The following is a 213,923-nucleotide window of genomic DNA, read 5'->3' on the forward strand; positions in this document are numbered from 1 at the left end:
TGGCCTCACAGGAGATCAGAGATAGACAATTGTCTAAGGTCACACAGGTGTTAAGTACTGAGCTTCCTCCTCTTTGCACTAGAGGCCACCTCCTGGAAGGAGTCCAGGCGGAAGGTGATTTGACTTGTTTGGTAATCGCCTGCCTCCTTCTCTGCCTCCATCATTTTTGCCAGAATACCAGGACAGCTCAAATGCTACCTCCTCCAGGAAGTCTTCCCTCAAACCTCCACACACTCACCCAAAAATTATTATATCCACTCCCTCTGGGTGCCGGCAGCAAAGACCCAGAAGCATGAGAAGTTTCTTTCAAGAAACTGTGAGTAGCTCCATCTGGAGCCTAATAGGAATGAGGCTTTGGGAGTCAAGAAAACGTGGCCTCTCCCCCAAGGGCAGTGGGGAGCTACAGCAGGGTTCTCAGCTGGGGTGTTTCAAGCAGATGTGGTCTTAAAGAGGGTGGTTCTAGCTGTTGGGTGGAGAATAGATGGATCAGACTCAGGCCAGGAGGAGGGTTAGGGGACGACTGAGGAGGCTGCAGCTGAGTCCTGCCCCAGGAGTGACTCAGCAGGAGGGCACGGCCCAGCCTTTCCCTTCACCTTTTTCCTCCTTCTTCACCCTGTTCCTCTCCCATGTCCCACTCCCTGGGCTCCAGAGCTTATCTGATGAGCTCCAGGGAGCACTCCATAGCTGCCCGACTGCTCCTACCAGACTTTTTATCTCCTTCTGGAAAGAACGCAGAGGGATGAAGGGCAGACCCGCAGGGCAGCATGACTGTGGAGGAGAAGTGGAAGCACAGGGGCTCTGAGCTCCCAGGTTGGGCTGGAAACAGGCCGCAGGCCAAGGGAGAGTCATGAAACAGCTACTCCTGGCTGACTCAGGCCCTCCTGCCCTTCTTATCAGGCCCGAGGAGCGATAAGCGTCCAGTTACTGGACCGCGGGTTCTAGGCCTTTGTTTGGAGCGGCCAGGAAGTGACTTGTGGGTTTTGCCGTGCCTTAAGGAGCAGGGCTGACTCACAGGGGTGGGGGTCTGGGTGTGTCGGGTCCACAGGGTGGGGAGTGGGGTGCAAACGCCAGGCCCTGCACCACCAACCACCAAAGGCCAGGGGAGAGAGGTCCCTGGTGGGAGAGGGTCCAGCCTCCACACCCACCTCCTGACAGCTGGCCACAGGCGGGAGGAGTCCTTGCCCTGCTGGCTTAGGATGGGAGGGGTGGCCCAGGGTGTCTCCTTTCCTTTTAAAACAGAAAATATTTCCAGAATATTATTCTGTTGACTATCTGCTAAGTGCCAGACACTAAGGGCTCTGCTGGCACCCATTTCCTTTCATCTTTACTCCAGTAACAACCCTGGGGGGTCCATATTACCATTCTCCATGTTTTGCAGGTGAGGAAACTGAGGCTCAGAGAGATGAAGTGAATCGCTCAGATTGATGCATCCAGGAAGCAGTAGATTCCAGATTCAAGGCCAGCCCAAAATTCACAGACAACCAACTCTCTTGAAAAACCAAAACAGGCAGGAGCAGGGGATGGGCATCAGTTTTGTGAACCCCTGGGAGTCATCCATAGCTTGCATCCAGTTGTCAGGGAGTCACAGAAGACCACTGCCCCAGGGGAGCCCTTTTAGTGAGGTAAGCAGGGTTCTTTTCCAGCCCAGTCCTCTCACCTGTATGATGTGGTGACAGATGGGCTCAGGTGTTTTCCACAAGCTAGAAGGGAGGTGATCAACCCGCAGTCATAAATGAGCAGTTGGATGTCTCTGCAGTGGGCGGGCTCCTCTCTCAGGCTCTTAGAAGGTGGGGGGGCGGGGGGGGGGGAGCGGGCGCGGCGGGGTGCTTGGAGATGAGATAAAAGAACAGGAAATTCCCAACCCAGTGGGAGAGACAAGGCCCTATTAGTCAAGACAGAAAAGCAGTTTCCAGAAAAGGGAAGATTCTGGTCTATGTCACTGAACCATCTAGTTGCCAGGCCTCTGTACCCTCAGCATTTCTCAGACAGCTCTGACATTGATCTCTGCTGAATGCCCCAGACTCCTGTCCTCGCTGGCCCTGGGGGAAGGAGAGTCTCTGGCCCAAAAGTCCCAGAGCAAATTCTGACTGGCTTATCTGGAGTCACATATCTCAAGGGGTTTTATGATTGGCCAAGCCTGAGAAATCTGTATGTAGGTCAAGAAGCCACAGTTAGAACTGGACATGGAACAACAGACTGGTTCCAAATCAGGAAAGGAGTACATCAAGGCTGTATATTGTCACCCTGCTTGTTTAACTTATATGCAGAGTACATCATGCAAAATGCCGGGCTGGATGAAGCACAAGCTGGAATCAAGATTGCCAGAAGAAATATCAGTAACCTCAGATATGTAGATGACACCACCCGTATGGCAGAAAGAGAGGAACTAAAGAGCCTCTTGATGAAAGTGAAAGAGGAGAGTGAAAAAGTTGGCTTAAAACTCAACATTCAGAAAACTAAGATCATGACATCTGGTCCCATCACTTCATAGCAAATAGATGGGGAAACAATGGAAACAGTGACAGGCTATATTTTCAGCCTCCAAAATTACTGCGGATGGTGACTGCAACCATGAAATTAAAAAATGCTTGTTCCTTGGAAGAAAAGCTATGACCAACCTCAGTTCAGTTCAGTTGCTCAGTCGTGTCCAACTCTTTGCGACCCCATGAATCACAGCACGCCAGGCCTCCCTGTCCATCACCAGCACCCGGAGTTCACCCAAACTCACGTGCCTCAAGTCGGTGATGCCATCCAGCCATCTCATCCTCTGTCGTCCCCTTCTCCTCCTGCCCCCAATCCCTGCCATCATCAGGGTCTTTTCCAATGAGTCAACTCGTCGCATGAGGTGGCCAATGTATTGGAGCTTCGGCTTCAGCATCAGTCCTTCCAATGAACACCCAGGATTGATCTCCTTTAGAAAGGACTGGTTGGATCTCCTTGCAGTCCAAGGGACTCTCAAGAGTCTTCTCCAACACCACAGTTCAAAAGCATCAATTCTTCAGCGCTCAGCTTTCTTCACAGTCCAACTCTCACATCCATACATGATCGCAGGAGAAACCATAGCCTTGACTAGCTGGACCTTTGTTGGCAAAGTAATGTCTCTGCTTTTTAATATACTATCTAGGTTGTTTCCTTCCAAGGAGTAAGCGTCTTTTAATTTCATGGCTGCAATCAGCATCCGCAGTGAGTTTGAGTAGGCTCCAGGTGTTGGTTATGGACAGGGAAGCCTGGTGTCCACGGGATCGCAAAGAGTCAGACATGACTGAGGAACTGAAATGAACTGAAGCTTTGTCTCATGTGCCCATCCTTGCCTGGGATCTTGTGGTGCAGAAACAGCAGCAGAACAACACAGGATGGGTGGGAGGTGGAAGGGGAACAGCTGGAGGCAGGCAAAAGCCACAGTACCCCAGGAGCTCTCTCCCCACCCATCCACCCTTTCCACACCAGGGTTCTGCTGGACCATGCCTGTTTGGATGCTAGAGAGTTATCACCAGGGAGGGGCCACTCTTCATCTTCATTTGTTATTACTGTTCAGTTACTAAGTCATGTCCGACTCTTTGCAACCCCATGGACTACAGCAAGCCAGGCTTCCCTGTCCTTCACTATCTCCTGGAGTTTGCTCAAATTCATGTTCATTAAGTCGGTGATACCATCCAGTCATCTCATCCTCCCCTTCTCCTTCTGCCCTCCATCTTTCCAGCATCAGGGTCTTTTCCAATGACTTGGCTCTTTGCATCAGGTGGCCAAAGTATTGGAGCTTCAGCATCAGTCCTTCCAGTGAATATTCAGAGTTGATTTCCTTTAGGATGGATTGGTTTGATCTCCTTGCTGTTCAAGGGTTGAGAGTCTTCCCCAGGATCACAGTTTGAAAGCATCCATTCTTCGATGCTCAACCTTTATGGTCAGCTCTCACATCTGTACATGACTCCTGGAAAAGCCATAGCTTTGACTATATGGACTTGCATCGGCAAAGTGATGTCTCTGCTTTTTAACACACTGTCAAGGTTTGCCATAGCTTTCATTCCAAGGAACAAGTGTCTTCTAATTCCATGGCTGCAGTCACTGTCCGCAGTGATTTTGGAGCCTAAGAACATAAAGTCTGTCACTGTTTCCATTGTTTCCCCATCTATTTGCCATGAAGTGATGGGACCAGATGCCATGATCTTAATTTTTGAATGTTGAGTTTTAAGCCAGCTGTTTTCACTTTCCTTTTTCACCCTCATCACCCTCATCTTTAGTTCCTCGTCACTTTCTGCCATTAAGAGTGTTTAGTCAGAGATTTTCAGCCTCAACACTATCGACATTTAAGGCCAGATAATTCTTTGTTGCTGGGGACTATTCTGGGCACTGTAGGATGTTTAACAGCATCTTTCCCCTCTGCCACTTGGACAGTGAAAACTGTCTCCTGACCGTGCCAGGTGTCCCCAGGGACAAGATTGCCCCTGGCTGAGAACTCCTGTCTTAGATGATCCCAGAAAGAGGTCTTGAGGCAAGGATCTCGGGAAGCAGGGAAGTGGATGGGGAGGAGAAGATACCGGTGCCACGTGTGTGAATGAGCAGGTTGTCACTGTGGGGCTTGATCCTGAACCCGAGTGCCTCTCAAACAGAGTTCTTTTGCTGATTTATGATTAACCTCTCTACCCAGAGCTTTATTTTCTTTTTTGTCCTGCCCCCTTTCCCCTCAGAATTGAAACGTGTCAAAGAAAAGGGGGAACTGAAACGGTGTGAGGGAATATAGAAACGAAGGAAATGAGAGAAGTGATACTAGCTTGAATTCAGTGATGAGATAAAACAGTGTTCAGTGATCAAACAGAGCCCTAGTCTCTCCTCGAGGGATACACCTAGCAATCTGACCCCTATCTGAACTGCTCCGCAGAAACTTAAGGCCCCACCCACCCACCCACCCACACAGATGGAGGATGATCACATGCTGAGTACAAGCACTAGACCCCAGATTGATTGGAACCAGAAGGTTGATGGCTGAGAGTCCTGAAACATCACCCTGTTCCCTCACCACCAAACAATCAGAAGAAAGCCCATGAGCTGACCACACACCCTGCAGCCCTCACCACTACTGTTGCCTCTAAAAGTCCTTCCCTGAAAGCCATCGGGCAGTTTGGCTCTCCTGAGCATGCGCTGCCATTCTCCTTGTTTGGCCGTGCAACAGACGCTGTGCTTCTCCTTTGCCACAGCCTGTATCAGTAGCCTGGCTCTGCTGCAGACCTGAGTTTGGCTTGGTTACAGCCCCACAGGGGAACTGGGAAATGGTGTGGAACAGGCAGACTCAGGAACCAGGGAGCTGGAGTATTTGGGCGCCATCTCCCATCAGACCCCTTGAGGACCCTGGGAGGGAGGTGCTGTTGGTTCCAGGGCAAATGAGACCTGCTATGTGGCACAGGGTGACCCCTAGCAATGCAGAGAGAGCAGGTGCTGGCAGTTGAGGGTAGGGCCAGTGGTGAGGGACAAGTGAGAACACACTCAGGAGCCCCGAACAGGGTTTCCTGTTGTTTCTTCCTTCCCTTGTTTCTCCCCTTCTGGCTGAGGAAACCACGCCAGGATCTGCTTCTCAGCCGGGTCTATGGGCTTCCTTACTCCCAGGTTCCCATGTTTAGCACTGTCTTTCCTACCACTCCAGCCCCACTGGTCAATTAGAATCCTGATCCTGCTGCGTCCAAGGTGTGTGACCTCAGGCAGATTTCTTAACTTTTCTGGGCTTGAATTTCTCCTATACAAAATAGGGCTAATGAGCTAATGATAATCTGATACATGCTTTCAGGGTTACAACGCTGAAAAGAAATAGCGTGTAGACACACAACTAGCTTCACTGTCCATCTGCCCGTTAGGAATCTGGGGGTAAACTTCCCCACAAGGTACTGAAAGCAGGGCTGGCAAGCACGCCTCTGCTCAGAGCAGGGGAGCCATTTGGAGGAAGACTGAGTCAGCAGACATTCTAGACAGGGAGTCGGAGCCCTGAGTGATTACAGCACCCGAGTGAGTCTGAGCATTTGTCATCCGCACCCACTGATTCCTCATCAAAGGCCCAGGGAAGCTGATGATGCAACCTCAGGGCCCTCTGTCAGGTCTTCCCACTGTGGAACTTGGGACAAGTCCTCTTTGTGTGTTTTCCTTTCTGAAAAATGGAGACGAATTGGCCAAACTGGAACAATATTATCACAAAATCTGACATTGAAGTACCTGGACTATATGCATGTTTGGGCTTCCCAGGTGGCACATGGGCTCCCAGACTCTGGAGCACAGGCTCCATAGTTGTGGGACATGGGCTTAGTTGCTCTGAGGCCTGTGGGATCTTCCCCAGATCAGGGATCAAACCCGAGTCTCGTGCGTTGGGAGGCTGATGGATTCTTTACCATTGAGCCACCGGGGACGCCCGATTTTTGTTTTGATTCTGGGAAGATATAAGTCAGGCTGGGCACCATTTCCATGTGACAGAGCAAAAATTTACACCATTATACAATGGCTTTTGTTTCTTTTTTGCCAGCTCTTAAAGTTGACCATAGGGTAGGTGTTATCAATAAGATCAACTCTGCATCTGGAGACCAGTTTCTGGTCCTGGAAAAGGCCCAGAGCAAGTTGGATTTGTCAGAATTTCCGGTCCCAGGCAGATGGCAGGACTAGACACTGTATCCTAGACCCAGGCCTGCTTCTGTCATCCGTGGATGGAGAGCCCCGACCTCTCAGCCTGCTTCCCCATCTGTAAAATGGGAGATCTGGCCTATTCCTGTGTTTCCCCAAATTCAGTTATTTGTAAAGGAACCACCTTTATTCTTTTTGCATCTCCCTTGTCTCTTATTCCATTTTCACTCACCACCCCTCCCCCACAATTGACTCACTTTTAAAACAAACATATTTGAAAAGGATACTTCGTGTCACAGTGGAAAAACATTGTCACCAGGTAAAGGAAGGTAACCATAAATAAACCCCAAACAGTGTTATTAAATCCCAGCTGGTGCTGTTGCCTGTTCTCAGAGGGAGGCCTGCTCTTCTGGTTAAAAGGAAAATTAGCCAGAGGTGAAGAGGTGTTCAAAGTCACCCACAGCACACTGAGCCTTTTTCATTGACCAGTATAAAGAATTGGAAGGAAAATAAAGTTTTCTCACCTGTAGACAGAGTAGTAATGTATAGATACTTTGTTCGGTAAAGACTTGTGGAGCCTCTGCTGTGCACTGGGAGCTGCGCTGGAAGCTCAGAGCATAGAGGGGATTGGGGTTTGGAAGAGTGGCTAAGAAAATGATTTTTGTTGTCATTGTTTTTGAAAATGATTTTTTTTTTTTAGATCTGAGTGTTTTGAATGAACAATAAAACTCTTTCAGTACAGAATAATTCCAGGCTTCCCAGGTAGCTCAGTGGTAATGAATGCAGGTTTGATCCCTGGGTTGGGAAGATCCCTTGGAAAAGAGAATGCAAGCCAGTCCAGTATTCTTGCCTGAAAAACCCCATGGACAGAGGAACCTGGTGGGCTACCATCCATGAGGTTGTAAAAAGTTGGACATGGCTTAGTGACAGTACACACACATATGCATGTTTGTGTTACTGAATCATGAATGTGTTATCCCCATTCTACATAGGCTCAGAGGAAGTACACTGTCCGGCTCCTGAGAGTCCATTCTCTGGTCCTGGAAGCACTCCTACCCCACCCAGCACCGGCACAGTGCCTGGTCCCATCAACCAGCTCCCATTCCCAAGTGCTCACTAGCTGTCAGGTGCTATGCTGAGCACAAGGTCCCCAGGCCTTGTCTCCAAGTCCTCCCAGAAAGACTGCAGAGTCAGTACTATTAATACACCCATTCTGGAAAAGAGGAAACTGAGTCTTAGCATGGGGAGCCGACCTCATGCTTATGAATGACAGATCTAGGGCTTGAACTCAGTGCTACCCGAGTAATCATGAACAGACCAGTCCTGGATCCAGGCCAGCCAAGAAGACGGCGGCGACCTCAGCATGGAGGAGGCACCCTTTCTGGCAGGATCTGAGACTTGGTGGCTGTTCCTGCCCAGACAGAACACAGCAGCTGGGCTGTGTGTCTGCTCTCTAGGAGGCTCCAGGCATCGTGTTCCCCTGACTTGTAGCCTGCCAGACTCAGGAGAGAGGCCAGTGCCAAGATTAGGGCTGAATGCCTCTGTGGCAACCAGGAAGGGGCAAAACAAACTGTGGGCAAGGGCACCACCTCCCTGCACCATCTGCCTCCTGCTGTCTCAGAGAGCCACTGCACTGTTAGATCCTGGTTGAAGCCCCGGAAGAGGGTACTGGGTTTACGCTACCACTTCTGTGAAGCCCTCCTGGATTGTTCCATGGGCCAAGCCCCTCCAACCTGCTCATGCGTGCTAAGTCGCTTCAGTCGCGCCTGACTATCCCTTAAAGTCGGGCCACCTGGGAAGCCGCCAGTCTGCTGCTGCTGTTACTGAAAGGACCTCGTTGGCACTGACGTCATCTGTGACTATTATCTCAGGTGGTGCTCATGGTAAAGAATCCACCTGCCAGTGCAGGAGACATGGGTTCAACCCCTGAGTCAGGAAGATCCCTGGAAAAGGAAAGAGCAACCCACTCCAGTATTCTTGCCCGCATAACCCTGTATACAGAGGTACCTGGTGGGCTACTCTTTGCACAAACTGGTGGGGTCACAAAGAGTCGGATGCAACTGAGCACATGCTCGCTCATATACTCACATGGTGGAAGAAAGTTCTGTATACCTAGAAAGGCCTGGAGCACTTTTCATCAGGATTCCACAGGGCTCACTCATCACACAGTAAGTATACATACAGTAAGTGCTCAATAAATGCAGGTGCACTGACACATCATCCCACGAGGTGTTTAGAAAGGACATGATAACCACAGTGTCACTCTTTGCTCCTGGAGTGGGAGGCAGAATAGGCCAGTGGTGGGAACCCAAGCTCTGGTGTGAAAATCGTTGGTCAGGTCTTGGCTCTGCTTCTTACTGGCTGTGTGACCTTGAGCAAGTTACTTGACCTTTCTATGCCTCGGTCTCTGCATTCATGAAATGGGAATATAATATTTAGGGAGTGATTATCTAGGTTATTAGGTAGTGTGTGTAAAGCCTGGAAAGAGTGCTGGTTAGCTGTTCTCACTCTTGGTCATCAGAGGCTCCTGACATACTATGTTTCACTGATTCCAGGATGTTATGGATTATAAGAACACATTAGTTCATGTGCCACTAAGAATAACTCTGCTGATTAAACTGATAGAAAGCTATTATCACTTAGGATGTTTGGGGTTTTTTAGCATTGGAAAGTTTCCTTGATCATACAGTGTATGATCTATGAGTACCTTAAAAGAAAAACGTAGTTGACGTAAGTGGATCAAGATATTTTTTAGGCAAAGACAGTTTTACCCTGACTGCCACTGTATCAACAGCAGTGGTGAGATTTATTGACTTGACTGCAGAGATTTTGGGAAATGTGCTTCTTATAATCAGTGAAATATAAAATTCAGCAATACAAGAGGAAAGGCAGGACAATGCTGAGAGAAAAGGCTGTATCTTTTCATTCTTTGGGTCATTCACTCATCTGTTTGACACATAACTACTGAGCACATACTCTGTACCAAGAATTGCCCCTGAGGAGACCTAGGGGTGGGTAGGGGGGGGTGTTCCGTTCCGTTGCTCAGTCGTGTCCGACTCTTTGCGACCCCGTGGACTGTAGCCTACCAGGCTTCTCCGTCCATGGGATTCTCCAGGCAAGAATACTGGAGTGGGTTACCGTTTCCTTCTCCAGGGGATCTTCCCGACCCAGGGATCGAACCCGGGTCTCCCGCATTGGAGGCAGATGCTTTAACCTCTGAGCCACCAGGGAAGCCCAGTGGGGGTGTAGGGGGCCCTAAAGGAGATAATTCTCATAAAGGGCATGGTAAATGCCTACTGCATGTTAGCCCTCACTAGATTTCCATTCTGAGGCCCAGGCCTGAATCTCCCATTGGGTCCAGCTGACAACCACTCTGTACCCAGGTTCTTCTTCTTTCCTGCTGATGGGCACACACTGTCTTCTGGCTTATTTCAGGTGGCTCAGTGGTAAAGAACACGACTGCCAATGTAGGAGACCCAACAGACGTGGGTTTGATCTCTAGATCAGGAAGATCTCCTGGAGTAGGAAATGGCAACACACTCCAGTATCCTTGCCTGGAAAATCCCATGGACAGAGGAGGCTGGTAAGGGTACAATCCATGGGGTTGCAGAGAGTCAGACACAACTGAGCACGCATGCAGGCTTCAGGGCCTGTTTAGGGAGTTGCATTAGTTCTCAGGGTGGCAAGAAGGACACTCTGCTCTCTCCTGTTAGAAGAGAGAAGGGTTTGCAGGTTCCCCCTAGGTTTCCCCCTAGGGTTTCAGGAAACCCTAAACAGAATAGGCACAATGAGCTCCTTGTGTGACATTCAACATGTGGGTATTGATTAGATGTAACCTCTTGCTCAGACCAGTGGCTGGGGCTCATTAAAGTCTTGATCAGAGTGCGGGCTGTGCCTTCTGGGTCAGTGGGTGGCTCAGGGTCACCCCAGGGGGTTGGTGCCCTCCAGTCTCCCAAGTGGCCCAGAAATTCCAACACCTTTGTGAATCCAAAAGGAATCATTGTGACTACCTTTTCCACCAAGAAATGACACCCAATACACACCTGAGACCCTGCTTTCGATGCTCAGATGGGGAACTGTGGTGGCCATCAGGGGGAGCTCACCTTGGTTCCTAATGATAACAGGTGTGAGAGGTGGCTGCAACAGGTGTGGGGAATAGGTGCTTCCGGGCCAGAGGGCAAAGGACCAGGCACTGGAGCCCCATCCAGTCTACACCCCTCTCAGTGTTCACTTCAACAGATGCCATCACCCGCTGCAGCAAAAACAATGTCTCATGGGGTGATGTGGGGCAGAAGTGAGCAGAAAAGCTAGGCAAAATCTGAAAACCCTCCCAAACTGAGCAGAGACTGGGTCCTGAACATGGATGGGATGCCCCACATCGGCAAGGCTAAAGCCATCCCCCAGGCTCTGTCGGGTCTTACACCATGAAGGTGGCCAGGCCTGGAGGGGATGATGCCCTGAAGCCATCTGGTCCAGCCCCCTGACTCCAGGCAGGACAACACCCATTCAGGCACAAGCTGACTCACCCTCAGCTCTTCACTGGGAAGTGAAGTTGCTCCTCCTCATCCTGCCTTCCAGGAAAACCAGGCTTTCCAGAAACCCAGAGCTTGCCTCGTCTAGCCTGGGGATGTTGGTGAGGGGAGTGGGTAGGGGAGTGGTGGTGGAGGGGGTGGTAGGGGGAACTGGCTTGGGGCCAGCCCACCCTGACCTCATCACATTCTTGGAGGCAGGGAGGGGCTGGGCCATCCCTCTCCAGCCTCCCAAAATCTGCTGCTGTGGACTGTGGGCTGGCTTCCAGACAGAAGAGCCCAGTGGGGCCCGAGAGCCAACTGTCTGCTTCCATTTGGGAAGGAGAGCAGCGCAAGCCTCAGTTCAAGTCCCCACTCTGCCTGGTCCTCCTGTGCAGCCCCAAGCAAGTGATCTAAGCTCTCTGAGCTCAGTTCCCAATTGTGAAATGGAGAGGACAGTAATGCCTAACTCCTTAGGGTTGCCTTGAGAAGTAAAGAAGATCTCTTACTCTTTTGCATAATTCCTGGGGCATTCTTTTTGCTCAGTAAATATTAGCTACCTGGAAAGCTAAAGTATTTAAACACAAAGGGCGTTTTCCTGGTGCCCCCACTTCCAGAGGAGTCAGGAGAGCAGGCAATGGCTCAGCCCAGACCCTGGGGACAGGGGGCAGCATGGTGGTGGTGGCCGAGGGCTGCCAGAGCTAGTGGGGAGGCACAGGTTTAGCAGCCAGACAGCCTGGATTCAGATCCCGACTTGTCACTGTGATGTTGGGCTAACCACTTAAACAACCTTCTGTGCATCTGTTTCCCCCTCTATAAAATGGGGGAAATAATAACACCAGCTTCGCAGGTTATCATAAGGATAATAAGACTCCAACTAAAAAGCACTAGAACATGGCCTGTAACACACACACATGAAGTCTGTCTGGCCATTATTGTCTATATTTTTTTAGTCTGTCCAGAGTCCTCTTCATCCACCCCCAGTCATAGCAATAACAATAATAATAACACTGACAGCCACAGTTAATTGTCCTCTCCCTTGTACATTTTCTCAACAAACCCACAACACCATCCGCACCTTCCAGGTGGGAAGACTGAGGCTCAGGAAATCTGGGTATGGTGGCCAAGATCACACTGGTAGAGACAGGATTTGAACTCAGGTCTCGGACTGCAGAGCCCACACCCTTAGACATTGACTAAGCTGCGCTTTTATGGGGACTGCAGGGGAGCCAGAGACCCAACACATAAATCCTCGAAAACCAACAGCCCTTGAGACAGTGGCCTGGCAAACACTGACTGTCCCGGCGTCCAGGTGTGAGTGTTCAAAGAGAGGGGGTGGATGTAGCCCTGGCCCTAAGGACTAGGTAGGATTTGAACTGGAGCATTGGAGGCTGTGGTTTCAGGTGGGGCAAAGGTGCGGAGGTGGGGCTGGGCGGGGCGCAGGTGGGGCCCCAGCGAGAGGCCTGGTCGGGGATAAAGTCAGGGGCAGGCGAGGGGGCTGGCCAGCCTCCAAGTGGACTTCTGACACCAAGTAAAAGGCTGAGGCTCAGAGATGCCTCAAAAGCCCAGAACTGGAGACCCAAGGACAAAACAGATCCCCGGCTCGCACTCAGCCTAGAAGCGGGATCAAGGAGAACGGCTGGAGCCCTTCCACCCCGCTTTCTTAGTCTGTGCTCCTCTCCGGGCCAACACACCCAGCATGGCAGCTGGAATCCAGGGCACACCCAGCACATGCCGCCCACCGCACCCCCCCATCCCCGTCCTGACACAGGACTCCCTACGAAAACAGATCCAACCCACCATCAGCGGTGAAACTTTTACTGGTGGTTTCTTAGGAATATAAAAGGCAAGTTTCCTAGTAGCACAAGACTTCCCGAAAAATCTGACCTCCCATTCCCAGCTTCTTCTCTAGAAGTTCCTTTCCCAAGGCCACAGCTTCGTGTCTCCTCTCCAGTCCCAGCCATTCCTCTCCTTGCTCGCAGAGCCCCAGTCGGCCTGCAGCCGTCACACACATACACCGAGGGCCGTGAGCAGGACAGGCTGCGTAGTTTGCAGGGCCTGGTGGAGAAAGAAAATGTAGGGGTCCTCGTTCAGAGAGTATGGAGAATTTCAAGATGGTGACCGCAGAGCATTAAATCAAGCGTGGGCCCTTCCAAGCACAGACTAGCATCCCTGTGGAGCTGACCCTGGCCCTTAGAGCGTGCCCTGTATGGACTAGAACGTCAAGTTCCATTTTTTTTTTTCTCTCTTTTTAAGAACAGATTTGGTAACTTTACTCTTGGACTTTCTTTTTAATTGGAGAATGATTGCTTTACAATGTTGTGCTGGTTTATGCCATATAGCAACGTGAATCAGTCATATGTGTACCTGTCCCCTCCCTTGTGAACCTCCCTCCCACCCCAAGTTTCATGAATTTTAAAACTGAGATCTGAGATTCCTCTCCTTCCAAGCCCCACCCCCCCAAATAAATGCATATTTTAAAGATAGCTGCCCTGGGCCATACCCAACCCCACCCTCAAATCTCAACAGCTCACATGCTGCCCTCAATCCCACGATAGAAATATTTGAGGTCTCCTATTTGAACTGATCATACCTTTTGGAAAAGTGCTTTTCCATGTTCTTTACAAGGGAGGAGTTTATCATCTCATTTTACAAATCAGGCAAACTGAGATTCGGAAACGCCCACCTGAGCTGGCACCTTGCTGGCCAGTAGATCCATGGCACCGAACCTCTGATCTCCAGACCCCTCAGCCTGAAGTGACTTCCACTGAAGAAAACATCTGGATGCCATATAAGGTGAAAGAACAAGTGCAAACCTCAACACCAAAGGAATTCATTTTACTTGTCTGGTAACAGCGATTTCTCATGTTGAAAGAGCCTCACCCAACTCAGACACACACCAGACCTGAATCAGACTTGCATCAGCAGAAGTTCTGATGGAAACGCGGGAAGTGTCCCCGTCCTTGCCTGACTCATCACACCCGATGCTCCTGCAACCACAGACTGAGAAGAAAAAAGGGGGGCCCAAGCTTCTATTCCAAAAGGGTATAGAAAGGTTAGTCACTTTGTTTTACTCCTCTTTAAAACCTGGGAAATCTTTTTTTTTTTAAGTGAACTGTTACTTTTGGAATCAGAGGTGTAATGATAATATGGAGAGTCCCCTTAGCCAGTTTTACCCATTAATTTTTTCTTTTAACCTCCAAATTTTCCAGCATTTATTTCCTGAGAATGAAGCCATTCTCCTATTAGTATATAACCATACACCATTATCACCCCATTATTAACATTTATATTTCCGAAGTGGGTTTGTCATGGCCAAGAATTGGCACATGGCTATTAACTAAACTCCAGGCTTGACTTGGGTTTCACTTGGATTTTTCTACTAATGTCCTCTTTTTGTTCCAAGACTCAATCCAGGGAGAGCATGACGTTTACCTGTCACGTCTCCTCTAGTCTATAACAGTTTCTCCCCATTTTTCCAGACGTGGATAGTCTTAGAATTTCCTTGTGGTCCAGTGGTTAGTACTCGGTGCTCTTCACTGCTGAGGGTCTGGGTTCAGTTTCTGGTCAGGGCACTAAGATCCCACAAGTCACAGGCATGGCAAAAAAAAGCCGTGGACAGTCTTGAGGAATGGCAGGTCTCTTGTCGAGTGTCCACCAGTCTGTGTGGTTTTCTCCCCATTATACCAGGGTTATACATTTTTAATGTTTGAGTAATCTCGGGAGTTGGCGATGGACAGGGAGGCCTGACGTGCTGCAGTCCATGGGTCACAAGGAGTTGGACACAACTGAACTGAACTGAACTGATCCATTTAGATGAGGTGCCCTTCTCATCACATCCCAGGGCTCTGTGGCACCCACATGACACCACTGGTGAGATTCCTCTTGAGCCTGTGCGTAAGCTGGTATCTGTCAGGCTTTTCCACTGTGAAATGACTACTTTTCACTTTCCAAACTCAACTTTTGGAAATGAGTCCGTAAGTCTAAGCCACCCTCAAGTGGGACAGGGCAGGAAACCTGGCTTTTTTTTTTTCCTTCTCTTTTTTTTGGCATGTAGAATCTTAGTTCCCCAACCAAGGATTGAACCTGAGTCCCCTGCAGTGGAAGCCCCGAAAGCTTGGTATTTTTAATGTTAATTAAAGTACCTTAAAAATTTCTGGTTTAAAGTGCAAAAGATACCAAAGGATTCAAGGCAAAACTTTTCTCCCCATCTCAAACACTTCAAGTAACAATGTTAACCATTTTATTATGAATCATTCCAGAGGTATTTTCTGCACAGACAGGTAAACATACATACTTTGTTCCACCTTTATTATACAAAGGTAGCACACTGGCCATACTATTCTGCACCCAGCCACAGTGAGACCCTATAATCCACACAAGTTGTTTGACATGATGGATGATTAAACAAATCACAATACTGTAGAGCAAGGGCCTGGCCACCACCACCAGCGGTTACACAAATAAACAGTATTTGTTATCATGAAAAGGTAATATGTCAAATGAAAATAAAATCAAGTGCAGAACACATATAATTTCTTTTGATGAATGATATCTTTCAGGAGGATAAGGTTCAGAAGTCACAGGAGACTGTAAATGCCCATGAAAAAACAGAAGACTAGTGAGTATATTGTTTTGCAATATGTGAAGAAAAATAAAACGATGGGTTTGTGAGCTTTGGGGGAAGACAAACTCGAGGATCCCGAAGCCAGCCACTGGTAGATGGCCAGACCTTGTCAGTCTTTTCCTCCTCAGGGAGCGAAGGGCTGTTTGACTTTCTAGAATCTGTTTCCTTGGAAGGAGGGTGTTTGCAGTTAACTGCATTGTGGAAATAGGAGTAGAGCAAACACCCCGCCCAGGGCAGGGACAGGATGTAAATTCCTCAGGCCTGAACTGTCAGGCTCCAGGCCACACATTTGTGGATGCCCCACACCCCAGCATGCCCACAGCCTGCAGGATGAGGTGCTGTCTTTCAGCCTGGCGTTTCTTCATTCATTCATTCACCCATTTATCCACTCAGCCACCCACCCATTCATCCATCTGCTCATCCATCCATCCACCCATCCACCTGTCCATCCATTCATTCGTCTATCTATCCACCCATCCATTCATCCATCTGCTCATCCATCCATCCATCCACCCATTCACCTGTCCACCCATTCATCCATCCATCCATCCATCTGCTCATCCATCCATCCATCCACCCATTCACCTGTCCACCCATTCATCCATCCATCCATCCATCCATCCATTCATCCATCTGCTCATCCATCCATCCATCCACCCATTCACCTGTCCACCCATTCATCCATCCATCCATCCATTCACCTGCCCATCCATTCATTCGTCTATCTATCCATCCATCCATTCATCCATCTGCTCATCCATCCATCCATCCACCCAGTCACCTGTCCACCCATTCATTCGTCTATCTATCCATCCATCCATCCATCCATCTGCTCATCCATCCATCCATCCACCCATCCACCTGTCCATCCATTCATCCATCTGCTCATCCATCCAGCCAGCCAGCCATTCACCTGTCCATCCATTCATCCATCTGCTCATCCATCCATCCATCCACCCATTCACCTGCCCATCCATTCATTCATCTATCTATCCATCCACCCATTCATCCATCTGCTCATCCATCCATCCATCCACCCATTCACCTGCCCATCCATTCATTCGTCTATCTATCCATCCATCCATCCACCCATTCACCTGTCCACCCATTCATTCGTCTATCTATCCATCCACCCATTCATCCATCTGCTCATCCATCCATCCATCCACCCAGTCACCTGTCCACCCATTCATTCATCTATCCATCCATCCATCCATTCATCCACCCATCCATCCACCCATCCACCTGTCCATCCATTCATCCATCTGCTCATTCATCCATCCATCCACCCAGTCACCTACCCATCCATCCATTCGTCTATCCATCCATTCATCCATTCACCTTTCCACTCATTGGTTTCCTTCTTTAACTCAGGATTTACTATATGGCTGACCCTTTTCCAGACAAAGGGACACAGCTGTGGCTGAGATGGACCGAGGCCCCTCCTCATGGAAGGTACAGTCTGGTAGAGAACTAACCCAGTGTGGGGAGTGCCTCAGCATCTCGGGCATTTTAAGATCACAGAAGGAACTACGCCACCTGAGGAGCAGGGCTGCTTCATGGCGGAGGTTACAACTAAGTTCAGCAGGAGCTAGTCACAGAGCTGAAGGGAGAAAAGGGAAATACCAGATGAAGGGAGCAAGAAAAGACCCACAGACCAGAATTACCACCCAGTAACCAAACCCTTGCCCTAGTTTGGACCCTGTGCCAGGCTCTTGGCAGTCAAAACCCCTCAGTTCACCCAGAGTAGCCCTGTGAGGAAGACAGTATGATCTCCTTTTTGTCCAGCTTTGTTGAGACATTATTGACACACAATATGTTAGTTTAAGCTAAACAATGCACTGACTTGATACATATATGTATATTATGAAATGACTGTTACAATAAAGTTAGTTAATACCCCCATCCTCTCACATAATTACCACTTTCTTGTAGTTCTAACATTTAGGGTCTACTCTGTTAACTTTCAAGTATCTAATACAGTACTGTTAATTACAGCCACCATGCTGCACATTAGAGCTCCAGAATTTATTCACTATAAGTCTGGAAACGTGCACCTCTGCACCCAGCACCTCCCCATTTCCCTCACTCCCTGGCCCCAGCAACCACCAATCTACTTTGTATTTCTATGAGTTCAACCCTTTTACATTCTACAAGTGAGAACATACAGTATTTATCTTTGTCTGCCTTATATTGGGGCTTCCCTTGTGGCTCAGCGGTTAAGAATCTGTCTGCGATGCGGGGAGCCACTGCCAGGAGCCATAGGAGACATGGGTTCGATCCCTGGGTCAGGAAGATGTCCTGGGGGAGGGCATGGCAACCCACTCCAGTATTCTTGCCTGGAGAATCCCATGGACAGAGGAGCCTGGCGGGCTACAGTCCATAGGGTCGCAAAGAGTCGGGCATGACTGAAGCGACTTAGCATGCATGCATGCATGCCTTATTTCACTTAGTATAATGCCTTCAAGGTCTATGTATATTGTTGCCAAAGGCTTTTTTGCTTAATAATATCTTTATCAAATCATCCAGGGATGGCACGTAGGTTGTTTCCACATCATGACTATTGTGAATAATGTTGCAGTGAACATGTGAACTCGTCTCTCGGAGAGAGTGATTTCATTTTTTAGGATATATACCCAGAAGTGGGATTGCTGGGTCATATGATAGTTCTATTTTTAATATTTTTGAAGAACTTCCATACTATTTTCCTGAGCGGCTGCGTCAGTTCACCTTCCCACCAAAAGCGCACAAGGGTTCCCTCTTTTCCACATCTTTGCCAACACGTGTTATCTCTTATATTTTGATGACAATCATTCTAAAAGGTGTGAGATGACATCTCATTGTGGTTTTGATATGCATTTCCCTGATGATTATTGGTGTTGACTATCTTTTCATGTACCTGTTGGCCATTTGGATATCTTTTTTGGAAAAATGTATTATCTCCCTTTTAAAGATAAGGATGCTGAAGGTCAGGCCTGAGGTTGACTTTCTTTTCTGTGACTCTCCCTGGTGCCCAGCCCAAGCCCTGACATACAAAATGTGCTCAGGAATTGCAGCATGAGCTAGAGTCTGTACATCAGATGCCCCCATTACCAGGGAACATGCATATGTCCCCAAAACCCTCCAGCCACTGCTTCCTGGTCCGTAAAGTAGGGACACTTTCAAAATCAGCATTTGTAGAGCACCAACCTAGATAGTATATTAAAAAGCAGAGACATTACTTTGCCAACAAAGGTCTGACTAGTCAAGGCTATGGTTTTTCCAGTGGTCATGTATGGATGTGAGAGTTGGACTGTGAAGAAAGCTGATCACCATTTTGAACTGTGGTGCTGGAGAAGACTCTTGAGAGTCCCTTGGACTGCAAGGAGATCCAACCAGTCCATTCTAAAGGAGATCGATCCTGGGTGTTCATTGGAAGGACTGATGCTAAAGCTGAAACTCCAATACTTTGGCCACCTCATGCAAAGAGTTGACTCACTGGAAAAGACTCTGATGCTGGGAAGGATTGGGGGCAGGAGGAGAAGGGGACAACAGAGAATGAGATGGCTGGATGGCATCACCGACACGATGGACAGGAGTTTGAGTGAACTCCGGGAGTTGGCAATAGACAGGGAGGCCTGGCGTGCTGTGATTCATGGGGTCACAAAGAGTCGGTCACAACTGAGCAACTGAACTGAACTGACCTGAACTGTGTGCTGTGCTGGGGAAAAGAGCAAGCAATGCAGAGTTCCTGGCTCCAGGAACTTCTATGGGAGGATCTGAAAAGTTTGCTGGAAATTATAATTCACCTCTAGTAACTCATTTAGTAAAGAATCTGACTGCAATACAGGAGACCTGGTTTTAATTTCTGGGTTGAGAAGATCCCTGGAGAAGGAAATGGCAACCCACTCCAGTATTCTTGCCTGGAGAATCCCCTGGACAGAGGAGCCTGGCAGGCTACAGTCCATAGGGTCGCAAGAGTCAGACACAGCTTAGTGACTAAACCACCAGCACCATAATCCACCCTAGCAAAGTTTGCTCTGAGGGGGACATATAGTGCTCTGGTGAGCACAGCTTGACTAGCTATCAGAATTAATGAGATGATACGTGCTAAGTAGAGAAGTCAGTGGTTTCCTATTTGCTTGGCACTGTGCTGAGTGTTTTCTATGAACTAACTTGCTTAGTCATCACAGTTCTACCAGGTCAGTATGATTATGATCAGCACATATATTGAGAAGGAGGTAGTGGAGGCTCAGAGGGGTTAGGTAACTTGCCCTAGGTCACACAGCCGGTGAATTGCAGAGCTGGAATCAGAACCCACCCAGGCTGTCTTGTCCTCAACTGCAGGCTGTCCTGGGTCAGAGAGGCTAACAGGCAACACTGAATTTTCCTCTTCTACCTCTTAGAAGACAGATAAGGATCATAGCTACAGATCATGGAGCCGGGGGAGGGGGGTCCCAGGGTTAGAGAAGTACCTCAAAAAAGGCCTATTTTTGGAAGCTCAAAAGAAGATCTGCCCCGAATCCTGGTTCTCAGCAGTGGGCCACATTCTGTCAGCTGGACTTCTCCAGGGTTTATTTTTTATTATTTATTTTTCTGAAGGTTTTTTGTTTTTTGGCCATACCAAACAGCATATGGGATACAGTTTCCCAGCCAGGGATGGAACCTAGGGCCCCCTGCATTGGAAGCATAGAGTCTTAACCATAGATCCACCAGGGAATTCCTTTCTCCAGGGTCTAGAGCAGAGAGATGCCTGGGAAGATATTGGGGTGCGGTGTCCCATAGCTTCGGCCTGATGTCAGAAACCAACCTTGCTCCTTGGGCTTCAGCCCCTTGCCCTGAAGTACCTGCCAGGCCCTGAAACTGGAAGCAGCTTTCTTCCCTCACCGCTAAGGGACAGGCCTCGGAGGCCTCAAGTCGCAGTGACTGCAGCCTAGCTGGCCTTTCCCCGTCTGTCAGGACTACTCCCCACTTTCCACATCCACCCCCGCAATCTGAGCATTATTCATGCCTGAAACATCTCAGAAAGCCACAACAGCCCTGCCCTCCACCCAGATCCACACAGCCTCATAGCTGGTGTTCTTTAAAAGGTCATCTTCCTCCCTGCCCTTACCGACAACCCCTTCCCCCCTCCCGTGGCCCTTCATACCTCCCTGTTTCCCTGCACGGAGCAGGGACATGCCTGCCTTTCCAGCTGCGTGGCCCCCATCAGGAATTTGCCCGCAGACACCACCTTCCTATCTGCCTCTGGGGCCTTCGGCTGCTGAGCTGGCCTGTCAAGCACCTGCAGTCAAGACCTGTGGAATCTGCTAATGTTTCCACGCCAGCCTGTCCTGGAGAAAGTACGTGACATTGAGTAAAAGCCTGTCCCACCTGCTTCAAGGGACCCAGAAGGCTTGGGCCTCAGTCCTGGCCCTGCCCATTTCCAAAACAGGGGGAGCCACTCTATTTTATTTATTTACTTTGGCTATGTCTTGAGGCATGCAGGATCTTTGTTCCCCAACCAGGATCGAACCCATGCCTGCCCCCTGCATTGGAAGCATAGAGTCTTAACCACTGGACTAGCAGGGGAGTCCTTGAGAGGCACTCTTCCGTCATTGCCACTGCCACTAGTCCCCAGGATCAAGGCTCCTGGGCGGGATGGTCCCTGTGAGGACAATACCGCACACTCAGGGCACACCCAGATCCCTTCAGCCTATGCCAGTTACTTCCAGCTGCCAGTCACCATGTCCTTCTGCCCGATGACTTTCTGGTCACTTGCTCACCAGGTGAGTGCTTTCTATAAACTAACTTGTTTAGTCATCATGATAAATCCCCACTCTGACTGCACAGGAGAGCCAGAAGGGCCTCAAATGAACACCCCACCCCCACCCCCATCAGTAGCCGTCCACCAATAACTGATGGTAAAGCCCCCAGCTCCTCCCTATTCCACCTTCCAAGAACAGCCCTCTCATTAACTCACCCTTTTTGGGCTTCCACCTTGCCTGTCTCACCTCCCACCTCCCCTGCTAGTACTTCCTGGGATCACTTTCCAGATAAATGTCTGGCATTTGAATCCGAGGCTTGGGTCTGCTTGTGAGGAAACCCAAACTAAGACAACATTTAATGTGCAATGTGTGTCGAGCACTTTGTACCAAGCACCGTGTTCAACACTTCACACGGCTGGACTCATTCCATCCTGCGACAGGCAGGGCTCTGAGGCAGGGACCGTGATTGTCTCCATTTCGCAGATGCAGAAACTGACTCAGAGCTGGGGCTCAAAGCCAATTGACTCCTCCCTGACCCCATCCTCCAGTCGGCCTGAATTGTTTTCAGTTCCTCAAACTTCTCCGCTCACTCTCCTCCTTCGCTCTGCCTTCTGAGGCACAGGGAGGATAAGTCACTTGGTCACAGCAAGTTAGAACCACTTGGACTCAAGAGGAGGCCTCCAGGCTGGAAGCCCTTACACTTTACCCCAGTGGTAGGTGAACAATAGCCCCTCAAGGAGTCCACGCCCGGACCCTGTGACTATAATTGTGCGGACATGATTAAGTAAAGGATCTTGAGGTGGGGAGATGATCCTGGGTTATCAGAATGGGCTCAATGTAATCACAACAGTCATTTTAAGAGGGTGTCCTCCACCCTCTCTTTCAGACAGAAGATCATGTGATGACAAAGCAGAAGAACAGAGAGAAACTGGAAGATGCTACGCTGCTCCCTTTGGAGATGGAAGACAGAGTCAAGAGCCAGGAGATGCAGGAAAATGCAAGGAAACATTCTCCACTGGAGCCTCTAAAACATTCTCCCCTGGAGCACCTTGATCCTAGCCCAGGGAAACTGACTTTGGATTTCTGGCCTCTAGAACCAAAAGAGAACACATTGGTGTTGAGCTAAGCCACTGCATTTATGTTGGTTTGTTACAGCAGCCCCAGGAAACAAATGCAACTACTGAACCTGTCCATCCCCGACCAACGGCTCAATAGCTGTGGTTCGAGACAGCTGACACCTGGCGGGTACATCACCAGGCCCTGGGCCTATTGCAACCCATCCCTGGGGACACCTGGGGCCAGAAGCACAGAGAAGGGCTCGCCTGGTCTGAAGGATCAGGGAAGACCCCCTGAGCTTGAGTGCACTTCAGCGTAGGCTGGGAGGAAAGGGCAAGGAATGGTGCCAAACAAGGAGCAAGCGAGTGCAGACGCCAGGAGGTGAGAGAAAGCTCAGTCATTTGAGGAACTGAAATGATTCAGTGTGGCCAGACTTTGAGGGAGAAGTGGTAGAAGCCCTGCGGTGCAGTGGGTTGGAGGGTGGGCTCCGTGGGTGCTTGGGCGTGAGGCCGTGCCTTGCTGTCTCCCAAGTGTGTGATTTGGGCAAGTAACTTGACCTTTCTGTGCCCTAATTTCCTCACCTGCCTGATGGTATTTTATGTGCCTGTTTTCTTTATCTTCATTTATTTAAAAATTTTTATAATTTTTATAAGATTTTAAAGGCAACTTTCCATTTATAGTTACTACAAAATATTGGGTTTATTCCCACATTATACAGTATATCCCTGAGCCTATTTTACTGTCGATCATTTCTACAGCGTCCCCCACCCCCAACCTGATGGTATTTTCCTCACAGGGTTCCGTGAGGTGTAAGTGCATCTATAGCAGTTGGAACAGTGTCTGGCAGAGGAAGGATCAGTAACTCTGTCATTGACGCCTACCCCTATCAACAGCAAGGTGGCTTGCTTCTCTTTTATTGGGAAGCAGCACTGGATGAAGATTTTCTGGATTCTGATGGTGATGATGATGAACATGATGACAGCTACCGCTTCCTGATCACCTGCTGTGCTCAGCCCTCATTACCTACCTGATTTTGCAAGTGTGAGGTGGGTATTACCGTTATTCCTGCGTAACTCAGATTTAAACCTGGGTCTGAGTCTAGAGGCTTCCCAGGTGGCTCAGTGGTGAAGAATCTGCCTGCCAATGCAGGAAACTCGGATTTGATCCAGGGGTGGGGAAGATCCCCTGGAGAAGGAAGTGGCAACCCACTCCAGTATTCTTGCCTGGAAAATCGCAAGGACAGAGGAGCCTGGTGGGCTACGGTCCATGGGGTTGCAAAGAGCTGGGACACAACTGAGTGACTGAGCCCTGAGTCTAGAATCCCTGCCTTGCCTGGGCTGCCTGTGTTTTCCTGGGAGGCAGTCTGGGGCTGTGACCCAGAGAAGGGCCCTGGAGTCAGCCCTATTAATAGCATGCTTGGCTAACATCTCAGTTAACCAAGTTCTACTTCATGGGGCCTCAGTTCCTACTCTTCATGGGGCTGTGTGAGAATTAAATGGGTCAAAATGTAGCTCTCCAGTGAGCTGTTGCCGTGATTATCATTGTTGTCACCAGAGGAATTTTGCATTCTAGAAAGACACATGGTCCAGTAGACTCCTTCTGGTCCTAACCAACCTGGGATTGAATGGCTGGTCAACCATCGACACCAAGAGAGGTGCAAACTTCTCACACTTGGAGAGCGGGGGCCCCTCAGAGACCTCGTTATGCTGGGCCAGCCATGTTCTGATTGTTCTCTTGTAACTTCTCAATGAGCTTCTGTAGCCAAGAGCTTTCCCTCTGCTTAGCAATACTAAGGAGAATGCTCTGGTTCCTGCCAGCCCTTCCCCTCCCCTCACTACTAAAGATCTATATGGAGCTTTTGAACAGGGGATTAACCTCCAGCTATTTTGGAAGGGCCTGTCTTCTATCCGGACCGATTTTGGTCTGAGCTGAGAGTGTATTTACTGGCCAAAGTCTGCTCCAAAGTAAACACGCCGTCACATTCCTCACAGCCTGTAACCTCCGTGGGGAGAAGCTGGGGGCCGTCATGGAGCAAGGAAACCTTATCTGACTTCGTTTCAGCAGGATTCCACTTAGCTTCACTTGGTGGGGTGGGGGACACGGGGGAAAAAAGAGAACAGATGGTCCTAAAATGAGCTGAATTAAAGAGCACATTGGATGCATTCCCTGCAATGACAGGTAGAAACTAGGACATTTACAAGTGAAAGATCACACTTTTAATGTGGGTGTACCTTTGCTTTTTTCTACCCATAAACATAAAATGGATTTGTTTTCTTTCCTTTCTTCCTTCCTCCCTCCATTCTTCCCTTCCCCTCTCCTTCCTTCCCTTCCTCCTCCCCTCTCTTGTTTTCTTTTTCTCCCTTCTTTTTTTCATTAGGATACACTTACAGTACCAGCCACACATACCTGTGCTGTTGTTGTTGTTTAGTCTCTAAGTTGCGTCTGACTCTTTTGTGACCCCATGGACTGTAACCTGCCAGGCTCTTCTGTCCATGGGGATTCTCCAGGCAAGAATACTGGAGTGGGTTGCCATGCCCTCCTCCAGGGGATCTTCCCGATCCAGGGATCAAACCCAGGTCTCCCGCATTACAGGTGGATCCTTTACCATCTGAGCCACCAGGGAAGCCATATATACCAAATATCCATATATGCACAAATATCCATATATACACAAATATATGTATTCATGGTACCATTACTACAATCAAAATGGAGACCATATCCATCACTCCAAAAATTTTCCTCATACTTTTTTGTAACCTCTCCCTTCCATCCCTTCCCACTTTCCCCCTACATCCCCAGGCACACCCTGATCTGCTTTCTGTCACTATAAATAGCTTGCATTTTCTAGAGTCTTACATAAATGAAATCACACAGCATGTATTCTTTTTTTGTCTAGCTTCTTTCACTGAGGTTACTTATTTTTGAGACTTAGCTGCGTTGTGCTTGTGCGTGTCAGATCTTTAGTTTCTATTGCTGAGTACTGACTAGTTCATTGTATGGATGCACCACAGTGCATCATCAATTCACCTGTTAATGGACCTTTGGGTTGTTTCAGTTCGGGGCAATTACAAATAAAGCTGGTGCAAACATCCAAGTCTTTTTATGAATACATGCTTTTATTTCCCTTGGGTAATTACCTAGGAGTGAAAGGGCTGGATCATATGTTTAAGTTTTCAAGAAATCGCTTTCCAAAATGGGTTTACCATTTTACATTCCTACCAACAACACATGTTTCAAAACAGAGAAACATTTAAAGGTAGAAAGAAAGTCCTTAAGGTAGAAAGTAAAACTTCTTATAATTCTACTTCCTAGGTAACTGTTTCCTATAAGTCCTTCCAAAGTTTCTTTTTTTTTTTTTTTTTAAGTACACAGAGAACCAGACTGAGACATAGAAGTGCTCCAGGCAGGCTAATAATTTGGGATCCCCTCAACTTGATATTTTAAAAACAGTGGTTCAAAGTGGTTCAAGGATGTGGAGAAACTGACATTTCTTTTCATAAAATAGATAATGTTTCTTTCTTTTAGAAACAAAGAATTCATCCCATATACAGAATGAACTGTGGTCTTTCACTTGGAATTTTCCTGAAATTGTAGTTGTCCAGGCAGTTTCTTGGGAGCTATATCAAAGGGCATATGGTTCAGGTGAGTGAGTGTTGTGTGCTCTGCTGCTGCTGCTAAGTCACTTCAGTCGTGTCCGACTCTGTGCGACCCCATAGACAGCAGCCCATCAGGCTCCCCCGTCCCTGGGATTCTCCAGGCAAGAACACTGGAGTGGGTTGCCATTGCCTTCTCCAATGCATGAAAGTGAAAAGTGAAAGTGAAGTCGTTCAGTCATGTCCGACTCTTAGCGACCCCGTGGACTGCAGCCCACCAGGCTCCTCCGTCCCTGGGATTTTCCAGGCAAGAGCACTGGAGTGGGGTGCCATTGCCTTCTCCAGTTGTGTGCTCAGTTGTGTCTAACTCTTTGCAACCCCGTGGACTGCAGCCCCTCAGGCACCTCTGTCCATGGGATTCTCCAGGCAAGAATACTGGAGTGGGTTGTCATTCCCTTCTCCAGTGGATCTTCCTGACCCAGGGATTGAACCCTCCTGTGGCTCCTGCACTGGCAGGTGGGTTCTTTAGCACTGAGTCACCTGGGAAGCCCAAGATTCAGGTGATGAATGAACAAACCAGCATGCAGCTCTGACCAGGGACTAAGCTGACAGACCAAGGCTCTGAGAGAGCCGTCGCCTAGCTGGACTCTGGCATGGTGGCACCAAGGAGGGGAATGTTCTAATTTCCTCCAGAGGAGGCTATTTCCCTCTGAGCACCGGTTAGGTCTTAGTGAGTGTGAACACTCAAGTTCACTGGCACTGTGTTTTGACCTAGAGCAGTGCTGTTTGGGTTCTGCTTCTAGTCCTGCACCCTAATAGGCTGCCTGGATGATCAGTTCTGTGCATACATTCGCATGTATTAGTGCTGCCTTCATTTAAAAAAGAATGTGTACACAAATTGAATCATGCAAAGTCACATTGATCTGTAACTTGCTTTTCTTTTTCCCCACATAACAATAAATTCTGAGATCCTTTCACATCAGCCTATGTGTAGATCCAACACTTTCTTGTGCTAAAAAAAAAAAAGAAAAAAGTACCAAGGTGGTCCACCAGATGGATGTACTGTAATGTGGGACTTAGCAACTTTAATGAGCACGTGAATTGCCTCAGGGACCTTGTTAAACTGCAGCTTCAGATTCAGCAGGTCCAAGGTGGCACCTGGTGCCGTGGGAGCTGCTGGCAGGATCACACCATGAGGGGCAAGACTACAGTGCAAGTGACCTCTGTCCACAAGTGAGGGGCACTTGGGTGTTAGAAACAGTGCTGCAGGAAACAGGCTTGAATATCTGAAAGGAGTCCTAGAGAACAGGCTTTACAGTCAGAAGACATAGTGTTGAACTCTGACCCTGACACTAACCATGTGACCTTAAGCAGGTCACAACCTTTCTGAGTGGCCAGTGACTCCCTCCTCCCCTGGCAATTCAGTAAGTGGTCACAAAGGCTTCCACTCTCTTAGACCCTAGGGATAAAGATAAACAATCGCTGTCCTTGAGCGCTCTGAGTAATACTACTAATCCTGGCCCGAAGAGCAGTGGGGGAGGAGGGAGTCAACAAGATAAGGATGGAAAAGGGCTTTGTCAGTGGTCCAGCCATCCACAAAAGGGCAGTTCTATTCCAGTTGGAAGGCTGACTGGGTTTGCCAGGTGAGAGTGGCTAGACAGGGTTTTCTTTAGCTGAAAAGTACTCTGTGACATTTGTCTGCACTTTAGAAAAGCAAACCAGAGTCACATAAATCTTCCAAAGAAGTCAAAGCCAGATGGGATTAACGAAGAGGGCCCAGTCATCTGCAAACTTTTTTTTTTTTTGGTGATTCCAACAAGACTGGGGTGGGGTCTGGGGCAGTGAGTTCCACCTTGGGCTGGGAAACTGGGGGAGGAATCCAAGGCCCTCAGCAGACCCTGACTCCTGCTAAATGAATACCACAGGGATGTCTAGTGGATAGTGGCCACTGTCTTCAGTCCTGTGCCATCGCTGGGCAAACTGTGCTCCTGGCAGTCACACTTAGAGACTCAGAACTGGCCTCTGGAGTTTGTTAGTCCAGGGTCTGCATCCAGATTCTGACACCTGATTCCCAAGGGACTCTGAGCAAGTGACCTAATTTCTTCTTCTTTTTTCAGCCTCAGTTTCCCTTTTTGTAAAATGGGGCTGATAATAATAGCATCAAGCTCAAAGTGTTCTTGAGAAGATTAAAAAATTAACCCCCAGGGCTTCCCTGGTGGTTCAGTGGTGAAGAATCTGCCTGCCAAAGCAGGGGACACAGGCTTGATCCCTGATCCAGGAAGATTCCACATGCCGAGGAGCCGCTACGCCTGTCAGCCACAACTATTGAGCCTCTGCTCCAGAGCTTGGGAGCTCCAACGACTGAGCCTGTGTGCAGCAACTAGTGAAACCCACATACCCAGAGCCTGTGCCCTGTAACAAGAGAAACCACCACACTGAAAAGCTACCGCAAAGAGAGGTCCATGCACTGCAACCAGAGAGGATCCCCCAGCTCTCCGCAACGAGAGGAAAGCCGGTGCAGCAACAAAGACCCAACACAGCCCCCTCCCCACAAAAGGTATTAGTAGTGATAAGGATGGTATTAAAAACAAAGAAACCCTCCCAGACATGATGCTTAGCTCAGTACCTGGCACTACTCATATTAACTGAATATATATGAATTATAGTATTATCGTTCATAGTATTTATTGACTGCCTACTAACTGAAGGCCTGTCAGCCTTCTTAGCACCTGCCAACAAATGGTAAATAAGACAAACTTATAATTTAACCTTGAGGAGTTCATAGACTAATGGGAGAAAAAAGTATAAATCACTCTAATCGTATAAAAGTATACCATAAACACCCTAATGGTGGTGATAGAAATGAACCATAATTTGCCATGTATATGCTGCTGCAACAAACTATCAAATCTTTGTCTTAAACACATACACACACACATTGTTATCTTGCTTTTCTGTGGTTTAGAGTCCCTCAGAGGGCTCACTGAGCTAAAATCAAGGTATTGGCAGGCTCCATTCCTTTCTGGAGGCTTTAGGAAAGAACCCATTTCTTTGCCTTTTCCAGCTTCTAGAAGCTTCCCAAATTCCTTGGCGGAGGCTGCTTTCTCTGTCTTCAAAGCCAGCAACATCAGGCGGAGTCCTTCTCATGCTGTCCTCTCTCTGGTTCTCCATCCGTTCAGTTCCGTTCCGTCGCTCAGTCGTGTCCGACTCTTTGCGACCCCGTGGACTGTAGCCTACCAGGCTTCTCCATCCATGGGATTCTCCAGGCAAGAATACTGGAGTGGGTTACCATTTCTTTCTCCAGGGGATCTTCCCGACCCAGGGCTCGAACTCGGGTCTCCCACATTGGAGGCAGATGCTTTAACCTCTGAGCCACCAGGGAAGCCTCCATAGTCACATCTAATTCTTTTAAGGACCCAGTTGGGAAGAGGGGTTGGGGAGGATGGACAGATGTCAAGGGCTTCCAGCTCTGGGAGGAGCCCGCAGATGTGTGGTTGTGGCATTACGTAACGGGCCATTTGTGTACAAGGTGAAGCACTTTCTTCAGATAGATTGCCTCACTCACTGGAAATGCTCAAAAGAGCCTTGAGGAAGAGAAGGTATTACCTGGTCCTGGCCGTGGCTCTGGCCCATTGTTAGGATCGGTAACTATTGGAAGAATCATTCCCCTTCTTTGAGATTAAGTGAAGAAATTTGCTGGAGGTCAGCTGGTAAGGACTGGACAAAGCTGGACTCGAACCTGGGTCTAACGCCAGAGTCTGTAGTATGCCTAAAAGCCACCATGCTGTTCCCAGCTGGGACCTTGTCTGTCTACAGCCTGAGCAGCAGATTCACTAAAGGCACTATGGAAACCTTGCCTACCCCATGTGCAAGGCTTCTAGTTCCTCAAGCTTTCTTCCACCCAAAGGCATCCATCAAAACTTATCAGCCAGTCTCTCACTCCCAAGGGGACCTCCTCCCTGCTAGGTGAGACCGGAGCTAATATGATCAACTCAGTTCACTCAGCAGCTGATAATGTACTAAGGTTATGCTTTCTTAGGAGATATGTCTGTTTTCACCAGGTCTTGACACAGATAACTAAGTTCTGCATATAAATATCTAGTCCAACTCACTCTGAGCTGAGACACCCCTGTCTTAGGATGAGTCTGGTGATTCTCCACATCCAGTCAGGAGACACCCAAGGGAGCAATTTATGCGGAGTGAAGGGGACTCCATAACCATGGTGGAGGAGGGTGATCAGTGGTTTTGGTGACAAGGAGAGGAAGCACACAAGGTTTTCAAAGGGTTCTTCATCAATATTTGATAAAAGAAGAGGGCAGGCATTTCTGCAGGGAGCATCTTCACCAATGCATTCCACAGTTTTGTCAACAAGGCTTTCATTTAACCAAAAATAATAGAAATAATAAGAATAGTAGTAATAGTAATAATAATAGTGGAAGCTTCTGCTTCTTAAGTGCTGATATTCTCATTTAATTATCACAGAAACTCCAGAAGATGTTGTTATTATCCCCATTTTACAGGTAAGGAAACTGAGGTTGAGAAGAATAGTCAGATACTTAAGGTCACAGAGTGACAGAAACTAGATTCTAAGGAAGGGCTAAGAAAGACAATACAGTAGTCATGATTAAGAGCAGGGACCTGCAGCTACCCTGATTTTGTTTCTTTAGCTGTAACCTACATTAACAGTGTACCTCCTAGGAATTTCTGACAAATGAGAAACTACATATATAACACTTAGTGTGTACATGTCAGCTGAGAGGGCCGACACTGCTATTATTGTCACAGACATCAAACAGTGAAGTCTGAAAGTTCCAGGTTTAGAAGCCCACTTTCCAAAGGGAACAGAGACGAAGAACCAGCACTTACAAAGTGAATTTCTGTTCTCACCAGATGCACCTTTCCCCTAGGGTGGGGGCCTTCTCAGTTGTAATTTTACACCAGTGTCCATACCCTGCCAGAAAGAAAGAGAAGCAAAATGTAACTGAGGATATTTGCTCTGTCTCCACCCTCTAGAGGAGGAGGAGCTGGCTCTCTCAAGAGCTCCCTGGAGAAGTGGGAGGGTTCACTCTCCTCTGCCAGCCCTGACTGCAGAGGTCCTTGGGACCACGTGGCTGGGGTGCTAAGAGGAAGCCTACTCTGGTGGGGAGGGTGATGGAGGGTTGTTGGGAGAGCTGGCCTTCCTCCAAAGGGGTGGCAAAAGGCAGAGGTGTTTTGCAGGCCCAGGGGCCCCACCAGGCAGCCCTGCACTGAGATTTTGAGATTAGGTGGGGGCTGCTAGGTTGCTGCAAAAAGTTATCCCAACTCTCCCACTCACCACTGGCTAAGGTAGAGCTCAGAATGGGCAGAGCAGTGTTCATGAAAGCCATTCTTCACTGGAGCCACTCAACAGGCTACGTGATTATGATTTTATCAGTATTCTCTCTGATCCTACAGCTGTAGTAATTAATATGAGAAGGAACATGTCCATTTCAGGGACTTCCCTGGTCACAGTGGTTAAGAATTCACCTTCCAGTGCAGGCAACAAATTTCCATCCCTGGTTCAGGACCGAAGATCCCACATTCCACCTGGCAACTAAGCCAGCATGCCCCAACTACTGATCCTGTGCTCTGGAGCCTGAGTGCGCCAACGAAAGATCCCACATGATGCAACTGAGACCCGAGGCAAACAAATAAATTCATTTTTTTTAATGTCCATTTCCTTCACGATGCTCCCAGTGCCTAACACAGAATACTGGAGTGGAGTGCCATTCCCTTCTCCAGAGGGACTTCCCAACCCAGGGATTGAACCCTGGCCTCCTGCCTCGCAGGCAGATTCTTTACCGTTTGAGCTACAGGGAAATCCTTAACACAGAGCCTAGCACACAGCCCTAGCTCAATAAAAGGTCTTATTGAAGCTTATTGAACCTGCAGGTGGATGAAATACCCCTCCCCGCCAACCCCTCCCGCGTGACCCATGCCACCGTCCCTGCCCATTCTATCCAGGTTCCTACCTCTGCACGTCCCCTCACTCTGGAACCAGGTGACCTTGAGAAGCCGGACATCTCCGGCCTAGCTTCCTTTCACCAACCAGTCCATTCTAAAGGAGATCAGTCCTGGGTGTTCATTGGAAGGACTGATGCTAAAGCTGAAGCTCCAATACTTTGGCCACCTCATGCGACGAGTTGACTCACTGGAAAAGACTCTGATGCTGGGAGGGATTGGGGGCGGGAGGAGACGGGGACGACAGAGAATGAGATGGCTGGATGGCATCACCGACTCGATGGACATGAGTTTGAGTGAACTCCGGGAGTTGGTGATGGACAGGGAGGCCTGGCGTGCTGTGATTCATGGGGTCGCAAAGAGTCGGACACGACTGAGAGACTGAACTGAACTGTGAGCACAGAGCGCGGGGACCCCGGAGAACGAGTTCGCGGGCCGCAATGCCCGCTTCGAGCGGCAGGGGGCGAGCGTGGCCCGGGAGCGCCCTCCTGAGGGTTGGGACGGGGCGGGGCTTCAGGGGCGGGCCGGCTCAGTGCGCAGGCGCGGGGCCAGACGCCTCGCGCGGCCACGGGCAGGCGGGCGCAGAGCAGCCCCAGCTGCGGCTTCGGTAGCAGCGAGTTCGAGCCCCGCTCCCGCTCCGCTTTGGTTTTTCGCTCCCCGCGGCCCTTGGGCCTCCCCACGCCAGTCTCCGGCAGCTCGCTGCGCATAGCACTCTTCCCGCCGCCAGAATGCCGGTAACCGAGAAGGACCTGGCGGAGGACGCGCCCTGGAAGAAGATCCAGCAGAACACCTTCACGCGTTGGTGCAACGAACACCTTAAGTGCGTGAACAAGCGCATAGGGAACCTGCAGACCGACCTGAGCGACGGGCTGCGGCTCATCGCGCTCCTGGAGGTGCTCAGCCAGAAGCACATGTACCGCAAGTACCACCAGCGGCCCACCTTCCGCCAGATGCAGCTGGAGAACGTGTCCGTGGCGCTCGAGTTCCTGGACCGCGAGAGCATCAAGCTCGTGTCCATCGGTGAGTGCCCTGGCCCGGCCGGTACCCCTCGCCCTCCAGCCTCCACCGCGCGTGCGCCCCTGTGGAGGCTGACGCTCCCCGTCGGGTGCCCCACCACCACCACCGCCGCGCCGAGCAGCCGCGGGCTCTGTGTGGGCTCCGGGACCGGGGGACGTTGTCCCCCGAGGGCGCGAGGACAAAGGGGACCCAGGCCCCCTCGGGAGATCCATCCTCCAGGGCGCTCTCCTCGTGTGCTCGCTCCCCGCCGTGCGCCGGGGCTGTGCGCCTGTTGGGGGCGGTGGGGTGAAGGTTCGGGTTGAGCCCGCACGGGGAGAGTCGGGGCTGTGGCTTTTCTCTGCAGCTGGGGGGTCGCTGCGGGAGCTGGGGGATCGCAGCGGGAGCCGGGGGACTGGAAGCCTCAGGTCCGCGGTCCCTGGGGGTGGAGCCCTCGTCCGGCTCCCGGGAGCGCTCGCTCGGCGGCCGCCGACTGGGCGTTGGCTGCGAGGCCAGGTGGGAGGCCCCGGGGGGACTGTTCCCTGAATCCGGGGCCTTCCCCCAGGTGGAGACGGGGACCTGGCGGTCGCCGGAAGGGGTGTGGGCCCCGAGGTGGGAAGGGGAGCCGCGGGGGTGTGTCTTCCTCGCTCCCAGCTCGGCTCTGGCCGCGCTGTCGCCGCCGACGGTGTCATTCAGAGATGGGTGGTGGTCACAGCACCGCTGCCTGGCAGGAGCCCGAGCTGGTGCGCGCTGGGTGCCCGCAGCCTTCCCGGTTACCTCCCCCCTCACGCAGCCTGCGAGCTGGGGCGCCGGTAGACCCCTGTTGCAGACGGGGTGGGGGGCAGAGGGTTAATGGGCTTGCTCCGGCCAGCGAGGGTCCAGCTGAGAATTGAAGGAAGTGGGTGACAATTAAAGGAGGCTTTGCCTTCCTCTCCCCGCCCTCCCCACACCAGGGTCTTCCTGAGAGAGGAGGGAGTTGATGTTGGGCTCCTTTCCCCCGCCTCCCCCGACCCGCAACGGGGGAGGTAGAGTGGGGGTGAGGTCCCCCCTGTGACCTCGGCTGGTTGAGGGCTTCTGGAAAGGTCACGAGGCGGCCGATGGGTGTGGACTCTAAGGATGGGGCAAGGGGCGTGTAGTGTGTGTGCCCGCGCGAGTGTGTAGGTGTGCAGAGAGTGTATGTACACAGAGCATGTGTGGAGAGCATGTCACTGTGCAGAGTGTGTGTGTGTGTGTGTGTGTGTGTGTGTGTTCTGCCAGGTGAACCTCTTGCCCGTGAGTAGCTGCCTCAGGTCTCTTCCTGAGGAAAGCAGGCCTTGGAGTGACCCCCTGACAGGAAGGAAGGGCCGCTGGTGAGGCTGCTGGGACATTCTCTTGCCTGAAACTGGGTTCTGAGGCTGAGTCTCCTGGTCCTCTCCACTGCCCTCCCCCACACCTGTCATGGCAGGTAGGGCTGCTTCCTGGGCCACCGCCCAGTCAGCCTCCCCATCGAGGGTGGCCTCCTGCAGAGGGAAGCTGTGTGACGTGCTGTCGCCTTTGGGGCACCAATCTCCTGTAAGGAGGAAAGGAGAACCTCAGTTTCTCTGGGAATTATTTTCTTTTCAGATTCCTCAGATCCCTCTGAGGAATCTCAAAGGCCGGCTGGGCTCAACATGGATCCCTTCTTCTTTGCTTTGAAAATGTGTATTTATTTAATTAACTGAACTAAGAAATTTAAACCAGGAGTGTCCGAACATGACATGAAATCTCTTTAAAAAAAAACAACAAAAAACCAAACTACAGTACTAGAAAATCCTGGACTGCCTAGTTTGCCAACTGTTTACAGAGGCTGCGGCTGCCTCCAGCATGGTTTCCCATCAGTGCCCCCAAATTGAGGGTCTTACTCTAGACTTTGTCTGGCCCCGTACATTTTTCTCCTTAACCCTCATGATTTTCATTCCTGAACCCAGCCAGGCCACAGCGACTTCTACCGTCCTGACATTCCAGGGTTCGCTTTCCCTTCCCAGGTTGTGGCCTGTGGACTTTGGCAGTTTCTTGCTATGGACCTCTTTCTACCACAGTTTACATGGTTTTATTTTCTCCTTTTAAATAATTTCTTGGATCATATTTCCCAGAGTGGGATTCCTGGGTCAAAGGGTGTGATCACATTTATGCCTCCTGTCATTGGCTGCTAGTTGTTCTCCAGAAAGACGTTATAGCAAACAGGTTTTCCAGCCTCTGGAGCCTGGAGAGAGAGTTGCCAAGGGCCAGGACTCCCTGAGGCAGTAATGCCTGATGTCTCTTGCCTCTGCTCCTGGGACTGTGCAGGGTAAAGGCCCTTCAGAAAAAAACTTACATCCTGCGAGGGCTTCAATTCAAGCTTTCCCTGCTTATGTTGTGTTGCATTGTGCTGACAATGACCAGTGAGCTCCAACTTGGGACACAGGCTAGGTGTCGAGTGTGTTCTGTTGATGACCCCGCTGATCACCACCTCGAATCCATGGGATCTGGTTTCCTTGTCTATGTAATGATCTCTCCACCACTTCCCAGTCCAGGCCAAGTGCTTAGAAAATGGTTGTTGTTATTACTGGGGATGGTGGTTAATATCATTGTCTTCAGTCGTGTCAGTCGAGTCCGACTCTTTGTATGGACTCTAGGCTGCTATTGTGACTCTGTGGACTGTACTGCCGCCAGGTTGCTCTGTCCTCGGGATTCTCCAGGCCAGAATACTGGAGTGGGTTGCCATGCTCTTCTCCAGGGGATCTTCCTGACCCAGGGATTGAACCTGTGTCTCTTACATCTCCTGCATTGGCAGGTGGATTCAAATGGCAACCCTCTCCATTACTCTTGCCTGGAAAATTCCGTGGATGAAGGAGCCTGGTAGGCTACGGTCCATGGGGTCCCAAAGAGTCAGACACAACTGAGCGACTTCATTTTTCACTTTTTGTTACCACTAGCGCCACCTGGGAAGCCGGTTAGTATCATTACCTCTGTTTAAAGTTGGGGAAACGGGAGTGAAGTAACTTCCTTTGCAGGTCACCCAGCTGGTGAATGTTGACTGGAATCTAGGTCTGACAAGTTGTTGAACTTGAGGCTTAACTGACCTTTAACTGACCAGAAACAGTAAAATACAGCCCCATTGTCCCACCAGAGAGCTCATGTGAACACCAAGTTTTGTAAATCTGGGGTGTAGGGGTTATGATTGGACATCCATACACTGAGCCTCTGACCTTGAACAAAGTGAGGCCTTAGGTGAGGGATGAGATTAATCCTCTGAACTGTGAAGCGGGTCCATGAAATGAGTGTCATGTCAGGAAGTGCGCAGAATCAGTTGCATCTTTTTTTTGTTTTGGTTTTTTGCTTTTCTCTTTGCTTCCCTTCTCCTTCCTTCATGCTGTGCTCAGTTGTGTCTGACTTTTTGCACCCTCATTGTCGGTAGCCCGCCAGGCTCCTCTGTCCATGGACGTTTTCAGGCAAGGATACTGGAGTGGGTTGCCATTGCCTTCTCTAGGGGGTCTTCCCAACCCAGGGATCAAACCCGCATCTCTTGCATTGGCAGGTGGTTTCTTTGCCGCTAGCACCAGTGGGAAAGCCCGAGTTTGCAACTTATTTCTTGTTTTGAAGTGGATTTGTTGAGGGAATAGCTGCCCTGTCTTCAGTGGTTTTGTTGTTGTTTGTTTCTTGGAGATTCCTACTACCAATGGGAGACATTTCACTCCTGTGATCTGGGAAAGTATCTGTGCAGGTTTTGTATACTTTGGATAGCTCCCAACAACATACGTTGTGGGAATCATTAGAGTTGGGTATAGGCACCAGTTGTGTGACATAGATGGTCAGATGCTGAGAGCAGTGTGGCTTTTCTGCCTAGAATTCCCTGGCTGTTTATTTATGTTTGTGATTCCTTGTAAGGTGGGCCCATCTGTGGCTTCATCCCAAAGTTGAAGTTCCTTCTTATACCCTGGGCAGTTCATAATGAGACCTCAGCATATTTAATTCCATTTGTCTGCCAGGAGCTGGCAGGTTTATTTACTTGTTTTTCCAAAAGCTTTTCTGATCCTGGGCAGTGCAGCCAACTTGGAGAAGAAGGGATCTCCCAACCCAGGAATGACAATCAGGGCAGCCTAGAAATTTGGGTGGTGTGTTTCGGTTTGATCCTTTATATAAAGGAATTATTTCCTTTTTAATAGATGTGGTCTGACCCTGATGTTTGCTTAAAGTGCCTGTGCCAGGTCAGCACCCCAGAATAGGCAGGGTGCATGTTCCTAAGACCTCCGGTCACTGGGCAGAGTTTCCAAGGTGGTAGGTCACTCACTCCGTTTTCTTTCCTTTCATCCCGTTCCCACCAAAATAATATACAAATAATACTAAATTCTGCTCTGTCTTATAAATACTTAGCAAATACCAGTGTGTCTTTCAGGCAGTGTAGTTCACATCTGGAAAGAAAAGGAAAGTGTTAGTCGCTCAGTCATGTCTGACTCCATGCGACCCCATGGACTGTAGCCTGACAGGCTCCTCTGTCTGTGGGATTTCCTAGGCAAGATTACTGGAGTGGGTTGCCATTTCTTTCTCCCTGGGATTGAACCCAGGTCTTCTACATTGCAGGTAGATTCTTTACCATCTGAGTCACTAGTTCACATCTAGGAAAGGCTTAAAAAGCAGCAAGATAGCAGGCTTCCTGAGAAGGTTCTGGGCTACTTGTAACAACATGACACATTAGTGTCAGTTTGTTAAGGGCTAGGATTCTTGGTTCAAATCCTACTTGCCACTAAGTATCTATTAAGAAACTTATGTGCCTTGTTTTGCTTATAGCTTAAATCGGGATAATAGCTACTCCTTAAAAGGTTATTGTAAAAACTAAACAAGTTAATATTTTTTTAAGTGCTCAGAACAGTTCATGGCACATGAACTGTTGGTGCTGTGTGTTTGGTTAAATAAATAAAGTGCTGTCCAATAATATTCTCAAAAGTCACACTGGAGAGTTTGCACACTGAAAGGACATTTAAAACTGACACCATGCTGGGGAAACCAGCTTGGTTGGCTAATGACGATTCCTGTTGCTCTAATAGGGTTATGGATTGCCCAGAGGGTGTCCCCTCCTTCGCAGGGGGTGACCTCTGGTTGTGTTATGATTTTTTGCCTCCAGGACCCATTCATTCCAACTTTGTTTCTTTGAGCTGAACAGGAGTTTGGAGTGGCTGGTCATTCCAGTCTCCCACCCGTTCAGGAATCTCAGGGCCAAATCATTTCCAGATGGTAGTTAGACGTCTGCAAGCTCCTCCAGCAATGGTGGGGCCAGCATGCCAGTCAGCAGCTGCCTTCTTTCTTGGAGAGTCTGTGATGAAGGAGAGCTTTGATTTGGAGCCAAATTATGTCTCCTGGGTACTCCCACCCGGGGAGGGGGTCCTGATTCTGTGCTGTGACGCCATACCATGGGTTGGTCGAGGATGGCTGGCTTGCTTCTCGGGCAGCAGCTGCTCAGGTCAGAGCCTTGGGGCCCTGCTTGCATGGGCTGCATGGCCAGGGTGCTGCATCACCCTGCTTTCTCTGTAAACGGCCTTCAGGGTAGCACATACCTGAAGCTGTTTCTCACCATTGTTCTGCCACTAACAGTTGTGCAACTCTGGTCCACTGCATTAACCTTTCTGAGCCTCAGAAAGGTTTGTAAAACGGAGGAGAATGATAGTTCTTATCGGAGCTTCGCCGAGAGCGTTCGATTTGAATTGGTTAAGTTACAGCATAATGCTAGCCTTGTCATTATTACTATAGTGGACTTTGTCTTATCCTCAGTCTATTCTCTGGCCAGTCCTGCCACTGTCAAACTGTGTGTTAGTTACCCCCTCCCTCCAGCTTGGCATTTCCAAGGTGCCTCTCAAAATCCTTTCTCTCTTCCTTTCCTCATTTAACCAGCATATGAAAGACTAGCTCTGAGCCAGGCTTGGTGCTAGGGCCACAGGGATATAATGAGAGTCATGGCCCTGGCTTGCCTTACTGCTCAGCACAGAGGAGAGACAAGTCACCAGGGAGTGTCCTTCTCAAACCTTCAGGCACACACAAATCACCTGGGAACTTGAAAATGGGGGCCCGTTAAAAATGTCAGCCTGATTCACTAGATTAGGGGTGAACTCTGAATTCTGGCCTTCCAGTTGGCTCCCAGTTGTCACTGTCTGTGGACCACCAAGTAAGGACTAAGGTGATAAGCCCTCCAAGGGGGAAGAGCGCCTTCCGTCAGGCTGGACTGGGTAGTTTGGAGGGCTTCCTGGAGGAAGGGGCTGTTGTGCTGAAACCTAAAGCCTGACTATAATTAGTCAGGTGAGCCCAGAAGTAGAAGAGTGTGTCAGGTGGAGATTGGAGGGGTGGTGGAGAGGTAGGCAGGGGCTGGCTCACAAAGGACCCTTTGAGGCTAGAGGTTGCCAGTAGAGCATCTTCGTTTAGGTAGCCTGGGGTAAGGTAAATGAACCCAGCTGAAATGGCTCAGCTAATCTGAGGATCTCTTCACTGCTGCTCCAGTTATTCCTATCGGAAAAGAAAAAAAATTGAATGTACCCCTTTCTCATATGCGTATGTTTATAAGCTCTATACATATACCACTGTCAGTCTGTATATTAAATATTACTAAAGTTTAGTTTCTTTTTATGTAGCAAATCCAAATAGAAGATCTGCTTTTTTCTTCTGCTGTAATGGATTATATTTTGCATCCTTGGGGTGCATATATCCTGTTTAGGGGCTCCTGACTACTTGCATATCTATATTTCCTTTTCCTTTCCCCCCATATTGTTATTAATCTGTGTTTGCTTATTTTTAAAAAATTTATTTGACTGCTCCAGGTCAGTTGTGGCAGGTGAACTATTAGTTGCAGCATGTGGAATCTAGTCTGCTGACCGGAGATTGAACTCGGGCCCCTGCATTGGGAACTCGGAGTTTTAGCTACTGGACCACCAGGGAAGTCCTTGCATTTAGTTTTCATCTTTAATTTTTCTCCATTAAAGAGGTAGATCTATAATTATAACCTCTTCCCCCAACAAATTGAACCAAATGATTAAATCCAATTGGATGAGCTGTTTCCATCTAATTGTGCGGTATTTTTCTGCTCTTAAAAAAATATTAAAATCTGTCTTTCATGACATTCTAGGCTTCCCTGGTGACTCAAATGGTAAAGAATCTACCTGCAGTGTGGGAGACCTGGGTTCAATCCCTGGGTCTCGAGGTTCCCCTGGAAAAGGGAATGAATGGCAGGCTTCCCTGGTGGCTCAGATGGTAAAAGAATCCACCTGCAATGTGAGAGACCTGAGTTCTATCCCTGGGTTAGGAATATCCCCTAGAGGAGGGCACAGCAACCCACTCCGGTATTCTTGCCTGGAGAATTCTATGGACAGAGGAGACTGGTGGGTTACAATCCATGGGGCCACAAAGAGCTGGATGTTACTGAGCGACTAAGCAACAGTTTATGGTGTTCTACTACAAATCATTTTACGTTACTATTGTAAATCTAGCTATTCATTAAACGTGTTTGATAATCACCAAATGGACTCATGTTATTGTATGATAAACAGCAGTACTTTCTTCTTTGGGGGCTGGGAAAGCAGCCTTGAATGTATAAGGTGCCTGACTACTTTTCTTCAGAAATTGAGTCCATGTTCTGGGAAGAGAGTCTATTTTGACTGAGTGTTGACTTCCTCCTTTCCCCATTGTCAAAACCTGGCACAGGTAGACAGCTTGGCATGGAGGACACTTGTGCTCCTCTGAATAGTCCTTGGCTGTTCTTGTTTTCAAGAATGCCCACCATGATGCCCTTCATGTACCAAATGTTGGTGTGTGCACACGTATCTCTAACATAAGATCTAGTGTCTCCCTGTGCCTGCTGTGTGCTAAGCATTATCCTGAGTGCCTTGCTTTGATTACTTCTAATCCTCATTATAAACCCTGCAAAGAGTGTGGCTTTATATCTATTTCTAAGTTATAGATGAGAAAACTGAGGCTCAAATCTACCTCACATGCCAGTCATGATCCTTGCCTGCATTAAGCTGTAGTTTTTGTTTTGTAGTGTCAACGTTGGGTTCTACACTCATAAAATAGATATATTGTTGTTGTTGTTTAATTGCTAAGTCATGTCCGACTCTTTTTCAGCCGTATGGACTGTAGCCTGTCAGATGCCTTTGTCCATGGGATTTGCCAGGCAAGGATATTGGAGTGGGTTGCCATTGCCTTCTTTAGGGGAACTCCCCAGCCCAGGGATTGAACCCACATCTCCTCCATTGGGAGATGAACCCTTTACTGCTGAGCCAGCAGGGAAGCCTGCAGATGTTATAGTGAGAGATTTTCTACCGCTTTACTCCTGTTCATTTCTGTTTTATTTAAAACACTTTTATTTTACTTGAACATTTGGACTTGGTTAGTGTGAAATTGAAATTTCCTCCTATAAAACACAGCTTTGGGGGGGGTCCATTTGCCTTACCTCTTCTGGCACCGTAAAGCGTTCATGGGGGTCTTCTTTCCAGTTCTTGGAGACAGCTCTCTGGTTCTTTCCTGCCTTTGTTTGGTTTTCAGGGCCAGTGATTTCACTGCAGGTCTGGACAACAGTGACCAGTTGAAAGTCTCCTTAGGGGAGCCAGGCAGGGCTTTCTTTGCGAGGCCTGGAAGTCAGCAGTGTGGAAGAGGCTGCCTCCTGGCAGCAGTCCTGTGGGGCCTGCAGTGCCCACCACTTGTGAGGGTATCTGGGTGGGGTTTGCTGAGACCCAGCTCTACTGGGAGATCCTTGGTGACAGTCGACACTGGCCCAGCTGTGCTCTGTCAGCAGTGACCTCACCCCACGTCCTTGCCTTCTGCCACCTGTAAACATTAACTGGCAGGGGCGGCAGGGTGGAGGTGGGGCATTGGGTCGCGATTGCCGCTGAGCAGAACTTTTCTCTCCTTGCTGGCACTCAGCCTGTATCAGTCGAGCAGCCTTGGTACAAACTTCCAGTCCAAGCCAGTGGTTCCTTGCTCATAGTCAAGGAGCCTGGGGGGCAGGCCCCTTGCTGTGCACCACCAGGGCACCAAGCCGTGTGCTCCAGGACTGCACTGTGTCCCTGAGCGGCTTCTCCTGAAGTACAGCTCCTGAGCGATCAAGCTGGTCTTGCCGGCCGTCTCTGGGTGCTCAGCCTCCCCAGGAATCGCAGGGCTGGCTCGTGGAAAGGCCTGGGCGTTAACACAACACTCCTGTTCTCCCTCTCTGAAGGCCCTTTATGCTGGCATGAATTCCTTTTCTCATGGAGATCTGAAAGCTCTTTTGACTAAATGGGTCACCTTTCTGGGTATTTTCATAAGGCTGGTCAGCTTTTGCCATGCCAGACAACTTTTCTGGAATTTCCGTTTAGATATAAAGGCAACCAAAGAGGTTGGAATTACTTGGAACCCCATGTGGAATTTTGGCTTTTGAGCTATAGGGAAATGGGTGGGGACTGTGGCAGGGACTGTGTAAATTCTCCGCATCCCATAAATTAAGATTTTGAGATTAGCAGAGGCAGGCCGCGGTCAGCTTTCCTTCAACAAACAGGAGTGGTGCCGCTTTCTGCCTCGTGCTGCTTGCTGGTGACCCAGGCAGAGGCAGGCCTCCCATGCAGCCGGGGGTATGAAAGGAGTCTCAGTGCCTAGAATCAGATTCCTCCATCTCCTCTGCAGCCCCGAAGAAAATAACCAAGTTCTTATCATGCTGGTACTGCACTGCTTGTGCGCACCTCCCTGAAGTGAGTTATCAGATATTCTGGGAAAACAAGAATTGTTTGGCATTCTCCAGCCTGCTGGGAGCACAGTTCAGACTGGTGCTTTTTTTTTTCTCCTGTGCTGGGCCTTCATAGCGGCACAGGGCTTTCTCTAGTTGCAGTGCACCAGCTTCTCGTTGCAGTGGGTTCTCTTGTGTGGAACATAGGCTCTAGAGGGCAGGGTCGGTAGTTGTGGCACACGGGCTGAGTTGCCCCATGGCATGCGGGATCTTCTCAGACCAGGGATCGAACCTGTGTCCCCTGCATTGACAGGCAGATTCATAATCACTGGATCACCAGGGAGGTCCAGCTTGGTACTTGATGCACAGGAACAAAGTGATTGTTCCCTCAGTGAGGTAAAGCAAGCCAGAGGAGCAGCCCCAGGCCCTGCCGTCCCAGGGGTCCTCAGGTGCCGGGGCCTCGGGGCTCCAACCCTAAAGGACCTCTGTGACTTGGCAGTTCTGTGAATTGAACAGAGTTAGTTCTGGGTTCTGTTTACAAGATTCCTTGTCAGAAGAGGCAGAGGCTGGAAGACCGAGGGTGTGCTGCTGGTGGGACTGGGGGCTGCTCAGTGCAGCTTCCAGCCATCGCAGGGCAGAACCCAGAAAGTGTTCTGGGAGAAGGAACCTTGGTGGATCCTGGTTTGCACCTGGGCAGTGGCTTGTCACATACCCCATCTCCACTAAAGGAGGCAAGCAAGCTGGTACTTGGGGAATGCCTCTTCTGCTGGGAAGTCCTTTACAGGAAGTGATCGAGGTGTCATGTTACACTTCCAGTGGGGCACCATAATCACCTCTCCTATCTCCTTTTCTTAGTAGTTTTGTTTGAAAGCCATGGGGAGTCACAGCCAAGGTGGGAGGGCACCCACAGCTCCCCGCTCCCCTGGTGCCCTTCCAGTTCATAGCTTACTGAGCTGTGTTGGTCTCCTAACTTGCCTGTCTTGTTCTCCTACTGGGTGACGACTGCTCCAGGTCAGGCGCTGTCTCTTATTTACCTCTGGGGCTCTGAGCTTGGCTTTTAGTAGGAGTATAATAAATAACTTATCGAATAAATAAACAACCTCCAGCATAGATGGGTTGAGTAGTAAGTTTGGTACTTTGACTTGTTTGCAGTGTATTTGCTTTCAAAAAATGTATGATCATCAGGCTACAGAGAAATGGGAGTAATGTGCGTGGACAGTTGGGTCTGCAGTCCCAGTAGAGCACCTCAGTTTTTGGGACAGTGAGCAGTACTTGCTGAGTTGTGTCTGACTCTTTGCGACCCCGTGGACTGGACCCTGCCAGGCTCCTCTGTCCATGGAATTCTCTGGGCAAGAATACTAGAGTGGGTTGTCATGCCCTCCTCCACGGGATCTTCCCAACCCAGAGATCGAATTCAGGTCTCCTGCGTTGCAGGCAGACTCTTTACTATTTGAGCTACCTGGGAAGCCCCCAAATGTTCATCATTTGGGACAGTGATGCTGAACATAAAGAATTCAGCATTTTGTAGTCATTTTTCGAACATCCATAATTTAACTTCAACTGTTAGAGAACAAGGCATTTTCCAGGTTGCCATGTGAGGGTCAGAAAAATGAACATCAAAAGAAGCCACTGAAAGACACTATGATCACAGTAATAGTTTTGTTAATAGTAAATATATATTGAGCATGTACTGGTACCAGGCATTGGGATAAATCCTTTTCAATAAAGGCTAAATGGAACTCCATTGCAACCCCGAGCTGTGGTTATTGTGGTAACCCCATTACACAGACAAGGAAACTGAGGCACGCCCAGGTCAGCCAGTATGTGGCAGGCTGTGACTTGAACCCTCTCCTGAGATTTCAGTCTCCAAAGGAGGACATGTCAGCTCAGCATGTCTTTGAAACTCACTTCTAATAAGTTGTTTTGTTTTTTTTTAATGAAATGAAAAGTTGCATTTGTAGTTTTTTGTTTAAAAAAATTTAAAAACAAGAACATAGAAATATAAAGAAAAAAATGCATCACCTGTGAAGAATGTTAAGTCTTTTTTTCTGTTTTCTAGAGTTTTGCTTTCAGCTCTCTTTTGATCAGAATGTGGAAGAGGGGATGCATTTTCTTAGGAAAAAGACTATGAACTGGAAATGTTTTGTGAAATCATTTTGATTATACTGATGGTTGTAACAAGATTCATCCTTGAGTTATTGCTGAGCTGTGGTCAGCATTAAAATTGGAGGTCTTGGTTGAGGCTCATGATGGTTTGCAAGTCTCCCTTCGTCTAGAAATAAGTTTTGGTCAACCACAGAGTGGGGTGTTGCAGCCACTTCTGTCTCTTAAAAGTTTTTAGGATCAACTTTTATTGGGACTGCCAGGGTCTCTTAATAATAGTAATTATCTTTGGTTACATTGTGACCTTGTCTCATGATTAGTCCAGCACAGAAACACGAATCTAAAACATAGCTTTTAGTTGCTCAGCTCCCTTAGCTGTTTAAATGTACTGATGCTAAAGCTGAAACTGCAATACTTTGGCCACCTCATGCGACGAGTTGACTCACTGGAAAAGACTCTGATGCTGGGAAAGGTTGGGGGCGGGAGGAGAAGGGGACGACAGAGAATGAGATGGCTGGATGGCATCACCGACTCTGTGGACATGAGTTTGAGTGTACTCCGGGAGTTGGTGATGGATAGGGAGGCCTGGCGTGCTGTGATTCATGGGGTCGCGGAGAGTCGGACACGACTGAGCGACTGAACTGAACTGAACTGAACAATGTAGTTGGTTCACTCATGTGTGCATGAGTGCTAAGTTGCTTCATTCGTGTGTGACTCTTTGTGACTGCATGGACTGTAGCCCGCCAGGCTCCTCTGTCCATGCAATTCTCACCCTTGCCTACCTGCAAACTCTCAGATGTCTGAAAATTGTCTGTATCCCTGAGTTCTTCCTTGGTTTCTTGGAGACATTTTCTCAACAGCCCTCAGGACACCAGACCCATGGAATCGTCCTGTCTTGCTCTTGTTTGAGACAAAGGAGATAGGCTGTAAACCACTTTTAAATATAAATTGAGTCATTTCCTCAGGGTGCTTAAGAGTATGGATCAGTTAGACCCTGCTACTTAATAACTAGGAGACTTGGGGCAAGATGCTTATGTGCCCCGGGCTATATTAGTACCCCGCTCTTGGTCTTATTGAGGATAAATGATACAGTTCCTGTAAAGCACTTGACCCAGCCCTTGGTGGACACTAAGGGACCTTAACTGGTGGTCACTGCCTTCCTCCCTCCTGTTAATTCCTGGGCTAGTGGTGGCCACTTTGACTGGAGGAAGACATGGCCTAATTATCTTGTAAGGGGAAGGGTGAGTCAAAGAAATTGGTGACTCAGAAATTGGTCAAAGATACCTCGTACCTTTTAGGGTGTTTTTTGACAAAGAAGTGGCCTGGATTTTTGAGGGCAGGAGTCATAGGCCAGTCGCATTTCCTGGTCTTCAGGCCAAATATCCCTTAAGAATAGAAAACAGGTGCCAACTGTTCTTGACACATTCCCTGACTTTCCCTTTCTTCTTGTTTGGCTAGTAGATATATATATATATATATATATATATATATATATATGATTTCCTTTGGGATTGACTGGTTGGATCTCCCTGCAGTCCAAGGGAGTTTCAGGAGTCCTCTCCAACACCACAGTTCAAAAGCATCAATTCTTCAGCGCTCAGCTTTCTTTATAGTCCAACCCTCACATCCATACATGACTACTGGAAAAACCATAGCTTTGACTATATGGATCTTTGTTTGCAAAGTAATGTCTCTGCTTTTTAATATGCTATCTAGATTTGTCATACCTTTTCTTCCAGGGAGCAAGCATTTTTTAATTCCATGGCTGCAGTCACTGCAGTGATTTTGGAGCCCAAGAAAATAGTCTGTCACTGTTTCCATTGTTTCCCCATCTATTTGCCGTGAAGTGATGGGATCAGATGCCGTGATCTTAGTTTTTTGAATGGTGAGTTTGAAGCCAGCATTGCATTATTAGACTGTGAAGCCCTGCCCCTCCCACTAACCCTTTTCAGCCCCTAGTGGAGGAGAATGAAGAGAAGTCAGTCATGCTGGAGGGGAGGTGATGTTGCCCTCCTTGAACACTTTCAGTCTGAAGCCAAGCAGGTTATCCTAGCTGCTCCCGCAGCCCTAATCCCACTCCTTCAGCCTGGCTTGTTGGCTGACCTGGCCCTGGGCACCGCCTTCTTTCTCTTCTAGTCCTGGCCCTTTGATGTCTGGGATCATGGTGGGACTGCCTGAACCACCTGTCAGGATTTGTGCTGCCCTGGGTGTTGTCTTGAACCCAGCACTATCGAACCTCTTCTCACGGAGCCACCAACATATTTTTTACAGTAGTTCTTGGGAACTAGACTGCTGGGGTGACACCAGCCTGTACAGACAGCATCAAAATTGCCCAAATGGAGTGAGGGAAGGCAGCTGGCAACTGCAAACTTTGGCTGCTTAGACCAGGGGATGTGGGAGGTTGGCAGCATTCTCAGTTCTTGTCAGGAATATGCTGGTCTTGGCCCAGACAGGCTGAAGGGATCTGTGTCTCGTGGAACTACCTGCTTCTCCCAGTTACCCCTTGAGTGCAGCTGCCTGCTGTGTCCTTTGTTGGGCCACATTTCTAATACTTGTCTTTCAGGGAGTGTCATTTTTTTACGTCACCTTTTGTGGGGGCAGGGAACACCCAACATCTTTCCCAGAGATCGAATTTGTGGAGTGTGGGGGGTTACTTCAGTGAGTGACTAGTGCAGATTTTTTAAAATTTTTTAATGATTGTATTTATTTTTATTTCTTTATTTTTGGCTGTTCTGGGTCTTCATTGCTGCATGTTTTTTTTTCTTGTTGTGGCCAGTGGGGGCTACTGCCTAGTTGTGGCGCGTGGGCTGCTCACTGCAGTGGCTGCTCTTGCTGTGGAGCACGGGCTCTAGGGTGCTTGGGCTCAGTAGTTGTAGCTCCCAGACTCTGGAGCATGGGCTCAGTAGTTGTGGCACACGGGCTTAGCTGTTCCACAGCATGTGGGATCTTCCCAAATCAGGGATCCAGCCCGTGTCTCCTGCATTGGTCGGTGGATTCTTTACCACCAAGCCACTAGGGAAGCCTGATTTTTATGTTTTGATACTGGGAAGATATTAGTCAGCCTGAGTACCATTTCCATGTGATAAAGCAAAATTTACACCATTACACAGCGGCTTTTATTTCTTTTTCACCAGCTCTTAAAGTTGACCATTGGTTAGGTGTTATCAATAAGATCAGCTCTGCATCTGGAGACCAGTTTCTGGTCCTGGAAAAGGCCCAGAGCAAGTTGGATTTGTCAGGATTTCCGGTCCCAGGCAGATGGCAGGATCAGACACTGTATCTTAGTCCCAGGCCTGCTTCTGTCATCCCTGGATGGAGAACCCTGACCTCTCAGCCTGCTTCCCCATCTGTAAAATGGGGGATCTGGCCTACTCCTGTGTTTCCCCAAATTCAGTTATTTGTAAAGGAACCAGCTCTATTCTTTTTGCCATCTCCCCTGTCTCTTATTCCATTTTCACTCACCACCCCCTCCCCCACAGTTGACTGACTCACTTTTAAAACAAATGTATTTGGAAAGGAGACTTTCATAATATGGAAAAGCAGTGTCACTAGGTAAATCGAAGGTAACCATAAATAAACCCCAAACAGTGTTATTAAATCCCAGCTGGTGCTGTTGCCTGTTCTCAGCAGGAGGCCTGCTCTTTTGGTTAAAAGGAAAATTAGCCAGAGGTGAAGAGGTGTTCAAAGTCACCTACAGCACACTGAACTTTTCTCCTTGACCTATTCCAAAGAGTTGAGAAAGAATTTGAAGGAGAATAAAATATTATGGATGTGAGAGTTGGACTGTGAAGAAAGCTGATCGCCGAAGAATTGATGCTTTTGAACTGTGGTGTTGGAGAAGACTCTTGAGAGTCCCTTATACTGCAAGGAGATCCAACCAGTCCATTCTAAAGGAGATCAATCCTGGATGTTCATTGGAGGGACTGATGCTGAAGCTGAAACTCCAATACTTTGGCCACCTCATGAGACGAGTTGACTCACTGGAAAAGACTCTGATGCTGGGAAAGGTTGGGGGCGGGAGGAGAAGGGGACGACGGAGAATGAGATGGCTGGATGGCATCACCGACTCTGTGGACATGAGTTTGAGTGTACTCCGGGAGTTGGTGATGGACAGGGAGGCCTGGCGTGCTGTGATTCATGGGGTCGCGGAGAGTCGGACACGACTGAGCGACTGAACTGAACTGAACTGAACTGAACTGAAAATATTTTTAAATTAATTTACTTTTTAATTGAAGGATAATTGCTTTACAGAGAATAAAATTATCTCACGTGTAGCACAGAATAGTAATGTGTAGATACTTTGTTCGGTGAAGACTTGTGGAGCCTCTGCTGTGCACTGGGAGCTGTGCTGGAGTCTAGGAGCATAAAGGGGATTCAGTTCAGTTCAGTTCAGTTGCTCAGTTGTGTCTGACTCTCCGCGACCCCATGAATCACAGCACGCCAGGCCTCCCTGTCCATCACCAACTCCCGGAGTTCACTCAAACTCATGTCCACAGAGTCGGTGATGCCATCCAGCCATCTCATGCTCTGTCGTCCCCTTCTCCTCCCGCCCCCAGCCTTTCCCAGCATCAAGAAAATGATTTTTTAAATTTGAGTGTTTTGAATGAACAATAAATTTACTTCAGTCCAGAATAATTCTGGGCTTCTTCCCAGGTTAGCGAAGTTGTAAAGAGTCCACTTGCCAATGTAGGAGACGCAAGAGATGCAGGTTCGATTCCTGGGTCAGGACGATCCCTTGAGTTAGGAAATGGCAACCCGCTCCAGTGTTCTCGCCTGGACAGAGGAACCTGTCTGGCTACAGTCCATGGGGTCGACCTGCAGAGTTGAACAAGACGGAGTGACTGAGCACATAACAAATCCAGAATAATTCTAAAGAAATGAAATATGTTGAAATTATATCATAGTTGAACTATGATACATTGTTTCAACTGTTGTATCCTAGTTGAAACTGTGTCAGTCGTTATAGTAACCATCCATCTTGACTGTTTATGTGATGGTAACCAATTTTGCCTCCGTACTGAAAGCTTGCTTTGAGTTGAAACTCTCTTGGAGTCCCTGTCAGTAGATAAAGTAAAACAAATATGCTGGATATACTGTTTGCAGTACGGTCCCTTCCCCTCAGATTAGCATGTCCCATAGTTCCTACAAAGCAAGGTGAACACAGGATTGGATCTCTGAATTACCCCTGGCTAGTCTCCAGGAATGGATGGTATGCTCTTAAGTATGAGGCTGAGTCAGATTTTTCTGTCCATCTGCTAGTTGATGACATGACCTGCCTCCCTTGGGTTTCTGGGAATGGGGCGCTCACGGTTAAGAGTGAGGACTTGGGAGTCAGGCAGCTCTGGGGTTGAATCTGGCATTTACTGTGTGGTGTAGTGTTGGGTTACATGGTTTCTCTGGGTTAGTGCTCAGTGTTCTCACCAGTAAACGGAGGATAATCATAGTTTCTACCTGCCAGAGTGGGTGTGAAGATTTAATGAGTAAAGTACTTGCCACATGGGAAGTGTTTGGAAAGCACTGTCAGGTAATCAATCCCACACTTTTCTGATTGAAAGGGTCAGGTTTTTACTGCTCTAGGCTGGTGGGTGGGAGAAGGCAATGGCACCCCACTCCAGTACTCTTGCCTGGAAAATCCCATGGGCAGGGGAGGCTGGTAGGCTGCAGTCCATGGGGTCACGAAGAGTTGGACACGACTGAGCAACTTCATTTTCACTTTTCACTTTCATGCATTGGAGAAGGAAATGGCAACCCACTCCAGTGTTCTTGCCTGGAGAATCCCAGGGACAGGGGAGCCTGGTGGGCCGCCGTCTATGGGGTCACACAGAGTCGGACATGACTGAAGCGACTTAGCAGTAGCTTAGCAGGCTGGTGGGTGAGTGAGGTGAAGGGAGGTGTCAGATTTGGGGTTTGGTTTGTTGGTGCTGATTGGTGTTAGGTTTGGGACAAATCGTGTCAGGACCCCTAAGACATTGTGTATGGATGAAATGAATAGCAAGAAGAGCCCTCGGGCTTCCCTGGTGACTCAGTGGTAACGAATCCACCTGCCAATGCAGGAGACGTGGGTTCCATCCCTGGTCTGGGAAGATCACACATGCCACAGAGAAACTAAGCCCATGTGCCACAACTGAGGAACCTGTAGCGCCCACAGCTACTGAGGCCTGTGCGCCTACAGCCTGTGTTCCACAACAGGGGAAGCCACCACAATAAAAAGGCCTCACAAGCCCCTGCTTGCCACAACTGTAGAAAAGCCCACATAGCAGTGAAGACCCAGCACAGCTGAAAATAAGTAAGTAAAATTTAAAACAGAAAAGAAGAGTCCTCAAGGAGAAAATGGGGCATTTAGAATCCTTTCAGTTGCAAGGAATGGGACCCTGAACTGGCTCACTTACAAAAAAATCGATTGTGTCATGTCAGCAAGCCCAGACAAGGGTAGGTTATGGGTTTCTGGGATCCAGTGACTCAGTGATGTCATCAAGGACCTAGGTTCTTGGGGTTTCTGCTCTCATGGTTTCATTGTTCCTAAGACTGATTTCCCTTGTGTTTTCCCATAGCAGAGATTTCTTCCTTTGAGGTTGAGAGACAGTTCCTGGGGGTTCTTATAAGCCAAGAACAACTTTCCCAGAAGGTGGTAACACATCCTCCTTATGTCCCATCGTCCCAAATTAGATCACATGCCTACTTTTGAGTCCATATCTGGCAAGTGGAATGGTTTGTCCTCAGACCATGAGGCCTTTTTCAGAGCTGAGTGCACAGTCATTTCCTTGAAGGTAAACAGGTTCTATCCAGACTTCTATCAGAACTGTTCCAGGAAGGATAAAGTAGGCTGGGTGCTGGGTGGGCCTGTTGTAGGAGGTGGAATCAGAAAAGGGGTTGGGGCTTGCTTGGGGGGAAGGAGGAGTGTGATGGGGAAGATGTGTGTCTTACTCCACAGGCTCCTTGCCCCATCTCTCTGCCTCCCTCAGCCCCTTTGTCTTATACCCAGGGGTCATGTCCACACCCTCTGCTCCCTCTCAGATCCTTCCTGCTGTTTATCCTGCCTCAGTTTAGTCCAGTCCAGTTCAGTCGCTCAGTTGTGTCTGACTCTTTGTGACCCCATGGACTGCAGCGCACCAGGCTTCCCTGTCCATCAGCAACTCCTGGAGCTTGCTCAAACTCATGTCCATCCAGTTGGTGATGCCATCCAACCATCTCTACTTATCCTATCTTCTTAAGACCTCTGCCTTCATACAGATTTTTTTTGTAGGAATCCTACTGATTGCGTATCATTTGTAAAATAGAAATAATTTGTAAAGTATTTATTGTTTCTTTCCTAGTTAGAAGTAATATACATTTTTGCGTAGAAATGGGAAAATTGCATAAAAATAGTAAAAGGGGAAAAATTGCTGATAACCTCACTGTTCATAGATAACCGAGGAATTGTTACCATTCCCTTCTGGTTTTCTCATCTATGTGTATATAACACATTATAAATAGCTTAGGAGCCAGACTGGATGCAGTTTTCTATTTCATCATTTGATGATACTTTCTTTGTCATCAAGTATCACTTAAAAACTTGATTTCTTAAAACACTCCATCATAAAGGGCATATCCTTTTAAACTATGTCAATAAAAATGGAGTACAGAGCAATAAAAATGAATACGCTGTAACTCTGTGTAGTTTGGGGTTTCCTGAGAATCAGCTGGGTGCAAGGACCTGCCCCAAGGTGGAGGTGCCTTTTGGGAGTGGGATGACCCCAGAAAGTAGGAAGGAGGGATGATGAGTGGAAGAGCGGAGGTGGAGAAACCAACATTAAGGTAAATTATCAAGGTCACTGCTGTGGGCAGCAGGGACTGAGTTCTGCTGGGATCTCCTGAGGAGCATACAGAATGCATCTAGAATTGTCTGCCTGGAGAAGGACAGGGAGCTGGAGACCCACCAGCTCCTCTTCTCTCCATCTCCTTAAAGATGGAGATGTGAATTCCTTTGAACTCCCATTCTGGGTGCACATTGCATGCTGACTCTGGGGCAGGGGGAGGGGCAAAAGGAAAAAGAAGAGACCTGTGCTTGCATGGACGGGTGGCTCCAGAGAGGAGATCTGAGCTGGCCCAGGAGTGCCCATCATACCTGTGGCTTAAATCAGACATGGGTCAATTGTATGGTCGCAGGCATCAGCAGCGTCTCCAGGCTAATCACCCTGCATCAGTTTCACAATGTTGAGAAGAAAAAGCAAACTGCACAAAGATAGCCACTCTGTGATACTGTTTATATAAAGTTTTACATAGATAATAGAAGTACAGCTCTGTTATGGGAATGATTATCACCACACTTTGGATAGTGATTGCCTGCGGTAGGGAATGAAGGGGTACGGTCATGAAGGGACGTGCAGGGGTTTTCCATTCTGTAGCGTTTTAGTTCTTCAGTTGCGTGGTGATTGTATTGTTCTTCTGCCTTTGTGTGTGTGTGTATTATTTCCCTTTTCAGTGGGCTGCCCCTGTGGCTCAGCTAGTAAAGGATCTGCCTGCAATGCGGGAGACCTGGGTTCAGTCCCTGGATTGGGAAGATCCCCTGGAGAAGGGAACGGCTACCCACTCCAGTATTCTGGCCTAGAGAATTTCATGGACTGTATAGTCCATGGGATTCCAAAGAGTCGGACACAACTGAGCGACTTCACACACATACTTCAGTGCTGGTACAGTGTATTATTGAAATTGATCAAGGGAAGTTAAAAGGTTTCGTTGTTGTTGTCTGTCTGTTGGGCCTAGCTTGTTAGAAAGAAAACACATCATCCTCAAGATGTCAGGATGATATTAGGACAAAAGACATTTACATTTAGCAAGGCTTCTACCCTCCCACTCCCCAAGTATGTGTTGAAACTCCTGAGCTCATAACCTTAGAATGTAAGGCCCCGCCATTGTTTGTGAACACAGCAGGCTTGGGTTTCTCAAAGGCAGAGAGAATGTCTAATGTTTGCCTCTGGGAGCTTCTAGTCAATGGTTTTTTGTCTAAGTGAAGGCAGTATTTCTCAAGGAGCTATCTCAAGGGATTGCTGGTATGTTTGCATTGTCCTTAAAAGTAGGGGAGAAAGTCCAGAGTTGGGGATGGTTTGATGATGAAATGAATGTTACCAGTTAGCTACTTTCTAAGAACACCTTTGCATTATGACCAAAATCAAGCTTATCTATTTTGTGGTTTTGTGGTTCCTATCTACGGGGGCTGTGCTCTTTGTGTTCCAGGCAGCTGAACGTATAAGCTCAGAAATTTTTACTTTAAAAAAGATTACTTTATTGAGTTATAACCAACATATAACAAATGACACATTTAAAAGTGTACAATTCAAAGGCAACAAAAGCAAAAGTGAACAAATGGGAATAGATCAAATTGTTAAGTTTCTGCATAACAAAGGAAACCATCAACAACATGGAAAGGCAACCTACCAAATAGGAAAAAAATATTTGCAAAATCTATATCTGTTATGGAATTAATATCCAAAATATATAAAGAACTCAAAAGCAGAAAACCCCAGACAATGGTGCCACAGGATTTGAATGGACATTTTTCCAAAAACATATACAGTCAGTGAGTATGTAAAAAAATGCTTGGCATTGCTAATCAGTTCAGTTCAGTCACTAAGTTGTGTCTGACTCTTTACCACCCCATGAACTGCAGCACACCAGGCCTCCCTGTCCATCACCAACTCCCGGAGTCCACCCAAACCCATGTCCGTCAAGTGGATGATGCCATCCAACCATCTCACCCTCTGTCATCCCCTTCTCCTCCTGCCCTCAATCTCTCCCAACATCAGGGTCTTTTCCAGTGAGTCAGCTCTTTGCATGAGGTGGCCAAAGTATTGGAGTTTCAGCTTCAACATCAGTCCTTCCAATGAACACCCAGGACTGATCTCCTTTAGGATGGACTGGTTGGATCTCCTTGCAGTCCAAGGGACTCTCAAGAGTCTTTTCCAGCACCACAGTTCAAAAGCATCAATTCTTTGGCCCTCACCTTTCTTTATAGTCCAACTCTCACATCCATACATGACCACTGGAAAAACCATAGCCTTGACTAGTCAAGGAAATGCAAATCAAAACCACAGTGACAGACTTCACTGGTGGTCCAGTGGTTAAGACTCCACTTCCACTGCAGCAGGCATGGGTTCCATCCCTGATCTGGGAACTAAGATCCCTCATGCCCCAAGGTGCATCCAAAAAAAATGAAAGGGAAATGGAGCAACAAGCTATCACTTCACAATTGTTAGACTGGCTGTTATCTAAAAACAGAAGAGATTGGTGAGGATGTGAAATAAAGGGAACCCTTGGATCCTGCAGCCACTACAGTAAAACAGTATGACAGTTTCTCAAAAACATTAAAAGGGGGACTACCCTATGATCCAGTAATTCCACTTCTGGGTATTTATCTCAAGAAAACAGGAACACTCAGAAAAGGAATATGCACCTGATGTTCGCTGCAGGATTATTTACAATAGCCAAAATAAGGAAACAGCCTAAATGTCTAACAATAGATGAATAAAGAAAATGTGATATATGTATGTCACATATTCAGCGATAAAAAATGAATTCTTGCCATTTTCAACAATATGGATGAACCTTGAGGTTGAATAAGTCAGATACCATCTGATCTCATTTGTATGTGGAATCTTAAAAGAAAACACACATATACTCACACACATAAAAAACCAAACTCATAGATACAGAGAAGAGATTGATAGTTGCCAGAGGCCAGTGTTGAGGGGTGGGGGAAATGAGTGAGGAGGATCAAAAGTTACAAACTTCCACTTATAATCGAGTCCTGGGGATGCAGTGTTCAGCATGGTAGCTATAGTTGATAATACTGTGTTGCTGTGTATGGTGACAGATGTTAACTGGAATTATTGTGGTGATCATTTTGCAATGTATATATACAAATATTTTAAAAAGAGATAGAAATGATTGTATCTACTGAACTAAGGGCAAAATCTCAGCTTCTAAACGTCAATCGTGTGCCATGCTTCCCCTATTTTGCTCTGAAAGAAATCTTGCTGAGTCTCTATCGAAGTGTCTGTATAAAAAAGTGTACAGTTTGATATGTTTTGGGATACACACATACACACACACACACACACCCCCATTGTGAAACATTGTGAAACCACCACCATATCCAAGGTGATGAACATATCTATCCAGCCTCCAAAATTTCTTGCATCTCTGTAATTCCTCCCGCCCATCTGCACACAATCAGTGATCTGCCTTCTGTCAGTAGGTCAGTTTACAATTTTTAGAATATTATATAAATGGAACCCTACAGTATATACTTAAAAAAAAAAAAACTCCCTTCAGCCAGTGTAATTATTCTGAAATTCATCCTTGATATTGCATGCATCAACAGTTCATTTCTTTTTATTGCTAAGCAGTATTTCACTTTATGCATATACTGTAGTTCTGTTAATGATGTCTGGATTGTTTCCAAATAAAGCTATTATGAACACTTTGTACAAGTCTATATATGGACAGATATTTCCTTTATTCCTGAGTGAATGATTGGATCATATGGTAGGTATATGTTTAACTTCTTTAGAGACTGCCAAATTGTTTTCCATTTTCCGTTTCTACCAACAGTGTAGGAGAGTTCCAGTTCTTGCACATCCTAGCCACAAGAAGTGATTTTTTTCCCCCATAAAAGAGAGTACTTTTTAAACTAGTTGGTAAAAGCAGCTGTGGCTTTAGTCACTTTTCATTTATCTGTCCTCCACCACAAAGGTTTTCATTCTCACTATCAACAGATTCTGTAACTAGTTTACTTATAGGAAAAAGTTCCTGAAGTCCTTATACCATGGTATAAGTGGTGGGTGCCTCTTGAGGATGAAATAGAGTGTCTCAAGGCCATCATTCAAGGAGAGGTAGGAGAACTAACATCTGCTGTGTGCTGGAGACTGCTAAGTGGTGCTTCTCATCAAGTATCTTATGAATTCTAACAGCCCTATGAAGTATGTATTATCTGTTCTTTACAGATGGGGAAACTGAGGCACTGAGCTGTTTAGTGACTGGCCACATAGCCAGGAAGCAGAAGAAACAGACTGAAAGCAAATGTATCAGTGAGAATGCGTATGGTTCCATGTCATAGGAAACCCAAATAATCCTGGCTCATCCCCAAAGGAGGCTCATTGGCTCCTGCAGCTGGAAAGTCCAGCAGTGGGGCAGGCTGCAGGTACATTTTGAGGGGTTTCCGCATTGTCAGAACCTTGGCTCTGTTTCTCTAAGATACTGTTGTCTCATGGACAGGCTGGTATAGCAGTTCTTGGCCCCATAGCCACACCCATACTTCCCAGAGGCAGGCCCTGGTCCAGGAAGTCTCAGGAAATCCCTGAGGTTTTCTCTGATTGGACCAGCCTATGTCATCTGCCCTCTTCTCAACCAATCACTGGCCAGAGAGTTGTTGGGATAGGCTTAACCTAGATCACATGTCCTGTCTTCCCCCACATCTGGGAGAAGGGACCTCAGAGGGGTTTCTCATACTGAATCACTTCTACCTTAAGTTGCTCTTTGTTATTTAGAAACCCCCTTCATTTCATGAAACAGGTATCATTGGCTGTGGTATTATATGGCCTGTGACTTAGAGTGATCACTTCTGTCCCCACTTGAAGCAAGACTACCTCTTCATCTCACAAACAGAACAAACAGGAAAAAAAATAGAGCATAAATTGTAGCATGCTTGAGGTTTCATTTATGTTATCTATATAATTAAAAGGTGTTAGTTAGACTTGGATATAAAATAAAGTTTGACTTTAGATGACATAATTTTCATGCCTTTGAAAATTAACATCGTTGTGATCCTCGGTATTGCAGATTTGTTAGAGTGCCATCTCAAGAAGGTATAAAATGGCAGCAAGAGGTACCCCACTCCCCTTTCTAAGGGGAAGAATTGAAAGAGGGAATGAGTGAGAAATAGGGGATTTGATTATCTTCCAGAGTCTTCATTGAAGGAGAGGAAAATGTAGCTCAGCTTTGGTGATTCTTCCCAGTTAAAAACTAAAAAAAGATCGTGGTTATGGGGCTGGACTTCTGACAAACTAGCAGCCTCGGTCATCTTGAGTGTTATTCCAGATTGGAAGGTTCTGTTAGGTGTAAAGTGGAAGCTTCGAGAATTCCTCATTGGAGAGTCAAGACTATTCCTTTATCAAAGCCCCAGCCAGAGGAGACCACCCTAGTCACTGGACAGATGAGTTGACCACGTGTGACGTCTGGCTCAGCACAACATACGTGACCTGAGGCGGCAGCATGGGAATGAGTCTTATTGGGATTAACTTTCTACCATGATATACTTTCAAATGAGACCATCCTTTTCTCTCTGGTGATCTCACCGGGGCCCTTATGCTACAAAGGGTAATTGTTTTGGACCCATAAATTTAAGCCTCTTAATTAATTGACTCAAGACCTAAGAGCAGATTTGCTGTTCTTTGTAATGAGTCCGTGGCTTTGCATGCTCTGACTCAGATGAAAGGGGATTGCGGAGCACAGAATGGGAACGCGGAGTTGGCACACCTAGTTCTTCTGACTGTACTGTTTGTCAGCCCTGCCCTTGGGCCTCCATTTCCTCATCTGCAAGCTCTGAGCACTGATCCAGAATCAGGGGCTGCAGTTAGCGGGCTGCACTTTTCTCTCTTCTCGGCAGACACTGCTGGACGCCCATAGTGTTCTTTCCTGCCGAGCCTGGACTTGACTTTCGAGTCCCTTTGCCGTGTGGTGCTCCGGGTAACCATTTAGTCCTTAATTGTCTCCAGGAAACTACCTGAATTTGACCTCCCCTTCATCTACAATGGCTTGAATTTTACCCTGTGAAGAGTGTACAAAGCCCCTTGTGCCCAGTGGGCTGCGGGTGATGGCCTCATCACCTCATCATCAGCTGCCCCGAGCGCCTTCCTGACGGCATGCTGTCCTTCACAGCCCGAGCCTTGGCCCTTACTCTTCCCTCTTCTGTTTGAGCACTCATTAAAAAAATATATATGTATATTTTTTAATTTATTATTTATTTATCTGGCTGCATCAGGTTTTAGTTGCAGCATGTGGGATCTAGTTCTCAGGCTAGGGATTGAACCCAGGCTCCCTGCTTTGGTAACTTGGCATCTTAGCCACTGGACCACCAGGCAAAGTCCCCACTCATTTTTTTCCTCTTAGTTTAGGATCCAGTTCAGGTGCCTCCTCCCTCAGAGAATCTGTCTTCAAATCCCCCATGTGGAGGTCATCGTTTTCTCTTGTGTTCCCACAGCACCATCCACACAAATTGTAATAAGTCTCATATAAAATGGCCACAGTTCTGTTTATGACCACAGCCCTCCACAGACCAGCCTCAAAGCCCTGTGATCTTACATTACTATCATGGTTTCTGCTTGCTAAGAGTGCCAGGATTGTTTTTCTCTTTGCATCTACACATTTTGTTGTTGTTTGGTTTGGTTTCTGTCCTCGTCGCACCTGAAGGCATGTGGGATCTTAGTTTTCTGACCAGGGATCAAACCCATGCCCCCTGCAGTGGAAGCTCAGAATCCTAACCACTGGACCACCAGGGAATTCCCTACATCTACTCATTTTTATGTTCTTTCATTTCAAAAAGAAGCTATAGAACACAATCATAAATAGAAAGCCACTATCACTTGCCATAAAGGATCAGTTCAGTTCAGTCGCTCAGTCGTGACCGACTCTTTGCAATCCCATGAATCACAGCACGGCAGTCCATAGGTCACTCCAAAAATAAAATCCATGGAAACAAGTGTTACTACATTTTTGAAAAGCTTGTTTAACACTCTGAGCCTGAGGCTTGCCTAGAACTGGGATGTGATTCTTCATGAACCAACCCCAAATCTAGCAGTTTTCACCTCAGTCATCTGCCCTGCCCCTCCTTGAGAGAAGCTGCCTTTTCTTGGAAAAGCCTATGCTGAGTCTCAGCAGGAGCATAGCGCCCAGAAGAGACAGATCTCCGGAGATGCTGAATGATTTGATACTCTAACCCCAACCTCCCCGCCTTGTTTACTGCAAAAGTAAGAATTGTTTAAGGATCATGAGAACAGTGAGTGGAAAATAATGTGACTTTGGTAGTTCACTGCCTCTGACTCCCTGATGGCTCAGCAGGTAAAGAATCCGCCTGCCATGCCAAAGACACAGCAGATACAGGTTCAGTCCCTGAGTTGGGAAGATTCCCTTGGAGAAGGGAAATGGCGACCCACTCCAGTATTCTTGCTTTGGAAATCCTATGGATAGAGAGAGAAGCCTGGTGGGCTGCAGTCCATGGATTTGCAAGAATTGGACAACTGAGCGACTGATGCAAGCCAGACTGGTAGGAAGGACTTGGTTAGATTAGGGTTTGATAGATGAAAAAAAAAATGATGGGAATGTGATTCCACCTTTGAGTAAACTCTTATGGAAAATGATGCCTTGGGTCTCTGTTCTTTGCAATTTACATCTAGGGAAGGCCTGATGATGCAGATACTACCAGTTCATAGATGGGAAAAGTGATGCCCAGAGGCCTGATGACCTGGAGCTAGCCTGACTGGGTGGAACTAGGTTACCACCATCACACCTTGATTTCCCATGTAGGATATTTCCTATTAGACTTATGTCGTTGTTTAGTCACTGAGTCGTGTCCGACTCTTTTGCGACCCCATGGACTGTATTTCGCCAGGCTCCTCTCTCCATGGGATTCTCCAGACAAGAATACTGGAGCCAGGTGGTCATTTCCTTCTCCAGGGAATCTTCTAAACCCAGGGATCAAACCTGTGTCTCCTGCACTGGCAGGTGGATTCTTTACCACTGAGCCACCTGGAAAGCTCCCAGACTTTTCCTCTGCTGTAATTCAAGTTGCTGAGCAACAAACTAGAACCACAGTGGCTTTCTTGGAAACTTATCAGACTTCTTGGAAACATATTGGGGCTTCTTTTCCTTGCAAAGGATTCAGAAGTACTCTGATTTGCCCTTGAAAGAATGCCAGTCAGTTTATTGCCTGTTCTCCTCTTTGCCCAGAATGGTACCATACCGTGTTTTATTGGTGGGTGGGGAGCTTCAGGGTTTGGCCTCAGTTGTTCAACACGTGCACATGTTCCCAGCGAGGAGGTGAGATCTCACATTGTGAAGAGATGCACCGGAAGCGAGCCAGCTCCTTGGGACTCTGCCGCAGCAAAACTCCAGGCTGTGCTGGGACGTCTGACCTCTTCAACTTGCCTGTAGGATTAGTATTTGTTGGATTATAGTACACTCTGACCCAGGGAGCAAAAACCAATAGGACAGTCGCTGAATCTGGAGGGGTGTGTGAATAAACAGCTGCATTCCACCCCCATGGAACTGGCCTCTGACCAGCAGCCTGATGGCTGTTTACCTTTCACTCTTTTGGAGCCTTTGGCCTTCTCCTTCAGCGGGGTGGGCAGCCTCCCGGGCTATGGATGCAAGTCCTGATTGGGAGGAAGGGACTTAGATCTCAGGGCACAGCTTCTTTAAAACATATTCCCCCCTCCATCCCCTCCTCTTCATAGGTGAAGGTTGAGTGTATTTGATTTTTTTCTTTTCTCTCTAAATCTTCATTGTTTTAGATCACAAAATAGATACGTGCTTGTTAAAAAAAAGCTTGAGTATTATGCATTATAAGTGAGGTAGGGTGTGACTGGAGTACTAACCCTAGTGACTGAGTGCCTAGTAGGTACTCGGTGGCTTTTTCTGCCTCATCTCAGTTGGTCTTCACACACGGTCAGAGGAGTAGTGTTAATCCCCATTTTACAGAGGAGGAGCCTGACGCTGCAACGAAGATCACCCCACTGGTGCGCAGGTGACTGAGCCTGGACTAGTAGCACCAAGTCTGTGGAGCTCTGAAGGCCAGAGCTCTGTGCGGTGTGTTTCTGGAGGAAAGTAGTTTGATTCAGTATCACTTTACTTGTAACAGAATGAGCTCATGTTGTTTGTTTTCAGAAGAGAAGCCATACAGATTATTGCCATTTATAAAACAAGAAGGCGTGTGAGCAAAGATCTCCAGAGATGAATTGTCAGCTGTGTTCATCCGTCTCAGGCCGCTCCGTGCCCCTGTGTGCTGGTTAGTCTTTGAGCCAAAGCATACCCAGGCCGGGATGCTGGCAGGCTTCGGTCGGGTGTGACTCCTTGCTTTTCCTGAGCAAGCCTCCCCACTGCCCAAACCACACCACCACTGGGGCAAGCCCATGAGGTCTAAGCCAACCTTTGCATTCCTAACTTAGCTTCCAAATAACGGGAGCTTATCCACTCCCACTGCTTTGGTATCTCAGGCAGTCTTCAGCTGGAAAACAAACATTACCTGCCTTGAACTTTTGCCAAGCAGCCTCAATTGCAGCCTTGGGATCCGTGGACCCTCCTTGTAGCAAGCTAAGGCTGAAGCAGCAGTGTGATTGTGCAGAGTCCTCTGGGCTGTGCTTTACAAACCCACCTCACAAATTCGTGCATGGCTGTCTTTGTTGGCTTCCCTTAGGAGGCCTCACAGCCTGTCTGGAGTGTCAGCGGCTAGGTGGTCCCTGCCACACACACTGTCAGGCAAGCCCCATAAGGGACTCACCCTGCTGCGTTGCCCTGGATGCCCTCACTGCTTTCTTTTTAGAGAATCTCATTAGAGAAGTTAGAGATTTTAGCATTCCTGAGATTCTTTCTGTGGTCAATTGTGTAAACCATTTCATTTCTTCAGTTTCCCGGTTGACCCCATTCTTTTCTTGACCCTCCATGGGACTGTCAGGTGCAGGCCTATTCTGCATTCTTGGCAAAGCTGCCTGGGTTTGGTTTCTGTGGGTTTTCTGCCACCGAGGTTGAACACGTCTTCTTGACTTCTGAACACATTCTGACCCATCCCAGCTTGATTTCTAAATCTGGCCTGGAAACGCGGCTGTAGAGAACTTACTCTGCTCTTTCACACTCTTGAACTCCTGATTTGCATTCGCTGTTTGGATACTGTGTCTCATTAGTCTGTGTTGTGGTTTGTTCCCCTTGTAGGAACTTTTGTGTCTATAGGTTTGTCCTCTCTTTCATCTTATGCCAGAAGCAGTTCTCAGGTTCTTACCCTACAGGTGATTTAATGCTGGGAATATTTATGGCAGCTAGCCTGGTGCTGGGAGGGAATTCATTCTAGAAGGCCGAGGATTGGATCATGTTGTTCTATTGACCAAGGTCATTAGACTTGTCTTCAGTTCTTCTGATGGACTGGGATGGAATTGGGAAATTTCATGGAATGTTCTCTGCAGTGTTGAGTAATATTGAGAAAATGTGTGTCTCATTTTAGCTGTGTAGACCAGATAAGTCATTCCCGTGATATATTAGGCACCATTTTTTAAAGTGAAGTGAGAGAAACCCACTTGAGCCTGTTTAGGTGATAAAACTGTTCTTTTGTTAGGAAGGTTTATCAAGTTTTTTTTTTTTTTTTTTTTTTAAGTTGTGTGTGGTAGAAACCCATATGAAGCTACTTAAAAAAAAAGCCACTTTGCCCAGGAACTACAAGTCCCGTAGTAGAGCTCCTCCCAAGCATGGCTGGGTCCCCAGCTTCAAACGCGTTATCAGTGCTTGATTTTCTCATCTCTTTTGGTCCTTTTGGGCTCCATGTGGTGGCAGAATAGCTTTTGGCCTCCCAGATTCAAGTCTAGCCAGAAAAGAGAGAGAATGAGAGTGGCAAACGGAATTGTTGCTTGTGACTCCCATACAAGTCCCAGGATTTGATGACCCTCTAGTCATATATGCCTAGCTCTGAACCAACTTCTGTGCTTAGGGGCACCTGTCACATTTACCCTACCCGATGCCTAGCATCAGAAACAACTAGTGACCCTTACAGATAACTGTGGGTTCACAGACCTGGGGCAGTCCTGCGGTGGGGCTCAGGAAGACTTGGAACCAGGAATCAGGAAGCCATGGAGACTGCCTCTGGTTTCTGTTTCCCTGGAGTCTATTTTGTTTCCTTCTCTCTGTAGATGAGCCCTACTAGCACCCCACACATCACAACTGTCCCACGGCTCCTGACTGTTTCCATTTCACTCAGTCTAGCCATGTGCGGAGACCTCAAGGGAGAAAGTGATTCAGCTCATATTGGAGGTCCCACCCCAGTTCCTTTAGCTATGGAGATTGAGACTAGGGCTCTTTAAGACAAATCTGGGTGGGTGGAGCCTACCCAGATGTGATGTAGGCTGATGGTCCAGGAGGGACAGATGGTTGCTTCTCCTCATCTGGTTGAGAAGCCTTCTCTCTGCATTCTAGTTGTTGGTATAAATAGTGTCAAGGGCCTGTCTCCCAAGCTTGACTTCATTGAACGGAGTTCCAGCCCAGCTACAGGGTCGCCTGCTTCCTGCCTTGAAGCACCACCCAGGCTCAGCACTTCGGGACCTCTCTGAGCACTCCTGTCTGCTCCAACATGGGCCCTTCCTTCCTGCAGAGGAGACGGCACCGTCTGAGAGGCATGAATGGGAATTTCCTCCTTCCAGGCCCAAGTCGGCATGACTCGGGATGGCTTCGACTGGAAAAACTGAATCAAAGTGTGTGCTTAGGCCAAGGATTTCCCCAAACACTAATCAGCACTGATTACTTCCAGCGTGTTGCCTTTGGCTCTGCAGAGAGTTTTGTCCATTGTGGCTGCAGTGTCTGGCTCCTGCTGCTTAGAAGATGAGAAATGAGCTTGTAGGGATGAGCCCGAGTGAAGGGCTGTCCCTTAGCCAAACCGACCTTTACTAGGTGTGAAAAACCCTAATTACTGAATTCATAGGTCATTGGCTGGCCTTTTCCTCCAGCATTAACACTTGGGGGTGGAGGGTCATGATATTGCTGCTGAAATGAAATCCTGAAAATGTGTTGAGGGAAGCTTCTATAAAAATCCTTGCGCATTGTTGAAAATGACTTTTCTCCTCTGTCTTTTGAATTGAGCCCAAATGCTAAGTATGAATAGAGATGCCATGCTCCAATCCCAAGGTCATCTAAAGGAAGTAAAGCAATTCTGTGTACCTGAAACTTGATCTTGGATGAACTGAATGCAGGTTTATTATTGAGTCCGTGAAAGTTCACTAACTGTGCTGTGAAAAATAGCAGTAAAAAACTTGTAGTTGGTTCTTATAGAGTGACTTGGAGAGCCTTGAAATGCTTTCTGGTCAGATCCTGAGTTTACAGCCTGGAAGATAAGAGCTCAGAGAGGGACAGGGTGTGCTCAAGGTCACACAGGGCATTGTGGCTAGGTTAGATCCCAGACCACCGCGTCCCAGGCCTCTGGGATTTGGCTTATCTTAGTCCTGCCTGGTCTTGAATTTAAGGCTTCCCTGGTGGCTCAGATGGTAAAGAATCTGCTTGAAGTACAGGAGACCCGGGTTTGATCCCTAGGTAGGGAGATCCCCTGGAGAAGGGCATGGGAACCCTCTCCAGTATTCTTGCCTGGAGAATCCCATGGACAGAGGAGCCAGGTGGACTACAGTCCATGGGGTCACAAAGAGCCAGACACGACTGATTAACACTTTTTCTTTTTTCTCGGTCCTGCCTGTAACTGCCTTCTGCTGGGAAGGATGAGGCAGAACTTAAGAGTCTGGATTAATGGATAGGATTTAAAAAAATAAAGCAGCTTTACTGAAATATAATTCAAACGTCACAAAATTCACCCCTTCAAACTGTGTTATTTTTAGTATGTTCACAGAAATGTACTACCATCACCAGTATAGAATTTTAGAACACTTTTATCCCTGCTCCCTACCCTGCAAAGAAACCCATTAGCAGTCACTCCCCATGCTTCCCTCCACCCAGGCCCCAGTAGCCACAGATTTGTTTCTCTGTATAGATTTGCCAATTCTGGACATTCATATAGCAGAATCATACAACATGTGGTCTTTTTGTGATTGACTTCTTCTACTGAGCAGAATGTTTCCAAGATTCATCCCTGTTTATGGCCAAATGATGGAACGTAGAGGGATTGAATTTGAAAATAAGGCTAGAACGGTTTCAGATTTATTTTTCCTTTGCCTGGTAAGCTTTTTCCTGAGAAACCAGTCTCTACATTTGGAGATGAAATGAGAGACTTTCTCAGCCTTCCTAGATCTAAGCAGTTGCTATTGATACTGTTCTTAAATATTTTGACACCTGGGAGAAAAGTTGGTCTTTGGAAGAAAGTGTACTCTTTCTTGTATTGCCAAGAAAATTAATACATGTTAATTAACACAGATGCTCAAGTCAGAGTTGTAACGAACTTTTTCCTTATGTTTATTTTCCAAATACTTGACTTGTTTAGACATTTTTAATTTTAGCAATAACGTAATTTTTCTTGCTCTACCCAAATTCATTGGAAACTTTCAACCCTGCAGACAATATGAAAGAACAGTATAGTGCACTCACACGTAAATTTCTCCTGGAGTCTCCACTTGTTAATGTCTTTCTACTTTTACATACTTTTGTCACTCTCTGTAAGGATCCACATCACAGACCTATCTTTTATAGAACCCTTTGAGAGTACCCAGATCATGACCCTTCACTCCCACAGACTTCAGCAGGTTTCTCTAAGATAAAGGTCAAGTTTCCTAACCACAATGTCACTGCATACCCAAGAAGTTAGCTCTGATACAATAATGATATCTCACATAAAATCCCATGTGTCCTTTATGGTCAATTAAAAAAACCCAGGAACCAGTTGAAGATTATTCAGTTGAATTTGGTTTCAAAGTTACTTCAGCCTTTTCTTTAATTTAGAACAGCCCCCATCGTTTAAAAAAAAATTTTTTTTTTTCTTTTGCCTCAACATTGCCATTTTGGAAGAAGTTGGGCCAATTGTCTTGTAGAATTGGTGCTTTTTAAATGTTATGTGTGAGAATCACAGAGTTGGAGGATGTCTTGGTGAAGCTCACACTCTGATTCTGGAAGACACGGAGGGGCCTAGGAGTGAGCATTCCCAGCAGGCTTCCAGGTGACGCAAGTGCTTTCTGCCAGCAGACCACACTTGAAGAACCGAGGCTGGAGAGTGTTCCGTATTTTAGATTTGACTGTTTCCTCAGGATTAAATTCAAGTTAAACATTTGTGGCAAGTGCACTTCCCAAGGTCACGGGCACTTTCCCTTGCATCATGCCAAGAAGCACATCACATCAGTTTGTCCTATGGTTTGTGATGCTCAGTGCCGTCTCTTGATTGAAATGGTGCTTGCCAGCTCTCCATCGAAATAGTACCCTCCTCCTGTTGTAATCAATAAGTGATCTTTGAGACTGCATGAATATCTTGGTCCCCATAAGTTTTCACCCATTAATCAGCTTCTTGGGGGAGAAAAAAAAAACCATCTTGGGTTATAATCTCCAGGTGGCAACACTGCCTCTTATGTAATTAGCAATTAATTATATGGGTGTGTGAGTAATTTTTATTTTTTTAAATGTAGCTAGGGGCAGGTTCATTTCCATTTGTACTGTAAACATTGGCTTTTACAGTTTCCCAAATTTGGAAGCTTTATAGTCCAATTTTGTATGATTCCCTTGAGAAGTATTTACATCCCACAGCCAGGGGTAGTGTGGCATATTTTAAATGTCCACTAAAATAATTTTTTTAGCACCTCCTGAAGTTGCTTGCTAGGACTATTATTGGGACTGTTAAATATCCCACTGATTTCCAAAAATCATTCTTCTGTACTGGACAGACAATTCTCACATGTTATAAGCTTTTCTTTAAAAAAAAAAAAAACACCTGAAATAAAATGTTGGGTGGCCAGGAAGGGAGTGTTTGAATAGGAGCCACTGGAGAAGTGTCTCAGGAAGGTCTGACCCTTCCCTGACCCCCGGTCCCTAAGACACTGCCGAGGAGGGATTTCCATGTTAGGGCTGGGTTGGAGTGCATGACAGTTTTTCTAATCAGTCTAGAACCTTGAGCAGCTCCTTCACTGTGTGGTCTGGAGGTAGAAAGATTAGGGCTGGAGAGTGTTCAAACACCCCCCTGCCCCCCACCCACTGTCAGAAAAATGCTATCCGAAATTCCACCCCTAAACATCTCAGCAGCAGTATGACCAAGTTTCTGAGCCTCAGTTTCTCTGTCTGTGAAATGGGGATAATGATGGTCTTGGCCACTTAGGGTTGTTGGACACATGAAAGGAGATGATTGTGTGGAGTGCTTGACACAGGGCTGATTACCCAGTGGATGCATGTTGATTGAATGGATTTCTGGTCCTTAAAAAAGAGGTTTAAATCCTATTTTCACTTAAAACCTGTAAGTATATGTTTTCAAGGACACATGTTCTTGATATTATTTTTCACTGTTCAACAAATGAGTATTGGTCCATATTAACAGAGTCTGTGTAACATTTTGGTTTACTGAGCTAATTTAAGAAATGGGATCTTTAAGTTATATGTATTTATGCTCTTCTGTGCTGGGTATACTTAGGCTGATAGCAGGTTAAGTGAATGGGTTACCACTGGCCACTTTCAGAATCACCATTATTCTGGAAATGATGTCCTAATCAGGGGGGTTCATTCCACAGCTATTACCTGAGCTTTTCACTCTGTGTCAATCACTTCTTCAGTATCTGTGGAACCCATGTGTGGTGGCAGATCACCCACCACCCACTGTTTGGTGTAGAACCAGGACGTTTTCTGACAGTCACTGCCTTGACTGGAGGCCCGTGGTTTTCTTGCATAAACCACATTCACAGTGCATCATCCAGCTTCGAGTTGTGGCAACTTTAAGATGGGTTGTGCTGTGTTGTGCTTAGTCGCTCAGTTGTGGCCCGCTCTTTGCAGTCCCATGGCTTGCAGCCTGCCAGACCCCTCTGTCCATGGGGATTCTCCAGGCAAGAATACTGGAGTGGGTTGCCATTCCCTTCCCCAGGGGATCTTCCTAACCCAGGGATCGAACCCAGGTCTCCCCCATTACAGGTGGATTCTTTGCCATCTGAGCCAGCAGGGAAGCCCAAGAATACTGGAGTGGGTAGCCTATCCCTTCTCTAGGGAACCTTCCCAACCCAGGAACTGATCCAGGGTCTCCTGCATTGCAGGCAGATTCTTTACCAGCCAAATTACCAGGGAAGCCGCAGGGGATGGGGTAAGGTGGGGTAAGGATCTGGAAAGCATTGCAAGGGAACCTGAGTCTCTTGCGTTGGCAGGCAAGTTCTTTGCCACTGAGCCACCAGGGGAAGCCCGCAGTGATTTTCACCTATAGGTGATTCAACAGCTCCCATCCCACCCCCAATCTTTGTTTCCCCTAAAAAGTACTTGGTATGTGTGCCTTTTTTTCCCCACACCATTTCACATTTTGGGAGTAAGAGTGACTTACACATTTGTTGTAATGTGTAATTGACAGTTTAGGAAACTGATGTCAAACGAAGGGGTTAAGAGTTCCCTGTGGTGGTCCCCCAAGATTGCCAGAGAAAACAATTATATTTGAAGTTCAGATAAACAGTGAATATCTGTTTAGTAGAAGTGTGTTCCAAAAATGTCAAGCAGTTCTCTCATGTTACAAGTCATTGAACAGGACACACACTAAACAATTGATTGTCTGAATTCATATGTAACTGGATGTTCTGTATTTTATTTGCAAAATCTGGCAACCCTAGGTCCAGCTGTCTGCTCAGAAATGCCCAGGGTTTTCGTGTTTGCGGCAGGGTGCTATTTGCAGCTTCAGGAGTGTCCTAGGAGAGATCTGCTGAGGCATCTCATTAGTCTGTGGTTTAGCGCGCCGGGGTAGGGACCAGATTAGTAATTAGCTAACCTGACCTCACTCATGAGGAATGTGCTCTTGCTAGGTATTAGCGGGAGGTTTAAGCTCTCAGAGCCATTGTCAGAAGCCTGCCAGTGATGTCATCATCTGGAAAGCCAGAGCTCCAGCTTTGGTAATAAATGGAAATGGAGTTTCACAGGTGGGGTGCAGAGGAATTTATTCCGACAGGAAGCGTGATGGAGCCTCCCAGCCTGTGCACAGCCCCCAGCCAGGTTTTTGAATCCTGAAGAACAACCAGAAGCTTCTGACACGGCGTGCGATTACACCATTGGCCCAAGGCCCTGGAAAAATTGGCTTGCTCGCAGCGAACACTCCAAGAGCTACAAAGGGGGTGTCAGAACTGTTTAGCAGCTCTGAGTGGGCCCATAAATTGGGGAGGAAGGGAGGCGCATGTGGATATTGTTCATTAGACTGCTCAGAGTAGTTCTTGAAAATGCACACTTGGTACCTCCAGGGCCCGCATCATCTCTGTCATCTTGCCCTCTCCTGTGTGCGTGGGGCAGGGCTTAGGCAGTGGGGACAAGTCCTTAGGATTTACTCACTCACAGAACTCCCTTTTACCTTGAAATAGAGTGAACTTTACATTTTTTTTTTTTTTTTTCCAAAAGGGTAATTTGTTGTGCATGAGTGGGCTGTCAAACAAGTCCTGAGTGTGGTAACTATAGCCATTTCATTTTATCTGGAATCTCCCATAAAACATTCTGGAAAAAGACGGGTGGGAGTTCTTTCTGATCAGGTTTTGCGTTCAGGTTTCTGTGTCCTGTTGGAGGTTCCACTTAAGCTGCCGCCCACAGGAGCAGGGCTGCTCCTGGAAGTGTTGCTGGCAGGCATGCTTTGCTAGGTTGCGAAGGCTCTGGTGAGCAGGCAGGAAGTTCAGAACGTCGTTTCTGAAGGTCTGGCCTCCATGGTCTCTGGCTTTCTTGTTCAGTGAGAATTTGGAAGCATTGACCCTGAGTCTCCTGGTTGGCTCACATAATGGGGAGGCGGAGATGGATCCTCCCAGGCCCCTCTTTCCTTCCACATCATCCTCCTGGGGTCCCAGCACTCACTGGGACAGTGTCGCTGTGTGCTGGGCAAATAGTGCAGGCTCTGGGAGCCTCTGTTTTGGCGTCTGTAAACCATGGTTTTTGTGCCTCTTGTGGGCAAACTGCCGTAGCCAAGATGTTCAGTGTTTTGTGAGCTCTTACTCTGTGGGTGGCTTTTGATGATTGGGTATTTTAGAGGGTGTCATCGAAAGAGTTTGGCCTGGTCAGACTTTAGCTTTTGAATATGCCTTGTCACAGCCTGGCCATTTATCATTTGGGACCCTCGCCATCTCTCTGACCCGTCTGTAAAATGGGAGTGCCCCAGGCCTCTCCAGTGAGTGACTGGCTTGCCCCTCTCTTCTGCGACACCCTTCTACTCCTGTGTACAAGAATTCATTATTAATGTTGTTGTTCAGTCACTCAGTCATGTCTGACGTTTTGCAACCCCATGGACTGCAGCACGCCAGGCTTCCCTGTCCTTCACTATCTTGTCTAGTTTGCGCAAACTGATGTCCACTGGGTCAGTGATGCCATCCAACCATCTCATCCTCTGTCATCCCCTTTTCCTCCTGCCCTCAATCTTTCCCAGCTTCAGGGTCTTTTCAAATGAGTCAATTCTTTGCATCGGGTGGCCAAAGTATTGGAGCTTCAGCTTTAACATCAGTCCTTCCAATAAATATTCAGGGTTGATTTCCTTTAGGATTGATTGGTTTGATCCCCTTGCTGTCCAAAGGTATTACCCATTATTCGTGGGTATTCTCTAAAAAAGAACTGCAATGCAGTTCTAAGAGGACCGTTCAGATTCTTTGCAGCATCATTCTTCCAAGGAACTGGCAGAATCATCCTTTCTTTGTTTAGAACGTGGTTTCATTACTTAAAGACAAGTCTGTGAGAAAGGAGGCTTGACCCAATAGCCGAGGGCTGCACTGGGCTCCAGGCCACACTTGTTTTCTCTTTCCTCGTTCACTCCTCTTGGGGTCTGACTCAGGCTCATTCGCTGTCAAAGAGAGGGACCAGGGATGACCTCCTGGGTGGGGATTCTGGTGTAATTGGATTCATGTGTGGTCTGGCTGCTGCATGGGTCTGAACCCTGGCTGCGACCTTGGAACCAATGGGAAAGCTTTAACTATTAATGGTATTCTGGCCCCACCTCCAAGAAATGCAAATTTTATTTCCTTTTGGAGAAAGGGCAGTATGTTTTTATATTATTATTGTATTTTCTGGATTGAAACTCAAATGGTTTCTGTGAGTAGGAGAAGTGTTGAGGCTTAAAAAGACAAGTTGGACTAGCCAAGCCTGATTGGGAACCACAGTCATGACCATTGTTAACAGTAGAGCAGCCCTGATCTCTTGGGGGGCTGCTTGGAGGGATGGGATCACTGGGAGAGACGACTTCTTTTCTCACACTTCGAATATAATTTGAATTGATTGCAACATGCTATTTGATAACTAGGGAAATTTGATGATGATCAGGAAAAAACACTTTATAAGTATAAATATATAGCAGTACAAACATATGAAATGACTGGGATTCCTTCAAATTCAGAACTCCTTCCAACAAGGCTCCCCGGAGTTCAAAGCCTTTCTTTGTAACTAGACTTAAAAGAGCCCCAGTCCCAATCATTTGAATTCCCTCAGAGGTGGCTGATTGCTCCCCCTCCTCCCTCTGAGGGTGGATTTGATTGTTAACAATGGCCCAGCTACTTGGCACCCAGCCTGGTGAGTAAGACAGCTGAGTAAGAGGGGAAAACAGGGCCTTGGGTCAGAAAAACCAGGATAACAAGTGGCAGGATTTTCTTATCTGTTCAGAGAAGCCCCAGAAGCTGCAAAAGCTGCAGCCTCTGGACTGTTCTGTGGGCAGTGGCTGTGACATTTATGGGGAGGGCAGGCTGTCATCTCAGCAGCTGGGGCAGCAGCACTCAGCTTAGTGGCTCGTGGGCTGGTGAACGTCTGCTGTGCACAGTGACCCATCCACCCTAAGTGACTTCAGAGCTGCTGTGGCCAGAGTGCTCAGAGGATATGAGGAAGTGCAGCGGTTGTGTAACACCATGCCTTGCCTGCCCTGAGACAGACTGTACAGAAGGCTGGTTCAGGAGTCCCATGTTCACCCTGCTGCTTTTGTACTCTGCTCCAGCCAAGTCTAGTTTGTGTGCCTCCCCCATTCCCCATTCCCTGTGTTCATGGAGTGGGGGGCAGGCATTTGTGTCTCCCAGGACACTACTGTTTATGTCTCTCGGCACTGATGCCAAGGATGAATGGGAATTAAGTGTTCTCTGTTTCTCCCAGGTCTAGACACTGTCAACCCATTTTACAGATGAGGAAAATTGAGGCTTGAGAGGGTAAGATCTTGTGGTGGTAGTCGAATGGGGTGTTAACCCAAGTGGTTGTATCCCTCTGTACTTGTAGATCTGAAATTCATCTGGTAAATCTTTTAATTTCTGAAAGAAGGTTTTTTTTTTGGCTTGTGGAATCTTAGTTCTGTGACTGTGGATCAAACCTGGACTTGTAGCAGTGAGATCATGAAGTCCTAACCACTGAACAGCCAGAGAATTTCCCCAGAAAAAAGTTTTTAAATGACAGCTTGTGTTAGGTACCCAGTTCTAATTACAGTTTGTTCATTTCACAAACTTAGTGCTTTCTTTTTAATTTTAAAGTTCCTGTGCTAGGGATGTGGCCTTATCTTCAAATATGTCACAGAGAAGAAATAGCCAGAGAATGTGTCCAAGTTGCTATGGCAGGTTTTATAGGATACGGCTTCTCACAGTGCCTCCCAGAGAGCAGCAGTAAATTTCATCTGGGGTGTCTAGGAAGGCCTGAGGCAAAGGTGGCGTTGGAAGGGGCAGAGTCAAGAGACAGGATGTTTTGAGCTGCAGAACTGCTCGGGCAGAGTGTGGGGAGTGTGGAATGTGAGAGCGTCTGGAATCAGCCTCCGGCCTCAGTGCTTCGGACTCGTTGAGGCTGGGATGGAGCATCTGTTGTGCCATTAGCCGGTTGTGAAGAACCTCAAAAGGGTGGAAAAGGTCTTGGATAGGACTGTCTAGACATGTGCTACCTGCCAGCCATTTATGGGTGGTTAAATTGAAATTAACAGACTAAATAAAATGTACAGTTGAGCACTTCAGTCACACTAACCACATTTCAAGCGCTCAATAGTCCTGTGTGGCTTGTGGCTACTGTATTAGAAAGCACACATATAAGACATTTCCATCGTGGCAGAAAGTGCCTCTGAGCAGTTCTGCTGTTAGTAGTGGTGCTGTAGTTTGAACCATGGTCTGTGGAGCCAGATTTGGCCCTCTGCCTGTTCTTGTAAAATTTTATTGGCACACAGACCACACCCATTCCTGCATATCGTCTCCACTTTCTCACTCAGACAGTAGTTTTGAATAGTTCCAGCAGAGACCTCATGGCCAGTCAAACCTAAAACTTGGTGTTCAGTTGCTAGGTGGTGTCTGATTCTTTGCAACCCCATGGACGGTACCACGCCAGGCTCCTCTGTCCTCTACTATCTCCCGGAGTTTGCTGAAATTCATGTCCATTGACTCAGTGATGCTATCTAACCATCTCATCCTCTGCCGCCCTCCTCCTCCTTTTGTCTTCAACCTTTCCCAGCATCAAGGTCTTTTCCAGTGAATACGCTGTTCATGTCAGGTGGCCAGTGTTGGAGTTTCAGCTTCAACATCAGTCCTTCCAATGAACACCCAGGACTGATCTCCTTTAGGATGAACTGGTTGGATCTCCTTGCAGTCCAAGGGACTAAAGAATCTTCTCCAACACCACAATTCAAAAGCATCAATTTTTTGGTGCTCAGCTTTCTTTATAGTCCAACTCTCACATCCATACATGACCACTATAAAAACCATAGCTTTGACTAGATGGATCTTTGTTGGCACAGTGATATCTCTGCTTTTTAACGTGCTGTCTAGGTTTGTCATAGCTTTTCTTCCAAGGAGCAAGTGTCTCTGGCCCTTTAACAGAGAAGTTTTCAGGTTCCCTACTATAGACCCAGGGGAACAATAGAAGCTGTCCAGGCTGAAAGTGACATAAATGGCTGTGTCTATGGCCTGAGAGGATAACTAGGGTGGTGGTAGGTAGGCTATATTGGTGAGGACACCCATTCATAGTGACCTCCAAGTGTCCCCATGAGAGACAAATGAGGCCTTGCCCTGGCAGATATAGTTCCACTGATCTGTGGTCCATTTAACAAAACGTCTGTCACTGAAGTCCTCTAACTTCTGGTTCTAAAAATTATTAATTGGAGCCAGGATTCTCATCTTAGTGTGTCTTAGACTCCTGTGACTCTCTGAAGACTGCACTTTTTCTTTATGCATCAGATAATATACATGGGGTTACAAAGGAAACCAGCTATGTTGAAATACAGTTACCAGAAATAAATTTTGGATCTAGTAATAAATGCACATCTGTATTGAAATGTTTAGTAACAAAATCTAGCAGCAAGTCTAATGGCTACCATCATTTTGACATAGTGTTGAGTACAGAGGATATTTTGATATATTGCTGACACTGTAATATGATGGGAAAAGACTGATTTCGTTGGTGGCAAAACCACAGGTGCTTCTAATAATACACCTGTGTTTTATGGTCTACATTCATATAGAAAAGACTTGCTACATTGTACTCAGAGGTTACTGAAAACAAAGATTAAACATTTTTTCCTATTCCAGTTCATAACCTTCCCCAGCCCCAACCCCAGCTACCCAACCTTCCCCTGCAAGAGTCCTTGACTTAGGCCATCAGTCATGGGAAGTTAGAGGCCAGTTGAGGATGGTGGCTTGCCTTGTTAAATGTCTTGGACACTTCATTCTCGTTCCACTTCTGTCTAGTTTGTGAGAGAATATTTTTTTACTTTTTTGGCTGCACTGGGTCTTCGTTACTTGGCGCCGACTTTCTCTAATCGGGGTAAGCAGGGACTTCTCTTCGTTGCGCTGGCTTCTCATTGTGGTGGCTTCTCTCGTTGCAGAGCACAGGTTCTAGGTGCTTGGGCTTCATGGGCTCTAGAGCATGGACTCAGTAGTTGTGGCTCACGGACTTGGTTGCTCCACCGCATGTAGGATCTTCCCAGATCTAGGATCGAACCTGTGTCTCCAGCACTGGCAGGCGGATTCTTTACCACTGAACCACCTGGGAAGTCTGGAATATGCTGGATGTATATCATGAAGCGTGATGCCAAAGGGAAAGGGAATGTGTCCGAGGAGACTGAGTCTGGAACAACAGTGGCTAAGAAAGAGCCATGGAGTGAACGGTGGGAGAGGAGGGCATTCCCTGCAGAGGGACAGCCTGGGCAAAGACCCGGAAGGGTGTGCAGGTGGCTGCTGGCCCAGCCGCTAGGGCAGGGAAGAGGACGTGTGGAGGCGTGGGGTGAGGGCTGGTGGGGAGCCAGCCAGGGACCTGCTGCAAGGGGCCTGAGACCTTCCAGAGGAGTTCGGACTGTGTCCAGAGTTGCTAGGATGTTTTGAAAATTTTGGCCCTGAGCCCATCTTATCAACTATAATAAAACACACCTGTCTCTCACTTTGCAAAAAGACTGTATTTATGTGTAATGTTGTATAATAATTTGAAACATAAAAGAAAATAGTTTTGCCTCTGCTTATGTCTGTGCTTTGTCTATGAATACTTCTTTATTTTACTACTGACTGATGTTTCGGCAGTCATGATGCATATTTGGGGATTCTTGGGATATGAGAAAACTAACCTATAACTCATTTTCAAAACGTAGTGAAATTTAGGACTTCCCTGGCGGTCCAGTGGTTAAGACTCTATGCTTCCACTGGTGTGGGTTTGATCCCTGGTTGGGGAACTAAGATCCCACATGTTTTGTGACATGGCCAAAAAATTCTGGGGAAAAAAAGGTAATGAAATTTCTGTGAATGCCAACGTTAACAATTACTAAAGAATATATAATGTTAAATGCAGGCATTTAATAAAACATTTATTAATTTCAATTGCTTTTGCTTTTCATATTTTTGGGCATCAATTCCCCCAATCTGCCTGTACCCAGCTTTCGAATTGTTTTGTAGATCCCTGACAAGGAGCTGTGCCTGAGGGCCATGAGGTGGCCCTGGTAGGGTCAGTGGGGAGATTTGGGTAGAGTTTTGCTATGTGGGCTTAGATCAAGTAGCCGGTAAAGTGGGCCTGATATTAGCTGATGGATGGTGAGCTGGGGATGCATTCAGAGGTGGTCAGCAGTATTGGAGGAGAGAGGGGATTTGGTGAGGGAGGGTTGTTAAGGGGATCCAGTTGGGCTTGGTAATTGGTTGTTTAGCAGATTTATTGGTTATTGGTTGTCTGGTCAGATTGGCTGGTGATGATCTCTGGTGGCCTCAGCCTGTGATGGTTTGGAGCAGGATTTGGATTCCCAGACAGGCTGAGGCTAGGTCATGGTGGTGAAAACACCAGATCCTGTCTACTTGGCCAATGGTCAGTGACAAGGGCCCCGGCCTTCGACTTTGCAGAAAAGAATTTCCACCAAGACGGAAAGCAGTGAAGCAAAGTATTTATTAAGAGGAAAAGAAATACAGTATGTGTGAATAGACACATGGGCAGATTCAGAGGGAGAGTCCCTAGGTTGCGCCCTCGTAGTGGTCTGAGTTAATTTATGGGGTGTTTCTTCCAGTGTCTTTTGGCCAGTCATTTTCATTTGCTTGGTTCACAGTCCATATTTGTCATACCTCAGGATCCTCCCACATGTGCGCAGTTATCTCTTAGCCAAAATGGATTTTACTGAACAGGCATCTGGGTAGAACTTTCCTTGAAATAACTACCCTTTGGCCTCCCAGGAGCATTTCTGCGCATGTGTGGTCAAGGAGATCTCCTGACTTTAAGAACGAGAAATATGTGGTCTGGGCTGGACCCAGCCTTCTCCCTTAATTGTCCTGCTATTCTTATCTTGGAGTTTTGGGCAACAGGGAATGACTCTCCAATTGCTTTATCCTGTGGGATGGGGATGCGGGGTCATCACCTCCTACCTCAAATCCCCGCTGAGAGATGTAAACCCCCAAAAATCTTTTTTGGGAAGATGAACGGCGACTTTTGACTTCTTCAATCTTGGAGACCGTACCTAGTTGAGGTCACAGAGCTCTTGATCTGTTTCACTAAAGGGCCCCAGGGCGATTCTGCTGTTGAGTCAGAATCTGCTGTGGGGAGTGGCTGGAGTGCTTGCTTCAGTGGGTTGTTGACTGGTTGGTTTATTGATGAGTGAGTGGTTGTTGCTTGGGTAGAAGATGCCTTCTTTTTCCTACGTGACTGGCATCATACTAAGTACCAGGATCACACTGATGCTGCAGACAGAGTCTGGGGCCTGACCCTAGGATGCTTTGTTACAGTTGAGTAAACCTCAGATTTGGATCCAGAACTACACAGAGTGGATTTAATTAGCACCCACACCGTGTGGCTAGTTACTATTATTATGCTTATGAGTATTTCATTCCTCAGTAGCAACTAGGAATGCTACTTGGGTTTGGTTCAGTTATTTCACAAATATTTTTGTTAACTTTTCCTATGTTCTCCCATCTCCCCTGTATAGAACATTGAGAGCTAAGTGGAATTTGGGTGGAGGTCCTGGAGATTTCCCCAGATCACATAATTTAATATTCCTCTTGCTCACATCAGGATGAACCCCCCACCCCACCCCTGCCCCATATTTCTCCCAGTCCAAATTGCTGGCTTCAGTCTCTGACTGTTCTTGCTTGACAATGCATTGTTTGAAGGATTTTGACATTAGAAGCTCTAAAGCAAACCCAGGCAAGAGGAGGCTGGCTTGCCTCTGTTTGAGAATTACAGTTTTCACAGGATCAGTAAGATGGTTCTTAGTGTGGTTTTTAAGTGAGTGGGTTGGGCCAGAATTTCATAAACACTGTGGTTAAGGAGTGTGCTCCCCCTTTGACACTATCAACGAGAACCGACCTTTTGAGACCTTGCCTTTATCTGTGAAACTGGTAGCTTCCAAGTCACAAGATTCTAGTTTCTTAATTACTGCCACCACAACAGTTGTAGATTAAAGACAGCCTTTGTAACTTATTTCCTGTTTTCTTTTTGTGTCTCTTTGTCTGTCTCCTTCACCCCCACACCTACCAGTTTCTTAAAACATAAGTTCCCAACCTATGGGAGGATTTAGGAGAAGTATTTAGAGAGATCTAAAGGCAGTTTAATGTAGACTTTCCAAAATATCTTCTGGAGACTAATAGTGTCCTTTGGGATAGTATTTAAAAAGTTACCTAGTCACGCAAAGTTGGGAAATACTGTGTGACATCCTAGTGTTGTCTTGGAGATTGTCCAGGTTCATTTGGCTATTAAAGGCTCTGAGAAGTCCTGCTGCAGTTTAAAATTGTTCAGTTCCCTATGTCTTCAGCTTATTTGACCACAGAAACCCTTTTGTCTTAGAAAACCGGTTAGTGTCTAGTGCACTCATTTCTGAGTTGTGATGCATGTGGTACTCGAGATGGTTTCAGGTGTTATGCAACCGACATTTAAAGTTGTAACAGTTACGTGCGTATTTCCACAGGTGGTTTAAACAAAAAAACAACTCGTGCATCATCCACTCATTCTTTCATTCATTTGGCTAAAGAGAAAAAGTTTGTTTAAGGATGGCGGGGGGGGGGGAAAGACTAGTAAATGGCCCAGAAAAACATCTACTTCTGCTTCATTGATTACACTAAAGCCTTTGATTGTATGGATACCAACAAACTGGAAAATTCTGAAAGAAATGGGAATGCCTTACTACCTTACCTGCCTCCAGAGAAACCTATATGCAGGTCAAGAAGCAGCAGTTAGAACCGGACATGGAACAACAGACTGGTTCCAAATCAGAAAAGGAGTACGTCAAGGCTATATATTGTCACCCTGCTTATTTAACTTATATGCAGAGTACATCATGTGAGATGCCAGGCTGGATGAAGCACAAGCTGAAATCATGATTGCTGGGGGAAATATCAATATCCTCAGATATGCAGATGATAGTCCCCTTATGGCAGGGAGCAAAGAGAAACTAAATAGCCTCTTGATGGAAGTGAAAGAGGAGAGTGAAAAGGTTGGCTTAAAACTTAGCATTCAAAAAAAAGAAGACCATGGCATCCAGTCATATCATTTCATGGCAAATAGATGGGGAAACAATGGAAACAGTGACAAACTTTATTTTCTTGGGCTTCAAAATCACTGCAGATGGTGACTGCAGCCATGAAATGAAAAGACTTTTGCTCCTTGGAAGAAAAGCTATGACCAACCTAGATAGCATGTTAAAAAGCAGAGACAAAGGTCCATCTAGTCAAAGCTATGGTTTTTCCAATAGTCATGTATAGATGTGAGAGTTGGACCATAAAGAAAGCTGAACTCTAAAGAATTGATGCTGTTGAAGTGTGGTGTTGGAGAAGACTCTTTGAGAGTCCCTTGGGCTGCAAGGAGATCAAACCAGTCAATTGTAAAGGAAATCAGTCCTGAATATTCATTGGAAGGACATGCTGAAGCTGAAACTCCAATACTTTGGCCTCCTGATGCAAAGAACTGACTCACTGGAGAAGATCCTGATACTGGGAAAGATTGAAGGTGGGAGGAGAAGGGGACAACAGAGGATGAGATGGTTGGATGGCATCACCGACTCTTTGGACATGAGTTTGAGCTAGCTCTGGGAGTTGGTGATGGACAGGAAAGTGTGGCATGCTGCAGTCCATGGGGTTGCAAAGAGTCGGATGTGACTGAACTGAACTGAACTGAAAATGACCCAGGTGGTCAGAAGATAGAGCCAGGTTTCTGAATGTAACTTGTGGGACAGATACACCTCAGAGCCAAGTTCAGGCAGAGCTGGTGTTCTTGCTAAGGCAGAAAGCAGCTTCTGACCCAAGAGTGGGACTCTTTAGATGAAGAACTGGTGATGAAGACCTTTGACAGTAGGATGTGTTTCTCTGGTAACTGTGGCAGCTGCAGCTGGGTGATGTTTTGGGTATTTGGCATGTCACTCACTGGCCCTGCACTTGGACACTGTGCCTCAGGAATGTTAGGACGTGTTCCCATTTTAGCAGCAAAGCTGACCTGCTATGTGCTTGGTCTGTTTATCCTACTGCCATGGCCATTTATAACGGGACAGAGTTCAGGGACCTGGAGATAAATCTCTTTCAGGATGATGATGTAACCCCTCAGCATTTATTTCCTCCTTGACTTTTGCCAGTTTTGAAAGCCTTTGCGGTACCATCGTGTCCGCGTCTGGGTCCCCTCCTCTGCAGCCCCAGCCTTGTCTCCAGGCGGAATGATCGGTGCAGATACTGGAGTTCAGATCCCCTCCTCCACTTACATGCTACGTGACTCTGGACATTACTTTTCTTCTTACCGTTTTTTCCATCTGGAAAGTGGGGCTAACAGTGATACTTCATAAAGCAGTAATGAGAAGTCAGTGGGAGGGATTGCACTGGGCCACCAGACCCCAGGTCTTCATGTATAACTGAGAGGCTGGGCCTCTGCATCACGGGAAGGACACTCTCAGGCTACAGGGATGTGAGGAGAGCAGGAAGGTGGATGGTTGGGTTTTGTTTTTTTTTTTTTGGTTGGCTTGAAAGACATGCCCGGAGGCACCCAGATGTCTCCATCTTTGTGCAGTGTAATCCTCAACATCTTCCACTCCTCCGGCAAGCTATTTGGAAGTGACCAAAGACCACCTCCTGAGGCTTGGAGCTTGCTTGTCTGGGATAGGTGTACCTAGCTGAGGAATGGGAAGACAATTGGGTGGCCAATTGTGGGAAGATGAGCAGAGGAAGTCACCACAAGGACAGCCTTGCAAGCCTGGAAAGCCTCATGTATTCATTTGTTGATTGGTATCATCGCTGGTGGTGAAGATCAAGAGTGTTGTGAAAAGATGAGAAACTGGCTCCCTCCTGCTCCCCTCACCCCTGTCCTCTGCTTCTCTACTCAGATGCGATGGCATCTCTTCTAGAGCAGTTTTATAGATATATGAACCCAATTATGTCCTTTCCCCTGGCTGGCCACCCCTTTTCTCCAATTTCAACCTGCCATACCCATGGCTTTCATCATTTGATAAAACCTGTCAATTTTCCCACATAGATCCCGACAAGCAACTTTGTCCAAATGAAGAGTTCCTTAACATTTGCATTACTATGCTGCTTTCTTCTGGGGAGTGTTTGTCAAAATTTATTATAAAAGTGGAGGGGAATTTGGGGGAGAATGGATACACATATTTGTATGGCTGAGTCCCTTCGCTGTTCACTGAAAACTATCCCAACATTGTTAATTGTCTACACCCCAATACAAATTAAGTTAAAAAAAATACAAAAAAAGGAGTAAGGTTTAAATTAAAAAAAAATTCAAACAACATAGGCGCTTGTAACAACAGCAGAAAAGAAAGCCCGTCGTTGCCATCACTGTGAGTCTTTTTCCCAGAGAAAGCCAGTGAGCACTGTTTGTTGTGCAGCCTTCCAGATCTTTCTGCTCAGACGCAGAGTCATGCCTTGTCAAAAACAGGATTGCACGAACTAAGCTTTTCTACACATTGCCCTGTTCCCTTAATATATCATGGAGGCCCGTCTCTGCTGGAACACACGTATCTTTCTCATTCTTTTCACAGAGGCCTGTTATTCTCTTGCACGAGAATGTTCTATAACCTTTATTTAACTATTTATTCTTGGGAAGGCATTTAAATTGTTTTCAGTCTCTGCTGTCCCCCACACCGCCCCCCTCAATTTATTATAGTTATGAACTGCTTTAATGTTTAAAGGTCGCTTTAATACTCAGACCTCTTCTTTCTCCCACTAGGAAAAGAAATCATGTTAGGGAACCTCACTGAATATTTTGTGCTTCTAGTTGAATTTTTTGACCTTGCTTTTAATATTCTGTCAGCAGTGGCCCAGCCTGGCCTCTGCAGACTTCTTAGGAATCTGCTGGAGGAGTCGGGGTGGCCTGCAGATTTGAGCAAACTGCCAGTTCATTCAGCAGCTCGCTGAGCAAAGAACATCTTGATTCTATCAGGCTTAATCCTGGGTCCCTGATGGGCTGGGTTTGTGGTTGTTAGCAGATGGAATGCTGCCTCGGAAGGCGGAGTTTTGGGGTATTTGGTCTTCTGAGCGGTCTTGAACCAGAACTGAATGGCAGTGAATCTTTCCCAGTGCTCACGGGGCATGGGGGAGTCCCCACACTCGTGTGTGTTTACAGTGACACAGTGGTGGTTGTCAGAGTCCCTGCTGAAGTGGCGGCACCCTTGTCGGTCAGACTGCGACCTGCTTTACTATGGTATATCACCACTGTTTGATGAGAAATGGGACGAGTCCAGTTATGACGCTCATCTTACAGATGAAGAGACAGGGCAGGGTGGTGACTCGTCCTAGTCCCATGGCCAGTGTATGGCTGTGCCTGGGAGGGGGACCGGGCTCACTGACTTAGCATCCCTGGCCTCTGCGTTACTCGGCTACCAGTTATTTCAGCAAGTGAGCTCCCCTTTGTTTAAGTAGGTTCAGCCCTGCCCCCCACGCCCATGCTCTTTACACGGTGGAGGGGGAGATGCTGGTGGTGTGGAATTAATTTGCAGGAAGGAGCCCCATGTCTGGGCTGAGACAGCGCTGTTGTGATTGGGTGGCATGTGTATCCAGAGGCTCATGTAACTGTGCGTAGAAGGTCCAAATTCAGGGGGAACAAATCCCAGCCTTCAACAGAGCTGAAGACCCGATACAGAAAATGGCAATATAGGTATCTGTCCCTTGAGAACTTCCTCTCCTCCAACCTCATCTTCTTTCTGTTGGTAATGGTGAGAGCCAGCAGTCATAAATTATTTGGAATTTCCCTCAACTTGGTTCCCATTCAAGACTTTAAATTGGGAGTTTTGTTCCTTTTATGACTTCACAATCTTTGGGCAGGCTGCCATTCTATAACTGGTTCATATGAATTGTAGCATGAGGTGAAGTATGGGGGGAAAAATGCAAACCGATTTCTCCCTTTTGAAACTGAGGAAGTCACCTTGATCTGATTTTTGTAACAAGGCTCAACTTTTACAAGTTTGCAGTAGAAGAATGAATCCCTATCCTATTTATCATCATTATTATTTTTTAGCTTTTATTCTTAATTGTAAAAGGAATAAAGAACCCTTAGGGGACATAGCCTAGCATGAGACACAAAAGGCAAAAAATTATGTGTGTGTGTTTGTTTTTCTTTTCTTTTTCTTTTTTCGCCTTAAAAGGTCTTCAGTGTCTTGCCTTGGGGTGGGGAGGTAATGCTGGTTTTCATTATAATGATGCTGTATCTTTATGTGGACTATTTTAAAGCCAATCTAACTTATTTTCTTATTTTAAAGTGTAATTTGTATTTGGCACAGGGCCTGACACGCAGTACACAGGTAGGAAGTTATTTGTTGGCTGCAAGAATAGAAGAGTAAAGTGAGCTTTTCAAGAATGCGTCCTAATTTCTGTTTTCCAGGGAAAATGCAGGTTAATATATTGGTTTGGGTCCACAAGAGCAGAGCTGCAGCGCATCCCTTCTAACTCAGTTTCCCTGCCGAGCCGCCATTCTGCATGGAGGACTTGCCAGATGAAGGGCCAGGGTGGGGATCTTTAGAATCTCCAGTCCCTCGGGTGCAGCAGAGGCCGAGCGACTCATGGTTGAGGCAAAGGAGACTAATGATCCCGCCCTGACTCCTGCCTGCACCTCCCAGGTCTTGTGCTGTCACTTTCCGTGCTACTTCCCACATTCTTTTCCTAGAGCCTTAGCAGTTTGGGGGTGGTGGGAATGACTGGGGCCAGATCAGAAGGCCTGCTGCACTCCCCTCCCAAGCACAGCTGCTTACGGGCCATGCTGCCCAGGGGTGGGTCTTGTCCCTATGCACAGTCTCCTCATGTGTAGAATGAGAGTCATAACTGTGCTTGCCTCGTGGGGGCTGTCATGACATCATGTGTGTTCAGAAAAGTAGGGAGGATAAGAGTTCGGGCTCTGGAGAATTCCATATTTTTTCTTCCTAAAATGATGCATAAATAGATTTTCATCAGTTAACATTAGTATTACAGAAGACTTTAGAAAATATCTGTGTAGCTTGATGACTTTCTGGACTGAAAGAAATAGTTCTGCTTTATCCTCTTTCTCTTTAGAGTAGTCTTGATAATAAAAATAAGCACTGGGTTTTGATATCTGGGAAGCATGTTGTAGTTCCTGAATGGGAAAGAAAAAAGCAATCCTTGATGGGATTTTTTTTTTAGTGCCAACATGTCCTAGATCAGCTGTTCCCTGGTAACTCAGTAGGTAAAGAATCTGCCTGCAGTGCAGGAGACCCAGGTTCGATCCCTGGGTCAGGAAGATCCCCTGGAGAAGGAAATGGCAAACCCCTCCAGTATCCTTGCCTGGAAAATCCCATGGACAGAGGAGCCTGGTTGGCTGCAGTCCATGGGGTCACAAAGAGTTGGGCACGACTGAGCAACTAACAGTATCAGTATCTGAATTTAAAAAAATAGAGTTTGGGCTCAGAGGGCAGCAGAGAGAACTGTGGTTAAATTTAGGCTCTCCTATGTCATTTTAGGGAGATACCTCTGTGAGCCTCTGCTTTCTTGTCTGTAAGATGGGGTTAACTGCGAAAGCCATCCTGATAGGGTTGCTGTGAGGGTCACATGAGGCAATGCCTGTGGCCCAGAGGAGAGGTCTGCAGGAAGGGCTGCTGTCCTGTTTTGGCTGCTGTTGAGGTCAGGAGAGGACGTGTTTAGAAGTGTTTCTCAGGTCGTTCCTTCTGCCCGTACTCCTTTCCTTGTGGGTTTCCCTATGGGCTCTGCACAGGATGAACAGTGACAGGCTGAGCTGGAGTTAAAGGTGATGAGGGCCTCCATTCACAGCCAGCATTTATTATTTCAGCTGGACGTGTTCTCAGAGCATTTGTGGCCGGAAGCTGTGAGTGAGGGACAGAAGCCTCCATGCTGAGGCCTGTGCAGCTCACGCCGGGGTTTACCCGCACCTCCCAGTGGCTGGACTCTGGGCTCCTTGACTCAGGGCTCGAGCTCAGGAGTCCCTGTGGCCCTTATCCTGCTGGCCACTCAGGAGAACTGTGAGGCAGCAGTGGAATGACTTAATGCAGGGACCTGAAGTTTTAGGGTCAAAAAACTAGTTTAGATGCACTGCTTTGACCATTTTGCAGCATCTTTCCATTTTTCCTTCTTTCACCTTTCTAACAGGTTAGATTCCTTGTTATAACTTCTCAGGGATTTCCTACTAATAGTAAATGGAAAGAGACTTACTATCTTCTAGGCACTTTAAACCGTCTTGTTAAGTTCAGTGTGACTTCATTACTGAATATAAAATAATCCTCAAAAGTGGTAATTTTTCAAAAATGGCATTGAAAAGAAAACCCACTGGGATAATGCAGATAGTTCCCCAACCAGGGATCAAACCTGGGCCCCCTGCAGTGGAAGCACAGATTCCTAACCACTGCACCAACAGGGAATTCTCATAAATGTAACTTTTAAATAAAAGATAGCTCTTAATCAGAAAGTAGGTATTTGGGATAAATTATGAAGCAATGCACTATCATAGTACCTAAGATCTGAAAGTCCACCCAAAACTGTGTACCACAATAAAAATAAGATGTTTATGGAATACTGTAATTTGTTCTAATTATTCTCAGCAAAAATTGTCCAGCAAGTGAGAAAGAACAGGAGTAGCTGGCAAATTAGAAAATTTGACGTCTAAAGTGATATGCAAGAAATGTTTTATGGACATATAGACGAAACCTTGAATCAGGGATTTTGAGAAGGTTTACTCTGTTCTGTTGCAAAGAAACCCTAGTCACCATTCCTCATGCTATGCCCAGGGCAGACATTGCTAATCTGCACAGTAATCTGAGTCTCTATATTCCTCATGCCTTGTTCATGGCAGGATTAGTAATCCATTTCAGCAGTCTTTCTCACTGAGTCTAGATGGGGCCTCATCACCTTTCTCAACTCAGTGAAAGATTTTCACCTCATGTGCCAACACCAATGACCACTCTTGGTCTACTGAATCTTCTCGTGAAAAATTGCTACCATGAAAAGGCCTTCTGAATGAACTCTCTTAACTGAACCCTGACGCAGGGATGTGTAAAATGTGTTCATTCAAACAGCTCCTTTGTCATCCTTGAGTAGTTCATGAGCAAAAAACAGAATCAAAAATCCAGCTGACCCCCGTGCCCTGATCAACCCTTATTTCATTGTGGTCTATATTTTATCTTACTGACATAAATGGGAATAGGCCCCTGTGACTTCAGGTCTTCAAAGCCCAAAGCATCCTCTTATTATAGTCAAACTGCTGTGACAAAGAGCTTTTTAGAAAAATGCAGTCTTTAGGTTGGTGGGACACCCTATTCGGGGACCCAGGTTCCTTCCATTACCTGCCTGGCCTCTTTTAGGACAGGTCCTGTTCAGTGACTCTGATGCTGGACTGAGAGGAGGCCCACCCGCTGCCCAAGGCTACGTGACTTGAGACAGAGTATATCAGACACAACTGAAGCATCTGAGCACACACACATGGCCTTCATGAGTTGTCCCCAAGAGCACCTTAGAAGGAGGTTTCCTGAAACCCCTACCTGTCCTGGACTCCTTCAGCCACATGTCGTCTGCTTCTGACCTGGCAGCCAGTGGTACTGTGACTAGTGAGTGCCTTGCTGTCCTTGTAAGGGATGGTGTCCCCCCCAGGCCTCTCCTCCTGGGTCCCACTTCTGACACCCTGGCAGCAGCCAGGAGAGAAGGTTGACGTCATGAAGGGAGTAGGAGTATCGATGGTTGTTTGTGTCCACACAACTCTACTTGTAAGAATAGAGAGAGGTGAAACAGCAGCGTCTCTCTGACCTGGTGGGGACTTGTCCACAAAGGAGGTATTTCTAAAATGCTGCTGAAGGTTGTCCAAGACTAGCTGGTTTTTATCCTCATCCCCGCACCCATTCCAAAATGCTGCTTACCAGGTCTGGGGAACTGATGTGCTGAAAGGATGTGAAAACATCCCATCCTAGAATTTGTAATAGCTTGGGTTTGACTTTCTAGCTTTAAAAAACCCCAAAACAAACACAAAAGCAACAACATTACGCTCACTTACATATAACTCAGGCTAATTTGAAGTAGTTACAGAAGGTGTGTTCACAGAAGGTGTGTGTGACTTGAGAGCTAGTGTTGTCTGGAGCCGTTTATGTGGGGCCTGTGATTGGCTGAACTTGGGGAGGAGAAACTTGTGGCCAGTTGCCAACCCAATCTAAGCAGATTCTAGGAGGTTGGGCGTTGCCTTCTTTTATTGCTGAAAGAGGCTCTCAGAAACTCAGAAGGTGGAATGCTGCCCAAGAGGCTTCCAGCTGACCTGGCCCTTTCCTCTTTTTACGTCTCTGCTCCATGTTTATACTAGACATAAACATCACAGAGCACGCTCACGGCTGCAAATTCTGTAGTCAGCTGTGATGGTTACACACGGACACTGTGACGCTGTGTAGCATTTCATTTTCAAGGCGCGGGGAGTCTCCTATTTCATGTGGGTGGGAATGGGGGAGGCCTTTTGGGCAAGTCGCCATCTTTTTATTGTTCCAAGAGCTCGGTGAAGCATTTGAACTCTCACCTGTCAAAATCGCTTTTGGAATGAGGACCGCTCTCCCTCCAGCTTCTTAGAATAGCAGAACGAAAGTATCATTTATCCCAACGAGACCTTAATGGGGGCTTTCCCGGTTGAACACCCACCTTGAATTCATTGGAAACAGACGTTCTGGGTATTGTACGTTTCATAAATTTGACTCTGACTTTTACTGGGTCATATTTCCCCCAAAATCGTTTTGAAAAAGACTCATGTCTCATTCCTTTAAACCAACATGTGTAAGCTGGGTAAAGATAGAGCAAACTGGTTTCATGTTTTGATTTATGGATGAAATCTGCAAGTTTGCATTTGTAAAGCATTTAGCACATCACTCAGGAAAGTTTGAGCTTTGCACATTGATGCCGGTGGCTGGGTGACACTCTGACCTGTTCAGATTCTGCCTGCTGCAAGATCTGACCCTGCCCGGTACACCCGTTTCCCTGATTAGCAATAAGTACGCATACTCTCTGCTTCTATCCCCTCCCTTCCCCCCACAAGACTTCTCTTTGCCCTTTAAGTTGAATAAAGGAAACGGGCATGGAAAATTGTTTGACCCGATTTTTTTTTTTGCCATCCATAGGTAGTAACTCACTAATCAATAGCACTTTAAAGACACACTTGTAACAGGGCATCTAATCCAAAAATCTCAGTTATGGTCAAGGACTGGCAGTTGGTCCAGCAGAATGAATATGAGCATCCTTGGATGCTGATATTCTGTGGAGGGTTCAGTGTTTCATGCAGATCGCTGCTCCTTTATTGACCACAGGACCTCAGAAGCAGAGCTGCCTTTGTGGTTGCACAGACTGGGCAGCTGTACAGGGCCCCATACTCACAAGGGTTCTATGTGCTTGGTTTAATACTCTGCTGTTGCCGTCTTGATATTCTTAATACTTCTGGACAAAGAATCCTGCATTTTCATTTGTTGCTGGGTCCTGTGGATTATGCAGACAGTCATGTAAACGTTAGTCATGCAGTTCATCATGTAGAAAATCCCCAGGTACCTTAACTTTGAATGAGGATCACTTACATTCAGTGTGTCTTACCAGCCAGTTCATGATAAATCTTTACTGTGTCATTTTATGTGATCAAGTCTTGTTGTGACTGAATTTGTAACCATGAAATTACCTGTGATTTCTGTGGGTTTGGGTGTGGGGTTTTAAGAGGATTTTTTTTCCCCTTCTTTGTAAAAGGACATAACAATAAGCAGTTTGATTAAAAACAAGCAATCCCCACCCTTTCAGTTTTGAATGGCATGCCGTTTACTCCTCCAGAGCATGTGAGTTTATTTTTCATGTGGTTGAAGTTGAGTTTCATTCAGTGGAGTTTGACGTGTGTTTAACCAACATTCAGGTGGCTTGCGGTCAGTGGGCGGGAGGGACAGGGTGTGGGGAACTGCAGGATGAAGAGAGCTCAGTTACTCCCCGTCTGGTGCTCACAGCCCTGGGGGTTGGACGGGGCTGAGGGTAGAATGGTCCTTGCCGTAAGAGCACCCTGGTGTGACCACACACAGGCTGGTGGGAGTGAAGTGCGCTATCTGTTTTTAATAGGTATGGCCCTTGAATAAACCCAGGGTTTATCCTGCAGGAGGTTAGGGTAAAGGGCCTTCCCATCAAAGGGGATACAGAACAGGTGGAGATGTCCAGGGGATTCAAAGCAAGATGTGCTTCAGGAATGGGGAGTCTTTAAGCCTGGATTGTAGAGTGCGGTGGGTGATGGTAATGGGTGGAAAAGCAGGTAGAGGTTATGTGGGTCTCTCAAGGTGCTGAATGTTTAAAGAGTTTGACTCTGGGCAGCAGAGACCATTGGTGAATTGGGAAGCGTATAGGAACCTTACCAGAAGGATGGTTCTGGGTTCTGTGAACAATGGTGGAGTTTCATGGCTGTTGAGGAATCAGAGGGGAGGTAGGGCCCCATATTTTGGGGGACAGTGTAGAAAATTATTTGCCAAGAGTTTGGGAGGGAATTGTGGGAACTGCACCGGGGCTTTGAAGGAGAGTCGAAGAAGGTTCTGACATTTTCACTTTGGGGTCCTGGCAGAGGTAGTTTGGTGGGAAAAGGGTATAGGAAATGGAGAGACAGACAGACAGATAGTTATCTTGGAGATAATGTTTGAATTTTGGTGGGTGTAGTTGGAGGTTCGGAGAGGGCAATGGCAAGCCACTCCAGTACTATTGCCTGGAGGGTCCCATGGATGGAGGAGCCTGGTGGGCTGCAGTCCGTGGGGTCGCTGGGGGTCGGACATGACTGAGCGACTTCACTTTCCCTTTTCACTTTCACACATTGGAGAAGGAAATGGCAACCCACTCCAGTGTTCTTGCCTGGAGAATCCCAGGGACGGGGGAGCCTGGTGGGCTTCTGTCTATGGGGTCACACAGAGTCGGACACGACTGAAGTGACTTAGTAGTAGTAGTAGTAGTAGTAGTAGTTGGAGGTTGGAAAAAGGAAAGAGTCACAGGGAAGCCAAGGGGAGTGGGAAGCAGGGCAGAGCATGTCCTGTTAAGCTGGGAAATGACTAGAAAGGGGGCCATGCCTTTGTCTAGTCACCTGTCTTCCTGGCGACACTTTGTTCAACTGTTAGTGACTTTCTTTTATGGATGACTAACTTGTCAGAGAAACAGATAAGCATGACTGGTAACACCCAGTATTGGTGAGATTTGAGGGAAAATGGCCTCTGAAACCTGTAGATGGGTGTGTAAACAGAAACAACTTTTTTTTTTCTTTTATTTGTCTGCACCAAGTCTTAGTTCTGTCATGTGGTATCTTTTTAGTTGAGGCGTGCGGAATCTAATTCCCTGACCAGGGATCAAACCTGGGCCCGTGTATTGAGAGAGTGGAGTCTTAGCCACTGGACCACCAGAGAAATACCAGAAGTATCTTTTTATAGGGAAAAGATATCTGTGACATTGTGATTAGTGATAAGAAAGATTTCAAGACTGATCATGTAGTATAATATAAATTCAGGACAGCAAACACACATATGTGTATACACAGTCTGTTAGATGGCCTACTGCCTAGTTAACAGGCATGCAGCCACCTCTTTATTGTCTATATTTCTGAAATGATTTCTTGAAATTAGAAAAAAAATTTTTTATAATGGAAAATTTCAAATGCATGTAAAAATAGAAACAATGGGAGACTTCCCTAGTGGTCCAGTGGTTAAGAACCCACATTTCCAGTACAGAGTGTGGGTTTAATCCCTGGGCAGGAACTGAGATCCCATCATCTGTGTGCCAAAAAAACCCAAAAGAGTGATCAAAAATAGAGACCACAGAATAATGTGTTCTCATGTACTCATGATCCACTGACGCTGGTTAACAACATTTTGGAATCTTATCGTCTCTGCACCTCAGGTATTTTGAAACTGATGCCAGCATTACATCTTTTGACTCTTAAATAGCTCAGTGTGGGTCTCTAACAGTTGAGGTTTTCATTTACTTTCTTACAAAGACTGATTCACACCTGTGTGATTAGAGGCTTGACCCTGCCTGTGTTTCTCTGCTCAGACAGCAAAGCCATCGTGGATGGGAACCTGAAGCTCATCTTGGGCCTGGTGTGGACGCTCATCCTCCACTACTCCATCTCCATGCCCGTGTGGGAGGATGAAGGAGACGATGATGCCAAGAAGCAGACACCAAAGCAGAGGCTGCTTGGGTGGATTCAGAACAAGATCCCCTACTTGCCCATCACCAACTTCAACCAGAACTGGCAAGACGGCAAAGCCCTGGGAGCCTTGGTAGACAGCTGTGCCCCAGGTAAGTGCCCATGGCTGCCTGAGCCATCTCTTCCAGAGTAGGGGGATTCAGTCACTCAGTCGTGTCCGACTCTTTGCGACCCCATGAATCACAGCACGCCAGGCCTCCCTGTCCATCAGCAACTCCCGGAGTTCACTCAAACTCATGTCCATCGAGTCGGTGATGCCATCCAGCCATCTCATTCTCTGTCGTCCCCTTTTCCTCCTGCCCCCAATCCCTCCCAGCATCAAAGTCTTTTTCCATTGAGTCAACTCGTCGCATGAGGTGGCCAAAGTGTTGGAGTTTCAGCTTTAGCATCAGTCCTTCCAATGAACACCCAGGATTGATCTCCTTTAGAATGGACTGGTTGGATCTCCTTGCAGTCCAAGGGACTCTCAAGAGTCTTCTCCAGCACCACAGTTCAAAAGCATCAATTCTTTGACGATCAGCTTTCTTCACAGTCCAACTCTCACGTCCATATATGACCATAGCCTTGACTAGACGGACTTTTGTTGGCAAAGTAATGTCTCTGCTTTTTAATATACTATCTAGGTTGGTCATAACTTTCCTTCCAAGTTGATCCCTAAATCTCTTGTTTTTCAGTGGGAAAGCTAGATTTGCTGTGACTGCTGTATTTGTCCTGGTTTTTAGCTGATTGCAAGGTATCTAAAGGAACTAAAAATGGCTTCATTTGCCTTCTGATGAAAAGTCTTACAAGACTTTCCATCGACATGTTCGAGCATGGAGTTATTTACCCAAATTCTGAATGAAGGCCTTCATGCTCTAAGCAGACCTTGAGTTTAGCTTCCAGACCCCAAGTCGTGCTTCTTCCCCCTCTTTCCACAGTGGGTGCCTAGTTTCCCATTGGCTTCAACATGTGCCCTGATAGGTGGTTTGGCATGAAAATCTAAAAACATTTATTGAGTGGAAAGTACCCTTTTTTATCAACCACTGGGTTGACTATATACGGCTTTCTCCGCCTTTTCTTTTTGCATTGCTGTGAAATAGTTCTTGGTCAGGATCCAGTTGGAGCCTTTTCCACCCTTGATGGGCTCCTCTTTTCTGAGTGGTTGAATGTACACCAAGGCAGTAATTACCCTCACTGATGGGTTTAGATTGATGGGTAGAGTTTGCTGTTACGCTCAATAGAAAAAACAGAGCCTGTGTTTATGTGCCCCTCCAAAATTGTTTTTAATAAAAGATCTACTCTAACAATCATATTTTCCATTTACTGATTGCTTTGTACATGCTGGGCACATTGGTTCTCAGTGTACTCAACTAGCTGGTGTCAACTGGAGAGATTGAAGGAGGACTGGTCCCAGTCCCCAGTCTTCCTTGAGAGCCTGTAAGCTGTGCCATCCAGAAGTAACTAGAAGCTCAGCATTAGTTCATTTGCCAGTGCCCTCTTCCTTGCTTTCATGCAAAGACACATTTTAGGATGCCTCTTTCCAGTTTAAACCTGGGGATTTTTAGTCCAGTACTTCTTATACTCCAGTACTCCAGTACTTCTTGTACTTCTTGTGCGTACAAAAGATTTTGAGATGATTCTAGATTTAGATCTTTGAGCAAGTAAATGTTTTAAATATACAGGATGCTAGTCCAGTCTTTGTAGATATATCCAGGCTTGGAACTGTGATATTGTAACTTATAATAAGAAATATATGTTTGGTCTTTGTCACCTTTCCTGGCACAGAGCTCTTAAAACCCTTGGTGTCTTTCAACCATGCCTGAGTTTATTAATGAGAGAACTTTTGGAATGCCCTTAAGGATGGGGGCTGGATGTTAGGGGAATCAACTAGTGATTAGAGGACTGGAACCTTTGCCCCTGTCTCCTGACCTCCAGGAAGGGAAGAGGGGATAGAGGCTGAGTTGGTAACTAATGTTAGGTGATGTGATCAGTGCGTGTAATGAAGCTGCCATAAAAATCCCTGAACTGCAGGGTTTGGGAAGCTTCCTGTTGGTGAACACATGGTCCTGGGAGGGTGGCATGCCTGAAAAGACATGGAAGTTCGTTGCCCCTTCTCCCACCTTGCCCTGTGCATCTCTTCCATTTTATAAGATTATTTATAATAAACCAGTAACCCAGTAAGTAAACTGTTTTTCTGAGTTCTGTGAGCCACTCTAGGAAATGATCCAACCTGAGGAGGGGGTGGTAGGAACCTCTGGTTGGTTAGTCAGAATCCCAGCTCTGAATGAGCTCTGAAGTTAGGGGTCAGGGAATCTTGTGGGACTGAACCCTTAACTTGTGGCTTCTGATGCTATTTTTAGGTAGATACTGTCAGAACTCAGTTAAATTATAGGACACTCAGCTGATGTCAACCCAACACATTTGGTCACCAGAGTAGAGAAATAGGAGTGTGATGTGTCAAAAAAAATCTCGCTTCCTAAAAGACACCAGGCACAATGGTTTTATAGGCTTTGTTTGTTTATTTAGACCACCCCATCAAGGAATGGATAACCTCTATCTGAATGCAAGAAGAACCACCTGAAGAAGTCTCAGCTCAGGCAGAGTGATTTCTACTCTAGCATAGTCATATCCATGAAACATTTGGCCCAGAAAGCATACAGTTCACGAAGATTTTTGGAAGAAACTGTTCTCTAAAGAGACTGAGTGAGCTTAGTTTAGGCACCGAGTTGCTTTCACCTCTTCAGTCGGTTAACACCAACAGCATCTTTTGTGGACTGTTAACAGGTCTGTGCCCAGACTGGGAATCCTGGGATCCGCGAAAGCCTGTGGATAACGCACGAGAAGCCATGCAGCAGGCAGACGACTGGCTAGGTGTCCCACAGGTACGTGTACAAGCATGCCTGTCCCACCAAGCTATTTCCTCTGATGCCCTGTGAATGCCTTGTAGTCTTGCAGGCAGTCTGACCTCCTCAGTGGTCAGCTTTCAAGGAGCATTGTCTGGGGCCCTCCTTCATCGTTCTCAGTTTATCCATTTTAATAGATTCTCATTGACTTAGATACTTGTCTGTCTGTCTGCTCAGTCGTGTCCGATTCTTGACGACTCCAGGGACTGTAGCCAAGCAGGCTCCTCTGTCCATGGGATTTTCCATTCAAGAATACTGGAGTGGTTTGTCATTTCCTACTCCAGCCAATCTTCCCAACCCAAGGATCAAACCCATATCTCTTGCATCTCCTTCACTGGCAAGCAGACTCTTTACCGCTGCACTGCCTAGGTACTTGTAGATTCCCTAAAAATCTTTACTGTCACGTGTGACAAATTTTCTAGTATATTTCTATTTCAAAGATCACGGAGGCCATGTTTGGAAGCCAGACTGCAAATCTTGACCTTGACCATAAGAAATTGCCAATATTTGACCATTTTTTAGCTATGAAACATTTGTAAGTCCAATATTTTTAAGAGAGTCACTTAGAACTTAAATGTAAACCAAGATAATCTGCCATTAATGGAAATCGTGGGAGAATTTGTATTGCCCATAATCCTAACACAGGAGTATAACAAGGGAACTTAGAAATTGAATATGTGTTGGAGACCATCTGCTGTAGCCACGTTGCTTAGTTGAGGTCCAATCTTCTAAGCCCTTCCAAGGAGTTTAAATAGCATCTTCTGACATCATGACTCCCATGTTCAAAGACTTGGTCAAGAAAAGTTATGGGTAGCCACTGCCAGGCAATGAATGACCTCATTACAGACTCCGTTAACGTCTTAAGTTGGTATTCAGAGCTGAGGTCAGTGTATTTATACCAGGATCCCTTGGAAGGTAGAAAATCTTGCCTGTATTTCTTTGGTTTGGTTTTGGCATCATGTCTCTGCTCCAAGACCCATTCCTTGGCTCTTTCACCTTCAGGAAGTGGTATGATTTGTTTTTCATCTCCCTTTAAACTGAAATCTATCTCCTTTTGGTGTTCATGTGATGTTGGCAGTGTGTAAAATTGTTGAAGGAGCTGCCTAGAAGAAATGCCAAATCATGCACATCCTACATTTTGCAAAACGTATTGGAGGCAAGTGTACAAACCCAAATAGCTATCTTGTTGCCACAGGCTAATTATCAGAATAGTTCCTGTTTTGGGTTGTTTTTTTTTTTTCTTTTACCATGGAGTGAAGGAAGCTGGGTACATAATGTTGTTCACCTGAATTTGGTTGATCTGGTGCATGAGAGACTTCTGTTACTCTGAAGAGGTATGGCTTATTGGGTACAGGATAATTTTTTTTGCTATTTAGGGCTGGATCAAGTGGTGGAACTGGGGCTATGACACCTTCAGGGAGTCCACCTATTTAGCAAGGGTCTAATCTTGCTCCTAAGCTGAATGTCAGGAGAAATTTTCCCCTTTCCTATTTTGAAAATGGCTTTAAACGTGTTGAGACGTGTCTTAGCTCAGGCTGTTATAACAGTATCATTGACCAGGTGGCTTAAACAACAGACATTTATTTATTTCTCAGTTCTGAAGGTTGGGAAGTCCAAGATAAAGGTGTGCCAAGAAATTAGGTTGTTGGTGAAGGCTTTCTTCCTGGCTTGCACACAGCTGCAGGCTAGCTTCTGGCTGTGTCCTCCAGTGGCGGTGAGAAACTGAGCACAGGTCTTCTTGTAAGGGCACCAGTCCCATCGTGGGGGCTCCACCCTCATGATCTCATCCAGACCTCCTGACCTCCCAGAGGCCCCACCTCCTAATACTATCACACCCAGGGTTAGGACTTGAACATATGAATTAGGGGAGGACAAGCATTCAGTCTGTTTCTTAGACCACATATCTAATGTCACTGCATTATCTCATTTTGGTTTTATTTATTAATTATTTTTTAGTAGAAGCTGAGTAAATAGAAGTGTAGACACTAGATAAAAGAGCATATATTTTGGCAATATGCTTTAATCCCATGTGTTCTTGTTTCTTCTTCCTTGACAGAGATTAGTCTTTCTGGAAAGGAGCGTGGGTAGCCTTTTTTGTGGGGAGGGTTGAACCTCTGGAAATTACAGTACAGAATTGTCTGGAGAGGGTCCTTAGCTTCCAAAGGGAATGGTGACACTTCTAAAAGGTTTTGTTTTGTTTTAAAAAAACAAACTAATTTTGGTATGCCAGTTTGATGCAGTTTCACTTTATTGAGAAGCTGCCTCAATACTTTATACTTGTAGTTGGTTTAAGAGATGTTTGCAAAAACTTCAGTAGTCGCAAAGTGCTATGTTCTGGGTGTTCATCTACCCTGTCATTATTCTAGGTCATCACTCCTGAAGAAATTATTCACCCGGATGTGGATGAGCACTCAGTGATGACTTACCTGTCCCAGTTCCCCAAAGCCAAGCTCAAGCCTGGAGCTCCCCTTAAACCCAAACTCAACCCCAAGAAAGCCAGGGCCTATGGTAGAGGTAAGCACCGGTCGTGTTGGATTTGAGGCTTGTCCTCTGGTCTTGATTATTCATTTTTGTTTATGTGTTTAATTTAAATTTATTTATTTTTAATTGGAGGATAATTGCTTTATATGGTGTTGGTCTTTGCCATATAAGCAACATGAATCAGCCACTGTGGTCTTGATTATTTAGGATCGAGAATGTGTAAACTTAATATTTAAAGACATCCCAGGCCTCCTTTGTCAGACAGCTTTTTTTTTTTCTTCTTTACCTAAAGGTCCTTGTGTATATTTCCATCCTTTTCTGTCTTGTGAATCTAGGCTTCCAAGAACAGTGCTGCTTTAATGTAATGCAGATGGATGAGTTTGTACTTTGTGATTTGGATGCAGTAACCCTGAGATAAAGAAAGGACTATTCTTTCCATTTTCAGATGAGCAATCAGAGGCCCAGTCCACAAAGGAAAGGGGACATTGGAGTGGAGGGAGAAGGTGAAGGGGGAGGTTTCCCAGATTACCATGGTGGGGTGCGGCAGGAGCCTGGGTCTTCTGACTGCTGATTCATTTCTCCTTTTGGTTATGCGAAAGCTGTGCAGGTTTCCAGATGCAGTGGGAGCTATTGTCAACCCCTGGCAGATACTTCCTTGCTAAGACATCCTGTTTATAATCTCCCAGCCAGCTGCCAGGAGTGTTCTGCTCAAAATGTTAGAGTAGGTCAGAGGCATTCTGAGGAATTTGGTTTTCTGGTTGGCACCTGACTTCAAGCCTGTTAGCTTTTTTAAAGAGAACAGTTGCATTTCAGCCCAGTGTGGTTTCTGGTAAAAATTAGTACAACAGGATACAATTTATTCTCTTTTCTGTGGTGAGAAGGAAGAGTACATTCTATTTTCATAATTGCAATTAGGATAACACACACACAAAGTATTTCCCATGTTTTCCCAGATTTCCCATCATCTGCCTACTGCTCTTAACATTCTAATGGATTCTCTTGCTCTGTGTGTGTATGTGTGTGTGTGCATGTGTGTGATTGTTGAACTATTCAAAAATATATTGCAGGCATGGTAACATTTTGCTCCTCAGAACATCAGCAAACCTTTCCTAAGAATACGACATCTTCTTCTGTAACCACAGTATTCATTATCACACATAAGAAAATAGGACAATAATTTCAAAACAGCTCATATGCAGTTTATGATTAAATTTCTCTCTTATCCTACAGTTGTCTGTTTTACAGTTTTTACAAGATCTGATTAAGACTCGCTTTCTACATTTGCTTGTTACTTTACCTGAAACTCTTAGACTAGAAGAATTTTCCCTAACTTTCTTTTCTTCTTTTTTTTAATGGCATTGACTTTCTAAAGATGCCGAGCACTCGTCTATCCACTCATTCCCTTTGAAGTTAGCGGTGCCCTACGTGGCCTCAGCTTAGTCTTGAACTGACACACGACCAGGGCAGTGGTGCTGAGTGTGCGCTGTTCTCAGCCCCATTCTTGTCTTTTTCAGCATGATTAAGAGGACAGAGAGTTCTGGAACAGACCTACTTGCCATTTGAAGTCCTTTTGGCAATGAAGTGGGCTCTGTGCCATCATTTGTGTTATATCGAGACAGGGGACTTTGTTCAAAGCTGTACCCACCGTGCGGTCGAGTGACGGCTGGCACGTCCATGCATGCTTTAAAAGTGCTCTCTCTAAGCCATAGTCAAAGACGCTGGCAGGAATAAGGAATCTGATTTGAAAGGTTACGCTTCCCTTAAAAGCAGAAAAGTTGCAAACAGCCAAATCTCTTTGTCAACAAAATTGGTCAAATGGATTGAATCTAATCAAGGCATAAAGTGCTTGTTTGCAATAAGCTTATCGCTGGTGTCCAGTTTCCCCGTTGTTAATGTGAAACGGTTTCCTTTCACAGTGCTGTTTTCTAGAAAATGACCTCTTGCTGCAGCTAAGGAATGTGGCTAGTCATTGCCATTTCCTTCGTTTGACTCTTTGTAAGTTTTATATACTTAGGGAGGAAACACACACACACACATATATGTATTTTTGTGCTATCGGACATGACTGAGCGACTGAACGGAACTGAAAATGCCTATAACATAACGTTCACTAACTTAACTCTTTTTAGGTGCACCTAAGTCATTAAGTGCGACGAGTTGACTCACTGGAAAAGAGTCTGATGATGGGAGGGATTGGGGGCGGGAGGAGACGGGGACGACAGAGAATGAGATGGCTAGATGGCATCACCGACTCGATGGACATGAGTTTGAGTGAACTCCGGGAGTTGGTGATGGACAGGGAGGCCTGGCGTGCTGTGATTCATAGGCTCGCAAAGAGTCAGACACGACTGAGCGACTGAACTGAACTGAACTGAACTGAAGTCATTAAGTATATTCATATATTCCCTGTGTTGTGAAACCATCACCTCTCTTCATCTCCAGAACTTTTGTATCTTCCCAAATTGAAACTCTGTACCCGCTAAACCTAACTGTCCATCCCACCTCCCCCGGCCCTGGCAAGTGCCATTCTACTTTCTGTTTCTATGGTGGTGTTGTTCAGTCGCTAAGTTGCAACTGTTTGCAACCCCGTGGACTGCGGCACAGCAGGCCTCCCTGTCCTTCACCATCTCCCCGAGTTTGCTCAGACTCGTGTCCATCGAGCCGGTGATGCCGTCCAGCCACCTCATCCTCAGTCATCCCCTCCCCTGGCCTCAGTATGTTTCTGTGGGCTTCCTCTTCTGGGCATCTTGTACGTGGACTGCTATAGTATTGATATTTGTCTTTTTGTGTTTGTTTGGTTTACTGTATGTGGCATAGGGTTTAAAAGATTCATTCATGCTGTTGCATGTATACAAATTTCATTCCTTTTTCAAGCTGAATGGTATTTCGTTGTCTGCATATTCCACATTTTGTTTTTCCATTTTTATGTCAGTGGACATTCGGGTTTTTTTTTTTTTTAATACCTTTTAGTTATGGTGAATAATGCTACTGTGAGCATATGTATACAAGTATCTGAGTCCCTACTTTCAATTTTGGGGGGATATATACAGAGGTGGAATTGCTGGATCATATGGTAATTCTATGTTTAATTTTTTAAAGTAGAAAGACAGCATGGTCATTTTAGGGAACAGGGCCACACGTGAGGCCACATGGGCAGCACCTTAGGTATTACCTTGTCCTTGATGAAGGAAAGGGGAGGGGCAGTTTCTGTCCTGTGTGGCCATGTTGCTTTGTTTCTGCTGACAGAACCAAGACCTCGAGAATGTTTCAGCTTCTAGATTTTAAAGAGTTGGTGTTGACCAAGTTGCAGTTAGCAGCTCGTCAGTGTTTGCAGATCCATTCACTGAGACCCGTTAACTGGAAGGAGGGAAGGCTGGGGGATGTAAACCTACAGCCACAAGCAGGTCTTCGTGATGGGCTCCCTGGTAGAGTTCAACATGCTGAAAGCATGTATCCATGGGCAAGCAGAAACCTTTAATAAAACCTGTGTTCTGTATGGAGCATCCACTGCATAGTAAGCCCTCAGCACGTTTAGTTCTGAGTAATCCTAGGGAGCAGTGGTTTCTCTGCACGGGAAACATTATCTCCCAAATAGAGTGGTTCTGCTTCCTAACCAGCCATGGTTAGGCAGAGAAGAGGATCCCAGTCTCCAGCCTTGAATAGGCTGACTCTGCAGGCTGTTGGAGTTAGATGGAGTGGGTATTTATAAATATTTGAAGTGTATGATCAAATCTTTGTTAAATAACATAATCGTTATATAAATTTTAAGCAAAAGAAAAAGTTAGAAAGCAACAATTGAAAGTCCCATTTCTTAGCTGCTAGCCCCATTTTTTTCTTCAGAGTTGGAGGTATTTCTTTCCAGCTATTTTTCTATGCTGAAATGAATTCAAACTGTATATTTTCTTCAATTTGCATTGTTTTTTTTTTTTTACCTAACAGGGTGTGTTATATAACTATCACCAATTTTTCTTAAATTATTTATTGGAAAGCTAATATAAATCCAGATATAGTAACAAATGACCCAATGTCTTCAACCAAACCAATGGGAAAGAAGAGAAGAGATGAAGAGAAATCTAGGGAGTAAATGAGGTTTGAGAGGTGTAACAGCCAACTGTAACGTGTGAACATTATTTGGTCCTATTTAAACTGTTAAAAAAAACTCATTACACTTTTTTTTAAGATTCAAAATATTTTATTTATTTCTGTGACACTTCTAAGATAATTTAGGACTTTGAACACTGAAAATTTGATGTTATTAAGGAATTATTTTTATTTTTTGATGCGGGCATTCTAAAAATATCTTCTAAAGGTACGTAGTGAATGTTTGTGGATGAAAACTAAGAGGACTAGGGTTTGTATCCAAATAATACAAGAGAAAAGGGGCAAGAATGGCGTGGTGAAACAGAACAGGCCGTGAGTTGACAGTAGTTAAACTAAGTGATAGGTACGTGGGATTCTTTTTGTAGCTCTCCTTGTCTGTATAGGTTGAGGATTCTCCATAATAATGATAATAAAAACTTTTTAAAAAGTTTTCTTCTGAGAAGATGGAGTAGAAGTACTTTTTCTAATGCTTCCCAGTAAATGCCACTAAAACCCCTGGGAATTTTCTACAGGGTAAGTGTAAAGAGTCTCAGAAGAGATTAAGGCGAAGCAGCTAGAGATCCTGGGTCTGAAGATTGGCACTGTAGTGAATTCTTTGAATGGTTGAAAAATTCCTCAATTTGGCAAAAAAAAAAACAGAACACAAACCTACAGCTTCAAGAAACTGAGAGAAACACAAGCGATTGCGCTCTTTAACATTTAGCCAGAGGGATAAAAGCTTAACATTTGCACACAGGCCTGTGTATGAATGTTTATAGCAGCTTTATCAGTAATAGACAACTGGAAACAACCCAGATGTCCTTCACTGGGTGAATGGTTAAACAAACAGTGGTGCGTCCATATCATGTAATATTACTCAATGATAAAAAGAACAGGCTTTTGATACAGGCAACATCCTGGATGAAACTGCAGAGAATGATGCTTGTGGAAAAAGCTAATCCCCAAAGGTTATATAATGTGTGATTCCATTGTATGACATTTTATAAATGATAAAATTAGAGATGAAGAACATTAGTACTGTGAAGGGTTACAAAAGGGATGGCTATGAAAGATCACTGTGAGAGTTCCCTGTGGGGTAGAAATGTTCTGTATCTTGATTGTGCCATGACTTGTGATGTTGTACTAGAGTTTTGTAGAATGTATCCATTTAGGGAACTAGGTAAAGGGTATTATTAATTCTTACACTTGTATGCTACTCTATCTCAGATTAATTTGCTCAATCATTCAATTTACAAATTTAATTAAAAATAAGTGCAATATTTAAAACATTTTAAATAATACAAAAATGATCTTTAGGGAATTCTCTGGTGGTCCAGTGGTTAGGACTTGGAGCTTTCACTGTGTTGATCTGGGTTCAGTCCCTGCTCAGGGGACTAAGATCCTGCAAGCTGCATGATGCGGCCAAAAACAAACAAGAAACAAAAATGGTCTTTAATAAAAAGTGAATCATACTTTGTCTTCTTCCCCAAGGCAAGCCCTACTCCTAGTTACCACATCATTTTCACAGTCATATAATGTAGCCTTTTGACTGAAGTTCTCTGAATATTTAAAAATTGAATATTGCTTAAATAAGAAGGACAAGATTTGAGTTATTTCAAAAAATTTATTTCGATGTATTGAGTCTTAGTTGTAGCATGTGGGATCTAGTTTCCTGACTAGGAAACAAACCTGGGCCTCCTGCATTGGGAGCATGAAGTCTTTAGTCACTGGACCATGAAGGAAGTCCCAAAATTTGTGAGTTTTTGACCTGATTATCCCCGTCACAGTTTGTCACCAACTCCCACATGGCAGAAGCAGGAATGGGTTCCCTGTCTCATTTCCCTGAAGGAGACACTGTTGGGGCCTGACCCAGTTTGTAATGTGCTTGTGTAAACCTCTGAACAGGTATCGAGCCCACTGGGAACATGGTGAAGCAGCCGGCCAAGTTCACCGTGGACACAATCAGCGCCGGGCAAGGTGATGTCATGGTGTTTGTTGAGGACCCAGAAGGGAACAAAGAGGAGGTACGTTGGAGGAGGCTGCCTCCCCTGTCAGTATCCCATGGAACCTTTGGCGCTTATAACAGGGCAAGGACTGTGTCTCTATTTTTCTTGTTAAAGATCACAACAAAAGCTTTTTTTTTTATTCTAAAAAAAGAGAATCCTGAGAGTCTTATAGCAATTAAATTCACTTGTCTAAGGGTTGTGTTTGAAGTATCATATAAATTGATACCCAAGGACGCACATTATATAATACAATAAAATATTGCATTTAACTATTGTTACTGATAAAATACAGTCCAGTAGCAATGCTGATTCCCTACTCTTCCCCCATGCTGATCATCCTCTGGAAAGGTAACAGCCCTGAGACGATCGAGAGGCCTGACTTGGTTATACCTGTGTGCTAATGTGACTTTGTTTCCGTGACTTCAGGCTGCTTCTCTCGGAGCTTCCTGCAGGAGTGGTGGGCCAGAGAAGAGCCAGGGCAGGTTCCTGGCCTGGCACCTTGCCATGGGCCCTTGGGGAGCACAGCACACTTTTACCCAAACAGGTGCCTTCTCTAACTGTCACTCATCTTCCCTCCTAGGCACTTGTGACCCCTGACAGCGATAAGAACAAGACATACTCTGTGGAGTATCTGCCCAAGGTCACCGGACTGCACAAAGTAAGATAAGACATCATGGCCTTTGCTTGAATGCTCTTCTGTGCTTGCTTTGATAGATGCGGAAGAAGCGTGGTTTTCTTAAGTTCGCGTCTGTCTATCATCTGTCTATCTATGGTTGCACTAGATTTTCGTTGCTTCTTGCAGGCTTTCTCTTGTTGTGGCAAGTGGGGGCTTCCTTCACTTGCGTTGTGCCAGCTTCTCATTGCAGTGGCTTTTCTTATTGTGGTGTATAGGCCCAGTTGCTCCACGGTATGTGGGATCTTCCCCGACCAGGGGTTGAACCTGCACTGGCTGGTGGACTCTTCACCTTTGGACCATCTGGAAAGTCCCTTAAATTCTCTTCTGATTTCTCTTTCTGTTTATACAAGTATCCATGTTCATTGTCAAAAATCTCAGATCCCTGTGAATCAGACGAGATATTTGCTACTCCATGCAGATTGGTTGAATTCCATTAAATTCTTTGCAGTGTCGTAAGATTTTTCTCACTCCACCGAGATAACTGATAACTGTAACTGCAAGCCTAGCGTGTAAATGCTGAGCTGTGGGCTCTTTGTCTTTAGTGCTTCCTTAAATATCCCTCTTCACAGTGCTTCAGAGGCTCTGTCGGCATCAAAGCCTGAGTGCGGAGAAGGCCAGTTGACTAGAGTGGAGGCCAGTGGCCCACCCAATCTGATAACCCTCAGAATTTAAAAGATGAGAACTTCGACTCAAAGTTTTGATAAGAAATCTGTCTTACATCTCAAATCCACATATCTGAAAATGGTCTTGGTCCTTTGAAATACACTTTGATTCTTAGATTTGAAATCCTGGAACTCTACATAATATTCTACAGGGACAGTGGTCCCTTGTGCAGCTTCCTTAAAGAATCTGGTGTCTAGAGATTGAAGTGCTTGTGCATATGCCACTATAGGGCTAATCTAGGCATGTCTGATGTATTTTAGTTGGCTAAAGGCCTGATGTCCCAGGCCCAGCTGTGTGGTTGGTAGAGTCAGATGGGAGTCCCACTGAGGCCACTTCCCCAGAGCTCCTGGTTCCAGGACCTTGGTGTGTATGATCAGGAAAATGGAGGAGAAGGTGGCCTCACTGAGCAAGAAGTGATGATGTCTCCCCTGCCTGTCATTTGCAGGTCACAGTCCTCTTTGCAGGACAGCACATCTCCAAGAGCCCATTTGAGGTGAATGTCGACAAGGCCCAGGGAGATGCCAGTAAAGTCACTGCGAAAGGCCCAGGCTTGGAAGCTGCCGGCAACATCGCCAATAAGCCCACGTATTTTGACATCTACACAGCAGGTAGCACCTCTCCTCTTCCAGAGCCAGAGATAATCCTTAGAAACCTGAGATGCTGGACTTTTTGTCTTTTAAATCAAATGGCCAGCAACAAAATTAGCTTTTTCAAACGTATTGGTTGTATTTCTAGATTTTTCAAAACCAGCTTTTCTTCTCTAAAATCTCATACTCAATCTTAACTTTGATTATTAATAATCAATTTCTGACTTGACTAAAAAAATACTCCAAAGAGACTAAGGTTTAACAATCGTCTCTTGGACCAAATTCTATGCAAGGTCCGGTGGGAAGGAGGGGTAAGAAAAGGAATGAATAAAACACAATTCTTGAATTTTCAGCTTTCTTTTCAATATAGAAATTTTAGGAAATAGGGATTGTGGGAAAATGAAAGTTGGTTATGACCCTCCTCCCCATAAGCAACTTTCCTTTCTCCACCTTCCTTATTTCTGTTAGGAAACAGGTCTGGGTATGCAGCTTCTGAATGCCTCTCTGTCTTCTGTGGTTTGCATTTTATACCTGTTTTCGCTCTCATCAGGAGGGAACTTTCTAGAGGGCGACTTGGACTCATGGCCTGTTCTCTCTCTCCTAGGTGCTGGCGTGGGTGACATTGGTGTGGAGGTGGAAGATCCCCAGGGGAAGAACACCGTGGAGTTGCTTGTGGAAGACAGAGGAAACCAAGTGTATCGATGTGTGTACAAACCAATGCAGCCTGGCCCCCACGTGGTTAAGGTTTCCTTTGCTGGGGATACCATCCCTAAGAGTCCCTTCGTTGTTCAGGTCGGGGAAGGTGAGTGCTGGAGTAGCTGACCACCTCTGGTTCTGGCATTCAGGCTGGCTGTGCATGACAGGGCCCAGCACTGAACTCAGATTTGTCATTTTGCTGCCAGGGCCCCTTTGGCAGGAAGTATCCTCAAGACATTAATACTAGTATCTACTTTGTCCTCAAGATACTAACACTAATAGCTTCCTATAAGCTGTGCAGTGACCTAAGTGCTTTACTTGCATTAACCTGTTTAATCCGTCCCCAAAACATTTCTACCAGGATTCATGATCCTCACTGAAAGATGCAGGATGGAAGCTGTGTGAGGAGAGGGTGTCTGTGGCTGAGGTTAATAGCAGTGACATGGCAGGTCCCCTGTAGCCTCCTTTACTGACTGTCAGGCACAGAGCAGGATGGCATCTAATCATGACACCAGCCACGGTGTCCCAGGGGCTGTTGTTGTTCCCAGTTGGCACCTAAGACAGTGAGGCTTAGGTGTCATAAGGTATGAGTATTGACTAGACCAGTGGTTCCCAACCCCTGGAACCAGGCTGCACAGCAGGAGGTGAGCAGCAGGCCGGAGAGCAAAGTTTCATCTGTGTTCACAGCTGCTTTCCATTGCTTGCATTACTGCCTGAATTTTCCCATCTGTCAGAGCAGCGGCAGCATTAGATTTCTTATAAGAGCATGAACCCTACTGTGCTTGAATCATCTCCAAACCACTCACCTCCACCCCAGGCCATGGAAAAAGTATCTTCCACAGAACCAGTCCCTAGTGCCCAAAAGGGTTGGGGGCCACTGGACTAGATGTCAGTAGGAATAGAACTGTGGTCTCTGTCAGCTCCTTAACCATGCTGTTAAACTCCCTCTGTAGCCAGAAGCATGCATTTTTCTCTAATGTTAGACTCTTTCCTTCTGACTTAGTTACTCTTTTTTTCCCCCCCCAACTCTGCTACCTTTTCTAACCAGTACTTGCCTTTCCCTGTTCTGTTCTGTGCATCTGCGTCTGCAGACCTGGCTTCCTCTTCTGAATCCTGCCTCTTGGCCAGCCTGGAGCCTGAAGCTGTTGGCTTCCTAGTCGAAAGCACTGGGCCAGAGGCATCTCACTGGGTAAGGGCTGGTTGGGTGGGGCATCTTTGTGCTGCCTCCAGTGTCCACCAGACCTGTGCTCTTCGTGACCTTGGGAAATTACAGTGCAGCTGTTAATACCACCTGTCTGGCCAGACCCCAAACTCACTCTCTAATGACATCTACACATCTCCAGGTCATCTCACGATGGTGGAAAATCCGGTGGTTTCCTTCAAACTTTTTAGTTCCATTTAGAGTTTATATGAACTGAGCAGTTATCCTGCTGATGTTGAGACTCTTGACCATACTCAGGATTTCCATGACTTCTATTTTTTTAAAGATACATTTAAACCTTCCAAGGGAAGTCCTGTCATCCTGTTGTGACTTATTTCTGGTATGACCAACTTCTCTTCCCTTGTCAAAGGGGGGGAAAATATAAAGAAATGTATTCAGAAACAGAACTACATTTGACACAATGCAAGAAAGAATACCGAACAGCTTTCCTAGTTTTAATGATGTTTTCTGACTTCCTCTCACTTGTGGATTACTTTTTTCATTTCGGGCATATCCATCTATCACTTGTACTAATTAATACTTAAAAGAGTTTTTCTGTTGATGTACTGACTCTCCACTTAAATGATTTTAGGATAAACAGTCTTGTCTTCTGGAGTCTGTGACCCCCTAGTGTATAGAGGGAGCCTGTCAAATATGCAGTGTCAGATTTGGAAAGGAACAGACTGACATTTTACCTGTTAATCTCCCATTTCTATATTTAATGAGAAGGTTGCCCATGTTACCAAAAAAGTCCCAGGGCACATTGATGTCTTTTATCAACCTTCGACAAACGCCATGGAATCATTGTGTGAACCTCTTATGTACGAATGTTAGAAGCTACCTTTGCCCTAGACTTACAAGTTTTGGTGTTTTAACTGGACCCAGAAATCAAATTGAGAGCGGGGTTTATTCTTAATTATAGAGTAGCCACCTGCATTCCAAGGATCTTGTAATAGCACTGAAATGTTTGTCTGCCTTGGAAGAGGTGGGGTTGATCTGGTCTTTCTTTGCACCATCCTCTGGCTCTTCCTGTGGAAGAGAACAACATTTAGACTTTTAAAACAACTGATCCAAAGTTTGGAACCAGGTCAGATGTTTTCAAGTGCTACATTTTCCAAGTAGACCTGAAAAAGTCCAGTCTTCCCAATTACTGGACCCTCGAGTATGGCAGTGAAGTTTGAGCAATGTCCAACCCCAGGTCTTAACTCTCTTTTACCACCGAGAGGATAAATGCCAGGATTCAGCAAATACCAGGAGTCCAGTGAATTCACGCTGTGCGCTCCTGCTTTCTTTGCCAAAGTAACTTTTCCCCAGTCCCTGGACAAAGTTATATTGTGTCTTTATTTGCTAGCCTAGTGTGCTCCCTGAAGGAGACCCCTGGTCTCAGGCAGCTGCTGCACACTCCACAAAGCAAACATTTTCTTGGCGGGTGGCTCAAAGTTACCTTGGCTTACTCAACTCAGACTAAAGAATAAAAGGTTGAATTGATGTCGAAACTGTGCTTACAGCCTGCAATCCAAACGCCTGCCGGGCCAGTGGCCGAGGCCTGCAGCCTAAAGGCATTCGCATCCGAGAAACTGCAGACTTCAGGGTTGACACCAAAGCTGCTGGAAGTGGAGAGCTTGGCGTCACCATCAAGGGTCCAAGTAAGTGCTCCTTTGCTTCCCTGTCTCCATGTGATTTCAGCTTAACTTGACAGCCGTGACATATGGGTCTCATCACACAGCCAGTTCTGATCAGTTTATCCCAGAGAGCTGTGCCAGAGGTTGGAGGCTCTCTCTGAGCCATGTAGAAGAAAATTGATTGTTTAGTAATATCTGCCCTGGGTGTGGGAACAGTGTTGGACTGACAGCCTCACATTATGTTAGGGCTTCCGGAAAAAGAAATAAATATTGGAGCTGGAACAGTAACATGAAATGGCCCAATTTTTTATTTGAGGAAACCTAGGCTCAGAGAAATGGCAACCCACTCCAGTGTTCTTGCCTGGAGAATCCCAGGGACTGGGGAGCCTGGTGGGCTTCCGTCTATGGGGTCACACAGAGTCGGACACGACTGGGGTGACTCAGCAGCAGCAGCAGCAGCAGGCTCAGAGAAGAAGGGTCTTGTCCTCAGTCACAAAGCTTTTAAGCATCTGAGCTGGAATTCAAGCCTGATCTCCAAAGCCAGTAATTTCCCCCCTCTACAGGTTACATTTTATAGACAATGAAATTATGGCAGATACCTAATTACTTTGATGAGTGCTTATAAATTCCCTACGATTAAGTCTTCTCTGTAGATAAATGCCACTTGTGGAAGAGTACATTGCACCTTGCAACTCACTCTTTCTTGAGAAAGGAGACAGGAGAACAAGTATCTACTCTCTTCATGAGTTCTCCGCCGTGGGTCACATAAACAGCTCGACATTTTCCAGTTGTGAGTGCAGTAGCCTCGGCAGTTTTACTCCCAGGCTTTGTAAAATCCTTGCTTCCTGTTCCGGGACTGTTCTCACTCCCCTATGTTCCTAACAGGCTGTGGCAGGAGTGTTCTGAGCTCCAGAAAGTTAATATTTGATCTGAGAACACTGAGCTTTGGGGCAGCTGTGCCCTGAAGGCAGCCAAGGTTCTAGACTGCCCAGACCTGGAGTCAGGCTGCTCTGGGGCTGGCCTCCCTCTTGGCTTGTTGCTACAGGAACTGAGGAGGCGTTCTTTTTTTTTTTTTTTTCTGACCTGGGATTCTTACTTGACTAAATGGCTTTCCCAGCCAAACCTCAGGGCTCAACATAAAACAAGCTCCTGCCTGATGGCTCAGTCTGGAGTTTGTGGGGTAGCCTCTGAAACCTGTTCTCTTGGAGATAGCATACAAGAGATTTCTTGCTTTCGTTGTCCAGCTTTAGTTGAAAAGGATATGATAGGATCCTACTGCCAAATCTCATAAACATTTACTCCTGCTCCAATTTTTAAACATTTTTCTTTCCTTTTTTTATATTGGAATTTAGGCTTCCCCAGTGGCTCATTGGTAAAGAATCTGCCGATGCAGGAGACATTGTTGATTAACAATGTTGTTATATTAGTTTCAGGTTTACAAAAAAATGATTCAGTTATACATACATGTGTATCTATTCTTTTTGAAGTTCTTTTCCCATTTAGATTATTACAGAATATTTAGTAGAGTTCCCTATACAATTTTTGTGGGCAGCTAAAAAGGATGGCTTTTTGATCATTGAAAAATATTACCAGCCCCAGGGGTTTAGGACCTGATAGGCCCCTTATACATGAGAAAGCTTTCTAAAGCCAGTGAGCTGGGAAATCTTCCATTTCCCTTTACTTTGAAGTAGACATGTGTCTGTTTTCGGCTTTGGAGTAACCTCCCAATTTGGGGTGGGGGAATCCCACACTCTGAGACCATCCACGTGGTTTTATTTTGTGGCTATTGCTGTCTTTCTGTTCCTGTCTTATGGATTCTTGTTCTGAGCCTGGATGCCTATTGGAAAGATGGTGTGCTTCCTTCCCACAGAGGGTCTGGAGGAGCTGGTGAAACAGAAAGGCTTTCAGGATGGAGTCTATGCATTTGAGTATTATCCCAGCACCCAGGGGAAATACAGCATCTCCATCACGTGGGGGGGACACCACATTCAAAAGAGGTGAGTCTCTAGCCGGAATTGTTGTGTCTTCTCCCGAGGCATGCTCGGCCCAGGACAGGCTGGTGGTGCTCATTTCCCAGACCGCAGGAGGGAAAGATATCTGCTCTGTCAAAAGCTTTTTTTTTTTTTTTTTTCTTTTTTCAGAACAGTACACAGTCATTTGGCCTGTTCTCAAATGCAGCAGAAAGTCGCTGTGGTTTCAGCTGCCTCGTTTCAAATCAAAAGCTGGCGGTTTAAAGCTGTGGGGAGGCAGACAAGCCAGGAGGAACAGTGATACAGAGCAAATGGGCTGTGTGTCTTTACCCCTAATTTAAACAGATTCTCTTTCTCTTGATGTGTGCCTCTCTGTTCATGAATGCCATGGGGGAAATGGCAGAATCTGCTATGGTTGACACTAGAATCCTCGTTGTGAGTGCTGTCAGGATGCAAGGGGCACATTCTATAGCTTTGCCTTGTGGGCTTCACTTGCCTTCCCTGTATTCACATGCTTTCCAGCTTTCCTGGGGGCAGCTTTAGGCTCTGAATAAATTCTATTTACTTCAAGAGATGTCTGTGTATATTTTAAGCTTCTGAGAATCTAAGCAATGTTTTTTAAATCTCCTGTGCTGAAGTTAAAGCACGTTTATTCATGTTTGAGATAAAGCATATTCAACCCGGTTTTCTTGTTTTAACATTGGCAGCGGATGGAATGTAGGCACTTGCTTAGCCTTCCAGGGCTCACAGTCTGGTGTGCATACAAGGCAAATGACCAGGATAGTGCCAGGCAGTGTGGTTTGAAACAGTCCTATTACATGATATTGTTGACGTAACAATGGTTGTGGGGGAACCTGTATGGAGGAAAGGCTTGGCTGGAGCTTGGGGCTGCAGATAAAAGGATAAGGCCAGTGGAAAGAGCATGTATAAAGAGCTTGTGGTTGTATGTAGCACTTTCTTTGCTTCTCTTTAATGCTTCCTCTGTTCCTTTCCTTCTAGCCCTTTTGAAGTTCAAGTTGGCCCTGAAGCTGGCATGCAGAAAGTCCGTGCATGGGGACCTGGCCTCCACGGCGGGATTGTTGGGCGGTCAGCGGACTTTGTGGTCGAGTCCATTGGTTCTGAAGTAGGGTCTCTGGGTAAGTGGAAGCGGCTTCTGGTGGCTGAGTCACATGTTAAGCTATGTGTTGAGGCCTCCTCTGAGCCTCACTACCCTGAGCATCCTGGCCTCCTCACCGAAGACCATCTCTGGCTACTCCTGATGAATTGCAGTTCCCATGTTCTGCTTGTCCTCTGCCTCTGGCACCAACATTCATTCATCCACTAGACCATGAGGGCAAAGGCTGCCTGTGGATGTTGTGCCTAAAACAGTACCAGGAAAATAGTTGACACATGGCAGATATTGTTGACTGATCCTTAGTTTAGATGAATGAATGAAGTTTGCTGAAATTAGAAATTTGGAAAGTGCATACTCTTTGGAGCATAGTTGAGTGTATTTTAAGTAAGCATCTGATGTAGATTTTAGAAGAAGGGTCGGCACCTCTCTCTGTTAGGGAACAGATAGCAAATATTTCCATACTGAAGATCATATTCTCTCTGTCACAACTATGTGACTGTCATGGTAGCCTGATAGCGACCATAGATAATGCATAAGTGAAGGGTTTGGTTGTGTTCCTTATTTACAAAAACATGCAGTGGGTCAGATCTGGTTCAGCAGTTTAATGACCCCTATGTTAACAAATAGAAATAAGCAAAGAGGAAAAATTAGAAAATCAGATTTAATTTTTCTGTTTAGAGAAATGATAAACATCTTAGTATATCCTTATAGACTAGAAGCAGTATTAGACCTTTCAGTACATGCTTCTAGACTTTGTTCCTGTACATAGACATACAAATGTTGATCTGCGGCAAAAGTATCTTTATGTCTTTCTGTCTCAGGCGAATATAGGACCTGTCTCAATTTCCCATAGCATCTATGAAAATCCAAGGCATGGATATAACTACTGTTAGGCCTTTCAGCAAAATAGCTGAAGAGTTTTGCTATAAAAACAATGCTGAAAATATATCCTGTATCTAACTGTTTACACACATCCTTGGTTATTTCCTTCAGATAAAAACCCAGGAGTGGATTTGGTGGGGGCAATGGGTGGGTTTTGTTTTAAGGTTTTTGGTTCATGTTACCATATTGCCAACAGAAAGATTTGCTGGTTGACCTTTCCATTCAATGATGTTTAAAAAAAAATATGTAAACTCCAACCTTCTGTCTCTTTTGAAGACTTATTAAGCTCAGTTTTGTGGGAAAGGGACCCTAACAGATTTCAGTCTTCTGGCTAGCACTTGGTTCTCAGGGAGGCAGAAGGAATGGGTTGGTAATAACCCAGACTAGATACCTTGTAACCAGAGGGTCTTCCCACCCCGTCCCCAGGGTTTGCCATTGAAGGCCCCTCCCAGGCAAAGATTGAGTATGACGACCAGAATGATGGGTCATGTGATGTCAAGTACTGGCCCAAGGAGCCAGGTGAATATGCCGTTCACATCATGTGTGACGATGAGGACATCAAGGACAGTCCCTTCATGGCCTACATCCACCCGGCCTCGGGAGACTACAACCCGGACCTGGTGAGTCAGTGTGTCGTATCTCTCATCTCTCCTCTGGCTCCTGGCATTCTTTCCTATGCCCACAGGGTTTCCTTGAGTAGCATGTGAAGAAATCACAGAGAAGAGCCTGGTAAAGCTTGCTGCTGCTGCTAAGTCGTGTCCGACTCTGTGCGACCCCAGAGACAGCAGCCCACCAGGCTCCCCCGTCCCTGGGATTCTCCAGGCAAGAACACTGGAGTGGGCTGCCATTTCCCTCTCCAATGCATGAAAGTGAAAAGTGAAAGCGAAGTCGCTCAGTCGTGTCCGACTCCCAGCGACCCCATGGACTGCAGCCTGCCAGGCTCCTCTGTCAATGGGATTTTTCAGGCAAGAGTATTGGATTGGGGTGCCATTGCTTCTCCATGGTAAAGCTTAGGAAGTTTCAAAAAAGACCTGAGTTAGAAACCTGGTCTTCTTAGCAGTCTTCCCAGGCGGTTCAGTGGTAAAGAATCTACCTGCCATGTAGGAAATGTGGGTTCGATCCCTGGGTTGGGAAGATCCCTTGGAGAAGGAAATAGTAATCCATTCCAGTATTCTTGCCTGGGGAATCTCATGGACAGAGGAACCTGACGGACTACCGTCCATGGGGTCGCAGAGTCAGACGTGATTTACGGACTGAAAAACAAGGACCTCTTAGTACATTTCTAACATGTGGCAAGTAACTGACCTCTCTGACTTCTGTATCTTCCTCTGTAAAATGGGAACGATTCCAGTGGCTGCTTCCTACAGTTTCTGGCATGATTCACGGAGGTAACATTAACAAAACCAGCTCTTATTAGTGTAGTGCCTGACCCACAGAGGGGCCTCCATAAGCTGCTATTTTTCTTGTACCCCAAGCATCCCATTTCAGTTTTACCACTTTCTATAGGTATTATCTGAAGGTGCTCCTTAGATAAAGACTTGTTAATTTTTCTCCCCAGCTCCCCTTCTCTTAAGTTGGAGCAGTGTTTGCAGTATCTTCAGGAGCTTCTCTGAACCGTTTAGCAGGCAGATAAGCATGAAGTCTGAGCCAGCTGGGCTTTCGGCAGCCACCTCCCCACCCCCAACGTGTGCTGTTTTTGGCCCACGTGGACAGCTGACCGTAGGCTGACATCAGTCCAGCCTGGTAGCTGCTCCTCTTGGTCCAGCTGCTGGTTCTTTGCTCTCTGGGGGCTGCAGACCATTGGGATGTTGTCAGTGGGAAAGGCTCTGAACCCCCTCCAAGCAGGAGCATTGAAACTGAGCACAGCTGGAGGTCCGTGCAGTGGTTACTGCACACATTAATACAGGGAGCACGGGCTGGTGTGGGGCCAGGTTTTACAGAGTTTTTCTCCTGCATGTTTTTAAGTTCCAGGTCGTGTGTGTGTGTGTGTGTGTGTGTGTGTGTGTGTTCAGTCGCTCAGTCTTGTCTGACTCTTTGCGACCCCATGGACTGTAGCCCACCAGGCTCCTCTGTCAATGGGATTCTCTAGGCAAGAATACTGGAGTGGGTTGCCACTTCCTACTCCAAGTTCCAGGTTACTTTAGCATTTTAACTACCATAACCATCCTGTTATATAGGTACAGTAAGTCTCTTTCATCTGAATGAGTTCTGTTCCGAGAGCACTTTCATGTTGAAGGGTGTTACCTGGGTACCTCACTAACACAATCAGCTATATGGTACTGCACTATAAGAGGGCTACCCAGGTGGCGCAGTGGTAAAGAATCTGCCTTCCAGTGCAAGAGACGCAAGAGAAGCAGATTCGATTCCTGTGTCAGTTTTAATCATACAGTACAGTACCTTGAAAGGTGCAGTAGTACCTTACAACAGCTGACATGCAGAGGCTGGCACGCATATTCCCATCTTTGAAAGTTCATATGTAGAGGACACTGTACTGTGAAGCCAGACCTAGTTTCCTCTCCCCTACTTCCCTGGTTGCTGGTCTTCTGATAGTGTAGTTATCTCATTACAAAGAAAGGGAGTCACTATTGGTCCTTTACCCCAGGTACAAGCATACGGGCCAGGTTTGGAGAAATCCGGATGCATTGTCAACAACCTGGCTGAGTTCACCGTGGATCCTAAGGATGCCGGAAAAGCTCCCTTAAAGATATTTGCTCAGGTAAGTTTCTACCTGCCACCTGTGCAGGTAATTGTCAGGTAACGCGATACATATAACAGCGAGTGACCAGTCCCTTAGATCTTCAGTTTCCTCATTCACACATTGCAAAAAGGATTATTTATCTCAAAGGGTTTATGTGAGGACTAAAGGGGATTCTAGTATGTAAAGCAGGGTCCTTTTCTCATCTTTATAATTTGTGTTCTGTGGAAATCAGGCTTGTCTGTTTCAGATCCCCCCGTAAATGTCCTTTAGTGTGGCTGCGATGGGAGGGTTTGTAAACAAGAGTGTAGCAAATATGTTTATCTCATTTAATTGAATTTTGGCCCCCGGATTTAAATGCAGAAATTACAGTTAAGAAACACTGAGTGACCATGGCTTTCTTTTGGGAAACCATTTGTTGTTAGTAATTAAAGATAAATAAATGCACGTAGTATTTTATCACTTGTGTTCATTGTATTGAGAACATGGCCCATCATAGGCGCTCCATGAAATTTGGTTGGATGAGTGAGTGATTTGGGAAGACTCAGTGACCCTATTTGATGGAGACAGTGTGAGGGCAACTCTGTACTTAGCCCCTTCTCTTCTGCAGGACGGGGACGGCCAGCCCATTGACATCCAGATGAAAAGCCGGATGGATGGCACCTATACCTGCTCATACACCCCGGTTAAGGCCATCAAGCACACCATTGCCGTGGTCTGGGGAGGTGTCAACATCCCTCACAGCCCTTACAGGGTAGGTTATGAAGTGGAATCCTGGTCGTGGCATGAAAAAGCCCAGTCCTGAGGCAGGTCTGGGCTCCATGCTGGATGGTCAAGGCAGATACATGGAAACAGTGTGCTTGGTGTCCCTTGGAAGATGGTGTGGTCAAAAGGGCCGGGTTCTGTGGATCGCCCCCATGTGTAACGTTCTAACAACTGACGGTGTCTTTACTGGGTCCACATGGAGGAGAACTTGATTACAACTTTTCTCCTTGTCCTCTCTAGGTCAGCATCGGACAGGGTAGCCATCCCCAGAAGGTCAAAGTGTTTGGGCCAGGAGTGGAGAGAAGTGGACTGAAGGCCCATGAGCCTACTCACTTCACCGTGGACTGTACTGAGGCTGGTGAAGGTGAAAGGGGGCTTCACCCAGTGTGCTGCTTTTTGCTTCTTGGAAAGGAAGTTCTCTTTGTAACGTTTCAAGGGTGGTAAACTTTGAACCGAGAAACAGTCCACCTGAAGAGATGATTGTTCATCTAATGAGTGTCTGAGTCAGTTCGGTGGTGAGATCTTTGCTAATCCTCCATTCCTTCTCCAAAACCCTGATTTGAATACCATCCCTTTCTCAGGTTACTTACTGGAAAGTTCCCAGCTGCTTTTCTGGGGTGTGAGCTTGAGCTGGAAGTGATTGCATGGGACGTGCCGTTTCTTGTAAACCAGTGCTAATAGGCTGGTCCGTTCCAGGTGATGTCAGCGTTGGCATTAAATGTGATGCCCGGGTGTTAAGTGACGAGGAGGAAGACGTGGATTTTGACATTATTCACAACGCCAATGATACGTTTACTGTCAAATATGTGCCTCCTGCCGCCGGGCGATACACAATCAAAGTTCTCTTTGCCTCTCAGGTGTGTGGGCATGGGTTCTTTCTGGCCACCTCTGTGTGTATTTCCTTTTTTTTTTTAGCAACAGAGAAAGTATCTTGAGAACTCTGCCCCATGGATTTTCTCTCTGGTTGCTTAAAACCAAGAAGGAATAACAACATCCAAAACTAAAATGTTTCTGCTTTCTAATGAAAGTAGGGATAGTCAGTCAGTGGTTGAAAGCCAGGTTCTGGAAAGAAGTTAGAGTTTTATAAACTATCATCAGGTTTTTGAATGAAATGTAATGAATTTCTAGATTGTATTCTACTTCAGTGTCTTTGAAACAATGACGTTGGCTTCATTCTTTATAGGAAGAAGAGTTTAGAAGTTTCAAATAGGGTTCATATTTACATATGATAATGAAGACCAGGAGGAGCAGTACCCGTTTTAGGAACCATGGAATCTTGTTGATTCAGATGCATCTTACATAAAGATAGGGACCGCAGGAGAAAGTTCCGTGCCTCAAATATTGGTCTTGAGTTGGCTTCATCCATTTGACCTGTCCTGCCTTTATAGTGCAAGTTTTTGTTTTTTTTTTTTCTAACATCAGATTTATTATTTAAAAGAAAATATTTTGCCAGGAAACTTGACATTTGGGATCGTGGTTGCCCAACCAGGGAGCAAAGCCATTGCCTCCTGCAGTGGAAGCATAGAGTCTTAACCACTGGACCACAAGGGAAGTCCCTGCAGGATTCTTTTGGAAGCACTGCAGCCAGTGCCTTGCTAATCAGTTCCTTGCGTTCCTCAAACCCTAGCTCTCTGCTGTCCTTGCAGGACATTTCCTTCCTCCAATCCCATGTATTGTCGTTTGAGGTTTTATTCTTGGTAGTGTTTTTGCATCCTAAAAGTACTCAGCATTTGGTATTAAAGGCTGAGAGTTGTCAGGGTGGTTTGTGGACGCTCAGGCCCTTTAACTGTGGGGTCAGGGATCTAGGGACTCATGAACGACCACTGATGACCCTTACCTGATGCTGGCATGTAAGCGTCATGGCTTGGCTAATCGTTACTCAGAAGTTACTCACCACCCGCTAGACTGGAAGTGCTGAGGTCTCCCTCTTTGCTTTGGGCAGAAGTTTAAGCTCAGGAAATGGCTTCAGGGACTTTCCTCCTGAGATTGTATCTCTGCTACAGGAAATCCCCACCAGCCCTTTCAGAGTCAAGGTCGACCCTTCCCATGATGCCAGTAAAGTGAAAGCAGAAGGCCCGGGGCTCAGCAAAGCAGGTAAGAGGGCGTGTGCGCGAGGTCACCCTGGAAGCAGTGGGCCCAGTGGGCCCAGGGCCGGAAATGACCTACCTCCCCTAGAGCAGGTGCTCTGTCTGGGCTTCAGTTCAGCAGAGGCTGCGCTCAGCTGAGCTGCTGGTGTGGCTGAGCGCCAGCCCCTGTCTCCACCTCCTACCTTCTGGAAGCTGGTGGTGATGAACCTGTCAGACTGGTTCTAAAAGTGAAACTCCTCCGGCAGAGCCTGTCTCCTCACTTCACTGTCTCCTCCCAGGTGTGGAAAACGGGAAACCCACCCACTTCACTGTCTACACCAAGGGGGCCGGAAAGGCCCCACTCAACGTGCAGTTCAGCAGCCCTAGCCCTGGCGACGCCGTGAAGGATCTGGATATCATTGATAACTACGACTACTCTCACACCGTTAAATACACACCCACCCAACAGGTAGGGGTCACTTTTGATAATCTCAGCTCTGATCTGTGCTCCTCTGTGAGAGGAAGGGATTCACCCTTTCCTTGTGAATCTCTCTAGGATCACTGACCCAAAGCCTGGCTGGTTCTACCATGAGGGCCTGTTGGATTCCCCAAGGACTGGCAGGAAGCTTGCCATCCCTCCCCACCCTGATTTCCCGCTTCCATTCTGGGTTTTAGCAGAGAAATGCTGAGCTCTTGAAATTGGACCCAGTGTCCGCTTCTCTCTTAGACCTTCTCCCCTCCTTACTAGCTGTCTTTGAGTCTTTTATTAGTTACCCAGAGGAAAAGTATTGCCACACCTCTGTTTATCCTTGCTGGTCCTTTGGCCTTACCTCACCCTTGTAAGGTGGTGCAGTGGGGTCTTTCTTAAAGAGCTTTTAGTCCCTCAATCCTGAAGCAGTACTTCAAGCTCTAAATTACTCCCTTTTACAAAATAGAGGAATACAGACAAGATTTTGTCATGCCACATGCTTTGCTGTTTGTTCTAGACAATAAGGGCCTACAAATCTCCCTCTCTATGAATTTATGCTTGCTTGTTTAAAATTTTGTTTTGATTCATGCCTATACCTCTAAGATCTGCAGAGCACATACTCCTGTAGAAAAAACTAGATTCTGCTACTTCTGCATAGTGTTTTAAACAGTCACTCCAAACCTCTGAGAATCCTTCATTTTTTAAAACAATTTTTGACAATTTTGGTATTTTTTGGCCACACCGTGTGACATGTGGGATCTTTATTCCCCAACCAGGGATTGAACCCACACCCACTGCAGTGGAAGCGTGAACTCTTAGCCACTGAACAATCAGGGAAGTCCCCCTTCATTCTTCAAGCAGAACCCCCCTGTGTAAGAAATGCCATTTGCAAGAGAGGAAGGGCAATGTTTTCTGCCAGAGCACTGTTTGAGAAGCTTTACTCCTACCCCGGGCCTTGCAGCGAGGACCTGGCTGGAGTGCCGTGGGGCAGACTGAGGGGCACAGTGAGGCTGAGGGAATGGCATGGGTGTGCCCCGGCACTGGGGGCCACACATCCCTGGAGACGGATCTTTTCTATGAGAACCTCCTAGGCAGTGCGAGGTTCTCTAGGGCTGGTTCTTGTGTGGCCTTTCATCTCCATGTCTGCTGCTTTTAGATCCTGCGTCTATATACCTTTTTGTGTTTCGGCAGAGCTGCTAGAAATTAAGTTGCCGACGTCAGGACAGGTTTTGACTTGCATCCCCAGAAAGGACTTTGGAACTACCATTGCCCTGGATGCAATGGGAGAAACCATAGGGAGCCCTATGATTTCTTTCTGTCCTCATGAGGGTTCATTATCAGTAATGGTAAAAGGGAAGCTTTCATAGGTGGATGCCGTTTTCTCATCAGGACACTGGGTGCTATGTAGTTCATTGTTTTCCTGCTGATGCTTATCAGGGCTGATGGAAGCCTCAAAACTGGCAACGCCAGCTCGATAGCATCTTTGTTTTCAGTTCTCCACATTCCTGAGGAGCAGGTTCGTGGCCACACTCACTGGTCAAGATCACAAGATCATAGATTCTTCTAAAAACATTCTGAGACTCTTGATCCTGTATCTATAAGCCTTTTTGGCTTTTGGCTGAGCTGCTGGAAAGTAAGTAGCCGATGTCAGGGCAGCCTCAGGTTTTGTCAGAAAGGACTTTTGAACCCAATGCCCTATTAGTAATAAATATATGTATATATTGTATTTATTTATTTTTTTTTGGCTGTGCTGGATCTTCGTTGTTTAGTCACAAAGTCATGTTTGACTCTGTGACGCTGTGGACTGTAGCCCGTGAGGGTCCTCTGTCCATGGGATTTCCCAGGCAGGAATATTAGAGTGAGTTGCCATTTCCTTCTCCAGGGGATCTTCCCAATCCAGGGATGGGACCCACGTCTCCTGCATTGGCAGGTGGATTCTTTACCACTGAGCCACCAGGGAATCCCTAGTTGTGGCATGCAGGATCCTTAGTGCAGCATGAGAACTCTTAGTTGAGGCATATGGGAATCTAGTTCCTTGACCAAGGATCAAACCCAGGCCCCTTGCATTGGGAGCACAGACTCTTAGCCACTGGACCACCAGGGAAGGCTTGAGATGTGACACTCTTGGGGCAAGGGACCCAGTAGTTTTGTGCAGAATCCATCCTAGGAAGTCAATACTCACTCCTTCATAGAGGCACCTCATTTTTATCTTGGCTTTTCCCTGCTTCTTTATTACAAAAAGAACATAAGAAAATATTCTATCGGTCAAAAGCTACACCCTTTTAAAACTCCATCCACGACAACTTTCAGTGGGGGCTGAATTCCAGCGAGCCCTCTGAGGATTCATCCTTCCTTCCCCCTTGCTTCCTCCCCTCCCACATCCTCTTACGTGATACCCAGACGTTTGAGGTGAGGACAGCCTTAATCCACTGAGACAGCTGTGGGTTTTCATGGGGCCTTGGTGTGGATGGAGGCACTCAGCTGACCATGGCAAGAGGAAGCCAGCAGTGAGTGGGCCGGGACTGGCCGTGCCTCCTCAGCTACAATGCTGCTGGCGGGGGGCCTGCTGAACCCATAGGCATGGTCTGCCTTCTCACTGGCAACTCTTAGCCCCAGGCAAACTCTTGCAAGTTCGTTTTTGCAGCATAGTGGCCTGAAATCCAAGGCCATGGGAAAGAAAGATTTTGTTCAGTTAGAGGCCCCCAGGCAACTCCTGCTTTGCCCTTGGCCGGGCTGGGCGTGTGTTCGATGAGGAGCTTGTGTGGCAGAGCATCTGGGACTCAGGTTCAGGTGCCACAGATGTGAGGCTTGGCTCTCAACACTTAGGACAAGTGACTTCACCTCCCTGAGCTGTAGTTTTATTGCCTGGAAAAATGGTGACCACCCCTTAGCACTGTTTACAGATGGAATTGAGGAAATGCCTAAAAGCACACCTCAATGGTGTGCTCTTAAAGCTGTCCCTCTTGTTGATAGTTGCTTTTTTTTTTTGGTCTGATTTCTACGTCATTCTTGCCATGGGGCTAAAAACTTAGATATATCTGAAACACCTTCTAAATCTAGTGGGATTATATACCCTGCATCTCTGGGAAGAATGAAAATCCTGGAAGGCAGGTTGAAACATCAAATGAGTCTGTTGGTACCCACACGTGTCCTTGGTTTTCTCTCTTGCTCCAGGGCAACATGCAGGTTCTGGTTACATACGGTGGTGACCCTATCCCTAAAAGCCCATTCACCGTGGGTGTGGCTGCTCCGCTGGATCTGAGCAAGATAAAAATTAATGGACTGGAAAACAGTAAGTGTGTCAAGAGTGGAGGGGGAGACGGGTCATTGAAGAGCAGTCAGAGTCCCTTCAAAGACAATTCGCAGAGGAGCGAATTCTGCCATATGAGACTCTGCAGTCAGGCAGACTCGCGATTGAATTAGGGCTGTGCTGTGGAGTAGCTCTGTGACCCTGCCTGTCCCTTCACGTCACTAAGCCTCCCTTTTCTCCTTTGTTCAGTGGAGGTGGGGGAAGAAGACTCACAGGCTTACTGTGAGAATTAAATGAGCCAGTAATTCAGGAGCTGACTCAGAGGCAGCCCTCAGTAACTGCTGGCCTCATAGGGAAGGTTTTTATGACAAGGAAAATTGGAGGCCTGCCGCTTTCCGGTAAATGTCTATTGTACCAACTGTTCTTGACCACTGAATCCACCTTAGGGTCAACAGTCGAGCGTAAAAACAAATTCCCAGGCACTCAGACCACAACTATGATGCATCTCCCTGTTCCCATCCAGATGTTCCTTTAGTTTGTTAGGGATCTTATTAGTACAAGCTCATTTCCCTTAATGAAACAACGAAATGAATCAGTGATAAAGAGAATATCGTAATAGAGGCACTGATATGCTGCTGCCTGCTCAGCTCCCCAAGTTTAACATGAGATCACAGAGTCCATCATGAGGAACGCTGGGCTGGAGGAAGCATGGGCTGGAGTCAGGACTGCCGGGAGAAATATCAATAACCTCAGATAGGCAGATGACACCACCCGTATGGCAGAAAGTGAAGAACTAAAGACCCGCTTGATGAAAGTGAAAGAAGAGAGTGAAAAAGTTGGTTTAAAGCTCAACGTTCAGAAAACTAAAATCATGGCATCTGGTCCCATCACTTCATGGCAAATAGATGGGAAAACAGTGGCTGACTTTGTTTTTCTGGGCTCCAAAATCACTGCAGATGGTGATTGCAGCCATGAATTAAAAGACACTTACTCCTTGGAAGGGAAGTTATGACCAACCTAGACAGCATATTAAAAAGCAGGGACATTACTTTGTCAACAAAGGTCCATCTAGTCAAGGCTATGGTTTTTCCAGTGGTCACGTATGGATGTGAGAGTTGGACTAAAAAGAAAGCTGAGCGCCGAAGAATTGATGCTTTTGAACCGTGGAGTTGGAGAAGACTCTTGAGAGTCCCTTGGACTGCAAGGAGATCCAACCAGTCCATCTTAAAGAAGATCAGTCCTGGGTGTTCATTGGAAGGACTGATGTTGAAGCTGAAGCTCCAATACTCTGGCCACCTGATGCATATGTACATACTTAGCTGCCAACAGAAAATGTTTAGGAACATTTACTTTGCACTAAAATTGCCGTGAGATACCCGCATGTCTTCAGCTTCCCTTTTTGCGTCAGTGTATCTTGAAGAACGTTCATACCTCTATCCTTTTGTCGGCGTGGCCACAACCTGGCTGCATTTCAGTGGCATGTGTTCTGCTAGTTTCAGAGTCACGTGGGGCTCCATATACACCCATAGGACAGCATTCTTGTGCTTATGAGGGTTTCTCCAGGTTTTGGGGAACCCTTGGTGAGCACTTTCAGGGTGCTGTGACCCAAATGTACAAGTTGTGAGTGAGGCCAGCTCCCAGATCCAGGGGCTCTGAAGCAAGAGCTTGATGCTGGCTTTTGTCCCTGGGGAGCAGCCACTGTCTAATCCTTCACGTGTCCCCTTGGTACTCCTTTCTCCAACACTGAGGATTTTGACTCAGACTAGGATGAGAATGAAGCCAATTAGAAAGAGTCTTTGGGATATGGATCTCTGAGGCCTCTTTGTTTGTGGCTTGACACCATTCATCTTGGCATGCCCTGTATCGCCCCAGTCAGGACTTCCCTGGGTTGTGCTGGGGGCCCTAGGCTCCCAGTGCTTTTGTTTTGATTCAAAGTCCCTTCCTTGTTATTGTCAAATGGAACACATGGGTATTCTGTGGCCCTGCTTTGCAAATACTTTTCAAGTATCAGCACAGTACAGAGAGTCACTTTCTCAGGACTTGGTTCAGTGCCTCTGCGTTGGCCAGCTCTGTGACTTCTGCCTTCTTTGGCTGTAGAATGGAATTTGCTGCCAAGAACCAGTAAATAAAACATTGACTTCTGGGAGTGTTTTGATGCAAAGTTAATAATGAGAGTAGGCAGAGAAGCGGCAACAGTATCAGGTTATAACTTACTGCAGATCATGGAGTCAAGTCAGTTTAGATCAGTGTCCCAGCTTTGTGGTCTGTGAGCTTTGTACCCCAGACAACTCACTTCACACCCCCTGCCCCCCAAGTCTCAGTTTCCCTATCTGTTAAATTCTTTGGTTACTGATACATACACTACAGGGTTGTGATGAAAATTAGAAGAGATGATGTGCTGTCCTCACGCCTGGTATATAAAATGCCTTCAGTGAATGATGACTGTCATTATCATCAGTGGTTACTTCATGTTCTTGTACTGGTTATTATTGAGGCTAGAATGCTGATTATTCTTATTCAATCTTGCCTCTCATCCTGAGTCAACTAACATTTGTTGCAGAAGCTTAGAAAACCTTCTGTGTCCAAGGAACCGTCTCTGCTCTCAGCAGTGTTTTTCCTGCAGGGTCAGCTCATCCTTCTGGCTTGTTTCTCTTTGCAGGAGTCGAAGTTGGGAAGGACCAGGAGTTCGCCGTGGACACCAGGGGAGCAGGAGGCCAGGGGAAGCTGGACGTGACGATCCTAAGCCCCTCAAGGAAGGTCGTGCCGTGTCTGGTGGCACCCATGGCAGGCCGGGAGAGCAGCACGGCCAAGTTCATCCCACGGGAGGAAGGGCTGTACGCCATCGACTTGACCTATGACGGACATCCTGTGCCCGGAAGCCCTTACATGGTGGAGGCCTCACTGCCGCCTGATCCCACCAAGGTCAGTTTTTCATTTTTGTTCCAGAACGTGTTGTCTCTTGGCAGATGTAACAGTCCTTCTTTGGTTCCGCCTGGTGAAAACCTTTAGAAAATTGTTTTGTAGTCAAAGTCAATTCTAGGTTTTTCCTGGTAGCCCAGGGGTTAAGACTTTTTGCCCTCAATGTAGGGGGAGCAGGTTCAATCCCTGGTCAGGGAACTAAGATGCTGCATGGCCAAAAAAAAAAAAAAGACAATACTCATGAGATTTAACTGCACTAAAACCATTTAAAAAAGAGAGAGAAAACAAGCCCATAGGTCAGTTCTCAGTGACTGATAGTAGCTCTCCTATAATCCAGCGTGAAGGGTCCTGTGTGAAGCTGGGTCCTAGTCCTGCTCCTCCTCTCGCTCTGGCTGTGAACCTTCGGTGAGGGACTCCTGTCCTTCATTTACCAGCATCAAAACAGTACTCCCCGTGAAGTGGGCCTTCAGGGTGAGGGCACATGGTGGGTGTGGAGGCCTCAGTCTGGCGTCTGGCACATGCAGTGAGCTCATCCTACGCAAGCTATTAGAATGAAACTTGGCTAATACAAAGAAAAATAGATTTCTTCTCATTATCATTTCTTCCTTGTAGCCCTGAGTCAAAGGTTCCAAAGTATTTCCAGTGTTCTGCGTGGCGTGACTCCTATAGAAGTGTCTCATTTGTTGAGTCTCACATGAAAGCCCCATCTGCTCCCTCTTTTAAAAGCAGTTTTTTAAAAAAATGTTCTTCTTTTTTTAAAAATTCTGACTTTATTCTTTAGAACAATTTTCAGTTCAGTTCAGTTCAGTCGCTCAGTCGTGTCTGACTCTCTGCGACCCCATGAATCACAGCACGCCAGGCCTCCCTGTCCATCACCAACTCCCGGAGTTCACTCAAACTCATGTCCACAGAGTCGGTGATGCCATCCAGCCAATTTTAGGCTCATAGTAATATTGAGAGGATGGCCCAGAGACTCCCCTCGCCCCACATATATAACCTCCCCATGGTCACCGTCCTCCCCAGCTGTTACAGTGGATGAATCTCTGCGAACATCATTGTCACCTGAAGTCTGTAGTTTATGTTAGGGTTCGCTCTTGGTGTTATATAGTCTATGGGTTTGGACAAGCTTATAATGACAGGTATCCACCATTACAGTTTAGTTTTTTATTATGTTGAATTTGTTGAGTGAGGTGTAGCAGCCAAAGCAACAGTGAAATCCATGAAAGCCATTCAGCGAGTGCTCAGCCCAGGAAACTGGAGTGCGTTTGTTGGACTGGGTGTTAGGTGTCCAGCTCCAGCACTTGGAGGCGAGGCTGGCGGGACAGGGGACCACGCCTCTGCCGTGCCCTTCTGTGCCAAGTAAGTTCACAGTCAGGTCTCCCTTTGTCAGCCATTTCAGCATCCAGTGAATGAAACATGGCAGTAACTTGGCACTGTGGGTGAGCGAGTGTGACACATTAGTCCCCAGGGAGAAGGACCACTTCATCCAAGGGCAGTTGAGTGCTGAGTGCAGGCTGGGCTGTTGAAAGCAAGGCTTGTTGAGTGGCTGATACCAGCATAAAGCCGAGTTTGACTTTTATTCTGTGTTCAAACAGGTAAAGGCCCATGGTCCTGGCCTCAAAGGTGGTCTTGTGGGCAAGCCTGCCGAGTTCACCATCGACACCAAAGGAGCTGGAACTGGAGGTCTGGGCTTAACCGTGGAAGGCCCGTGCGAGGCCAAAATCGAATGCTCGGACAACGGCGATGGGACCTGCTCTGTCTCCTACCTCCCGACAAAGCCTGGGGAGTACTTCGTCAACATCCTCTTTGAAGAAGTCCACATACCTGGCTCTCCCTTCAAAGCTGACATTGAAATGCCCTTCGACCCCTCCAAAGTCGTGGCGTCCGGCCCGGGCCTCGAGCACGGAAAGGTGGGCGAGGCCGGGCTGCTCAGCGTGGACTGTTCGGAAGCTGGGCCAGGGGCCCTGGGCCTGGAAGCTGTCTCAGACTCAGGGGCGAAGGCCGAAGTTTGTATCGAGAACAACAAAGATGGCACCTATGCAGTGACCTATGTGCCCCTGACGGCCGGCATGTACACGCTGACCATGAAGTACGGCGGGGAGCTGGTGCCACACTTCCCCACCAGGGTCAAGGTGGAGCCCGCCGTGGACACCAGCAGGGTCAAAGTCTTTGGGCCGGGAATAGAAGGAAAAGGTAGGTTTCTTCTCCTGAAAAAGGAAGGAGGCCACCAAAGTAACAGGGGACGCTCCTGAAGCTCAGAATGTCAGGGCTGCAAACTCAAATGTCTGCAGAGATCAGGCCAGGCAGAAGAAAACTCACCTGTGGTCTCTGCATCAGGGAGAGGCAGAGGAGCCCGGAGCGGAGGGGTGAGCGCGTGGTGTTTCTGATGCCCAGCCCCCGTTTCTTCACAATCCCAGCACTGTCAGCAGATTTCCCCTGCCTTTTTTCTTTCTGGCAAAGCTAGAGATCTTGATTTTTTTTCTTCTTCTTCTTTTTTTTAATGTGGATACAGAACATATTGCATTTTTGGCACTTACCTGGAAAAGGTTTAAAATGTGCTGCTGGCTGATACCACTCTTGCTGTCCTCAGTCTTTGACCTGTCCTGAATCTCACGTTTCTCTCAAGAAGTGGGCGGGTGGTTATGTTGTTACTTGGGGAGCCTACCCTGAAAGAATCATCTGTTGCCAGGGAGATTGAAGGTGGGGAGGCATTAATATTCCTGATTCTGAGACAAAGAAACCGGTTGTCTTGACAGTCACTGAAATTAGAATAAAGTGCTGAGAACCATGCCTCTAGGGTTTGCTGCTGAATATGAGGTGTTAGCTACATTCTTTTTTTTTTTCCTTTTTGGCCACACCACATATGTGGGATCTTAGTTCCCTGACCAAGGATCCAGGCTGAGCCTCCTACCGTGGGAACTTGAAATCTTCTTTTTTTTTTAACTGGAGGATAATTGCTTTACAATAGGAAGTTAAGACTCTTAATCACTGGACTGCTGAGGCAGCCTCTGTCCAAGATATTCATTCTTTTTAAAAAATATTTTTAAAAATTCATTTGTACGGCTGTGCTGGGTCTTAGTGGCAGCATGCAGAATGTGACATCTTTAGTTGTGCCACAAGGGATCGAACCCGGCCCCCTACATTGGGAGCTCGGAGTCTTTGCCACTGGACCACCAGGGAAGTCCCAGTTGGTGACATTCTTACCTGTATGATTGTTCTACAGATGTGTTTCGTGAAGCCACCACCGATTTCACGGTGGACTCGCGGCCCCTGACGCAGGTCGGAGGCGACCACATCAAGGCCCACATTGCCAACCCCTCCGGGGCCTCCACAGAGTGTTTCGTCACAGACAATGCTGATGGGACCTACCAGGTGGAATACACGCCCTTCGAGAAAGGTGAGTTGTCTTCTTGGAACATGATTCTGGCTTAGAGCTGTGCTAGACCGCCTCTCCTGGTGACTGGCGCTGAGTCCTGCCCGCTCTGCTTTGCCTGCCTCAGCAGAAGTGTGGGCACAGCGACTGGGGAATGTGGAAACCTGCCTCCCCAACAGAGCCTTCTGCCTGCTTGGTGCCTGGTGTTCTGGCTCTGTTGTGTAACAACAGTTGGGCTGACTTTAGCCTCAGACTCATCTGAGCAGGTTATGGGGTGATGTCATGGCATGTTGCTCATTTGTGCAATTTCTTAACATGATTCTTTTTAAAGTTTATTAATTTTTTTGCTGCCCTGGGTCTTTATTACTTTCTTTGCGTAGGCTTTCTCTAATTGTGGCGAGCAAGGGCTACTGTTCTCATTGCGGGGTCTTCATTGTTGAGGAGCATGGGCTCGAGGCATGTGGGCTTCAGCAGTTGGAGCAGGCGGGCTCAGGAGTTGTGGCCTGCGGACTCTAGATGGTGGGCTCAGTAGTGGCACACGGGCTTAATTGCTTCTCGGCATGTGGAAACTTCCCAGACCAGAGATCAAACCCTAGCCCCCTGCATGAGCAGGCAGATTCATATCCACTGCACCTCTAGGGAAGTTCAGTTTCTTTTTTAATATTAGGAATTATTAAAAATTTTGATAAATCATGAAATGATAAAAAAATAAAAGCAACATGTATCTTCATTCTCTGTATATATAATCCCTGGACATTATGGTATAGATATTTTCGGTCTCTTTTCGTGAATGCTTGTCTATTTCATGGCTTTTCTTTGTCTTTTGATTAGTGACTGGGTATTTTGTCATATCAAGGTGGTATGTTTAAGATGACTGTCTTGAAAATAAACTTAGGGATATTTGCTTGGACAGGCCTTGTGTGTGTTAGGGAATGGGGTTGGTATGTAATTGCCAAGTGAACAAAAGCATAAACAGTCTGTATTTTTTAAACTCAAATCATACCAGCATTGCTATTTGTTTAACCTGTCCTTTCCGAATAGCTTGAGGTAGCACATGGACTTGAATGCTCGAACGCTATTTCCGGCAGACAAGTGGCTCTTGTGCAAGTAAATCTCTCTATGTTGTGTTGAACAGGACTCCACGTAGTGGAGGTAACCTATGATGACGTGCCTGTCCCAAATAGTCCCTTTAAAGTGGCTGTGACCGAAGGCTGCCAGCCTTCTCGGGTTCAAGCTCAAGGACCTGGATTGAAGGAGGCTTTCACCAACAAGCCCAACGTCTTCACGGTGGTTACCAGGTAAGCAAAGGCCTGGGATTCGTGTGTTGACTCTGTGAAAGGAGAGTAGCCCTAGGTATTTTAAGTGCTTTCAAAATGTTTTATAGGTATATCATGGTTTCCCAACTTTTTTTTTTCTTTTGAACTTTTTCTTTTGTGTTGGGGTGTAGCTGATTAACAATGTTGTGTTAGTTTTAGGTGAACAACGAAGGGACTCAGCCATGCGTATATATGAACCCATTCTCTCCCAAACCTCCTCCTATCCAGGCTTCCATATTACACTGAAAAGAGTTCCGTGTGCTATACAATAGGTCCTTGTTGGTTTTCCATTTTAAATATAGCAGTGTGTACGTGACCTTCCCAAACTACCCCTTCCCCCAAGCAACCATAAGTTCATTTTATAAGTCTGTGAGTCTCTTTCTGTTTTGTAAGTAAGTTCTTACTTACGGTTTCCCAGCTTTTGAGAGGCTTTTTATTTCATGATTTGTGAGGCATCTTCCTCTGTAAAGACTTATATTACAGAGGAAGACCAGGTATGCTTTTAAAAGTACCAAAAAGCTGTTGATAATAGTCATAAAACTGCTGAGCAAAGCAGGCCTAGATGGAAGCTCATTAACTTGATAATTCAGAAATGTAGAGCTGATGTCATAGTTAAGTGAAATATTAGAAGTATTCCTGTTAAAACTGGTCACAAGTCATATACCTCAGCTGTCCTTTCATTCCCAGCCAATGCAATTAGATAAGATAAACAAATGAAGGGTAAGCATTGGAAAGGAGGGGTGAAAGCTGTTTTTATTTGTATTACACTGTTGAGAAATTCATATTACACTGTGAGAGGTATCACAGTAGTTGAGTCTGGTTGGCTAGGTGGGATAGTTTATAGAGGGATTTACATGAATTTTGGCAGTAAGCATACTGGCGTGAACCACTATTTCTCACCTTCATCTTATTTCTCATACTTCGCAGAGGGGCAGGAATTGGGGGTCTTGGCATAACTGTGGAGGGACCGTCCGAGTCAAAGATAAACTGCAGAGACAACAAAGATGGCAGCTGCAGTGCAGAGTACGTTCCCTTTGCTCCGGGAGATTATGACGTGAATATCACATACGGAGGTGCCCACATTCCTGGTAAGCTGTCCTTCTGAGGGGAACCCAAACCTGCATGAAAGCAGGTTTGATTTAGCTTATCTCTCCGAATAGGAAAAAAATGTCTGATATTTGAAGTAGCTTCAAAGGGAGCATTTTCCTTCAGGCTGCATTTCCAAGACTGTTTCAATTCCCAAGAGGACCAGTAATAGGGCAAAAAACATTGGCTTAGAGTTTTGACTGAAAATTTAGTTTTGACTGAACAAGATGGTTGTTCACATGTTGAAGGACCTAGATCTCAAAGAAAAGCTGATTCTTCACAAAGTTGAAAATTTCCAGTTTATATTGTGGTTAGTTCTTACTCATCTTATACACATCTTGTTTTCTTTCTTCTGTTGACAGTCCTGATAGCTGATAAAGACACACAAACTCAAATTTTTATACATAAATTTCTATTTAATGATGTAATATGGACACTTACTGTGAAAAATAGGAATAATTTAATAATAATTTCCTGTTCATAACCTGGTATTTCTGTATTTCATATTGTGACAGCCATAAATGTCTCCAGATGTTGTCATAAACCCGCTAGGGGACAACGTCACCTGTAGTTGAGAACCACTGCTCTAAATGATTCAGACATTTTAAAAAATGACTTATGTAGTGGCGAGCTCTCTAACTTTCATGCTCCAGCCAAGGAACCTTCATAGATCCTAGTTCTGTTTATTGAATGAAGTGGTTGCCACCCAGCACCCATCCAGAAAGGCAGATGAGTGTGTACGGTGTGGACACAAGACTGGACTCCAGGGATGCTCTTAGTCAGCTCATCTCAGGTGGCTCTAGAGGGAAAGAGCCCAGGAGAAATTAGAGATGCAGGTTCAATCCCTGGGCTGGGAAGATCCTGTGGAAGAGGGCATGGCAAGTATTCTTGCCTGGAGAATCCCACGGACAGAGGAACCTGGTGGGCTACCATCCACAGTATCTCAAAGAGTGGGACACTACCGAGTGACTCAGCACACCTTGTCTCAGGTGTGGTGGGAGCAGGAGAAACCTTGGGTGGGTCATTTGTTCTGAAGGCCATAAGCCAGGACGAGACTGCAAGGAAGCGGGCAGGGTGAGGGCCCTACATTTGGATTTCTAGAATGACTTCCAGGAAGGTGGAATGTCCACTGACTGCTTGCCAGTTATTGTATGCAAACATGCACACACTCCTCCTTTTGCATACTGATTGGGAAGTATTGACATTCAACTCATTCATTCTACTCAGATGTCTGTTGAAGCCTTCAGTTCAGTTCAGTCGCTCAGTTGTGTCTGACTCTTTGCAAAACCCTAGGGACTGAAGCATACCAAGCTTCCCTATCCATCACCAACCCCAGAGCTTGCTCAAACTCGTGTCCATGGAATCAGTGATGCCATCGTTGAAGGCTTAATTCATTTAAAAATGACATTTCTCCTCAAATTTGTCCTTACAGCTCTTTCAATATAGAGTTTTTAATTTCTATAATCACTTGCCAAGGAGAATTCAGCCATGGAGAAGACAAAGCTCCTGCCGTTTGTGAGCTTCTTGTCTAGTGTTTACAAAGAGAGCTGGACTCGTGACAATACAGAGCCAAGGGGACCTTTTGGAGCTTTGCAATTGTGCAGTTCTTGGGATGGGAGAGTAGAGCTTTGAGAATGGGTGGATGGCTGTCACCAGGGGGATGACTTGGTGACTCCTACTGGGAGATAGCAGTGGGGATGAGCATCTCCTGGTTTTGATGGCAACAAAACTATTTTGACATTATTGAGAAGGTCAGCTGGATGCCTTCAGCTTTGGAATTCCCCTTGCAGAATCGGGTGAGAGGTTGGGCCCCTGTGGCTGATTCATGAGCTACATTTAAATGGCCGAGTTGGAGCATAACAACAGCAAGAGTCCTGATTGGAATTTTCTCATCGGATGTAGATGGTGCCTCTTTTTTTTTTTTTAATTTACATTTTTCAGGCTCTGTTGCCTCCCAACTTCTAGACCCCAGAATTTTCCCAGACAGAATCATTCAGTAAAGCATTGGTTGGTTGTCTTAGTGTCAGGCTTCACAGTGAAGAGAATGCAGAGTCTCTGCCATGAAACATTCAATACCCCGGTTCTAATTTACTTTCATAGGAATTCTGGTTGGTTAAATATTAGCATGGTTTTTCCTGGCGTGACACAAACAAGGTATCTGTCTTACCCACAGTGGCATATTGGTTTCCTCTGGTGGGCCACCTGTGGTCTGTTGGTGGTGACTGTTTCAACCACTGGATTGACTAGAATGAGTGCATCAGGAAGAAAGGCCATTGTGATTGATTGGTCATGTCTGCCTGGGTCACAGAGCAGGAGAGTGGCATAGATTGCTTGGTATCTACCACTCTAGGTCTTAAGTTACTTTGTTGGCTCTTGACTACTCTCCTGCTAAGTTCAGACCACTTCCCATGGGAGGCTAACTTGGTGATTGGCTTTAAAGTTTGTTCATTGCCATTGCATTGAATTCCTCAGCTGCATTTAAAATAAAACTCCTTTTTGTTTCCAGCATGGAGCATGGTGCTTGTCTTTGCCAGGGTCAGCCATTTACTTCACATAGCCGAAAAACCAGATGCCATTGAAGCCTGGCTATTATTAACAAACAAACAAAAAAGCCAGAGCCTTGGTTCTTTGTGTGGTCTTTGTTGTTTACCACTCTTGATTCTATAAAGTACAAATGTTGTGTGGTGCAAAGCAGAGCAGACCTCAACTTACATGGCAGTTAACATCATTAACTTTGCCAGGCGTCTTGGGGAGCATGAGATCTTGTGTAAGAGGTGAATGTCGCTCCTTGGTAATGGACTTGACAGCCTGAGGTGTGGTGCTGGGGACACTGTGGCTCCTGTCTCTGGCTGACCTCTGGGGAGGTCTTTCTTGGTCTTCCTTGGTAGAGGAATCCCTAAAGGGTTCTGGCCCAGCTCTTGTTTCTGTATTTAGTGTTTTGCTCAAATCTCAACCTCCCTGCCTTCTGCAAGTTTCAATAGTCTTTTTTTTTTTTTTAAATAAAAAAAGTATTTTTATTTATTTGGCTGCGCCAGAGCAACTGAACTGAAGACCTTAGTTGTGGCACAAGTCCAGATTCATTATCTTCAGAGTCTAATACCTTGTACACATCCCCAGTCTGTGTTACATATGATGTATAGTGACTTGTTTACCTAAATCTTCATGCTGTTCAGTACTCTGGGCCTAGCACCTGGCAGCATGCCTGCACATAGTAGGTGCACATGGATGCACAAAGCACAGCAGAAGGAGCTGATACAGGGAGAGCCTAAGTGGGGCGACAGGGCGGTTCTGGGTGCACACGAGCTCTCCAGTCACTAAGGCGGTTGTACTTAGAATCCCATGGCCTCTTTTCTAGGCAGCCCCTTCAGGGTTCCCGTGAAGGATGTTGTGGACCCCAGCAAGGTCAAGATCGTTGGCCCTGGGCTGGGCTCCGGTGTCCGAGCTCGCGTCTTGCAGTCCTTCACGGTGGACAGCAGCAAGGCTGGCCTGGCCCCTCTGGAAGTGAGGGTCATGGGTCCGCGAGGTAGGTACACACCCTTCCTTCCTGCCAGTGCTCTCCTGCCCAGGACAGGGGCAGCCTGATCCAGAGCAGGCTGTTTGCTTCTGAGTTTAGTCATGAACTTAAATTTCTTAAATTGCTCTATTGCTCTGTGTGCTAGCTAAACAGTGGAAGTTCATGCTTAAAAAGTAGGCAGGCCTGTTACTTTTCTAACAGCCTATCTTTCCCCTCATTTAATAATGTAACCCTAAATGTCTTTTTAAAATTTTATATATGTATTTTTTCTGAGTAGTGATGTGAAGCAAGCAGTATTTGGGCTTGCAGAAATTATCTAAACTGCAGAAGTATGTTTTGGCACTTGTGGGTGAGCGGGTGGGTGTAGATGTGGAGGCATTAACTCTCTTCAGGTTGCCTTGGTGCTCATGTAGGATCACACTCCAGATTTCTGGAAAGGACCGATACTTAGCCCACATGGCACACCACCTTGTCCTTGTCCCAGCTCCAAGAGAGGGGTCTCTCAGGGAATGCGCTTCCTTGGCAGTTTGACCTGCCCTTTTGCAGCCTGGAAAGCAATTTGGGCTGGGTGTGGCCAGCAAGCCCTTTTGGGACAAGTACGGATGTGTGTTGAAATTTACCTTTTTCGGTAGGTGATTGCACTTCCTCTCCCAGCATATAAAAATGTGCCGTTCTCTGCCTCATCTCTTGAGTTATCTGGATTTTCCCTCAATGATGTTTTCTTGGCTTCACAGAAGTGGTGAATAAGGGCTTCCTACTTTGAAGAGGAACTTTCTCCTTAATGGGGTTCAGCAGGAGGCTATGCCCTTTGAAGCTCAGTGCAGAAGTGGTTTTGGGGAAATGAAGTCATAAGACTGGAATTTGATTCCACCGACTTGCTGAGCTTTAAGACCTCTGCACATGCGTGTATGCGTGTGGGTGTGTGCGTGAGAGAGAGAGAGAGAGGAAGAGGAAGAAAGAAAGGGGGGAAAGCTTTATTTAGACATCTGCCTCTATTACAGAGGACACCGAAATAACAGCCTTTTAATTTTAGCTGATCAGAGGATTTCCTGGTCAAGGCGCAGCCCCTTGAAAGCCATTTCAGGGTTCTTTAAACGTGACCGGAAGGGTGACTTTATGGAGACAGGTTTGCATTTTCCCACTGGCTGCTGCTCTGATGTATGGAACCTGAATGCCTCTTGCTGGCCTTGCCTCTGAAATTACCTTGGGCCTGCCTCATCTGCTTCATGAGTATGGCATGCTTTGATTAGGCGCCCACCTTCAGTTGACCCTTTCTTGAGACTCTTGATTAGAGCTGGGATCTAGAATCCACCAACCTCATGCATGCCTTGACTGTGACTTAATGTTCTCTCACTTGCCCTGCATGCTACACCCAACATGCTGGCGCCATAGTGGTTTTTGCTCAAAGGTGGATACAAGTCTTGACTGGCCGGCCCATTGGTTACCTTTTGCGGTTCGGAGTTCTGGATTCTTTGGCCTTCTTTTGGCTGTAGACTGAAATTGCCACATCCCAAGCATGCCTAACCAGCTTGAAAGGATAGCATGTCTGCAGCATGTGCCCTCCAGCAACAAGTGCAGGCAGTCTCCTTAATTATACTCTCGGTCCGACTGAGTGTACTGGAGCCAACAAGAAGCTAAAGGTGTCTCTTAGGGTCATGGTTGCATTTGTGCAACCATGAATTGGCCATCCTGTCTCCTGTGATTTCTTAGACCTCTGATTATGGCCTGCTTGCCTGTGTGTTACTCATCAGTGGAAACCCATAGCTCTCAGGGATGAATGTAATATTTTTTGAACTCAGCCCAGGGTGGAGTGAAGGGCAGACCAGGCAGTTCCAACAGCCCTCTCATCTGTTTTTAGGCCTGGTGGAGCCAGTGAACGTGGTGGACAATGGTGATGGCACACATACAGTGACCTACACCCCCTCCCAGGAGGGACCTTACATGGTCTCTGTTAAATATGCTGATGAAGAGATCCCTCGTAGGTAAGCTCCTGACCCTTAGAGAAGGGGTCCAAGTCAATCTCAAAACCTCCTCTCTCATGATTAGCTCTGCTCTGGTGGCCTATCCAATCTATTCATCTACCCGTGTATCCATCTAGCTATCCTTCTGTCCATCCATCCATCCATTCAGCATCGTTGCAAGCCTGCATGCCCTACACAAGTGTTAAAATACACTAGCCATGGCGTTTGTGTCTCCTCCTTTCTTGGTGCCCCATTACATTTGTTCCTTTCAGCCACCTTTAACGTAAAGATGAGCTGAAATTATGAAGTGAAGTAGTTCATCAAAGTCTTCTTTCTGGTGACTGTGCAGCTTGTTTTCTAATCAGGGCAAAGATTTTTTTTACTTTTTTACTAATTGAGAATTTGGTTGACAATAGCATTCTCAAGAGGTGTTGTTCATATTAATACAAAGAATGTTATATGAGCTCTTTATCTCTCAGAACAGTCGACAAAGAATTTTTTTTAGCATACTTAAAATTTGAAGTTTCACCTATACTCCTAATATACATATTTTACATAAAGCTCTAGCTCCATGGAAATGTGTAAATCATACATTACATTCGTAGTATTATTAATACTTGATTAATAGGTTTTGAATCATCTAAAACACTAAAAGATAGAATATAAGAGGATGGGATAATATTGAAAGCATCAGTTTTAATATTTTTTCTTTCCATTTTGGTGACCATTGTGTTAGCAAAACAAAAGTGGGTTACATGTGTTTAATCCCATGTTTCCCAAACTGTTGTGGATATTAGTTGGTATCCCATGGGATTCAGTAAGGGAAAGCTGATTTGCTATATGATGGTTACATGGTTGTAAATTTCTCTGGATTTAGGGCTCTTGAGTCCTAAATGCTGTAGAAATCCCATTAGATCCCAGTCTCTTTGTGTGAGAGAGGTCAGATGTAGCTGGACTGAAGTGTATCTGTACTGACTTGGGATGTACATATGTCTGTCAAGTCCCTTTAAGGTCAAGGTCCTTCCCACATACGATGCCAGCAAAGTGACCGCCAGCGGCCCTGGCCTCAGTACCTACGGTGTGCCTGCCAGCCTGCCTGTGGAGTTTGCGATCGATGCCAGAGATGCTGGGGAAGGCCTGCTTGCTGTTCAGATAACGGTAATTTTGAGTGATTTTTCTGGAGCCAAACTGCATTAGTAAGATCTAATTTCCCAGTCAGGGATAAGAATCAGGTTTTAACAACCAATTCCTGATCTCACGAAAATGTTTGTCAGGTTTCCCCACTGGAGAGTCAGTAATTGTTCAGGGGAACAAACATGCTCGCCTGAGAAATCTAAGGGTTTAACTCCAGGTACCACTTTTTGGTGAATCTCTTTTATTTTGCTCCCTATTATAACTGCTCCTACATTTTAAATTTTTGAATGTTTAAAATTACTCTTTGGATTAGTTAGTATATCACAGTAAACCCCTGAGTAAAAGTGGCTAAACACGTTCATAGATCTCTCTTGTTAGAGAGGTTTGGAGGCCAGGTAAATTCCCTGGGTGCTGTGTGACTTAGGAAGGAAGTAGGCTCCACCTCTCTGCTCCTCTGTTTTAGCATGTAGCTTCTGTCCCTGAGTTCTTCTTATGAACCTTGAAGCTGCTGGTGTGCTGGCCATCCAACCCACTTGGCAAGGAAGGAGGAGGAAGAGAGGCAGAAGGGACCTTCCAACTCAATCAGCTCTCTTAAGCAGCCCAGTTAGAAGTCTCTCTTAAAACTTCCACCCTCTTCTCGTGTGCTGGAAGTTTATCACGAGTCATAGCTGTACCTAGTGGCCAAGGATACTAGGAAGTGGCATCTCATATTCTGGGAACAGCACACCTAGCTAAGAATTAGGGTCCTGTTAGTAAAGAGAGCAGGAGGAGTGAAGGTGATGGTGTGCTTGCAGTAGTTCTGCCTCCTTGTCTCCCTACATTTCAGTGGATTTGGAGATAGAACTATTTGTTCCTTTGACAGAAAAATCACTAAAATTAGCCACGTCCATCACAGTGTTAAAGAGATCTGTGACCCTCTGCTTCCCACCACTCCCAAAATGTATTAAACTGGAAATTCTTTACCCACATTAACTAATGAGCAAAATGTGTCAAGGTTTTTCTTGAATGTTTAGATGACAACATTCTAAATAGCATTTCTCTGTGATCCACAGGACCAAGAAGGGAAACCCAAAAGAGCCATTGTCCACGATAATAAAGATGGCACGTATGCCGTCACTTACATCCCGGACAAGACTGGACGGTATATGATTGGGGTCACCTACGGCGGGGATGACATCCCATTGTCTCCCTACCGCATCCGGGCCACACAGACGGGTGATGCCAGCAAGTGCCTGGCCACGGGTGAGTGCAACTCAAGGACTTTGGCATCACAAAGCCAGCGCGTGCCATCTCCTCACTGTGTGATCAGGGCAAGATGCTCAGCTATTCTCAGCCTCAGTCAGACTTAGATGGAAGGCCTTTCTGGAAAAACATTTAAGTTCACGAAGTTCTTCCAAGGATCAGAGACTTGCATAGGGCTATTACAGAGAGATCAGATGAGGTCAGACATGAGGAGTGATTAGCATAGTGCCTGGCACATGGAAACTATTATAATTACTTTCAAAGTGAATGATTTGTTGAGATTTCAACTCATGGCAGCTCCCATAAGAAACATCAAGTGTATGCCATTCATGAGTAGATAGTTTAGTTTTAGAGATTTACTCAAGAGCAGTTCAGGCCAGCACTAGAGAAACCCATTAGAGGACTGAGGTTTTTCCTCAATACTCAGGACTTATGTTTGCGTGTCTTGGGAATTTTCTAGGAATATTTGAGCATCATAGTTCCTTCCATTTCTAAGACACAACCATTTGAATATCATGGGCAACTTTGATGCTGCTTCAAGCAGATTTCAAACCATGAATCCCCATCTCTGAAAGGAAATAGATTTGCTTCTCTTTAAATAAAACTTTAGCAGAGGTCCACCCTGAATGTTTCCTGTTTCTCTCATCTTATTCTGAATGGAGAAATGCTTTTGGCTTTTAGGTTGTAAAAGCCAAACCTTTGGCAAGGTTATAAATTGTTCATATTGGCTCAGCACCCACCACAAAACTGAGAAATTCTGTAACGCTGGCCAGTCTGCCCCCGTTAGGTCTATGCTGTTCCAGGGACAGCTGGATTGCGTTTTGGTAACCAGCTGTTGTTCAGTCGCTAAGTTGTGTCTGATTCTTTTCGACCCCATGGACTGCAGACGCCAGGCTTCTCTGTCCTTCACTATCTCCTGGAGTTTGCTCAGATTCATGTCCATCGAGTTGGTGATACCATCCAACCATCTCGTCCTCTGTTAACCCCTTCTTCTCTTTCCCTCAGTCTTTCCCATCATTAGGGTCTTTTCCATTGAGTTGGACCTTCGCATCAGGTGGCCAGAGTATTGGAGTTTCAACTTTAGCCTCAGTCCTTCCAATGAATATTCATGATTGATTTCCCTTAGGATTGCCTTGTTTGATCTTCTTGCTGTTTAAGGGACTCCCAAGAGGTAGGGACTTCCTCCTGGCTTTCCAGGCTCTTCTGCCTCCCCCAGCTGAGGCAGGAGACTGCTCAGCCTGGGGTCTCATTTGGCCCCTCCTCTTGGTTTGTCATTCAGGGCCAGACTGTCACCTTCCCTCTACCGCTCACTGTCTGAGCATGTTCTTATCACTCCCTGCTGCTTCCACACACTTTGGTTTCTTTTTCCAGTGTGCTTCTTGCACTCCCTGATCTGTGGGTCATCAGTAAAGGGGTGCCATAGATGAGGGGAGGCAGACACTGGTCATCATTTGGAGGCAAAGGCTGTGAGTCTTCCTTAGCCTAGAGTGCCCATCCTTCAGAATTCCCCTTTCTCAGGGATGCCTCTGTCAATGGGGCAACCCTGGGATGTATCTTTAAACTTTCACCTAGGATGCTTCTCTGAAGAACAACCATTGACTGCTTTTTGTTGTTGCACCACACCGCTCTTGGAGTGTTCCCCAAACAGGGATGGAGCCCACATCCTGGGCAGTGAAAGTAAGGAATCCTAACCACTGGACTGCTAGGGAATTCCTGGTTATTATCATTATTATTTTTCTGTGTGTGACTTAGTCCTCCCTCAGTGTTTCCACTGCAGACTGAACTGTCATTCTTAGTGTCCAGCCTGCCTCCATCTTCCCAGTTAGATTTTGAGCATGAGAGCTGAGACTGTGGTGTGCTTCCCTTTGTATGTATCTGGCACTTAAATGTCCAATATGTGTTTGCTGATGAAAGTCAACCTTCAGCCCCATACCCTGGAATGCCAGCAAAGCAGGTTTAACATACAGTTGTCACTCAGAACTCACAGATGCTCCTTATTTAGTTACTAAATGATGGATAGAATGCTCCCTGGAGAAGCATCTTCCCTGGGGCAGTTCTGGCCCATCCCTCTGCACAGCAGCAGCTGAGGGTCTGACGTTCGTTCACAAATAGAACAAAGGTGTGCAGTTTGTTCTTGGGCCTCTAAGGCAGATGTCTGTGGTTTAAGCTCCCATACTTTCCTCTTAAACTTTTCTCCAGGGCCTGGAATCGCCTCTACTGTGAAAACCGGTGAGGAAGTGGGCTTTGTGGTCGATGCCAAGACTGCCGGGAAGGGCAAAGTGACCTGCACAGTTTTGACCCCAGACGGCACTGAGGCTGAGGCCGATGTCATCGAGAATGAGGATGGCACCTATGACATCTTCTACACAGCTGCCAAGCCAGGCACCTACGTCATCTATGTGCGCTTTGGTGGCGTCGATATTCCCAACAGTCCCTTCACTGTCATGGTAAGGAAACTGCCTTCTCTCGAGCATGCAGTTGTTAGCACAGATAGTAACAGCTACTGATTGTTAAGCCCCGAGTGAGACTTCCTGGGCCAGTTTTTTTTTTTTTCTATTAAAAAAAAAATCTCCTTAAGCAATCAGGACCTTGCAGTAATCTCTAGAGACCCAGGGACACTTTGTCTCTAAGTGGTTTTAAGGAATCGTATTGGCGATCAAAGTATCCATTGTGCTACTGGGTCTTCGGCCATGTCGTGGCCTAAGCCCAGTTCAGAAAAATTACACTTTGACCCAAATAATGTCCATAAGTAAAACATTACAGTTTTTCCTTCTGCTGGTTTTTCCTCCTCCCTTCTCCCCTGGAGGAAAGAGGCTCCTATGCTCTTGATTTCAGAGACTGTCTCTCATGTCCCAGGACTCAAAGTACCTCCAGTTGTGTTTTGGAAAGATTCAGAACTTTGATGATGAGAGGGAAATAGCTTGTCTTTTGAAGCTAGGAACATCTGCAATAAAAGGAAGGCATTATGCAAATCCTCTGGGCCAGAGAATGGCTAGACCCTTTAATTTTCAAGTTGGAGTGACATTTAGATCTTCCTTTGATTGCTTAGGTTCTTACACCAGGAAAAGGGGTTAGAAACCTTAGGAGCAGTCCTTCATTTCACCCCTAAAACTAAGCATTGTTGGCCCTGTTACAAATGCCACATAGGAGCAGGGATGAGACTGAAGTCTGCTGAACTCAGACTGCCCGCTCTGCACTGTCGCTGAGCACTGTCCTCACTGATGTCCTTTGATGTAACAGGAGCAGACCACAATGCACAGACCTCGGTGGCCTGGCCCCATGTGTGGCCTGCAAAGCCCCTTGTAAAGATTTGACTTTACACAGCAACAGAGAGGGGCGTGAAGACCATTGCAGCAGAAGGTCACGTCTGTCTCCCACTCTATAAACAGCTGTACCTTTATTCTTTTCCATAGATGTTTGCTTGTCTGTAAACATGGTGCCCGAGACCTGGAGCCCTTTTATGTCTCAAGGATGGAGATTCTTGTCAGTGTTTGACCCTGTTGACTTGGGAGTGTTTTTCTCCTTTAGGAGATAAAGAGATACAGCTCGAGGGTTTATGTCCTAATTTACAGAGAAGTCCCAATTGTAGCTTTAAGGATCTGTTTTAGCCCACAGGGGTTTTTTCTGGTTGGTTAGATTGGGCAGAGGTTGCCATCCTACTGGAGTAATTAGCTGGGGAAAAGAGACCACATTTAGAGGGTGGGAATGAGAAAATCTGGAAGAGAACATCAAGGACCGTTCTAGCAGATGAGTCAGAAACCTGAAGTGGGGGCCCCCAGACTCTTTAGGAATGAATGTCCCTTCAGCCCTGGGATCCATACAAAGCAAGACTGCTTTGTGTAAATGCTCCCCCCTCACCCCAGTGACTGCCAAAGGCAGAAGGGGGTGACACTCAGGGCACACGATTTAGGTCTTCATTTTTTGAAGCCTCCTGCCTTTCCTGGATGGGGTGACTTTTTGTTAATTGGCCTCTCCTGGGTAGTTTCCCTGCCTTCCCCTATAGGCCTGGGGCCAAAGGGACTTGAACATCCAGTACTTCCTTTGTAGCCAATGTGTGCAGGAGCCCCAGCAGGCTGGTTCATTTAAATACATCACATAGGTGCACACAGCAATGCATGCATGGGTTTTGCAGCTTCTCTGCCTGTTGCCGTTGAGGAGTCATTGATCAAAGGCTGTAGCATAGCCATTGAAAGATCGTACTGAGTGAGGTGTCCTGGACTCACCCCCAATCTGAGACGGTCCGGGAATTGGGGAATAGGGCTGTTTCAAATGTTAAAGTTTACCAAGCTGCCTTTGTAAGTGAAGGCACCTTTCTGACATGCCAGAATTCACAGGAAAAACCAAACATGGGCACAGAAGTTTTCCTCCAGAAGGGAGGATTTCTTCTTTTATTTTTATTTATGTTTTGGCTGTACTGTGTGGCATGTGGTCTTCGTTCCCTGACCAGAGATGGAACCTGTGCCCCATGCAGTGGAAGCATAGCGTCTTAACCACTGGACCACCAGGGAGGTTTCTCCAGTCCTTTTATTGTAGTAGAAGAGGGAACTGAGCAGGGGCCCATCACTTAAGTCTCTGGTTTTGAAAAAATGAATTTATAAAAACTTTTAGAACATTGACTACTGTTAACACATACCAAGTAACAGGAGACCCCTTTCCCAATCTCATGCTGCAGGGGTGGCCAGTGTTAGGTTTTTTTCTTAACTTGTACAAGAAGCGTTTCAGTTTCGGGACTTTGCTGGTGGTCTAGAGGTTAAGACTTCATCCTTCCAGTGCAGGGGCCACAGGTTCAACCCCTGATCAGGGAACTAAGATCCCACGTGCCATGTGGCATGGCCAGATTAACAACAGCAGTAAGAATACATCAGGGACTTCCCTGATGATCCAGTAGTTAAGATGCTGTGCTTCCAATGCAGGGGCTATGGGTTTGAACTCTGGCCAAGGTACTAAGATCCCACATGCTGCATGGCCAAATAAATAATTTTTTAAAATAAAATGGCAAAATATTAAAAACAACACATCAGGTTACACTGTGCACATGGCTTTGCATCTTGCTTCCTTCACTCAATGTGCTGTAAATGCCCTTCTGTATTAATTGATCAGACTTGATCACCTCCTCAGAGTGGCTACACTGGGGTCCATTACATAATTTCCTTAAACCAACTCTCTAGCAGATGGACATTTGGGTTGTTTCAGCCTCTCCCAACAATGAATAGCACCAGTAAAATCCCTTGCATACATCGCATACCTATGGACTCTCCTGTTAGTATTTCTATAGTTCTGCTTCCTAGAAGCGGGGTCACGGGTTCAGGGGGCAGGTGGATATGACATTCCAAGAGAGGAGGCCAGCTGGCTGTCCACAAAGGGAGGGAAGAATATGGGCTCCCGCTGCAGTGAGTGGCTCCCTGCTGGGCAGGATAGATGGGGGTGGTGGGGAGACCTTGGGTGGTAGAATCTACTGAGTAGTGATGTCCCTCCAGTGTGATTCCCAACTAATTTGCATTTGCCACTGACCAGGCCACAGATGGGGAAGTCGCAGCTGTGAAGGAGGTACCGGTAAATGCATGTCCCCCTGGATTCAGGCCCTGGGTACACTTTTGGTTTTTGTTTTTATGTTTTCCCTTTTCCGCGTCTGTGTTCACTCACCCTTCATTTGAGAAAAAGCTACAGCCTGCTTTTGGGGGACTGCTTAAGCCCTCTGGGTGTCCTGGTCATTGGTTTGTCCCCACTGATCAGCCCATCACCATGACCCCCGCTTTCTCTCTAATGAGACCCACCCGTGTCACCGTCTGCGCTCCACGAATCGCCCGCCACCATGTCTGTGATCACGCTCGGTATGGTTGGTCTCCACGTTTAAAGAGAAAGATGGACAGCTGTTCTCAGCCCTCCTGCTGACTCTCAAAGCCGCCACTTGCACATCTGGTTTCTGTTCAGGGAGAAAGCCACTGCTGCTCCTTTCTGCCACTTAAAACGCACCTTCTTTTCCAGGCCACCAGCAACTAAACCTTTCCAGGTGGAACCTCTTGGGACTCACAGACATTGCTGTCTCTCACTTTTCCACTTTGCCCGTGGGCACTGCTGGGAATTTCACAAGCAAACAGCCTAGGAATTTTTAGCAGCTGGTCAGCATGGCTCCTCCAGTTCCTCAGGTGCTGTCCAGTCTGGCCCCAGAGCCAGTGAGCAAAGCCCACAATGCATGGGCAGCCGTATCCTTGAATCCTGGCTGGACGAGCTTGCAAAATTCCCAGTTGCTCTGACCTGCCCCCTGCAGCTACCCCAGCCCACACTGGGGAAGTGTTGTCCACTTTACCCAGTGACCGCTGCTTCCTGTTTCTAGGTAACAGAAGAGGCCTATGTCCCAGTGAGCAACATGAACGGCCTGGGATTTAAGCCTTTTGACTTGGTCATTCCATTTGCAGTCAGGAAAGGAGAAATCACCGGTAAGCGCTATTGGGAAAGCCCTCTTGTCCTCACTGGCTGTCACTAGCTATCCATACAGTGCCCAGGAGCTGGTTCCACCTGTTCCTCAGACCTGGGGTTCAGAACCCAGCATCCCTGGCTGTAGTGAGTCGGTCCATGAGCCCCTGAAATTGCAGAATGTCCTGTGTGTTTCTGAAGAGCGGGTTCATTTATAACTTGCATGCTGAAGAAAGGACCAGAAATTGTCTATGGGGGAGAGCCACTGTGTTGATATCTCTCTTGATTGTTAGGTTCCTCTTCCACTGCCTTTTCCTGCCTTTTCTTACTCTTCCACTCTTCCAGATGAGACATTGTCCCTGAGGTCTGTTGTGTAAGAGATACTTCTTGCCTTCTCTCAATGCCTGCTTCTTTCTGACTTGATGCTTTGCCGATCTGATTGGTCTCCTGGTCTTCTCAAGTCCTGTTTAAGCTTCTAATGGCTGTCAGTTCAAAAGGCGCTTTGCTTGTGAGTTGCCTACTGCATTTTGTGCAAACACAAGAGAACAGAATGAAGGCAGGTATGTCTCTGCTTCCTGTTACGGAGCTTGGTGTTTTATGTAGCAGTGAGTGTTCTTGGATCTGAGAACCTTTGTTGTGGAGGTCACCTGTGCCTCTGTGCTTGGCTCTTCCGGGGACAATCTTTGGTGGGGTCACTGCCCTTTCTCCGTGTGATCCAACAGGAGAGGTCCACATGCCTTCTGGGAAGACAGCCACGCCTGAGATTGTGGACAACAAGGATGGCACAGTCACTGTCAGATATGCCCCCACTGAGGTCGGCCTCCACGAGATGCACATCAAATACATGGGCAGCCACATTCCTGGTGAGTTGGGTTCAGCGCCTCTGCTGCCCGGCCCCGCAGGACTCCAGGAGTCAGGGAGTGAACACCTGGGAGGTTGTCGTCAGTCGTTCAATCAGATGCCGTGCGGTTCTTGGTGGCAGATTTGGGGATGCAGTGTGGGCCTCCCTGCAGAACCAAGTAGCCTGTGGCCCCAGCAGATCCGGCTAATTTCCAGCAGGGATGATGCAACTGAGTGTCCCGGGTCACAGCGCAGGCCCTTCAGTCTGGGATTGTTTGTCTTTGTCACTGTGCCTAGCATGGCCAAGGGATGAAGCAGAGAGAAAAAATGTGAGTCTTGTCAAGGGACTTTCCAGCCTGGCCTGCAGAGCCCGAAGCAGCATCAGGGTTTGGGATAGGAGAAGAGGTTGTGAGAAAAGGATACGTTGTTTTATTGTCACTTTGCCCTTGACAGGGAAAAGCCAGCCCAGATTTCACATCCATCCGCTGGTACATGTGTGCTTATGCTCAGTTGTGTCCGGATTTTTGTGACGCTATGGACTGTAACCCACCAGGCTCCTCTGTCCGTGAGGATTTTCCAAGCAAGAATATTAGAGTGGTTTGCCATGCCTTCTTCCAGGAGATCTTCCCAACCCAGGGATGGAACCTCCTGCATCTCCTGCATTGCAGGCGGATTCTTTACCATTGAGCCACTGGGGAAGCCCAGCACAGTGTTACTTTCTTTTTCTTTAAATTGTTTAAATGGTTCTTTATTTTTTAGTGTAGTATTTTAAGTACATAACCTAACCTAGCCAAATAGTTTAAAAATGATGGGAGGAAGGTTTCCTCCCCACCCATATCCCCTCTCTGCCCTCTGTTTGAACCTGACCATTACTAATTTTTTACGTTAGATTTCCAAATAAGTTTTAAGAGTCTTCGAGAGATGGGAATACAGATTTTTAATCCCTCTTTGTTTGTTTTGTAAACAGTAGCGTTCACTGCTCATTATTCTGGCCTTACTCTTTTCATCTAACATTATAACCTGGAGAGCTTTGCATGTCCGAATAGTAGAGTGTGTTCACAGTGTCCCACCATTTGGATGAACATCACGTGTGCACTGTTTGTCCTGCTAGAGGACCCAATAGAGTTCTTCCCTGCCTTTTGCAACCACTAGTCCTGCTGCAGTGAATAGCCTTTCACATTCATCCTTTCACAACTACAGGGTGTATCTGAGAGATTTGGTTCTCAGGAGAGTATTCGCAGGATGCAGGCACAGCCATCTGTCTGACAGGTCTCAGCAAAGCACCCTTCACCCAGGCTCTTCCTGTTCACACATCCACCAACCCTGTCACAGAGCACCTGCTTTTCCACCAATTTGCCAGTGGAATATGCCGTCAAATTTCTAGATCTTTGCCAAACGGATAGTTAGAATATAGTATTGCTTTGTTTGCATTTCTCCTATGAGTGAGCTTGAGCAACTTTCTATACGGCTAAGTATTATAGCTGTTTCTTTTTCTTTGAACTAGACATTTGTATCCTTGGCTCAGTTTTTCTGTTCCATTATTGACCTTTGTCATATCAGTTTCTGAGGGCAATTTAAATATTGGGGAGGTTAGCCCTTTGTGATAGGAGTTACAAATATTTCTCCCAGTTTGATGGATAATATTTGTTCAAAGGAACAGTGTATTTATCTGCTTCTATTTAAAATATTCTAAAGATGCAGATACAGAAAAAGTGAAAAAATGTCTTCCTACTGTATTCCTTCTACTTCCACAACTGTCTCTCTACACCAACAAATACACATGCAATTTTGTTCTATTTTGGACTGGGATAATGGTATTAATATTACATAAGGATCTGTTATCATGGGTATATATTACAATATGGACCATAGCCTGCCAGACCCCTCTGTCCATGAGATTCTCCAGGCAAGAATACCGGAGTGGATTGCCATGCCCTCCTCCAGGGGATCTTCCTGCCCCAGGAATCGAATCTAAGTCTCTTATGACTCCTGCATTGGCAGGCAGGTTCTTTACCACTAGCGCCATATTACTATATAGGGTATTATTATATAGATATAAAAGTGGATATTAATATTATATAGGGTATTAATATTATATATGGTATTACTATAATGAGATATTGATATTAATATTATATAGCAATTATCCTTTTTATTTTTGTCTTCTACTTTTACCAAGTATTTAATTAATCATAATTAGCCAAAGCATAAAAGAATAAAAATTTCCTATTTAAAAGTCTTTCCTTCTTTAGCATACCAAAAAATGACACAAGTTTTAGGAAGAATTGATAAATTTCAATTTTTTCCCTTTTGCTAGTTCCCTACCTTGATCCGGTTAATATTAAAATACTAAAAAAACCCAGTCATCTTTCAACTTGGTGAACAAGTATTTTCATTGCAAATGAAGTATGTCTTATAAATGATTAAACAGTAGTAAAAATACCTTTTTCTCTTTTTAATGCAACACATATGGATAATCTCTTGAGTTAGTATACATAGATCTCCCTCATTATTTTTAATGACCTACAAGTCCAGTGTTTATTTAACCAACCCCCAATCATTGGACTGTGGTGTCTTTTCCTAATTTGCATCTGACCACTCTGAAAATGGAAGTATTTGTACAGGGTTGGGGGTTGGAGTAGGTGGGCCAAAGGACCACAGTGAGATGGATTCCTGGGCCTGAGTGTACAAATTTTGAAAGCCAGAAGCAAATGTCCTTCCCAAAGCCCTCCCAGTCACTTTCCATATAGTGGGGGTCATTCCCACCCTGTGGAGCTGTTCCCTCCAGCTCAGGACTGTTTGTCTCGTGTGCATACACGAGTGCATAGTGAGTAGCCCCTCCTTGCGTGTCCTAGGATGGTGAGCCCCACAGTCTCCTCTTGCCTCTGCTCTGCCCCGGACACGCCTCCCCCTGCTGTTAGGTGAATCATCCCTCCATGAGTCCCAATATTGTGTGTGTTCTTTGCAAACCCAGAGAGCCCGCTCCAGTTCTACGTGAACTATCCCAACAGCGGGAGCGTGTCTGCGTACGGCCCAGGCCTGGTGTACGGAGTGGCCAACAAAACCGCCACCTTCACCATCGTCACCGAGGATGCAGGAGAAGGTACTGTAGTTCTTGGTTATCAGAGAGTTTAGGGAATGCAATTCCATGGAAACCTTTAAAAATAAGACTCCTGAATGGTAGAATCTATCTTGTCTTTTCTCTCATATGAATCTCTTATTAGAGCTCCTCTGTCTTTCACCCAAAACAGAAATTTTAAAGTCCTTTGTGTTCTGATTAAAGTCACAGTCATACTATGAAGTGCTGTTTGTGACTTCCCTGAAATTTAAGTGTATTTCAGTAGATAACATTTTTCTTTGTTTGTACCTATACATGTATCCCCAGGGCCACTTGAATGATTTAGCAGTTTATTCTAGATAAAGCTCTATGCCTGTGCCCATTGTCATCACAGACATTTCTAATGTGTGGTTCCAATGGGATCTTCTTGGTGGCATCCACCCAACCAGCAGTGACAGTCTGTGTGTGACATTCTCTCCCGTATGTGATTGGTCTGTGGAGTTCCGTCCCTTCCTCATCCCACACATCTGGAAGAACAGAATTTGAGGGTCACTTGCAGGAAGAATTCAGAGGGTGGAGTGTCCCCCCCATGACACTTTCACTGTGTCAATCACTTTATTCTGACCTACACACCTTGCCCGTGGCTCCCATGGCTTGTGTTGGTCTGTCCGTCCTGGCATCAGGGCTGTCCCGGAGGAGTGCTGATCCCCTTTGAAACAAAGAAACCCTCACCCTGACAGTCTCCCCCTCTCCTCCCATTTACAGGTGGCCTGGACTTGGCTATTGAGGGACCCTCGAAGGCCGAAATCAGCTGTATTGACAACAAAGATGGGACGTGCACAGTGACCTACCTGCCTACCTTGCCAGGCGACTACAGCATTCTGGTCAAGTACAATGACAAACACATCCCTGGCAGCCCCTTCACAGCCAAGATCACAGGTAGAGTCTCCTGGCTTCCTGGAGGCTTCCTGCTCCAATAAGGCCCTCTCCCCTCAGACCCGGAGCAGCAGGCTAGCCATAAGTCTGAGATTAAGTCTCACAGCAACTAGGGGTGCAAGGCCAACATTGGATGGGCTAAATTCCTCCTGCAGCTGGCAATCCCAGGAAAAGCAAGCACACCATTTTTCAGGCACTTATTTGTGCCAGTCTGACTTCAGGATCCAAAAAAGAAGCCCTCAAAGAGAGGCATTCAAATAATATGTATTGCATGAGTGAATGAGCTCAGAGATGCTCATCAACATCACTCCTAGATAGATTTTTGTCTCCCTTTTAATGATGGGAAAACTGAAGGTTGGAGAGACAGTGGCTTAGCTAGGTTTGTGGGTGTTCTGGAATCCAGGTGGAGATGATCTGGCTCAGAGCTCTGCTCCTGACTCCCACTGTGTTCTGTGTGTTCGAATCTTACTCTTAGTGGGATATAAACATGGTCTGTGTGGACCCAGGTCTCTAGTTCCTGCCAGCTACTAGTCTTCCCTGTAACCAGGCATAAGTAGCAATCATTCTTTCTTGGTTAGGTCTGCTCATTGTCCGGGGCACTTTTTTTTTTTTTTTTTCCACTTAACTGCGTAACCAGTTCTTGCCTGTCCACCTGTAAATGGTGTGTGATATGGGACTCTGGAGAGTCAGGGTGACCATGTGTAACCAAGCTGTTTTGGGGTGGTGTTTCCCAGACGACAACAGACGGTGCTCTCAGGTGAAGCTGGGCTCAGCCGCCGACTTCTTGCTTGACATCAGCGAGACTGACCTCAGCACCTTGACCGCCAGCATCAAGGCCCCGTCCGGTCGTGATGAGCCTTGTCTCCTGAAGAGGCTGCCCAACAATCACATCGGTGAGCCCAGGTTGCCATCTTGAATGGGTGATGGGGATTCCCACCATGTTGGGGACCCCAGCCGTTGCGTGGAAGATTGATAGTATCCTGGAATATGATGTGATAAACCCGCTGGGTCACGTGCATGGTCAGAATCCAAGCACTTCCACCTTGTGACACTGACAGCCCTCTTGGACATTGCTAGAAAGTCAAGAAGGAAGTCCTGTTTCCCTTCTTTCTAGCTTGTCTCCCTTCTGCTTTCTCCCCTTTACATCACCCTCCCACCTCACAAACCCCAATCTGTGCTCCGGTCCAGGCATCTCCTTCATCCCCCGGGAGGTGGGTGAACACCTGGTCAGCATCAAGAAGAATGGCAACCACGTGGCCAACAGTCCCGTATCCATCATGGTGGTCCAGTCAGAGATCGGGGATGCCCGCAGAGCCAAAGTCTATGGCCGTGGCCTGTCAGAAGGTCGGACTTTCGAGATGTCTGACTTCATTGTGGACACAAGAGATGCAGGTGTGTGTGGGGGAGGGCCCAGAGGAAGAGGCCCAGTCCTTTGGAACTGGCTTCTTTTTGCTCAGATTGTTTTGCTTTTTTATCCTGCCTGCTTTCTTTTCTTTCTAAGCATCCTTCAAGCTATCGATCTTTAGACATGGTTATCACTGCAGCCCAGGGTTAGCCATGAGCTGTTTCATTATCGATACTCCCACCATTGTTCTCAGCTTCCCAGGGTCTCCTTGCCTCATCCTAAGCTAAGAATGTTGGGCCAGCTGGCCCAAGGTCATGTTTAGCTGAGCAGGACTTTCAAGGAAATGAGGAATTTCTTCCTGTTTGCTCTTGGAAGGTCTGGATTAGCTTGGCGTGCTCCAAGCTCCTCCACCTTCCAGAGTCATGATCTTCTGCCTTTGTTAGTGAAGAGCTGCTTCACTGCCTTCTGGACAAAGTCACATTCCCCAGGGAAGGAGCTGGAGAATTTCTGGTCCTGATAGGTTGATGTTCTCTGTTGATTCCTCAAGTTCTTAAAGCTTTAGATCTGCTGTCTTAGTGGTTCCCTGGCAGGACCGCCAAGGCATCTAGGAGCAGTTGGAAATGTCAAATTCTCAGGCCTGCAGCTGGTAATGAACCTCCAGGCAGTGCATGCCTTTCTTGGAGGCATGTGGGGATTGTATCTTCCCCAGTGAGTTCTGCAGGACAGGTAGTCAGTGGGATGTTAGTAGATAGCCTTGAGAAAAAGGTATGGTCAAGGCCATATTCAGCCAGGTTATTTATTTCACTGCAGGAACCTGTAATTGACTCTTCTGCCCAGGGCTGTCCAAGAGGTCCAGTGTTGCTGTCTTTTCTGCTCTCTGGAGCATTTGCAGGGGTGGAGGTCCTTTCTGCATTCATCAAGCTCCCCTTCATGATGAGTTGCTGTCATATTGGCCCCGGGCAACTGTGTTGCAGGTTACGGAGGCATCTCCTTGGCGGTGGAAGGCCCTAGCAAGGTGGACATCCAGACCGAGGACCTGGAGGACGGCACCTGCAAGGTCTCCTACTTCCCCACTGTGCCTGGGGTTTACATCGTCTCCACCAAGTTTGCTGATGAGCATGTGCCTGGTATGTGTGGTCCCCTTGCTCTCGACGTCCCTTGCTTGGTTCTCTGTGAATGCTGGGTGTGGGCTCTGGGCCACTCTCAAGGGCCCTCTCGGTTTTTGCAGGGAGCCCGTTCACTGTGAAAATCAGCGGGGAGGGAAGAGTCAAGGAGAGCATCACCCGTACCAGCCGAGCCCCGTCTGTGGCCACTGTTGGCAGCATCTGTGACCTGAATCTGAAAATCCCAGGTGAGCCTGAGGAGCTCATGGGTCCAGACAGTGGGCGCCACTGGAAACCAAGTCCGGGCTTGGCCCAGAAGGTACCGTCCGTGTCTGCTATGGGGGACTACTTTTTGAAAGTGAAAGTGAAGTCACTCAGTCGTGTCTGACTCTTTGTGACCCCGTGGACTGTAGCCTACCAGGCGCCTCCCTGCATGGGATTCTTCAGGCAAAAATACTGGAGTGCGTTGCCGTTTCCGACTTTTTGAATTTAATTTTATTTATTTACTTGTCTTCACAGAGGCTTATCCATGAAAAGTAAATCTGTTTACTTTTCCTTCTTCCAGGTGAAAATAGCTTTATCACATCCCATGGGAGAAATATAGATACGCTTTGAGAATTTACTGTCTGTTGACTGGACTAACAGTGAGGGAAGTGACCCTACTGATATTCATATTTGCAAAGAGGTGTCAGTCCAGTGACATCCTTCTGATTCCCGTTTGTCCCTTTCATTCCTAAAATTGAAATGAGGGCTGGGATGCGAGGCTGGGTGCGTGGGTGGGCCACAGCTAATTCTGCCGAAATTAGCCAGTCAGCAACCTTAGTCTGTCTGAAATGTGACCCAGTTTCTTTCTATTAAGCAGTGACTGTATAAGTCACTTGAGGCTCCTCTGGCATGTGCTGTGTGGAGTGGTAGATTTTATGGAGACAGAAAATCTAAACAGTCTTCAGATGAAGCTCACGTTGTGATGAACTTCTTGCTTGTAGATAAAACTCCGCAGTGTCTCCCGTCTTTCCTAACTTGTCCCATGTCCATTTGCTCTGCCTTTGCAGCAGTACTTGATGGTTTCTTCCTTTCTGGATGTCTATAAAAACCTCATTACTGTAGTGTCCAGACTAAGAGTCCTTAAAGAGAGATGCATGGATTATGATCATAAAAATTCATGTGCCAAACTTCCCTGGTAGTCCGCTGGTTAAGACTCTAAACTTCCACTGCAGGGAGGGTGCACTGGTTCAATCCCTGGTTGGGGAACTAAGATACTGCATACCTCACTATGTGGTCAAAAGAAAGAAAAAAAGTTCATGTGTTCAAAACCAGGGAAAGTAAGTGTCACCTGGTATCCCACCATCCATGGAGACTGTGGTTCATGTTTGAGGTCCAGAGCTGGACCTTGGGTGCCTCCAGGCTTCTAGACAGACAGGCTCTGTCTCTGGTCACACTGATGCACTTCTTGCTCACTATATCGTGGGCATCTTTCCACACTAAAATACACTTCCCCATCATCTTTGATTGGCTGCCTAAGAGTCCGTGTCACCTCTAGGTACAAACATCATCATTTCAGGTACTCTCATCTCTATTCCTTGACCTCTTTAATCAGTGCCCTGTGACGTCTCTCATCACAGTGGACTGATGCCCAGGAATGGGACTGCAGGGCCCACGCATTTCAGATGCCGCTGTGCCACAGCAACCAGTCCTCCAGAAAACAAATTGGTGTTTCTCCATTTCCCCTCCGGTACTGAGTAGCACATTCTCACATCGATCAGTCTGATGGAAAGGAAGTTTTCAGTTCCATTTCCGCAGTCACTAGGCAGGTGAACTGTGTTTTCATCTCTTCACGCTCCTCATTTGGGGAATTATGTTCCCTGTTCCCTTTGCCTGTGTTTGTCTTCTGTTTGTGGGATGAGGATGGTTACCCTTTCTCTCAAGTCTCGTCTGACTCTTGACTCCTTGCTCTTTTCAGTGTTCCCTGATGACTCTGGTGGAGACTCACTTTCCCCCTCCTTACCTAAAGCACCCCCTCTCGTCAACTAGAAGGGAGCAGCGGTCCTGCAGACCCAGGCCATGTGGGGTGACCCCCCCCAACCTCCTTCCTGCATCCTCAGGGCTCAGAGTCATGAGTTGCTACCCAGAACCCGAAGGGCTGGAGGGTGTGCTTTCTTGCTGCCCTCGATGATTACTTGGTCACCTTGCTTGCGGCACGCCTGACTCCACCACATCATGCAAGCACAGTTGCTGGCATGGCCGAGCATGTCGTGTGGAACAGACATGGTCTGCTTCCTAGTGCTGGGGACCTAAGGCGCTGTGTTTCTGGAAGCGTGGCCTCTGGTCTTCAGTTCACTCAAAGCTTTGCTCACGTGTGGTTTTCCCGTTGCCACTGGGACTGACCCGAGTTCACTTTCTCCTCTAAATGCATTTAGACTTGTTACCTCAGGCTCTGGTTTGAAACCTCTGTGTGGAATTAACTCAGCTCCAGCCAGGAGGGCTATACAGTGTCCCCAGGGCGCTTGTCAGTGCCCCCAGAATGGTCTCTGCACCAGGTGGCCGGAAGGGCTCTGCTCTCTCCATGCTGACCACAAGCACCCAGGGGTTTGAGGGAGACAGGAGGGCAGGCATCCAGCTGGGATGAGAGGAAACCTGAGCACCCCACATCCCTGGGCTGCACTCACTTTGCCTTCTTCTGCTTGCCCTGCATGTCCTGTTCTACCTCGGGCCCTCGCCCTGACCCTCCTCTACTTCTCCCTGCACCCTTTCAGAAATTGACAGCAGTGACATGTCGGCCCATGTCACCAGCCCCTCTGGCCGCGTGACCGAGGCGGAGATTGTGCCGGTGGGGAAGAACTCGCACTGTGTCCGGTTCGTGCCCCAGGAGATGGGCGTTCACACCGTCAGCGTCAAGTACCGTGGCCAGCATGTCACCGGCAGCCCCTTCCAGTTCACTGTGGGGCCACTGGGCGAGGGGGGTGCCCACAAGGTCCGGGCAGGTGGCCCTGGCCTGGAGCGAGGAGAAGCCGGAGTTCCGGGTGAGTGTTCTAGGCAGCTTTCTTTTTGTTTGAGAAGACTGAACTTAGCCCGGTCGCGTGAGCACCCTGTACCCTTCGCCCTGTGCTGAAAGGAAAATTATGTATGCATGATTCTGACTGGTGGTATGAAGGGGCTTTCTTTAAAACAAGGCTTCCGTGGCTAAAGACATTTGGGAGTTGCTTGCTAATCCAAAACTAAACAAGTGTCTCCCTGAGGGACTTCTTGGAGCCTGTAATTTAAGGGTCAGTGTTGTGAGTGTCTCAGAGAGGATCAGGGTCATAAAACTGTTTCCAGAGCATCTTGCAGATATGGAACATGCTAGAATTCTTTAAAACTGATAGCAGTGGTCCCTTGCAGTAGTGGTTGCTGGGTCAGAAAATCTGTGGAAACCAAACTGCACAATCTCATCTTGTACTGGCATGGTTTGCGTGTATTCAAAAGACGCTCTGATGCCATGAACTTTGTGTAGTCGTGGATGGTGTTTAGCACACATCTGCAGTGCCCTTGCTTGGGCTCTGTTTGGGATTAGAGAAAGAGGAAAGCACTGGGAACAAACGAAACCCAGCACCAGGGCTTGGTCACTGACCAGATGTTTCTTTTTTCAGCGGAGTTCAGCATCTGGACCCGGGAGGCAGGCGCCGGGGGCCTCTCCATCGCTGTGGAGGGCCCCAGTAAGGCCGAGATTACATTCGATGACCATAAAAATGGATCTTGTGGTGTGTCTTATATTGCCCAGGAACCTGGTAGGTACTCAGAGGGCAATGGAGGACATTATCCTTATTTGGGGATGGTTGGTTGTAAGGAATAGAAACTTGTCAGGCTAGCACCAGTAGAAGAGTTTTTCTGTATGAGCCCATGGGAATGTCTCCTAGAAATCCAGTTACGGTGTATCCCGCCAGGCCTTGAAGGGGCAGGAATTCTTGTTCTCCTTGTCTCTTGGCCTCTCTGTGCTCTTGTTCAGCTGGTTCATTGTCCCCACTGAGCAGCCTCTCTTGACCTGCCCTCGACCAGTGGCTGGTGTGTCTGCCCCGAAAGAGGGGCCTCAGCATCTGAGCTCCCTTGAGCAGGGGTCTCAACCTTTCCTGTGCCGTGGATTCTTTTGGCATCTGGTGAAGTCCTTGGGGACCATCTCGAGAAACATCTTTAAACACATGAAATAAATAACTTTGGATCATAAAAGAAATCAATTATTGTTTTCAAAATCTTTTTAAAGGAACAGATAAGTAACTTAGCAGCGTATACAGGTTTTCATGAATACATTAACTCATATGACTTGGTGATGGTCTGTTAACCCCATAGTTTCTAAGTGGTAATGAGTATAACTGCTGTGTCAGGATACATATAAAACTGAAAAGTGATTGTTTTTTGGTGACAAAAATCTCAATTCTTAATGCACTGTGGTTTCTTGTCAGCATTTCTAGAGGAAGGCAGTGCTAAATTACAGTTAGAGGTTAGTAGAAATAAAGAGATAGTTTTCTCCCAAGTTTGGTGGATCTCCTGAGTCCTGTGCACAGACCCTTTGTGAAGCAGCCCTGTTGGGCCCGGGTTAAGGATCCCCGCCCTTCCTCCTTGACTGAATTTTCTTCTTTAGTCATCACTCTGCTTCTGCCCCTGTTGTCACAGTTTCTATCCTGCTCTTCATCGTTCAGGATCAATAATGAGATCCTGGTTACATGAAACCCTTCTTATTCTTAAGTATATAATTTTTGATATAACGCTTGGTCATAAGCCTCTCCTTTGGAAAGAAATTGGGCATACACGCCAGATGTTGATGTTTGTGTGGGTTCACATATACACAGGCAAAGCACAAAAGACACACTTCAGTGCTTTAGTCTTTGAAATTGTTAAACACAATATCTAAGATGGGAAAAAAAAAAAAGAATACACGCCCTCATTGAACTAAGAAAATCGCGTTGGCCTGGTGTGAGCCGGGTGACCCTCTCTGAACCAGTCAGTCACAACCATGGGCGGGGGTTGCTGTGGGCAGTGGTGGCGTGTCTCTCTTCTCCCAGAACCAGGGAGCTGCTCTGGGACTGCCCTCCTGGAATCTCTGACATGGCGGGACTCTCCTCTCCCCACAGGGAACTACGAGGTGTCCATCAAGTTCAATGACGAGCACATTCCCGAAAGTCCCTACCTGGTGCCGGTGATTGCGCCCTCGGACGACGCCCGCCGCCTCACTGTTCTGAGCCTTCAGGTGAGACGCAAGGAAACATCCATCTCCTTGGCCACAGCCTGACCAGTGAGGCCCTGGACTCCCACGGCCCCTTCAATCTCGGACTCTGTGCCAAGGGCCCCAGCGCATTTTGGCCACAAATGCTGCCAGTCGTAGGGGAGCTTTCCTGGGTCAGAGTCACATTTAGGACAGGAGACTGTTGGGGCAAGCAAAAAGCAGCCATGGTCAACAAAACTCCTTAGCATTTGGGAATGAGTTTGTTTTCTAAATATTTATCCAAGAGAAACAAAGAAGGCCTGTTAATCATTGGTTAAGGGATAAGGAGGGCTTTCAAAACAAAACAAACGCAAAACTAACAGTTCTGTGATGTTCAGCTTGCTATTATTGGCTTCCTTTTCCTCGAGAAAGTCAGTTGTGATTTATTTTACGAGGCCGATTTATTTATAATAAGTGTGTGCAAGCCACTGTGTTAAGAATTGTATTGGTGTTACTTCCCAGTCCTTGCAACAGCCTAGTGAATAGGTTTTTCTTCCCCTTTTAAAGATAGAAAAACTGAGGTGCAGAGAAGATATAGCTTGTAGGAACCAACTAGAGTAAGGCTCCAGAACCTTGCTCTTCATAGCCACCACCTTAATACCAGTCTTGGCATTGTGGCAGGTGGTTACGTAGCCCGACCTGTTAGAATGGTAGGAAATGCAGTTTCTCACCCTGCCTTAAAGAAGGCACACCATTCAAGGTTGCATTAGAGTCTTCAGCAAACTAAGAACATTGGGATTGCCTTTGGGTCTTAGGACACTGAAGATAACTAACTGTCTGAGTCAGCTATAGCAATTTGACTGTGAAATAACACCAGAATCCTAAAAGATGATTTCTGGTTAAAGGGATTTCCCTAGAACCATCAGTGGCCCCTGGGTCTTGAAAATAATGGCTGGATGAAAACTCATCCTTGTATCTCAGATGATCGGTATCTTTGGACCTGGGTCCCTGCACTTGGTTTATATTTGAGAGTCTGACTCTTCCTGAAGGGAACCTGGTACTGATAGTTGTCCCAAAAATTAGGGAACCCAAACAGAACCCCAACTGGAGTCACAGTCTACAGATTGAAGCGGCCTCTGGCGAGTACCAAGGGTGCTGACTGGTCACGGCAGTGCAGATGTTTTTCTTGTGTTTCATTTAAAGGCTTCTTAACAGAAGTCGCTTCTGTGGCCAACTTAACTAAAACCTACGGAGGGAGATAAACCCAGCATTTGTCGAGGGGCTCAGAGCTGCCTTCATGCATCTCGAAGATTTCTTTTGGATCTTCCGAGGTGTTTATCTCCCTCTTGAGGATTTAGTGGCAAGTGGATTCAGGTAACGTAAATGCTTCCATCCAAAAGGAGCTGATGTGGGGTAGTCACCTCCAAGAGACTTGTGTCGAATCCTCTTATGACAGCTTGGTCATGAAATGTTGAAATAAGTGTGCAGCAGGCTGGTGTGTCCATTAAGCTTTTGTAACCAGCTGCAACAACAGGAGGGACTTGCGTATCAAGTTGGTCCCCTTTTCTCCCCTTGTTACTTGATGCCAAGGGACATGTAAAGTATTTTCTGGAGGTTTACTAGCAGGCTACATGGCAACATCTGGGGCTGGTTAGGAAAGACACGCTTGTTTTTGTCTTGCGTTTGAGACTTCTCAGAAAATTGGAGTCGGCTGGCATTCTCTAGGGGAGGCGGTTGGATGGGGGTGGTCTGGTGATCAAAGAGTCTGTAATTTTGGGTTCAGTCTGCCCTCGTCTGTAACCTCTAGGGCAGCTCGGTCTAGTAGAATGTTCTGCAACAGTGGGAATGTCCCATATCTCCGGGGGCAGCCGTGAGTCACTTGCAGCTCTTGGGCACTTGAAATGTGGCTAGTGTAACTGAGAGACTGAATTTTATATATATATATATTTATATATGTATTTCAGTTTATATATATATATGAAACCACATGTGACTGCTGCTGCTAAGTCACTTCAGTTGTGTCCAGCTCTGTGCGACCCCATAGATGGCAGCCCACCAGGCTCCCCCCATCCCTGGGGATTCTCCAGGCAAGAACACCGGAGTGGGTTGCCATTTCCTTCTCCAATGCATCAAAGTAAAAAGTGAAAGGGAAGTCACTTAGTCATGTCCGACTTCTTGTGACCCATGGACTGCAGCGCACCAGGCTCCTCCGTCCATGGGATTCTCCAGGCAAGAGTACTGGAGTGGGGTGCCATTGCCTTCTCCAACATGTGACTAGTGACTACTAAACTAGACGGCATTGCTTTAGCGCCTTGCCAAGATGCAGTCCTTGGACCAGCAGCCTCAGCATTGCATGGACATTACTAGAAACCTGGAATCCCAGGCTCTGGCCCAGACCTACTGAATCAAAATCTGCATTTTCACAAGACCCTTGGGTGCCTCGGTGGCATGTTGAGTGTGAGCCGTGCTGCTTGAGTGTTATCATCTGAGTAGCCATCCAACCAAGTTTACGCCAAAACTGTTGCCTTGTAAAATTTTGCTCTTCAGGACTGGCCAGTCTTGAAATATCTCAAGCATCTGAACTTCTAATCCCTTTTTCCCAGCAGAGGATACAGTTTCCAGGAGAAACCATGGAGAGTGAAACTCATCCAGTAAAGAGCAAAAGCTATACTTCTCCCATGTTTTTTTTTTTGGGGGGGGGCAGACACTGAAAACTTCTACATGTATGTTAATATAGAAGGAGAAGCTGACATTTCTGTTTTAAAACTATCCGATGTATGGGCCAGGCCCTATGCTGAGTGCCTTGAACGCACAGCTTCATTTAATCCTTGCAGCAGCTCTCTGAGGTAGATTTTAGTTATCATGCCCATTTTTACAGATGAGGAAACTATGGTTCAGAGAGGTTCAGCAGTAGTTACATACCTAGGAAATGGCAGCAACCCCAGGTCCTGCTGATTTTTAACCACTGTGCAATACTGCTTGAAAGAAAAATCCTGGGTAGCCCTTTACAGATTTATTTAAAGTTCTCTCCATCTCCACCCATGAGGTTAAAAAAAAAAAAAACAACTTTGTTCATGTTAGTGACTGCCTGGTTTTATCAACTGCTAGGTTACTCCTAAAACTGGGGTGGAGAATGGAAGGGTTTTTTTGTTCTTTTTTTTGGTGGTTGTTGGGGGTGGATCTGGAGGATCCTGGGTTTTCTGGCCTGTACAGGTTTGTTTGGGATGCTGAAACTGTAATCCTGTTGACCGGGATATCTCGAGTCTCCACACCCAGGAACCATGTCTGAGTCAAGATATAAGACTGTGCAGATGTTTATCTCTGATTTCTTATATTTAATGCTGGAAATGTGGAATTACTCACCTGCTCTTTTGTTGCCAAATATTATATAATAAAACATGTTCCAGGCCTATTTGCATGAGAACTGTCCCCCCAGGAATCCTGGGTTGGGGTGGTGTGTGCTGCTGAACAAGAACGCCAAGGGCTGTAACGTGTCTCATGTGTTGACTTCTCAGGAATCGGGATTAAAAGTTAATCAGCCAGCCTCCTTTGCTATAAGGTTGAACGGGGCAAAAGGCAAGATCGATGCAAAGGTGCACAGCCCCTCTGGAGCCGTGGAGGAATGCCACGTGTCTGAGCTGGAGCCAGGTAAGCGCCAGAGCCCCCACCCAGGAATGTTTCTGCAAGTGACTGCCCAGACGTAGGAGTTGTCGGCCTCTCCAGGGCCTTCGGATTCCCTTTGCTATTGCCAGACGCTGTTCACAAATGAAGATATAAACATTTGCTAGGGACAGGCTTTGAGATATAACACCTCTTCTATTTTTTTTTTTAACAAATATGTCTTTATTTTCAGTTGTTTTTCAGATTCTTTCACATGACATTCATTCTGATATTCTCATCTTTTAAGTAAATATCACAGATTTTTACTGTTGACCTTATGAAATGAATAAGTACACTTTGACCTCAGTTTACTCTGAAGGGAAGGTTGATTGATGTAAATGATAATCTGCAGTATTCCCTGGTGGTCTAGGGGTTAGGGCTTTGTGCTCTCACTGCTGAGGGCCTGGGTTCAATCCTTGGTTGGGGAGCTATAACCCTGCAAGCTTTGCTGCCAAAAGAAAAAAAAGAGAGAGAGAGATAATCTGGGTCCTCAATAGGATGCAGTAGCATGGGATTTTCTTGCTCGCCACCTTGCTGTATGGACTTGTGTGATGTCAATCCGCTTTAACAAGACCATTTTTCAGGGAGCATATATGAAGTGTCAAGAGTTGACAGGAAGGTAAGACTGAGGAAGACATGACTCCTGCTCCTCAAGGAGGAGCACAGACTCTAGGGAGGACCTGGAGAGTGAGCCAGAAAAATTCAGGGCCCTGGGGAGGACCCCTGCTGATCACCCACAGCACAGGAGTTTTGAGAATCTAATGGTAAAGATGATCAGAGCAGGAGAGGAAAAGAGTTTCTGCCTTGATGAAGTCAGGAGGACTTCTCGGAGGAGGTAACATTAAGTGTGGGCCCTGATGCGTGAGGACAGGCCCTGCGACCACTGCCCTTATTGGGTGTTTGCTGTGTGCCCTGCTCTGTAAGTGAGTGTAGACATTTGAAACCTGGGTTAGCATTAGATATCTTCTGCCCACTGAGTGGGGGAAAAAGGGGCAGAGGGCAGCCTCAGAAGGAACAAGTGTAGGGGGGCCTGGGTGCCCTGGTCAGATCATGGTTTAAGTCTGACCAGATTAGAAAGAATGCTTTGGTTCATCTGAAAGACATGGTCATGAGCGGATGCTCCCAGAGTTGGTCCATGTGAGAAAATAGCGTTAATCAGCAGTGTTAGAGATGCAGAGGGAGGACTCGAGGCCAGAGTGCAGTTGGCCACAAGGGATGGAAGTGAATTCAGGCAGGTTACATGTAGCTTGGAGATAGGGTAGAAAGATGATGATGCAGTTGGGAAAACTCAGGATAGTGGCCATGGGTGGACGAGGGTTGATCGATGCCTCATTACAGAGTTTCAGTTCAGTTCAGTCTCTCAGTCGTATCTGACTGTTTGCGACCCCATGAATCATAGCACGCCAGGCCTCCCTGTCCATCACCAACTCCTGGAGTCCACCCAAACCCATGTCCATTGAGTTGGTGATGCCATCCAACCATGTCATCCTCTGTCATCCCCTTCTCCTCCTGCCCTCAATCTTTCCCAGCGTTAGGGTCTTTTCCAATGAGTCAGCTCTGCATCGGGTGGCCACAGTTTCAGTTGGAGTTTCAGCTTCAACATCAGTCCTTCCAGTGAACACCCAGGACTGATTTCCTTGAGGATGGACTGGTTGGATCTCCTTACAGTCCAAGGGACTCTCAAGAGTCTTCTCCAACACCACAGTTCAAAAGCATCAATTTGGCGCTCAACTTTCTTTATAGTCATAACTTTCCTTCCAAGGAGTAAGTGTCTTTTAATTTCATGGCTGCCGTCACCATCTGCAGTGATTTTGGAGGCCAAAAAAATAAAGTCAGCCACTGTTTCCCCATCTATTTGCCATGAAGTGATAGAACCGGATGCCATTACAGAGTTTAATATTTTATTTTTTGAAGGGTTTTCCAGTGTCTCCAGGATATCCAAGGGGGAATGTTTAATAGATCTCTAAGCATTGTCCTCAGCCCCAGGCAGTAGTTGAAGCCCTAGGGTTGTCTGAGACCACCAACCTGCCACAGTCAAGATGCTGTTGGTGAGAAATTACAGAACACACATCTCAAACCAACTCACATAATAAAGGGGGTCCATTACACACATTAAAGGGATCTGTTCAGGATCTAAGATGGGTTTCAGTGACAATTTAATGTAGCCATTCACCTACTTTCTCCATGGCCCCAAACATCTCTGCTCTTTCTTCTGAACTGTGGGCCTTATTTTGCAACAGCCTTTCTCTTGGTGGCAAGATAGCTGCAGCAGCACACAACACTAATCAAGGGAAATATCCTCTCATCAAGATTCTTTCTCAGAAGATGCTCCTTTTGCGGAAGTCTTCAGCAAACCTCCCTTCCTATCTCACTGAACACACATGCTCCTTCTTGAGTCACTTCCTGTGGCTAAATGCTATGTGCTAATTGACTTAGGCTTGGGGGAAAAGGGATTTCCCCCCTCACTCCTCTCCATTAGCTTGACCCAATCAAGGACCATGCCTGGGTGTGGGATCAATTTCCCTTGAGACACATTGGCTTTCTGAGAGGAGGAGTGGGTCCCAGCTGGGGTCTGGTGGGGGATGGTGCAGTGCTGAAGGATATATGGGTGGCAGTTCTGTGTGGGGAGAGTCCAGAAGAGACTGGAAGAGGGTTTGGGTGGAACTTTGAGCAACAGAAGTTCTAAAGTGGGTGGAGGGTAGGAGGAGCCAGGGAGCAGCTGAGAGACCTACTGGAGGAGAACAGACTCTGCCTCCCGGCTGAAAGCCCTTCAGGAAAGAAGGGGGCTGTAGAGGGGTGCATGATGGGAGGATATTCTAGGTGCCCATTTCAGCTAACAGATCCTCTTGCCACATGCTGTGACCCAAACACAGAGTGAGAAATCTGGCTGTTGCCTTTTGGGGCAGCTGCTAGCGTGGATCTAACTTAAGGAGCATTAATGTCCAATGAAACCATTTTTCCCCCCTTCAAGTGGCCAAGCAGAAAAACTTTGCCAGAAGTGAGCTTTCCATAAAAGAACCGTCCCTCTGAGGCTGAGGCCATAGGGGATTAAACACTGTGTTTGAGACCTGGATGCATTTCTCGCAGGGCAGCCTAGGGACATGCAGAGGCCCATCTGGTTTAGATTGCCAACACTGGGTGCCAGGCTTGCGGTAGAACCGTGGTCTTACTAGTGACCGCAGGTGGGCCCTCTCAGGTTGGCCTCCTGTCCTTGCCCCACCCATCAGGGCTGTGTCCACAGGCCCCGTTTCACCTTGTGCCTTTGCTCCTTCTCCCAGATAAGTATGCTGTTCGCTTCATCCCCCATGAGAATGGGGTCCACACGATTGATGTCAAGTTCAACGGGAGCCACGTGGTTGGAAGTCCCTTCAAAGTGCGCGTCGGGGAGCCTGGACAAGCGGGGAACCCCGCCCTGGTGTCGGCCTATGGCGCAGGGCTTGAGGGGGGCTCCACAGGTAACACGCTGCCTCTATTTCTCGTCTGCAACAAGCTGGCCCCAGGGAAGAGCAAATGGAGCTTTGCAAGCCCTGGGAAGCCAGCTGCCCGCCATCCCCAGGGAAACTGCAGTCAGCTGTCTTCCTTTGCCAAGTCCTTTTAGGATCAGGACACTGATAGGCAATTCAACACAGCATCTTTCTTTTTGAGGATGCGCAGAGTTTGTGATGCATGTAACGGGCCTCCAGGGAGGTCCCCTACCTGCCAGCTCCCTTGGTGGTCCCTGGGCTCCTAGGAACATATCACCGCAGTAAGACCTGTCTCAGCCAGGTTGCTTCTTATTCTGATCGTAACAGAGGAGGGGAAAATCCCAAAACGGTCAAATTCATCTTTAACCCTTGACACAAATAGGACGCATTAGCTTGTAAAAAATATGGGCAGGGAGGAAATAGGTAAAGTTCCATCTTGCTTCTCCCCCCTCCCTCCCTCTGGGTCCAGGAGGAAGGATGGCTGACACATCAGGGAGGACCTTCAGGGTGTCCCTCTGTTGGTCTTCAGTCTTGGTCACTTGGCGGCTTAGCTAGTTGGTTGACTAAAGAAGCAGACATGAGTTTGCTTTTATTAGATAGCTATGGCCTTAGTGCTGTTTGTGTTGTACAACTTGCCGTTGTCACCTGACACCCTAAGGAACTTTCCACATCAAGACCTACAGATCTGCCCACCTCATGGCGGCTGCAGTTAGTGTCCATGCAGTGAACACAGAGGTGGCGTCAGCCATGTCCAGTGCGTCAGTATAATGCAGGGTGCCAGGGTGGGTTTCTCTGCAGGCGTGGATCTGCTGGGGCACGGCTGGCGTCTGGGTGTTACTTTGGGCTCTCTTAGGAAGGCAGCCCAGTTTCTTGAGTCCCTTGGGTGTGCACATTCTGCTCTTAGTGTTCCCCGGTTGGCTGAGTGAGACAGAGCGGACCCCGCCCCCTCACCCATGGACGAGGGGATGAGCAGCTGTGGTTGCCTGGCAGCCAGCCCCAAGGAGCAAGGATCCTAAGGGCCCGAGGGACCTGCCTGGGTGCAGGAGTGACTGACCAGCTGGCTAGCCACACCAAGACTCTGGGCCAAAGCAGTGGCTTCAGCAGTACTTCCCACGGGGTCTGTGTGAGGACTCCCCCTCTCCCCAGGCCCATCTAGTCTGGCTCCACACCGAGCTCTGGTCCAGCAGCTTGCCCTTTATAAGAGGCACAGGACTGCTTTAGCCTGGGATATGTCCGCTTTACAGGTGAGTAACATGGGGCTTAGAAAGGTTGAGCTGCTCCCCAGCACTACTTAGCTTGGAGGAGCAGAGCTGAAATCTGTCCAGGTTCACAGCCTCAAGGCCTGTTCCCTTACCCGCTTAGTTCCGCTGCTTTCCTAAGTGGCTGACTCGCCCCAAGGCAGCAGCTACACCCCTGGCCTGCTTTGTGGGGTGTCCTACACCAGGACCCCTGTTTTCCCAGCTGCCTTGAAAGGTCCCCAGGCAGCAGCAGTGCAGGCATTTGGCTCCTGATGCACCACCCACCCTTGAAGCCCAGGCGGGGTCCTCCTAGCACTTGGAGCCCCAGCAGGCCTCAGTCCAGGCCCCACCGCGGCTACTGCGGTCTCCTGCATTGCCAGCAGCCACCTCATCCCCTGCTGGATCGTACCTGCAGTGCTGGGGCCTCTGGTGCTTCCTCTTGGCTGTTCGCACACAGGCCTTCTCAGGAGCTCGGGTTTCAGACTGTGCTTTGCAGGCACTGGATGCTGCTGAGGGAGGGAGCTGGTCTTCCAGGGAGACTCCCAGCCGGGAGCAGGAGGTACAGAGCACGTCTGTTTCAAGCTCTGTGTAAATATTGCTCTTGTCAAGGGGAAGGCGTCTTGTTTTTCTAGCTCTCCCGCTCCCAGGCCTTTTCCCAAATCTCCATTCCTGGCTTACACAGCTGCAGTGTGTGTGGAATGAAAGGTGTCTGTGTACGGCTGCCGGAGGGCCCGCATCCTGACCCTCGGCACAGAGCGGGCTTCCCTGTGTTTTTATGGGTGGGTCTGCTGTATCTCTTGGCTTGAGCTTTGAATGGTCCATTCTGCAGGTTTGGAAGTATGGGAATGTAGAGAATTTGGGGTAGGACTCTTCGCTGCAGAGGGGCTGAGAAGGCCAGCAGTTATACCAGGGACTTCCAGACTTCTCTGCTTGGAAGAGCCATTTTCTTGGTGAAATGCTCCCAGAACCCCTCTCTGCACAAGGTGCATGAGCACAGCCTTGGCCCAGCGCCCTTCACCCACCTTCAGAATCTAGTAGGGCTGCATCACACTCACAGGGACTCATCTGTACACACACGGGGGTGCAGGGGACACTAGAGAAAGCCCAAGAGCAGCAGCAATGACCCAGTGCAGCCAAACAATTAATTAGTTAAAAAAAAAAGAGCAGCAGTAATATAAAACTACTGAAATAAAACAAGCAGGAAAAGCAAATATTACACTAGAAAAATAATACATAAGAGGGCCATGCCCACAGATGTCCTGGGTCCTGGTTCTAGCTGGAGGCAGTAGTGAGGGAACTCCTGTGTGTAGATTTTCTTTCTCCCATCCACTCTCGGGTGAGTGCACTAGCTCTGGGTTAGACAGACCTTCTGTTTAAACCCCAGTTCAGTCAGCCCCCAGCTGTGTGACTTGGGATAAGTGGTCTGACCTCTCTGAGCCTCCACTTTCATCCTAGTAAAATGGGAATAGTAAGGGACCCCACCTGATAGGTTGCTCTTGTCCTGTAATTCCTTATTTCTCTTTTTGCACCTCGTCTTCCTTTCTGGGCCCTCACAGTCATGATGAACTGATGCTTCTCAGGGATGGAGCAAGAGCAAGGCCAGGTCTTTTCATTTCACGTTAAAAGTATCTTTTTTTTTCTTATTGTCACTTTGCAGCTACTTCCAGAAAATCGTGTCTCTTGTTTGCACAGCCTTCTCCCTTTACCTGCAAGACCTTGCTTCAGCAGCAGCTGCCGTGAGGGCTTCTAAATGACACATTTGAGATAGTTGGGGGGAACAGGATGGCGGGGGAGGGTTGCTGGGACAGGAGCCTCAGGAGCTTCCAGAAACAGCTGGGTTGTGTTTGGGCTTGCGTGATAGCAGTTCCTTTGTTTTATTGATAACCAGAACAATAATTCTTTCTCTGGCCTCAGAGCTATAATTAAACCAAAATAGTTCCCAGCTGGGGCGGGGTCCAGGGCTCTGGGAAGAGCACAGCCCTGCATGGGAATGCTATACTGAAGGTGCCCATAGAGGGCGCTGCAGTGGGTGACTGGGCCCTATCTCTTCCTGCTCCGAACTGGAAAGGCGGCTGGGGGCTTTTGCAGGGCCTTGGGCTCCCATGACGGTTTGCTGGCACTCTCTCGGCCCAGCTTTCCTTCTATCACAAGGCAGGATGTCTGTGCAGGGGGCCCTCGTATACCAGGCAGGTAGGAAGTAGAATGTCCTGGAGCTGGGTTAGAGCCTCCGAGGCAGCCAGGAGACAGGCCGGGGCTCCAGAGCCACACAGATGTACTCCACTACCAGCTCTGCCACTTCTCCTATAGCTCCGACTAGCATGTGGTTGAACTTCCCTGAGCCTCAGTGTTGTTTGCTAAAGAGGAATCACTGGGCGTGTAAAGCGCTGGGCACAGGATCAGGAGTCAGAGTGGTGTGAGTGGTAATTAGCAGAGCTGCTGTCTGGTCGCCTTCTTATTGTTGGGTTCACGGCACAGTGCAGGGGCCAGCAGATTCCGGAAAGACGGATGGCCCATCTACAGGATGGTGTCTGGGGCAAGGAGCCTGAGGAGGAAAGAGGCAGCTCTGGGTTGCCTGGGCTTCTCCAAGTCTATCCAGAGGAGAAAGAAAAGGTCAGAAGGGCCTACGCTTGCCCCACCCCTGGAGGCAGAGCTGGCCTCCGGGGGCTGAAGCAGCACTTCGGGCACACAATGATGACTTGGGCTTCTCGCCCTCAGCCACGGCTCGTGCCCAGAGAACAGGGTGTGGGTGCTAGTGGGCAGAATGTCAGCCACACTCCTGCCTGGACCTTAGAAAGGGGTCACCATTCCCCAGGGCCTGAAGTTCTCCTTGCCAGGAACTCAGAGCTAGTACAGGTGGGTTCCCACACCACCAAGGTGACCCCTCTGTGAGGGGACCTCTGTGTGCCCTGCCACTGCTTCAGGGCCCCCAAGACACTCCCCAGACCACCCACCACCACCGCCACCTCCAATCCCTCCAAACTGTTCATGTGATCTTTATTCCCGCTTCCTTTCTCCCAGGTATCCAGTCAGAATTTTTCATCAATACCACCCGAGCAGGGCCAGGGACATTATCCGTCACCATCGAAGGGCCGTCCAAGGTTAAAATGGATTGCCAGGAAACCCCTGAAGGGTACAAGGTCATGTATACCCCCATGGCTCCTGGAAACTACCTGATTGGCGTCAAATATGGCGGGCCCAACCACATTGTGGGCAGCCCGTTCAAGGCCAAGGTGACAGGTAAAGACCAAATGACTTTGAAGTTAATCTTCCCCTTGTTAGCAGGGGAGGTGATCTTTTTCAGTATCCGCAGAGCTAACTGCGAATAGAAACTGGATGATTTTATATATGTTGAATCTGCCTTGAATCTTGGAGTAAAGAAGTAATAGCACATGTCAGCAGGGACTGCGTGTTCAAAACTTGCAGAATGAACAAGCAGCGCAAGGGTGTAAAAGTTGAGAAAAGCATGTTAGGGCTCTAATAGAAAAGGAGTGCTTACACATTTGAAATCGTTTTAGATCAGGGCCTGAAAAATCCCCTCATTTCTAACCTTCACTTTTAAAACAATCAAAAGTTGGTTTTTTAAATAAATTTATAAAAACGTGCCTTCTTCAGAACACTGAAAAAAGTACCAAACAGTAAAAACCACCTCACAGCCCACCACCCAAGGTAACCACCATAAATATTGTGGTGAATTCCTTCAACATGTCTCTTTCTGCTTGGTTCACTGTCATGTAAGTAGTATAGGTTCATTGCAGAAAATTACATTAAAAATAAATTAACTTAAAATGTTAGGGAATTCCCTGACAGTCTAGTGTTTAAGACTCCGTACTCCCACTGCAGAAGAGCTCCGGCTCACTCTAGTCAAGGAACTATAAGATTCCACATGCCGTGGGGCATTGCCCTCCCCCCCAAAAAAAGAAATTCAGAGAAAAGAATCACTTTCTAATATGTAGAGGGAATCATTTTTGATATTTTGTCAGTGTTCTCCCACACTTCTACACAGCTTAGAAATATTTTATATAAATGGAAGATGTCCATTCCATAGGATGGCACGTGGTTATATGGGAGGGATTTCCAGATCAAGAATTTCCATCAAGTCAACCAAGGCCAGACTTCCTAATATTCCCAGAAAGCCAGATCTTAAGTTGTGTTGGGCAGGACCCTAGAACTCCATAGATGACAGTAGCCAGGTTAAGATGGGGAAGCTTTTAGATCCAGGTACTGGGGGTGTGAGGGAGATCCCGGTGTTGGGGAGTTGGGGCTCTCCTGGGATTTCTGCTCGGGGCACTTGCCTTGTCTGGCCGGTCACACCGTTTCCTCCCTCCCGTGTCCCAGGCCAGCGTCTGGTCAGCCCCGGCTCGGCCACCGAGACCTCCTCCATCCTGGTGGAGTCGGTGACCAGGTCCTCGACAGAGACCTGCTACAGCGCCATCCCCAAGGCATCCTCGGACGCCAGCAAGGTGACCTCCAAGGGCGCAGGGCTCTCGAAGGCCTTCCTGGGCCAGAAGAGCTCCTTCCTGGTGGACTGCAGCAAAGCCGGTAGGCAGCCTGGCCCTGCCCGGGGAAGGGAGGGCATGGGGGGCACCTTCTGTGTCATATGTTCATTATCTTATTCTGTGCTGAGTACTTTTAAATGATTTGCCTCTTGATGTTTTCCAAATGACCTCAAGGTACATAGGAAAGGTTTCATTATCACCATTACACTGAATCAGTAACCTGGCCTCTTCTCTGCCACTAATTGCTTTAACTGCAATCTGAACTCGGGTGTTTATTTGGGTGTCAATGTGGTTTAGTTGCCTAGGTCCTGGCACCTGGCACCTCTGGCTGGAAACCTGGCTCCATCTCTTACTTATTTCTCTCTCTCCCCCTCCCTCCTTTCCTTCCCAGTGCTTATTAGCCACGTGCCCTTGGGAAAGTTACTGTCTTTCTGAAAGTCAGTTTACTATTCTCTAGAATGGGAATCGGTGAAGGCAATGGCAAGCCACTCCAGTACTCTTGCCTAGAAAATCACATGGACAGAGGAGCCTGGTGGGCTGTAGTCCATGGGGTCGCTACTAGTCGGACACGACTGAGCGACTTCACTTTCACACATTGGAGAAGGAAATGGCAACCCACTTCAGTGTTCTTGCCTGGAGAATCCCAGGGACGGCGGAGCCTGGTTGGCTGCCGTCTATGGGGTCGCACAGAGTCGGACATGACTGAAGCGACTTAGCAGCAGTAGCAGCAGCAGAATGGGAATACTAATATTCCTGAAGATTCTCAAGAGAATAAATGAGATTAGAGTAGCCAGCGCTTACATAGCCTTTTTACTGTGTGCTAAGGGCTTCACATATAACAATTCCTCTAAACCTCACCAGTAGCCCAGGAGGTCTCTTATTTTTTTAAAAAACACTTTCACCCTCTGTTTGCAGTTGGGGGAGCTAGGGCGGAGAGAGGTGAGGTTCCATGTCCAAGGTCACCCCCCTAGGAAGCAGCAGGGCAGGGATTTGAACTTGTATGAGTGCTCTGCTCTCCCACCTCTCACTGGCCCCAGGCCTCATCCGAGACGTGTAGGCAGTAACCGCTACCTTTGCTGTGGCTCCCATCTCCCCTCCTCTTCCTCTGGCTTCTTGGGTGCATCCTTGTGACGTCACCACCTTCCTCTGCCCCTCACCCCCACCCCCAGGTTCCAACATGCTGCTGATCGGGGTCCACGGGCCCACCACCCCTTGCGAAGAAGTCTCCATGAAGCACGTGGGCAACCAGCAGTACAATGTGACCTACGTCGTCAAGGAGCGCGGGGATTACATCCTGGCCGTGAAGTGGGGAGAGGAGCACATCCCCGGCAGCCCGTTCCACGTCACTGTGCCTTAAAGCACTTCTCGTCGGGTCCCGGGAGCCGTGCTGGCGGCTTCTTCTGTTGCTTGTCTGTTAACTCGTTTTATACAAAGTCCTCCGGCCTGTTTGTGGGTCTGAAAACCCCATCCTCAAAACATTGCCTCTCTTTTTTTTTTTCCCCCTTTCAGTACAGAAAGAAGTCCTAAACTTGACTCTTTAGGGACATGTTGGGGAGTAAGGAAGTGAAAATTGATGCAATAGGCCTGGCCAATCAGACCTCTTGTGGCACAGATCACCCCCTCCAGACAGAACCAGAACAGACCAGGCTCGTATTTTTAAGAAATGAAATTAGCTAGTCAGTTTACAAAACAAGGCTGGAAGGAGGAGACCTAGTTTCTGCTGTCATTTAGAGGAGATGACCGTATCATGTGAGAAAGGGGTACTAGGTGGAAACCTTTGTTTTAACACTACTACCGCTCCCCGCCGCCCCCAAGGGCAGAGTCCAAGGTGACAGACTGGCCGAAACGACTTCCTGGTGCCACTGCCCTCATCCTTCTGCTTGCTTCCCTGCAGGGTCATTGCGTGTGACCATCTTGACAGCCAGGTCTTTGCTTTTGTTTTCAAAGTCCATTTCAGTCACCGGGTCTGAGTTGTGAGCAGTCCCCCATTTGCCAAAGATTCCCCGCCCCGCCTTTTTTTTTAAACCAGCACGAGTCCCTGTTCTTAGACCATGCTCCAGCCATCGGTCTGTCTGTTGAGTTTCCAGCACCTCCGGAGAGACCGCGTAAGGGTCTGAGGGTTAGCGGAGGACTCCTGCGCCCCAAAACACTCCACACCCACCCCCAGTCGGCCCCAGCGTGGCCTTTTTCTAGAAAATAATTATAGAAGGAAACGCCTGCCGACCTTTGGCCTGAAAGTCGAGGGATGACAGGGGAGGGAAGGTCCGCAGCTCATTGGTGGTCCCTCACCACTCACAGAAACAAGGAAAACAAATTCAGCCCCAGGGACATGCCACCCGAGGCTGTTTGGAAAGCAAGGAGCCGCTGCAAAATTCTGAAAATGGGGTATAAGGCATTTTGCATGCCTTCCTGCACACCTGCTTTGGAATAAAAATGGAAGTGTTGGGGGGATTGCTGGCTGACTGCAGGGCCCAGATATGCGGTGTGGTCTGAGCAGGCAGTCCTTTCAGACTGGCTGCCGAGCTCTCACAAGGTGGCTGCTGTCATCTCGATTGCATTCATGGGTGGCGTGGGGCGAGGTGGGTGACCCTCCCTGAGGTGCAGCAGCTGGGGGTGCGTGTTGGCAAAGCCTACCTGTTAGAAACTGGAACTGCCCGAAGCCTGATGTGGAAGGACCACAGGCCTCGTGAACTGGGACGTGGAAGTGAAACTGGAACCAAATGCCGACTGTAAATTGTATCTTATAACTTATTAAATACGACGTTTGCTCCGTAAGCTCCCCGGGTGTTCTTGGATGGTGTCCTTCCCTAAGTGGTTTGAGGCTCTGACCCACCCTCCCAAACCCTGGCCAAAAGGATACAGATTAAGCCACTTGTCTCGACAGGGAACTTCGTCTCTTTTCGCCGGGGGATGTTCTATTTCTCCACAGGCCCGGGTGGGTAGTTTGTCAGGGTGAGGCGCCCTGGCACCAACACAACCTCCTGGGGAAGTTTGCTGCTATTTGCCCTGGTTAAGAGTCCCAGATACAAAACCCACTGAGGGGAAGGCTGTGGTTTTATGAGAGAGAGAGAGAAAGCCTTTTTCCTGATGAGCTGTGAAACCCTCGCTGTAGGGAATGTATTCAGGCATGAAGTGGTGTCACTTGTCACTCCTTGGGACAGCAGGGTTTGGAGTTGGTGGTGAGTCTTCCCTGGCTCTGCTTCTCGTTGCTGCTCAGGAAGCTTCTTGCTGTGTGCTTACGACACCCTTAGCCCCTGCCTCCTGCGCTGCAGCAGGGCTGTGATATGATTTTATGGCAAGGATGCTAATTCAAGTGCTGCGGTAACATGTTTGCAGTCTTCAGGCTCACTGGGGGCAGATTCTGGCCCCTGACTTTTGTCCCCAGAGTGGGAGGGAGCTCTACTTCCCTGCTTATCCTGCTGTGGGAGCAGAGACCCAGCAGGAACCCAGGATCCCTCCCTCTCCCCCTGGGCACCAGCAGGTGCCATGATGACAGGAAGTCCGTTCTGGACCCCCAGCCCTTTACTGGGGGTGAGGGTTGGAGAGAAAGGCTTCTTTTGGTGTGTTTCTTCCCGACGCCCAGCTGGTGATCAGGAGGGTGATGCGTGTGTGCCTCTGAGAGCTGGGAGGAGGGATGGAGGGTCTTTCTGCCCATCATTCTGGAGAGAGCAGCCTTGTCTGTGGGCCTGTGCTGTGAACGTCTGTTCCTGGACTCCAGGACGTCCGTGGGCTTTGCGGAATTCAGGCTGTCTCCAGTGCATCTGGAGAGGCTGCGTTTGCCCAAAGAGGAGACCAGGATCGCACCCTGTTGAAGCCTGGCTGGTTTCTGGGGAGGCAGCGTTGGTAAATTAACAGCTGGACTTTAGCATCAAGCAACCTAGGGATTACGTCCTGGCTCTGCCACTCACTGGCAGTGTGGCTTGGGGGAGCTGCTTCACCTCTCAGAGTGTGCTATGGGCCCTCTGGGAGCTGTGAGAGTCTTGGCCACTGCTGTCTGATCAAACCCTGCCAGAGGTGATGGGCCTCCTCCACAGGCTGCTTGTTAGTACAGAGGTGCTGTTCCTGGAGTTCCCCCTGGCAATTACATGAAGGACGTCTCAGGATGAAACCTGTGCATTTCTCAACTGGTCAGTGGCTAGTACCACAGGGCAGTTGTTATCTGCACCTGGACTTGCTGCTATGAGAACCAGCTATTGTTTGTACAAACACCTTGAAAATTTTGAAACCTGACCCTTTACCAATCGGGTGCCAGGCCCTTTCTGACTTTCACTGGTTGACACTGCCGCTTTCCTACTGAGAGCTGGCTGGACCATCGCTCTCTGGTGACTGGTGGAAGTTAGGTGCAGCAGCTTCCAGCTGCCATGCAGAGACCCCAACTCAGAACAGGTCTGTCCCCCTCCGCGCCCAGACACCCTCCTGTTTCTCACCCAGTTTCCTTCTGCAACTCAGGGAAGCAGCGCAGCCAGGGAGGAAGCCTTTTAGTAACGTGGCCCCTGGTCCACATGTCTGGTCTTAAAACTTCAAAGGGGCCTTGAAAGCCACATTTTGATGAGTTTGGAGTTGGGCACACAGGGATTTAATTTTCCTTGAAAACTGCACAGCCTTAGAAATTAGCAGAGCAAAGATTAATGGCGAAATGGGTGCTCAATCCTCATCAACCCCCGCAAGTTTGTATTTTAAAATGGGCAAGATTGTTAATTCAAGTGCCCTTTGGCTTTAGTGCTTGACCAGAAGGAGGGACTCTCTCCAAGTCTCCATTAACTCGTGGGAAGGTGGGGCTTTGTAATCAACTAATTTCAACTAATGAAAACTCTCCCAGAAACACAGCTTGTTTGGCTAATTTTTTCTGCTCCTCACAATAGCAAATCATAACTCCAAGAGGGAGTGAAAATGTCACATCGCTCAAGGCAAGGCTGAGTCCCATTCTTCCCTCTGCTTTGTCCTCAGGGGTGCTGCCCAAACACTTGGTGGGAGGAATCCTAGACAAAGAGATCCTTTTCTGCTTTGTGATAAGGCTTTTGTCTGGGCCCCTGAGCCCACGGGGAACCAGCTCATGTGCAAGGAATTTAGGGTGGCCCACCCTACACCCCTTCTTTCTTCAAGAGTTCTCCCAAGCAGGCCTGCAGGAGGTGGGAAATTTACGAGCCTGACTTGTGGCCTGCATCCAAAGGCGTTCCGTATGTTGGGCCTGCTTATCTTCCCAGGACAAAGCTGGAAGATGAAAGAATCTGCAGCCTTTTATTGCCCACATTAATCCCTCTGCCTTGACCATGACCGCCGTCTTCCCAAGCGCCAGACACCTCTCCCTGCCAGCGTGGACATTCTTAGGGCAAAGCTGGTGCTGGGTGCCAGTGGGGTGATATCAGAGAAGGAAGCCTTGGCAGAGGCACCAAGCCCCAGAAATGCCTGCTTCAGGCCCCGCTAGGAGCAGCAAAGGGAATTCATGTGTGAGAAACACCCGGAAAGCAGCAGGTCAGAAAGTCTGTGTTCCAGTTTCGGTTCACAAACCTTAGGCAGTTGCTTCTCTTGTGCCTCAGTGCCTCTATCCATAAAATGGGAAGATAATGGGGAAATCCACTCTAAGATGAAGCTTCAGAAAGATCTCACGGCACATCCATCTCCCAACTGACCTGGGCAAACCCTGAGCTGCCGGGAGAGGGGCTGCATGAGTTTTGAGGAGACTCAGCTGCCCAGGGTGAAGTGGAAGGGGTACCTCACGGGGGAAGCACGGTTTGTGGAGAAACTGTTTAGCATGGGGGCTGTTAGCACAGGCCGGCAGATTCACATCCGTGACCTCTGGCCGATCGCACAGGCTCGCAGAACACAGTGCCTCCCTTCTTTTCTCCGGTGGCGTGGGGTAATGGGACCCACTCCGCAGAGTGTTCTTGGGAGTAACCAACAAGACGCCGTAAAGAATATCACTGACGAGGTTCACAAAATGATTATTACTTGCTCAGTGCCTAAAATGATTCTTCTGAGGGCTTAATTCCAGGAGAAGCTACTTTAAAGACACAGTACTGAGTCCTAGAAGAGGCCCTTGGACACAGTTACAGGCCGGGGATTAGGGCTGGGTCATCAGTGGGAGTGGACAGCATGGGGCCTGGTGGCCTGGGGGTGTGGCCAGAAGGCTGGATGGAGACTCAGGTATACCTGTGACCCTGCTCACATAGACCAGAGGCAGGCCTGGGGGCTGCCCCCACACCTCAGGGGTGGGTGGTGGCTTTTATTTATTTTTTAATATTTATTTGGTTTCACTGGGTCTTCGGCATGCAGGATCTTTGTTGCAGCATGCGAACTCTTAGTTGCGGCATGTGGGATCTAGTTCCCTGACCAGGGATAGAACCTGGGCCCTCTGCATTGGGAGTACAGAGTCTTAGCCACTGGACCACCAGGGAAGTCCCTGTTGGTGGCTTACAAATGAGTTTCAAAACCTAGAGTAAGAAAAATATAAGTAACAATGCTAACCACTGTTAGGATCCTCTGCAGTTTTTTACAGGGGAGTGTGCCCAGGCTCAGAAAGGATGGTGATGATCAAGGCTGTGTTAAAACTCTGGAAGTCTAAACTAAAACTTGGGGTCCTGAAGCTGTTCCAAGGGGCCTCGCCCAGGTTGGACACCCTAATACGGGAACAGAATCTGAAGGTGGGTCGCCTTGTGGGTGGTTGGGTGTCCTTGGGCCCACTGAAAGGCAGCACTTTAGGGGTGCCTCTCTGCACCCTCCCAAGGAGGAGGGAAGCCTGTCCATTGGGTGAGAGGACAGCTGCCCGGGCTGCTGTCCCCTTGGTGACCACCAGGGGTGGCCTTAGACACTCAAATCGTGGCACCGTGGGGAGCCCTGGTGGTGGGGAAGGCACAGGATCTCTGAAGCTCCAAGGGAGAGGGATATCCGCCTCCACCCTCTTGAGCTCTGAGCACCTGGGGTAACCAGTCTGTGGGTAGGGACGGTCTGGGTCACTGACGCTTTCTTGAGTTCTCCACCCCACCACCGTTTGGCCCCAGGGTCTTGGCACCCCCAGCCCCCTAACTCTAGACTTTCCTCCCTCCTATCTAACTTAACCTGCCTCGTGGCAAGAGAGTTGCCATGAGCCGGTGTTCATGGTCCAGTTCTCAATCAAAGGACACTTCCTCCAGGAAGACCACCCAGACCATCCTCCTAATTCCCTGCCTGCCCTTCTATCCATCTGGTTATGTTTCTGTCTCCCCTGGACAGAGAAACACTGAGGGCAGGAAGCCTGTGGGCTCTGTCCCTTCTCATCTACCTTTATTATCTGGCTGGGTGCCAGGCACAGGGTCAAGAGAAAGTGAATGTTTGTTGAAGGAATAAATGAGAACACACCCAGCAGAGCAGAAATGTGAGTGGCCCCAGGGCACTGTGGGTAAACTTCTCTCTGGTACAGGGAGGCAGAGTGTGAGGATCCAGGAGGCTGAGTTCATGGTCCTGCTGGTGGGTCCTCCGCCCCGTCCTGTCTGTGCCTCTCTCATGATGCCTGTCTCAGAAGAGGGTCTGTAATGGAGCTGTGGGTTTTGGAGTCAATCCCAGTGTGACCATTTAACAGTGCTGAGCATCACTTTTCTCAACTGGAAAAATGGCATTCAGTTCAGTTCAGTCGCTCACTCTTTGCGACCCCATGAACTGCAGCACGCCAGGCCTCCCTGTCCATCACTAACTCCTGAAGTCCACTCAAAGTCACCTCCATCGAGTTGGTGATGCCATCCAGCCATCTCATTCTCTGTCGTCCCCTTCTCCTCTCGCCCCCAATCCCTCCCAGGATCAGAGTCTTTTCCAGTGAGTCAACTCTTCGCATGAGGTGACCAAAGTATTGGAGTTTCAGCTTTAGCATCAGTCCTTCCAATGAACACCCAGGACTGATCTCCTTTAGAATGGACTGGTTGGATCTCCTTGCAGTCCAAGGGACTCTCAAGAGTCTTCTCCAGCACCAGAGTTCAAAAGCATCAATTCTTCGGCGATCAGCTTTCTTCACAGTCCAACTCTCACATCCATACATGACCACGGGAAAAACCATAGCCTTGACTAGACGGACCTTGGTTGGCAAAGTAATGTCTCTGCTTTTTAATATGCTATCTAGGTTGGTCATAACTTTCCTATTAAGAAGTCACTGAGTATGGTTACTCAGTGAAGCCCCCAGCCCAGGGCCTGGCACACATGGGCAGTGTGCCCAGGGCACAGTATTTCTCCAGGCCTCCCTTTGCCCACCTGAAGAGGAGGCTATGAGAGCCCCAGTAATCAAGTGGCTGGTTTAAGGCTCATGGAGCTCAGCCTAGCAGCTGGCACCTAGCAGGTGCTTGTTAGTCATCAGCTGACATTTACCAAGGGCTTCCTCCGTGCCAGGCACTGTTTGTCCTGTTGTTTACACACTGTCCTAATGTCATTGTCTGAACATTTAAGTTCCCACCATCACCTCGCTGTACAGATGAGGCCGTGTAGCTGTCAGGTGGCAGAGCTGTGTGAGGGGCTGGCTCCCAGCCGCATGTCCAGAGTTTCCTGAAGTGGAGCCCGGGCCTCTCTTTTAGACTCCCTTGGGTGCCTGGTATGCAGTTAGGGGTACACTTGGGTATGCCGAATGGAATCGAGGCTGTAGAACCCTCTGTGCCACCGGGGATCCTCTGGGTATGAAGGGCAAAGGCGCCAGCCCTGGTTCCTTTAGGGGAGAACGTGGCCCCTGCCAGGCAGCCCGGGTGGGTGTGGCCTTCGGTCCTGTCTGTCCCACTGCTTGTGGATGGCCCCCAAGTACCCCGAGCAGCCCAGCCCCTCTTGCCAGCAGGGCCTCGGCAACTCAGTCCTCATTGACTGCACGTATCCCTGGAGACGAGGCACCGGCGGTGCAAACACAGGCTGCAGAATGTTTCCTCCCTCCCCGGCCCCTCCCCCACACTGCCATGAAGGATCAGTTCATCTCCCAGAAGCAAGCCTGCTGGCAGGAGCACATCCGCAAGGAGACCGCCGCTCGGGTGGCCTGGAACCTCAACTATGGCCACAAGCACCTGAAGGAGGGAGCCTTGCCCAGGAAGCGGCCTCAGAAGGCCCCCTTCCAGTCAGCCTTGGGAGCGGGGCCATCGCAGGCCATCAGCTCCCCTGACAGCAAGGAGGTACCTGCTGGACGGCCAGAGACCAGGGGGCTCCAGGATCAGCTGTCCAGGGGAGTGGGTGTCCAGGGCCCTGCACCCAAGGTAGACAGAGGTTGGCAGGCCCAAAGAGCAACTCGGGAACCTGCAGATCAGACCAAACCTGTGGGCTCAGGGATGAGGCCGGTTCCCCCCTGCACCCTGAAGCTGCTCTTCCAAGGCATCTCCCACGATGGCCAAGGCCGGGCCTTGTACCTCCAGGAGCGGTATCGGCAGAAGCCGGAGGAGAAGTTTCTGTACCCGATAGTGTCATCCTGGGAATACGGCTGGCACATGGGTAAGGGCTGCCACCCTCTTGCTATCCCAGGCCTTGGCAGGCGGGGCCCAGCCGTGCCCCTCATCACATTTCTCTGGCTCACTCTGCTCTGAGCAGGGCTCCAGATTTCTCACACTCAGGTCTTTCTTCTGCCCTCCCTCTGTTAACTTTCAGATGTCACCTCCTCTGAGAAGTCTTCCAGCAGACCTCCAGGTGGATGAGCCCATCTTTATGCGCTCATAGCTTTCTGAGTTTGTGCAAGCACCATTGCCATTCCTTGAGTATCCCTCTAGCCTGGTGAGGCCTTGAGGTTCCAGGGCTTCTTAGTTAAGGTCATTAATGCCCTCCCAGCTCCCAGGTTGGGTCTGGCACTCAGGAACTGTGGGAGAAGTGAAAATGAACTAGGGAATGAGGCTTTGATTTGGAATCAAGAAGTGTGAGTTCAAATCCTGGCTTCACGACTTTCATGTTGTGTGAGCTCAAGCAAGAACCTTAACTTTTCTGGGCCTCAGTTTCCACATCCAAAAAATGGGGACAAACAAGTACTTCCCTTCCTTTGTCACAGAGTTTAGGGGGAAATCTGGTGGGAGAACACCTTGAGCAGGAGTTGGCCCTCAGAAAGCTGCATGAGGTGGGAAGGACACACATTCCTTCTGCATGTAATCCTGGTAGAATCTTGTTCAGAACAGCCAGAAGAGGGAAATGTGGAGCCACTGAATCCCAGCTCTGCGCCAAAATGAGTCAGTGAACCAACAGGCATAGAGCTATGCAGGTTGATATTATCAGACTGGGTTTGAATTCTGGTTCATTTGTTCAACAGATGTTTATTGAGCACCTCATATATGCTCCTCTTTTTGTCCTGGAGTGTCTGGCAGAGAGCAAGACAGACATGCCCCCCCACCCCGAGGGCTGGTGACAGATGTAGAGTCAGGCAGTGGTCAGAACTATGCTTTTCAATCTTTATTGTCACCTGGGGAATCACCTGGGGATCTTGTTAAAATGTGGGTTGTGATCTTTCAATGAATTTCAGGAATGGGGCGGAATTCTGCATTTCTAACCAGCTCCCTGATGACACTGATGTTATCGGTTCGGTCCATGGGTCACAATTGAGGCTTTAAGAAGCGGTAAATCAGGAGACAGAGAGAGAGGCTAAGGGGCTGCTCTGGTAGTACACAAGGTGGTCAGCGAAGGCCTGCTGGAACGGCGTGTTTGAGTAGAGTCCCAGGCCGAATTTCCTCCATTGGATTCTTCTGAGAAGGGCCTGACTCCCTCTGTCTACACAGCAAGATAGGCATCACATAGGGCTTCCCTGTTCCTCCTCTTCTGCTAGGCCCACGGGTCCATGCCCACTGCCTCTGAAACCACTGCCAAGCACAGGGTTGCCGATGCAGCAGATTAAAATACAAACTGCCCAGTTGCATTTGTGTTTCAGATAAGCAATAACCTTTTAGTGTAAGTAGGCCCCAAGTATAGCATGGGACATACTTATCCTGAAAAAAGTATCCGTGAAATTCAGATATAATTGGACATCCTGCATTTTATCCAGCAACCCAAGCTCTGGGGTCAGAGGAGCTGATTCTGAACGACCCCCTGGGTATAAGGGCAGTACAAGTTCAGGACAAAGTTTAGTTTTCCCTCATAGTGTTCTGTTGAAGCCACAGTTGCTCCCAGAATTTCTGGAACATTCTGTCAGTTGTGTCTGGCCTCATGCTACTAAGCCAACCGGTTCATAGGCCAGAAGGGGAACAGATGGACAGACAGGAGCTGCATCTTCGCAGTGGGTGTAAACAGCCATGGAACAGAGGGGTTGAAGGCACTGTCTGGGCCCCAGCTGGGTCAGCCCCAAGTGACTTTTATGCATAGAAAGCACTCGTCTAGTGCCTGGCACACAGTAAATGCTCAAGAAGCCGTTACTGGTATTATTTTTGTTATTAATTCAACAGGCAGGATTTGCAGCCAGTGGGCATTTGGGGAGCTAGTTCAGCCTTGGCCAGGACTCTGGAGGTGTTTGCCATGGAGCACTGCAGTGGGAGGGGAGTCGCTGGACAAGGCGACAAACGTGATGAGGGGGAAGTGAGCTTTGGGTAGGGATGCTGCCAAAATAGTTAACAACTAGGGAACCCTAGGTGCCACCCATCAGGGCATATCCTGGTCATGGGGCCAAAGCAGGGTGTTGAGGTTCCTATGCTTTGCCAGGCATATCGTTTAGTTAGTAGATTCTAAGAAGGAAGGGGAGGGGGCCTTAGATAGGGATCAGGGGCCACTAATTGCACAGGAGCATTTCACTGTCCAGCACCCAGAGCCACCGTGGCTGTGTGCTGTGCTGGGCTAGAGCTGGGCTGGCAGGAGGTGTGGTGGCCCCGGCTCCACCAGGCGCTTGTTGTGTTCCAGGGGAAGCCATGAAGAACACCAGGCCTCCAACTTATGCCAGGTTCCAGCCCATCACAAAGAGATTTTACATCAAAAGTAACATCTTCCATGTCACCCGGCGAACAGACCAGCTGATGTGAATGAGCTGGGGGTTCAGAAGCTGCTCCTTCCTTTTCCCGTGGTCCATGTGGACCCTGCAGGGCAGAGACGCTGCCAGCCCCACCCACCGCCTGTTCTGTCCAGCCCTGCTTCCTCTGCCAGGCAGGGGAGGGGCACAGGTCTACTCTAAGGTGGGATTCGGGGGGCCCCACCTGCTGCGACCTGTCTGCCCTCAGAGACCCTAGCTATTTGCAGAGTTCCCCACCCCTGCCATCACCATCGTCAGCCAAGTCACTCCTGGGAAGGAAACAATGGAACCTGCAAGTGTTTCACCAGCAGACCTGGGGCAGGGGAGGCGTTCTTTCCATTCTTAAGGTGCTAAGTGGGGCTGGGTGTGGGGGGCACCTCCCTGTCCTTATTCTACGTTCTGTTGAAGGGACCTGGAGCAGAATTGCTCAGTCCCCGTGGAGCCCACAGTTTAGGGAGGAAGTCGTTTCCATGTTTACTTTCTGCACATACCGCCCTCCCCCAACCCCACCCCGAGAACCTGCAAGGGTCAGGGTTGCCTCACTGCTAAAACAAACAGCCCTGAATCCCAGTTGCTCAAACTTATTGACAAAATAAAGATATATTTTTTACAGCACAGTGCAATCTGAGGTTCAGCGGGTCACCCACCACAAGGTGATCTGGGGACCCAGGCTTCCCCCATCTATCTGGTGACTCTGCCATCTCCAAGGGCCTCAGAGTCCTCACCTGAGTCCCCTATACCCAACTGGGGGGTGAGGGAAGACAGACTGAAGGGCAGGAGAGGACACGCCCACTCTTGACTACCCTGGCCTGGAGCTGACAAACAGTGTCCTATCAGTGAAAACAAATCACATGACCTGTAGAGAAGGCTGGGAGTGCTGTGTGACCAGAATAGGAGAAAGGGTCCCCAAACATGTAGCCCATCTCTGCCAGAGCCTAGTGGGCCCTGCAGCTGCTCTGGGGGTGTATTTGTGTTCCGCTACTGGAGAAAGTGATGGCAAGCCACTCCAGTACTGTTGCCTAGAAAATCCCATGGACAGAGGAGCCTGGTTGGGCTACAGTCCATGGGGTCGCTACTAGTTGGACAAGACTGAGCGACTTCACTTTCACTTTTCACTTTCACACATTGGAGAAGGAAATGGCAACCCACTCCAGTGTTCTTGCCTGAAGAATCCCAGGGATGGCAGAGCCTGGTGGGCTGCCGTATATGGGGTCGCACAGAGTCGGACACGACTGTAGCGACTTAGCAGCAGCAGTAGCAGCAACTGCTGAGTATCGAGTCCACGGGTAGACAGGCAGTTGTTTCCCGGGTGTATTTGGACCTGCACCCTCGTCAAGCGAAGTTCCTGGAAAGGCCACTAGGTGGCGGTGTTGGACCACAAGGGTATCTACCACGGTTGGCCCCTGGAAACCTGCTTTCTCCGCTTGCCTTCTGCCATCCATTTGTTGTGTGGCCTTGAACTGCAATTTTCACACTTGTAAAAACACCAGGGGTTGGGCTTCCTAGCTGGCTCAGTGGTAAAGAATCCACCTGTCAAGCAGGAGATGTGGGTTCGATCCCTGAGTCAGGAAGATCCCCTGGAGGAGGAAATGGCAACCCACTCCAGTGTTCCTGCCTGGGAAATGTAACAGATAAAGGAGCCTGGCAGGTTGTAGCACACGAGGAGGCAAAAAGGCGGACACGACTTGGTGCCTTAACAGCAGCAACAATGCGGAGTTAGACTAGACTAGAGAAAACGCGAACTTTGGCGGGGTTCTTAACTGGACTTCTGACTCCACCAAGGTCACTTTACGACCTCTGTGGGTTCTTAGGTACTTTTGCCTTCACGAATCTCTTCCATTAAAAATTAATAAAAATTATATTTTACAACACTTGTACAAATACATTTATACTAATATTAATGCAAAAAAAAATGTTTGTCTTCAACCTAAATTTTGAATTTCTTTTCCTCCTTATTCTGAAACAAATTAAAACATTCCTGTGGCCTCTAAACCTACTGTGGTCCTCTGCCCTGTGCCTACTTTGTCTCATGGGGGAGGCACTACCTCCATTACTCACCAGCTGTGTGATAATGGGCAAGTTGTTTAACTTGTCTGGGCCCGAGTTTCTTCCTCTAAAAAATGGAGATGACAACAGAACCCATATTTCTAGTGTTGTTATTTCTTAACAGCACTAATGGTATTTCTTAATAACAGCCTGGCACAGAGAAAGCTTTGGCAAGATGGCAAGTGCTGCTGCCATTATCATTATCTTTAAAGACTCTTTTAGGGACTCGCCTGATGGTCCAGTGGCTAAGACTCTGCGCTCCCAATGCAGGGGGCCTGGCTTCCATCCTTGGTCAGGGAACAAGATCCCACATGCCGCGACTAAAGAGTGCAGCAAGGAAGATCAAAGATCTCAGATGCCACAGCTGAGACCTGGCGCAGCCAAATACGGATTTAAAAAATTCTGCTCCTGCCCCCAAATAGAGACGTTTTCAGCTCTAACTTTGATGAAATTATTAAAATATCTCAAACAAGCAAGAGTCGTAAATAGGACGGGAAAATAACATGAAACTTTCAGGGTATTTGATGGAGAAGTAAAAGAGGTTCCTAGAGAAAAAAGGCTCAGCAGAAGAACTTTTTGCAAGTGACTAACACATATTTCTGCAAGGAGATCCAGCCAGTCCATCCTAGAGGAGACCAGTCCTGGGTGTTCATTGGAAGGACTGATGCTGAAACCAATACTTTGGACACTGATGCGAAGAGCTGACTCATTTGAAAAGACCCTGATGCTGGGAAAGGTTGAGGGCAGGAGGAGAAGGGGACGACAGAGGATGAGATGGTTGGATGGCATCACTGACTCGATGGACATGAGTTTGGGTAAAATCTGGGAGTTGGTGATGGACAGGGAGGCCTGGCGTGCTGCAGTCCATGGGGTCACAAAGAGTCAGACACGACTGAGCGACTGAATTGAACTTTGTAAATTATATATTTCCATCTGGGAATGTTTCTAAAAGAAAAATTATAACAATTTTCCTACCCAGGGTCTACTGCCTTTTGCTCCGAATCGTTTTTTTTAAGAACTCTGTAAAGACTATTGCATTTTACTCCAGGATATAGTACTGTAGTACCCCCTGAGTTTAACTAACCAACAACAGTGTATTAAGCAGTGACTAAGAAGACATGCTATGCTACGTGTCCGACTCTGTGCGACCCCATAGGCGGCAGCCCACCAGGCTCCCCCACCCCCGGGATTCTCCAGGCAAGAACACTGGAGTGGACTTTCAAAGCATGAAAGTGAAAAGTGAAAGTGAAGTCACTCAGTCGTGTCTGACTCTTAGCGACCCCATGGACCACAGCCTACCAGGCTCCTCCATCCGTGGGATTTTCCAGGCAAGAGTACTGGAATGGGGTGCCATTGCCTTCTCCGAGAAGACATAGCTCTGTCCTTATAGAGGTAGTGGTTGAGGACAGAGAACAGACATTGGACAGGTGATTGCACATGTGATGAGGTATAGGAAGGGAACACACGGGGCACCATGGGAAGATGTAATTGCAGATCCCAAAATAGATTGGGAAGAGTTGGCCAGAGAAGGCCTCCCTGAATGAACAAGGTTTAAGCTGAGTTTCGAGGAACGAGAAGGTTATTAAGAGAAGGGGAAGAAGAGCAATGCAGGAGGAAGGAAACCGCATGTGAAAAGTCCCAGAGGCTGGCGAGAGCGTGAGCAAGGAGCTCAGTGGTGTGACTACAGAGTGTACACGGTTGACAGTGGAGTTGGAAAGGTAAGTGAAAGCCAAGAACCATTTTGTGAGAGCTTTGTGGGCCATGGTGAAGACTTGGTAACTGATACAGGTGTGACCTCTCTCACCCACACCCCCCGCCGCCCTTGTACTTTTTCTCCGTCTGGGAGGGCAGAGAGCTGTGACCTCCAGTTTGTCGTTCTTTTCCCCCCTAGTTTTGCATCTGCCCTTTACACTTGCCTTGTGCAACCGAGGCAGAGATGGGAGCCAGGGTGGCTGAACTGGAGCTGCTCCTTCTGCATCCCCCTCCTTGCCCCCTCCAACCCACAGGGAGAGGATGAAGGGCCCTGGAGAGCGTGTTTGAGGTAAGAAAGGAGCGTTGATGAGGATGAGAAGACAGCAAGGACTGCAAGTAGGGACAGCTCCATTTCTCAAGACTCAAATATGCCAAAATGCTTGCTGTGATGAACGAAAAAGAATTGGAAACTTGGCCTGATTCCTTGTATGGCAGAAATTCATTCTAAATAATTGAAAGCCTTAAATAACTGGGTGTTGTTGTTGAAAGTCGCTTGGTTGTGTTCGACTCTTGCGACCCCATGGACTGTAGCCCACCAGGCTCCTCCGTCCATGGGATTTTTCCAGGCAAGAATACTGGAGTGGGTTGTCATTTCCTTCTCCAGAGGATCTTTCCGACCCAGGGATCGAACCCGGGTCTCCCACATTGTAGGCAGACGCTTTACCATCTGAGCTACCAGGAAAGCCCAAATAACTGGGCACATATACCCAAAGACTTGACTGGCTTACCCTTTAACGAAACAAGTCTTATTAATAAAAATACCCCCTTCATTTGTTGAGGGCTTTTGAGATGGTCGGTCACACAGTGTTTTAAGTGCATTATCTTATTTAAACTTCCTCCAGGAGGTTGATTCTTTTTTAGCTCCATTTTATACGTAAGGAAACTGAAGGCCGGTGAGCTGCTCAAGGTCCCTGCTTAGTAGGTGATGGTGTACACCATGTTACAACTCTTCTCATCTAGGAGGGTATAGGAGTGTGGGTGATAAATTCTGTCCCCAATAAATAATGAAAGAAAAATCTGGTACTCATATCACCTAGGCCATTCAGAGAGTGAAAATCACTCAGTTTTGTCTGACTCTTTGTGACTCCATGGACTATACAGTCCATGGAATTCTCCAGGCTAGAATACTGGAGTGGGTAGCCTTTCCCTTCTCCAGGGGATCTTCCCAACCAAGGAATCAAACCCAGGTCTCCCGCATTGCAGGCGGATTCTTTACCAGCTAAGCCACCAGATAAGCCCAAATATCACCTAGGATCTTATTAAAAATTCAGGTTCCAGGGCCACCCCAGACCTACTGAGACAGGCTCTGAGGGTGCCGGACCCTGGGGAATCGCATGGTAACTGGTTCCCTAAGATTTCAAACCCCCTGGACAGAGCCAAAGCAGGGTGAGTACATAGGACAGGGTACACCCCACTCCCCCAAAAGTCACAGGAGCTCTTTGTCCCAGCCAGGCCAAATGAGCCAGAACAATGGGAGGATGTCTGGGGCTTGTTAAGTTGCAGCCAGTGAGAAGAAGCTGCACTTCGTCCCCTCTTGCTTGGCAGAGTTTGCCCAGAATGGGAGCTGGCAGATGTCCGTGGTCCCAGTAAGTTGCTCCAGTGCAGGGACAGAGAGATGTCTTATAGCCAAAGAGGCTGCAGGGTGGCAGGACCAGGTCAGAGACATGGACAGACTCAGGTAGCGTCTGGCTTACTTCCCCTCCCTCCCCCTTCTGGCACAGGAGTCCTCCCAGGCATGGTGCTGGCCTTTGGGACAAAGGGATGACCCTTTCCTCAGCAATGAGCTCATTTGTCAATTGCTTGCTTGACCATTTTGTACCTTGGAAACTGGAAGTTTTTCTGGGACTATGAGCACTGCTCATAAGGGGTCATGGAAGCTTTGTAGCCTTGCCACCGCTGGTTCCAGCAAGACCTCTGAGGTTCATTGGATGTTTGGGGAAATCAGGTCATGTTTAAAGCAGGGCACTTTTGATTTTATTCTCTTAGGCAGATGTAACCAAATCTCAAATATCAGGCTTACAGTCTCTCACTCTTATATCAAAAGTCATATCGCCCTCAATATAATTAGGAAAATCAGCGAAAAGTGGGACCGCGCATATAGTATGCCAGGCTCTATTTCTCAAGATTACACATGGTGCTTATTTATGCAGAGTCTCTCAGGTGGAATGCGTCAGCTGGTAAGTGGGGCCCCTTCTGAGACAGGAAACCAGAGCTGGAGGGCTGGGCACAGTGTCCCTTGTCGTTGCTTCTTTCTTGGTACTGCTTACAGATTTACTCCTGCTCATGTACTACTCAAAGAAACAGTATAAGGGAAGACAAAGCAAAACAAACCAAAATGGTCACCGTGGATACTGGTAAAATGGTAACCTGCTGCTGGACTCCTCTGCAAGTCTCCAACTGCAGAAAGATAACAGGATCCTCCAGTCCCTCCCAGCCTGCTGGGCCTTTGTCCCACCAGGCCCGCACAGAGCCCAAATAGTGGCCTTGGTGAACATACAGTGAGGTGTACCTTATAGTAGGAGTATGGCATACAGGGGTTGCTGAGCCCATAAGGAGGGGGAGCTTGGGGCATGCAGGGAAGGGGCAGTCCTGCTGGGCTACAGTCCATGGTGGGCAAAGGTAAGGCTGACATGATAAACCAGGAAAGAAAGACCTTCCTGGGCATTCAGACACCCTGGGCGCTCTCCACGTGGTGACAGGAGCTCCTGAAGGATTTTTAAATGGGGTGGGGCTGGGGCTGGGGCTGGGCTGTGGTCAGATTGGAATTTCAAAGGATGACACTGGTGACCGCTGGGCTAGCTGAGTTGGACAGCTTAGAGGCAGGGACACCAGTGGGAATGGCCTCACGCCGCATCCCTGCAAGATGGCCTGACCTTGCACAGGAGGGCCAGGTCCTAAATCTGCTCATTGCCCAAATCATGGGGTACTGTTGGGGCCTTGGCATTTTGGCCTTTGGGGTCGTTTCCTGTGGAACAGGATGCTCGAGACAGAAAGCCGATGTTCCTCTTCGTGTGGCTTCTCAGCTGTTTGAGCAGTGACACCTGCTGGGGTCAGGATGTGAAGCCCCCAGTTTCCTTTCTAGACATTCAGGGGAGGTTTGAGCTCAAGAGGGAGAATAAAAGACACTCTTCCCAGTTTGGCTTAAGATGAAGTAGATTCATGTTGAAAAATGGAAGCATTTGGGCCTGAGCGCAGGGAACAGTTCATACCTGTTGGAGCTGCTTTTATTTAGAGGCAAGAAATAGTTAATAAAATGGCACCCTTGTATCTAGGCATGACTGGCCTTTTTTTTCTTCTTTGAAGAGACAGATTTTTTGCTGTTGGTGAAGGCCCTCGAAGACTGAAGTTTAAATTCAACCGGAAAGTGGTCACTGACTTCCAGGGCCTGTAAAGAGAAAAGAGAGATAGGTTTGGGAATTAGGAGACACCTTGATTTTAGTGACAAATCAGTTCAAGCTGAGGGAGGCTGAGAATGAAATGCCCCAAGTCACCCAAAGGAACACACACTGGGAGCATCATCCCTGGACCAGTTCAATCAGAAATTGAGGCAGGTCTTCAAGTCATGGAATCATAGGCTTTGAGCCTCAAGGTCCAGTGGCCCAGTGTCAGGTCTCCACTGGTGACCTAAACCATCACTGAGTAACACCAACCCATCTTCCCAGGACAGTGGCACAGAAAGATGAGATGACAGCTGTACCTTCTTTTCAGACAACCTGTAAGCTTTCTGGAAGTCAAAGATGTGGTTTGATTGAGGAACAACAGAGTTGACAATCTCTTGTCCTCTAAGCACGATCCTGGAGAAGGAGAGGGAGAAGAATCACATTAATACACCCTTTTGTTATCTGAGATCAAACCAGGCTTCTTGCTTGACCTCTGGAACGACTGAACTGCTTGGCCCTTTCACATGGAGTTCAAAAGTCCAGCCCTGGTTTTAGCTTGTGCTGAAGTTCAGAGCAGGCCACCCCCAAAATAGGCCACAATGGCATATGATTATTTTGAATTAAAATTACTTAAGAAACAGCTAATTCAAGAGAAACACTCCTTTCTGTCTCCTTGAAAGCAGGAAATAAATCTCCCCTGTGAAAGGTACACTCTCTGCATCTGGAGGTAGAAGGAAGGACAGGCACCCTTATCTCCAGAAACAGGGAATTCAGGCCAACACTTCTGTATAAACAAACTTTGTTACTTCTTTAATTGACTACCCCCAAGCCAAAACTCTGTTTAAATTCTTCACTAATGGAGCACCCAAACCTGAGTTTTTTTGTCCTGTCAATTCCTTGCAAATTTGTTGTTCTTTGTCTAAAAATTATTAAAAAAAAAAAAAAAAGCCTTCTGTTTGACCACTGTAAAAAAAATTCAGTTTTATTGGAGTGCATTTGATTTCCAGTGTTGTTAATTTCAGGTATACAGCAAAGTGATTCAGTTATACGCATCCATACAATCATTCCTTTTTAGGTTCCTGTCTCATATAGGTTATCACAGCATATTGAGTAGCTTTCCCTGTGCTATATACAGCAGTTCCTCATTGGTTCTCTCTTAGAGTAGTGTGTCTGTTCATTCCAAGCACTTGATTTATCCCTGTCTCCCACATTTCCTCTTTGGTAACAATAAGTTTGTTTAAGAGATTGGCAAGTCTGTTTCTATTTTGTGAATAAGTTCATTTGTATCTTTATTTTTTTTAATTAGATTCCACATATGAGTGATATATGATATTTCTCTTTGTCTGTTTTACTTCATTTAATATGATAATCTCTAGGTCCACCCATGTTGCTGCAAATGGCATTATTTCACTGCACTGCGTGACATTCCACTGTGTGTATCTATATACCACACCTTCTTTACGCGTTCCTCTGGCGATGGACATTTAGGTTGCTTCCATGACTTGGCTTTTGTAAACAATGCTGCACTGAACATTGGAGTGAATATATCCTTTAGGATTATGGCTTTCTCTGGATATATGCCCAGGAATGGAATTGCTGGATCATATGCTAGTTCTATCTGTAGTTTTTTAGGGAGCATCCATACTGTTCTCCATAGTGGTTGTACCAATTTACATTCCCAGTGGAGGAGAGTTCCCTTTTCTCAATACGCTCTCCAACATTTATTATTTGTAGACTTTTTGATGATGGCCATTCTGACCCTTGTGAAGTGATAATTAGTGATGCTGAGCATCGTTTCATATGCTTTTTGGCCAACTGTATGTCTTCTTTGGAGAAATGTCTATCTAGATCTTCTGCCCATTTTTTGATTTCTTTGACACAGAGCTACATGAGCTGTTTGTATATTTTGAAGATTAATCCCTTGTCAGTCACTTTGTGTGCAAATATTTTCCCCCATTCTGAAGGTTGTCTCATTTTGTTTTGTTTTAGGTTTTGTTTCCTTTGTTTTGTTTATGGTTTCCTTTGCTGTGCAAAAGCTTTTAAGTTTAATTAGATTCCATTTGCTTATTTTTGTTTTTATTTTCATTACTTTAGGAGGTGGGTCAAAAGAGATACTTCTGCAACTTGACCACTTCTTAGGTCCTATTTCTATAAGACCTCTGTGTGTACAAATTAAGATTTGTTTCTTTTTCTCCTATTAATCAGTATTGCCAACTTTATTGTCAGTCCAGCCACAAGAACTCAAGTGGGGTTGAAGGGGGCATTTCCCCCTCCCTGACAAAGCCCCTCACCACAGCACCTGTGGTTGAAAAACAGGGTCATCCCTGCTGTGACCTGGGCACCAGGCCTGTGTCCCCTGTTCGAGCAGGGAGCCCTGGCAGTGGAAGAGATGTAGACATCTCAGCACACAGCAATGACTGGAGTACTGAAAGATATTTCCTTTGCAGTTATTTTCACTTTTCCTGATTCAATTATAGAAAAAGGTCCTGGCTTATCTTTAATATTTCCCTACGCTCCGATTTCATCTGACAGAGAGTATTCTGCTGACAAGAGAATTAAGGCATAATTTAACATTTTTTGGTTTTCATTGGGCTTACTTTTACAATTATTTTTTGATTGATGACAAGTAATGCTGTTTCCTTACCTTCAGTTTTGTGAAATTTTCTCTTGACATTAATTTTATTTCAGTAATAATGGAATAGATTTAAAGACTAATACAGAGAAAAAAAAAACTATACTACTGTCGCTTTGCAGTGCTGACAGAGAATAGGAAAGTGGCAGTTAAATGGAGTCCGATATATCTCAAATGTGGTGACGTGGTTAGGGTCTTCACGGCCCTAACCAACTGGCTGAAGAGTGAGAATCTGGGTCGGACTGCCCGCCCGTGACTGTCCACCGAGCCTTCCCTGATTCCAGCCAGCTGACCTACTTTCCTTTGTTGGCTGCCAACAACACCTGGCTGATTTTGACCTCGTCTCCATAAGTAAACTCTTGGCATTCAGGTGGAGATTTCTTGAAGCCATCCTTTCAGACCCAGAGCGTGCAGAACAGCATAGTTAGGGCTCCCCTGTTTTGGGTTTGTGTTAGTTTTGTGTGGGGGCGAGTCAGCGGATCCCACCAAGCTTCCCGAGGCGGCTCCAGTGCCCAGCTGGCTCTGAGCATCTCGGCATGCCCACCAGAACACAGCACAGAGCAAAGACTGCCACTGAGGCCATTTCATCCTCTCCCTCATATGCCTTCTTACAAACCGTAAGAGATACATACTGTTCCGGAAAACATAAAAAATGTGGAGCACCGAAACAAGAAAGTAATGGTTAAAAAATCCTGTCATCCTTTGGCAAACTAGTGCATAAAACCGCAGGTCCTTTAGGGACTTCCCTGTGGTGCACTGGCTGAGACTTCATGGTCCCAATGCAGGGGGCCTGGGTTTAATCCCTGGTCAGAGGACTAGATCCTACATGCCGCAACTAAGAGTTTACATGCCACAAATGAAAAAAAAAAAAAAATCCCACATGCTACGGTGAAGATGGAAGATCCTGTGTATTCCAGCTAAGATCTGGGGCAGCCAAATAAATAAATAAATGAAAATAAATGTTAAAAAAGTACAATTTTTTAAAAAACATCTGGGAGTCCTTTAGTAAGCATCTTTTTTGACCTGCTCCTCGGCCCCATCTAATCTATCTTTTCCTGGGATGCACTGTTCTGCAGCATTGCTTTCAGTCACCTCCCTTTCCTCTGCCAGGGAAGAGCAATGGGACCACAGAAGGGACTTAACCTGCAAAGGCCACACAGCTGGTATACGCAAGTGGGCGAGGGAGCAAGGGACTCTCTTCAACCAGTTTTGAGGTAGCTCCTCATAATAGGATGGAGGGGGCAGTACCCAGGCAGCTCAGGCTCCTGTAACTCCCCACCTTAGTTCTGCTTTTCCCAGGGCCAGGGCTGTTTCCACTTAGGGAAGCTGGAATGATGAAGTCTGCAGAAGGCACACTAGCCCTCAAAGCTCTTAGAGGAACGAAGGAGGTCATGGGATGAAAATGAAAGTTGGAACTTGAAACTAGAGAAGTGAGAACTGTCCTCTTGGCCATATCATGCTTCCTTGGTGGCTTGCTGAGCTTGGGGAATAGCAACCACTCTGAGGACCAGGGCTCCTTGGGACTTCCCCACCCGTGGTTTCTGCTATGGATGGGCCAGTCACGAATGTTCCCACACTTCAGGTCCCTTCTCACTTCCTGACTTCAGGAGCAAAGTTGAAAGCTGATTGAAAATCTCCAAGGAGAGTTTATAAATACTAGAGAATGCTATTATTTAGATGTATATATTTGCATTTACAACGGTAAAGGATTGCAGATCCACCTGCAATACGGGAGACCTGGGTTCAATCCCTGGGTCGGGAAGATCCCCTGCAGGAGGGCTTGGCAACCCACTCTAGTATTCTTGCCTGGAGAATCCCGTGGACAGAGGAGCCTGGAGGGCTACAGTCCATGGGGTTGCAAAGAGTCCAACACGACTAAGTGACTCAGCATAGGATAGCACAGGAATTCCCTGGCAGTCCAGTGGTTAGGACTCAGCACTTTTACTGCCGTGGCCCAGGTTCAATTCCTGGTCAGGGAACTAAGATCCTGCAAGCTGCACAGTGAAACCCATCCACCCCTCCCCACCCCCAACATATGGTCAAGCATTAGAAGTATAAATTTTTTTGCAGTAACTAGTCTCATTTTTAGACTTCTATCCTGAGAAAATCATAAATACACACAAAATGCATTTATATATGTACATATATATATATATAGGAGGTTCATTACAGCTGTGCTTTGAATAGCAAACCCTTGGTAATGGCCTCGTGCCCAGTGACAGAGAATTGAGTGAATAATTTGCAGTATGTCTTTGGGATGTAGTGCTTCACAACCAGTGAATATATTGAGCATTTAACCATATTCCAGATATTGTGTTAAAAGATTTATATGTGTTACTTTGTTTAAACCTCATATTTAATATAATCTCTGTTTTACCGGTAAGGAAACAAAGACATAAAGAGCTTAGCTCTCTTGGTCCCAGACTTACTAAGTGGTAGAGACAGAATTTGGATCCAGGCCCATCCAACAGCAAAGCCTGCCCTTGCCACTGCTAAGCTATGTGTTCAAGGCCACCATATATGGCCATTCAGTTTGCATGCTTCACAAAGTACCCAGTGGAGGCGGCCTAAAGTCTAAGCAGCTTGGCTATCCAATCCAGGAGCTTCATCTGCCCAGGAGGAGCCGCCCTCCCTGACGCGCACCAAGCACTGTGTGGGCTCATGGTGGTCTGGCAGATGCCGCCTACCTGTCATAGGCACAGTTTGTGCTCTTCTTGACCGTGGTGTCCTCTTGGTCCCCGATCAGCCAAACGAACTTGGGGTCCGTCCTCAGGCGGATGTTCTTCCAGGCCTTCTTGGGGACATAACTGCAGCCAGCATTGAAGTCACCCATGAAAATGAAATTCTGAAAGACAAGATTTGTAACTGTCTCCTGTAGGCGTTGTTGTCTGCCACTTTCATGCAGAGCTAGTAGCAGTGACTCCACCTTGCACATCCAGTAAATGATGAGTTCAGTTATCAGCTAAATGTGTCCCCCCAGATTCATGCTCTAACCCCCAGCATCTCAGACTGTATTTGCAAATGAACTTTAAAGAGTTAATACAGGTAAAATGAGGTTACATATAGGGTGGGCCTACTCTGATAAGACTTGTGTCCTTATAAAAAGAGATTAAGATGGAGACATAGAGGGAAGACCAAGGAGAAAGCCAAACCCTGCTGCCAGTCTGGTCTTGAACATCCAGCCAGAACTGTGAGGATAGAAATTTTTGCTGTTTAAGCCACTCAGTCTTTGGGACTTTGTTATGGCAGCCCAAGCAGACTAATATAGGGTTTTAATTTCTTTTTGTTTTTTAAAAGAAGAGGCCACAGTTTAAAACCGAGCCACAGTTCTGCTGAGTATTGGACGGGTGAGTATGACAAGGAAGGATGTTCTTAATGGGAAGGAGGATATTTGTTGTAGCTGCTCCCTCCTGTTCTTAATCACCGAGTCACTCCAGTTTGGAGCATAGATTAAAGATGAAAGAACACAGCTCAGTCATTCCTTCACATCTTTTGTCTCTGTGGGTATAAACATATGAATGAATCCGTGCCTTTTGTTTACAAGGAAGGAAAAATGAACTCAGGTGGTGTATGGCACTGCTCTTTCCTCTCTTGTTTTGAAGCTGGGAACTTAACTCTTTGTGGGAATTTTGCCTATTGAGGAAGTGAGAAGAGGCTTACGGGGAGGGACTGATAGAATGAGCTGTCCACCTCTGCCCTAACGCCACCATCAGAGTCTTCTGTCTTGGAAGTGATTTCCCCTGGAGGGCTTTTGAAACAGAATTTTAGTATTCTTATGAGAGGAAACAGATTTCCTTGTTAGCGCTATTGTTTGGTGCTGTTGCTGACCTCAGAGTTTTCTTCAAAAACATTTTTCTTTGACCTTGGGTATCATGGTTTTCCCTGAGACTGGTGGGTGCAGTTGAGGACAGGATGTCATCCTTAACTGGAGTGTCAGGCAGCTTCTATTTATGTAGGCATGATTTAGTGAGCACTTCCTGTGTGCCAGGCCAAACATTAAGTGTTTTATAAAGTTTATTTTAAATCTCACAATAAGCACTAAGAAGTAGAAGGGACCTTTGTGCCCTGTGGAAAGAGTGGAGGATATAGTGACCTGCTGTAGGCTACTCAACTTGGAAGTTCAAGTGGTGAAGTTAAGGACTGAATCCAAATCAGCCTCCCTGAAAGCCCCTCCCTCGCTCAGCACAAGATTTTCCCCTCTAGCTCACTGTTGTACCACTGAGGCCTCCCCCGTACCTGGCATTTAACAGAAGCTCAGTAAATTCTTGCCAAGGGAGTGAATGGAATTTATAATTTAGGAACAAGTGAGTGTTTCTCGTACCCTGCCTTTTACAAATCAGCAATGAAATACACCCCTTGCATGCACCCTGCCCCAGCTCTGTGTCCACACTTTACTTGACTGATTTTGCACTTTGAGCAGCAGAACTGAGGTGGAGGGATTGTGTCATTGGAGTCACATCTTAAAAGGGGAAAGAAGAATGAGGAAGAGCCCTCTGGATCTTTTCCACATGTGCCATACACTTTCACTTCACGGCCTCTGGGGATGGAGGGTGGGGTGGGGGCTCCCCTGTTTTCCAGATGAGGAAATAATTGAGGCCAGGAGGGATGGTGGGCATATTGTTATTCCCCTTCTGTGAAAGCACCCCTAGTTTCTCTGAGAACCATCTTCCTCCTCTACCGTGGTCCATGAGGTCGGGGTGGAACTGACACAGACTTAACCAATCAGAGCATCTCAACCACCTGATCAGTGATTGCTTCAGGGATGAACATGTGACCTAGACTTAGTCAATGAGACTCCATCCCAGTGTATTTGTTCCACTGTGGGACAGAACATTTGTCAGTTGCTTTAGAAACTGCTGGTGCCTATCTTGCCATCGTATGGGTGGAGACAGCCTGAAAATGGAGCCCACCCAGGGGAATGGAAGGCTAAGAGATGGAGACCGGAGAGAGACAAGACAAGCCCTGATTGCCTTGTTCAACTCTGCCCTGAACCAGTGAATTGCTCTTTCTTTTCATGAGCCATTTTGGGATTCTGTCACTTGTAACTGAAAGACTTCTGACATCTCTTTGTCTCACTGTTCTCAGCTGTGAAGCTGGAATGATCAAAGTCGTTACCTCATCCGGCTGTGGGGAGGATTAAGTAAATGTATCCGTGTGCAGCCTCAGCATAGTGCCTTGGCACCAGCCATTCGTCTGCTCAGTGAATGTTGGCAGCCATTATTAGTGGAGCAGGGTATGAATTTCCCAGGACCCACAGGGAGCATACCCAGGCACATTTAGCAGAAAGATATTTTGGGCTGAGGAAAGGCCTAAACTGAAGCTCTCAAGGTCTCCACAGACCCTGCCTCCACACACTCCCTCAGAATTGCTCATCCCCCTCTCAGGAACCAGATTCTGCCCCTGCTAGATGGGAGTTCAGCAGACAGAGAGGGTCATCACCTCTGCATTCCAGCGACGTCTCACATCTGTGTAGACATCAGCCAGCTCATCAATCTCTCTAACGGATGTCTCGGGGGTGGTGTGCAGGGGGACAATCACGAAGTCCTTGACAGCTGAGGGACAGGGAAGAGGCAGAGGTCACACATTTCCTGTCAAGATTCCACGAACACTGTTTCGGGGAAACAGGCTGTCCCCCCAAGAGGCACGGACTGTCTCATCTAGAGCCCCCCACTTCCAGAAGGTCCAGTGGTCGAGATTTAAATAACCTTATGGTCATTAGGCTGCCATTTTCAGCACACAAAAGCCTCTTTTCCTCCCAGTTGCCCTTCCTGACTAAGAGAAAGCTGGGAGACAGTGTTCCTCACTGGCATTGTGGGTGTTTTTATTTTCTCATTTAAAAAAAAGTGCCTTATATTTTCTATTAAAAAAAAATAGCCTGTTTGACTTTATACTAAGGGGAAAAAAAAACTTTTTCTAAATAAAAAAAAATTAAGGGTTTTCAGTTTATACTCCTTTTATAATTAGAAGGGGGGGAAAAAAGCCTAAACAATTTTATTTAAAAAAGCAGAGTGGTCCTTTGTGGGCCTCCCCAGCAGGAGGGACTGAGGGAGCCTGAGAGGAGCTGGGTGTCTTTCCGAACACCTCCTCCTCAGGCTCTCCCTTGGTCTGTACCTGAGTGCCCTCTCTTCTCAGGACCTGGGGTCTATTAGGTAATCACTGCTCAAGTCCCACGGGAGAAGGCAATGGCAAGCCACTCCAATACTCTTGCCTAGAAAACCCCATGGATGGAGGAGCCTGGTAGGCTGCAGTCCGTGGGGTCGCTAAGGGTCGGACACGACTAAGCGACTTCACTTTTCACTTTCACACATTGGAGAAGGAAATGGCAACCCACTCCAGTGTTCTTGCCTGGAGAATCCCAGGGACAGCGGAGCTTGGTCGGCTACTGTCTATGGGGTCACACAGAGTCGGACACGACTGAAGTGACTTAGCAGCAGCAGCAGCAGCAGCTCAAGCCCCACGGTGGGAAGTCCATCAGACCAGCAGCCTGTCTCCCAGACCTGCCCTGCTTCGGTAGCCTGTCTCTCTCTCTCCTCCTCCCTCCTCCTTCCCACTCCCCAGCCTCTTTTTCGTCCCATTAACATCCCAACTCCTTTCCTGCTTCTGAGCTTGTGTGCTCACTGTGCCCTCCCGCCAGAATGCCTTTCCACCAACAATCTGTGACTGGCTTCTTCTGGTCAGAGCCATTGTCACCTCCGGGAAGGTGTCCCCCAATTGCCCTGTCTAAGGTGGCCCCTTACCCTGCTATTCAGTAAACCCTGCTTACTGCCTTCACGTTCTGAAATTACCTGCTTGGCTTCTTAGTTTGGCCCACTGTAACCTAAACTTAACCTAAAGATAAGCAGGCTTATCTTCTTGTTCACTCTCTTGGCTCTGAACTTTGGAGGTGCTCAGAAATGTTTGTTGATTGAACTCATGAATGAATGATTGAGAGAATAAATGAATGAAGAAAAGATAGATAAAAGGCAAACTCCTTCCTCTTTAATCCCAAACAGAGCGGACATAAACACATTTCCTTGATCAGATGGAGAGAAAACTCCAAACACGGCAGAGCTGTGGTGCCATCCCAGCAGGGGTGGGTGTTGCAGGGGGAGGGTAGTGGGAAAGGGCAGAAGCTCCAGACAAACAGGTCTGTTCAGCAGTTTGTGGAAGGTTGAGTACTCTCTCAAAGAAGAAAGAATCATTTGGTGGGACGGGCCTCTCCTAACACTGCCAGGTCAGCTAAATGTGAATCCTGTGCATGACTAAAACGATTATTGAACGTGCTCTCTGAAAGGCATTTCTGGTTCCTCAACAGCCCCCACCTCCTTCTCACTTTTTTGTTGGTTTCCTACTGAAAATCTTCTGCTGTTCTTCCATGTTTGTTTTCCTGAAATACTCTGTTCTGACCTATTAACCCTGTGCAGAAATAGTTAACTTCATAGTTCAAGATGTTAATATTTGTGTGATTTAAATATATGTGTTCATACAGACAGCTCCGACTGTTCAGTTGTTATCTGTCCCTCTTGCTGCACCATAACTTCACAAGGATAGGGACCTTTTCTGTCTTGTCCAGTACCCATGTAGTGGGTATTGAAAAAAAGGTCTGATTCTCTATAGTTCCAGTCTACAAATCAAAGTAATTCTTGACTTTCTGTTGAGTATTGCATGGTGGTTAAAAGCGTGGGCTCCTGAGATGGCAGTTTGTGTTACAGCCCTGGCTTGTCCACTCCAATAGCTGCTGGATAACCTTGGGTGTATGACTGCATGTATTTGAACCTCAATTTCCTCTATCGTAAAGCAGAGACAATCCTAGTTGCCATCTTGTTGGGTGTTGCAAAAATGATAGGAACCTGGCATTCATCATGGAGAAATAATTGTTAGTGACTAATACAAGTACTGGGCTTCCCTGGTGGCTCAGAGGTTAAAGCGTCTGCCTCCAATGCGGGAGACCCGGGTTTGATCCCTGGGTCGGGAAGATCCCCTGGAGAAGGAAATGGGGAAACGGTAACCCACTCCAGTATTCTTGCCTGGAGAATCCCATGGACGGAGAAGCCTGGTAGGCTACAGTCCACGGGGTCGCAAAGAGTCGGACACGACTGAGCGACAGAACGGAATACAAGTACTACTGTTGTCAGAGATCAGGGTGCAATCTTTTAGATTTCCTCTCCACCCCCAGTCTGTAGGGGAGATTGCTCTGTGGTTACTGGAGGGGCAGTGTGGCTCTAGGTTGGGAGATCATCTTTGTTGGCCAGTGTTCAGATTTTTCAAATGAAGGAGCAGCTGTCCTTGATTGAGACTGGGTGATTTTTCTAAATAATTGCCATCAGCCTAAACGCTCCAAAGGTTACTCTTATCAGGTAAGAGTAAGGTTATTATTGATTCCAGAAAGTGGCTTCAAGGACACGGAAGTCTTGAGCTGTGGCATTCTAAGCAGCCAGCCTGGTGCCATCAAACTATACTGTGTCCTCCGCATCCAAGTGTTAGGAGCCCCTAATGGTCATCTCAAGTGAAATGCCTCCCTAAAGATGCTGCATAAACCCTGGGATCACAGCTCACAACTCAGGGCTGCTGCCCATTCATGGGCTTGCTGGGGTAGTGAGGGGTGAGAGGGGCCTGTGGGTCTTACCAGTGTAGGGTGACTGGAACCAGACCACAAAGGGTTCTCTGGAAAATACATCTGCGTCTTCAGCCTGATAGTCATGGTAGAGGTAGCTTTGTTTTACAGACACTAGCTTTTCTCTGGAAGAAAAAAGAAAAAAAGATAGTCCTCCTAGATGAATTGGCTCTCTTCTTACTTCTTTCAAGAAGCAGAGACGAATGTTCCCACAGCTTTATTGGCCTCCCCTGAAGAGTCGAACTGAAGAGTCGAGCGCCAGAAGGGATCTTTTACCTGAGGACAAGGCTCAGTCAGTCTCCTCAAGGGCCAGAGCCCTTGGGGAACTGAATATCTGGGGAACTCAAAACTTAAAGGTCAGACTCAGCAGAAATTATTAGTAGGAAGAAAATGAGAATGTGATGTCCCAGAGCAGCCATGCTGGGCAATTCATGTTTCCATCCCCTGCCAGGACTTGACCATGAGGGATAAAGAACTCTTGACTTTCCTGACCAGGTCACCGAGTCATCCAATAAATTAGTTTTGAAGAGTTAATATTATCCTTTCCATCAGCCCCAATTTTAACAGGTCAGTAACTTGATCAATATTGAGAACTGGTTTGACATCTAAATTTGGTTTTGAGGAAAAGATTTTTATTCCATTCACGGTCATATTGATAAGTAAACCATGTTCCAGGAAGCATAATTTATACTTACTTATAGAGAAAGGCATACTGTTCTTTATATGTGCTTCTTCCAAGGCGAGCGCTAATCACATAGTTGTATGTTATGTCTCTTCTTGAGTTTCTGGAAAACAAAAAGATTTTACATTGCATCTTAAAGAACAAACATTTCTCTCTGCCTAGGTTCCCCTCCCTCCAATCGGCTTCCGTATGTCCAGTGGCATCATGTAGAAGGGCTTCTGTTCACTATAACCTTTGAGTCTCATAAGAAGGGCCACCACTGACTGGGAATGTGACACCTGCCATTATTTCTTGTCCTGATAAGGGGAGTACTCCTGTTACTCCATTTTTATAGTTTGCAAGTACAGAGCTGGGATTTGAATTGAGATCCTACTCACCCCCAAATCCACCTGACTTGTCCTGTACCTGAGAACAGGTACAGGACATCACTGAGACCATAGAAGATTCAGGCCACAGTCAGCCCGAAGGTTGTTCTGGCCTGTGGCTGGACTGCACCTCATACTTTCTGGTAGAATAAACTTCACCAGGTTACTCCTGAACATTTGTCATATGCAGGATTCCTACTAAGATTTTTTTTCAGTTAATTTATTTTTTTAATTGAAGAATAATTGCTTTATAGAATTTTGCTGTTTTCTGTCAAACCTCAGCATTAATCAGTCATAGTTAGACATATGTCCCCTCTCTTTTGAAGCTCCCTCCTGTTTTCCACTCCTCTCGGTTGATACAGAGCCCCTGTTTGAGTTTCCTGAGCCATACAGCAAATTCCCGTTGGCTGTCTGTTTTACATATGGTAACGTAAGTTACCTTTTTTCTCTCTCCTTACATCTCCGCCTCTGCTCCCCTCTCCCCACGTCTGGAAGTCTGTTCTCTATGTCGGGTTCTCCGTTGCCCTGTAAGTAAACTTTCTAGATTCTGCATATATGTGTTAGAATACGGTGTTTACCTTTCTCTCTCTGACTCACTTCACTCTGTAGAATAGGTTCTAGGTTCATCCACCTCATCAGAACTGATCCAAATGAGTTCCTTTTTATGGCTGACCTACTAAGATTTTTGTTGGACGTTTCTTTTCTGCTCTGAAAACCCCCAGGCATTTTTCTCACAAGTCCTGAAACCGTGATTCCAAATAGCTATTGTTTCTGACCCGGGGGCTGAAGATACAGTCATAAAGTCCCATTGATCCTCTGTCTCACCCTTATCAGGAAGACTTGACTCTCACATGTGTGTGCCAAGTCTGCTGATAACTCCACCCTGGGCAGAGTCTACTTCATCTTCCCACTAGACGATCTGGGGTATGTCTAAGCTGTGGCATATTCTCAGGTTCCACTGGGAGAAACCAGAGGGGGCTTTTAGGGGCCAACTTAGAGCCCACAGAAATTCCTGGAAATGAATATTCTAAGGCAGAGCTGGCTATGGGGGCCTCAGGAGTGCAGACAGTGGATTCCGCTGGGCTTCCAATTTGGAAAGACTGGCTCTGTTCTAAATCTAGCCTGCCAAGTCCTGGGTTGGCAGACTGCTTGCAATGACTCAGCTGTGAAGTGACGAAGGCCCTTCCTGGCTTACAGAGAATTAGGAGACAAACAGGCCTGGCTCTGCTTGGAGTCCACAGCACAGTCTAGGGAGGGTGGGGAGAACTGAGACCGCTGAGGGTGGGAGGGCTTCCAGACCAGCTGCAGGTGGTGCCTGTAACCCCCTGTCCCCTCGGTCCCCCATGCTTCTGAAAACTGGCCTGGGCCACTTCAGAGAAGGCTGAGGGGACTTAGACTAGAGCACTGGCTTTGGAGTCAGACCCCACCCAGGTACAAAGGTAGGTCTGGCCATTTACTGGCTGGGTTACCTTGGGCAGATCCTTGCTGTCTGTCTCAGTCCCTCAGCTGTCAGGGAAGCAGTGGTAGAGCCTGCTCTACAGAGTTGTGAGGAGTGAATGACAGCACACACAAACTGATTAGCAGGATGCCTGCCTTTGTGGTGTGGCTACGGCACATCAGTAGCTGTTTCCGCGGCCCTCTGGATCATCACTTGCCATTACATACATCCCCTTACTTTTACGATGAACATCCTAGCATTTAGTCGCCACTGCTCCATACCAGGCACAGCTTAACCATTTACATGCATGATTTAATTACCACCACATCCCAGGAAGATGAGTTCTATTATTAGCTTTATTTATAGATGGGGAAAATGAGGTACAATGAGGTTCAGTAACTTGTCCAAGGTCATAGCCAAGCCAGAATCCAAGCCCACGCGGTCTGAGCTGAGTGGAGGTGCCTAGTGCCTAGGCTTCATTCCCTCTGTCATTGTCAAGAGCAGACCGGGGAGGCTAAAAAGGAGATGTTCTGCTCCAAGTCTGGACTCCCAGATGAAAAACTGAGGCCCAGAGAGGGGTGGTTGCTATCAGCCCAAGGGCCTCTCTCTGTGAAGGAGACCATTGAAGGCTGTTTCTCTCAGCCTTCAGACTTTTTGTAAAATACTCAAAAACTCAAATCAAATAATCAAATTCAGACTTTCTGTAAAATACTCACATCATACGGAGGTTTATGTCCATGGGGTATATGTCCATGGTGTTGCAAAGAGCCAGACACAACTGAGCGACTGAACTGAACTGAACTGACAGAGGTATATAAAATAAAAAGCAAATGTTTTTCATTTCTTCACACCCCCCTTCCAAGTGGTCTTCCAGTCATACCCACCATGCCCCGGAAGTAACCGTTCTGAACAGCTGAGCACATCCTCCCTGTCTTTCTGTTATGTCCATGCAAACTCAACCACACCCTTATTCATGTATGGTGCAGTGTGATTACTAAAATGGGCTCTTCTACGTATAGTTCTGAACTTGCTTTTGCCATGTATTGTGGCCATCTTTCCATGCTGGAATATTTAGCTCTAACCTACTGTGTAGTAACCATGACTTTTAATCGCGGTGTAATTTTCCAGCCCGTGGGCATATCACGTTTTCATATTTGCACTCAGTCTTTTCTTTGTAACAGTACTTCAGCTCAGCTTCTAGTCTGTTCCGTTTCTCTCATGCCTGACACCTCACCCATTTCCCTCTTTTGTTTTATCATATTAAAACTAGCTGGTTGAACATTCTCAGGCCCGCAGTTAATAAAATGGAAAGCCTGGGCAGTGTGGGCCACGTGACCTGGTGGTCTGGGCCAGTGCTGGTCCTTACGCTAGTTTCGGTTCCCAGGGGATTTTCAGATGTCCTTGCACCTGGCTTTGAGTCGGCAGAGGGTCCCGGGGCCCCATCTTTACCCATTTAGCTTCTCCATCAGCGTGGGACAGATCCTGTTGTTGCTGTCCTTGATTTCCATCAGGAGTATGATATCACAGCGTTTGATGATCTGCAGAGAGAGAATTCCCCGGGGGTGTGAGGCCATTTACTACAAATAATGAAACCCTTTATTGGCCACTTACTCTTTTTTTTCATTATAGTTTATTTACAGTGTGGTGCTAATTTCTGCTGTACAGCACAGTGAGTCAGTTATACATGTGAAAGTGAAAGCTTTAGTTGCTCCGTCGTGTACCACTATTTTGTGACCCCATGGGCTGCAGCCCAGCAGGTTCATCTATCCATGAAATTCTCTAGGCAAAAATACTGGAGTGGGTTGCCATTCCCTTCTCCAGGAGATCGAACCCTGGGATCAAACCCAGGTCTCCGGCACTGCAGACAGATTCTTTACCATCTGAGCCACCAACAATGTCAGAGGGCTCCCTTTTCTCTACATCCTTTCTAGCATTTGCTATTTGTTGACCTTTTAGTGATGGCCATTCTGACTAGAGTGACTGTAGTTTTGATTTGCATTTCTCTAATAATTAGCAACATTGGGCATATTTTCATGTGTCCATTGGCCATCAGTACGTCTTCTTTAGAGAAATATCTATTTAGATTGTCTGCCCATTTTTCAATTAGATTGATTGATTGTTTTATTATTTGGGGGACACTTACTATGTTTTAAGTGTCAGATTGGGTGCTTTGTTAAATTAACTATCTTCTCCTCTGAAATAAATGATGGACTCCCTGAGGTAAGTACTATTATGATATACATTGTAAAGACAAAGAGCCTGCGGTTCTTTCTGGGAAAGCTGAGATACTATCCGGAATCACCCAGCTAGAAAATGGCTGAGCTAGAATGTGAACCCAGGCAACCAGAATCCAGACCAAAAGCGCATGACCCCTGTAAGTTCCGCAAGTTGGCTTTGTTTGAATAATTACAATAAAATATATCTACTAAGGCCTTAGTAAGTAAAGAATACCAGGCTGGATACTGCAGAAATAAAGAAGCACAATGATAATAATTGTAAGAGTTAACATTTATTGTGAGCCTACTCAGAGCCTCACCAGCTCTGAGACAGCTATGTTTTGAACTCATTAAGCATAGGAGGAAACCAAGCTCAGAGTGACTGAGTGACTAAAGTCAAGGAGCCAGTCTAGGTGGAGAATAGGATGTGCAATCAGGTTCACATGACTGCAAAGCCCACCATGCTACACTATTAAAATATAGTCCCCCCCTCAAAGACTCGTTATCAGTGAAAAAGGCAAATGGAAAGAACTAGCTTCAGTGAGAGACCAAAGACAATTGTGCTAAATAAAAGTCAGGCCTATGAGAGTGTTGAGGAATAATTAGTTACATCTGCCCAGAGGATCAGGGAAGTCTCCATGGAGGAGACTTTTGAACAAGCCCTGAGAGGCAAGAGATAATTCAGTGTGGGGACTTTCCTGGTGGTCCAGTGGTTAGAACCCTGCGCTTCCTCTGCAGGGGTCACAGGTTCAACCCCTTGTCAGGGAACTAAGATCCCAAATGCCTGCCATAGGGAGTGGCTAAAAAAAGAACAAAGAAGAACTCAGTGGGTAAAGAATATAGGAGGGTCCCCTTCAGAATGAGCAGTAAGCTGAGGACCAGGGTGCTGACACCCGCTGGAGGCCACTGGGACCTTCCTTTGTATGGAGTTCTAGTGCGCTGGAGTTTGGTGGTCAAGGACAGAGCATCCTAGTGTTCATTTTGTCTTTTCACATCACTTCCAGAAACACGGAGCAGGGGGATTATGCCACTAGTCCTGTTTCCAGAGCACATATATACTCTAGTTTCCTCTCTAAAAAGGGCAGAGCAGAGAGGGCCACCGACACTGGCCTGGTGCCATTAAGAAGTGCCAGGGGCTGAAGATATACCAATGTAGTGACAGAGAGCAAGACTATGTCAGACTTAGTCTTCCATCAACAGGCTTGCATATCATGGAGTCAGACTTGTAGGGTTCACCAAGGAGAGCTGGGTGCTGCTCTCCCAGCCAGCCTCCTGTTTTAGTCACTTAACCACTGTCAGATCTTTCTGGAAAGCACTTTAGGATATGTATATGAAAACTGAAAGAAAATGTTAGTCACTCAGTTGTGTCTGACTCTGCGACCCCATGGACTGTAGCCCTCTAGGCTCTTCTATCCATGAAATTTTCCAGGCAAGAATACTGGAGTGGGTAGAAGATCCTGTCTTCAGGAGATCTTCCCAACCTAGGGATCTAATCTGTGTCTCCTGTACTGTGGGCAGATTCTTTACCATCTGAGCCACCAGGACAATGCATTAATACTTTGATCTAGTTTTCTCACTTTGAGGAATGTCTTCCACTGTAAAAAAGTTTCTGCTACTACTCTGCATCTCAGTTTCCTTATCTGTAAATTGGCATAATAATAATCATTCCCTCACAGGATTGTTGGAGGACAAATGAATACTTAGAACAGGGCCAGCCATGTAGGAGGCAAACAGCAAAATGTTATTATTATTGTTACTGTATGGGATTTCCCAGGCAAGAATACTGGAGTGAGTTGCCATTTCCTTCTCCTGGGGATCTTCCTGACCCAGGACTCGAACCCACATCTGCTTCTTGCAGATGGATTCTTTATTAGTGAGCCACCTGGGAAGCCCTTACTTATGCAGATCAAAGAGGAAGATGTATTGCAACAGGAAAACTGGAAATATCCTAAGCATCCCCAGATGGGGAAGCATTGAATGAAACACGTTGGAAACGCAGCATAAGGCATTAAAAGTTGTTTTAAAAGAATATTAACAACATATGAAATACTTCTTATATAAAAGCAGAATAGGGTATCTCCATGCTGCAAAATAGATGCATGTTTATGTATAATTTTTGGATAGAAAAATATCCACAACAAAGTTACCCAAGTGCCAACAACTGTTATCTTCAAGTGATAGGATACTTCTTTATTTGTTTCTGTATTTTCAAAATAGTCCATATTAACTATTTGTAGTTTAATAAAAATTAATTTGTAAAATGTAAGTTTATAATTTTGAAAATTACAGTCCTAATTTTAAAAAATTAAGATATTATTTTACAAAAAAATCTGATGGGGAAGAAATTGTGGGTGAGGAGGTGATAGTGTTTATGAAGACGTGACAGATGTGGTCATGGCTTACTTAAGTTAAATAAGTTGTCTTAATATAAAATGCCTAATACAGTGACTGGCACAGAGTGGGCTTAGCAAAGGCTCTGTAAGTGTTAGCTCTTACATTGGACTCATTACATTTTCACAGTAACCCTGCAATGCCAGCCAGGTTGTGTGAGGACCATCTTACTGAAAGGCACTGAGGGGCTCAGGGAGAAGGGATTTGCAGAGCTGGTGTACCTGGCTGCCAGCTGAAAGGTGAACCCAGGGCCCCTGCCGCTCCCACCAGAATGTGGTGTCTTTGGGGTTTTCTAAGGTAATAAAACCCAGAGTCTTGGGAAGGGTTTCAGCCCCAGCATCAAAAATAAATTAACCTATAGGATAAAGCGGAGAAGGCAATGGCACCCCACTCCAGTACTCTTGCCTGGAAAATCCCATGGGCGGAGGAGCCTGGTGGGCTGCAGTCCATGGGGTCGCTAAGAGTCGGACATGACTGAGCAACTTGACTTTCACTTATTCACTTTCATGCATTGGGGAAGGAAATGGCAACCCACTCCAGTGTTCTTGCCTGGAGAATCCCAGGGACGGGGGAGCCTGGTGGGCTGCCGTCTATGGGGTCGCACAGAGTTGGACACGACTGAAGTGACCTGGCGGCAGCAGCAGCAGCATAGAATAAAGAGAATCAACTGACACCAGAAGAATGTAAACAGAGTCTCAAGACATTGATCATATTACCCCAGGGAAGTCTTAGCTAAGTGGGGAGAAAGATTAGACTTGGGAGTTGGAAGAAGGTTGATGGCTGGAGGGGGAGAGAAGGGAAAAGAAAGGGAGAGGAGCGGAGCGGGTGGAAGAGAGTGCACAAGCTTCCTTCACCCTAGGGGCTAACTTCAGTTAAACCCCTCGAGTCTCTTAAAAGTCCGAAAGCTTTAGAGAAAGCGTGAGGGGTATCCAGCAGTCTTTCTGAGAGGAAAATGGGCTCACCTTCACAATGACATCCATGGCATCACAGTCTGCCTTCTTGGATTCCCCAAAGGACCGCACATTGAAGGAACAGATCTTGAGGGCCAGGGCACTGTGGGTGGAGAGGAGGAGAAGCAGCAGGCAGGCCAGCGGCAGAGGCATCGTGGCTCCTCCGACTTCAGGGCTCGGAGAGAGGGTAGCAGTGTCTGAAGAGCAGGCTCTGGGCCACCTGCTCAGACTCCGCTGACTTGTAAAGCTTGCTGATAACAAGAATTACTGGATTCTTTGTTGCTGCTTTCACTTCTCTGAGGAACTGAAGATCGTGGGTTTCATTCCCCAAGGGAATGAAGGAAATGAGCTCATTTTTAGGATCCCCTGTTTTTGTCACTCAGATGAGGAAACTGGTCCGCTTAATCTAGGCATCAGTCTCTGCAGTCACTCTTAACCCAGCTGGAAGTCAGCCCTGACATCTGGTCATTTCTGCTGTGATCGCACACCATATGCCTTCTCCTGGAAAGTGATGAACTCGGAAATGGTCCACCCCATAGAGCACCTGGGGTGTGGAGCCTTCTGTGTGTGGGTGGGAGGACAAGGAGGCAGGGGACAGTGGGGAATTCTGCCAGGTTTTCTGCCATCACTTGGATTTGGCAGTTAGCTGTTCCTGGACACACCCAGATTCCAGCTCGTCAACAACTCTGATGGGCGTAATTAAAGTCAAGTCTGGTGTGAATAACATAATTTTTAATGCACGTTTTGCTATATACAATTTAACACACCAAATATTAGTAGTGTATTGCTGGAAAAGCAGTTGTAGATCTGCTGGGATGGGTCAGTCTTTGGACTGAAAGGACAAAGAGTTAAGCCTTTGGGGAGATCCATGATTCAATCTGATATTATTTAATGTTTGTGAGAGTTGTGTGGCCCCGTGAAAGGAAGGTTTTGCAAGAACTGTAGGATTTCGGTCCAAGTGAAATGGCTCTTGGGGCTTCTCTGGTGTCTTCCCACCAGTAAAGAATCTTCCTGCTGTGCAAAAGATGTGGGTTGGATCCCTGGGTCAGGAAGATCCCCTGGAGAAGGAAAAGACAACCCACTCCAGCAATTTTGCCTGGGAAAATCCATGGACAGAGGAGTCTGGCAGGCTGCAGTCCATGGGATGTGAAGAGTTGGACCCGACTTAGCAACTAAACAACAACAAAATGGCTTTTAGAGATTTGGGCAGGAGATGAGAAGATCTGAAAAAGAAAAAAAGTACAAAATCCAGTCAACTTATAAACACAGGTAGGATGTGCAGACCTTGTCATGGAAAAGTCTTCTGTGAAGAGAGGAAGTAATGAGAATAAGTTGAAGGCAGTGTTGGGATCTCCAGACCACTCCCTCTTGAAGTTATGGGCGTGTGGTCACAGCCACAGGGAAGAGCGTGCGAGTATCCGTGCATCCAGTCAGCATCCTGTCCAAATCACTAGCCAAGCACACCCAGGCATTCTAAGGAGATAATCCCAGAGTGTTGAATACGTGAAAGGAAATAAGGGCTTCCTGAACTGGTGGGGGTGTTAATCTCCTCATTGGCCACAGCCCAGACCTTGAGCCTGGTTGAGTCTCTGGTGAAAAGCTGGTGGTGACTGTCCTCCCTGGTGAGTGGGTATCTTCCGACCAGAGGAAGGTTGAGAATCCAGTGGATACAGTTTTCTGTGTCTTTCAAGAAGAATTTCTACATATGTGGTATTTTATGACCTTGCAACATATGATTTTAGCCCATTAAACTGGCAGTCTTGTAAACTACAACATAAAATGTGCAACTGAGGGAATGTATTTAGATTTGTAACTCTCATTTGAAACCTTCCTAAGTTTCTGTACAGTTCTGGAACATTTATAAGAATTCTGGGTTAACAATGTTTTATAAGCTGAATGTATTAGAATTATTTGGCATTAAAAAAGGATGGCTTTTTTAAAAATTCAGATAACTGAAGAACTTTACAAGGAAATAGATGTATAAAAGAAGTTTAAAATGTTCGTAAATGGGTCTGTAACCCCTTAGAGGTAATTATTTAAGTTTGTTGGATATAGAGTTGCCAGATTTAGCAAATAAAAATATATAGCACTAGGTCAATTTGAATTTTAGATAGTTCAAATTTAATTAGGCAGCATGTATTTTACCTGGCAATCTTAGCTGGACTTATCAATGGAATAAAAAACCTTTATATGTCGAACTTAAAAGCATGACATTGTCTAAGGCAGTAATCACCCTGCCAGGGTCCTGGGAAGGTGTTCATTCTCAGCATCAAAAATAACCTAACCTATAGGATCAGAGAGTAAATTAATGTTTTTGCATTTTTTAGCTTTGATAATTTGAATATTTGAAAAATAAAGGAACCTCTGAATAATGGTTTCTGTATATAGATGCTGCCCTTAAGGACATAAAAAAAAATCATATGAACAGATGAAGAGTTTGACCCCTTTCTGTAATTAGCACTTGAAGTTTTTTTAAAAAGTGTCTGGATTCTGGAAGTAAAATCTTGAATCAAATTTAACTGAATCAGGTTAAGTGTGGGGCTTCACTGAGTGCTTTCTGTTTCATCTCATTACACACTCCCCCAGACCCTTACCACGGTCCCTCCATTTTGCAGGTGAGCAAACTGAGGCTTGTGTTCAAGGATACACAGCCAGCATGTGGCAAAGCTGCGATTTGGTCCCACTCATTCTCACTCCAGACCAGCATTCTCCCCCACCAAACCAGGCACACCAGACTCAATAAGAAACCTGCAGGTCAGGGGCTGTGAGGAGGAAAAAGAGAACTTCCAGGTTTTATTGTATACCCTTGGGTATTGTTTGAATTTTCTGTTTTAAATAAAAGCATGTATTTGTTTAGTAATTAGACAAAGTGCTAAAAAGCTTTTTATTCTTTTAAGTCGATTAAACAATGCCCATGCCAACATGTCCTTCTGGGCCAGCTTAGCCTCAAATAACTCTCAGCCAACCCCAGGAGTTCCTGATAACATGCGGGGCTGGAGCAACAAAGCTGCACTGGTGACCCAGGCACAGCGGAGACCCTCTGCTTCTCCTTCTGTTGGGCTCCAGTGTTGGGAAGTGGAAGTTTGAGACTGTCTCTTCCAGAAGCCTGGAGCCTGACCCACGCTGAACACTCTGAGGTGTCCTTCCTTCTGCCATTCAGTGGCTATGGATGACATTTCCTGTACCTTGTACTTCCAAACAGTAGGGTATAGGATGCTCCTGAAAAAATGGATATGTATATATCCCTCCTTCTTGGAGATTTATAATACACGTTAGCATATTAAATGTCCTAAAAAGTCCTGCAAAGCTGGAGCAAAGCTGCTTAAGTATGTTGGAACAGTATGTCCTGAATTTATTGTCCATGGAACCCTTTATTCACATAACTCCTTTTAGTATCTTGAGCTCCATCCACCTTGGGAAACACCATCCTGATTGAACAGGGACAATCGGATTCCCTCAAAGACTTAAGCTCTAGTCCTTGTCAATAGACCCTACTGAAGATTCACACATGTGTCATGTGAATGGGCAGATGTGAGGATCGGAGACTGAAGACACGTGGTCCCAGACACCACCGGCAGCCAGGGCCATTCACCATGGGTGCTGGTGGGGCGGGAGTCAGTGGAGACAAGGGATGCCTTAGAATTTGAGGAAGGCAACATGGGGATTCCAGGGGGAGTGAAAGTGTCACAAGTCAAGTTATCCAAAAGCAGCAAAAAAAAAAAAAAAGAGGGGCCAGTGGGAAAGATTTTAGTCTTGACAGGGGAGATCCTCATGACTCAAAACAGGTGTTTCCAGTGACTGATGCCATTCTGTGTGTAATAAGGAGTGTGTCCTAGCAATGATCTTGTATAGCATGCAGACTGCTCCAATCATTATGTTTCACAACCAGCCTGGGGGTTGGGGCAGGGAGCGTGCATTTTATGTAAGGTTGCATGATTGCGACAGATCTCACCTTTGTATAATGGTTTCCAACTGGTGAAGCAGGCTCTGGTTTGGACCTCACACAGCGTCTTCCACACCAGGCTGTGTCTGGACCTCAAGCAGGTTGCTCTCGGAAGGCAGTCAGTGCTCTGACTAGAACCCTTCAAAGGCTCTTTGTTTGACATAAAGACCAAACTCCTTGTGGTGGCTTCTACCTACTCACCCCTTCAAGGTCACATCCTCTATTCTCTTCTTCCCCCGCTGGCCTCCCCTCACACTGCCTGGCTTTCAGTTTCCCCCTCCGGGCCTTTGCACAGCTGTTCCCTCCACCTGCAGGGCTCTTCCTTCTACCTTTCGGTCTCAGCTTAAATGCCATTCTCTCCCTGGCTCCCCTCAGTCCATGTGAGGGGGCATCAGAGGGCAGACACACTGAAATCATGATCACAGAAAACTAGTTGATCTGATCATATGGACCACAGCCCTGTCTAACTCAATGAAACTAAGCCATGCTGTGTGGGGCCACCCAAGACGGACGGGTCGTGGTGGAGAGGTCTGACAGAATGTGGCCCACTGGAGAAGGGAATGGCAAACCACTTCAGAATACTTGCCTTGAGAAACCCATGAATAGGATCAAAAGGTCTGGCCCTTAGGGGTATTCTATTAGGATGATACTCTATCTTCAGAACAAACTGTGCAGATAAGGGACTGCCATTCCCACTTAACAGATGTGAATACTGAGACCTAGAGATAAAGAAGTCAGGCTCCAGTTGCTGATAGTGAAGTGACATAAAAGGCAGGATTTCAGGTTCTCAGGATTAATTCCCTTTGCCAGATCCTGTGGGTATAAAATGGTCCATTAACTCCGGACCTCATGTGACCAGTTGCAAACTCTGAGCTGGTGGTGTTGCAATTAGTGGGTCAGAATCACCAGGGTGGGGCTAGCATGAGGCAAATGAGGCACTGGCTTGGGTGCAAACTTTAAAGGGGGTGCCGAACAACTCAGTAATCAAGATAAATAATATTTTATGCATTGTTTTGAAGAATTAATTTTAATAATTATTCAAATTAATGCAGATACATCTATAATGATCAAAGTATCAAAATCTTAAAGACAAGATCCAACCTTGCATTTTCATGATTCTGCCTCATTCAACTCACGCTGATCCTGCTCCTGGGATCTGCAGATCTGTGCATTCAGTGGGCACACTTGAGAAGGATGACATTGGAGAAAATAGCACCCTCTTTTGGCTGGTAGTGAACACTGCTCCTTTTCCAGGGAGCCAGTTCCCCTTCTTTGCCCCTTGAAGCAGCAGCATCTCTGTGCCAGAAGAGTCTCTTCTGGCAACACAGTGCTTTTTGCCATGATGCTTTAATGAGGCATCTAGCTTAAAAGGTAGCAGGCAGGTCAAATGATGCTGTTGGAGCCCCAGGCCCACCGCTTCCCACTGCCCTTTGCTCTGAGCTGGGTCCTGTTGCTTTTCTTGTTACCACCTGTGTGGACATGCCCTGTGACCTGTCTCC

The 213,923-nt window shown here is 47.0% G+C and overlaps 3 protein-coding genes, 1 long non-coding RNA gene and 2 other non-coding genes across 10 annotated transcripts; 3 read left to right on the forward strand and 3 right to left on the reverse strand.

Moving 5' to 3' along the window:
• Positions 1 to 12,913: 12,913 nt before the first annotated feature.
• Positions 12,914 to 32,648, reverse strand: LOC129547961 (uncharacterized). The gene is made up of 4 exons (XR_008684171.2): positions 32,098 to 32,648; positions 30,974 to 31,058; positions 13,789 to 13,882; positions 12,914 to 13,160 (listed from the first exon to the last, which is right to left on the reverse strand). It is a non-coding gene; the product is annotated as an uncharacterized LOC129547961 (long non-coding RNA).
• A 19-nt stretch (positions 32,649 to 32,667) lies between these two features.
• On the forward strand, positions 32,668 to 172,915 carry FLNB (filamin B). 5 transcript variants are annotated; one of them, XM_088831533.1, is made up of 47 exons: positions 32,668 to 33,106; positions 91,607 to 91,855; positions 94,527 to 94,624; positions 97,012 to 97,159; positions 103,112 to 103,230; positions 103,793 to 103,870; positions 104,997 to 105,159; positions 105,743 to 105,940; positions 108,544 to 108,681; positions 110,528 to 110,654; positions 111,627 to 111,763; positions 113,050 to 113,243; positions 115,226 to 115,339; positions 115,929 to 116,072; positions 116,324 to 116,447; positions 116,780 to 116,940; positions 118,087 to 118,177; positions 118,449 to 118,618; positions 121,793 to 121,910; positions 124,528 to 124,790; positions 126,383 to 126,980; positions 128,011 to 128,184; positions 129,296 to 129,458; positions 130,404 to 130,564; positions 133,918 to 134,085; positions 135,110 to 135,202; positions 135,935 to 136,058; positions 137,039 to 137,195; positions 138,224 to 138,413; positions 140,613 to 140,860; positions 143,928 to 143,999; positions 144,748 to 144,850; positions 145,550 to 145,690; positions 148,642 to 148,770; positions 149,491 to 149,664; positions 150,396 to 150,554; positions 150,850 to 151,053; positions 151,981 to 152,133; positions 152,235 to 152,357; positions 154,863 to 155,129; positions 155,736 to 155,873; positions 157,212 to 157,327; positions 160,798 to 160,930; positions 164,221 to 164,397; positions 168,663 to 168,881; positions 169,980 to 170,183; positions 171,310 to 172,915. In XM_088831533.1, exons 1-47 carry the CDS (start codon positions 32,815 to 32,817, stop codon positions 171,495 to 171,497), a joined length of 7,902 nt encoding a protein of 2,633 aa, XP_088687659.1. In that variant the 5' UTR covers positions 32,668 to 32,814; the 3' UTR covers positions 171,498 to 172,915. The 5 variants fall into 5 exon arrangements, with proteins under 5 accessions (XP_088687659.1, XP_055270147.2, XP_055270148.2 ...); XM_055414172.2 differs by lacking the exon at positions 135,110 to 135,202; XM_055414173.2 differs by lacking the exon at positions 135,110 to 135,202 and having other exon boundaries at positions 143,928 to 143,966.
• Positions 172,916 to 173,067: 152 nt separating this feature from the next.
• Positions 173,068 to 183,778, forward strand: LOC129547613 (uncharacterized). The gene is made up of 2 exons (XM_055413358.2): positions 173,068 to 179,560; positions 181,931 to 183,778. The coding sequence occupies exons 1-2, from the start codon at positions 178,771 to 178,773 to the stop codon at positions 182,047 to 182,049; spliced, it is 909 nt and encodes a 302-aa protein (XP_055269333.2). The 5' UTR covers positions 173,068 to 178,770; the 3' UTR covers positions 182,050 to 183,778.
• TRNAG-CCC (transfer RNA glycine (anticodon CCC)) lies at positions 176,463 to 176,535 on the reverse strand. The gene has a single exon. It is a non-coding gene; the product is annotated as a tRNA-Gly (tRNA).
• A 5,197-nt stretch (positions 183,779 to 188,975) lies between the features above and the next one.
• Positions 188,976 to 209,298, reverse strand: DNASE1L3 (deoxyribonuclease 1L3). The gene is made up of 8 exons (XM_055414176.2): positions 208,494 to 209,298; positions 204,374 to 204,462; positions 201,135 to 201,224; positions 200,452 to 200,564; positions 197,286 to 197,398; positions 194,534 to 194,691; positions 189,532 to 189,628; positions 188,976 to 189,219 (listed from the first exon to the last, which is right to left on the reverse strand). Exons 1-8 carry the CDS (start codon positions 208,632 to 208,634, stop codon positions 189,103 to 189,105), a joined length of 918 nt encoding a protein of 305 aa, XP_055270151.1. The 5' UTR covers positions 208,635 to 209,298; the 3' UTR covers positions 188,976 to 189,102.
• Positions 193,754 to 193,825, forward strand: TRNAK-UUU (transfer RNA lysine (anticodon UUU)). The gene has a single exon. It is a non-coding gene; the product is annotated as a tRNA-Lys (tRNA).
• Positions 209,299 to 213,923: the final 4,625 nt, after the last annotated feature.

This window comes from Moschus berezovskii, chromosome 24 (genome assembly GCF_049115385.1).
Source record: "Moschus berezovskii isolate FMDL1 chromosome 24, NW_MosBer_1.0, whole genome shotgun sequence".
Lineage (NCBI taxonomy): Eukaryota > Metazoa > Chordata > Mammalia > Artiodactyla > Moschidae > Moschus > Moschus berezovskii.

Bases quoted from the DNA above. Each gene is read 5' to 3' on its own strand.
- FLNB (XM_088831533.1), top strand. From the start codon at position 32,815: ATGCCGGTAACCGAGAAGGACCTGGCGGAGGACGCGCCCTGGAAGAAG. The intron at 152,358-154,862 runs GTGAGCCTGAGG...GCACCCTTTCAG, and splicing joins CCTGAATCTGAAAATCCCAG to AAATTGACAGCAGTGACATG. The intron at 168,882-169,979 runs GTAAAGACCAAA...CCCGTGTCCCAG, and splicing joins GTTCAAGGCCAAGGTGACAG to GCCAGCGTCTGGTCAGCCCC.
- LOC129547613 (XM_055413358.2), top strand. From the start codon at position 178,771: ATGAAGGGCAAAGGCGCCAGCCCTGGTTCCTTTAGGGGAGAACGTGGC. The intron at 179,561-181,930 runs GTAAGGGCTGCC...GTTGTGTTCCAG, and splicing joins GGAATACGGCTGGCACATGG to GGGAAGCCATGAAGAACACC.
- DNASE1L3 (XM_055414176.2), bottom strand. From the start codon at position 208,634: ATGCCTCTGCCGCTGGCCTGCCTGCTGCTTCTCCTCCTCTCCACCCAC. The intron at 197,399-200,451 runs GTAAGACCCACA...CCTGTCCCTCAG, and splicing joins GTTCCAGTCACCCTACACTG to CTGTCAAGGACTTCGTGATT. The intron at 189,629-194,533 runs GTAGGCGGCATC...CTCCTTCTCCAG, and splicing joins ACAAACTGTGCCTATGACAG to GATCGTGCTTAGAGGACAAG.